The sequence below is a fragment of the Bos indicus genome, chromosome 5, assembly GCF_029378745.1.
Source record: "Bos indicus isolate NIAB-ARS_2022 breed Sahiwal x Tharparkar chromosome 5, NIAB-ARS_B.indTharparkar_mat_pri_1.0, whole genome shotgun sequence".
Taxonomy (NCBI): Eukaryota; Metazoa; Chordata; class Mammalia; order Artiodactyla; family Bovidae; genus Bos; species Bos indicus.
In genome coordinates, this window is record NC_091764.1 from 3323268 (window position 1) to 3611625 (window position 288358).

A 288358-nucleotide genomic window follows, 5' to 3' on the forward strand; every position below is an offset into this window, starting at 1 on the left:
ACTTTCACTTTCTTTTCATACATGGTGTCTGTCCATGCTTCTGCTAAGTCACTTCAGTCGTTACTGACTCTGTGCGACCCCAGAGATGGCAGCCCACCAGGCTCCCCCGTCCCTGGGATTCTCCAGGCAAGAACACTGGAGTGGGTTGCCATTTCCTTCTCCAAAACATGAAAGTGAAAAGTGAAAGTGAAGTCGCTCAGTCGTGTCCAACCCTCAGTGACCCCATGGACTGCAGCCTACCAGGCTCCTCCATCCATGGGATTTTCCAGGCAAGAGTACTGGAGTGGGGTGCCATCAGTGTGTGTCCATACATACATATATATATATATATATATATTTATACACATATAAATTCACCCATAAAAAGAGAAAGAAATTCTGCCATTTTCAATAACATGGATGGATCCAGAGGGTGTTATACTTACTGAAAAAAGTTAGATAGAGCAGAAAAATACTGTATATTATCACTATATATGGAATTTTTAAAGTAAAACTAATGAATGAATATTACAAAATAGAAACAGATTCATATACAAAAAGAACAAACTAATCACTATATATGGAATTTTTAAAGTAAAACTAATGAATGAATATAACAAATAGAAACAGATTCATATACAAAACGACCAAACTAATGTCTCTCCCTCCTAACCATTAGGAGGGAGAGACAAGATAGAGGTAGGATGTTAAGAGAAATTTGTTAATTACTGTATATAAAATAAATGTCACAATACATTATATACAGTACAGAAATATAGCTAAATTTTATGGTAACTTTGTATTGAGTATAATTTAGAAAAAATTGAATCACTATGTGGTGGTTGTGGTTCAGTTGCTGTCATGTCTGACTTGCAACCTCATGGACTGTAGCCTGCCAGGCTCCTTTGTGCATGGGATTCTCCACGCAAGAATACTACAGTGGGTTGCTATTTCCTTTCACAGGGGATCTTCATCTTCCTGACCCAGGGATCGAACCCTTATCTCCTGTGTTGCAGGCAGATTCTTCACCAACTGAGCCACGAGGGAACCCCAATATAGTTTGCCTGAAATTAATAAAATATTATAAGCTCAATATACTTCAATTTAAAAGAAAAAGAAAATTGTATTTGGATTTGTAAAATATTAAAACTGTCCAAATATATACCTCAGGACATTAGTTGAGTAAATGAGGCCTTCACTCTTACAACTGCTAGAAACTAAATTCGGCTAATAACTCAAGTGACAGAAGAAGAAAACTCCACACTCCAGAAAATATTTCTTGGCTGATAACTAAGTTTTAGATTTGTGAGACCTTGAGTAGAAGACATGTCCACACTACTGACCCATCTGTGATATAATAACTGTATCTTGCTTAAGCCACTAAATTTATGATGAAATGATGTTTAAAGATAGAAAACCAATGCAAAAGAATGGGCATGGTGGAGTCTTTAGGGTTTTCTATGTAGAGGATCATGTCATATGCAAACAGTGAGAGTTTTACTTCTTCTTTTCCAATTTTGATTCCTTTTATTTATTTTTCTGCTCTGATCGCTGTGGCCAAAACTTCCAAAACTATGTTGAATAGTAATGGTGAAAATGGGCACCCTTGTCTTGTTCCTGACTTTAGAGGAAATGCTTTCAATTTTTCACCATTGAGGATAATGTTTGCTGTGGGTTTGTCATATATAGCTTTTATTATGTTGAGGTATGTTCCTTCTACTCCTGCTTTCTGGAGAGTTTTTATCATAAATGGATGTTGAATTTTGTCAAAGGCTTTCTCTGCATCTACTGAGATAATCATATGGTTTTTGTTTTTCAATTTGTTAATGTGGTGTATTACATTGATTGATTTGCGGATATTGAAGAATCCTTGCATCCCTAGGATAAAGCCCACTCGGTCATGGTGTATGATCTTTTTAATGTATTGTTGGATTCTGATTGCTAGAATTTTGTTAAGGATTTTTGCATCTATGTTCATCAGTGATATTGGTCTGTAGTTTTCTTTTTTTGTGGGATCTTTGTCAAGTTTTGGTATTAGGGTGATGGTGGCCTCATAGAATGAGTTTGGAAGTTTACCTTCCTCTGCAATTTTCTGGAAGAGTTTGAGCAGGATAGGTGTTAGGTCTTCTCTAAATTTTTGGTAGAATTCAGCTGTGAAGGCATCTGGACCTGGGCTTTTGTTTGCTGGAAGATTCTTGATTACAGTTTCAATTTCCGTGCTTGTGATGGGTCTGTTAAGATTTTCTATTTCTTCCTGGTCCAGTTTTGGAAAGTTGTACTTTTCTAAGAATTTGTCCATTTCTTCCACGTTGTCCATTTTATTGGCATATAATTGTTGATAGTAGTCTCTTATGATCCTTTGTAGTTCTGTGTTGTCTGTTGTGATCTCTCCATTTTCATTTCTAATTTTATTGATTTGATTTTTCTCCCTTTGTTTCTTGATGAGTCTGGCTAATGGTTTGTCAATTTTATTTATCCTTTCAAAGTACCAGCTTTTGGCTTTGTTGATTTTTGCTATGGTCTCTTTTGTTTCTTTTGCATTTATTTCTGCCCTAATTTTTAAGATTTCTTTCCTTCTACTAACCCTGGGGCTCTCCATTTCTTCCTTTTCTAGTTGCTTTAGGTGTAGGATTATAGTAAAGTTGCAGGACATAAAATCAACACACAGAAATCCCTTGCATTCCTATACACTAATAATGAGAAAACTGAAAGAGAAATTAAGGAAACAATTCCATTCACCATTGCAACGGAAAGAATAAAATACTTAGGAATATATCTACCTAAAGAAACTAAAGACCTATATATAGAAAACTATAAAACACTGGTGAAAGAAATCAAAGAGGACACTAATAGATGGAGAAATATACCATGTTCATGGATTGGAAGAATCAATATAGTGAAAATGAGTATATTATCCAAAGCAATTTATAGATTCAGTGCAATCCCTATCAAGCTACCAACGGTATTCTTCACAGAGCTAGAACAAATAATTTCACCATTTGTATGGAAATACAAAAAACCTCGAATAGCCAAAGCTATCTTGAGAAAGAAGAATGGAACTGGAGGAATCAACCTACCTGACTTCAGGCTCTATTACAAAGCCACAGTTATCAAGACAGTATGGTACTGGCACAAAGACAGAAATATTGATCAATGGAACAAAATAGAAAGCCCAGAGATAAATCCACGCACATATGGACACCTTATCTTTGACAAAGGAGACAAGAATATACAATGGATTAAAGACAATCTCTTTAACAAGTGGTGCTGGGAAAACCGGTGAACCACTTGTAAAAGAATGAAACTAGAACACTTTCTAACACCATACACAAAAATAAACTCAAAATGGATTAAAGATCTCAACGTAAGACCAGAAACTATAAAACTCCTAGAGGAGAACATAGGCAAAACACTCTCCGACATACATCACAGCAGGATCCTCTATGACCCACCTCCCAGAATAATGGAAATAAAAGCAAAAATAAACAAATGGGACCTAATTAACCTTAAAAGCTTCTGCACAACAAGGAAACTATTAGCAAGGTGAAAAGGCAGCCTTCAGAATGGGAGAAAATAATAGCAAATGAAGCAACGGACAAACAACTAATCTCAAAAATATACAAGCAGCTCCTACAGCTCAACTCCAGAAAAATAAATGACCCAATCAAAAAACGGGCCAAAGAACTAAATAGACATTTCTCCAAAGAAGACATACAGATGGCTAACAAACACATGAAAAGATGCTCAACATCACTCATTATCAGAGAAATGCAAATCAAAACCACTATGAGTACCATTTCACGCCAGTCAGAATGGCTGGGATCCATAAGTCTACAAGCAATAAATGCTGGAGAGGGTATGGAGAAAAGGGAACTCTCTTACACTGTTGGTGGGAATGCAAACTAGTACAGCCACTATGGAGAACAGTGTGGAGATTCCTTAAAAAACTGGAAATAGAACTGCCTTATGATCCAGCAATCCCACTGCTGGGCATACACACAGAGGAAACCAGAAGGGAAAGAGACACGTGTACCCCAATGTTCATCCCAGCACTGTTTATAATAGCCAGGACATGGAAGCAACTTAGATACCCATCAGCAGATGAATGGATAAGAAAGCGGTGGTACATATACACAATGGAGTATTACTCAGCCATTAAAAAGAATACATTTGAATCAGTTCTAATGAGATGGATGAAACTGGAACCTATGATAAAGAGTGAAGTAAGCCAGAAAGAAAAACACCAATACAGTATACTAACGCATATATATGGAATTTAGAAAGATGGTAACAATAACCCTGCGTACGAGACAGCAAAAGAGACACTGATAGATCAGTCTTATGGACTCTGTGGGAGAGGGAGAGGGTGGGGAGATTTGGGAGAATAGCAGTGAAACATGTTTAATATCATGTATGAAACCAGTCGCCAGTCCAGGTTTGATGCACGATACTGGATGCTTGGGGCTGGTGCACTGGGACGACCCAGGGGGAGGGTATGGGGAGGGAGGAGGGAGGAGGGTTCAGGATGGGAACACAGGTATACCTGTGGCGGATTCATTTCGATATTTGGCAAAACTAATACAATATTGTAAAGTTTAAAAATAAAATTAAATTAAAAAAAATAAAAATAAAGTCCTAGCTCGTTTTAAAAAAAAAAGAATGGGCATGGAATTACTTTATCCATGCCCATATTTTTATGACTTTTAATCTGAGAGAAAATTTGCAGTCAGTTCTATATGGAGTAGGTGAACCGACAGAAAAACGTCAGTCTTTCTGGCCTGAAACGCCAGAGAGTAAAGTTTTAAAGGGAGCAAACCATAGGGCAGAGTAATTTCTACACATAAAGTTAAATATTGGACTAACTCTTGAAATATGCATGTTCAGGTTAAACTCCAAGCAGCTCACTAAAAATAAACAATATAAGATTAAGATTTGATTTTTAATCTCAAATAAATGTTTGTGATCCTTGCAAGATGAATGCCTGCTGAAACAAAATATTAACACCCTTCAGATGACAGTATCAGAATCCAGAGTTGCTACCAAAGTATTTAAAACTTATAGAAAGCTAAAATTAATCTCAATTAATTACTAAAATTAAAGCTAAATTACTCAACATAGAAAAAATAAAACAAGAAAATATGTCAAATTTTGTTGGGAAAAGAAAACCAAGTTCAAGATGATTCAGATGTGGTGTTTGTCAGAAAGGGATATGTGGTTAATATACCATACTAACTAAGGTAAGAAAAAATATGGTCAGAATAAATGCAACGATTGGAAAACTAACCAGAAAGATAGAAATTATAAACAAAACTAATGAAATATTTAGCTCTAGGATGTACAATAATTGAAATAAAAAATTCACAAGATGAGCTCAAAAACTGAATAGAGATAATATAAAAAATGTTGAACTTGAAGATAGATCTAGGGAAATCATCTGATATGTAGAAAAGAAGCACAAATTTTTTTTTAATTAAATAAATGTATAGATAAATGAGGGACAATATTAAGAACTCTAAACTTTGTGGCATTTGGAGTCCAAGAAGGGAAGAGGGAATGGTGCAAAACACTATTTGAAGAAATAATAACCAATAATTTCCCAAATTTTGTGAAGGGTATAATTTACAGATTCAAAAATCTCAGTGAGTCCAAAATGGATAAAATAAAATAGTATCCAACCTATGCACATTAGGTATATTGCTGGATAATAGAGATAAAAGGGTAATCTTGAAAACAGAGGCTGACACATACCAAAGAGGCACCAACAATGCAAATTACTATTTATCACCATAAACTATGATAACCAGAAGACAGTGGAATGATATCTTTAAGTACATAAAGAAAAACTAAATTTTCAGCTCAAAATCTATACAGAGTGAAAATATCCTTCAATATGAAGGCAAAAATTGAATGCTAATACTTTGATAGCACTCTGAATCAAAAACTTTAAAATGCACATTTGTAAAATGTTTGGGGTGATTTGAATATAAATGGGTATTCTTATTTTGAAAATATTATTAACTATATTAAGAGTGTGATAAAGATTCTTTAGCTATATAGGAGGATATTCATATTCTTTGAAGATATATATTCATGGTAAAGTATAATGATGTCTGCAAATATTCTTCAAAGTTTCAGGGGGAAAAAAACATAGAGATCTACATGATAATAACTGTGGCATTTACGTGAAGGTATTGATTTCATGGAAATTATTGAGTTTATTACCACCTAATATCTAATTGGTACAACCAGTCTGGAATAGAGAAAGAAACTATAAATCCCTTCTATTTCAAATTGAACTTCCAGTTGTTCAAGCTGGTTTTAGAAAAGGCAGAGGAACCAGAGATCAAGTTGCCAACATCCACTGGATTATTGAAAAACCGAGAGTTCCAGAAAAACATCTATTTCTGCTTCATTAACCATGCCAAAGCCTTTGACTGTGTGGATCACAATAAACTGTGGAAAATTCTTCAAGAGATGGGAATACCAGACCACTTGGCCTGCCTCTTGAGAAATTTGTATGCAGGTCAGGAAGCAACAGTTAGAACAGGACATGGAACAATAGACTGGTTCCAAATAGGAAAAGGAATACATCAAGGCTGTATTTTGTCACCCTGCTTATTTAACTTATATGCAGAGTACATCATGAGAAACACTGGACTGGAAGAAACACAAGCTGGAATCAAGATTTCCCGGAGAAATATCAATAACCTCAGATATGCAGATGACATCACCCTTATGGCAGAAAGTGAAGAGGAACTAAAAAGCCTCTTGATGAAGGTGAAAGAGGAGAGTGAAAAAGTTGGCTTAAAACTCAACATTCAGAAAATGAAGATCATGGCAACTGTCCTCATCACTTCATGGGAAATAGATGGGGAAACAGTGGAAACAGTGTTAGACTTTATTTTGGGGGGCTCCAAAATCGCTGCAGATAGTGACTGCAGCCATGAAATTAAAAGACGCTTACTCCTTGGAAGAAAAGTTATGACCAACCTAGATAGCATATTCAAAAGCAGAGACATTACTTTGCCAAAAAAGGCCCGTCTAGTCAAGGCTATGGTTTTTCCAGTGGTCATGTATGGATGTGAGAGTTGGACTGTGAAGAAAGCTGAGTGCCAAAGAATTGAGGCTTTTGAACTGTGGTGTTGGAGAAGACTCTTGAGAGTTCCTTGGTCTGCAAGGAGATCCAACCAGTCCATTCTGAAGGAGAACTGTCCTGGGATTTCTTTGGAAGGAATGATGCTAAAGCTGAAACTCCAGTACTTTGGCCACCTCATGCGAAGAGTTGACTCATTGGAAAAGACTCTGATGCTGGGAAGGATTGAGGGCAGGAGGAGAAGGGGACGACAGAGGATGAGATGGCTGGATGGCATCACTGACTCTATGGATGTGAGTTTGAGTGAACTCCGGGAGTTGGTGAAGGACAGGGAGGCCTGGCGTGCTGTGATTCATGGGGTCGCAAAGAGTTGGACACGACTGAACGACTGAACTGAACTGAACTGGTACACAATGATCTAAAAATCCATTTCTAGATATATCTTACAGAAGTTCTTCCATATGTACACTAAAATTTATTAATTTTGATCAATTTTTATCAGGACTTATTTCATAGTAAACAGAATTGGCCATTACCAACAGAAAGCATAAATCCTTATCATGTACATTAATGCAATGGAATGTTATTCAGCAACGATGATTATTTAACTACAGCAATATAAACACGTAAAAATGTTAAACTAGAGTAGTCATATGCAAAAGAATATATGATATAATTTATTGTATGCATGCATGCTCAATCGCTTCAGTCATGTCCGACTCTTTGTGATGATATGGACTGTAGCCTGCAAAGCTCCTCTGTCTGTGGGATTCTCTTGGCAAGAATACTGGAGTGAGTTGCCATGACCTTCTGCATGGGATCTTCTAGACCCAGTGATCGAATTTTTGTCTCTGAAGTCTCCTGCAGTGGCAGGTAAGTTCTTTACCAGTAGTGCCACCTGGGAAGCCCATAATTTAATGTATAGGTAACTTCAAAAGCAGATTTAAATAAACAATTTCAACAGAAATAAAGATAGTCATTATCTTTGGAAAGGATGAAGGTGTTAGTGATTGAGGGAGAACATGAAAAGATTAATGGGATCTGGCGATTCTATATTTCTTAACCTGGCATTATTTATTCTAGTAATTCATTAAATTGTGCATACATGATTAGTACATCTTTCTATATGGGTGTTATATTGCTTAAAATATAAATCTCTTTCATTCCTATAATATCCTTCTTTCTATTAGCATCCAAGTTGAAAGAGAAATAATGCATATTTTCTTCCTGCTTTCTCACCTCCAACTCCCTCCTCCACTAGTTTCTATTTCTAAATCTCTCATAATACTTATTTCTCAAATGTTCCCATAGATCTCATAATTGTCTTGAGCTATAATATATTCTAGAATGCTCTGCATGAGCAATGGGGAATGATCTAAGACTTTAAATCTGTCTGTGTGTCTAATGTATACAATTAAAATAATAAATTCAGGTTTGGCAATTATTTTTTAAGTATTTGCTCTGAACCATGACTCTTGTTTTACAACCCGCATGTCTTTTTATTATTATTTTTTTAATTGGAGTGTAGTCGGATCCTACATGAGTCTTCAGCCTCTGCATTTCTATATAGCTCTAGTCTTTCCCTCGGAGAAGGAAATAGCAACCCACTCCAGTATTCTTGCCTGGAGAATCCCATGGACAGAGGAGCCTGGCCAGCCACAGTCCACGGGGTTGCAAAGAGTTGGACACGACTGAGCTAGTTCACTTCACTTCACTTCTAGTCTTTCGAAACCTTAGCTACATAGGGAAGTGAAGTCTCTCAGTCATGTCTGACTCTTTGCAACCCCATGGACTGTAGCCTACCAGGCCCCTTCATCCATGGGATTTTCCAGGCAAGAGTACTGGAGCGGTTGCCATTTCCTTCTCCAGGGGATCTTCCCAACCCAGGGATCAAACCCGGGTCTCCTGCATTGCAGGCAGATGCTTTACTGTCTGAGCCACCAGGGAAGCTGGCATAGGAAACATAATATTTGTTTTGAACTGGTCCTGTAGATACTTTCAGACCTAGTCAGTTCCCCAGAAACTGTGAAACTCCATCATGGGAGGAGGCTAGGACTTTAAACCTGACCTGGTTTGCTAAGGTAACTACTCTTTATTAGGTCGGGTACTTCTAAAGGGATAAATCATTACAGTCACAAAATAAGAAGCAAGAGTTTAGATAAATGACATTACCATTCTTGGGGAAGAAGGCCAGAAATATTTTGTGGAGCTGAGATATCCAGCTAGTAAAGAATGGATTCCAATCATGGTGGGCAAGAACTATATATATATATATATATATAGTTGGAGTTTGAAAAGATCCAATATATAATCTCTCTTCAGTGCTTAAATTGGTATCAACTGGACACAGACTCAAGAGTCAAACAGACATTAAAAATTAACCTTGTGCCTAGAGTCAGACATGACTGAAGCGACTTAGCAGCAGCAGCAGAAGCTAGAGTAGAAATCATATCCAAGAAGAAACAGTTCCAGTGGACTTTGGTATTTTAACCTCTGAAATATACAGATTTGCTGATGCAGATGAACAACTTCAGGGCTTCTGAAGCAGTTATATTACTTATCTCTAAAAAACTATGAAACAGGAAAGATTTGACAAAGATTCTTAAGTGAATATATTCAAGTTCTTCTCCCAAATTTATAGTCAGATAATCATCCTTCCTTTTATTGGGGAAAAGTGAATGAGAGGGTGAAAAGTGAATGAGAGGTGGAAAAGGAGACTAATTATTACCGGGTAGATTTCTCAAATGTGAAGATCAGGGTAAAAGCCAGATTCCTACGAAGGTACAGTCAGGGGATGTTCAACTTTAATGGATCCAATATGTTCTTTTTTGTGCTGTTTCTCAAGGACTCTCTATTCCTTATCCATTCCTGGAAAACAGGAACAAGCAGAGCTGCACGCAGTTCTCAGGACTGAGATCATGAGAAGGGGCACCTGCTTGGATTCCTTTCAGTGACTCCCTTCAGTGACCTTTTCAGTTATGCTCCTCTTACTCAGGATATTGAATGCTTTCTGGCCCTTTGAAGATTGTTATTTTCTTGGCTTTGTTTTTGCTTAATTTTTACTGCCTAAATCTGCCTTGTATGATAATATATAAACATGTGTTTCTGCAAATAAAGCACCCTTGTTTCACTCGAGATTTGGGTCACCTGTATCCCTCTTCTTGTTGATTCCAGTCCCCAGGTCCTGGTCTACAAAGACCATGACAGTGCACAAATTTCTAATCCTAAGTGATTTCCTTCTTCAGTCTATTCTCTCATTTCCCTTTGTTCCTTTCCTCTTCTCCATATGCAACTCCTTTGATATATTTTACTTTTTATGGCTTTATATGTCACCTACATGTACACCAATTAATTCGTTGAACATTCATTTGCCATTACAATGAACAAATCTGCTAAGTACTGGGGATACAAAGATACATTTAGGTAAAATGTGTTTTCTTTAAAAATAAAGTTTTAATGTAATACTTGATAACTTGAAAGTGAAAACAGTAGTAGTTTGATGCAAGTTCTCTGGAGCCTGATCTGCCTAAGTACCTAGCCCAGCTTGACCACTTCTAAACCATGAGGACTTTGACACATTACTTATGCTTTTTGTGCCCCAAGCCATTTATTTCTCTATGCATGTGTGCTTATTCTAAGAGTTCAATAATTTTTTAACATTATTACTTGTACTTTGCATTTTACAAAGTACTCAATATTCAATATATCATTCATCTTTGGTATAATAATCTGAAACAACTTATTTTTTAAATAAAATTGAAGCTTATGGGACTTTGTAAAAGGTTAAGAAAATAATAAAACAAAGTTTTAACTTTAACTTCTGCCTTTTAGTTCTTTGTCCAGTTTTTGTTGTTGTTGTTGTTGTTTTTATTCCCTTACAGCTACAGCCCTAAATTTATCTTGAGCTCTGATTTCTCTTCTAACCTTCAACTCCACAGATGTTTCCTGAGCATTTCACTGACACTGTGAAATCAACCACAAAATAAACAGGTTCTAAACTAAATCATCTATTCCCTAAATCAATTTCTATTCTTGAATTACTTACCATTGTGTGACAGAAACATTTCCTAGGTGATAAATTTCAAAATGACAGTATAATCTCCCATTCTTCTCTTCATTATCCATATAGACATCTCATATTCTAGAGAGCTTCCATCTCTAGTCTATAGTATCCCTTTATCATATTCAACTTCCCAATCCAACTGCAATAGACTTTATCAGAATTTTATTACCTCTAGTTAATATTATTAATCAACCGTGTGAAGTATCTTCAAAGACAAATTTGTTCCCCAGAGTGCTTGCTGTTAGGATAGCTACTATTCATTGAAAGTTAATAATTAATAATTTAATAATCTGTCTAGCACTAAGGTGATTTATATATAGTATTTCATCTAATTTTCACATCAGTCCCCCAAATATAATTTAGCAGTCAGTATTACATATGAGAAAATTGAAGCTAGGTTTTTTCCATTTAAACAGTTGGGACTGAAACGCAGGCATGCCCAATTCCAATTTGTGTTCTACCCCTCTGTTTTTCCTTTATTTACTTCTACGCACAAAATTACACATAAGCTCCCACTGCCTAACAAATTACACCCAAACTCATTAGCCTATTTTTAATGTTCCTTAATCTGATATTTTCCAGGCCTATGGCCACTGCTGAGTTTTCCAAATTTGCTGACATATTGCATGCAGCACTTTCACAGCATCATCTTTTAGGATTTGAAATAGCTTAACTGGAATTCCATCACCTCCACTAGCTTTGTTCATAGTGATGCTTCCTAAGGCGAACTTGACTTCTTCTCATTCCAGGATGTCTGGCTCTAGGTGAGTATGGGTGATCTCACAGTGAGATTATCCAGGTCTTGAAGATCTTTTTTGTACAGTTCTTCTGTGTATACTTGCCACCTCTTCTCATATCTTCTGCTTCTGTTAGGTCCATACCATTTCTGTCCTTTATTGAGCCCATCTTTGCATGAAATGTTCCCTTGGTATCTCTAATTTTCTTGAAGAGATCTCTAGTCTTCCCAATTCTGTTGTTTTCCTCTATTTCTTTGCACTGATTCCTGAGGAAGGCTTTCTTATATCTCCTTGGTATTCTTTGGAACGCTGCATTCAAATGCGTATATCTTTCCTTTTCTCCTTGGCTTTTCACTTCTCTTTTCACAGCTATTTGTAAGGCTTCCTTAGACAATCATTTTGCTTTTTTTGCATTTCTTTTTCTTGGGGATGGTCATGATCCCAGTCTCCTGTACAATGTCATGAACCTCCGCCCACAGTTCATCAGGCACTCTATCAGATCCAGTCCCTTAAATCTATTTCTCACTTCCACTGTATAATCATAAGGGATTTGATTTAGGTCATACCTGAATGGTCTAGTGGTTTTCCCCACTTTCTTCAATTTAAGTCTGAATTTGGCAATAAGGAGTTCATGATCTGAGCCACAGTTAGCTCCCGGCTTGTTTTTGCTGACTGTATAGAGCTTCTCCATCTTTAGCTGCAAAGAATATAATCAATCTGATTTCGGTGTTGACCATCTGGTAGTGTCCATGTGTAGAGTCTTCTCTTGTGTTGTTGGGAGAGGGTGTTTGCTATGACCAGTGTGTTCTCTTGGCAAAACTCTATTAGTCTTTGCCCTGCTTCATTCTGTATTCCAAGGCCAAATTTGCCTGTTACTCCAGGTGTTTCTTGACTTCCTACTTTTGCATTCCAGTCCCCTATAATGAAAAGGACATCTTTTTTGGGTGTTAGTTCTAAAAGATCTTGTAGGTCTTCACAGAACCATTCAACTTCAGCTTCTTCAGCATTACTGCTTGGGGCATAGACTTGGATTACCGTGATATTGAATGGTTTACCTTGGAAATGAACAGAGATCATTCTGTCTTTTTTGAGATTGCATCCAAGTACTGCATTTCAGACTCTTTTTTTGACTATGATTGCTACTCCATTTCTTCTAAGGGATTCTTGCCTACAGTAGTAGATACAATGGTCATCTGAGTTAATTTCATCCACTCCAGTCTATCTTAAGTCTGCTGATTCCTAGAATGTCAACATTCACTCATGCCATCTCCTGTTTGACCACTTCCAATTTGCCTTGATTCATGGACCTAACATTCCAGTTTCCTATGCAATATTGCTCTTTACAACATCAGACCTTGCTTCTGTCACCAGTCACATCCACAATTTGGTGTTGTTTTTGCTTTGGTTCTGTCCCTTCATTCCTTCAGGAATTATTTCTCCACTGATCTCCAGTAGCATATTGGGCACTTACTGACCTAGGGAGCTCATCTTTAAGTATCTTATCTTTTTGCCTTTTCATACTGTTCATGGAGTTTTCAAGGCAAGAGTACTGAAGTGTTTTGCCATTCCCTTCTACAGTGGACCACATTCTTTCAGACCACATACTGTCAGACCACATTCTGTCCAACCTAGACAGCATATTAAAAAGCAGAGATATTACTTTACCAACAAAGGTCCATCTAGTCAAAGTTATGTTTTTTCCAGTAATCATGTATGGATATGAGAGTTGGACTATAAAGAAAGCTGAGTGCTGAAGAATTGATGCTTTGGAAATGCAGTGTTGGAGAAGACTTTTGAGAGTCCCTTGGACTGCAAGGAGATCCAACCGGTTCATTCTAAAGGAAATCAGTCTTGAATATTCATTGGAAGAACTGATGCTAAAGCTGAAATTCCAATACTTTGGCCACGCGATGCGAAGAACTGAGTCATTGGAAAAGACCCTAATGCAGGGAAGGATTGAAGGCAGGAGGAGAAGGGGACGACAGAGGATGATATATTTGGATGGCATCACCAACTCAATGGACATGAGTTTGAGTAAACTCTAGGAGTTGGTGATGGACAGGGAGGCCTGGCATGCTGCAGTCCAGGGTGTCACCTAGAGTAGGACACGACTGAGTGACTGAACTGAATATTAGTTGCTCTAAATTAACACATTCCATGGTGTTCTATTCCATTCCAGTGTACAAGTTCAGTTCAGTTCAGTTCAGTCGCTCAGTCATGTCCGACTCTCTGCAACCCCGTGAATCGCAGCACGCCAGGCCTCCCTGTCCATCACCAACTCCCGGAGTTCACTCAGACTCACGTCCATCGAGTCAGTGATGCCATCCAACCATCTCATTCTCTGTCATCCCCTTCTTCTCCTGCCCCTCATCCCTCCCAGCATCAGAGTCTTTTCCAATGAGTCAACTCTTCGCATGAGGTGGCCAAAGTACTGGAGTTTCAGCTTTAGCATCATTCCTTCCAAAGAAATCCCAGGGCTGATCTCCTTCAGAATGGACTGGTTGGATCTCCTTGAAGTCCAAGGGACTCTCAAGAGTCTTCTCCAACACCACAGTTCAAAAGCATCAATTCTTAGGCGCTCAGCCTTCTTCACAGTCCAACTCTCAAATCCATACATGACCACAGGAAAAACCATAGCCTTGACTAGACGGACTTTGTTGGCAAAGTAATGTCTCTATTTTCGAATATGCTATCTAGGTTGGTCATAACTTTCCTTCCAAGGCGTAAGCGTCTTTTAATTTCATGGCTGCAATCACAATCTGAAGTGATTTTGGAGCCCCCAAAAATAAAGTCTGACACTGTTTCCACTGTTTCCCCATCTATTTCCCATGAAGTGATGGGACCAGATGCCATGATCTACATTTTCTGAATGTTGATCTTTAAGCCAACTTTTTCACTCTCCACTTTCACTTTCATCAAGAGGCTTTGTAGTTCCTCTTCACTCTGCCATAAGGGTGGTGTCATCTGCATATCTGAGGTTATTGATATTTCTCCCGGCAATCTTGATTCCAGCTTGTGTTTCTTCCAGTCCAGCGTTTCTCATGATGTTGTCTGCATATAAGTTAAATAAGCAGGGTGACAATATATAGCCTTGACGTACGCCTTTTCCTATTTGGAACCAGACTGTTGTTCCATGTGCAGTTCTAACTGTTGCCTCCTGACCTGCATATAGGTTTCTCAACAGGCAGATCAGGTGGTCTGTGGTTCCTATCTCTTTCAGAATTTTCCACAGTTTCTTGTGATCCACACAATCAAAGGCTTTGTCATAGTCAATAAAGCAGAAATATATGTTTTTCTGGAACTCTCTTGCTTTTTCGATGATCCAGCAGATGTTGGCAATTTGATCTCTGGTTCCTCTGCCTTTTCTAAAACCAGCTTGAACATGTGGAAGTTCACGGTTCACGTATTGCTGAAGCCTGGCTTGAAGAATTTTGAGCATTACTTTACTAGCGTGTGAGATGAGTGTAATCGTGCAGTAGTTTGAGCATTCTTTGGCATTGCCTTTCTTTGGGATTGGAATGAAAACTGACCTTTTCCAGTCCTGTGGCCACTGCTGAGTTTTCCAAATTTGCTGGCATATTGAGTGCAGCACTTTCACAGCATCATCTTTCAGGATTTGAAATAGTTCAACTGGAATTCCATCACCTCCACTAGCTTTGTTCGTAGTCATGCTTTCTAAGGCCCACTTGACTTCACATTCCAGGATGTCTGGCTCTAGGTCAGTGATCACACCACCGTGATTGTCTAAGTCGTGATCTTTTTTATACAGTTCTTCTGTGTATTCTTGCCATCTCTTCTTAATATCTCCTGCTTCTGTTAGGTCCATGCCATTTCTGTCCTTTATGGAGCCCATCTTTGCATGAAATGTTCCCTTGGTATCTCTAATTTTCTTGAAGAGATCTCTAGTCTTTCCCATTCTGTTGTTTTCCTCTATTTTTTTGCATTGATCGCTGAAGAAGGCTTTCTTATCTCTTCTTGCTATTCTTTGGAACTCTGAATTCAGATGCTTATATCTTTCCTTTTCTCCTTTGCTTTTCACTTCTCTTCTTTTCACAGCTATTTGTAAGGCCTCCCCAGACAGCCATTTTGCTTTTTTGCATTTCTTTTCCATGGGGATGGTCTTGATCCCTGTCTCCTGTACAATATCATGAAGCTCATTCCATAGTTCATCAGGCACCCTATCTATCAGATCTAGGCCCTTAAATCTATTTCTCACTTCCACTGTATTATCATAATGGATTTGATTTAGGTCATACCTGAATGGTCTAGTGGTTTTCCCTACTTTCTTCAATTTAAGTCTGAATTTGGCAATAAAGAGTTCATGATCTGAGCCACAGTTAGCTCCTGTCTTGTTTTTGCTGACTGTATAGAGCTTCTCCACCTTTGGCTGCAAAGAATATAATCAATCTGATTTCGGTGTTGACCATGTGGTTTGTCCATGTGTAGAGTCTTCTCTTGTGTTGTTGGAAGAGGGTGTTTGTTATGACCAGTGGATTTTCATGGCAAAACTCTATTAGCCTTTGCCCTGCTTCATTCTGTATTCCAAGGCCAAATTTGCCTGTTATTCTAGGTGTTTCTTGATGTCACAAGGTCAGGGGCGGCAGCCGAGAGGAGCTACCCCACGCCCCCATGCCCGAGGCCAGGGGCGGCAGCCTGGAGGACCAACCCCACGCCTGAGGAGCGGTGGCTGCACGAGTGCAGGAAGGCCTAGAGGCTCTATCCCACGTTGAAGGTCAGGAAAGGCAGAGGTGAGGAGATACCCCTCGTCCAAGATAAGGAGCAGCAGCTGCGCTTTGCTGGAGCAGCCGTGAAGAGATACCCCATGCCCAAGGTAAGAGAAACCCAAGTAAGATGGTAGGTGTTGCAAGAGGGCATCAGAGGGCAGACACACTGAAACCTTACTCACAGAAAACTAGTCAATCTAATCACAGTAGGACCACAGCCTTGTCTAACTCAATGAAACTAAGCCATGCCCATGGGGCAACCCAAGATGGGCAGGTCATGGTGGAGAGATCTGACAGAATGTGGTCCACTGGAGAAGGGAATGGCAAACCACTTCAGTATTCTTGCCTTGAGAACCCCATGAACAGTATGAAAAGGCAAAATGATAGGATACTGAAAAAGGAACTCCCCAGGTCAGTAGGTGCCCAGTATGCTACTGGAGATCAGTGGAGAAATAACTCTGGAAAAAATGAAAGGATGGAGCCAAAGCAAAAAGAATACCCAGCTGTGGATGTGACCGGTGATAGAAGCAATGTCTGATGCTGTAAAGAGCAATATTGCATAGGAACCTGGAATGTCAGGTCTATGAATCAAGGCAAATTGGAAGTGGTCAATCAAGAGATGGCAAGAGTGAATGTCGACATTCTAGGAATCAGTGAACTAAAATGGACTGGAATGGGTGAATTTAACTCAGATGATTTTGAGTAGCCATCATGGTCAATAAAAGAGTCCAAAATGCAGTACTTGGATGCAATCTCAAAAATGACAGAATGATCTCTGTTCGTTCCCAAGGCAAACCATTCAATATCACAGTAATCCAAGTCTATGCCCCAACCAGTAACGCTGAAGTTGAACGGTTCTATGAAGACCTACAAGACCTTTTAGAACTAACACGCAATGTACAAAGTAGTTCTTAATTCTACTTGTTCAGTTGACTCATCCTTTTAATGTCTAGCTAAATGTCACTTCCATTTTTTTCTTTTTCTGCAAAATAAGAAAATATTTTAAACTTCAGAACAAAGAACCATAGACAGATTTGGGGTGGTGTGAGATGGGACTTCTGTTTGTATGATAGGAGAAGCTCAAAATTGAAAGGAGAAATGGGAAATTGGCAAAAGGTAGGTACTTTCAGATACAACAGTTTAAAGAAGAATACATACATGTTTAGACTTTCCCTAAGGCTCTCCATGACTGTGAACCATGGATAATGTGTATTTCCCCAGGAGTACACTGGAAACCCACTTTAAGGATACATGGATTAGCTAGAGAGCTATTAGCAATGAGGACCAATAGTTCAGAGGGTTTTCTCCCATGCTGCTTGAAACACCTTGAACTCTGAACAAAATGACATTCTTTCTCTAAACTTTACTAGTATTAACAATTTTCTAATTGTTATATGAATTTTATTTTCTATTTATTTAGCTTCTAAAGTAGCATATGTCTATATCTAAGCATCTTTGTACATTGAAGTCTCTGGATAGTAATCAAGTACATAAGAGGGATTGCTACCTTGAAATTACTCTTCATTTTGGATTAAAAAAAAAAAGTTAAGATATTATACACAGTGATGGATGGTAACACAGAACCTAGTATATATGTACACTGTTATGCATGAGTGACAGACACCAAAGTTCAGCTGATAGACATAATAAATTAGGTTGTGAATTTTGACTTTTCTGACAGAAAAAAAATTCTTCTAAGAATCTTAGAAAATTGAGCTAAATGTAGTCAATGTGCTAAAATGTTTTTAATGACCCCTTGTAAATTCTGCATTTTGCTGTGCTTTATTGGAGATCAGTTGTGACCATCTGTTTTTGTTTGTTTGTTTTTTTCTTTTAAAATACACTTTCACAGATCTCTGTTAGTGGGCTCTGTATTGTTTACAGAAGAAAAAAATCTATAAAACACTAGTACTGAAAAATTAACCATAATTGCTTAGGATGATGATTCTAAATGAAGAATAATAAAGCATTTAGAACAAGTCTCTTAAATATTGAATATAAACTACTTACCCTTGCTACCACTTAAAAATTTAGCAATGAGCAGAGTTTATTTGGAATGATACACACAATGCTTTAATTATTGAAAATCCTAACCCTCCCTGTTACAGTGATATTGAATATCTAAGGTTAAAAAGAATTCATTCACATAATTTAATTTTAGAAACATAATGGATTTTTAATTTTATTATCTGAATGGATAAATATCTATTATAAATATCTGTTGATATTGATAAATATCTGCTGATTTTTTTTCACTAAATCTCTAGTTTAACATAAATATATACATGAATATTGGGATGAAAGAGTAGGAGAGATAAGGGAGATTATCAAGAGACTCTTTTGAAAATATTTAAGATATAAAATAAAATATTTAAAACTTTTGTTCTAGTCCAAATTCTATTAACTAAGTTTAATGGCTATGATTCAAATATTTAGTTGCTTAGCTTGTTAGCATAGTTTGGTTAGTTTAAGTTAATTGCTTTATATCATAATGATGCAATAAATTATACTTATGTTATTTGGTGCTAATGTACTCACTTTCATTGACCCAGAATTTTTATTCAAAGTTTAAATAATAATAATATTATGTATATTGACATATTTTTAATATTCCTTATAGCTATAAGATATAAGTCATTTGCTTACTTGAGGGGGTGCTAAGGATATCATAGAGGTATTTGAGATTTCAGATTAGTTTTACCACCATAATATAAAATATGCAAGTTCCAAACTAACAAAGAATCAAGAAAATAAACAAAAAAATTCCTCTAGTATCTATCATAGTTCATAGTACAGTATATTGAAAAGAATAATCAGATGATCATATAAAGACAAACAAGAAAACACAGAAAAAAGAAAAGCTGTGTTTTTGTATGACAACTTATAGAGTGCTTAATATGTCAGATTCTCTTTGAAGACTTTACAACAATTAATTCATTTAGTCATCTTTTGAGAAAGGCACTCTTATCAAATTAAATACCAATGTGCTCCAGAAAGGCTGAGTAACTAACTCAAGACTCCACAGCTGGTGGTATGTGAAGCTTGAATTCAAGCATTTTCTCTATAAAATCATTGTCCTTACAAAAAGCTTCACCTTATCTCCCATTCAATGTATTAATGGAAAATTTCTGATTTTTTAAATATGAGTTGAAATATAATTTTAGTTAGGAATTAATTATGGTATACCATACTGTGATGCTACAATGTACCCCAACAGAGAGAAAAACAAATCTCATTCATGCATCATTATATATGTTAACCTTTCTGGTTAACCAGAATTCTTATTGCAAATGTAAGTTAAGTTTTAACTGATCAAAGAACATCACTTTAATATTGCCTCTATTTCAGAGATTCATTTCTGTAAAGGCTCATATTTCCAGATTATACTTTTCACCAACTGTAATTATATAAGTATTTGGTTATTATTAACTATAGAAGTGATATGTTCTTCAAAATAGGAATCAAAGCTGCTGACCTCATATCCCCTTATTGTTGGTGATTCCAGTGTACAAACTTGGAGTAAAAAAAGAACTTTTAAGAAAAACCACCTTTCCCTTGACAAACCATTTAATTCCACCAGCTTTAATTGGTGTAAAAAACTTCACTAATTAATGTAACTTTATACCAATTGAACAACTCCCCATATCTCCCTACCCCTGTTTCCTGGCAACCATCATTTTACTGTTTACTTATGCTTCACATAGAGGATTTATACATGGTAGCTCTTGTTCTTCTTTTTCTTGAGCAATCTCCATATTGCTTTCCATAGTGACAGCACCACTTTATACTCTTACAACAGTGTACAAGGGTTCCAATTTCCCAAGAACCTTGTCAGCACTTATTATCTTTCTTTTTAAATAATAGACATCTTTTAAAAATGTAAGGTGATAATTTATTGTGGTTTTGATTTGAGACTTCAGAAAAAAATGTGTAATAATAGATTTCCCAGAAGTATATGCTGGACAATTCACTTTTAAATTCAGGCGAGAAAAACACTTTCTGTTGAGGTAGAGTAAGGAACATGTTGTCCTCTGTGTTTTTAAAAAATGCTTATTTTGTTAATCTGTTTTCATATAATAATATATTGTGAATATCTTTCCAGAACATAGAATAACTTTGAAGGTCTTTAAAATCTTTAAGTGTTAAGTATTCAAGCCATTTTTTAAAAAGTGGCATTATGTTAGAAAATAATTTAGTTTGTCTTTCTTTGCAAGAATTCTCTTTCTGTGCCTTGATGGTTTGAGATATCACTACCAATTGCACACTGAGTAATTCTTAATCACAAACTTTTGGTGTAGAAATTTATTTTTATAGCAGTAGGTACACTTACATTCATGTAAAACGTGGGTATGGTTAAAGACATTCCATACAACTCCACAAACACTGATGTTTTTGATGTTTTGGTCCTATTCACAGAAGTAGACCACTGGAAGGGAGAAGGTGATGAAAGTTTGACTTCCCCAAGTAAACATTGATTTCATTGTCTACACCAACCTTTTAGTTGGAGAAATTAACTCACTTGTTGATGCTCACTCAGTTAAAGAGTGGTTGCTTGGGGTAAGTTTGGTCAGTTTGACTTCAGAAATCATGTCTTACCTTACAAGGAAGTTATTTTCAAGGTGTGTCTCAGTCCCAGGTGCAGCAGATCATCTGGAGAACCCCCAAAGGCTTGCTGGATGAGACTTTTTGCTGGGCATTTTTCACAGAATTAGAATAAAATTTTTATACTTTCTATGGAAACATTAAAAACCCTGAAGAATCAAAGCAATCTTGAGAAAGAAAGCTGTCGAAAGCAGGCTACCTGACTTCAGACTATATCACAAAGCTACAGTAATCAAAACAGTATGGTACTGGCATAAAACCAGAAATATAGATAGACAGACCAGGATAGAAAGTTCAAAGATAAACCTACCCACCATGGTCACCTCATCTATGACAAAAGAGGCAAGAACATACAATGGAGAAAAGATAGTTTCTTCAATAAGTGGTGCTGGGAAAACTGGACAGCTACATGTGAAAAGAATCAAATTACAACACTCCCTAACACCATACACAAAAATAAGCTCAAAATGGATTAAAGGCCTAAATTAAATCTGGATACTATAAAACTCTAAGAAGAGAACTTAGAACACTCTGTGACACAGAACACAGAAAAATCTTTTTGGATACTACAGTAATGAAAGTAAAAACAATAACAAACACCTGGGACCTAATTAAACTTAAAAGCTTTTACAGAGCAAAGGAAACCATTAGCAAAATAAAAAGACAACCCTCAGAATGGGAGAAAATATTTGCATTGACTGACAAGGGGTTAATATACACAAACACCTCATGCAGCTTAAAAAAATAAAAAAGGAAGAAACAAAAGAGAACAATAACAACAGCAACAACAAATACTCCAAAACCTAACTAAAAAAAAAAAAAAAAAAACCTGGGTGGAAGGTCTAAATAGCCATTTCTCCAAGAAAGACATACAGGTGGCTAAAAGGCACATGGAAAGTTGTTCAACCTCCTTAATTGTTAGAGATATGCAAATCAGAGCTACAATGAGGTATCACCTCATACTGATCAGAATGGCCATTATCAAAAACTACAAACAATAAATGTTAGAGATGGTGTGGAGTAAAGGGAACCTTCCTACACTGTTGGTGGGAATGTAGATTGTTACAGCCACTATGAAGAACAGTATGGAGGTTCCTTAAGAAACTAATAATAGCATTACCATATGATCCAGCAATCCCACTCCTGGGCATTTATCTGGAGAAAGTCATAATTCAAAAAGATGCATGCACCCTTACATTCCTAGCAGTACTATTCATAACAAGGCATAGCAACAGCTTAAATGTCCATCAGCAGAAGAATGGATAAAGAAGATATGGTACATCTATATAGTGGAATATTTCTTAGCCTTCAAAAAGAACATAATAATGATATTTGAAGCAATGTGGATGGACCTAGGTTTGTCATACTGAGTGAAGTAAGTCAGACAAAGACAAATATCATATGTTATCATTTACATGAGGAACATATCACTTTATAAGCTTTATAAGACTTAAACATTCTTTAAGGAGTACAACACGTTGAAAGTCTGAAATGTGAAGGCAGAACTCTCTGTTACTTATGGCTGCAAATGAGAGAAAGGTACCATAAAGGGTCACACAATTTGGGAACATGGTAATAGTGAGCTGGAATTACAGGGGATAGCTTATACCTGGCAAGTGAGGAAGGGTTAGCTAGATTTCAAGGCCTCCCGACCCTTTAGCTAATCTGAATAACTTTTTAGGCTCTGAGCCATAGAGTCTGTCCCTATTTGTCTGATACTGGGCCCACTGGCAACTGGAAATGGTGTACAGTGGTTGGAAATGTGAGAGACTGATAAGAGAAGAGGTTGAATGTGGACTATCACAATTAGCTCTTTAAGGAAAACTGACTAGCCTTGGGGCAACGCCTCAATACTAAGTTAAGACAGCACTTCAAGAAAAAGCTTTAGTATACATATGAAGAAAGACAAAATTGAAGAATATATCTGTTATGTGTCCTGAATGGACTAGGCAACGGACAAAACACACAAAAAAATAATTGCCAAGGTTATAATAACTGACTGTTTCCAGGCACTGTTTTGAACATTATGCATGTGTTATTTTAATCTTTGCCATCACTTGAGGTCAATGCTATATTTGAAGTTTACAAATGAGGAATCTGAGGCAGAGAGACCTTAAGTAACATGTTCCTGACCTAAAGTTCCTATGTTGGGTATAGAAGAGCCAAGGCAGTGTTAATCTTAGAGCTCAGGCTCTTAACTCCTCTCCTAACCATTCTACTAAATACTGATTGTCTTGCTGATATGGGATTTATAAAGAGTGTGTGTGTGTGTATGTGTGTGTGTGTGTGTGTGTGTGTGTGTGCGAGTGCACACATGCTGTGTGCTCAGTCACTAAGTTGTGTCAAATTCTTTGTGACCTCATGGACAGTAGCCCACCAGCCTCTCTATCCATGGAATTTTCCCATCAAGAATACTGGAGTGGGTTTCCATTTCCTCCTCCAGGGGATCGTCCTGATCCAGGGATCAAACTTAAGTCTCCTGCATCTCCTGCATTGACAGGTGGATTCTTTACCACTGAGCCACCTGGGAAGTATTTATAAAAATTATAAAGGAGTAATTATATCCATGCACAGAACTGTGTTATTTCTCCCAGAAATATTAAGCAACCCAGATATAAGAAGGAAATTGAAATTTACAGGGCAACTTACTGCCAGGAAAAAGGATGTAGATAATGTGAGTTAGGTTTTATGAAATTCAAATAAATAACACATGCTTTATTACTCAAGAATGGAGCAAGTTGAGAAAAGGGTGCAGGAGTATGAATAATAAAAACAAAGTCTCACCTTAATTCCTATGAAAGATGATTGCAGAATATGACTTTCCTTCTGTAACAAACAAAATTGCCAATTTCATCCCTGAGTTAGATATGCTTACCCATCACTGAACAGTTGATTAGCTAGTTGCTCATCTTTCCTTTCAAGGGCAGACTTCCTTCCATATGACAGGCAGTAGGTAATTATGCAAAATCTCTATAAATAGGCTGGCTTCCAAAAGGGAAGAAACTGAGGTAAGCATGCTCAGTATTTTCTCTTAAATATATCTCAAAGATTTTATTACCTTAAATTGTTTCAGGAATAATTCACTATTACTGTCTATGTAAAGATGGGTGAAGCATACAGAGAGGGCCAGAGGAGTTAGTGTAGTAGAAGACCCTGTGCTGAGACAGAATCAGTGGACAGTAATTGCCTTCCCTACTCCTAGTCCCATGCAATTTTGAATCCAGGGGAAGCTACTGATCAAAGAGTTTAGCTTATTGGAGAAGAAAGCAAGGTCTTTCTTGCAGTGTGGATTGAGAGCAAAGAATGAGTTTAGGACTAGAAGTGTCTGGGCCCAGGGGAAGGGAGGATAATAGGGATGCAGTCTAGTTCACTAGAAGGTAAGAAGGAGTGATGGAGAGAGTTGTGAAAAGATTTTGTTTGTTTGTTTTAATTGATACTAAGAACATAAGCAAGAAAGGTAAAAAATCTTTCTTGAGTGCTAACCTTACCTGGTTGATACAGTCACTTGAAATATTGTCTTAAGATAATTGAAAACTCATGTTCAGAATGCTTAAAATAATTCTAACATTGATTTTTATGGTAATACATAGTATTTGAAGGAGGAGTAAAGTTTTGTATGCTGAATATTTGTTACTCAATGTAAAAGTGGGAGTAAGGTTTGAAGTAGAATTTAGATGATTTTTTTATAAAAGGGAAATTAAAATGTATGCTCTTTGTTAAAAGATTATTCATTTTAAAGAATTTTTTCAAAATATTTGCAAAAGTAGAGTGGAATAGATAATTATAAAACTAAAGACAGTTCAGTTCAGTTCAGTAGCTCAGTCGTGTCCGACTCTTTGCGACCCCATGAATCGCAGCACGCCAGGCCTCCCTGTCCATCACCATCTCCCAGAGTTCACTCAAACTCATGTCCATCGAGTCTGTAATGCCATCCAGCCATCTCATCCTCTGTCGTCGCTTTCTCCTCCTGCCCCCAATCCCTCCAGCATCAGAGTCTTTTCCAATGAGTCAACTCTTCGCATGAGGTGGCCAAAGTACTGGAGTTTCAGCTTTAGCATCATTCCTTCCAAAGAAATCCCAGGGCTGATCTCCTTCAAAATGGACTGGTTGGATCTCCTTGCAGTCCAGGAGACTCTCAGAGTCTTCTCCAACACCACAGTTCAAAAGCATCAATTCTTCCGCACTAAGCTTTCTTCACAGTCCAACTCTCACATCCATACATGACCACAGGAAAAAACATAGCCTTGACTAGACGGACTTCGTTGGCAAAGTAATGTCTCTGCTTTTCAATATGCTATCTATGTTGGTCATAACTTTTCTTCCAAGGAGTAAGCGTCTTTTAATTTCATGGCTGCAATCACCATCTGCAGTGATTTTGGAGCCCGAAAAAAAAAAAAAAAATCTGACACTGTTTCCAATGTTTCCCCATCTATTTCCCATGAAGTGATGGGACCGGATGCTATGATCTTCATTTTCTGAATGTTGAGCTTTAAGCCAACTTTTTCACTCTCCACTTTCACTTTCATCAAGAGGCTTTTGAGTTCTTCTACATTTTCTGCCATAAGGGTGGTGTCATCTGCATATCTGAGGTTATTGATATTTCTCCCGGCAATCTTGATTCCAGCTTGTGCTTCTTCCAGTCCAGCATTTCTCATGATGTACTCTGCATATAAGTTAAATAAGCAGGGTGACAATATACAGCCTTGACGTACTCCTTTTCCTGTTTGGAACCAGTCTGTTGTTCCATGTCCAGTTCTAACTGTTGCTTCCTGACCTGCATATAGGTTTCTCAAGAGGCAGGTCAGGTGGTCTCGTATTCCCATCTCTTTCAGAATTTTCCACAGTTTATTGTGATCCACACATCCGCAGTAAATTAATAGAGTAATTGAATAGGTTAAAAATTATAATTCTTCCAGGAGAAGACTGGCCTGTGACACAAAGAGGCACAACGGCCAACCAGATATTTTCTACTCTTTGCCCCTGAGATAGAATGGACTATTGCTGAAATATTTACTGCTCCTTCCTACTGACCCCTGCTTATTGGAGACAAATTCCATTTGATAATGTGACTGGCTTTACCCAATTAATCATGAATGGGAGAGCTGCCATGTCAGTCTTCCAGGAGATACCATATCTCTCACAGAGGAAGCAAATTCAATAAAGAAACTAAATATGTGAGAAATAAAGATGTGAGAAGGAGCCACAATTTCACTGCCACAGACATTCATTTCTGTTGATTTGAAGTCAGTTTTTTGTTACTTCAGTGTCCTGTAGATTAAGATATCAAACATAGTGTCTATACCTGGCACTGAGTCTGAGAAGCTCACATGAAGCTGTTCCCTTCACACAGAGGAGAATGTAATTAAGTTGATTATAACTCATGCTTTGCTTCAAGTGTTGTAAAGATAACGATGCTAATGAAGATCAACATAGTCACTCTTCAGTGACCATCAGGATTCTAATTCTAGTCATTCCATGGCTAATAATATTAATGCGGAAAGTTAAACAGATGAGCCTACTAAACATATTGAAAACTCAGCAATTGTTTCTAAATAGTTGAATACTATAATGCGTTAATTCATCAAGACTTGGTAAGTTTAAGTATTCTTTCATTTAACATACACACAATTTTGTTTACTCTTACATTTTCTAAAGCACAATGCAAATGAACTTTTCTATGAACTGAGGTCTAATAAATTACTTCACTGTTATTTTGCTTTTCACACCTAACAGACACTTCAGTTTAAAAATACCCATTTTACTCAATGGAAAAAAAAATTGTCATTCATGATTAGAGTATGCTTAAAGTTTATAAAACCCTCAGCTGATCCACAAATCACACTCTGTGCTGCCTTTTCAAAATACAAAAGAACTTGATGAAGTGGTGAAGTATATGTTACAAGTGGAAGTAAAGGTAGAGACAGAAAAGAGCATGAAGTAGAAAAACAAAATAATGTAAAAGCAATTGCATGTGGGAATTGAGCAAAAAAATTTTTTTTTCATTTTTATTACGTGGCTTAATGGCTTTTTAGTTGAATACATTTTGAAGGGCTACTTGGATTATCTTTTCCAGTCTGTTTTCCCCTCTATCTTTAACTCATGCAAAGATAATAGTCCATGAAGGGTACTTAAATATTTCTGGAATAGAAAGGGTTTTCAACAAACAATTGTTTGATAAAACAGAAGTTTATGCCTAATTTTTAGTGCTTTCATGTTGTGTTTCAATTTGCTTGTATGTCTGTTTTCTCCATCAGACTGCTCAACTAGACCAAAAGAGAAGACGCTTCACATGTATGCTTGTGCCCTCGGTGTTAAACATCATGTAAGGTACATGCGAGATGTTTACCAAGCATTTTTGAGAACTTTCTAAAATTCCTCTGCTTTTCTGAATGTGAGAGGTTATAGGATTCATTTCACTTTTTTTTAATTTTAATTGGAGTCTAGTTACTTTATAATATTGTAGTGGTTTTTGCCATACGTTGACATGAATCAGTCATTTGATTTTATTTTGATTTGGACAGCTTTGAATGAGTCTGAAGTGGTAAACAAGTCAGTAGTAATTGGAAAGTTCAGACTCTGCCAAGTATATGACTACAATTTGACTGTAATTTTTCATATAACAATAAACAGACTGAAATAGTTTTTAATGGATTGCTTTTCTGTTGTCAATATATTTGATTAATCTTATCATTGGTATATCCTCATTTTTAATCATTATTTCATAACGTAGCTTCAAACATTTTAAAATAAACTTGATTAGGAGTTTTTTGCTAGTAAGATCTTTGAGATAAGACACATTTTATTTGCTATTTTTTCATGGAGAGACTAAAATCACCCTTGGTTTCTTAATTAGTATTTTGGATGAAACAAGATGAGACTCACTTAGAGATTTCTTTGTCTTCTCCATCACCAACACAAGGATGTCTTAAATGTTAATATTGACAACAGCAGTAGAAGACTAAAATATTTAAGTATCACTATATTTAAGGCAAGATAGTGGCAACCCACTCCAGTACTCTTGCCTGGAAAATCCCGTGGATGGAGGAGCCTGGTGGGCTGCAGTCCATGGGGTCACTAAGAGTCGGACACGACTGAGCAACTTCACTTTCACAAGCATATCATAAGTATGTGCCCCAAAAAAACACTACAAAAGAATCTTGTAAAGCATTCTTTCCAAGCACAATTAAACACAAAGCTGATGATTTCTGATATAGTCCTAAGTGGCTAGCTTTGAGAATGGTAGAAGGAATGGACACAGTGAAGTTTCAAGAACTTTCATGATATGCTTCCTAATAAGCATGTATGAAAAAATTCTAAATAAAATTTAGAGTTATGAAAGAACAAGAAACATTCTTAAAATTATTCTATGTAAATCTGACTCGAATAACAGCAGAATACTCAATGTTTTCATCTAGAAAATTTGAGAAAATAAACTTTGGGAAAAGCTGAACACATGTGCAGAGACTGAGGAGTCTTTCCAGATACTTAAATTTGGTTGTATATTAGATCATATCAAGAGGCCAAAATGAAGGAATAAAGTTTTCTTATTTTTGAAGGTATTCTGCTATATATACACACAAACCTATACATATAGATATACATGCAGCACCACATATAAATGTTATGCTTGCATAAATATACTAATACAAGTACATATTTGCATAAATAGATATGTTTACTTGAAAATGCAAGTAAGCATATCCACATGTGTATTATAGGTGAATGTCTAAATACATGAGGTATGAAAATACGTTGCTATGTGTATGATCTCTAGCTGAATAATTATCCTGAATAATGAAAGGTAAAAGCAACTTATCCCATAATGTTACTATTCTGATGCTCTTTCTTATTTCAAATATAATTTTTCAAGGAGCATTTTCAATTATTTTTAAATAAATTAGAAGCTCCACTAAAGCACATTCTCCAGATTTGAGGTATTTCAAAGTATGAATATAAAATTTCAAAGGTAAATTTGATTGAATGTGTTACCTTTGCTTTGATTTGTTCCTTTCTTCCCTTGTCTTTGTAGTGGTTCATCCCAATATCATTCTGTTGCACACATTTTTTTCCTATGAGCGCAATTTCCTGAAAGCTTAAAATGCTGACATTTTAGTGTTCCATTTGAAGAATGCTTGATTAAATTTTTCAAACTGTTATTGAACATTATGGAACTACAATTTAAAGGGTTTACTGTTGAAAGTCCAATACAATTTTAGGACATTTAGTCTGATTTTAAATATATCTTTTGAAAAGTTCAAACATTTCTAAACTCCAATTAATGATGAACCACATAGAAAGTATTACCACCATGCTGATGTACTGTTTAACATTCAACATCATCTTTTAACAAAAATTTATATTTCAATGAGTCAATCAGTGTTTAAATACAATTACAGTTTGTATTTTGATTTTAGAATTTTATAACATTTTTGGAAACAATTATAAGTAGAATTTGTTTTACTATCTACTACAAATTATATCTTTGGTTTCTTAATTAAGAAATTTTCTAATGAAAAGCTTTGCCCTATTAAAAAATTTTAATATAATAAATAATTTTATCTTCGATTTTGTTGTTGTTGCTCAGTTGCTCAGTCATGTCCAACTCTTTGTGACCCCATGGACTGCAGCATGCCAGGCTTCCCTGTCTTTCACCATCTCCCGGAGCTTCCTCAAATTCATATCCATTGAGTCAGTGATACCATCCTGTTGAGACCTGCTTTAACAAGCAGGATTTCTGAAAGCGGGATATGGCAAGAGAAAAAGAAAGAAGACACAAGAATTCAGAGAAAACAAAGGATCAGGGGACCAACAACACTCCAAGCTGAAAGTGCTGAAACTGAATCCAAGGCAGTTTGTTATATTTTCAGCCTTGAAGGAAAAAATATGCGGGGAGTTAGACTATAACTAATGTGGCCTTCAGGGCCAAAGAACAAAGTGATCATTAACCATTGAGTAACTAAGAAACAATTCAGTTCAGTTCAGTCGCTCAGTTCAGTTCAGTTCAGTCGCTCAGTCGTGTCCGACTCTTTGCGACCCCGTGAATCGCAGCACGCCAGGCCTCCCTCTCCATCACCAACTCCCGGAGTTCACACAGACTCACGTCCGTCGAGTCAGTGATGCCATCCAGCCATCTCATCCTCTGGCGTCCCCTTCTCCTCCTGCCCCCAATCCCTCCCAGCATCAGAGTCTTTTACAATGAGTCAACTCTTCACATGAGGTGGCCAAAGTACTGGAGTTTCAGCTTTAGCATCATTCCTTCCAAAGAAATACCAGGGCTGATCTCCTTCAGAATGGACTGGTTGGATCTCCTTGTGGTCCAAGGGACTCTCAAGAGTCTTCTCCAACACCACAGTTCAAAAGCATCAATTCTTTGGCGCTCAGCCTTCTTCACAGTCCAACTCTCACATCCATACATGACCACAGGAAAAACCATAGCCTTGACTAGACGGACCTTTGTTGGCAAAGTACTGTCCCCACTTTTGAATATGCTATCTAGGTTGGTCATAACTTTCCTTCCAAGGAGTAAGCGTCTTCTAATTTCATGGCTGCAGTCACCATCTGCAGTGATTTTACAGCCCCCCAAAATAAAGTCTGACACTGTTTCCACTGTTTCCCTATCTATTTCCCATGAAGTGATGGGACCAGATGCCATGATCTTCATTTTCTGAATGTTGAGCTTTAAGCCAACTTTTTCACTCTCCACTTTCACTTCCACCAAGAGGCTTTTTAGTTCCTCTTCACTTTCTGTCATAAGGGTGGTGTCATCTGCATATCTGAGGTTATTGATATTTCTCCCGGCAATCTTGATTCCAGCTTGTGTTTCTTCCAGTCCAGTGTTTCTCATGATGTACTCTGCATATAAGTTAAATAAGCAGGGTGACAATATACAGCCTTGACGTACTCCTTTTCCTATTTGAAACTAGTCTGTTGTTCCATGTCCAGTTCTAACTGTTGCTTCCTGACCTGCATACAGATTTCTCAAGAGGCAGGTCAGGTGGTTTGGTATTCCCGTCTCTTTCAGAATTTTCCACACTTTATTGTGATCCACACAGTCAAAGGATTTCGCATAGTCAATAAAGCAGAAATAGATGCTTTTCTGGAACTCTCTTGCTTTTTCCATGATCCAGAGAATGTTGGCAATTTGATTTCTGGTTCCTCTGCCTTTTCTAAAACCAGCTTGAACATCTGTAAGTTCACAGTACATGTATTGCTGAAGCCTGGCTTGGAGAATTTTGAGCATTACTTTACTAGCATGTGAGATGAGTGCAATTATGTGGTAGTTTGAGCATTCTTTGGCATTGCCTTTCTTTGGGATTGGAATGAAAACTGACCTTTTCCAGTCCTGTGGCCACTGCTGAGTTTTCCAAATTTGCTGGCATATTGAGTGCAGCACTTTCACAGCATCATCTTTCAGGATTTGAAAGAGCTTAACTGGAATTCCATCACCTCCACTAACTTTGTTCGTATTGATGCTTTCTAAGGCCCACTTGACTTCACATTCCAGGATGTCTGGTTCTAGGTCAGTGATCACACCATCATGATCATCTGGGTCATGAAGATCTTTTTTGTACAGTTCTTCTGTGTATTCTTGCCACCTCTTCTTAATATCCTCTGCTTCTGTTAGGTCCATACCATTTCTGTCCTTTATTGAGCCCATCTTTGCATGAAATGTTCCCTCGGTATCTCTAAGTTTCTTGAAGAGATCTCTAATCTTCCCCATTCTGTTGTTTTCCTCTATTTCTTTGCATTGATCCCTGAGGAAGGCTTTCTTATCTCTTCTTGCTATTCTTTGGAACTCTGCATTCAGATGCTTATATCTTTCCTTTTCTCCTTTACTTTTTGCTTCTCTTCTTTTCACAGCTATTTGTAAGGCCTCCCCAGACAGCCATTTTGCTTTTTTTCATTTCTCTTCCATGGGGATGGTCTTGATCCCTGTCCTCTGTACAACGTCACGAACCTCATTCCATAGTTCATCAGGCACTCTATCTATCAGATCTAGGCCCTTAAATCTATTTCTCACTTGCACTGTATAATCATAAGGGATTGTGTCCAACTCTTTGCGACCCCATGAATCGCAGCACGCCAGGCCTCCCTGTCCATCACCAGCTCCCGTTGTTCACTCAAACTCACGTCCATCAGGTCGGTGATGCCATCCAGCCATCACATCCTCTGTCGTCCCCTTCTCCTCCTGCCCCCAATCCCTCCCAGCATCAGAGTCTTTTCCAATGAGTCAACTCTTCGCATGAGGTGGCCAAAGTACTGGAGTTTCAGCTTTAGCATCATTCCTTCCAAAGAACACCCAGGACTGATCTCCTTTAGAATGGACAGTAATCAATAACAAATCATAACTAAGACTAATATCTTATCTATAAATTTTCCACCAGATACGTAAAACATGTGACTCTGAGAAGCCAGTTTAGAAACAGTCTGGGGTCGGTTTTCTGACCCCTGGATCATATCTTGTTTTCAAGATTATGAACTGTTCCCTCTGAATTTGTTTTGAAAGTCTCATGCCTTATAGCATCCAGTTTATCAATAACTATACATTTCTTTTGTGGCCCTTGCCAGGGTCTGCTTTTCTTTTATTCTTCCTGTCTCCTATGCCCTCCAACCGTCTTATCATATGTCATCCGCTTCTTCTTCTGCCTTCAATCTTTCCCAGCAACAGAGTCTTTTCTAATGAGTAGGCTCTTCGCATAAGGTGGCCAAAATATTGGAGCTTCAGTTTCAGCATCAGTTCTTCCAATGAATATTCAGGACTGATTTCCTTTAGGATTGACTGGTTTGATCTTGGAAGGACTCTCAAGAGTCTTCTCCAACACCACAATTCAAAAGCATCAATTCTTTGGTGCTCAGCCTTCTTTATGGTTCAACTCATATCCATACATAACTACTAGAAAAACCATAGTTTTGACTCTATGCACCTTTGTAGGCAAAGTAATGTCTCTGTTTTTTAATATGCTATTCAGGTTTGTCATAGGTTTTCTTCCAAGGAGCAAGTGTCTTTTAATTTTATGGCTGCAGTCACCATCTGCAGTGACTTTGGAGCCCAAGAAAATCAAGTCTGTCACTGTTTCCATTGAAGTTTTAATCTGAAGTTACAGGAGATTTTCCAGTTACTTCTGGTAGTTCATCTTTTACAAAGAATTTTCAAAAGCTTTATATACATTTTATCAGTTCAAAACAACAAAGAAAAAACACTCTTGCAATAAATGTTAAGTGATTCTCTCTTTGGAGAATCTGATCTCACTAATATAAAAGCTGGTATTTATCTACTTGCAAATTTTTCTTTTGTAGATAGAGCCAATATATTAACAGTCATTGTGTAATGCTTTCTATATGCAGGGGAAAACTTAGATTTGAAAATAAATGAAAATAATGTAGATGAATTGTCACTTTATTTAAATAAAATGTATGATTTCATGGAACGACATTGCAAATATACCTTATTCAGCTGCCTATATTTAACATCAACTCTGAAGAGGGTCAGTCTTCCCAAATTACCCATTAACTTCTGAAATAAATGCTGATGTCTCTTTAGCAGATTTATTTGTCCTGATTTTATGCAGTCAGGGGTAACACCAAGTTTCTTATTGTGGATAAAAAAAAAACAAACACTTTCTTGAAAAATGGACATTTAGTGTGTATTTTTAAATTAAACATGCAATTTTATTTTTAGTTCCCTAGTGTAGAAAGCACTTATAAACATGGTTTAATACTTACAGAACAACACACATATTCAGACTACTTTCCACAAGGTCCCTGGCACTAGTTCTCAGTTTCCTGCACAAACTTCTTATAAACCTAAATTACCATTCCTGTGTTCTCTTCCACTGCCTAAGGCTGGAGGCCATATCTACTGGAGCCTCAAACGGGGTAGGGGTTGGCAGTGGAAGTGTTCAGCCCTGGCAGGGTGGACTATTTTGTCACACTATTGCTTAGAATTTCTGGAGCATGATAGCAATACAAAGCAGTAAAAATTGGCAATTGTAAGTCAACATTATTATTCTTTTAAAAATTTCCTATGCATAACACACTCCCCTATTATCTGCACCCGGGACAATCTGTGCCTCCCCCACCTTGGTACCATTCTGTGATAGGTTACTGCATCTTTTAGGTCAGACACTGGCCTCAGCACAGGTGGACATTACAGCTGGTGTCCAGCAAGGGGCATGTGTTGAACACTCCTCGTATAAGAAAAGGTTAGCTTTTATTACTACTGTTCTTGAAAAATTCTGCATATTGTATTTAGGATAAAGGTGTTAGAATGTATTTGAGAAAGTTCTAGTAAAAAGAGCTGTGCTTTGGATGGTCTTGGGGTCTTTCAGACTTAACCAGATTAAAATTCTATTGAAATCATGTATTTCATGGCTTATAAATGGAGCCATGGCAGAGATTGGAAGTAAAAGTAGATGCTGGCAACCACCTCCCACCCACCAGATTTTTGATATGACTGTTTACAAAATTATTTTTTAAAACAAATTAAAAAATCCATGAAAAAGATATATAGGACAAGACCTAGGGACCACATTTTGATTGAAGAAAATAAATCGGGGATCTTTGAGTGTGCTTATGCAGACATGTTCTCAGTGTGATCTTGAATTTGAAGAGCACAAGACAGTAAGCAGTCTGCAAACAGAAGAAACAAGAACAACTATTTTCAGACAACTGATCAGAATTCAGAGAAAGGCGGTGATGCTGGTCACGGTGAATTCACAGTTCTATTATCCTACATTCAACAAATGGACAAAAGTGGCCTACCCTGGCACCCACTATAGCCAACAAGCTCTGAACTGATAAGACAAGGACTCGTTCAAACTCACACTCACCTTCCCGTGTGTAGCCTCTGGGGCTTTTGCCTTTATAAGTCTCAGTCTTGCCTTTAGTCACAGAGACTGGGATTCAAAGGTTTCTGTCTCTCTCTTTCGCACACACTTGTCACCTATAAATTCTATATGTCTATTTATCTATCATCTTGCTTTATCAATTTTCTCTAAGTTCGTCTTTGACATTTAATCTATGGGTACCATTTCTCTCAGCCCAATCTTTCTTTTTTTTTTTTTTTTTTTGATCAGGTTTTCTTTCGTGTCTTGTTCTGTAATGAACTCAGAGTAACTCCCACTATATCTCTGTTTATGTTTTCCTTTTTTCCAAAATATAAATCAGAACTGTCCTAGGCAAGCCAGAACCTATGGTCAGTTTAGAGTTACCAACATGACTTCTTAAACTCAGTCCTGCTTCTATTTAAATTCTATCTAGATTTCTAACAATGTCAGAACCTTCTCATTTGATGGATGAGAATTCAGTTCAAGTTAGTATTTGGAAGGCAAATTGGTGACATAAAAATCACATATCAGGGGTACAGTGATTTTCAATATATTTGAAATACATTTTTTTAATATCTGGGGCAAGACTAACTATAAAAAAAGACATGCCTTTATATTAAAGGAAAATCAGAAAAGAGAGGTTCATGCATAACAGTGATTGAAACAACTCAGTTTTTCTTCTCCAAAGCTTTATTCCCCATAACCTTCTGTATCAATTGCTTAAAACTTAAGTTTCACTTCATTCTTTTTTTTTTAATTTATTTATTTTAATTGGAGGCTAATTACTTTACAATATTGTAATGGTTCTACCATACATCAACATGAGTTACACATCTGCCCTGACTTTCATTTTAGCCTAATAGTTCTTGCTCAGTAAATTAGCAGAGGGAATAAAACAGACCTTGACTCAGCTGTTCTCTTGCCCTTTAACAGCAAGTGCATCTTCATTAGTATTTATTCCCAGCATGGGAGAGACAACATTTACATAGATGCTGGAAAGCAAGTTACAGACAGAATTAAGTGAATGGAAAACCAGTGTTGAAAGTGTAAACATCAAGTCTAAAATGACATTATTTAAGGTATCAGAACCCTGAGTAGCAGAATAAAAGCAAACATTTAGGCCAATGCCAGCAAAAAACTTCTTAATGATAATGAGTGTATAATACTCTCTACAGGGAAGAAATGGAAGCTATTATTTACAAACTCTGTAGCTTAACTTGATAAAAGATAAACCACATCCTTTGGGGAATAATATGTATTGACAAGTAAGATGTTCAGTTCAGTTCAGTCTCTTAGGCATGTCCGACTCTTTCAACCCCATGGACTCCAGCACACCAGGCTTCCCTGTCCATCACCAACTCCCAGAGTTTACTCAAACTCATGTCCATTGAGTCAGTGAGGCAAGTAAGATGAGATAGTCTCAAATTAGGAGGAGAAAATAAATTTATGATACTCTTTGTTTCTACATGTTTATATGTAAAATTAAATTGTCATTCACTTTTCTGAATGATAACGAAAATATCTAACTAAAATTACTTCTTTAACCACTTTTAAATGAAAAAATCATCGAAGTTGTTTTTTCTTGGAGTTTTTTCTTTATCTGCCTAACAGCTGCAGTCACCCTAAATGCTTTGACTTATTTTATCACTCTTAATTTCCACATTCTCAACTAAGGGTATACAAATGCTGGAAAGCCACCAGATTTGCTGAAAGGTGACAAATATATAAGTCCTGATCCTAAGTCAATTAAAAATGTAAGTCCTGATTCCAAGTCAATTAAAACTGTACCACATGTCAATCATTAATATTTTCCATCACAAAAAAGCAGTACCATCTATTTATTATTTTTCAACACACAAAACAATGAATAGATTATGTCAAGATTTTCAACAGCTTGTTGATCTCAGCAAAAGCATCTTAATTTTGTTTTTTACCATGAACAATAAGACATTTTCAGCGTCATTATATAAAATGAAGTTATTTTCTTTCTAGAGAAAAGTCTTCATGAGAATCAAGGCTAGAGTTAGGCAGGAACAGAGCAACATATAATTTCACAGAATTCTAATATCCCTTTGACACTTAAGGGAAAATATGCTAGAAATGGTCTCTTGCCAAATTAAGTACATATGCATTGAGTGATTTTTTGTTTTGAAAAAATATCTTTGATCAGCTTGAGACCAAAGTTCCTCTGAAACATGCAAGCCGAGTGTGCTGTCAGAGTCTTCTCTTCACTACTAGGGATGTGAAAAAGCGAGGAGAAAAAAAAAAAAAAAAAAAGCAGAAAACATAAGGACTTCACTGTTATTTTGTGAGATAATTTATCCCAAAAAGAAGAGCTAACATTATTTCTGGTAGCAATTAAGTGGTAAGTCCTCTTAAAAATTTTAGTTACCTAAGAGACATTATTTCAGCTTTCTATGTAACTTCTTATTAAGGGTTTTGATATGTCAGAAAGATAGTTTAGTGAAAGTAGGATTACTGCTCAAAACATGTTTCTAAAAAACAGTTAAAATCAATAATTGGATAAGCTATTATTATTCAGAACATGCTTCTGGAAATTGACAATTGTCAACCAACATCAGCAACAACAACAAAAAACCTATTGTGATCCATTAGTGAGTGGCATCATGCTGACTAAGGCTTATCACATATTTGAAGCCTCAACATTCTTTAAATTTATAATTAAAATAAAAGTATGCTGAACATGAAAAAAAAAATAATGTGAAGTATCTGTCACTGAAGTAGTAATTTTGGTGTCAATATGGCAACTGAAAACAGAAAGATCAGTGAGCTAATGGTATTGACATCTAATAACTTTATTTATCAGTTACAAATTTAAATGTTTTGCCAGTATATGTCAGTAAAATACTATGCTATTACAGGGATGATCTCATTGAAGTAGATTTTATCTGTAACAACATTTATAAAATACAGAACACTGTATTTCTACAGTCTGTTACATAAACATTTTTTGATGCTTCATTTTTGTTCAAAAGCAATGAAAATCTTTGCTGAGAATTTTTTTCCATAGTGAAACTTCCTGTTTGATACACTCTGTGTCCAGTAATTTTGCCATAATCATCATTGTCATATCTGGACCTCCCAGTAACTCACACAGTAAAGAATTTGCCTCCAGTGCAAGAGACCTGAGTTCGATCCCTGGGTCAGGAAGATCCTCTGGAGAAGGGAATGGCAATCCACTCCAGTATTCTTGCCTGGAGAATCCCATGGAAAAAGAAGCCTAGTAGGTTACAGTCCATGGGACTGCAAAAAGTTGGACACGAGTGAGCAACTAACACATACATATCTTTGCCACAAACAATTTTGCTACTAACTTGTTCACAGCATAGCTAGTTGGTCACAAGGCAATTTTTCTGTCAAAGATTAAATAGTGAAAAATAAAAGAAGGACATTAAAAAAGACACAATGAAACATGAGAAAAAATTCACAAAATTAAAAAGATTTCGTTGAGAAATACACAAATATTTGAATACAGTTAAAAATGTGTGTAGATTCATGGAACAAACAACTGGTTTTATACTGTGGGTTGTACCTAAGCACTTGTCTTTCATTCATACAAACAGACACATACACGCATATATATATATATATATATATATATATATATATATATATATATACACACACATACACATAGCTTGCTGATTCATTTCCTCCTTCAGCATCATACATTTTCTTTTTTGCTAATTTTTTTTTTCTTTAGTAATAGAGGCATCAGTTTCCAAACACTGTTTTGCATATTTGTAACTGAACTTTGTATTTGTTGTGAAAACCTCTAGTGTTGTGTGTTTTTGGCATCTTGTCACATGCTCACTGATAGATTTTCCAAAGTTCTTTGGGAGATATGGGCTCAACTTTGAACTTTTGAGGCCTTCAACTTCATCCTCCTCTCATATAGAGTGTTTAAAAGCAAGAAACTGATTATTAGTGGAAATCATCATCATGTATCATCAGCTCAATGAGGCCATCAAGAAAATGTGAACAGAAAGAAATGCTAATATATTTCAACCAGCTAAAATCAGACTAGTGAATTAAAAACTGTCAACCAGTTATTTTCTTTCACAGCAAAATTGTCTTACAGCCAATTAATTATGGTGCAATGTCTATGGGCTTCCCTGGTGACAAATGATAAAGAATCAGCCTGCAGTACAGGAGACCCAGGTTCGATCCCTGGGTCAGGAAGATCCCCTGGAGAAGAGGATGGCAACCCAGTCCAGTATTCTTTCCTGGAACATCCTATGGACAGAGGAGACCATGGGGTCACAAAGAGTTGGACATGACTGAGCGATTAACATTTTCATATTTTTTCAATGTAGCAAAGTTGTGCATAGTAAAGTCAACTTAATACATTTCCTGTAATCACATAATTTATGTGTAATCACATAAATTATCCCTCATATTTTCTACTGTTTAATATAGTATCCATAAGGACATAATTCATGATTCCTGGGATATATACTGTGCCCTGTTATCCACTATACTCCCAAATCTGGTAGCTATTATATGAACTAAATATTAACAGTGCTTAAACTGTAATCATCATGAGCATTTTAATTATAGTCAGGATCGGTATAGAAAGCATACTAGGTATCTATTAATTTCTATCAGCACAGAAATACAGTGAAATATGAACTAGACCCCAGTAGATAGTGCTAGAATGTGTAAATTTTAAGAATTTTTCAATCTCCCAAGAATCAGCAGTTCCCAAAGGTCAATTCTGACAAAAGACAAAATATATTTAGATCAAGTTATGGATCTGGTAATGTGCTCTGTATACTTTAATCCCTTTACACATTCAGAGCCTGCAAGCAGGCAGAGCTGGATTTACTCGTTTCACTTTATGCTTTGCTTTCCCACTCAGTAGCATTAAGGTGAAACTCCCAAAAGATAACAACAAGCTAAGATGAGCTCATCTAAATGCAACCCAGTCATTTAGGTTTAGATAATAACCACTGCCAAAATAATGTATGGCTTTCAACAGTTGTTAGCACTGGTAACCAAGCAGGCCCTAGCAACTGTATTAAGTCCTGAGCTGACACAAGTGCAAAGTAATTTGCACGGGCTGAAAAGGAAGAGTCACAAAGAACTTTAATAATGTAAATTGTGTTTGAACTTTGCCATCACCCTAGTTTACGGAAGTTAATTCCTATCCTCAGTTTCCAAAGACAAAGATTAATTGACCCTCTTTATCTGAGTGCACTTTGATTAGAAATGTTCTTTTCTCACCTATATCTTCCATTATAGAGGGTGGTCGCTCAATAAAAAGATGTGACCTGAACCAAGGTTTCCATTTTTCAGAATTGCAATATGTAGCTACACGTTCCTGCTTTTGTAAAGCTATTATTTTTACTGTCAACATGAATGGTGCCCTAAGATCCATTAGGTACAATAAATTGAAGGAAGAAAACACAATATTTGACCAAATGTCCTCCTTCCACAAAATATCTACTTTGGTGATTGAAAAATAAATAAATAACTTCTGTAATTAGACATTAAAAAAGCCTGGAGAACAGGAGTTAACCCTAACCGTACCTCCAAGAAATGTGTCATTGGATAAGACCAGGAGGGTAACCAGATATTTAAATTCTTAAACCCAGAAAATGAGGCATTCTTCCATTATGCAATCACTGTGACACAAAAGTACAAAGAAAACTGTCTGCAGATGTAAAGACAAGCAAAAGATTTCACATCCAAAAAAAGCAATGGGTTTATTTAACATGTCATTTGCCTGTGTGACAGATTCATTTAAATTGTAATTCCTTTGGGAACATAGATGGAAGCTAGAATTCAGCCAACACTAAAATGTTGGCTTGCATTGACATTTATAAATAAGACTCTGAGTTTCTGGTTTTATTTCTTATTGAAAAATTGTCAAATCTCTTAAACTACATTGCCAAAAAGAATGATCAACTTGTACAAAATATTTAGTCACTGAAAATCAATCAGAAAGTCTTATCTTGAGCTTATCTTGGTCAATAGTAACATTAATCCCTACTTATTTTTAAGACCACTCAACATGATGAGCCAACAATATATTTTTACTTTGTAGGATATTAAATGCACAAGAAATGCTGTATGATGTCTACCTGTACATCATTTAGACCCTTTCAATATTTTAAGGAAAAAAAAAATTATCCTGAATAATTCTACCTGTTGGTCAACACATAAGTGTAGAAGGATTGAATTGATTCTCTTTCAAAAAACAGATATGTTGAAGACCTAATCCCCAGTACCTTAAAGTGTGACCTTATTGGAAAATAAAGTTGATATAAATATATAAATGCAATTAGTTAGGATGAGTTCATATTTGAGTAGAGTGAGCTCCTAGTCTAATGTGGCTGGTGTCTGCATAAGAATATTGTTGTGTGAAGATACAAAGAGTTAGGAAGAAACAGCAAGTGTTGATGGAGGTAGAGATAACAGTTATGCAACTACAAGCCAAAGAGTTCCAGGAGTTACTGGTAATAGCAGGAACTAAGACAAAGGCATGGAATAGATTCTTTCCTATAGCCTTCCACAGAGCATGGTCCTGCCAACAACTTGATTTTTAGAATTTTAGTCTCCAAAACTGAAGCAAAAAATGTGATTTTTTTTTTAAAGCCACTCATTCTGTGGTACTTCGTTACAGCAGCACCAGGAAATTAATACAAGTAAGATAAAATAAAATTGTGCTTAATATAAAGGCACTCAAACCTAGAGTTTCTTCACCTCCCTCTTTTCCCTTTAACTATAACCCTGAAATTGTCCTGCATAATTGGAATAAAGTGTTGCTGACTTTCCAGAGTCAACCAAATAATGTAAGAGCCAAGCCAGGTTTTGAGGCTGCAGAAAATGTGTGGTTCTCCTTACTCTAAAACATAAAACATAAGCCCCAAACACAAAATTTGAAAGAAAGCTTTAAACATTAACTGAACATTTCAAGTTAATTGGCTAATGATAGCCAGGATAATGACTCTAAATGCTACAAGCCAAGCTGAGTAGAATAGAAGGGCTGAGGAAATAACACAGGTTATAGAAGGTACAATTTTTAAAGGCTATGTATGACACATGTATAGTTCAGCCAAACGACTGAACCACATAAGCTATTAATATCAAATGTATTGAACACTGTGATTTTATGTGACCTCATATCTAAAAGCAGTCTATCACAAGGTAGTTGGATAAAGAGACAGACTATAGTATGGGATGCAATGTGAAAATGAAGTCATATAAACTGGGCTAACACAAAAAGAGAGACTAAAATATGTTTTTACTTGTTCTTCCCTATCTTGTTGATCACCAGAATTAGCTAGGAACACAATGTAATTCTAAATGCTACTGCTCGCTTTTCACACTGTTCATGGAGTTCATATATGTTGTCACCCTGCTTATTTAACATAGGCAGAGTGCATCAGGTGAAATGCTCAGCTGGATGAATCAGAAGCTGGAATCAAGATTTTTTGGATAAATGTCAACAACTTCAAATATGCAGATGATATCACTAGGATGGCAGAAAATGAAGAGGAACTAAAGAGCTTCCTGATGAGGGTGAAAGAGGAGAGTGAAAAATTGGCTTAAAACTCAACATTCAAAAACCTAAGATTGGGGCATCCAGTCTCATCACTTCAAGGCAAATAGAAGTGGAAACAGTGACAGAATTTATTTTATTGGGCTGCAAAATCACTGTGGATGATGACTACAGCCTTGAATTAAAAGACGCTTGCTCCTTGGAAGCGAAATAAGACAAATGTAGCATATTAAAAAGTAGAGAGTTCACTTTGCTGACAAGTCTGTATAGTCAAAGCTATGTTTTTTCCAGTAGTCATGTACAGATGTGAGAGTTGGCCCTAAAGAAGGCTGAGTGCCAAAGAATTTATGCTTTCAAATTGTGCTGGAAAAGACTCTTGAGAACCCCTTGGTCTGCAAGCATATCAAACCAATCAATCTTAAAGAAAATCAACCCTGAAGATTCATTGGAAAGACTGGTGATGAAGCTGAAGCTCCAAAACTTTGGTCACCTAATTCAAACAGCTGACACATTGGAAAAGATCCTGATGCTAGGAAAGATTGAAGGCAAAAGCTTGAAGGGGGCAAGAGAGGATAAGATAGTTAGATAGCATCATCGACTCAATGGACATGAGTCTGTGCAAACTCCAGGAGACAGTGAAGGACAGGGAAACCTGGTGTGCTGCAGTCCATGAGGTTGCAAAGAGTAGGACACAACTTAGTGACTGAACAACAACTGCTGGCTAATCTTTTGATTATTTTTTGTTTTTGAATCTGTCCTTGACTAACATTGAAAATGTTCTAATCTAATCTAAACCTATAGAAAATCATTAGCAGATTCAGGTGGCAGAAGATAATCCAGTTAACTTAGGAAACTGAGATAGCATTTATTACCTAGGAATTAATACTACATTTCAATCTGTTTTTCATCATTTGTGTACCACCAACCAGTCTTGGTCTTGCTAAGCATGGATTCTCATCAGAGTAAGAATGTCTGAAATTCCAAATACCAGGTTGGTTTGTTAGCATGATACTCTTCATACTGTGCCTGCCATTTATCCATTCCTTCTATATTTTCCTGTTTCTCAATTTCCCTAACTCTACTGTTTGTGATATAGTTTATGTTGACTTTGCACCTGTGTTTCTTTAAATCCTACTAAAACTTGAGATAACATGAATACACTTTTGTGATGAATCTGTGCCAAATACCTTGCTTGGTACTTTGTAAGGCATCATTTTCAAATCTTGACAAATGTAGAGACTTTTTGTTCTCTCTATTTTTATAGTTATCTCTGTCCTCCAGATTTTTATGTACTTTTCTGTTTGGGAATGTTTTGATGTCCTTATTGCTTCCAACTCTTATTTCATCTGCATGATAGTTCTGTTATTTTCCGTCTTGCCTCTGTCATCTTGCCTTAGTCAGGAGTCTCAGTCAAAGTAGTCTTTCATTGTAACCTGTGAATAATTGCTTAGGGAAAGTCTTAGAGTCTAATTAAATTTGACATTAATTGCTTTCTAACTTTGTGAGCAGCAATAAATAAAAGTGAGCATCTCATGGACTATTTGAGGGTTCTTATGATGAAAAATGATTCAAAACACCAAGAATCACATTGTGATCTTTTCTCTGACAGAGTATGACATCACATAGTGTAATATAAATACAATGAAACACAAAAATGGAACAAAATATAAAATATTGGCCAATATTGGTCATAAAATGAAAAACCCTAAGTAAATGCAAAGAAAAACTCTCTTCAATTAATTATTCAATAAACATATATCAAACAAACAAACAAAACTAGTATAAGCCAAGCACTTTCCTTAGTGTTGTAATTTTTAAGATATTGGTATAAACTTTGACTTTGGAGAATCTACTGTGTGACAAAACTTGATCTATATCAAACAACAATACATTCTATTAAAGTTATACTTATGAGTGTGCTGTCTATAAAAACATTAAGTGTTCAGAAAATAAAAAATATCAAGTGTGGACAAGAATGTATTAGAGTTAAGTGGTTGTATGAACTCTCCCACAAATGACAATTATAAAAACAGAATAAATTATTAAAGAAAAACAAAACTATGTAAAGGTACCAGAAAACATCCAAGAAAAGACAGAAGCTCAAGGAAAGTTTATTTTGGAAAAATTGCAACTAGTAGGGGTGAAAATTGTTAGTCTGTGGCTTTCTGGTTATGATGGTGTGCCCAGATGTTCAGTCATGTCCAACTCTTTGTGACCCCATGGACTGTATCCTGCTGGGCTCCTCTGTCCATGGATTCTCCAAGCAGGTGGCCATTCCTTTCTCCAGGAGATCTTCCCCGACCCAGGGGTTGAACCCGCATCTCTTGAGTTTCCTGCATTGGCAGTTAGATTCTTTACCACTATTATGACTTAGGAAGCCCAACATGATAGTAGAAAATAACAAAAACTGCAAGTTACTGAAGTAAGAGAAATTTGGCATGAAACCAAATATCTTAACATCAACTCTGTTTAAATCCAAGAATGGCAGCTAAATTAAGTCGACAACAAGGCGGAGCCCAAGAGGCCTAGTGGTTTCCCCTCCTAATTTTGTCTGGTAAATGTAGGTTTTACCTCCTAATTTTTACAGAAGAAAGAGGGTGTTAATAAAAGTTGATAAAACCTGTGAGTTTCCTGCTTTTTTAACTTAGTGCATTTCCCAAGCTTACACAATTTGGATAGCAAAATGCTGACCACTCACAAATGAGACATGTCAGAAATTAGACAGAAAATGGCAGAACAACTGGAAATATGGAAGTCTTAGAAATATAGAGCCAAAAAGAAAGCTCCCAAATATGAGTAAAAGATTTGAGTTTCAATCCTTGGCTAACCAACAAATTATGCAGGCATAAGAGAAGAGATTCAGTTAAAAAATAGTAGTCATAAGAATTCATAAGCACAAAGTTATTAGAAACTACTCAGCATAGGGAAGAGAAAGTTTGTAGTAATTTAAGTCTAGGCAAGTTCATGATCTACTGGAACAAGGGAACAAAGAAAGAACCATAAGATAGAATACAGAGTTGCTGCAAGATATTGCCTATAATCCACAGTTTTAATATCTCAGGGCAAATATCCTCAGATATTTCTGTTAACTAATTTGATTCTCAGAATAACCTACAAGGTCAGTACTATCATTATTATCCATATTTTTCACATGTGGAAGTGGAAATTTCACACAGCTTTTTTTTCCCCCTGGAAATTACTAGTAAAGTCTATACTAAAGAGAATTATAAAATGTGCAACTATAATGAATGACGATTTGCTTGAAGCAAAATCATGTAAATTTTATTTGCCAAATAATGTAAGTTTTCATCACTCTAAAGCACATATTAACATTGGTAATATTTTTGTGATGTGAGAAGATAAAAAAACAGATGTATCTATCTTTATATCATTATATCTGTCTCCCTATACATCTATAAACCTAGAATTTTAAATTACTTATTTTTGTTTCTAACTTTTCTATATCTTATAGTTAATATAATTTATAAAATAATATATATCATAAAATATATATTTTACTTTAAACTGTGGGATTTGTTGATATAAAAGATATTAATCAAGTTTCTTATACATAATGTAATAGTTCTTATGCTGCTATTTTTAAAGTTTTGACTATTAAACTACATTCATTTATAAATGGTGTTATCTCCTGTAAGATCAGAACACAAATAAAATTAACAATTTTCATATAAATTTCAAATGATAGACGATGATACTTACTTACACTCAGGAATTAAAGCTCTTAAATTCCACTCTAAATAAGAATCACCAGTATTAATGCTGGAATTAAACTCATCATCCTTATTCCAAAAGTTTCTAATTCAGTAGATGAGGATGTGCCTTTTCAAATATTTTTTTAACAAATGCTCACATACATTGTATCTCAATTCATAGTAAATAACATCTATGTAACGGTCATTCTTTGATGCCTTAATTGTATTTATTTACAGCCTCTTGTTTAAGGCTGAGATGTAATTGTGGGTATTTTAGAGAACTATGTTAAAACAATAAGTCTTCAAATCAAAGTCATCTGGGATATTGTTAAAATAATACAGATGTGTTTACCAATTCCTGACAAGATGAGAAAGCAGCTTGGCTGTTTGCCTTCCTACCTTTAGGATTATCATGGGAGGGAGAGGGAACTTGATTGGATTCATGAGTAAACACACACTGTGAGAAACCCTGGAAGAGTCTAGTTTGGGAGGGAAAAGACTGTTTACAGTCAATGACAGTGCAATGGGTAGTAAACAGAGAGGAGGCCGAATTTAGGAAGATTTATAAATTGTCTTGTGACATTGTGTTTCCTCTGCATTTTCAGTATGTCATGAAAGCAGATTACCCACCCTAGGTTCTTGGGAGGGTGTGAGGGAAGGGCCATGTAAGATGACTTCAGGCAGTGTTAGTTCTGGCCCCTCACTCTAACCAAACAGCTTTCTCCATTTGGTATACAGTCCTAGCTAAAATAGGTGATGACCCAGGAAATGTGTTCAGCAAGGGAAATGACATGATATTTAAGGAAGACCAACATTATTAAAGAAAGACAACAAATGGGGAAAAAAATCTATACCCAAAGTGACACCAGTTCTAAGAAAAATATAAGAATAAATAATTGGAATCACAAATTTTAATGCTTCTGTATGAGGATGATAGACCATTCAGGTGTTATTAAAATATATAGAGTACATGAAAAACAAAATTAATAAACCACAACAAGCAATCTAACAATATTAGAATGTCTTTTCACCTTGAGGACCCATCCAACAAATTATTTATATTATTTTGATAAATGCTGGAATATTTTGGATAGGATACAATACTGATTTAAGAAAAAGTAAAGTTCATAAAATAATAAATATTAGAAAAAAATCTCTATGACAAAATTTTATGTAAAAATATTCAATAACAAACATTTTTGATGGAGAAATTTTAAACCAATCCTTCTAAAAAGACATACACAAGACACACACTGATTTTGTTCAGCACAGCTGTACACAACCTGAGCAACATATTAAGATAAGAAACAGAACAGGATGTCTAAAGAACAAAATGAAACAGTGTCATTATTTACAAATAATATCATCACTGTAACACCATTACTGTATACTAAAGAAACATAAATCAGTTGACAGATGTTTGAAATAACAGAAGAGATTTCAGTAGACCAATGCAAAAAATCCATAGCTTTCATATATCAACAATAACCAATTACAAAACAGGGACAGAAATCTGAAAAGTATACATCTCTTTCTCTTTCAGTTGCTCAGTTTTGTCCTGCTCTTTTGAAACCTCCTGGACTGTAGCCTGCCAGGCTTTCTGTCCATGGGATTTCTCAAGCAAGAATACTGGAGTGGGTTGCCATTTCATCCTCCAGAGGATCTTTCCCACTCAGGGATCGAACCTGAATCTCCTGTGTCTCCTGCATTGGCAGGTGGATTCTTTACCATCTGAGTCATTGCAAAAACCCACCTCCATATACACACAAAAACTATAAAATAAAAATGTGCAAATTATCTTGAAACTAAATTTGTATAGAAAATTAAAACAAATTAAATTTAATTAAAAAATTAAAACAAAAATTAAAAAACATTAAAAAATCTGATTATATAGAGTTGTATATACCATCTTATTGCATGCTAAAATTAACATTGAAAAAAGAGAAAAGATAATATTTAAAAATATAAAGGTTGATAAATCTTAAAACTTTAAAATCTGTAAATTTGAAAATTCACATTAAATATTTTGTTTAATAAAAGGTACTAGATCCGATTAACTAATGGTTAATGAATCCAAGTAAATGTTTAAAAAGTATAAAATAAGCAAGGGAGTATATCTGAAAAGTCATGGAGCACCCACTCCAGAGAAAGGACACAGGAAATGAAGACAAAAAGCAAGAAAAAAGATGCGCGAACGTTAGGAATGTGAAATTTAAAGAAGAGGAAACATTAATTACTAATCAATATAGACAAATGTGGTGCTTCCTCTAGAAAGAAATCCACATTAATATGATAATAAAATGATTATATTTACAGGGCATGGAACTCACATCTGGGCTTCCCAGGTGGTGCTAGTGGTAAAGAACCTGCCTGCCAGTGAAGGAGATGCCAGTGCAGGAGATGCCAGAGCAGAAGATGCAAGAGATGCAAGTTCAGTCCCTACCCACTCCAGTATTCTTGCCTGGAGAATCTCATGGACAGAGGAGTCTGGCGGTCTACAGTACCTGGGGTTGGGGTCACAAAGAGTCAGACACGACTGAAGATACTTGGCAAGCACACACATAATTAAAATTAAAATAGTACCTACACATATTCTTTTTGAGGATCCACCAATAACTAAATACAATGTGGAAAGAAGTATAATGCATATGCTACAGTAATTTTCTATGGGGGATTTAAAGCATCAAAATTGGGATGGGAGATAAGGGGGAAACATAACTTTAAAAGGAGTTTTGTCTGGATGAATCATGATAGCAAGCCACGATTAGAGAAGGATGAAAGTATCTCTTTGTTTTTTAATTCCTGAGGTCCTTAAACAAACAAACAAAAATAATAAAATAAAATTATATTTTAAAATATGAAGAATCAATTCCAGATCTACTTAAATAGAGGATCCAAGAATGGTGATCTACACTCTGTATTTAACATACATCATCTAGCACATTTCTATACACCAAGAAAAGTAACTCGGAAAATAGAATTTTAAAATTACTTACAGAAGATAGTCATTTAATAATTTAAGTCAGGAAGTCTTTAGCATGTATATATAAAATATTAGAATTGATAAGTAAATTTAATAGTTACTGGATCAAGTTCTACATGTAAGAATCAACTATATTTCTTTATGCTAGTAAGAATCAGGTGGAAAATAAAATTTAAAATATAAAAAAACAGACATAGGATTAAGATTTGGAAGATTTTAAACAGAGGAATTTAAAACTTCTGAATATGTCTTCTATTGAATTTTCTGAAACCTATAGAAGATACGTCCTTAGCACTAACCTGAATGAAAGATCACTGATTTCAAGAATAAATAATTTATTTTCAGAAACTGTTAGACTTTGACTTTCCTATGCTTTCAGCTTCAATTCATTCTCTTAATAGCATTTTAAGGCAATCAGTTATCTTGATATGTGTAGCAATATTAACTACTATGAACTGAGTGAGCAATGTCTCTGCCTCTCCATAATTACATTTCAGTTGTCTGGATTCCAGAAGCAAGAGTTCAGCTTCAAATAACTTAAATGAAATGTTGACTAGATAGATGCATTTTGCTGTTGGGGTGTACATTTCTTGTTCTCCATGAGCAAAAAAAAAGTGAAGATTAATTCCATCTTGTAAATGATCTTAGGAAAAAGAATAGGAACTGGTAGATGCAGCATAACAAAACTGATCAAATAGTAAGCAAATGACCACTCCGTAAAAACTTAATTCTGGTGATTTTGGTGTATTACTACTCATGGTATTTCTCAAAAATTCACAACAATATTGATTTTCCACTCTGGGTGAGTCAGAGCTGATTGGAAAATTTTAAATTAATGAGAGAAATATACTCTGCAAGTACTCGCTGGCCAAATAGGTTAAAAGATTCAAACTCATTGTGAGTTTGGATATAATATTGGCAAGATTGAGAATCCTGAAATAATGCCTTCTTTAAACTGCAAATAACCTGTCTCTCCCCATGCTACTTTTCCTCATCTATGCTAATATATACTGAACCATTAATTCAAATACCTTATTCCAAATTATGTAATATTCTGTAGTAAATGAAAATTTGAGGGATCATTAAAAATATTTGATTCAATGTAGTAAACTGCTCTTTCTGAACATTTGGATAGGGGTTAGAAAAAGAGACGAACAACAGAGAAGACCAAGTACAGTGTTATCATGTGTTAATGTTAGTGGTCAAATTCTTTGAAGTTTCACCGTCTGATCTCTACCTATTTTCTTATACTTGTTAATAATAGAGCTGCTGAACCCAATCCCAATAGAGTTTCCAGATGTATATTCCTTGCTTTCAATGTTCAGACTTCAATTTTCAAAACCTAGAAAGGCAATGCCAAAGAATGCTCAAACTACCACACAATTGCACTCATCTCACATGCTAATAAAGTAATGTTCAAAATTCTCAAAGCCAGGCTTCAGCAATATGTGAACCGTGAACTTCCAGATGTTCAAGCTGGTCTTAGAAAAGGCAGAGGAACCAGAGATCAAATTGCCAACATCTGCTGGATCATGGAAAAAGCAAGAGAGTTCCAGAAAAACATCTATTTCTGCTTTATTGACTATGCCAAAGGCTCTGACTGTGTGGATCACAATAAACTGTGGAAAATTCTGAAAGAGATGGGAATACCAGACCACCTGACCTGCCTCTTGAGAAATCTGTATGCAGTTCGGGAAGCAACAGTTAGAACTGGACGTGGAACAACAGACTGGTTCCAAATAGGAAAAGGAGTACGTCAAGGCTGTATATTGTCACCCTGCTTATTTAACTTATACGCAGAGTATGTCATGAGAAACGCTGGACTGGAAGAAACATAAGCTGGAATCAAGATTACCAGGAGAAATATCAATAACCTCAGATCTGCAGATGACACCACCCTTATGGCAGAAAGTGAAGAGGAACTAAAAAGCCTTTGGATGAAAGTGAAAGTGGAGAGTGAAAAAGTTGGCTTAAAGCTCAACATTCAGAAAATGAAGATCATGGCATCTGGTCCCATCACTTCATGGGAAATAGATGGGGAAACAGTGGAAACATTGTCAGACTTTATTTTTGGGGGCTCTAAAATCACTGCAGATGGTGATTGCAGCCATGAAATGAAAAGACACTTACTCCTTGGAAGGAAAGTTATGACCAACCTAGATACATACTGAAAAGCAGAGACATTACTTTGCCAACAAAGGTCCGTCTAGTCAAGGCTATGGTTTTCCCTGTGGTCATGTATGGATGTGACAGTTGGTCTGTGAAGAAGGCTGAGCGCCGAACAATTGATGCTTTTGAACTGTGGTGTTGGAGAAGACTCTTAAGAGTCCCTTGGACTGCAAGAAGATCCAACCAGTCCATTCTGAAGGAGATCAGCCCTGGGATTTCTTTGGAAGGAATGACGCTAAAGCTGAAACTCTAGTACTTTGGCCACCTCATGCAAAGAGTTGACTCATTGGAAAAGACTCTGATGCTGGGAGGGACTGTGGGCAGAAGGAGAAGGGTACGACAGAGGATGAGATGGCTGGATGGCATCACTGACTTTATGGACGTGAGTCTGTGTGAACTCTGGGAGTTGGTGATGGACAGGGAGGCCTGGCGTGCTGCGATTCATGGGGTCGCACAGAGTCGGACACAACTGAGCGACTGAACTGAACTGAACTGAGTCACTACTTTGTTAGTTTCTTCACAAGGATAATTTATAGCAGGAGTATCCATTGTTTTCAAGAAAAACATCTTGTCTTATCATAGAATGTGTTTAACCCGTTTGTTTTAGCACAGTTCTCAGAGTCTGAGTTATTGAACCTTGAATATCACAAGATGTTGGACTCCAAAAATCCAACCCAGAACAGACTGTAACAAAGTGAGTCTTGTTCAGCCTTAGCCTTGATAAATACTGGTATAACAAGACTTCATGTCTCCTAGGATAACTGTTTTTAAACTCCCTAATTTTAGGGACCCTCAACTGTAAATCCATGTTTTGGAATTTAAAATAATGAAAAACTTTAATGCTGCTAATTATGCACTCAATTTACATTACAAACTGAAGTCTTCTACTTTTAAAGTATATCCTTCTATATAGGGCTTCCTAGGTGGTGCTAGTGATAAAGAGACATAAGAGACACGGGTTCGATCCCTGGGTTGGGAACATCCCCTGGAGGAGAGTATGGCAACCCACTCCAATATTTTTGCCTGGATAATCCCATGGGCACAGGAGCCTGTCAGGTTACAGTCCCTTCAGTCACAAAGAGTCAGACCGACTGAAGCGACTTAGCATGCATGTACTCATGTTTTAGATTAATGAGTTGGTAGTTTAGGTCAAGAAAATGGGAGTTATAGTTGCATTACACTTCTGTAACAGAAGGTCCTGCTATGGTGTTTTAGGTACTACTATTTTGCTTTTGTTCATATTATTGAATTGATATCTCCACTTTCTATAAGGGAAACAATCATATCAACAAAGCTTAATTTGTCCTAAAAGTATTACATATAAATATATAAAAAGTTTATATAAATATATAGAGAGATATATATTTATTTATATGAAACTGTAAACTTGATCTTAAAGATAGAACCTTTGATATATTCTTGAATTTTAAAGCTAATTTAATTTCTATTTGATGCTAGAACATTAGGTTTCTTGTAAGAACAACACAAACACAAATATAAAGTGACAGCCTTTAAGTTATCTCCTAAATCTCAGACTTTCTCTAGTATTTTAACTGGAATTTGAAAGTCGCTTCTCAAGATCTTGGGAAAGTTAATTTATCTCATTTTCTCTGTCAAATATTTCTGTTTTATCCTTGACTATTTTTGAATCCAGCTTGGAATCCAAAGAATGGCAGTCTTTTATAAAAGTCAGTCTTTCTGCATAATGTCTAATAGCAGGATTTATCCCTGAGGAAGGATGTAAATTCATTGCAAATGATACTTTAATGGAGCCTAGCTTTTTTGTCATGCAAAGAGATCCAAATGAATGTGGCAGCCAGCAGCAATTCCTATGGGAAGCAGTGCAACATGAAGCAAGTGATGTCAAAAATAAGTAAATAAATACCTCAAGCTTTCCCATCCTAACAATTTAATCCCATCAAAGAAGTGCAGAACATGATTTACATGTTGTTGATAATCTTTTTAAAGAACAAGTCCATGTGCTATGGCTTGTTTGCATTTGTATAATAGATCTGATAGGTATTTTATTCATGATGTGCTGCAGAAATTATTAGCTCCCACAAAGCTGCAAGACATTCATAAGTGAATAAACATTCATTTATGTTAGAGAAATGACCTGCTTTGATTGCCATAAGTTATGTTAACTTGTTGAGTATGCATTCTAAAGCACTGCATGTTATCTTTTTATACATATATTTTCCTACACATTTGATCACACATTTTAGTAGAAACATTTGTGACTGAATGAATTGAAAAGGAGGGGGAGCACAAAGAAATGGTGAAAATATAGCTACTTTACAGGGAAAGTGAAAGTGAAAGTTGTTCTATCCTGACCTACTCTTTGCCATCGCATGGACTGTAGCCTGCAGGCTCCTCTATTCATGGAATTTTCCAGGCAAGAATATTGGAGAGGATAGCCATTTCCTTCTCCAGCTCATCTTCCCAACTGAGGGATCAAACCCGTATCTTGTGCACTGCAGACAGATTCTTAACCAACTGAGCTACCAGGGACTTCACAGGGAATTCTTCAAAATTAAGCAATTTTGGCAAATTCTTTAGTAGTTATGTTACCTTGAACTTCCTACAAATAGCCCAGTTTTGATCCTTGGTTGGGGAACTAAAATCCCACAAGCTGTGTGATGCAGCAAAAAAAAAAAAAAAAAAGTGTAAAATGAAGCACATTTTAACCTTTCTAAATAAAAATTAGTAGTGAGTTTGATATAGTAACTTAAAGGACAATTATTTGAAATTATTCTGAAATAACCAACAAATATACAAGTCTACTTAATCTGATGTTGAATTAGTAGGGGAATGTTGTGCTGTGAGAATTTCCACTGGCAATAGTGTAGAGAAAATCTATGGCTTTATAAAAGTTTTATATCAGATTCCAAAGTCTTTTAGAAAGCAGGAAAAGTTCAGCTACCCACGGATCCATGAAATACCTGATTGGGGTTAACATTCTCTTTAGGAAATAAGCAATTTCTGAGAAGTGACTGTTGTAAACTTAATAAGAGTACGAATAGTTGCAGTAGGTGGTAACAGAGATTTTATATCGGAATTAACCTTTTCTCTAGATGTCTCACTATAGAGACTATCTGTGCTGTTCATCTGTTTTATTTCTATTTTATTATGAGATAGATAGCTCAAAAATAAAAGCAAGTGAAATAAATATATGTAATTTAAAGATTAATTATAATGTGAAAATCTGTGAACTATATGACTCAGGTTAAGAAATGGAATACTGTTAACCTCTTAGAAGCTTCTTATGAGAACCTTCCTTTCTCTACATTAACCAATATTATGATATTTGTAATAACCATCTTTAATTGTTTAGAATAATTTACTCCCATCATACTTTCATTAATAATCTAGTTTAGATTTTTTTTTTAATTTTTAAGTTATATTGGAGTTCAGCTAATTAACAATGTTGTGACACTTCAGGTGGACAGCAAAGGGACTCAGCCATACATATATGTGTATGACAAGCTATGACAAACCTAGACAGCGTATCAAAAAGCAAAGACATACTTTGTGACAAAGGTCTGTATACTCAAAAGCTATGATTTTTTCCAGTAGTCATGTACAGATGTAAGAGGTGGAACATAAAGAAGGCTGAGCACCAAAGAACGGATACTTTTGAATTGTGGTACTAAAGAAGACTCTTGAGGGTTTCTTGGACAGCAAGGAGATCAAATCAGTCAATCCTAAAGGAAATCAGCCCTGAATATTCATTGGAAGGACTGATGTGGAAGCTGAAATTCCAATACTTTGGCCACCTGATGTGAAGCGTCAATGCATTGGAAAAGACCCTGATGCTGGGAAAGATTGCAGGCCAGAAGAGAAGAGGATAAAAGATGGGTTGGTTGGAAAGCATCATCTACTCATATGACATGAATTTGAGCAAACTCAGGGAGATAGTGAAGAGACAGGGAAGTCTGGTGTGCTGCAGTCCATAGAGCACAGAGTCTGTTGGACATAACTTAGCGACTGAACAACAACAACAATACGTGTAGTTATTTTCCCCCAAATTTCCCTCCTATCCAGGCTACCACATTGAACAGAGTTCCATGCAGTATACAGTAGGTCCTTATTGGTCATCCATTTTAAACACAGCAGTGTATACATGTCGATCTCAAACTCCCTAACTGTCCCTTGGCCCATAGTATCCCTCTGGAAACCGTAAGTTCCTTCTCTAAGTCATTGAGTCCATACCTCTTTTTGTAAATAAGTTAATTTGTATCATTTCTCTTTATAGCCCACGTATAAAGGTTGTCATATTATATTTCTCATTTTCTGCCTTACTTTACTCAGAATAACATTTTCTAGATTTAAAAAAAATATTTATCCATGTTGTTGCACACAACTGTGATTACTTCATTTCTATTACTATATAGAATTCCATTTTATTACTGTACTAGAATTTATTTACTCATTTTGTGTCATTTCCAGCTTTTGTAAACAATAATGAAATGTACAGGTATATGTGTGTGAATGTGTATTTTCTCAGGGGCAGGAGGGGGGGCCATTCAGAGTGAGTATTAATTTCGTATGGAGCAGTAGTCTTAAAAGTGTAGTCCATGGGTTAACGATCTTACTTAGGGAGCTGTTCAAGGCTAGTATTTATGAGTTCTACCTCAAATGTCTGGCTTCAGAAATCCTGAATTTGTGGCCCACCTATCTGGCTTCCCAGGTGGCACGGTGATAAAGAATACATCTGCCAATGCAGGAGACACAGGTGTGGTTTGATCCCTGGATCAGGAAGGTACTCTAAAGTAGGAAATGGCAACCCACACCAGTATTCTTGCCTGGGGAATTTCATAGACAGAGAGTCTGGCTGACTACAGTTCATGGGGTTGCAAAGAGTCAGAAATGACTAGGCTTGCCTGCACTCAAAATATATTTAAGTTTTCTTTATTAACCTGTCAATAGGCATTCTGATTGCCTCCATGTTCTGGTTATTGTAAACTGTGCTACAATCAACACTGGGATGAATGCACTTTTTCAAATTATTGTTTCCTTCAGATATATTCCCAGAGTGGGATTTCTGGATCATATGGTAGCTCTACTTTTAGTTTTCATAAGGAAACTCCACAATGTTCCCCAGTGGCTGTTGTTATTATTGCTGTTCAGTTGCTAAGTCCTGTTAGACTGTTCATGACCCTGTGGACTGCAGCACACCAGGCTTCCCTGCCCTTCACAATCTCCCAGAGTTTGCTCAAATTCATGTCCATTGGGTCAGTGATGGCATCCAGTCACTTCACCCTCTGTTATTCCCTTCTCCTCTTGCCCTCAGCCTTTCCCCAGCATCAGGGTCTTTTCCAGTGAGTCAGATCTTCCCATTAGCTGGCCAGAGTACTGATGCTTCAGCTTCAGCATCAGACTTTCCAATGAATATTGAGGGTTGATTTTCTTTAATATTGATTGATTTGATCTCCTTGCAGTCCAAGGGACTCTCAAGAGTCTTCTCCAACACCACAGATCAAAAGCATCAATTCTTCAGCGCTCAGCCTTCTTCACAGTCCAACTCTCACATCCATACATGACCACAGGAAAAACCATAGCCTTGACTAGACGGACCTTTGTTGGCAAAGTAATGTCTCTGCTTTTCAATATGCTATCTAGGTTGGTCATAACTTTCCTTCCAAGGAGTAAGCATCTTTTAATTTCATGGCTGCAGTCACCATCTGCAGTGATTTTGGACCCCAAAAAAATAAAGTCTGACAGTGTTTCCACTGTTTCCCCATCTATTTCCCATGAAGTGATGGGACCAGATGCCATGATCTTCATTTTCTGAATGTTGAGCTTTAAGCCAACTTTTTCACTCTCCTCTTTCACTTTTATCAAGAGGCTTTTGAGTTCCTCTTCACTTTCTGCCATAAGGGTGGTGTCATCTGCATATCTGAGGTTATTGATATTTCTCCTGGCAATCTTGATTCCAGCTTATGTTTCTTCCAGTCCAGCGTTTCTCATGATGTACTCTGCATATATGTTATATAAGCAGGGTGACAATATACAGCCTTGACGTCCTCCTTTTCCTATTTGGAACCAGTCTGTTGTTCCATGTCCAGTTCTAACTGTTGCTTCCCGACCTGCATATAGGTTTCTCAAGATGCAGATCAGGTGGTCTGATATTCCCATCTCAGAATTTTCCACATTCATTGTGATCCACACAGTCAAAGGTTTTGATCATCTCAATAGATGCAGAAAAAAGCATTTGACAAAATACAGTTTTCTTTTATAATAAACACTCTGGACAAATTGGGTGTAGAAAGAACATACCTTAACATAGTAAAGACCATATATGATAAACCCACAAGTAACATCATACTCAATGGTGAAATGTTAGACATTTCTTCTCTAATTTCAGGAAAACAACAAGAGTGCCCACTCCCACCACTCTTATTTAACATATTACTGAAAGCCCTACCCAGAGCAGACAGACAGGGCACAAAATTAAAAGGTATTCAAGTTGAAAAAGCAGAAGAAAAATTGCTTGTGAATGACAAGATCTTTCAAAAATGTATAAAATATACCTCATTTTTTTACTATGCCTTACCGCTCTTTGCAGATATTATCTTTTTACAACTTGAAAGTCTGTGGCAACCATGCACTGAGCAAGTCTACTGGCACTATTTTCCCAACAGCTTTTGTTCACTTTTTGTCTCTGCCACATTTTGCTGCATGCTAAGTCTCTTCAGTCATGTCTGACTCTGTGTGACCCCATGGACTATAGCCTGCCAGACTCCTTTGTCCATGGGATTCTCCAGGCAAGAATGCTTTTGTGGATTGCCATGGTCTTCTCCAGGGGATCTTCCTGACCCAGGGATTGAACCAAGGTCTTCTGCATTGCAGGAAGATTCTTTACCATCTGAGCCCCCAGGGACCTCCTTCACATTTTGCTAATTCTTACAATATTTCAAACCCTCCATTGGCAAAAAGATTATGACTCACTGGAAGCCTTGATGACGGTATGGTTTTTAGCAAGAATGTGTTTTTTAAATTATGTTATATACATTTTTTAGATGTAATGATTTTGTACTCTTAGTAGACTACAGTATAGTGTAAATATAGTTTTTATATACACTGAGAAAACAACAAAAAAATGCGTGATTTGCTTTATTGTCATATTCATTTTATTGTAGTAGTCTGGAACCAAACCTGTGATATCTCCAAGGTATGCCTATAGAAAATCCTAAGTGCTCAGTCACCTCAGTTGTATCTGACTCTTTGACCCCATGGACTGTAACCTGCCTGGCTCCTCTGTTCATGGGATTCTCCAGGCAAGAATACTAGAGTGGGTTGCCATACCCTCCTCAAGAGGATCTTCCTGACCCAGGGATTAAACCCATGTCTCCTGCATCTCCTGCATTGCAGCTGGATTCTTTAGCACTGAGCCATGGGGAAACCCCATAGAAAAACCTAAAGATGCCATACAAAAACTGTCAGAACTAATTAACAGATTCAGAGAAGTTGCAGGATACAAAATCAACATACAGAAATTACTTGTGTTTCTATACAGCTAATAACAACATCTGGAAAAGAAATAAAGTTTTACTATTTCCTCTTTTTTTAGCTTATATATATTTTACTAATTTTTTCATTCCTATTGTACCAGCTATGATTCCAGAAAAAAGAAAATGTAGAATAGAAGCTGTGAGAATGGAATTATTGGGGTTAGTGCTGATCCAATTGGGGTTAGTTTTAATCTAAACTGCTAACACAATGTTTATTAGCAGATAATATTTTCGTAGGTGCACTCAACATTTGGAAGACTTCTGCCTTGCACTAGGATAAGGCCCTCAAGTTGCAGTTCTCCTGATGGGCCCCAACTCTCTGTACACTTTTATTATTCAGTCTCTCAAGCACGTTCGACTCTTTGTGATTCCATGAAGTGCAGCACGACAGGCTTCCCTGTCCTTCACCATCTCCCGGAGATTGCTCAAACTCTTGTGAATTGAGTAGGTGATGCCATCTGTACACTATCCCTATGAACTAGGTAAGCCCTGTGGGAAAACATGATGGCATGCTTTATGCCCACGATGCTCAGGACCTGTATCTCTTAAAGAACATTATCATAGCACTGATATCAAAAGTTCACTCAAAACTTGGCATGTTTCTTCTTGTAACTTAAGTGCAACAGTCCCTTAAGTTCCCTGTCTCTACTAGAGATGAAGGCAGCTGTGAAAACCTTCTAAGAAAATACATCACTCTCTGAAATGTAGTTAATTCAAGGTTCTTTGCCTCTTTAACTCTCTTATGTGTTGAAAAATATCTGCTATGTTCGCTTCCTCAGCTTGTTATCATTGTTACAATGGAAGCATCTGTCTCTAATGACTTTGTACATCCTCATCACAAAGAAAACACTGAAAATATGTTTTAAAATATACAGCTATTCTCACAGAGTTTGTTATTAAGAGAAAAGAGTAGTTCAAAGAAAAATCTATTTCTAGATTTTAGAGACCACATCATATAAGACCCTTCTTACACCTAAATATAAATATAAGTTTTCAGCTTTTGAGGTAAAAAAAAAAAACAAATGAAAATAACCATTTACATAATACCACATTAAAGGTGCATTTATTTATAAAATTATACCAATATTTTATAGATAAAAGTTTATAATCTTTATCATAGAGAAACAATGTGTTTTCAAATTATTATTGGTAAACTTCTATTTGAAAGTTTTTAATGTACCCATGTACATATAAGCCTCTTTATTCATAATGAGTGTGCTATAGACATTACAATAATGGGTTGTCGGTTGAAAATGCTATAATTTGATTAACTTATTCAAAACTTTCATGTAGAAATCAAGGTGATCTGAAGAGAACTCTTTACAGCCATGTGAATATTACCAGCCTAGATCCACCCATTTTCCTCAACCAGAAAGCACTGGAATGAAACAATAAAGTCATTCATTGCTGTTTGTTTGTACTAGACAGAGTGTCTAATGATATTAATAATACTGATGTTTAAAATATACAATATTGCATGAAAGAGGTCATGCTTAGACTTAAAATTAAAATAATGATTTCAGATGATTATTTGGACAATTCAATTGGAATAGAATAGACACTTTTCTCCTCAATTTAAATTTCTAATCCTTTGAGGGCAATATTTTTTATTAGAGGTTCTAAAAATACTTCAGATGGGGCTGTCTGTGGAGACAATTTTGCAATGTAGTTCAATTAAGTGGCTGATCACATAAGAAACTATAAGCTTAGATTCACTAAAGAAAAGATAAATGCTAGCTGCTTTCAGCCAGAAATCTATAGCATTATGAGTGGTGAAATGAATAAGGCAAGATAACATAAGTGGAATGAATGCTTGAAATATCACATTCTGTTGCTTAAAATAATATCCTGTATATTATATATTCTCTCATGTTTTCTTTCTCTTGGTAATTGTTCTGTGTACATAGCCTAATGTCTGGAACAAATTGTGTAGTTAACAAACATTTGCTGAGAAACTTATTAAGTCCATTAATTTATGTTTCATATTTTACTAATAGAAACTTATTTGCTTTTTTCAGGGTAAATCATACTATCCCCCAAATTATGCAGATAGACACAATATTTCTAGTGGGGAGGGAGGTGAGTTTAGGTAAATCTGAAATTGTTGGGTTTTGATAAAGATGAACTGAAGCCTTCTCGGTTTTAATTTCATAAGTAACTCTAACATTTATTGTTTTTAATAATGTCTCTTTTGCTATTATTATTAATTATTCTTTCTTAAAAATTTTTCTTGATTTGGCTAATAAAATAATATTTATTCATAATAATACATGAGAAGGAACAGTAAAATAAAAGAAAACAACAAAATTTTAAAAATAGATGTGTAGATTTAAATATAGATAAACAATAAACATTTTTTTCAAGAATAAATTTTATCTAAACATTTTTACTATATTATTGATGAGGCATTTTCATCTTTTTGTTTAAATAAATTTGAAAGAAAGAAAGACAAATTCTAGGCCATTAAAATCATGCTATGGGCCATTAAAATAATCACAAAGAATTAAAATTCTGATGCTAAAAAAAAGCTAATCATTTTGGCCATCACATATTAAGAGAAAGTTAATTTGTCCTCATTTTGGCCATTTGTTACAGATTAAGCGAAAGCTAATTTGTCCTTAGGGACCAAGACAGTGCCTTTCACGTGGTCAACTGTCATCATATGTTTTATTATATGGGTTACTTTTACTTATGTTTATTATTATCTTCATTTACTATACCACTATTATCAATAGGATTATGTTCTCTGCATTCATTAGTTTATATTAGCAGGAGAGAAAAAAACAGCAGAATTGCAATTTATAAGAATTTATAAGAATATGTGATATTGATTGTATAGTTACTGCTGATGCCTAATTTTCTTATCTTTTTTCTTTCCTGTGCCACCAAAGTGTTCGTTATGCAATTGCATTATATACGAGGTTTATTCATTCAAAAGTTGTGATAGCCTTCTATAGCCAGGAGTAAATGGATATATGAATAAAAGAAAACACCCATTTGAAGATCAGTGGGATAAATCACTAAGAGGGTTAAATTAGTCAGGTTCAAGGAATAGAAAAAAGGCCAGTAGATGTTATACTGTAGCCAGCAAGATGCAGGGTAACATGAGAGAAAAATAAATGAAATTAAAACAAAAAATAAGAGTTTACACTTATTCTTACTGCAATCAGAGCATATTAAACTATAAAATTAGAAGCAATCAAAGTATGGCTTAAATATAAATAAATAATTTCAACTGCTCTGTTGGACATTAATAACAGAAGCTGGGCGACAAGTTAGGAGGATATTTTAGTCATTCCAGTGAAAGCTGCTGAGATTGTAGCAGTGAAGTTGGAAAGATACAGCAGATTTTTTTCTGAATGAGTCAACGGTACTTGATCACAGATTGAGTTAGAGTTTGAGGAAAAGAGAATAACCAAAGAACACTCACTGAAAACTCCATGAACTAAGTGCTTTATCATATTAGGAATTTGGTCAAGGAATACTGAATCATTTTGGTTTGAGCAATTGGATGGATGATACTTCTAGTGACTTGGATATGGAAGGCTGAGGCATTAAGAAGTTGAATCATTACCTTTATATTGTATTAATAAATTGCAAGATAACAGTCATCACAAGTTCTGAGAATCTGGGATTATTCAATGTCTTTAATGTAATATACTTTGAATATATTATAAAGACATTTTCATCTGCACAATAAAGAAGCTTGATTAATTTAGACAATTTCCAGAGCACATCTTGCTGAGATGTATTTCAAAGACAAATTAGTGGACAACTTGATGCTTAGTATGGAAAACCTGCTTACACAGTATATCTAGTATATTTGCAAGCTTAGGATAACAACAGTTATTCATTATAAATTAAAGCATTTGGGCACCATGAGCTTTTAAGTATGATTAATTTAAATGCTTCTCTTTTCAAAAATTACTTTACTCTGTTCCTCAAAACAAAGATGAAAGAACATTAAATTTATAAAATTAAAGGGAAAGATTTTAAAAAATTCTTTTCAACATTTGAGGGAAATTTTGGTCATTAGAATTTTATTTGCTACTGAAGATGGCATGATTTGTTTTGTGCTTTTTTTTTTTTTTAACTTTACAATATTGTACTAGTTTTGCCATATATCAACATGAATCCGCCACTGGTATACACGTGTTCCCATCCTGAACCCTCCTCCCTCCTCCCTCCCCGTACCATCCCTCTGGGTCGTCCCAGTGCACCAGCCCCAAGTTTTAAATTAAAAATAAGGTTGAGAAGTACAAAACAGCTAACCACAAAACAAAAAGTAGACATGCAATCTGTTGTTTTCCATTACACATTTATTACAGATGCAACGTGAGGTGGTGGTGGTATCATTGCCAAGTCATGTCTGACTCTTGCAACCTCATGGACTGTAGTCCACTCAGCAACTCTGTCCATGGGATAGAGGAAGAATACTGGCGTGGGTTGCCATTTCTTTCTCTAGGGGATTTGAACCCATGTCTCCTGTATTGCAGGCAGGTTCTTTACCTTTAGCAACCAGGGAAGCCCTAGTATAATATGTACTACACAGGAAAAACACACATTACATGCCTGATTTTTTGTATTATAGTGTATCACTACCACCTCTCAAATTAATTACTAATTTTATTGACTATCCTCTACTGATAATGTCAATCTCCATAATATTTAAATGATTAATCCTTATGATTGAATTATTGCATTACAATATCATTGAGTATGATACCATATTAATATATTAAAATGATGTTAATATTATTAAATATTTTGTGGTAGATACAGATTTCAAAAGAAATAATTATGTTATTTGCCATGAATTTATCACTTAATCATGAATTTTATGTCCGTATGCAACCACTTTCATTACTTGACTCCGGAGGTATTGGCCTTTTCCAGACATATAAATGTATTTCAAAAATGCAAAATAAAACAATAATAGTTTGTCACATCACTGATTAGTGCAATATTAGTCCACTGATAAACATTTGCAAATTATAGAACTGTTATATTCTAGCAGCTACTAGTGTGATCTGGAATCCTGTGTTACCATATGATTAGTTTTATGTATAGTAAATATTGACAAAATATACTTTAATGCAAAATTATGTTCTACATTCAGGAGCTCAAGGGGGCAAAAAAACAAAAGTAGTTAATCTACTGAATTATAAAACTGTAGGAAAAGACTTTTGGAATTGAATTTTTATTGTCAACTGGTTGAATGGTAAAATTTTAGTTATAATTCAGTTTCCTAGAATTCTCAGATTTTTGGAAAGACTTACTGAATGTAACTTTCCTCAAATACTTCCCCTATAAAGAGAATTACATCACTGATGTCTGGAAAGCACAGACACACACACACACACTCACAAAGTAGAGACCTAAAAATAATATTCAGGTTGTGTGTATAGAATGTTCCACAGGGAGGAAAAATGAATGTTCAAAGAGAATGAATTGTAGCAAAATGAGGAAGATGTAAATCTAATGAAAAGATGATTACTGGGAGTGACTGGTGCCAGTTCTGCCTTGAACTTAGAAGCAGCTCTTATAAAAGAGCTTTACTGAAGAAATTGGAAACGGAAGCTTTTCTATAATAGCTCTCATTCCCCATTTCTCAAGAACTTCCCCATACAATTATTGAGTGGGGACTCCTCAACACTCACAGAAAGAGCACAAGGAAGTGCTTAGAAAAGTGTTAGAAACATTCAGCTAGGTGCTGGGTGCTGCTGAGGCAAGGAGCTGATTATTCACACTTCAGAGAGACTAACTGCTTAGTATTTTACAAATACAGGCTCAGTGAAAACTCCAGAGGTAAGGGCTATATTTTATCAGCTTATAGAATGGAGAAACTAAATAATTTGGTCATAATTGTTGATTGTCTCAGTGGTGGAAGTTTTACAATGTCTCTCTGACTCATCCCAAAGTCTGGCTCTCAACCACTTCTTTATCCTGTCATGTTATGGTTAATTTCCACTATCTACAAAAGGTCAGCTTTTCAAAAATGTAGATATGTAAAACAAGCAGGATAACACTGAGAGGAGAGAAAAGCAGTGGAATTGAGCTATGCTAACAGTGGAGATAGGAACAATATTGTAGTTTTGTAAAGGTGACAGATACAATTAGAGATTAGGAGGTTTGAAAAAGGTTAAGAGCAAGCATCTTGAAAACAAAGAACAGAGTAAGTCTATGCAGAATGGGAATGGCTGCTGCTGTTGCTGCTACTGCTGCTGCTGCTGCTAAGTCACTTCAGTCGTGTCTGACTCTGTGCGACCCCATAGACGGCAGCGCACCAGGCTCCCCCGTCCCTGGGATTCTCCAGGCAAGAACACTGGAGTGGGGTGCCATTTCCGTCTCCAATACATGAAAGTGAAAAGTGAAAGTGAAGTCACTCAGTTGTGTCCAACCTTCAGCGACCCCATGGACTGCAGCCTACCAGGCTCCTCCGTCCATGGGCTTTTCCAGGCAAGAGTACTGGAGTGGGGTGCCATTGCCTTCTCCAGAATGGGAGTAGGGAGGGTGCTAATTAGACTTCAGTGTATATTAACATGTACATGTTTGTGAAGAGGTACTTCTGGCTTTCACTTCTGCATGTCCAAAGCTTGGAATTTGCCACTGCATTCTAAAAACAAGTAAAAAGCCAAAAGACTGAAAAATCAACAACTTGTCCTGGATCCATAAGAGATGGGAGGGGAAGACTCAAGACAACCTGCTCCATCTAAGACTAGAGAGAGAGACAGGCAAGTATATGAAGTCTCGGCTTATTAGAGCAGAGGTTTACAAGCAGAAACCTCTGCAGGAACCAGTGCCAGGGTAGGAAGACTGGAACTGGAACTGACAAATTGCTAGAGGCTCAATATAGACAACTCTATCTATATGTCACCAGAAAGCTCATTGACAATTCCCAAGAAATACAAATAGAATCTGGGTATAAAATAAAGTGCAGCCTTTTTTTCCCCCCTTTGTGCTTTGTCTAGTTCCACTTGTTCATTGGGTGCCACGTGCAGAGGTCTTGTCCCAGGTACTTCAAACCAACGTCCCCACTGCAAAATGCTTGCTATCTCCAATGGCTAAACTGATGCTTCACCTTAGTGGGTCATTCACAGAAGAGCCACACAGCACATGGAATTCAACATGGCAGTGGCAGACCACGTGCGGAGAAGCTGCATGTGACACTGCAAGATGTGGGGCGTGAGCTGCACAGCTGCCTGTCATCCCTGACGACTTCACTCTCTCCCTGCTGACTACATCCCTAGAAAGCAGCCCTGCCACTGGCCTGTTTGGGAGATGCCATACTCTAGAGTATACAGTTTGATCCTCTCCATTCTTTGATCTAAGAATAAAGATCTTCTTTGTTTCAGAATTGAACTTGGTCTTATACTATTGGCTAGAATGACATTGGGCAGGAGGACCCTTGTTGGAAACTGACATAGACAAGACACCTTTGTGAAAATCCCAGAATCTAGAGATGAGGCTGAAGCAGACACCTGGACCACAGAGACCTAGAAGGAACAGAAGAAGGGTAAGAAGAGTGGATTCCCATTGACAACATCGCTGCTCCCATAGGCCAGCATGGTACTGCACTGAGAGACCCCTCTTGATCATACTGCTTCTCCAGTAGGAAAGGAGAGCCAACATGGACATCTAGCTTCTGCAGCATTGTGGGACACTTCCTGAGAGGCCCTGTTGGGTCTTACTGTATGGGAATCACTAAGGGAAACTTCCTAGTGGTAAAGAACACACCTGTCATTGCAGGAGACATTAAGACGCAGGTTTGATCTCTAGGTGGGGAAGATCCTCTGGAGGACGGCATAGCAACCTACTCCAGTATACTTGCTTGGAAAATTCCATGGACAGTGGAGCTTGGTGGGCTACAGTCCAAAGGGTCACAAAGAGTTGGACAGAACTGAAATGTCTTAGCGCACACACACGCAAGGAAATCTTTAGGGCTGGACCACAAGTGCTCAGAGATGGATAAGGTGGTGGGGCGTATAGCAACCAGCACTCAAGTTTTGGACAGTCATTTATACAGGCAGTGGCTCCCATGAAGAGATGCCAGCTAACAGCTCTATTCATTTTAAGAAGGGAGCTGATGGTCTTATTTGGAGAGGAAGCTCAGTTGGCAGTTCTGATTGGCTTGGGTCCCCAGCCTAGGGACCAATCTTGCTGGGTAGCTGATTTTACAACCTGCCAGGGCAGGAAAGCAAATTCAGAGCCTGGACCAACTGCTGAGCATACCTTTCACCCTCACCCTCCAGGAAGCCTGGCCTCAAGTCCCTAGCAACCTTAGAGCACACCTTATAGCCCATCAGAGTAGAGAAGCAAATCAGCAGCCCTGACAAACTGCTGAATATAGCTCCCAGGTCTGCTCAAGCAGGAAGTCTGCTCTGAGACCCTGGGCAGCCTCAAGTACATCCTTCAGCCCACCCAGGCAGGAAAGCAAATTCACAGCCCTGCTTAATTACTGAACATGCCCTTCAGCACTGCCCAATCAGGAAGCCTGGCCATAGAAGCCAGGTAGCAGTGAAACCCATCCTATAACCGTCCCAGGCCCATCTGTTGAGCATGACCTCTGGCTCACCTGATCAGAGAACCTGAACAGTGACCTCAGATAGTCTCAGAGTCCAGCCAATTATACTGCCCAGACACAGAGTACAGCCTATAGCATGCTCAATTGCTGAGTGCAGTCTGCATCCTTGCCCAGGCAGAAAATTCAGCCAGAGACCCTTCCCAATCACAGAGGATAGCCTACAGTCCCACACAACCTGGACAGCTACCCAGTCCAACTGGAAACAGATGAAGCCCCATCCAACTGTGGGGTATAGCTGAAAGTCCCACCTAAACCAGAAACCCAGTCAATGACTTTGCCAAACAGCAGAGCAAAGACAGGAATTTGATCAACTGCAGTAGCCTTGCTAAATTCAGAGCAAAGACTGCAGTTCTGCTTCCAAGCAGCAGCACCATCTGGAATATGGAGGTCTCACCTGAACAGGAACCCAGATTAAAGACTTGGCCAATCACGGAGTCCAACTCATGGCACTGCTCTGCAGGGTAAGACAGCTTGCAGCCCCATAGGAACAAAAGTAATTGCAGAGCCCCACTTGTGTCCACACCTGACCACAGAGCGTGCCTGGCAGTCCTACTTGAACACAGAATATAGCTGGCAGGCCCATCCAACCATGAGGCCAAAACAGTGACACCCCCAACCTCAGAGCATGAGCAATGATGCCACCTAACTAGAGAATCTGGCAGCAGTACCATCTTGCCTGTGGATACTACCAGCTAACTCATTCAGAATCCCAAGCTAGGCTGAATGATAAAGATTTTTCCCTGCCAAGTTGAACTTGTGTAAACTGGAGAAAAGGACACTGCATCCTCAAATGTACCAATATCAATGCAAAAATACAAAAATCACAAAAAATCTGGTATACAGAATGCCACCATAGGAAATTAATAAAGTTTCAATAAATGGTCACAGACATTCATTCAAGTGTTATTCACTCAGTCATGTCCAACTCTTTATGACCCCAAGGACTGTAGCCTGCCAGGCTCTGTCCATGTGATTTCACAGGCAAAGTCATCATAAGGAAATGAGTATCTATGAACTGATAAATAATTCAAGGTACTCCTATTAAATAAATTCAGCCAACTACAAAAAAAAAAAAAAAAGACTAAACATGACTAAACAACATTAAAAATGCATAAAGAACATGAAAATTTTGAAAAGAAAAATAATTTTTAAAAAGCAAAAATTCTATATTTGAAGAATATAGTGACAGAACTGAAGAATTTAATAGAAATCTCCAAAGGTTTCTGTGGCCCAGTGGTAAAGAATCTGCTGGCTAACGCAGGAGACTAAGAGACACAGGTTTGTTCCCTGGGTTGGGAAGATTCCCTGGAGAAGGAAATGGCAACCCACTCCAGTATACTTGCCTGGAGATTCCATGGGGAGAGGGGCCTGGTGGGCCACAGTTGATGCAGACACAACTTAGTAACTGAACACATTAAACATCCAAAGGCATATCAGGTCCAAACAAGGCTGCTCAACTACATGACCCCTATTCAACAAAACTAGAAGTTCTAGTTGGAGAAAGCACTGGCAACCCACTCCAGTGTTCTTGCCTGGAGAATCCCAGGGATAGGGGAACCTGGTGGGCTGCCATCTATGGGGTCGCACAGAGTCGGACACGACTGAAGCAACTTAGCAGCAACAGCAGCAGCAGAAGTTCTAGTTAGAGCAATTAGGCAAGAAAATTTTTTAAAAGGCATCCAAATCAGAAAGGAAGAAGTAAAATTGTCTCTGCCTGCAGGTGATAGGATCTTACCTATGGAAAATTCTAAAGACTAGGCCAAAAATCTGTTAGAACTAATGAATGAATTTAGCACTGATACATGCTACAAAATCAACATGCAAAAATCAGCTACATTTCTGTATATTAACAAGGAACTATTTGAAAAGAAATAAAATAATTTGATTTACAATGGTATCATAAACTAAAAACACTTAAGAAAAAACTCAATGAAAGACTTGAATAATCTATGCACAGGAATTTATAAGGCATTGGTGAAAGAAATTGAAGAATATATCAATTAATAGAAGGATGTCCCATGTTAAATAGATCTGAATAATTAATATTGTTAAAATGTGCACACTATCCTTGGACAGCAAGATCAAACTAGTCCATCCTAGAGGAAATCTATCCTGAATACTCACTGGAAGGACTGATGCTGAAGCTGAAGCTGACTCATGGGACAGACCTTGATGGTGGGAAAGACTGAAGGGAAGAGGATAAGGGAGTGGCGAGATGGCTGGATGGCATCACCAACTCAATGGACATGAATTTGAGCAAGCTCCAAGAGATAGACAAGGGCAGGGAAGCCTGGAGTGCTGCAGTCCTTAGGGTTGCAAAGAGGTGGACACAACTTAGTGACTGAACAATAACAACAATATATCACTTATATGTTAATAAAGCTGAAAAAATATTTAAAAATAAGATTTTCCTTTTGCCAAATAAAGTATATGTATCTTTCTACCACATATATAATATTTATTAAAATCATTATTTATTAAATTACATTGTTTCAGCAAATATCCAAGAATAAACAACCAACCAATTCTTACCTAAATACAGTGAATTACTGATAAATAACAAATTTGCTAAAAACACATTTGAAAACTAAAGCATGATATTTTTGTATAATAGAATGCCATTAAAGAAACTTAAGTAAAAAGGTACAAATTCCCAGTTATAAGATAAATAAGTTCTGGAGATATAGTGTATAGCTTCGTGACAAAAGTTAACAATATTCTATTGTATATTTGAAAGTTTCTAGAAGAGTAGATCTTAAAAGTTCTTATCATAATAAAATAATGTGTAACTATGTGAGGTGAATGATGTTAGCTAAACTTACTATGGTAAGCATTTCACAATTATATCTGAATCACATTATCACATTTTATATCTAAAACTAATACAATATCATATCAGTTTTACCTCAATAAACTAGAAAAAAAGAAAAATAAAATCACATTGGTGTATGTTTATGGTATGGAAATTAATTCATGCTGTGTTAAATGGAAAAAGCACATTTCAAAATAATTATGATTTTCTTTTCTCACTATTCTAAGAAACAAAATTATTTTAGAAAATAATTATGAATATACTACTATCTCTTCACTTAGAGAAAATAAGGTTATACACCTTATTACTCAGCAAAATTAGAATTTGAACATAAACTGGTTTGTGTCAGAGTCCTTGCCTATATACAGAAAATATATATATACTGGTTTGTGGTGATCTATATTTTGTTGACTTAATTTTCCATTTATTTGTATTACATTTGTTATAAAATATAATTGATTATATAGTAACACATATTTAAAAAAAAAACTTTATTCAAAATCAACTTGCTTCATTTTTCTCCTAGGAGAATTACATACACACAGTATGTTTTATTTATATGTCAAAAATATAACAAGCATTGTGTTTGGGATGAGACTATTATCTTGATTATACCATAGGATATTAAGGAGGTATTGAAAATACCTAAAACCATACCTTAACATCAGATCAGATCAGATCAGTCGCTCAGTCATGTCTGACTCTTTGCGACCCCATGAATCGCAGCACGCCAGGCCTCCCTGTCCATCACCAACTCCTGGAGTTCACTCAGACTCACATCCATCCAGTCAGTGATGCCATCTAGCCATCTCATCCTCTGTCGTCCCCTTCTCTTCCTGTCCCCAATCCCTCCCAGCATCAGAGTCTTTTCCAATGAGTCAACTCTTTGCATGAGGTGGCCAAAGTACTGGAGTTTCAGCTTTAGCATCATTCCTTCCAAAGAAATCCCAGGGCTGATCTCCTTCAGAATGAATTGATTGGATCTCCTTGCAGTCCAAGGGACTCTCAAGAGTCTTCTCCAACACCACAGTTCAAAAGAATCAATTCTTCGGTGCTCAGCTTTCTTCACAGTCCAACTCTCACATCTGTACATGACCACTGGAAAAACCATAGCCTTGACTAGACGAACCTTTGTTGGCAAAGTAATGTCTCTTGGACAGTCTGACACTGTTTCCACTGTTTCCCCCATCTATTTCCCATGAAGTGGTGGGACCAGATGCCATGATCTTCGTTTTCTGAATGTTGAGCTTTAAGCCAACTTTTTCACTGTCCACTTTCACCTTCATCAATAGGCTTTTTAGTTCCTCTTCACTTTCTGCCATAAGGGTGGTGTCATCTGCATATCTGAGGTTATTGATATTTCTCCTGGCAATCTTGATTCCAGCTTGTGTTTCTTCCAGTCCAGTGTTTCTCATGATGTACTCTGCATATAAGTTAAATAAACAGGGTGACAATATACAGCGTTGACGTACTCCTTTTCCTATTTGGAACCAGTCTGTTGTTCCATGTCCAGTTCTAACTGTTGCTTCCTTACCTGCATACAAATATCTCAAGAGGCAGATGGTATCAATATTTCTTTGAGGCTCTAATGAAAACACTGGGCCTGTGAAACTGGCAGTGGATTTTGCAAACTTAAGTTAGCTAAATATTTTGTGTAGAGTAAGTGCACAGAATAGAACCAATGAGGTCACTGTAGTTGACTAGAAAACCAGACATTCAGTTAGGGGTTTCTCAAATTATGATTCATTCCCATAATTTGTTAGATTTGATTTTGAAGATTACCTTAAGTTATTTTAATATTTGGATCATTCTTTTATCAATATTTTCAGTGAAACTCCCTGTTGAACTGTCTTTTCTGCACCAGAATTCTGCTGCCAGATTTCAAAATATTCAAAACTGAAGACTAGAACAGCTACTGATATTCAAAGTTTCTAAGAAAAGGAATACTTGTTAGATAAATTCTGTTCATTTGTATTAATATAATAATTTAGAACAAAATCCATTAGTGTCTTACCATTTTTACTGAAGCATATAAAATCTCACTATAAATTTCTTGATTGAATTTTCCACACTTCCTGATAATTGCCTTTTGTCATTTAAATACTTATTGTGAAAGGGCAAAGAACAAATTTAATTTAGCATCTAATTCTGAGTGGATCTGCTCAGTGTTATGGTAATAGTCCAGTTAAATAAGGTGAGGTGTATAGGGTTTATTAAGTTCTAATTCCAGAATGTAAGCACTCTTGTAAAAGAAACATAATTTGATGTTTCTGATACTAGTTGCATGGTTGAGAACACATTTATAAAGACACTCATTTCTTACTATGTGCATTTAGATAGAATAATCCCAACCTGCCCATTTGATGGTTTAGCTGTGCCTCATTAAAAATGTCAGCTAGTGCAAAAGCCAAATGGTTTCTCTGCCACTAACAGTAATGGAAAGTTTACATGTATCTCTCAGTATGATTCATTTTGCCTCAATATAGGCATTTTTCATTACTGGTTTAAACAAGTCTTAAAATTTTAGTGAAATAGACTTTTTGAGTGCTTACAAGATGTGTGTGTGTTTGTGTGTGTGTTCACATGTACGTAGTGGTAGTATGTAGTGGCAAGTTAAAGTCTAATATTTATTTGCTCAAAATATTATAAAAGGAAAGAAGTACTTCGTTTTTTCCGTACATAGATTTGGACATTTTAAAGAAATAATCTACTAATAAAATAAATTCTTATTTGCATTAAAAAATATTTATTATGTAAATAAACATTTCTATCTATATTCTAAAATCTATGAATTATTTTTTAGCTTATAGCAATGTAAACATGAGTCTCCTTTAAGTGACTAATATAATTACATTAATTTATTATAGTCAATAAGTTAAGTTAATATTTAGTGTTCTACACTTTGTAATTAATTATCATGCAATCAACATACTTATATCTATTAACCATAATTTAAAGAAGTAGTGTGTCATCACTCTTGTCAGATTTAATTTGATGAAATTTACTTCATTCTTATTAATTTACTTAGGAAAAGATTTCTGTGGTACACAATGAAATGACAATATGATGAAGAAAAAAAAAATCATTTCATGTGGGTATACCCATCAGAGGGATAATAGTTTATAAAAAGTAGCAGGGAAAATATGGTCATAATATTAAAATCCTTTTTACTTCAAGTTAAACATTTATCTAGCATTTTTGATATAGAGACAGTAATCACAAAGAACTATTATTGTTTTTAATATTGGATTCATTTTGATATGTGGCAAAACCAATACAATATTGTAAAGCTAAAAAAAAAGACATAAAAAATTTTTAAATTTTAATTTTTAAAAATTTTAATATTTTTAATCTGGTAGTTAAGACCAGATTTCCTTTTTTTTTTTTTTTTTAAGCTTTCTAACCTTTAGAATTTGGAGCTACCCAAATTCTATACCAATTGAGCCACCAATACCACAGGTAGCTCAGCAGTAAAAATTCACCTGCCAAGGCAGGAAATGAGGAGACACGGTTTCGATCCATGGGTTGGGAAGATCCCCTGAAGTAGGAAATGGCAACCCACTCCCATATTCTGACTAGAAAATCCCATGGACAGAGGAGCCTGGTGGGCTACAGTTCCTGGGATTTCAGAGTCAGACACGACTGAGTGACCGAGTATACATACAACCTTTAGAATTTATCAGAATTTGCATAACTGTGAAGGATAAAATTGTTACCTTAAAATTCTGGATCTAAGCAAGATACTCTTATGTGTGAGATTTAAATAAAAACAATTTTGTGACAAAGGCTGAAGCAAATTATACCAGTCATATCCATTTTTCTTAAAAAATAATGTTGCCATTAATAAAGAAAGTACTTTAGCCAAAGGAAACATAAATTTATGAATGTGAGAAATGAAAGATATTTTAGGAATAAAGTTTTTAAAATATATTTGAATCTCAACAATAGCTGAAAATGCACATATGAAGCTTCATGCAAATAATAAGACATTAAGAAAGTGAAGCATTATTAAAAAAAGGAAAGCATGATATCTGTATTAACATCTCCATCAGATTAGGGAGAAGGGAAAACACCCAAATAAAAGTGTGCTGAAGCCATTGCTGTTATGGAAAAGTAGGTAATGATAGCATTTAATTATTAATATCAAAAATTAATTTAGGGAATACCAGACCACCTGATCTGCCTCTTGAGAAATTTGTATTCAAGTCAGGAAGCAACAGTTAGAACTGGACATGGAACAACAGACTGGTTCCAAATAGGAAAAGGAGTACGTCAACGCTGTATATTGTCACCCTGCTTATTTAACTTATATGCAGAGTACATCATGAGAAACGCTGGACTGGAAGAAGCACAAGCTGGAATCAAGATTGCCGGGAGAAATATCAATAACCTCAGATATGCAGATGACACCACCCTTATGGCAGAAAGTGAAGAGGAACTCAAAAGCCTCTTGATGAAAGTGAAAGTGGAGAGTGAAAAAGTTGGCTTAAAGCTCAACATTCAGAAAACGAAGATCATGGTATCCAGTCCCATCACTTCATGGGAAATAGATGGGGAAACAGTGGAAACACTGTCAGACTTTATTTTTTGGGGCTCCAAAATCACTGCAGATGGTGACTGCAGCCATGAAATTAAAAGATGCTTACTCCTTGGAAGGAAAGTTATGACCAACCTAGATAGCATATTCAAAAGCAGAGACATTACTTTGCCAACAAAGGTTCGTCTAGTCAAGGCTATGGTTTTTCCTGTGGTCATGTATGAATGTGGGAGCTGGACTGTGAAGAAGGCTGAGTGCCAAAGAATTGATGCTTTTGAACTGTGGTGTTGGAGAAGACTCTTGAGATTCCCTTGGACTGCAAGGAGATCCAACCAGTCCATTCTAGAGGAGATCAGCCCTGGGATTTCTTTGGAAGAAATGATACTAAAGCTGAAACTCCAGTATTTTGGCCACCTCATGTGAAGAGTTGACTCATTGGAAAAGACTCTGATGCTGGGAGGGATTGGGGGCAAGAGGAGAAGGGGAAGACAGAGGATAAGATGGGTGGATGGCATCACTGACTCGATGGACATGAGTCTGAGTGAACTCCGGGAGTTGGTGATGGACAGGGAGGCCTGGCATGCTGCGATTCATGGGGTCGCAAAGAGTCAGACATGACTGAGCGACTGATCTGATCTGATCTGATGGATGTTAAATATCTAAGAGCTGAAAGGACTACTCTTAATAGAGGCTGTAATAATTGTCTAGGGCTGCCAAAACAAAATACCACAAACTTGGTGGCTTAAACCAGGGATCTCCAATCTCTGGGGTTTAATGCCTAATGATTTGAGGTGGAGCTGATATAATAATAATTGAAAGAAAGTGTACAGTGAATGCTGAATCATCCCCAAACCATCCACTCCACCTCAGTCTGTGGATAGACTGTCTTCCATGAAACCAGTCTCTGATGCCAAAAGAACTGGGGACCACTGGGCAGAAGACGCCTGTTCTCACACACTCTAGCCCAGATGGTAAACAGCCTGCCTGCCAGTGCAAGAGACACAGGAGACTCGAGCTCCATCCCTGGGTCAGGAAGGTTGCCTGGAAAAAGGAATGGCTACTCACTGCAGTATTCTAACCTGGAGAATTCCATGGACAGAGGAGCCTCATGGGCTACAGTCCATGGGGTCTCAAAGAGCTGGACACAACTGAATGGCTAAAACTTAACACTTCCATTCTGGAGGCCGAAGTCTAACATCAAAATGTTGTCAACTTTGGTATCTTTGGAGGGCTCTTCTTGGCTTGTCGGAGAAGGCAATGGCACCCCCACTCCAGTACTCTTGCCTGGAAAATCCCATGGACTGAGGAGCCTGGTAGGCTGCAGTCCATGGGGTCACTAAGAGTCGGACAGGACTGAGTGACTTCACTTTCACTTTTCACTTTCGTGCATTGGAGAAGGAAATGGCAACCCACTCCAGTGTTCTTGCCTGGAGAATTCCAGGGACGGAGGAGCCTGGTAGGCTGCAGTCCATGGGGTTGCACATAGTTGGACACGACTGAGTGACTTCACTTTCATTTTCACTTTACTGGCTTGCAGATGACTGCCGGCACTCTGTAGCCTCGAGTAGTCTGTTCTCTGTGTGCATGCAGAAGTGTCTCTCCTGAAAATGAATCCTCTCTTCATACACGGACACCAGTCCAATTGGATTAAGGCTCACTTTAAAGGCTTCATTTTAACTTAATCACTTCTTTAAAAGCTCTATCTCCAAATACAGTCAGATTTTGACATAATAGGAATTAGGGCTTCAACATCTGAATTTGCGGGACAGGGAACACAGTTTAGCCCATTAATAGGGCTAGAACTTACATGCTACAAGGGGAAAGGGTATACATAAAAAGTGAAAAAAGAAAGTAAAAAGCATTATATGTTGAAGGAAATAGCAGACAAATAAGTAAATAAATCAATGGTCATAGTAAAACAAAACTATAGTCAAAGCTATGGTAGCCATGTGCTAAGTCGCTTCAGTCATGTCCGACTCTGTGTGACCCCATAGACGGCAGCCCACCAGGCTTCCCCGTCCCTGGGATTCTCCAGGCAAGAACAGTGGAGTGGGTTGACATTTCCTTCTCCAATGCATGAAACTGAAAAGTGAAAGCAAAGTCGCTCAGTCGTGTCCGACTCTTAGCGACCCCATGGACTGCAGCCCACCAGGCTCCTCCGTCCATGGGATTTTCCAGGCAAGAGTACTGGAGTGGGCTGCAATCGCCTTCTCCAACAGATGTGATAGGTGAACCATAAAGAAGGCTGTGTACTGAAGAATTGATGCTTGTGAATTTTGGTGCTGGAGAAAACTCTTGAGAGTCCCTTGGACTACAAGAATATCAAACCAGTCAATCCTAAAGGAAATCAACCCTGAATACTCATTGGAAGGACTGATGCTGAAGCTGAAGCTCCAATGCTTTTGGCCACCTGATGGGAAAAGCCGACTCATTGGAAAAAACCCTGATGCCGGGAAAGATTGAACGCAGAAGGAGAAGAGGGAAGCAGAGGATGAGATGGTTAGACAGCATCACCCACTCATTGGACATGAATTTGAGCAGACTCCAGGAGATGGTGAAAACGGGGAAACCTGGCATGATCCAGTCCATGGGGTTGCAAAGAGTCTGACACGACTTAGTGACTGAACAACAACAGATAAATGTAAATAGGTAGAGGAAAAAGTCATTCAAAATTAGACTGAAAAATATATCATCAAAACACAGAAACTTAAAATAACATGCCCACACCAAATAATACAAAAAAGATAAAAATCAAGGAATGGGAACCATGGGAGAACACACTTAATAACTTTCAAAGTTAAGAATTAATATATGGCAAGAAGAAATTAGATATAATAGAAAATAAATGTGCCACCAATAATGAAGTGTGAATTGTAACTAAATGTGCTTTTAAAGCGAGAAGAGATAAAATTCAAATCCAAGTGGACAGGATAAAAACTTTCATTATAATATGAAATCTACCATGGGAAACACAAACATATATGGTAAAATCAAAATAAAGGTATATAACAATAGCATTTCAGGGGCTGTTTTTGGCAAAATACTATACAAAGTGATTTCGATAGATAATGCAATCTGAGTTTTAATTTCTATGTAATGCATAGAGAATGGTGCAGAAACATGCACTGCCTGCCACAGAGCAGTTAGGTTCCACCTTTCTTCCTGCCTGATGTGTTTCTGGTATATATAATATTATATATTTTTATTGTTTTATGAAATCACCCGTCTCGCCCCTCCACAAATAATTTATGTAAATTTTATTATTTTATTAAATTTCCCTCCTCCTACACACGCACATATATCTCTTCTTGCTTTAAAAGCACATTTAGTTACAAATCACACTTCATTATTGATAATGTATACTTCTCAAGAATTAAGAAGGATTATCATAAAAGAGAAGTGCTATAGTAGATGTGTTTTGAAATTATAGGATTTTGTTTTTTCCATGAAGGTACACAATGAGAGCCATCAAAATGTAATTTTTACATGGAATTGCAGCATCCTTTTTGTGGAATGAAGCTAAAAATGTCTTTCTCTGACAGTTCCTCCTAAACCATACATATATGAGGATATGAGTGATTTTGCCCTTTTTATTCCATTTATACAAGTTGAAAACAATTGGAAGAGAAAGAATTACAAGGAATAGAAAAAAAATCTTCAAACACACACACATATCCTGAATGGAATAATCATATCCATGTAAATATTTCAATTTTAGGCCTATATAGAATTTTAGTTCCTATACTATCTCCCAGGCTGCATGGAAGATTCGACATTGAGTTTCTCTCAAATATTTCTTAATACTGAAGAATGAGACAAATGTTTCTTTGAAGAATTTATACCACACTTACACCAACTTTATAGAAAAGGCAATGTCATGCAACAGTCATCCTTCTATTTATATTACTTTTAACCCATTAAAAAAAAGGCTGTGCTTCTAAAATATGCTAATACCTACCTTATCAAATATTTTAAAATTCAGTTTAAAATATTAGTGAAAATAATATTGACTCTCAAAAAAACATGTAAATCTGAAACATTCAGGCAGATTCAAGTATAGATAATAATTCTATACAGCAAAACAGAAAGTAAAAGACCATAAAAAGCAGTAAGACATTGAAGATAGCCTAATATGTATCTTTTAATAATATATATGTAAATAATTGGAATATATTATATTTTAATAAGCTTTTTATAAGAGAATCATTTAGATTCATAAAAAAGTGGCAAAAATAACACAAATATTTAAGTACATTCTATTATTAAAGCAGAGATATTACTTTACCAACAAAGGTCTGTCTAGTCAAGGCTATGGTTTTTCCAGTGGTCATGTATGGATGTGGGAGTTGGACTGTGAAGAAAGCTGAGCTCTGAAGAATTGATGCTTTTGAACTGTGGTGTTGGAGAAGACTCTTGAGAGTCCCTTGGACTGCAAGGAGATCCGACCAGTTCATCCTGAAGGAGATCAGTCCTGGGTGTTCATTGGAAGGACTGATGCTGAGGCTGAAACTCCAATACTTTTGCCACCTGATACAAAAAGTTGACTCATTGGAAAAGACCCTGATGCTGGGAGGGATTGGGGGCAGGAGGAGAAGGGGATGAAAGAGGATGAGATGGCTGGATGGCATCACTGACTTGATGCACATGAGTTTGGGTGAACTCCGGGAGTTGGTGATGAACAGGGAGACCTGGTGTGCTGCAGTTCATGGGGTCGCAAAGAATTGGACACGACTGAGCGATTGAACTGAATACCTAGTATTTGCTATTATTCACATCTCACATTAATATGGCAAATGAATCATAATTAATGAAATACTATTGATACATTATTATTAACTCAAGCTCATACTTTATCCACAGGCATTTTGCTTATTTGTTTCTTTTAACAGGATGTTCTTCTGTGCCAGGATCCTACTCGGAATAGCACATTATATTTAGTCATCATGTCCCCTTAGACTCCCCTTAGATGTAACAGGTTTCAATTTTTTTTTTCTTTTTTAAAAAGTGTGAGGAATATTTACCAGGTAATTTGCAGAATGTCCTTCGTTCAAGATTTTTCTGATATCTTTATCATGATTACAATGGAGTTATATAGTATTTCAGGAGGAAGATCACAGAAGTGAAGTGCCATGCTCATTGTATCATATCAAGGTTACATATTATCAGCTTTGTTGAATTTAACCTTCATCAACTTGTTTAAAGTAGTATCTTTCAGGGTTCTCCACTGTAATATTAATCTGATTTATTTTCCTCTCTTCAAACTGTGCTTTTTGAAGGTCATTCAGTTCAGTTCAGTTCAGTTCAGTCGCTCAGTCATGTCCAACTCTTTGCAACCCCATGAATCACAGCACGCCAGGCCTCCCTGTCCGTCACCAACTCCAAGAGTTTACCCAAACTCATGTCAATCTAGTCGGTGATGCCATCCAGCCATCCCATCCTCTGTCGTCCCCTTCTCCTCCTGCCCCCAATCCCTCCCAGCATCAGAGTCTTTTCCAATGAGTCAGCTCTTCATATGAGGTGGCCAAAGTATTGGAGTTTCAGCTTCAACATCAGTCCTTCCAATGAACACCCAGGACTGATCTCCTTTAGGATGAACTGGTTGGATCTCCTTGCTGTCCAAGAGACTCTCAAGAATCTTCTCCTACACCACAGTTCAAAAGCATCAATTCTTTGGCACTCAGCTTTCTTTATAGTCCAATTCTCACATCCATATGTGACTACTGGAAAAAACCAAAGCTTTGACTAGATGGACTTTTATGTCTCTGCTTTTGATTATGCTATCTAGGTTGGTCATAATTTTTCTTCCAAGGAGCAACCATCTTTTACTTTCATGTATTCAGTTACCATCTGCAATGATTTTGGAGTCCCCAAAAATAAAATCTCTCACTGCTTCCATTGCTTCCGCATCTATTTGCCATGAAGTGATGGGACCATATGCCATGATCTTAGTTTTCTGAATGCTGAGTTTTAAGCCAAATTTCACTCTCCTCTTTTAGGTTCATCAAGAGTCTCTTTAGTTCTTCTTTGCTTTCTGCCATAAGTGTGGTGTCACCTGCATATCTGAGGTTATTGATATTTCTCCCAGAAATCTTGATTCCAACTTGTGCTTCATCCAGTCCAGCATTTCTCATGATGTATTCTGCATATAAGTTAAATAAGCATGGTGACAATATACAGCCTTGACCTACTCTTTTCCCAATTTGGAACCAGTCTGTTTTTCCATGTACAGTTCTAACTGTTCCTTCCTGACATGTATACAGGTTTCTTAGGAGGCAGGTCTGGTGGTCTGGTATTTCCATGTCTTTAAGAATTTTCCACAGTTTGTTGTGATCCACACAGTCAAAGGCTTTGGCATAGTCAATAAAGCGGAGAAGGCAATGGCACCCCACTCCAGTACTCTTGCCTGGAAAATCCCAGGCACAGAGGAACCTGGTGGGCTGCAGTCCATGGGGTCGCAAAGAGTTGGACACGACTGAGCAATTTCACTTTCACTTTTCACTTTCCTGCATTGGAGAAGGAAATGGAAACCCACTCCAGTGTTCTTGCCTAGAGAATCCTAGGTATGGGGGAGCCTGGTGGGCTGCCGTCTATGGGGTCGCACAGAGTCGAAGACGACTGAAGTGACTTAGCAGCAGCAGCATTCAGTAAAGCAGAAGTAGATGTTTTTCTGGTTCTCTCTCGCTTTTTCAATGATCCAACAGATGTTGGCAATTTGACCTCTGCTTCCTCTGCCTTTTCTAAATGCAGCTGAATAGAGTGAAAAAGCTTGGAAAGATTGAAGGCGGGAGGAGAAAGGATGACATAGTTGGATGGCATGACTGACTCGATGGACATGAGTTTGAGCAAGCTCTGTGAGTTGGTGATGGACAGGGTAGTCTGGTATGTTGCAGTCCATGGGGTCACAAAGAGTTAGACATGACTGAGCAACTGACCTGAACTGAACAAAATTTCATTGATATTTCAATAAAATACTGCTTTATTTTTGTTGAAAATTTTCTAGCTTTGGCTGATGGGAGCTCTTTAGTTTTATTCATGTGTCCATTTGCCATATTATAATTACTGAAGTTTTGTTTTTTGTTTTTTGTTTTTTTTTGAGTGGGGGCACATCCTTGTTGTCTTGGTACTACAAGATAATCAAGGGTCCTATTAGGTATTTCCTGGCCCAGTTTCAAAGTCAGCTAGTTTTCTAAAGTGTCCTGACCTAACCCTAACCCTAACCCTAAGGGTTATTTTTACTGGAGAATGGTATTAGAAGACAAACTCAGCTGACATCATTCTTATGGCAGAAAGTGAAGAGAAACTACAGAGCCTCTTGATGAAAGTGAAATAGGAGAGTGAAAAAGCTTGCTTAAAACTCAATATTCAAAAAACAAGGATCATGGCATCCAGTCCCATCACTTCATGGCAAATAGATGGGGAAACAATGGAAACAGTGACAGATTTTTTTTCTTGAGCTCCAAAATCACTGCAGATGATGACTGAAGCCATCAAATTAAAAGACACTTGATCCTTGGAAGAAAACCTATGACAGTCCTAAATAGCATATTAAAAAGCAGGGACATTCCCAACAAAGGTCTGTATAGTCAAAGCTATGATCTTTCCAGTAGTCATGTATGGATGCTGTCACATCCATACATGGACCATAAAGATGGACCATAAAGAAAACTGAGCGCCAAAGAACTGATGCTTTAGAACTGCCATGTTGGAGAAGATTCTTCAGGTTCCTTTGCACAACGAGGTCAAAGCAGACAATCCTAAAGGAAATCATTCCTGATGCTGAAGCTGAAACTCCAATACTTTGGCTACCTGCTGCAAAACATGGACTCAGAAAAAAAACCCTGATTCTGGGAATGATTGAAGGCAGGAGAAGAAGGGAATGACAGAGGATGAGATTGGATGGCATCACTGACTCTATGGGCATGAATTTGAGCAAACTCTAGGAGTTGGTCATGGAGAGGGAAGTCTAGTGGGCTGCAGTCCACGTGGTCACAAAGAGCTGACATGACTGAGCAACTCAACTGATTGATGCTTATTGATACTTAGGTGTCTTTGCTCTGAGGCTCTCTCAGCTGAGAGAGCTAGGAAAGTTAAATGTGTATACTAATTTATGCATGTATATAAATTTGTAAATAACTATATATATAATTATCTGTATTTATATTAAGTGAAAATGTGTTCATATTGGTGGTTCAGACTCTAATCCATTACCACATAAATCATGCTAGTTTACTCTTTATCTTTAAATCCCTATTCCAAGAGTGAGAAACCTGATCCTCACCATCCATCAATTAAAACTGTTCAATGATAGTGTGCGTATATGTGCACATGTGTGTCTGTGTGTTTTCAAGGAGTTGGTGATGGACAGGGAGGCCTGGCGTGCTGCGATTCATGGGGTTACAAAGAGTCAGACATGACTGAGCAACTGAACTGAACTGATTTTTATGGAATACAATATTGTTAATGAGAGTGCAGTTCTAACTTTATCATTCATTTTACTGTATTAAAATTAATATTAAACTTTTAATTCTTCTGTATTATTTTGCTTTTCATCTTGGGTTCCCTTGACTTCTTAAATAATTTTTAAAATTTGCCTACATTTAAGGTCAGTCTTTGTGCTGTAAAGTTCTATGATTTCTGACCAATGGAGTCATGCATCCACCATTATAGTGTTATACAAAACAGTGTTACCACTCTAAAATCTCCTGTGTGTTTAGCTGTTCAATGCCCACTCTTTCCTTCTCTCCTTGTACCTGGAAACCACAGTTTTATTTATTGCTTCTATAGTTTTGACTTTTCCAGACTGTCAAATCAGTGAAGTCATTTATTGTCTTCTCTTTTTAGAACTGGTTTCTTTCATTTACCAATATATATTTTGGTTTCCTCCATGTCTTTTCATTTCTTGATAACTTATTCCCTTCCATTGCCAAACAGTATTCCATTGTATGGATGTACTTCAGTTTGTTCATTCATATACTGAAAGAAATCTTGGTAGTTTCTGATACATTTAGAAGCAGTGAAAAGGATATCATTGTTTTGTTCCCAATTGGAGGAAGAAAATGTTCAGTTTTTCATCATTAAGTATGATGTTAGCTATAGGTTTTGTAGATTTTCTTTGTCAAGTTGAGGAAGGTCCTCTCTATTCCTAGTTTCAATTTTTGTTATGAATGAATTTATAATTAAATCAAATATTTGCCTCTTTTAAAAAAATTTTTAAACTCTTTTTAAATTTTGCTTTATTGACTATGCCAAAGCCCTTGACTGTGCGGATCACAATAAACTGTGGAAAATTCTGAAAGAGCTGGGAATCCCAGACCACCTGACCTGCCTCTTGAGAAACCTATATGCAGGTCAGGAAGCAACAATTAGAACTGGACATGGAACAACAGACTGGTTCCAAATAGGAAAAGGAGTACGTCAAGGCTGTATATTGTCACCCCACTTATTTAACTTCTATGCAGAGTACATCATGAGAAACTCTGGGCTGGAAGAAGCACAGGCTGGAATCAAGATTGCCGGGAGAAATATCAATAACCTCAGATATGCAGATGACACCACCCTTATGGCAGAAAGTGAAGAGGAACTAAAAAGCCTCTTGATGAAAGTGAAAGAGGAGAGTGAAAAAGTTGGCTTAAAGCTCAACATTCAGAAAACGAAGATCATGGCATCTGGTCCCATTACTTCATGGAAAATAGATGGGGAAACAGTGGAAACAGTGTCAGACTTTATTTTTGGGGGCTCTAAAATCACTACAGATGGTGACTGAAGCCATGAAATTAAAAGACGCTTACTCCTTGGAAGGAAAGTTATGACCAACCTAGATAGCATATTAAGGAGCAGAGACATTACTTTGCCAACAAAGGTCCATCTAGTCAAGGCTATGGTTTTTCCAGTAGTCACGTATGGATGTGATATTTGGATGGTGAAGAAAGCTGAGTGCCGAAGAATTGATGCATTTGAATTGTGGTGTTGGAGAAGACTCTTGAGAGTCCCTTGGCTTGCAAGGAGGTCCAATTAGTCCATCCTAAAGGAGATCAGTCCTGGGTGTTCATTGGAAGGAATGATGCTAAAGCTGAAACTCCAATACTTTGGCCACCTCATGAGAAGAGTTGACTTATTGGAAAAAGACCCTGATGCTGGGAGGGATTTGGGGTAGGAGGAGAAGGGGACGACAGAGGATGAGATGGCTGGATGGCCTTACCAACACAATGGACATGAGTTTGAGTAGACTCCGGGAGTTGGTGATGGACAGGGAGGCCTGGCATGCTGCAGTTCATAGGGTCGCAAAGAGTTGGACACGACTGATCGACTGAACTAAACTGAAAGTTTTTGGTGCCAATTTATTTGATCATATATTTGTTTTCCTTTACCCTGTTGATGTAGTAAATTTTATCAGTTTCAGTTTTGAAATAGCTGTGCATTTATGAAAAACTCAGTTGATTTTAGCATATAATTTTTTTAAAATATTTGTGGATTAGGTTAATTTTTTGTTGAAAATTTTTTTCATCATTGTCCAGTACAGATATTGGTTTGTAGCTTTCTTTTATTGTCTTATTATATAATTTTGCTATTAAAGTAATGCCAACTTCACAGAATGATTTAGTTGTATGCCCTCTTCCTCTATTTTCTGGAAGAATTTTGGAAAAATTAGTTAAATTTATTCCTTAAATTCAGTCGAATTCACCAATGAAATTATCTGAGTCTGATGTTTTCTTACAGAAGATTAGTAATTTCCAATTTAAATTCTAAAAAGATATATGGCTCTTTGTATTAACCACTTTTCTTTGTTTGAGTTTTGATATTTTGTGTCATACAAAGAAGCGGCCCATTTCATGTAAGTTTTTCCATTTATTATCAGTAAGTTTTTTATAGTTTTATTTTAATATCCATGACATCAGTAGTGATGAGTCCTCTGAGATTGGTAATATGTACATCTTTGATTTTTTGTTGGTTTTCTAAAAGTTTGTCAGTTTTACTGACTTTTTTTTCCCAAAAGAACAAGCATTTTGTTAGATCAATTTTCTCAACTGTTTTCCTTTTTCTCAATTCCATTGATTTCTGCTGAGGTTTTTATTTATTTTCTTCTGCTTGATTTAAGCATGTGTATCTCTCATTTTCCCAAGGAGAAAGCTTAGTATTGATTTTAGGTCTTTCTTCTTTCCAAATACATATATTATTTGATGTCATAAATCTCCCCTCTAAAGCACTGCACTAACTATATCTCACACATTATAATGTTGCATTTTATTTTTATTTAGTTCAGTATTTTAAATTTATTTTGAGACTTTTTAAAGTCATTTTCTTAGTCATTGCCCTTCATTTTTTGTCTTCAAATAGCAGCATACTATTTCACATATGATGCAGGGACCTTTAACATTATTTCCAATTCTGCATTTTCATTCCCTTGCTATTTCTGTCATTTATTTAACTTCAACATATGTCATCATCAACCAATGTATTTTTATTGCTATCTCTTTAAACAGTATTATTTTACACCAATATTTAATTTGCCTTCATTTTTCCTCCCTTTTCTAACATCTTAATTTTCTTTATATAAATCCAAGCTTGTTTCTGTCTGTCTTAAGAACTTATTTTTACATTTCTCTACTAGTCACAAGATCCTTCAGTTTTATTTTCATTTATTTTCATTTTTCAAAGAGAAAGTCTTTATTTCTCATTTACTTTTCAAGGATGATTTGTTTTATATACAATTCTAAATTTCTTCATTTTTTTCTTCCAGCATATTCAGTATTTCACTCTAGTTTCTGCTTGGGTGGTTTCTGACAAGAAGTCCATTTGTGCTCTTAGACTTTCTTGATTATAGGAAACCTGTTTTTCCTCCAGTTTTAAGTTTTTTTTGTTTTTTTTTTTTTTTAATTTGGTTTCCTGAAGTTTGATAGGATACACAGAGGGTTTACTGTTTGTTTATTTTGTTTTATTGGAAGTGCCTTTTTTATGTTCCCTGAGATGGTTTGGGGTCTGTCATTAATTTTAGAAAATTCTCTATTTAGCTACAAATATCCTATCCAGAACTTTTCATCTTATTTCTCTATCTTCTCATTCTGATTTTCCAATTATGCATATGTCATACTTTTGAAATTGTCCCATAGTTCTTGGATGTTGTATCCATGTACTTATCTGTTTTTCATTCCTTCTGTTCATTTCATCTTAGGAAGTTTCTATTGTCTTATTTTCAAGAGTTCTATCTATCCATTACCTATCTATCCATCTATCTACTTGTTTCTTGTTCAAGTAAGAAACTGTTATTCTGACTAGAATAAAAGAGGCTGTGTAGAATTGCCTGTGAATGCTCTGTGAATTATTATCAGAGGTCACTTAAGAACAGTTCCTCCCTCTCCAGAAGTGCTTGTCATTTGGCTTCATAACACAGCCTACTCCTACAGAACCCCATAATTTATAGCACTTACCTATCTGTCATACATAATGAGAAGAGATTTTTTAATATATTTGATAACAATTCAGCAAGTTGTCAAACTGGATTATCAGCTCTATTAAAATTCAATCAGACACAGTAAATGAGATGCTTGATTAATTTCAGCATATGTTGACTGTAGTTTGACTTCCTCTGGAGAAAAGAAAATATATATATACATATATATGTATGTGTATATATATATGTGTATATATATATATATATATATATTTGTAGAAAGAGAAGATACACACATATTTTTTTAGGAATGAGTTTTATTTTGTCAACAGCAAATGTGTCTGGTACCTCTGTTTTTGAAGTGTTTTATACTATAATATATTTCTTAACATGGATTATTCATCGACATGTCCAGATCTCTTGTATATTTTCCCTAAATGTGACAGGCTAGATTTCTCATCCATGACATAAGTAAATAAAACTTGCTTTGAATATCTATAAAATAAGTAACTTACATGAACGTGAGTTTTCATCGCAGAGTCAAGTGGACCACGTGGCCCATGTTTTTATGAAAGTGAAGGATTTCCCAGGTGGCACTAGTGAAAATTACAAGCAAATTTTTCTGGCTATAAGTGTAAATATTTTTCATCTCAAGGGGAAAAACCAGCTTAAAAAAATCACAAAGGAAATGGCTTAATTTTCTGGAGACTGCATAGCTTCACTTTAGGACATAATTGCTAGGTACCGGGTTTCTTTGGGGAAAAAATTTTTTTTAAGTTTTTTTTTTTTTTTGGCTTATATAAAGATAGCATGGTGAGATTCTACTCCTGTCTTAAAAGGTGAAATAACACCTATCCCTAAATAAAATATTTTATGTTAGATTCCAAGGAAAAACTCACTATTATGAATGTCAGAAGACCAGGATTTAAATTCAAATTCCTATACTTTCAATTTGCTTAACTTTCATCAAATTATTTAATGTCTCTGAGTATTAATTTTCTTATCAGTAATCCTGTTTAAGTAAACCTCACACATTACTCTTGTAAATATTAAAGACAATTTTGTACATGAATCAGCTTTCTATAATTTAAAGGGCTATGCAAATGCAAAATAAAATTATAGCAATAATATTGTCATTGATCTCATAGAGTTCTAAAATCATAAGCATAACTGTATATTCAAAATATACTTGTCAGTGACATAACCATTTATATACAAAGTACATTTAATAAGATTTTTTGTAGCAGTTTCTTATATCTCCCATCCCTGCAGGGCAAGACTACAACATTATATCTAATGTCAAATGTTGACATCACACAAAAGTAAATACTTCCCTCATACAAACTTTATAAAATGCAGAAAAATTTAACATGAATGACTAACTTAAGTAAGACATGCTCCTGAGGCTTTACATAGATTTATATAAGATTTATAACCTTGCAAATTAATTTATGCTATTACCACTTTAATTTTACAGATGCAGAAACCAAGGACTAAAAAGATTAAGTGATTACTTTAGTATCCTTTAGGTTAAAAAGTAAAAAATTCAACAAGAAACTCTGATTCTTGGATCCACAGTATGAAGCAATATACTATGACACCTTTAAAATCTAGACTGAAGTATGGAACCAAACTCAGATACTCAGATTTTGACTATTATTATTATTTTTTTTTTATTTCAAAAGTATTATTTTTAGCCATTCAGGCTAAATGGCATACTATGTCACTAATGGGAAAACAATGTCAGAGCTACAGGAATAATAGTTGAGAGGCTGGAATATGTGCTAAATGCTTACATGACTGCTGTTGAGTAATTCTTAAAATATTATAGCTATTTTAATCTCCTTTGATGAAAAAAGGATAAATTTTTAGAATCAAGTAAATCCCTATAGCTAGTGAGTTAAAGTAGTTGGGATTTAAGCCAGTGTTTAGCCTGCATGTAACCACTACACCATCACAGCAATTTTAAAGATATTTCTTTAAAAAGAGGCAATCATCTCTCTGTTACATATTATAATTCACCATCTAAATTAGATTAAATATTAATTAAACTCTATTATAAAAACAATTTTCAAAGAAAAATTATTAGGTATCTTTAAAGTTAAGTACTGTGTTTTGAAGGAAAGCTTAAGAATTTACAATCTTTTCTAAAGAATCTGGGCAGTATAGGTTGATACTTGGTTTTGAGATTTAAAGTAGAAAAACATAGATCCACTATTCTTTATTCTGCCTAATACAGAGGACTGTTGTGAGTAGAGAACATGAGATCAAATATATTAATACATATCGAACACTTTAGAATGATCTAAAATAATTCACTATAACTGAAGAATGAATAGTAAGGTTTAACAAAGATTTTGTTAGAAGATTAGGAACCAATTGCTTTCATTAAGAGAAATCAATGATGTAACTTAATTAAATGCATATTAGTTGAAGAGTAGTTAAAGGCTGCATGGAAATTGACATTGAGAAACTAATTTGAAATCAGAGTCACAGATATAGCAAAAATATAGTCTTATAAAAGAGATTTCCAATAGGGCAAAAAAGGGTTTTTGGTGATTTAAAAAAAAATAATAATAACTATTAAAAATGTTACAGGACCATTTAGGCCACAGGACAGGAAAAGGTCAGTTTTCATTCCAACCCCAAAGAAAGGCACTGCCAAAGAATGGTCAAATTACTGAACAATTGCACTCATTTTATATGCTAGCAAGGTAATGCTCAAAATTCTCCAAGCCAGAATTCAACAGTATATGAACCGTGAACTTCCAGATGTTCAAGCTGGATTTAGAAAAGGCAGAGGAACCAGAGAGCAAATGGCCAACATCCATTGGATCATCGAAAAAGCAAGAGAGTTTCAGAAAAGCATCTATTACTTCTTTATTGACTACACCAAAGCCTTTGACTGTGTAGATCACAATAAACTGTGGAAAATTCTTCAAGCGATGGGATTACCAGACCACCAGACCTGCCTCCTGAGAAATCTGTATGCAGGTCAAGAAGCAACAGTTAGAACTGGAATCTGGTTCCAAATCAGGAAAAGAGTATGTTAGGGCTGAATATTGTCACCCTGCTTATTTAACTTATATTCAGAGTACATCATGAGAAATGCTGGGCTGGATGAAGCACAAGCTGGAATCAAGACTGCCTGGAGAAATAATAATAACCTCAGATATGCAGATGACACCACCCTTATGGCAGAAAGCAAAGAAGAAGTAAAGAGTCTCTTGATGAAAGTGAAAGGAGGAGAGTGAAAAAGTTGGCTTAAAATTCAACATTCAGAAAACTAAGATCATGGCATCCAGTCCCATCACTTCATGGCAAATTGATTGGGAAACAGTTGAAACAGTGAGAAACTTTATTTTGGGGGGCTCCAAAATCACTGTAGATGGTGACTGCAGCTATGAAATTAAAACACATTTTCTTCTTGGAAGAAAGGCTATGACCAACCTAGACAGCATAATAAAAAAGCAGAGACATCACTTTGCCAACAAAGGTCCAACTAGTCAAAGCTATGGTTTTTCCAGCAGTCACTATGGATGTGAGAGTTGGGCTTTGAAGAAAGCTGAGCGTCAAGGAATTGATGCTTTTGAACTGTGGTGTTGGAGAAGACTCTTGAGAGTCCCTTGCAGGGCAAGGAGATCAAACCAGTCTATTGTAAAAGAAATCAGTCCTGAATACTCATTGGAAGGACTGATGCTGAAGCTGAAACTCCAATACTTTGACCACCTGATGCAAAAAGCTGACTCATTTGAAAAAACCCTGATGCTGGGAAAATTTGAAGACAGGAAGAGTAGGGGCCAACAGATGATGAGATGGTTGGATGGCATCGCCAACTTGATCAACATCAGTTTGAGCAAGCTCTGGGCATTGGTGAAGTCTGGCATGCTTCAGTCCATCGGGTCTCAAAGAGTTGGACATGACTGAGGGACTGAACTGAACTGAAAAATGGTACAAATGAACCTATTTACAAGACAGAAATAGAGTCACAGATGTCAAAAACAAATTTATGGTTACCAAGGAGAAAGAGATAAATTGGTAGATTGGGATTGACATATACACACAGCTATATATAAAATATGTAACTAATAAGAACCTACTGTATAGCATAAAGAACTCTACTCAATAATCTTAATGACCTATATGGGAATAAAATCTAAAAAAGAGTGAACATATGTATATGTATAACTGATTCATTTACTGCACAGCAGAAAGCAACATAACACTGTAAATCAACTTTGTGTGTATGTTTGTGTCTGTGTGTGCTCCGTTATGTCCAGTGTTTTGTGACCCCATGGACTGTATCCTGCCAGGCTCCTCTGTCCATGGCATTTTCCAAGGGAGAATACTAGAGTGAGTTGCCATTTCCTACTCCAGGGCATCTTCTCAACTCAGGGATTGAACCTGAGTCGTTTGTGTCTCTTTTTTTGACAGGAGGCTTCTTTACCACTGCTGCCATATGTGAAGCCCCTACTCCAATAAAATTAATTAAAATAAACAAAAATCACTACCATATGTTATTCTGAGGAAAGGGATTCTAAGATCATACTTAAAAAAAAAAAATACACACACACATATCTTTAAGTTGCTTCTTCTTCAAATAGAATCTGACTCAGCAGTATCTCCCATGGATTATTCTTTTCAACTGGAATAACCTATAAGAAGCATTTATAGTTTGCTCCAAAAATCATTCAATGAAAATTATTTCAATCACTTAATGTATCCTTTGTATTATTCAAGGTTTTAGTTAAAAACAAATAGAAATTAAAATAAAGATCAAAACAAACTGACACCAATTCTCTTCCAGCCTGGTGGTACTTCTACCAATCGTTATGAAAAGAGCATACCCAGTTAGATGTTGTTCCTTAACTCTGGATTTTCAAGTGAGAAATTTGTAGAGGAGACCTAAGACTGAAAATTGATGGCCTAGTCTAAAGCAGTTCTACCTCAGCAGAACCCTCAAAACAAGAGCGAACAATAAAAGGGAATTTGGGAGTTGATGGTTATGACGCATTAGTATAGCAGGTCTCAGTTCAGAGACCATGAAGGAGCTATGCTCAAAACAGATACCTGCACTTTTCTAGCAAACACATGTGGGTACTGTGGCTGGGTATTTGGCTAGAATTCTGGGAACTAGATGCTAGAATCATGATGACTGCTTCCTCAAACGAGGTAGATACCTCTGCTCATTTCCTAACAACAACAACAAAATCAATTATTCACAGCAGCTGCTTAATCATGCTGCACTTTTCTGAACTGAAATCTCCTGTGAGACACCCAAAGATATTCTCATACTAATCTTGATGTTATGCCTGTATATGTTAAGTTACATGACAAGAATTTTGAAGATAGAATTAAGTTTATGGGCCATGAATTGGGAAGTTATCCTGGACAATATGGGTAGATTAAATGTGATTCTGACTTTCAAAAATAGAAGAAAGCTTCAGTCAGAGAGATGACACTAAAAAAGAGGAATAACATTTATTTTTAAATGAATTTTTGTTGGAGTAGTTGGTTCACAGATGGCAGCAGTGGGTAAACAATCCTCCTGCCCATGTAATGTGAGTGGAACTCAATGCACCATTGCTGGATCTGAAAATGAAGGACTGAGACCACAAGAATACAACCGTTTGTAAATTGTGCACTGCCTGCAGATACCAAGAAAACAATGACCATGGTCATTTCCGTCAGTAAGGAACTTAGGCCTGCCAGCCATCTGAATAAACAAGAAAGTCAGTTCTTTCCCTAGAGTTTCCAGAAAGCAATATAACCCTGCTGCCAAGCTTGAGTTTAGCATTATGGAACTCATTCTAGGCTCTGACCCACAGAACTTCAAATAAATAAACCTGTGCTACTGTAAACCACTAAGTTTGTGATAATCTGCTAAAGCAAAAAACAAACAAGGAAACTAACAAGAAACCATACGTACACACACAAACAAAACATTGTATAGGTTTTTTATAATGTGTACATACCTGTGTATCATGACTGATCAATTATGTATTACACTGCTTGATGCGCCAGTATATGAGAAGAGGAAACCGCGGTCTTCGCATTCCTCTTCCTCTGTACTTCTCTCTCCTGCTCTGAGCATCGGTCCATAAGTTCACAAATTAAAGTAAGAAGCAGCTTTAGTTTTATTAATAGAATTTTAAATTTCCATTCTTTCACATTTACATTACTGATAAATTTAAAATATTTACAATCAACTCTATAATTCTAATACAATACTCTATGTCTTGTCTATGGATCATTGTGTAAAACTAGAAGCCCAACAATATACATTATTTATAATGCTTTGACAATGCAAACGTGATTCACTGCTAAACCAGGAATTCCATCTATAGAGTAGCAGAAAGTCTCTTCAACAATATATATATCTGTGCAATGTCAAATGAATTTACTTAAATTTAACTAATTAATTAAGTGCTTTAACAGGTATTTATCAAGTGCTCACTATATAACAGGTTTTATCTGTCAGAAAATAAAAGCCATAAGCCACATTTACTTAAAGTGTCACAATTATTTCATATCTTAATTTACTTCATATTCAAACAGGGCATTATTTTCTGGGTGTTTTATTCTGGCTTATCCAATTAAATTTCATTTCATTGTGTTACACAAAACATATACCATTGTCACCGTATCACTAAGAACTTTCAGCTTTTGTTGATACAATTCATGGACTTTTCTAATGTCCTTTCATTTTTGGTGGAAGAAAGCTAAGCTCACCCAAACACTAAAATAAAAGCTGTATGTGTCCATACTCCACACAGTATACTCAAGGGTAGCAACCACATTCTGGAAACCCAAGCTCAACTTCATTGGCATTAGGTGCAACTATACTGACTTATCTTTGGCATACTAGATTCTGAATGTCAAAAGTAATGGAGATATATTTGTGTGTAAGTGTGTTTGTGTGTGTGTGTCTGAGACAGAGAGGAAAAAGTGGAAAGAGAATACAGATGTTTTTAATAGGTCACTATTGAATTCAGGAAATATCTAGGTTTTGAAAAATTCTTTGGAAAGATGGCAAAATAAACTGTGACATTAGTAACAGTATAAGCAATTTAACTTTTGTTTATAGTATACAGAAATGCAACAGATTTTTGTAAGTTAAATTTGTATCCCACAAGTTTACTGAATTTATTAATTAGTTCCAGCATATTGTGGAGTCTTTGAGCTTTTCTATGTATAAGATCATGCCATCTACAAAGAGATGATTTTATTTCTTCCTTTCTGAATTGTATGAATATTATTTTCTTGTCTGCCTAATTCTCCTCTGATTCTATAATTTTAAGTAATTTGCATTTGTGATCAGAGATTCTTTCTACTGCTTGATCAAATCTGTTATTGATATACTTCATTGTATTTTTGATTTCATTCATTGTATTCAACTCCAGAATTTGTTTCATTCTTTTTATGATTTCTATCTTTTCATCCAAATTCTCATTTTGTCCCTATTTTGTTTTTCTGATTTATTTTCAGTACCTACTTGTGTTCTTTTGGAGCTTGCTGAGATTCCTTAAAATAATGGTTTTGAATTCTTTGTCAGGTAATTTATAGATCCCCATTACTTTAGATCCATTATATTCAAGAGATGGGAATACCAGACCACCTGATCTGCCTCTTGAGAAATTTGTATGCAGGTCAGGAAGCAACAGTTAGAACTGGACATGGAACAACAGACTGGTTCCAAATAGGAAAAGGAGTTCATCAAGGCTGTATATTGTCACCCTGTTTATTTAACTTATATGCAGAGTACATCATGAGAAATGCTGGACTGGAAGAAACACAAACTGGAATCAAGATTGCCAGGAGAAATATCAATAACCTCAGATGTGCAGATGACACCACCCTTATGGCAGAAAGTGAAGAGGAACTCAAAATCCTCTTGATGAAAGTGAAAGTGGAGAGTGAAAAAGTTGGCTTAAAGCTCAACATTCAGAAAACGAAGATCATGGCATCCGGTCCCACCACTTCATGGGAAATAGATGGGGGAAACAGTGGAAACAGTGTCAGACTTTATTTTTGGGGGCTCCAAAATCACTGCAGATGGTGACTGCAGCCATGAAATTAAAATTTCCTCCTTGGAAGGAAAGTTATGACCAACCTAGATAGCATATTCAAAAGCAGACATCACTTTGCCAACAAAGGTCCGTCTAGTCAAGGCTATGGTTTTTCCTGTGGTCATGTATGGATGTGAGAGTTGGACTCTGAAGAAGGCTGAGCACTGAAGAATTGATGCTTTTGAAGTGTGGTGTTGGAGAAGACTCTTGAGAGTCCCTTGGACTGCAAGGAGATCCAACCAGTCCATTCTGAAGGAGATCAGCCCTGGGATTTCTTTGGAAGGAATGATGCTGAAGCTGAAACTCCAGTACTTTGGCCACCTCATGTGAAGAGTTGATTCATTGGAAAAGACCCTGATGTTGGGAGGGATTGGGGGCAGGAGGAGAAGGAGACGACAGAGGATGAGATGGCTGGATGGCATCACTGACTCGATGGACATGAGTCTTAGTGAACTCCAGGAATTGGTGATGGACAGGGAGCCCTGGTGTGCTGCGATTCATGGGGTTGCAAAGAGTCGGACACGACTGAGCAACTGATCTTATCTGATTATGTTCTCTTAGTGTTGTCATATTTTCTTGATATTTCCTGGTCCTTGAAATCTTAGGTTGCTGTCTTCACATTTAAAGAAACAGTTGTCTCTTCCAGTCTTACTGATTTTCCCTTGGGAGAAAAATTACCTTCACCAATCAGGCCATCTAGAGATTGTGACCATCTCTCAGGCCTCTTCTATGGATTCACTCACCTCACAACACTTACTCCCTTTGGCAGAATTCTTAAGATTGTATGTTTTTTTCTCAATCCCCCAAGGCCAGGCCAGGTTCAGAGGCTTTTGTTTTTGCTGGAGTAATCCCTTTAAATTCGTATTTCTTTGTGCCTTCACCGATCCCACAGAGTGGGCTGGCTTTCTGCATATATTCAGGAGCCATCTGCCAAGACTCAACATATCCACAGTAGTGGATCAAAGTCTTCCATGGGTGAGAATGGTGGGTGAAACATTCATAGCATTTAGGGTCTCTTTAGCCTAATAGTGGGGTCCACAGGCAAGCAGTTTGTGGTTAAGCTCCCTGATTGGGTTCATGATGTGTTTAGTAGGATCTACAGATGTTATCTAAGCCTGGTTCTCCTGGCCTCTTTCAATTCACAGCCATGCTATTCATGGCTTGCCGCATTACTCTTTTTTGGAGGGGGCATTTATTTATTTATTTACTTTTCACTGTGTTGGGTCTTCATTGTTGTGTAGGCTTTTCTCTAGTTGCTGTGAGCACGGGCTACTCTTCACTGCTTTTCACAAAGGTGGCTTGTCTTGTTGTGGAGCACAGGCTCTGTGACATGTGGGCTTCAGTAGCTGTGGTGTGTGGGCTCAGCGGTTGTGGTTCCTGAGCCCAAAAGCACAGACTTAGTAACTGTGGCACATGGGCTTAGTTGTTCCCTGGCATGTGGGATCTTCATGGACCAGGGATCAAACCCTTGTCTCATACATACTGGCTGATGGATTCTTTACTACTGAACCACCAGGGAAACCTCACCTCATTATTTTTGTTGAGGAAAGAAAAACATGACCTCTTGACCAGAACCCCACGTGTCTGGGATGCTGAGCTTTAACTGGCTCCTCTGTCACTTTCCCGCTTGGGAGAAAGCACAGGTTCGACACTGAACTGTTCTGCTCTGAAGGACGGGTGACATGATTAAAGGGGAACCATTCTTCTGGCCCTTTTCAGTGTGTCTATTCTCTGAGTTTTTTGCCCCATCAATGTGCTGGAACCTCTCTTCCGAATTCCCAGACTCCCACAGAGGTACTCTCGTTTGTGGGTGGTAGTGAAAATCAATGTTCTGAGAGGAAATGGCAGTAGAAAACTCATATTCTACCATCTTGCTGATGACACTTCTCCATCAAAACAACATTTTGTATCAATATTTAGTCTGTTATACTTCTTGCAAGCATGAAATTTGTCTAATTTGTCTTTCTGTTACATAATAGGCAATGATATTTGCTTAGCAAATTACATCATAAGTAGACAATGATGATATAAATTGATGGGTAGATGCTCTGAGGTACTCTAGCACATGGGCTCTAATCATTTCTGCCTAAAATTTTTGCAAGATATGGAGAAGACCATCTTTCATCTCCACAAACACAGAGAGAAAACACCCATCTCCAGTGTTCTTGAGGTCTCTGAGTATAATTTCTAAACTATTTCATATATTTAAAAAGTTAAGCATAAATTTCTTTTGATAAAAAATCTGTCTATTCTATGAAACAATTGGGGAATTCAGAAATTACTCAAATGAAAGAGATCATATTTTAACTTCCATATATACCTAGATAAATGTACAAGCTTCATAAAATAGGCCCCCGAGTGTCATTTTTCTTTATCTAGTTTATAAACTGAAATGCGACGATGCAAATGGGATTTTAAACATTTATAAAACTTATAAGTGATGGGTCATATTTCAGTTCTGAAACAGTTGTTACCAGACTTGCATTTTTGTGTCATTTATTCCACATACCAGAAATTTTTACTTTAGTCAAATTACTTAGCATATTTTCTTAATTATCAATGACATATATTTTTTCTAAAGGGAATATATATAATTTGTAACTACATCTTATGTGACAATATTTAGTTTTGTTTTCATCGATGCTATAGTTTAATTATAGTCCTCTTAAAAATTCTAAGGCATCTTAGATTCCAGAAAATATATTATACCATTCATTGTTTTCACAGATATTTATTCAGTATCTACTCAGATCTAGACTCTGTGTAGGCACTAGATATGTAACAATTGATAAGACAAAAATTATACCTGTTCACTGCGGTAGAGAAAAGTATCATTGTCACCCAAACTAGAGACTTTTATATTTGAGTATTTTATATTTGAGTATTTCTATATATCCTATTTAAAGAATCAATTCTGATTGTTCTTGTTCCACATATTTTTATTTTAAATCTAGTTTACATATAGTTTGAAAGATGGCTTAGGAGCAATTGACTGCTATTTGCACTTTAAGGAATTGTCCTGAGATTCCAAGGTATCTTATTTTAGTGATACAACTCTCTCAGTTTTTACATTTTGACACATTCCGCCATGTTCTTTACAACATAATTACTTATAGTTCCAGAATGCCTGGCTCTTAGTAACCTGCTATGGTTCCTTTCTCTTTTATGGTAAATTCCCCTTTAGATGTTCCTGTATCAGATCATATCCACGCACCAGGTTATGTTCTAATGAAACTGGATCTCAACAGTGGTATAGTGAAATTCTTGTAACGTTTCCTCCCAGGGCACTCACTGAACCTTACGCAGATTGGGCCACCTCATCCCGGTGATCCTAAAATTCTCCAATAATAAGGAAGAATAGAGGGCAGGTTTCCCCATTCCAGCTTCCTCCAGAAGAATGGAGGCTCCAATGCCAGTGCAATATCAAAATTTGTAAACTACTCTTGGGGCACAGGCCCTAACTCATAAAAATATTTATTGTTGTCTAGTCGCTAAATCGTGTCCAACTCTTTGTGATCCCATGGACTGCCTGTAGTAGCCTGCCAGGCTCCTCTGACCATGGGATTTCAAGGCAAGACTACTGAAGTGTGTTGCCATTTCCTACCCCAGGGGATCTTCCCAATCCAGGGATCAAACACGTATCTCCTTGAATTAGCAGGAGAATTCTTTACCATTAAGCCAGGGTAAAACTTCTGACTTAATGTCAGTCTAGTTTACAATTCAAGAAGTTGAATTTAACTATGTTTAAATATCACTCAAGTTGCTTAAATAAACAGTTCAATAATAGGAAAAAAAACAATAAATAGCTATTTTATGAACTCTGCCCTCAATACCAGCTGAAGTACATTTATTTTGTGTAGAAATAAAAGAACTACACTGCTCATATCATTTCAGGGAATGATTTGTGAACGGGATGCCACACTTGAGTACAGAAAATGAATAAAGCATAACCATGAATAGTCAGGATTGGGGAATTGTTACAAACACCATGCAAGAACTTCTAATACCCATTGAAGCTGGCAAAGTTACAGAGTCCAGGGAGTGTGATTATTGAAAAATGATGCTAGACTTATTAAAAGGGTTCAGATCATGAAATTCCTTGGATTTAAAAATATGATTTTCATTTTTATTGTGAAATCAATGAAAAATGGCAAATGTCTTAAAGATAGAAAGAAAGGATTGAATTTGATTTTTTAGAATCCTAGCTCTACAGTATATGAGCAGATGAGATGCTATAGAAGAATAGAGGCAATGAGATAAACTTAGGAGGATGTTTATATTTTTATGGTATATCTTCACATTAAATGTCTTTCTCAGGTTTGTCTACAGTGAATGACTCTGGAATTGTGATTGTTGGAAATGGTCTGACTTCCTAAACAAATGTGATAATCTGTGCCAAAAAAATCTGATTACAGCAGAGGAATGGAAAAGATTCCTTCCTTCTTCCTCAATGGCCATATTTTTATCAGACTTATTTGCTGTGTGTACTGCACATGCTATATAAGCTCACTTTGTAAAGGTAAAATATTTTTGTTAATAAGAAATAAGTAAAAGAAGCTTAACATTCTTTGCATGTAAAGCAAAAGTATGATCATTGACTGGAAATTATTAAGAGACTGGGGAATAGACATCAAAGTCTATCAAATGAAACAAATAGCTCTTAAATATAGGTAGTGAAGATGATCAAGGAAATTGATATATTGAGGAAATCAATATATCACTGCTATCTGTAATACAAGCTTTCCTAAGGTCAACAGCCCACTCCTTTGGAGTGTCAAAGTTATTTCATTTTAGTTTCATCACTTATTAATTACAATCAAGGTGGATTCTGTATCCATCTTTATTACCATATCTCTGTCCACCTTTCCTAAAAAGTGTTCTAATCTTCTGAGCCTGGCTCATGAAATTATACTAATAAATAAAACATTGAGGACACAGCCTCACCTCAGAACTTCATGAAGTTTGTCTATGTGGAAAGATAGGGGAGTCCTGGTCAAAAACAGAACTGTCATAGAGATAACTTAAGAGAAAGAGATAAGACTGATGAATTTATAGGATATGGGTACCATATATTTGGGTACATGATGTTAGAATTTGTGATAGTCTAGAAATAGAAAATATACAGTTGAAAGATAGCCAAGATTTGGTCATTATTGACTAAGATTTGGTCATTATTGGCCATATCAGGAGCTGGGGTTTTTTGTTTGTTTGTTTGTTTTTTTAATCCTAACATTGCTAGAACCAGCTCTTCAGTCTCCTTTGTAACAATGTACTTATTATAACGGCAATCCACTTTAGTATTCTTGCTTGGGAAACCCCATGGACAGAGAAGTCTGGTGGGTTACAGTCTATGGGGTTGTGAAAGAGTTGAATATGAATTAGCAACTAAATCACAAGAACAACAACTTATAAAATGAGGTAGAGTAAATATCTCCTATACTCTTTCAACCCCAGAATCATGTGAATCTAAATTATAGTTCAGGGAAAAATATATTTCTTTTTAAGACTTCAGATATGCATTTTTATGTAAATATTTAGATGGACTAAAAGCATGGACATAAAAAGGCATATATGTAATAAAGAAACATATTCCAAATGAATGACAGAGAAATAAAATAATACTATAATAAGAATAATTATCAGGAAAGTACACAATGAAACATATAAAGACAAGATGGTATTAGATGCAACTGGGATCTATACAGGGTCAGAAGCTACAGCATGTTTAGGATAGAATTATAAAATATCTGACTATTAGGACTGATGAAATCTATGAAAGAGAGAATCTTATACTTTTTAAAATAACAATTTACAGTAAATCCAGGGCCTATCATTTTTAGATAATATTGATCACCAGATAAAACTGCTCAGTTTTCATCTTTTTTTCATCCATGACAAGGTACAGGTATATAAAGAATAAAGAAGATGACTAATAAATGAATGAACAAATAAAGAAGAAAGAAAATAAAGCTAATGCCATCAGAAACCTAGGTTCCTTTCAGTCTTATCTGTCAATTTAGCTATCCTTACTGTGATGCAGAAGAAGGATGTCCGTCACAGCTCCAGGCATGCTATTCAACTAAATATCAATCAATGAAGAATTACACCATAGTAATCTCTTTATGCTAAAAAACAAACAAACAAACAAACAAAAAAACAGAATCATCTCAGCAGGCTTGTTCTCAAAAATGCTTTTTGGACTGCACTGCATCAATGGCTTATATATAAATATATCACTGTTAAGGAAAATGGAATTGTTATGACTGGTTGTCTATGGTTATTTAGAAAAGGAAGGATTGTCCAAATATAATCACAAGATTACCACCACCAAGGAAGAAGTGACTAGCACCCACAGCCAGTTTATCACAGGCATGTGCCAGCCAGCCAGTCTTTAGTATTTCAGTCCAGCAGATGAATTATTAAAGATTAAATAAAATGCATATTTTCTGCTCTTCAAAAATGTAGCATCTTTGGAACAAATCAAAATGCACACAACCGTACAAAAGTATATGCAAAGGTAATGCATATATGAATCAATTTAATTGTAAAAATCAGTCACCAAAATATCTAATATATTAATTAAATTTTACCAATATATTTTGCTTAAGTCAATATTTCCAAAATGTCTTTATTTCAACATGTAATTAGATTTTTAAAATATTGCTGATATATTCCTTTCTGCATACTAAGTCTTTGAAATTCAGTATGTATTTATACTTAAAGCATATCTTAACTTCAAGTATTCTCTTGAAGCATTTGAAACACATTTCAGTTTTAAGTATTCAAAAGACATGTGTGGCTAATGGTTGCCATACTGGAGAAACCAGCAAATGTTTCTGGGAACCATAGCTTTTGTAAAAGCATATCAATTGGATATCTCTCTCCTTGATTCTCAGGAATTGTATGCAAGTGTTAAGAATGATTTAGGTATATTTAGGAGAATTTAACAAAGAGTCTTCTCCTCCTAGAAGTGAAAATAAGCAAAACATTCTCTGACATGAATTGTACCAATGTTTTCTTAGGTCAGTCTCCCAAGGCAATAGAAATAAAAACAAACGAACAAAAAAAGGCAAATTAGGCTTAATAAAACATAAGCTTTTGCACAGTGAAGGAAACCATAAACAAGTTGAAAATGCAGCCTACAGACTGGGAGAAAATATTTGAAAATGATGTGATTAACAAACGCTTAATTTCCAAAACATACAAACAGCTCACATAATTCAACAATAAAAATCCAAACAATCCAATCAAAAAATGGACAGAAGATCTAAATAGATATTTCTCCAAAGAAGACATACAGATAGCCAACAGGTACAAGATGCTCAACACTGTTAATTATTGCTGCTGCTGCTGCTAAGTCGCTTCAGTCGTGTCTGTTAATTATTCAGTTCAGTTCAGTTCAGTTCAGTTGCTCAGTCGTGTCCGACTCTTTGCAACCCCACGAATCTCAGCATGCCAGGCCTCCCTGTCCATCACCAACTCCCAGAGTTCACTCAGACTCACGTCCCTCGAGTCAGTGATGCCATCCAGCCATCTCATCCTCTGTCGTCTCCTTCTCCTCCTGCCCCCAATCCCTCCCAGCATCAGAGTCTTTTCCAATGAGTCAACTCTTCGCATGAGGTCTCCAAAAAACTGGAGTTTCAGCCTTAGCATCATTCCTTCCAAAGAAATCCCAGGGCTGATCTCCTTCAGAATGGACTGGTTGGATCTCCTTGCAGTCCAAGGGACTCTCAAGAGTCTTCTCCAACACCACAGTTCAAAAGCATCAATTCTTTGGCACTCAGCTTTCTTCACAGTCCAACTCTCACATCCATATATGACCACTGGGAAAACCGTAGCCTAGACTAGAAATGCACATTTAAATACAATGTTATATCACCTCACACCAGTCAGAACAACCATCATTAAAAAGTCTACAAACAACAAATGCTGGAGATGTGGGGTAAAGAGAACCCTTTTGTACTGTGGTAGAAATATAAATTGAGGTAGCCGCTATGGAAAACAGTATGAGCTCATCAAAAAACTAAAAATAAAATTGCCATATGATCCAGCAAATCTTCCCTGGTGGCTCAGATGGTATGGCGTCTGCCTACAATGCAGGAGACCCAAGTTCGATCCCTTGGTTGGGAAGAACTCCTGGAGAAGGAAATGGCAACCCACTCCAGTATTCTTGCCTGGAAAAATCCCATGGACAGAGGAGCCTCTTAGGCTGCAGTTCATGTGGTTGCAAAGTGTTGGACACAACTGAGAAATTTCACTTTTCCAGCAAAACTACTGGGCATATACCCCCCAAACCCCATAATTTGAAAAGATACATGCACCTTTATGGTCATAGTAGCACTATCTACAATAGTGAAGACAAACGAAGCAACCTAAATGTCCATTGACAGGTGAATGGAGAAAGAGGGTGTCATTCCTAAATATAATGGAATATTACTTACCCATCAAAAGGGAGATAATGCCATTTGCAGCAACATGGATGGACCTAGAGATTACAGCAATAAGTGATATAAGTCAGAAAGAGAAAGACAGATACCACATGCTATACTTCTGTGATAGAATCTAAACTACAACACAGATCAACATATCTACCAAAGAAGAACAGACCCACAGATATAGACAACAGACTTAGAGTTTTTCAAGAGGGAGGGGGATAGGGGAGGAAAAGATTGGGAACTTAGGATTAGCAGAGGCAAAATTTTGCATATAGGATGGATAAACAATAAGGTCCTACTATATTGCCCAGGGAATGATAGTCAATATCCTGTGAGATGAGTGCAATTGTGCAGTAGTTTGAGCATTCTTTGGCAGTGCCTTTCTTTGGGATTGGAATGAAAACTGACCTTTTCCAGTCCTGTGGCCACTGCTGAGTTTTCCAAATTTGCTGGCATATTGAGTGCAGCACTTTCACAGCATCATCTTTCAGGATTTGGAACAGCTCAACTAGAATTCCATCACCTCCACTAGCTTTGTTTGTAGTGATGCTTTCTAAGGCCCACTTGACTTCACATTCCAGGATGTCTGGCTCTAGGTCAGTGATCACACCATCGTGATTATCTGGGTCATGAAGATCTTTTTTGTACAGTTCTTCTGTGTATTCTTGCCATCCTCTGATTTTCTTGAAGAGATCTCTAGTCTTTCCCATTCTGTTGTTTTCCTCTATTTCTTTGCATTGATGGCTGAAGAAGACTTTCATATCTCTTCTTGCTATTCTTTGGAACTCTGCATTCAGATGTTTATATCTTTCCTTTTCTCCTTTGCTTTTCACTTCTCTTCTTTTCACAGCTATTTGTAAGGCATCCCCAGACAGCCATTTTGCTTTTTTGCATTTCTTTTCTTTCATCTCACACGCTAGTAAAGTAATGCTCAAAATTCTCCAAGCCAGGCTTCAGCAATATGTGAACTATGAACTTCCTGATGTTCAAGCTGGTTTTATAAAAGGCAGAGGAACCAGAGATCAAATTGCCAACATCTGCTGGATCATAGAAAAAGCAAGAGAGTTCCAGAAAAACATCTATTTCTGCTTTATTGACTATGCCAAAGCCTTTGACTGTGTGGAACAAAATAAACTGTGGAAAATTCTTCAAGAGATGGGAATACCAGACCACCTGATCTTCCTCTTGAAAAATTTGTATGCAGGTCAGGAAGCAACAGTTAGAACTGGACATGGAACAACAGACTGGTTCCAAATAGGAAAAGGAGTTCGTCAAGGCTGTATATTGTCACTCTGTTTATTTAACTTATATGCAGAGTACATCATGAGAAACGCTGGACTGGAAGAAACACAAGATGGAATCAAGATTGCCGGGAGAAGTATCAATAACCTCAGATATGCAGATGACACCACCCTTATGGCAGAAAGTGAAGAGGAACTCAAAATCCTCTTGATGAAAGTGAAAATGGAGAGTGAAAAAGTTGGCTTAAAGCTCAACATTCAGAAAATGAAGATCATGGCATCCGGTCCCACCACTTCATGGGAAATAGGGAAACAGTGGAAACAGTGTCAGACTTTATTTTTCTGGGCTCCAAAATCACTGCAGATGGTGACTGCAGCCATGAAATTCAAAGATGCTTACTCCTTGGAAAGAAAGTTATGACCAACCTAGATAGCATATTCAAAAGCAGAGACGTTACTTTGCCAACAAAGGTTCGTCTAGTCAAGGCTATGGTTTTTCCAGTGGTCATGTATGGATGTGAGAGTTGGACTGTGAAGAAGGCTGAGCGCCGAAAAATTGATGCTTTTGAACTGTGGTGTTGGAGAAGACTCTTGAGAGTCCCTTGGACTGCATGGAGATCCAACCAGTCCATTCTGAAGGAGATCAGCCCAGGAATTTCTTTGGAAGGACTGATGCTAAAGCTGAGACTCCAGTACTTTGGCCACCTCATGCAAAGAGTTGACTCATTGGAAGGGACTCTGGTGCTGGGAGGGATTGGGGGCAGGAGGAGAAGGGGACAACAGAGGATGAGACGGCTGGATGGCATCACTGACTTGATGGACGTGAGTCTGAGTGAACTCCGGGAGTTGGTGATGGACAGGGAGGCCTGGCGTGCTCCGATTCATGGGGTCGGAAAGAGTCAGACACGACTGAGCGATGATCTGATCTGATCTGATCTGATCCTGTGAGAAATCATAATGGAAAAAAAAAATATGAAAAAGAATATATATATATATATATATATATATGCACATCTAAATCACTTTGCTTTATAGAAGACATTAATACAACACTGAAAACAAGCTATACTCTAGTAAAATTCCAAAATAATGAAAATAAATTATAAAGGGTCTTCTAGAACAGCCAACTAAGCTACTTCTGACCTGAGTGATCTTAGACAAACTATTTTATTTTTACAGGTGTCTGTCACTTCATGAGTATAACAAGGATAACAATCTAGCCTAGTAACACTGTTATCAAATTGCTGCAAACATTAAGCAAAATGATCAGATTTTGTACATATCATCATGACCAGCACAGTGGAGCTTGATAAATATTAGCTATAATTACGAAATTGGTAGAATTAAGTGTTGAAAGTAGATAAGTAATTGTTTGTTTTATATTTCCCATTCTTTCAAAAAAGATGTTATTTTGTTTGCATGTTCATAACAGATATTCTGATATTATGGCTTACAAATCATAAATTTAAATAGGTTGCTTGTAATATTAAAAATATCTGTTGAATAACTAATATATAACTTGGGAAAACATAAGTTTGTATTCTGTCTAAATTTATTCTTAATTTATAAGTCGTAGGATAGCCAGCAAAAACCTTGCAGACAATTATTTACCCTTTTTTCTTGGTTGAAAAGTGAACAGATTTAAAAAAAAAAATCACATATCTCTCAGTACCCTTTTAATTGATTACACCAGCTATGTAATAATTATATGATATTAAAATGTTTCAGCTGAATTCTATGCAATATAGCACACAGAAAAGGAAAGTGGAAAGGCATGTTTCAACCATATAAACCTAATTAGCTAAAATCAGACTTAAATAGAAAATTAAATCTTTGAAAGTAGGAAATCTTATTATATTATTAAATGGTTTGTAGGTTCCATTACTAAAAGAGTAATATAGTCACAGTCTATCCCTTTTTTTGTGTGTGTGTTTTTTTCCATGATACGGCTTTTGGAAGCACGGTGTTGTTGTTCAGTCCCTCAGTTGTGTCCGACTCTCTGTGACCCCATGGGCTGCAGCGCACCAGGCGTCCCTGTCTTTCACCATCTCCCAGAGCCTGCTCAAACACATGGCCATTGAGTCGGTGATGCCATCCAACCGTCTCATCCTCTGTCGTCCCCTTCTCCTCCTGTCTTCAATCTTTCCCAACATCAGGCTCTTTTCCAATGAGCTGACTCTTTGCATCAGGTTACCATAATATATAACTCAAAAATATTTTGTTGTTGTTTTTTACTTTTCCATTTCCAGAAGAAAAAGTGTGGCAAAAGAAATAAATTTGACTACATACAGTGAGAAAATTTGAAGTAAATCAAATTAATAAATCTTCCTGTCACTACATTAAAATTTACTAACTGAATGATTAGCACTTTGCAAAAAAAACCACACTATTAAATATTTTGACAATGATGTTTTATATCAATCATCAAATGCATATCTTTAAAGACTTGTTTATGGGAGTAACATATTCATTTACTGCAAGTAGATTCTCCATATTCTGTTCAAAACTCTTTTTTTAGAAAAAATTAGGTGTTGTCACAAGCATAAGAATACACTGCTGGTGGTACTGGTTTTGTGTCCATTTAGTGTCATTCATGTCCAACTCTTGCGACACCATAGACTGTAGCCCTCCAGGCTCTTCTGTCCATGGGATTCCCCAGGAAGAATACTGGAGCAGGTTCTCAAATGCATATGTTGATATGGTGAGAAATCCATGGTGGAATTAATAGAGATACAATTGTAAATAGCCTAACCTATGGGACTTTACCTATTTGTTATAGCAAGCATTTACCTGTGAACCACTTAAAATAATCAGTATAAAAATTAGAAACATTTTAAAGAATTTGATAGTTGATATTTCAAAATGAGGTAAGTAATATATGGAAGACATGATATGGTATTTCTTCAAATTCATTTTGGAGGTGTTTATTTTATAATGTCACACAAAAAAGGGATCTATATTTTTTCAATCCTTATAGCATTTAGACATCTTAATCTGATGCTGTTCATTATGCAGAAAATGAGCCATGTATAGATTTGTGCCTGATTGACCATGAACAAATTAAAGAAACTACTTTAGGCCTCTCAAAAGCACTAGGGCTATTAAGTCTGAAATAGGCTAGAGAGAATAAACGGTCCCCTGCCAAAGTCATTTTGAAGCCTCTGAAGGAGTTTTGGGTTAGGCTGGGCCCAGAAAGATTAACAAGGAAACTAAGAAAAGGGCAAGACAAGCCAGCAAATGATGCAAAGATAAGACACGCTTTTTTTTTTTTTTTACACTACTGATCTGTATGAGTTTACAAAGAAAATGTCCTGTCGTACTTAAATATACTTAGTAGAAAGAGAAATCCAAGCGTTTACACACATATTTTCAGAAGTCTGGCAGAACATTGTATGATTATGAGAGACTTGAAGAGACCAATTTAAAGCCACACATTATTGTCATTAACAGAAAATGAATGATACTAATTAATTTTTAAATTTTGCTCCAAATATCAAGAGACTAAATGATAAATGTTACTTAAATGCCCTTTCCTTATGATAAATTTTTAAACTATTCTTTTCATCTGTTATATCCACTATAATTGTACACATTATATTTGCATATATTTAGCATATTATTAATAAAATGAATTTTATTAATTATGAATAACTATGGGTGTGATTAAGATCTAAGCTGAGTAGATTTAGTTTATTTCTGGGCTACTTACATTGAGTTGATAATATACTGTGCTACAATAAAAGCAATTTAAAATCTACTAATGAAGTCCTTGATCAAATGGCCTGTGTTTTTCAAATCATTAGTGAGAAAGTTAACTAATTTGTTAGTGATTATTAAACCTACACGAGTATGAGATATTAGTTAACCGCAAAGAAAATTATTTAGTATTTGGCTTTCCTCATACACTGCTTAATTATTTGTTTCAAATTTTCAATATAATCTTTCAAGTTTTCAATATAACCTATTTATTGTTTTCTTTGTTTTCTTGTGATTATTAATTTCATTGTCAAAACAAGGATTTTTAGACAATTTTCAAATAACTTTCACACATTATTTTACGTCTTCCATACAACACCTACATGCAGTAGGTAGAGCTTTCTGTCTCATTTATTCTCTGATAATGAAAATTATGCTTAATAAATCTGGTAAAAATCCCATGCCTATCTAGTAGAACATTTAGAATCAATTAAAATTGTTTTCATTTTAAACCTTGAGCTTCTTTTTCACCACATTTATATATAGCACTTATATACAATTCCTGCCTTATTTCTAAAAGATATAAGGGATTTGGCTTTATTTTTACTTTTGTGAGATATTCATAGCTTCAGGATTGCAATAATGTAATCAGAGTAAAAATGTAAAAATCACAATTTAAGAAAAATTATTGTTTGGATTATTGTTTCTTTCACTTTTAAAATTCATTAGTCTCATCAAGACCGTAAAAGCAAAACAGATATACAACAGGTGTGCTGTTGTTCAGTTGTGTGCAAAAGTGTCCAACTCTTTTGCAACCCCATGGACTGAAGCCTGCCAAGGTTCCTCTATCCATGGGATTTCCCAGGCAAGAATACTGGAGTGGGTTGCCATTTCCTTCTACAGGGGATCTTTCTGACCCAAGGATCAAACCCACATCTGCAATGCAGGTGGAATCCCATACAATATGTGTAATATATAGTAATATATATTATGTAAAGATCATAGTAAAGTTGTGTTTGAAAGACTTTGACTTCCTGAAGAAGAATATAGAACTGAATTTTATCTGTGGCTATTATATCCTTAAGTTTGGACATTGAATTGACCTTATATTTGAACATGGGTCTAATTTATTTGCTCTTTCATTTTCTATAAAATTGTTGATTTAAGAGAAACTCTGCAGACCATAAAGGAATGGCAGGATATACTTAAAGTACTGAAAGGGAAATATCTACAACCAAGATTACTGTACCCAGCAAGGATCTCATTCAAAATTGATGGAGAAATAAAAAGCTTTTCAGACAAGCAAAAGTTAAGAGAATACAGTACCACCGAACCTGCTTTTTAACAAATGTTAAAGGGACTTATATAGTCAAGAAATACAACAGAAGAAAAAAGATCTACAAAATCAACCCAAACAATTAAGAAAATGGCAATAGGAACATATATATAGGAAATGTAAATGGATTAAATGCTCCAACCAAAAGACACAGACTGGCTGAATGGATACAAAAACAAGATCCATGTACATTCTGTCTAAAAGAGACCCATTTCTGATGTAAAGATACATATAGACTAAAAATGACAGGATGGAAATATATACTCCATGCAAATGGAGAACAAAAGAAAGCTGTAGTAGCAATCCTCATATCAGACAAAATAGACCTTAAAATAAAGATTACAAGAGATAAGGAAGGACACTACGTAATGATCAAGGGATCAAACCAAGAGGAATGCATAACAATTGTAAATATCTATGCACCAAACATAGAAGAACTCCAATATATAAGACAAACACTAACAGACATAAAAGGAGACATTGACAGTAACATAATGATAGTAGGAGACTTTAACACTCCACTCACACCAATGGATAGATCATCAAAACAGAAAATTAATAAGGAAACACAAGTCTTAAATGATACATTAGATGAGATGGATCTCAATGATATCTTCAGGGCACTGCATACAAATGAAGAAGAATACACCTTCTTCTCAAATGCACATGGAACATTCTCCAGGATAGAGAAGAAATAGAAACAGAAATTATGAAAAACCCAATTATAAGCACTGAAATTGAAGCTGTGATAAAAAAAATCTCCCTAAAAACAAAAGCCCAAGACTAGACGGCTTCACAGGAGAATTCTATCAAACATTTAGAGAATAGTTAATGTCTAGCCTCTTAAAACCTTTTCAAAATTTGCAGAGGAAGGAACAATTCCAAAATCATTCTATGAGGTCACCATCACCTTGATGCCAAAATCAAAGACAGCACAAAAAGAGAAAACTATAGGCCAATATCACTGATGAACATAGATGCAAAAATCCTCAACAAAAGTTTAGCAAACAGAATTCAGCAACACATCAAAAAGCTCATACACCATGATCTAGTTGGGTTTATTCCAGGGATACAAGGATTCTTCAATATATGCAAATCAATCAATGTGATACACTGTAATAACAAATTGAAAGATAAAACCATATGATAATCTCAGTAGATGCAGGAAAAGACTTTGACAAAATTCAGCACCCATTTATGCTTAAAAAAAATGGGTACAGAAGAAACCTACCTCAACATAGTAAAGACCATATATGATAAGCCTGCAGCAAACATTATTCTCAATGTGAAATGGAAAGCATTCCCCATAAGATCAGGAACAAGACAAGGGTGTCCACTTTCACAACTATTATTCAACATAGTTTTGGAAGTCCGAGCTACAGCAATCAGAGAAGAAAAAGAAATAGAAGGAATCCGGGTCAGAAAAGAAGTAAAGCTCTCATTGTTTGCAGATGATATAATACTGTTCAAAACCCTAAAGATAATATCAGAAAATTACTAGAGCTGATCTGTGAATTTAGTAAAGTTGCAGGATACAAAATCAATACATAGAAATCACTTGCATTTCTATATACTAACAATGAAAAATCAGAAAGAGAAATTAAGGAATCAATCCCATTCACAATTGCAAGAAAAATAATTAAATATCTAGGAATAAACTTACCCAAGGATAGAATACACAGAAAATCATAAGACACTGATGAAAGATATCAAAGATTACATAAACAGATGGAGAGATATTTCAAGTTCCTGGGTAGGAAGAATCAATATTGTAAAAGTGGCTATCATACCAAGTGCAATCTACAGATTCAATGTGATACCTATCAATTACCAATGGCATTTTTCACAGAACTAGAATAAAAAATTTTACAATTCATATGGAAACACAAAAGACCCTAAATAGCCAAAGTAGTCTTGAGAAAGAAGAATGGAGCTGGAGGAATCAACCTTCCTGTCTTCAGATTATACTACAAAGCTACAGTCATCAAGACAATATGCTTCTGGCACAAATACAGAAATATAGACCAATGGAACAAGATAGAAAGGCCAGAAATAAACCCATACACCTATGGGTACCTTATTTTTGACAAAGGAGGAAAGAATATCTAAGGGGAAAAAACATCCTCTTCAATAAATGGTGCTGGGAAAACTGGACAGCTACATATAAAAGGGTAAAATTAGAACACTTCCTAACACCATACATAAAGATAAACTCAAAATGAATAAAAGACCTAAATGTAAGACCAGAAACTATAAAACTCTTAGAGGAAAATATAGGCAGAACACTTGCTGACAAAAATCAAAGTACGACCCTCTGTGATCCACCTTCTAGAGTAATGGAAAAAAAAAAAAAGTAAACAAGTGGGACCTGATTAAATTTAAAAGCTTTTGCACAGGCAAGGAAACTATAACCAAGGTGAAAAGACAACCCTCAGAATGGGAAAAAATAATAGCAAATGAAACAACTGACAAGAGATTACTTTCCAAAATATACAAGCAGCTCATACAACTCAATACAGCAGGATCCTCTATGACCCATCTCCCAGAATATTGGAAATAAAAGCAAAAATAAACAAATGGGACCTAATTAACCTTAAAAGCTTCTGCACATCAAAGGAAACTATTAGCAAGGTGAAAAGACAGCCTTCAGAATGGGAGAAAATAATAGCAAATGAAGCAACCAACAAACAACTAATCTCAAAAATATACAAGCAACTCCTACAGCTCAACCCCAGAAAAATAAATGACCCAATCAAAAAATGGGCCAAAGAACTAAATAGACATTTCTCCAAAGAAGACATACAGATGGCTAACAAACACATGAAAAGATGCTCAACATCACTCATTATCAGAGAAATGCAAATCAAAACCACTATGAGGTACCATTTCACGCCAGTCAGAATGGCTGTGATCCAAAAGTCTACAAATAATAAATGCTGGAGAGGGTGTGGAGAAAAGGGAACCCTCTTACACTGTTGGTGGGAATGCAAACTAGTACAGCCACTATGGAGAACAGTGTGGAGATTCCTTAAAAAACTGGAAATAGAACTGCCCTATGATCCAGCAATCCCACTGCTGGGCATACATACTGAGGAAACCAGAAGGGAAAGAGACACGTGTATCCCAATGTTCATCGCAGCACTGTTTATAATACCCAGGACATGGAAGCAACCTAGATGTTCATCAGCAGATGAATGGCTAAGAAAGCTATGGTACATATACACAATGGAGTATTACTCAGCCATTAAAAAGAATACATTTGAATCAGTTCTAATGAGGTGGATGAAACTGGAGCCGATTATACAGAGTGAAGTAAGCCAGAAGGAAAAACACCAATACAGTATACTAATGCATATATATGGAATTTAGAAAGATGGTAACAATAACCTTGTGTACGAGACAGCAAAAGAGACACTGATGTATAGAACAGTCTTATGGACTCTGTGGGAGAGGGAGAGGGTGGGAAGATTTGGGAGAATAGCGTTGAAACATGTAAAATATCATGTATGAAACGAGATGCCAGTCCAGGTTTGATGCACGATACTGGATGCTTGGGGCTAGTGCACTGGGACGACCCAGAGGAATGGTATGGGGAGGGAGGAGGGAGGAGGGTTCAGGATGGGGAACACATGTATACCTGTGGTGGATTCATTTTGATATTTGGCAAAACTAATACAATTATGTAAAGTTTAAAAATTAAATTAAATTAAAAAAAAAAACAAAAACAAAAAGTGGAGAAAAGACCTAAACAGACATTTCTCCAAAGTCATACAGATGGCTAACAAACACATGAAAAGATACTCAACATTGCCCATCATTAGAGAAGTGCGAATCAAAACTACAATGAGATATCACCTCATACCAGTCTGAATGGCCATCATCAAAAAGTTTACAACCAATAAATGCTGGAGAGGGTGTGGAGAAAAGGGAACTCTCTTGCGCTGTTGGTGGGAATATAAACTGATACAGCCACTATGCAAGATGGCATGGAGATTCCTCAAAATACTAAGAACAAAACCCTGATATGACCCAGCAATCCCACTCCTAGGCATATACTCTGAGGAAACAGAAATTGAAAGCCACATGCACCCCTTTGTTCACTGCAGCACTATTTACAATAGCTAGAACATGGAAGCAACCTAGATGTCCATTGACAGATGAATGGACAAAGAAGTTGTGGTACATATACACAATGGAATATTACTCAGCCATAGAAAGTGCATTTGAGTCAGTTCTAATGAGGTGGATGAACCTAGAGCCTATTATACAGAGTGAAGTAAGTCAGAAAGAGAAAGATAAATATCATATTCCAACACATATATATGGAATCTAGAAAAACATCACTGAAGAATTTATTTACAGGTCAGCAATGGAGAAACAGACATAGAGAACAGACTTATGGATACGGGGAGAGGGGAGAAGAGGGTGAGATGTATGGAAAGAGTAACATGGAAACGTACATTACCATATGTAAAATAGATAGCCAATGGCCATTTGCTGTATGTCTCAGGAAACTCAAACAGGTGCGCTGCATCAACCTAGCGGGTGGGATGGGGAGGAAGATGGGAGGGAGGTTCAACAGGGAGGGGATATGGCTGAATCATGTTGAGGTTTGACAGAAAACAACAAAATTCTGTAAAGCAATTATCCTTCAGTTAAAAATCAATTAATTAAAGAAATATTAAACTATGAAAAAACTTAATTCATAGAACTCAATATGCATGGTCTTCTGAGTTTTCAACATAGCTTTCTCTTTTAATTTTTTTCATAGCTCGTTTGTTAACCATGTCTAGCTTTTAGTATTAGTTACTTGACCTTGATCAGTGAACTAGCCACAGTTGGTCTGTAGAAATGGGTATGAGAATTGGCTAAGTTGAAAGAAATAAAAATTGTTTCATAATTTAAATATGGAGAGTTGTTGGGTGTGGGCTCCCAGACTGTTTTCCTTTTCTGCTGTACAAGAATGAAGGCTTCTAGTGCTGCTGGCTTTATATTCCAGTGCAGAATAAAGAAATCTGAAATCTCTAGTGTCTACAGTTGACAAGTTTCCAATATGACCTACACTGCTTTATACCTTTAATTCAAAATTTTAGTTAGTGTCTTCCACATGATAAATAATGGGGATTTACAAGTAAATAAATCAGACAAAAATTCTCCTTCCTAGAACGTGCAATCTACCTGAAACTCTTCCCAGTATGTAATAGGTCATGCCAGTCATTCTATCTACTTCCATTTTATATCATTGTTTTCTGGGAATTAAAAACATAAATAGATGCAGAAAGATACAGAAAAGAGGAAGACTTCGCGTGGATCAAAATGTTACAGCCACATAGTGAGGAACAGCTACTTAGAAAAGTTAGAAAAGCTAACTTTTCTGTTTGTTTTGAGTAATTAGTTTTTAAGTTAGGGATGTGAAGAGAGCTTTAGTCCTCTCCTAACCTTTTAAAAAATATTTTTAGGAGAATTCATTTTACAAGGTGAAATTCAATACTGTCACAAAGCAAAATGGGTATACTGTTCTTAGTAGTTTGGTTGGTTTTACAGTTACCAGGTATTTTCTTGGATTCTTTCTTCCTCATTTTTACTACTGTTGAGCTCATTATTTATCTTACTTTCATTTCCTTAATTTCACTCTGTCTTAATGATTATTTAAGTGAATGTTAGATTATGTAAGTATCTTGTTTCCAGACTCAATTTTAAATCAGAAGTCCTAAAAATATTATATTTTCAAATAGTCTGTATTTTTAAAGGAAGTATACAGTGAAGCTAAAAATAATATTCTCAGGTGTTAATGCTTCATTTAACATGTAAAATCCACAATAGTGTAGAAGCTGTGATACTATCTTAAGTTACTTCACTTTTCTGTGACTGGGTTCCTCATGTGTAAATCTAGAATAACGATGCCATCCATTAATCTATTTCATGGGCTACATGATTTAAAAAGTAGGTGGAACACACAAAAGCATGTCTAACAAATATATAAATTATCATTGGTAGATACTATTATTATCATTTCAGTACATCTTCAGTACAATAAAGTGATAGGCATTTTAAGAAAAATTGTCAAAGATAGAAGTTCAGAAAAAAGAGCAGCATAATTTAAGAATCCTGCTTCACTTTAGGGATAGGTGGTAAATTAACTACTAAAAATCACACTAATTAGTCTGAAATAATCTGGATCATGTAAAAGAGCTACAGGTGACTGAAATAAGATGAAGATCATTAATTATATCAGCATATTAACCAAACATGAAGATGATAATCATAGCCCAGTATCAAAAACAAAAATGAAAATAAACCAAAAAAACCTCTAAGCTTTATCCAGTGTTTGAGCAGGGTTGAGCTTTGAATTAAAGTGACATAAAAAGTACTTTAAATATAGGATGATAGACCTGTTCATGGGAAGTGCTAGCCAAGAATACTGGGGTGGGTAGCCATTCCCTTCTCCAGAGGATTTTCCTGACTCAGGGATTGAACCCAGGTCTCCTGCATTGCATCAGGATTCTTTACCATCTGAGCCACCAATGAAGGCCATTAACTAGGAAAAAAGAGATTAAAACTATAAACAATTCCAATTAAAATATTAGAAATGAAATTCAAACTGTGAAAACCTCTGAGAATTGGTCCTTGATCACTGTATTCATAATACCCCTAACTGGAATCATCTTCTTCATAACCATCTTCATTTTCTTGCTACCGTTATTATTATCTGGTACCATGATGTTTATGAATTGTATCTTTCATCTGTCCCCAAGTGGGATGCAATATCCTTAATATTAAGAACAGTCACTAATATGTAGTCTGAGCAAAATAAATATTTATTTGACAAATATATAGACATCTTTGAATAAATAAAAGAATCATCCTGAAAAATCAATTGTGATTGCAAATACAATAAAATGACAGTAATAAATCTTTTCATCAAAAATAAAATATTTAATGACGTATTCAGAATCATTAAATTTAAAAAATACAAACTTGAATAGGATGAAGACCATCAATGGTTCTTCTTTAGAAAACTTAATAGCAGGAATTTTAAAACTCTCTGAAAATACTTTTCAATTAAAATTCCAGTGCTAAGTAATTTAAATCAAAATTTCAGCAGGATCATAAATTTATCCAGAAAAGAAAATATGTAAAAACAAAATATTTCAAAATGACACACTAATTATTCTCTACCACGTATTAAAATTTTAGTTAATAAGATAATTATATTTGATATGAAGGAAAATCGATAGTTATAAATTAAAAAGTAATTGCTAATATTTATAGGAATAGTCTAAAACAAAAACCCTTATTATATACAGGCAAGTTCATATATACTCACACAAATTCAACACATCAATATGATGATATAGGTAAAATTTTTAAAAAGTTGGTGGCAAAATAATACAAACTGAAAAGACACACATTCAGATTCATACCTCATAATTTACAGACAAAAGTTTTCCATACTGGTGCAATATTTTTCCAAAAGAGACATAAATTTTAATTTCAGTAGAAATGGACTTTGGACTCTATTTGAAGTAATTTTTTTATATTAAAGTTCACCCAATAGATAAAAACTTTTAAGTAATATTCTAGTTAAAAAGAAAAACTCCTGAAAACAATGTCAAAATTTAAAAGTAAAAGTAAAACAGAAATAGGACAAAGAGCTATTTATTAAAAACTGAATTTATACAAATGGCAAGATATTTATCCAGCTTCTAACAAACAAAAAAGACCATATGGGGATATTTCTCAGAAGAAAGCATGAACATGTATATCATTAAAAATACTAAACTTCACTACTAAAAAGAAATATAAAACTAAATATTTTAATGCTTATTAAGTTAGTACAAATTGAATTAAAATAATCTCAATATTGCATTCATTCATTAAGCCCATTATGTTATGTGGAATGAGCAAAGAAAAAAATAGTAGCAGATAAGACTGAAGAGTAACTAGGAAAGGAAGGGGCAAATAAAAACTTGGCATCTACTTTGAGATAGAAAAATTAGAGAGGAAAGAGAGACATGTGGGTTCCTAACCACAGGTATTCACCTGGTGGAATTCAGAACTGGTCCACAGACATGGAGAACAGTGAAATCAAGAAACAGGCGGATAACTCCAGATTGGTAGGCAGCAGATTTCGTAAGCGAATGAGAATTGACATTGTTTAATGTATTTATTCTTATGTAAATACAAGCAAATCAGTAAAATACTAGTTTGTATATGTATTAACAATGGTCAATTCTCCCCTAATCAGAATTAATCAAATTCCAGTCAAACCTGCCACAAGTTTTCTTTTTTTTTTTTTCCAGATACAGAAAATTTGATTCTAAAATTTATTTGAAAATGTCTAAGCACTTAGGTTATCTAAATCAATTTTGAAAAAGAAGAATAAACGGAGAGAATCACGTTAACCAGTTTTATGACTATAATAGCTACAGTAATAGAAGCAATGTGTAATAGTATTGATGGAAGGATGGATTGCAAACACACAGATCAATGAACCTGAATAGAGAACTCAAAACTAGACCCCACCCCAAAAATGGCTACATGATTTTTGTTGTGGTTGCACAGGCAAATCAATGGAGAAAAAACAGTGATTGACAAACAATCTTGAATCAATTGGATATACATATGCCCAAAAATGAACCTCAAGCTACACTTCATAGTACATATGAAGTTAACTCAAATTATGCCATAGATATAAAATGTAAAACTATAAAAAATTTAGATGATAGTCTGCTTGACCAGAGGTTAAGCAATGAGCTCTTGGACCTAACACCAAAAGCATGATCCATTTAGGGAAAAAAATAAACAGACAAGTTAAACCTCATCAAAGTTAAAAAATCATTCTCCATAAATATACATGAAAAAAAAATTTGCATTTTTATACCTAAAATTTACTAATGTCATATGTCACATGTATCTCAATAAAACTGGGGGAAAAGTTTTAAAATGTTCATGAAAGACACTATTTAGATAAAGAAAAGTCAAGTTGTAGATATGATGACAATATTTGCAAGCCACATAGCTGACAAAAGATTAGTATTTAGAATATAAAAGGAACTCTCAAACTCAATAGTAAAACAACCAACCAACCAAAAAGCGAGCAATTCAATGAGAAAATGTAAAAGAGAGGTGTATAGACATTTCACTGAAAATAATATACAGATGGCAAAAGAGAACATCATTAGCCATCAGGGAAATGCAAATTAAAACAATAATATCACCACATACTTATGAGAATTGCTAAAATATAAAATGCTAACAATGTTGCAGAAATACTAAATTAAACATACACTCCTGGAGAAAATATAAACTGGTACAGCATCCTCACTTTGGCAATTTCTTAATAAAACTAAATATGCAACCTCCATGCCACCCATAAATTTCACTCTTGGGTAGTCATTTATTTCAAAACAATGAAAACATATACAAAACCTATACACAGAAGCATTATCCCAATAACTGAAAACAACTCAGAATCCCTTCAATGGGTGAATAGTTAAGCACATTTATGGTACATACATGTCATAGAATACTACTCAGCAATGAAAAGAAACAAACTATTGCTACACACAACTTGGATAGTCTCCAGGGAATTATTTTGCATAAAAAAAGTAAATTCTAAAGGTTACATGTTGTATGATATCATTTATACAATGTTTTTGAAATAAAAGTGTGGGAATAGAGAACCCATTCATCGTTGCCAGGGTTAAGGAGAAGGCATTGTCACTGGGAAAGGACTTACACCTGCACTGAGCTCCACCTACTTTCCTTTGATTTTCACACCAAATCTTAGTCCAATCCCACAGCTGTGCCTACTTAACAGAAACCAAGACTAAAGTAGCTGCCATGTAAATAAAACCCCAGAACCAGCCCGAGCCGGAGAGGCCCAAGATGGAGACCGTCAACCATCCAGAACCAGTTCCAACCTGACCAGGTGGGCAGTGCCTGCAGAGATAGCACCCAAAGTGTCTGAAAGTTGCCTTTGCTTCATTACCATGCTAGGATCGCTGCCCAAAGTGGTACTTGCACTTTGTTAGGCACAATTAGCCCCTCTGCAAGGGAACCAGAAGGACTGCTCATGCTCTGGCTGTTGCTGAAAATCATCCCCTTTTCCTCAGTTCTGATGACCCATTCTACCTCTTATCCCTTAAAAGTGTCCCACTTCTCTCCCTCTGGGAGAAGGGGTCTTTAGAGCTGGAGCACTCCCTTCCCCATACCTTAATCAGCAGGTAATTTTCCCGTCCTGCTCTGCCGAACCTACTCTCTCTGTATTAGTGGGAGCGGCACCTGGTAGGGAAGGGACTCAGTTCAGGGTCTACCCGACACAAAAGGGGCAGGAGCAGTAGTAATGGGAGGGAAGTGGGTGAAGTTCTCAAACTGCCACGTGAGAAAGCTTTGTGGTGAGGATATGGTTTTGTGTCTTGAAAGGAATTTAAAATAAAAATAAATAAATAAACATGGGAACTTACATAAGAGACTTGTCTCGTGCAGCCTGCACACCTGCCGGCGAGGATCTTAAAAGCTTATGTAGAGGTTTTAACTCGGTTTCAATTGTGTATTCAGTGCAGATGATCTCAACACTGCCTTACTCTCTCAAGGCTGCATGCATCCTTGGAAAAGCTCCTCACTCAGAAAGAATACATGGGTCATGCAGCCCAGGGACAAAGGGAAAGCAAGAGGCACCGCAAACTTCTTCCCGCTGGCAGTTCAGCCAGAGCTCACATAGTCTTCACGGCCTCCTTCAACAGAATAAAGCACAGTGCTTATTATAAAACAGGTCAGTGCATTTGAATTCAGATTCATTCAAGAGATTCCAGTGAATGGACTCCTGTGGTTTAGGGGAATATTGAGACCCTGGTTAGATCGAGAATATATTTTGAGAGTAGCGGCAACAGGATTGATGTGTGAGTGGAAATAAGTAAAAAGTGACTTCAGGATTTTTGCTTGAACAGTTGCAAATATTCATTGACATTAACTGAGGATAAAAGATTCAGGAGGCATTACCTACCCTCCTGAGTTGGTGCAGCAATAGACTGAGTACAGTTCAGGAAGCAAGTAAAGCTTGATTGATTAGAGCTGGCAAAGGTGCAAGCTCCTGCTCCAGTCGCTCTAGTCTCTCTATCCACAACAGGCTGCTTCATTAGCTTCTTGTCAGTCAGAAGAGGTTAGTGTTCTTGTGGGTCCTAGGCAGCTGTGCTGCTCGGCTCCAGATGACAATGCCAGGCGAAGTGTACTTAGTGCAGTGTCTCTGAACAGAGGGTTGAGTTGCCAGCTCTTCTGCACATGGCCGGCAGAGCTGAAGCATCCTCAGCTTCAGCCATTAGAGGTCGCAGCCCTTTTTGCACTGGGGACGCTGGTCTGAAGTGCCTGAAATAAGACATCTGCGTGCAGCACTCTAGGACCAAACTAGATGATGCACAAAGGGGGGGGGGGGGGGGGGGAGGGCGGAACGGTTAGTGTTACTTTATTACCCAGATTCCATTTTCGTATCCTGGGGTGTCTTAATGGATTTTGCTCATGACAGAGGTAGGGGAAGCAGGTTTGGGGGAAAGTTAAAGACTCTGAGCCTAGACAAACAAAGATTGGAAATTATTACATAACTAAATGGGTTAAATAAGAAAATTTTAATGATGACATAATGACGTGTGCTCAGTCACTCAGCTTGTGTTCAACTCTTTGAGACCCCATGGACTGTAGAACTCCAGGCTCTTCCGTCCATGGAGTTTTTCAGACAAGAATACTGGAGTGCGTTGCCATTTCCTTCACCATGGGATCTTCGGACCCAGGGATCGAACTCTCATTTCTGACATCTCCCCTCATTGGCAGGCGGCATCTTTACCACTGAGACACCTGGGAAGCCCAATGATATAGTAATTAGACTTAATGAAATGCAGTTTAATTGGAAGAAAACAGCTTTTTTAATATCAAATACTTTGTTCTATAAAATGTAAAATTAATATAGCACGTAAAATTCATAGCTGGAGACCTAGAAAACAGGTAAAGATCAATAAGTAGTGAAGAAAACAACTATAATAATACCATTATCATGTTTCTGTCTGTGGATAAGAAAATAAAACAGATGGCAATATAACATAAATTGTTACACTAGTATTAGAAAGCATTTCCTTCTTTCTTTTTAAAATTAGTATTGTAATGTAGGTTTTCACTCATTAAAAGAGTCATTTTCATTACTCTGTATTTGTGTTAATTCTACTTAAGTCATAGATCAGTATGTGCTCTCTTTTAGCACTGTGTTTTTATAGATTTATTCTTAAAGTTTATTTTACCTAAATATTTATTATAAATGCATGTTTTTACATTAATTTAAAAACAAGATAATAGAAAAATGCTTGTAAGTCTGTAAGAGAAATAAGTAGAAATAACTACTTCTTATACATTGCTGAATAACTATTTTAAAATCTGTAACTATTGCAATTATTTATTGATTAAAAACTATTATATAAATGAAACCCAATTGGAGTATATCACATGTCTGAGTGGAAAATAATTAATACAGTTCCAAGAACATAAATACTGAATATTTGTCTAGCCAAATCTGACAATATTGATAGAATGGGCTAATGGAAAGCATGTTTATGGGCTATGTGTATTGTGTATCTCTGTGTATAGAGGATGTAATAAAACTAAATCTTCATTTTTCATAGTAAGATGCCAAATGATATCCCAAAACTAAAGTGTTTGTGTTAAAAGACACATTGCCTGGAAAATAGTGAGCTAAATATAGTAGGGATTGGAGGTAGGGTACATCTGAAAGATGAAAAAGTGGTTGCCACTGTGAAATGAACACAAGAGAGACAGTCAGGCATTCATTGCTATAGAAAAACATTCATACTTTGTGGTTAAGTGAAGTTAAGACCAATTAAATATTTTCAGTTCAATATATTTGTTTGATTATCTGCCTCACTTTACAAGTATGAATGGTTTTCCATAGCAATGAATGCCTGGGTGTGTTAAATTCAGATTGCATAAACAGTTTATTATTATAAATATAGCTGGAATGATTGTTCCTGAAAAAATATGATGTATACATACATAGTATTCTCATATCTCTTGACAAGTTATTTAAAGTGCTGCTTTAAATAACTGCTGCTGCTAAGTCGCTTCAGTCGTGTCCGACTCTGTGCGACCCCATGGACTGCAGCCTACCAGGCTTCTCCGTCCATGGGATTCTCCAGGCAAGAACACTGGAGTGGGTTGCCATTTCCTTCTCCAATGCATGAAAGTGGAAAGTGAAAGTGAAGTTGCTCAGTCGTGTCTGACTCTTAGCGACCCCATGGACTGCAGCCTACCAGGCTCCTCCATCCATGGGATTTTCCAGGCAAGAGTACTATAGTGGGGTGCCATTGCCTTCTCCCATTTAAGGTACACTTGGCCAGAAATAAAACTGATAGAATAAATATGGACTTTTAAAAAGTGAAATTAGTTATTTCTTGTTCTTATGATGCAAATTATATATATTTAGAAAATACAGAAAGTCTACTGCTGTTTTCTTCTATAAATTAAAAAAGACAATGAATTCTACTATGTGATAATGGCATAAATATTTTAACATTTAAAAAGTCAATCTTTCTCTTCCTCTCTTTCCCCTCCTAATCTTTTTATTATATATATAATATACATAATAAATATATATTATATGTATATACATATTGTATGTATATAGATTATACATATAATAATACATGATAATAATACATATGATATGTGTATATATGTATATATACATAATGAATGTATATATTATATGCATAATAAATGTATATTGTATATATATTAACCTCCTCTGTTATGGTAAAATGGTTTGTGTTGGTTTCAATAATATGTGTATTATTCATTTGTATATTTTTTCTAGCTTTGTTTTGGTTTCTCTGATTTTTTAAAATATTGCTATTCATCCATTTGGAATTTCTTTGATATAAGATTTGGAATAATTCAACCTCATACTTTAAAAATTACTACCTCATCTTCGTTTACTGATAATCCATCATCTCTCATATAAAAATGCAAACTTTGTTACATACCACATTATATATTAATTGTATCTTTATATGTTCCCTGTACATGTGTTTTAATATATCTGCCTGCTCTTGAATTTGCACTATGCTTTAAAATTAATTTGGGGTTTGAAGTATAGTGTAGCAAACTGTCTACTTGTTTCTGGTCCCATTCATTTTATTTCTATATTAAATTTTTTTTTTACTATTTTGACTTGGTTCCTTCATATTGACCTCATGTTCAAGTCCAAAAATGTCACCATTGGAAATATCAAGATTGCTTTAAATATTTTGATCAGCTTAAGAGTTGGTATATTTAAATATTATCTTTTCATTCATAGTAAGGATAAATAGCCTAACTTATTCATTTTCTTTTATGTATTGTAAAAAATTATGTAGTTACAATTACATATGCTCATAGACTCAAGTTGTAAAATGTATTTCCAAGCATTTCATTATTTATTTTATTTCTATTTTGAGTGTAGGCATCTTTTTTTCCATTAATTTTCTTTTATTGCTGTATGTAGCATTTGGATTTAATTCTAGTCACACTCTTTAAAATCTATACAGTTTTAAGTTTTTAATTAATTCTCTTGTGTTTTCTCTGTATAAAACACTATCATTTGCAAATAATTATAGTTTTCTTTTCCTCCTTTCTAATTTTTGTTTCTTTTTTTTTACAGTGATTTTTCCCTTATTGCATTTCCAAAAATGTCATTGAAAAATGTCTAACATTATTGGTGAGAAAATACATCCATATTATTATTATTATATTATTATTCAACTTATTATTTTTATTTTTCTTAATTGATGGTGTTCATTGACTTATTCATTTAGTCACAAACATTTTTCAGTGCAAATAATGTATTGGGAATGAATTTTGAGTTTTACTATTAAATAAGATATCAATCATTGGTGGATATTTTGGTTTCTGTCCTTTCCCAAAACTTCTATGTACATTTAAACCACATTCAAAAAGTAAAATAATGAAATATAGTGCTGATAATTTATATATAGCTATCTTTAAATGGACTTCCCTGGTGACTCAGCGGTAAAGAATCCATCTGCTGAAGCAGGAGAGGTGAGTTTGATCACTGGGTAGGAAGATCCCTTGAAGGAAATTGCAACCGACTCCAGTTTTCTTGCCTGAGAAATCCCATGGACAGAGGAACCTGGTGAGCTACAGTCCATGGGGTCACAAAGTGTCAAACATGACTTAGTGACTTAGAGAACAATCACTTGAATTATTATGTACATATTTCCTATATATATCACCAATATCAGTTTTAATTATTGCCAAGTAAGACCAAATTTGAAAGGTTCACCATTGTTTAACATTTTGGTATCATCAAATAGTTGACATCTTTAAAATGTTGGAATGGAGAGAATTATTGCCTTGTTATAAATTCATAGAAATGAAATTGCTGGCATACAAGTAAGTACATTTTAATTGATTATATGTGGATCGAAATTGTCCCTCTACGAAGGTTTTACCAACTTATAGACCCAATGGTACTATTCACACTTAATTGTATTAATAAGTCTTGTTAGGAAGGACTTGGATAAATTTGATTTTACAATTAAAGTTTTTTTATATAACATGATTTAATTATAAGTCATCTTAGCTTGCAAAATATGACATTCTAGTCTTTGTCCACTTCAAAAGAAAATGTACTTTAAAGTGTAACACAGAAATGACACTAAAACCTTCCTGAATAAACTTATAAACAACCTCAAACTGTGAAAGAATATACATGAAGACTAGACAAGTCAATGATTTCAAAGGGCATATACTAACCTAATGTCATCTTATTTTTATATATCCGAGGAAATTATTCCTTATTTGATTAGAAATGCAATTTCTTTTATGTATGAACATAGTGGAGAGAATGTAGAAAGAATTCTTCAAAGAATAATTTGGAAAAAATTATTTTAATTTTCCAGATGATACTAAAAGTATATCATTATAAGCCACATTGATTTTGAAAATCAGACTACTATGAACTTGAGATGGTGAAAACACTGTCATCCTTTTTCTAAATGTGTTCACCTTTTTGCAGACAAATGTGAAGTTGTTTCAGTCTTCTCTTATTTTCTCTTGTAAAAGGAAAGCTGAACTGAACTCTAATTTTTCCAAGTGTGTTGTTGTGATTGTCAATATGTTTTCAGACAACTATGATTGCACACTAAATTTAAATTGAAAAGTGAAAATATTATTTTCCCTGAAAAAAATCGTAATCAAAGTATGACAAGGAAATACGAGGCTCTCATAAACGAACTGTGATAAACCATATTGCAGCAATGAACAAGACAAACAGTGTCATCTTTTCCTTTTACTAACATAGGATAGCACTTATTTCATAAGAAAAGTAATTACCTTCGTGACATTGAAGGCCTTTTAAAATATTATTTCCAGTCTCTCAGTAGGTCTTTTCAAGCAGTGTTCAATTTGCAGCATTTTATCCATTCAAGCACAGAAATGGAACTTACTTTAGATGGCATGTAATGCACATTTTGCTTTATACTGTCCTTGAAAAAATTTCCCTATATATATGCAAAGGCATAGTTATAGAGCTGGTAATGGGATTCTGTTCAAGTTAACTCTTAGATCAGCTTTCAATTAACTTTCTCTTCTATTTGATTCTTTCTCTTCCATTTGCTCAGCAAGGCAAGACTATTATCTGCCCTCCATATATGTGTAACAATTTATTTGATGAAATTTAAACAAACAAAAATCTCAGTTACAAAATTGGTCATTCTAACAAAAATTTTCCAGTTTTATCACTTTCATCTGGCAGTTTATTTGTATTCTGTTTGAAAAAAAAAAAAAGAAATCACTGTCTTTACAAAAATAGCCAAATGATGTTCGTTTCCACCGTTTAGATTTCACAGGTAGAAGGGGGACATCCCTTGCATTCTGGTGGTTAAGGCTGTGCTCCAACTTCAGGGGGAATGGGTTCCATCCTTGGCTGGAGAACTAAAATTCGACATGCTGTATATGAACCCCCCCCCCCAAATAGAGGGGATTTTATGTTTAGCTTTATGAACACACTATATACATTTCTGTCGTGAACCAACCATGCCTGACCCCTTTCTGCCGAGTTTTCCTAATGTTTCACTAGTGTTCTGCAAACTGGTGCTCAGGTTACACACCACACAATAGTCAAAGTGAGTTCTACCAGACCACACCTTGCTCATGCCTGTTCCACATATCTGAGTTTGCCTTACCTAATCATACTATTCAGATTTTTATTAACTTTTTATTTATTTGACATGAAATACTAACACGGACAAAATTAATGTAAACAAAGTATACAACAGCAGCAAGGAAATTTCTGGCAGATTGGTGGATGGATGTGATTCGTTCAGAGAATATTTATGATTAGTTATTGAACAAAAAAATGTGCAATTCTATGAAAGTTTAGAGCACACATATGAAACAAATCTGGCAGTAATTTCTTTAAATATGGCAACCATCCTAAAATTTTCTTCATACTATTAATCATAAGTAGTAAATCTGAGATAAACTTCTTTAAATTTATTTTAGCCAAATTTACTGAAGGGAAAATGGAATTTTTCTATAAGAAATGATATCAGAATATTGTTGCTACAGGAAGATATAATCAAATATAGTGTATCTAATGATTACAGAAAAGAAAGCTAATATATAAATGTGTAAGAAATTTACAAGTATTTCTCAGGATTTGATAATTTTGGTAGTGAACAGAATAGACAACCATTTCTTCAGCTTGACTATACTTTACACAGGTTTCTTTCTGTCTCCCTTTTCTTAGAGCATTTACTTTGGAAAACTTGAAATAGTTAATTCTTTCTCTGCCTCTCTGAGTTAGAAATCTTCTGCATCCACAAATGTCTTTCTAAAAGTGAAATGAGTGTCATTCATTTGGAACGTAAAAGTCAAGAAAGATAGAGTTCCTGTCTCCCAATCCCTCTGGGAATGTAGGAACCTAACTTTCCAAAGCAGCACTTAGCGAATACATTGAACTATCACACTGACCAACTTTCCCCCGCTTTTTCACCAGCTCACCTCAGAATTTAATCATCTCCCTGCATTTTGTTCTCCACAGTGACAAACTGCTCTCTCCAACTGCAGTGGTCTTGAAAAAAAATTATTCTTTTTTCTTTAATAAGTGTCCAGTGCAATTTTCCTTTAAAAGTGATATTCATCAGTTATTTATATATTGTATATGTAACATATATAACAATTATATATATTATATATATAACAATTATATATTGTTAACAATTGTATATAATAATTATTTATATTGTGAAAGTGAAAGTGAAGTCACTCAGTCGTGCCCGACTCTTTGCAACCCCATGGACAGTAGCCTGCATCAAGCTCCTCCGTCCATGGGATTTTCTAGGCAAGAGTACTGGAGTGGGTTGCCATTTCCTTCTCCAGGGAATCTTCCCAACCCAGGGATTGAACCCAGGTCTCCTGCATTGTAGACAGATGCTTTACTGTCTGACCCACTAGGGAAGTCTATTTATATTGTATATAATATATATTAAAATATATAACAATTTTCTTATTATAAATAAAAATTCACATTCATACATAATTTGTATTTTTAATCTTAATTTTGTTTTATCTTAAGGATCCCTTTCCTGGTTTTATAAGCATGAGACTCCCCCAAACTGGATTCATTTTTCCTCTTGTTCTTTGCCCCACTTTCAAATATCTATGGATATATTCAATTTATCTGATTACCTCTATCTGATAAGGTGGGCTTCCCTGGTGGCTCAGAGGGTAAAGCATCTGCCTACAATGCGAGAGACCTGGGTTCGATCCCAGGGTCAGAAGATCCCCTGGAGAAGGCAATGGCAACCCACTCCAGTACTCTTGCCTGGAAAATCCCATGGACTGAGAAGCCCGGTAGCTACAGTCCATGGAGTCGCAAAGAGTTGGACACGACTGAGAGACTTCACTTCACTATCTGATAAAAGACAGAAATAGTATAGACCTAACAGAAGCAGAAAATATTAAGAAGAGTTGGCAAGAATACACAGAAGAACTGTACAAAAAAGATCTTCATGACCCAGATAATCATGATTGTGTGGTCACTCACCTACAGTCAGACATCCTGGAATGTGAAGTCAAGTGGGCCTTAAGAAGCATCACTACGAACAAAGCTAGTGGAGGTGATGGAATTCCAGCTGAGCTATTTCAAATCCTGAAAGATGATGCTGTGAAAGTGCTGCACTCAATATACCAGCACATTTGGAAAACTCAGCAGTGGCCACAGGACTGGAAAAGGTCAGTTTTCACTCCAATCCCAAAGAAAGGCAATGGCAAGGAATGCTCAAACTACCGCACAATTGCACTCATCTCACACGCTAGTAAAGTAATGCTCAAAATTCTCCAAGCCAGACTTCAGCAAAACGTGAACCATGAACTTCCAGATGTTCAAGCTGGTTTTAGAAAAGGCAGAGGAGCCAGAGATCAAATTGCCAACATCCACTGGATCATGAAAAAAGCAAGAGAGTTCCTTGCTTTTAGAAGAATAGAAAAAACATCTATTTCTGCTTTATTGACTATGCCAAAGCCTTTGACTGTGTAGATCATAATAAACTGTGGAAAATTCTGAAAGAGATAGGAATACCAGATGACCTGACCTGCCTCTTGAGAAACCTATATGCAGGTCAGGAAGCAACAGTTAGAACTGGACATGGAACAACAGACTGGTTTCAAATAGGAAAAGGAGTATGTCAAGGCTGTATATTGTTACCCTGCTTATTTAACTTGTATGCAGAGTACATCATGAAATGCTGGGCTGGATGAAGCACAAGCTGGGATCAAGATTGCTGGGAGAAATATCAATAACTTCAGATATGCAGATGACACCACCCTTATGGCAGAAAGTGAAGAGGAACTAAAAAGCCTCTTGATGAAAGTGAAAGAGGAGAGTGAAAAAGTTGGCTTAAAGCTCAACATTCAGAAAATGAAAATCATGGCATCCGGTCCCATCACTTCATGCCAAATAGATGGGGAAACAGTGTCAGACTTTATTTTTTGGGGCTGCAAAATCACTGCAGATGGTGATTGCAGCCATGAAATTAAAAGACGCTTACTCCTTGGAAGGAAAGTTATGACCAACCTAGATAGCATATTAAAAAGCAGAGACATTACTTTGCCAACAAAGGTCCGTCTAGTCAAGGCTATAGTTTTTCCTGTGGTCATGTATGGATGTGAGAGTTGGACTGTGAAGAAAGCTGAGCGCCAAAGAATTGATGCTTTTGAACTGTGGTGTTGGAGAAGACTCTTAAGAGTCCCTTGGACTCCAAGGAGATCCAACCAGTGCATTCTGAAGGAGATCAGCCCTGGCTGTTCATTGGAAGGACTGATGCTGAAGCTTAAACTCCAGTACTTTGGCAACCTCATGCAAAGAGTTGACTCACTGGGAAAAAACCCTGATTCTGGGAGGGATTGAGGGCAGGAGACGAAGGGGACGACAGAGGATGAGATGGCTTGATGGCATCACCGACTCGATGGACATGAGTTTGAGTGAACTCCGGGAGTTGGTGATGGACAAGGAGGCCTGGCCTGCTGCAGTTCATGGGGTCACAAAGAGTCGGACATGACTGAGCGACTGAACTGAACTTAACTGATAAGTTTTTTACCTGCATATTTTCTCACCTAAGTACAACTTAGGAACTTAAGAGCTCAATTGACCATCGTTTCTGGAAAGCTTCTATGATCCTTCATTTGGAATTAGTCTTTCATAGAATTTTTTCCAGTCTGCCAGCTAACAAGGTTACTTTCATGTTTCATCACTTTTTTTTTTTGCATAATAAACTGCAAGTTTTTGGATTGTTGCTGCTGCTGGTTAGTTGCTCAGTTGTGTCTGACTCTTTGTGACACCATGGACTATAGCCCACCAGGTTCCTCTGTCCATGGGGATTCTCCAGGCAAGAATACTGGAGTGGGTTGCCCTGCCCTCCTCCAGAGGGTCCTCCCAACCCAGGGATTGAGCCCAGGTCTTTCGTATTACAGGCAGATTCTTTCCCATCTTAGCCACCAGGGAAAGATTGCTGGGCACATGTAGTCAGTGTTTGCATTACCCTCATTACCTAAAAGTGTAGACACAGGAATGTGTGGTGAATTAAGTTGCTACAATGTGATTTTCTTAGATTTAATTTGAAATCTGATTTTCATGAAAGAAATATTGAAAATCTCCCAGGATTTACTTAAAGAGGAAAAGTAATAATTAAGAAAAAATATACATGAAATCCTATCATGTATATCAGGAAGATAACCTCTTTTGATGGGTCAAATTGAGCTCAAATACTTCCTCTTCTTTTGAAACTTTCTCTGACATTTTATAAGAATAGTAAATCTTATTTATCTCCTGATATGTTTAAAATTCCTCTAACTATCTGATTTTTCTGCTAAACTAGAAATCATTGAGGACATTGAGAATGTGTTTATTTGTCTCTTTATACTTGGTTCCTGGCATAGGTCTTATTACATAATGAGGTCAATACTTGTTTATACAAAAAGAAAGAAGGAATTAAAAAAAAAAAAAAGGAAGGGAATAAAATGGGAAAGGAGACAGACAGACAGACAGACATATTGCCCAAAAGTTGAATTTGTCTTCATCCTTGTCTGCTCTCAAAACCTTGATTTCACTTTAGGTGAAGTGTCTACCATCATAGGACTAAGAGCCAGCTGCAAAAATCCCCAATTCTGTTTACAATTAACATTAAAAAAAAAAAAATGAATTCAGGCAGTCATGAAGACTATGAATCATTTCCTTTTGCCATGTAAATTGCACAGCAATCAACATAAGTGTGTTTAATAAAAGACATATAAAGAAGTTATTTTGAAAAAATCTGAAGATGCGTCTCTCACAGCCCTCCATCCACATAGACTACTCACAGTGAATTATTTTAAAACTCAAACTACTTCTCTATAGCCAGTGACACACTCTACAAAAACATGATGCCTATTCACATGTGCATTTGCAAATCTCTTTTTCTGTTATGCATCTGTGTATTTTTTTCTAGTGGGATAACTTATTTTAATATAAATTTCACTAAAATTAATAGTCATTTAGTGAAATTTATAACATACAAATGAAAAGAAATCTAAGACTACCCAAAATTGTTCAAAAGAGGAAACTCTCAGAATTATGTTGCAGTGATTAAAGGGGTGAATGTAGAAACAGATAAGTGGATAGAATCACAATATATGTATCAGTACAGTTCAGTTCAGTCGCTCAGTTGTGTCCAACTCTTTACGACCCCATGAATTGCAGTATGCCAGGCCTCCCTGTCCATCACCAACTCCCGGAGTTCACTCAAACTCAAGTCCATTGAGTCGGTGATGCCATCCAGCCATCTCATCCTGTGTCGTCCCCTTCTCCTCCTGCCCACAATCCCTCCCAGCATTAGAGTCTTTTCCAATGAGTCAACTCTTCTCATGAGGTGGCCAAAGTACTGGAGTTTCAGCTTCAGCATCATTCCTTCCAAAGAAATCCCAGGGCTGATCTCCTTCAGAATGGACTGGTTGGATCTCCTTGCAGTCCAAGGGACTCTCAGTAGTATGTATGCTGCTGCTGCTAAGTCACTTCAGTCGTCTGACTCTGTGTGACCCCATGGAGGGCAGCCCACCAGGATGCCCCATCCCTGGGATTCTCCAGGCAACAACACTGGAGTGGGCTGCCATTTCCTTCTCCAATGCATAAAAGTGAAAAGTGAAAGTGAAGTTGCTCAGTCATTCTGACGCTCAGCGACCCCATGGACTGCAGCCTACCAGGCTCCGCCGTCCATGGGATTTTCCAGGCAAGAGTACTGGAGTGGGGTGTCATTGCCTTCTCCCAAAAGTATGCATACATACATGTAAATGTGTATGATGAATTAAAAATGAAAGGTAGGACAAGAATCAACAATAGCTCTTATGTTTTCTTGGTATGACCAGCTGAACTTTTGATGATAGTTCTTTCTTAGGAGGAGAAACAAGTGTCGGGAAAATGTGTAATTTCCTCGGTTCTGTCTCCTCACAATAAAAATTTGAAGTGATGGACCAGCGTTACAGCCCTCAGATGGCCCAGAATTACAACTCCATGTTACAGCTCAGTTTCATTTAGAAAGTAAAGGAAAATACATCCTTGAGGCATGAGGGCAGGCCAACCGGAAAGACATGAAGAGACAAGAAGCCCCTGGTCCAATTTTGGCTCCTCTTTTTATATATTTTTTTCTCCTCCCCCTGGGCCTGCCCTATGTAAATTGGGCTAGCCAGGAGTGCTGTTTGTTTTACCTGAGGTTCTCACTCTGGTCCTCGGACTTTCCTTTGCTCTATTTTCCTGGGTTTTTATCTTCCTTGTCTTTTAGCCACCACCATTCTGGACTCTTTTTTCCTAGTCTAACTACCTAACACAAGTATGGGAACATGTCATGAATTCTGTTTTGGGAGAGGATAATTTTATTTGAAGTGCCTGTTATGTATTCAAGTCAGGATGTCAAGAAAGTAGTTGGATGTGTAAACTGATAGTCAAAAGTATAAAAATCAAGCCTGGATATCTAAAATTGGTGGGAGGTAATTCAACATAATATATTGTTTTTGATGTTGCTCAAATATGAGAATTTGGTTTCTTAAAAAGATAAGAAGCAGCTATCATTCTTTAATTTCTTTTTATAGCATAAAATGTCATCTGAAAAATCACCCTTATTTTCTAGACATGAAATTTTTTAAAAATACAATTGATTGTTTTCAAATGCTTATGCCTTTATTCTGGCTCTTCTGAAAATTTATACTTTAGTATTGAAAAAATAGTATATTTGTATTCAGTTATTCATTCAGCTCTTCACATGAACTTGATTTGCCAGAATTATTTCCCTGTTCATTTCTGAAAACACGTTTTATGTTTGTGGAATAACCAGCTTTTAATGGCTTATACATTGTTTCATGTGGGAAAACAGGTATCATATTAAGTTGTACTGAGCCACTGAGCTGTTTGATATTACATATCTCTGTTAATTTAATCTTCAAGTAATTATTTACCATGTGTCATGGGCCAGATACTCAAGTAGATGCCTTGGAGTATTAAAAATAACTACTTTTACATTACACTAATTATCTGGCTAGTGTATGTTGACACGTATATTCCTCCAAAGGGAGAAATTCTATATGAAAGTGCAGTTAGATTCTATAAGAGGTCTGAAGATAAAGGGTAAATGTGAATAAACTATTCATTGAGATTAGCAGTGAAGTTATTGGACTTGGGTAAGGCATCAAATCCACATATTGACATTATTATCAATATTTTGATTGCACATCTTATGGTAGATTAAGCATTATTAAACTATTAAAATTCCCCTTACTTTAGAGTGACCATTATTTGCAGAGTTTTGAGACTATTGTACAAAAAGTGTTTTCCCCTTTTTGATCTTATAAGTGTTTCTAATCTTGGATTATTTGATGATGTCACAACCCAGTGTCTGTGGTATTTGAATTGATTACTGAGGAAAGAAAAAAAAAAAAAAAAGGACACATGGTGAGAGTATCACAGCAAACTGAAGCAGCAGCCTGCTGATTACAGAGTAGAAAATTCCTATTTACATGCAAATATCTTTGTAATCAGCAGTGTTAGGAAGGGAAATTCATGAAAATGTAAAACATTCTGGTTTCCAAGTATTCTAACTTTCCCTACCTCAGAAAATGTTTTTCTGATATACAGTGGCAAAGCCTATCTCATTTAACACAATTTTAGATATATTTACTTGAAACAAAGTATATTAATGGGTCTTATCTCTTTTCATTTCTTTCTCAGTGTACTTTCACTTTTGGGTTTTCTTTAGTTCGAATTATTTTCTGTTCAATATTTTAATTTTAGTACAATAGCTTTCAACCCACTCCAGTGTTCTTGCCTGGAGAATCCCAGGGACGGGGGAATCTGGTGGGCTTCTGTCTATGGGGTCACACAGAGTCAGACATGACTGAAGTGACAGCAGCAGCAGCATCTTTCTAGAAATGATAATGTAAAGCCCTTTTATTTTTAAAGGAGGAAAATAATGGTTACACATGTTATTCTCAAGTTTAATTAAAATAATGTATATCTTAATACCTAGCTGAGTGCTTGGTATGTCAGGTAAGCATTTAAGATTAGTGGCTTTATTCTTGCCCTTTTAGGAGTTTTTGTTGTTGTTGTCTGGAAGCCTAAAATAAGATCACAGTTTACATGACCCTAAGAAGTCTCAAAGGAAGATATTTTTCACATGTATTACTTTATAAAAAGTGAAATGTGATAGGCAGTAAACTATAATGTTATCATAATTATGTAACTACAAAGTTAGAAGTCCATAGACATTTAGAGGGAAAAGGAATTTTTTTCATAGCAATGACGTCTCAAGAAAATGTCAATGTTATTTCTGATTTAAAGACCAAAATAAAAAAGAGAGAAACAAATTAAATTGAATTTCAACTTGTATTTAGGTAACTCATAGAGATTCACTTCTTTGCTCAATCATCATTATTCTAAATTTTCTTTCCCACGATAATATAGGATAAGCATTGCATGAGACTGAAAAAATACATGCTACAGTAGATTAGAAATGCTAGATTTTCATTTAAGTGATAGAGTGTGATAATACTTGAAAGTGAAAGTGAAGTCGCTCAGTCGTGTCCGACTCTTTGCGACCCCATGGATGGTAGCCTACCAGGCTCTGGGGTCCATGGGATTTTCCAGGCAAGATTACTGCAGTGGGCTGCCAGATACTTAGAAGTTCTCAAAGAGTGGTTCAGGGACCCTTTCTGTGTGTCAGTAGAAGGAAATATATTTTCAAAATAATAGTAAATTCAACAAATATACCTGAGATAATAACACAAGCAAAATTACGAATTTGAACACCTACCTCTCACCATATACAAAGATTAACTTTTTGTGGATCATAGATTTAAATGAAAGAGCTAAACTTAAAATAGAAGAGTAAATCTAGATGAACTTAGTTAGCTTAGGCAAAGATGTCTTAGATGTAGCACCAAAAACATAAACAATAAAATAGTAGATTCATAAGTTGAATTTAAACAAAATATTAAAAATGTGTGCTTCAAAGGACACCATTTAATAAAAATGGAAAGAAAACCTAGAGACAGAAAATATTTGTAAATCGTGTATCTGATAAAATACTACATTAGCCAGGGTTCTCCAGAGATACAGAAACAACAGGATTTGTACACACAGAGAGATATATATATTTTAAAGAGATGGCCTTTGTGACTGTGAATGTTTGGTACATTCAAAATCTGAAGGGAAGGCTTGCTGGATGGAGGCCCAGTGAAGAGTTGCAGTGAGTCCAGAAGACAATCTGAGACAGAATTATTTCTTGCTTAAGAGAGATCAATCCTTGTTCTGTTATAGCCTTTATCCAATTGAATGAGGTCCATTCATATTATGAAGAGTAATCTTAATTTAATGTTCACCAATTCAATGTTAATATCATCTAATTAAACATCTTCACCTAGAATAATGTTTGACCAAATCTGGGCATGGTGACCCAAGCCTAAATAACACATTAAATTAGCCATCCTAGGCATCACCAACTCGATGGACATGAGTTTGAGTGAACTCTGGGAGTTGGTGATGGACAGGGAGGCCTGGCGTGCTGTGATTCATGGGGTCGCAAAGAGCTGAACATGACTGAGAGACTGAACTGAACTGAACTGAGGGACTTGTATCCAGAATATATAAAGAACTCCTACATCTCAATAGCAAAAGGGCAAATAGGGTTTTAAAGAGTTGAGACATACAATTTCTCTAAAGAAGGTATATGAATAGACAATACATACATGAAAAGATGATCAGCATAATTAGTCATTGTGAAAATATAAATCAAAATTACACATTGGACTGTCCAAAATAAAATAACAGTGTTGGTGAGAATATGGATAAACTAGTCTTTGTGCATTGATAATGGGAATGTAAAATGGTAGAGTTGCTATGGAAAACAGCCTGGCAACATTTCAAAATGTATGTATATTTACCAAGGACCCAGAAATTCCACATCTAGGTATCTTAATTAAGGGAAATATATATGTCCAAAGAAGATCTTGTACACTAATGTTCACAGCAAAGCTATTTATAATAGCAAAAAAGTAGGAAAAAAAAATCTAATACCTTTCAAATAAGGAATAGATAAACATAATGTAGTATAGATGGAATATTATTTAGCAGTAAAAAGGAATGAATTACTGGTACATGTTGCAACATGGATGAACCTCTTATACAGTATGATAAATGAAAGAAGTTGATCACAAAAAAAGCCATATCTATTAAGATGATATTTATATGAAATGTCCAGAATAGGCAATTCTATAGAGATGGAGATAAAATTAGTGATTGCAATGTACTGTGGAGAGGAAAATGGAGAGGGACAGACAATGATTATAGGGTTTCATTTGCAATGATGATAATGTCCTGCTGCAATTATTTTATACTGACTTGCATAATTTTGAAAATATAGTATACAACATTGAATTGTACACTTCAAATAGGTTAGCCTATGGTATGTAAATTATATCTCAGTAAAAGTATTAAAATGAGACAAAGATGTCATTTGCCTTTTTTCACTCTTATTCTTTAACAAACACACAGTGAAATTTTCCAGATTACTTAACATGTATCACCACAGATTAATACAGGAGTAGATACAAGAATACATAAGAATCCTGATGATTTCTATTAATCCATATATTAAATAGATTTGCAAAAGTATAAAACAATGATTTTTAAAATGTAAAATAATGTTAAAGACATTTATTTTTCATTTAAATGTATTTTGATCACTGTTTAAATCAATAAATAAGTATATTTAAATATTTTGAGTTTTAATTTCCAATGCAATAAGTATCGAAAGATATAATCCATCTAGACAAAAGCTCTTCGGGGTCTTCAATGACTTTCAAGGTATAAAGAAATGTTGGAAAAAAACTGAAAACTACTGAAGTAAGATTCAGTTCAGTTATTTCAGTTGCACAGTCATGTCCAACTCTTTGCGACCCCATGGACCACAGCATGCCAGGCATCCCTGTCCATCACCAACTCCCAGAGTTTACCCAAACTCATGTCCATTGAGTTGGTGATTCCATCCAACCATCTCACCCTCTGTCATCCCCTTCTCCTCCTGCCCTCAATCTTTCCCAGCAACAGGGTCTTTTCAAATGAGTCAGCTCTTCGCATCAGGTGGCCAAAGTATTGGAGTTTCAGCTTCAACATCAGTCCTTCCAATGAACACTTAGGACTGACTTCCTTTAGGATGGACTGGTTGGATCTCCCTGCCATCGAAGGGACTCTCAAGAGTCTTCTCCAACACCACAGTTCAAAAGCATCAATTCTTCAGTGCTCAGCTTTCTTTATAGTTCAACTCTCACATCTATACATGACCACTGGAAAAAACATAGCCTAACTAAACGGAACTTTGTTGGCGAAGTAATGTCTCTGTGAGGTCGGTCATAACTTTCCTTCCAAGGAGGAAGTGTCTTTTAATTTCATGGCTACAGTCACCATCTGTAGTGATTTTGGAGCCCCATAAAATAAAGTCAGCCACTGTTTCCCCATCTATTTGCCATGAAGTGATGGGACCAGATGCTATGATCTTAGTTTTCTGAATGTTGAGCTTTAAGCCAGCTTTTTCACTCTCCTCTTTCATCAAGAGGCTCTTTAGTTCTTCTTCACTTTCTGCCATAAGGATGGTGTCATCTGCATATCTGAGGTATTTGTTATTTCTCCTGGCAATCTTGACTCCAGCTTGTGCTTCATCCAGCCCGTCATTTTCATGATGTACTCTGCATGTAAGTTAAATACACAGGGTGACAATATACAGCCTTGACATACTCCTTTTCCTATTTGAAACCAGTCTGTTATTCCATGTCCAGTTCTAACTATCGCTTCCTGACTTGCACACAGATTTCTCAGGAGGCAGGTCAGGAGGTCATATCCTTAAGAATTTTCCACAGTTTGTTGTGATCCACACAGTCAAAGGCTTTGGCATAGTCAATAAAGAAAAAGTAGATGTTTTTCTGGAACTCTCTTGCTTTTTCCATGATCCAGCGGATGTTGGCAATTTGATCTCTGGTTCCTCTGCCTTTTCTAAAACCAGCTTGAACATCTGGAAGTTCAAGGTTCATGTACTATTGAAGCCTGACTTGGAGAATTTTGAGCATTACTTTGCTAGTGTGTGAGATGAGTGCAATTGTGCGGTAGTTTGAGCATTCTTTGGCATTGCCTTTCTTTGGGATAGGAATGAAAACTGACTTTTTCTAGTCCTGTGGCCACTGCTGAGTTTTACAGATTTGCTGACATATTGAATGCAGCACGTCCACAGCATCATCTTTTAGGATTTGAAACAGCTCAGCTGGAATTCCATCACCTCCACTAGCTATGTTCATAGTGATGCTCTCTAAAGCCCACTTGACTTCACATTCCCGGATGCCTGGGTGTAGGTCAGTGATCACACAATCATGATTATCTCGGTCATAAAGATCTTTTTTGTACAGTTCTTCTGTGTATTCTTGCCACCTCCTCTTTATATCTTCTGCTTCTATTAGGTTCATACCATTTCTGTCCTTGATTGAGCCCATCTTTGCATAAAGTAATGAGCAAATAATTAACGTGATGCAGGCGAGTGTCACATATTCACATACTGTAACTAAAAGATGAAATAAATTGAAGAAAAATCCTGTTTTTTTCCTATATGTTCTGATGCCTAAATGTTGTCATAAAAGTTTCTGATGATTTTGGAAGAAAATATGGAAAGGAAAGATGATTTGTAGTTTAGTTTAGGATTTGTTTTGTTTTGACTTGGTAAATGATCATGAATGCAACTGAACAGAGATTGCCACTTTTCAGACATCTTTGTTTCTGCAAAAGCCCTCCATAAAATAATTAGTGGCAATGAAACACTTTGAAAATAATCATAATAATGTTTTTATTTATTTATTTTGGTGATCTAAGATAGCTGTGCTTATACCAAAGAGCATGTTTCAAGGACAGTAACTCCAGCTACAAGAATTTTTCTGAGAAACCGTGTACCAAGTTTAGTTAGAAAAACATTCAACAAGGAAATACTCAAAAAATATTTCCTTTAAACTAAGGAAATACCTACCTCAGGCAGAAACCCACAGCAGAGGAAATACAGTATATGGTGACTTCTAGCATCCATTACTCTGATTTTCATTTATGTAATTTTAGGCAAATTCTAGATTTCATACATAGAAAAGACTGCACATGGACATCACCAGATGGTCAATGCTAAAATCAGATTGATTATATTCTTTGTAGCCAAAGATGGAGAAGCTCTATACAGTCAGCAAAAATAAGACCAGGAGCTGATTGTGGCTCAAATCATGAACACCTTATTGGCAAATTCAGACTTGAAAAAAGTAGGAAAAACCACTAGACCATTCAGGTATTACCTAAATCAAATCCCTTATGATTATACAGTGGACATGACAAAGAGATTCAAGGGATTAGATATGATAGAGTGCCTGAAGAACTAGGGACAGAGGTTCGTGAGACTGTACAGGATGAGGTGATCAAAACCATCCCCAAGAGAAAGAAATGCAAAAAGGAAAAATGATTCTCTGAGGAGGCCTCACAAATAGCTTAGAAAAGAAGAGAAGCTAAAAGCAAAATAGAAAACAAATGATATACCATCTGAATGCAGAGTTGCAAAGAATAGCAAAGAGAGATAAGAAAGCATCCCTCAGATATCAATTCAAAGAAATAGAGGAAAACAATAGAATGGGAAAAACTAGAGATCACTTCAAGAAAATTAGAGGTAACAAGGGAACATTTCATGCAAAGATGGGCACAATAAAGGACAGAAATGATATGAACCTAACAGAAGCAAAAGATATTAAGAAGAGTTGACAAGGATACACAGAAGAACTATACAAAAAAGATCTTCATGTTCAGATAACCACGATGGTGTTATCACTCACTTAGAGCCAGACATCCTGGAATGCGAAGTCAAGTGGGCCTTAGGAAGCATCACTACAAAGCTAGTGGATGTGATGGAATTCCAGTTGAGCCATTTCAAATCCTAAAAGATGATGCTGTTAAATTGCTGCACTCAACATGCCAGAAAATTTGGAAAACTCAGCAGTGGCTGGAAAAGGTCAGTTTTCATTCCAATTCTAATGAATGACAATGACAGTGTTCAAACTACTACATAACTGCACTCATCTCACATGCTAGCAAAGTACTGCTCAAAATACTTCAAGCCAGGCTTCAACAGTACACGAACTGTGAAAGTCTAGATGTTCACACTGGATTTAGAAAAGGCAGAGGAACCAGAGATCAAATTGACAACATCTGTTGGATCATCAAAAAAGCAAGAGTTCCAGAAAAACATCTACTTCTGCTTTATTGACTACACTAAACCCTTTGACTGTGTGGGTCACAAGAAACTGTAGAAAATTCTTCAAGAGATGGGAATACCACCTTAACTGCCTCCTGAGAAATCTTTATGCAGGTCAAGAAGAAACAGTTAGAACTGGACATGGAAAAACAGATTTGTTCCAAATCAGGAAAGGAGTACATCAAGGCTGTATATTGTCACCTTGCTTATTTAACTTATATGCAGAATACATCATGAGAAACGCTGGGCTGGAAGAAGCACAAGCTGGAATCAAGATTGCTGGGAGAAATATCAATAACCTCAGATATGCAGATGACACCACCCTTATGGCAGAAAGTGAAGAGGAACTCAAAAGCCTCTTGATGAAAGTGAAAGTGGAGAGTGAAAAAGTTGGCTTAAAGCTCAACATTCAGAAAATGAAGATCATGGCATCTGGTTCCATCACTTCATGGGAAATAGATGGGGAAACAGTGGAAACAGTGTCAGAGTTTATTTTTCTGGGCTCCAAAATCACCGCAGATGGTGACTGCAGCCATGAAATTAAAAGACGCTTACTCCTTGGAAGAAAAGTTATGACCAACCTAGATAGCATATTCAAAAGCAGAGACATTACTTTGCCAACAAAGGTCTGTCTAGTCAAGTCTATGGTTTTTCCAGTGGTCATGTATGGATGTGAGAGTTGGACTGTGAAGAAGGCTGAGAGCCAAAGAATTGATGCCTTTGAACTGTGGTGTTGGAGAAGACTCTTAAGAGTCCCTTGGACTGCAAGGAGATCCAATGAATCCATTCTAAAGGAGATCAGCCCTGGGTGTTCTTTGGAAGGACTGATGCTAAAGCTGAAACTCCAGTACTTTGGCCACCTCATGCAAAGAGCTGACTCATTGGAAAAGACTCTGATGCTGGGAGGGATTGGGAGCAAGAGGAGAAGGGGACGACAGAGGATGAGATGGCTTGACGGCATCACCGACTCGATGGACATGAGTATGAGTGAACTCCGGGAGATGGTGATGGACAGGGAGGCCTGGCGTGCTGTGATTCATGGGGTCACAAGGAGCTGGACATGACTGAGTGACTGAGTTGAACTGAACTGAATAGTTGCCAGCAGGGGCACTAGTTCAAATCTGATTCAAATATTCTGACCTTACAATGCTGCATTTTATTTTGTAGGAGGAGGTCTACAAGAGACTATGACTATCAGTTGATCTGAGAGCTGGATCTCTCCATCTTTGGATTCTCCCTTCCGCCCAACATTTCCACAGCTGGAGGTATTTTAAGGACATTGCCTTGAGTCAGCAATGTGTTGTTAAGCCCATCTAGACCAAATACTTGACTGAACCCAGTTCATGCCACCATATAAAAGTTTAAAGTTATGCCTCCATATATAAAATGCTGTCCAGGATCATATGGCAGGCTCGTGCAGAAGATCTACTTATCGTGCAGCTGCTGAGCACACACCTCCTATTAAGTTCAATTAGTTGCCAATAGTATTGTAGAAGTGTCGTTATTTTTGTTAAAATCCCAATTGTGCTATAAGCTAAATTTCTAGCCATTTTTTGCCTGCATTACCTCAAGGCAGCAAGTTTCTGGAGCTTAACTGTGGCTGCCCCCTGAAATGATTTCTCAAAGAGTGATCTGCAGAAATTTGGGTCCTCTGAGACACTTTCAAGAGGTTCATGGAGTTAAAATAATTCTCATAGTAATACTAAGATATTAATTACCTCTTTCTCTGAGTTGGCATTTGCACTGATGGTAGAAAAGCCCTAGTAAGTAAAACTACTGCTCTGGTGGGAACCAACATAGCGGTACTAGTACTTAGTCCTATTTTTACTGCTATACATTCACAATTAAAGAAAAAAAAAACTGCCTTGACTTTAAAATGTCCTTTATGAAGCATTAAAAATATAATTTTGTTAAAACTGATCCCTTGAATCTACATGTAATATTCTGTGCTAAAAATAGAAAATGTACAGAAATCAGGTCTTAAAAGTACCACACCACCATGTTTGTCCTGATAAAAATCACTTACGCAGTTTTTTTTTGTTTTAAATTATAAGCTGACTAGCTGCTTTATGCATGCAACATAATTTTAGTAAAAAGAAAAAGAGCTCAACAGACACACTGTGGTTATTCAGAGTATTTGGTAGACACTTTCTCTAAAGTGAATAGCGATAGCCTGTCATTTTAAGGAAAATAACCAATAGTGTTTGATAAGAAATGCCTCAATCTTTGTGATACTTGTGTAACAGTATATCGATATTTTCAAAAAAACAAAGCATCAAGATCCAAAGCCATGCATCAATACCTGGCCTATTCTAAATATAAAATATAGCAGAATAGACTGTGAAAATTTCATGGCTATGCTTTCACATTCCACATTGGAAAAAATCTTTAATAAGTTACCACTTGTCATAACTTGAAACTCATTTTGCTGTGGAATAGAGGAAGATAAATAATCTTTATTTGTGATTAGTAGTTTTTATTCATTTTAACAATAGATTGAATAATCAGATGGACTTGATGTGTAATTATTGTCCACATAACGTACCATAAATTATCATTTCTAAGGCAAAATTGATTATTTTGTGTAGATATGATACAATTATATTTCATTTATATCAATTAGACTCATTTATTTATTTATCATAAGGTACATCCATTTATCTTGAAACCTGTAGAAAGAAGCATTGATCAAATATAGTACCTATTATTGATTTATCCACATGTATTTTATCTTGAGAAGGCATCCGATTAGTACTCCTTACAACTGCTTTAATATTCATAAAGGATTTTGTGAAAGTTAAGTCATTCATTCACTTTCACATGTTCAAAATCAATGACTTTCAAGTATCAGTGAAATGTTTGTTAAATGCAGACTTCCAGTACAAAGCAAATAGTTCTCTTTATGAGGATTCTTCCAAAGTTATTTTTAACTCAGTTGTTTTTTTTTAACAAAGAAAAGATGCAATCATAAGCAACTGAATTTGGTTTTAGCTTATTAGTTATTGGCTTTAGACACTTTCTCTAAAGTGTCTAGCTTAGTAGGCATTTTTAGTTATAGAGTCAAATCTCCTTATCTTTTTAAACTTCACATTGCTAAAAATAGGGCTTTCCCAAAGTAAATATGTATAAAATTATGTCAAGCAGCATTATCCTCATTTCTAGAAGCACTAGATATTTCTATGTTGTACATTTCTGACATAATTTAAGTGGTTTTTCTTCTTTATTATATAGTTTTATTGTATTTTAATTTTAATTATTGTATTTAATTTTAATTATTTAATTATTGTATTGTATTTTAATTTATAATATTATGTATAAACCCTCTCTCATATTAGAAATAGTACAGAGGTGCGTGCAGTAAAGAGGGACATTTCCATTTACTCTGCACTTCAATTTCCTTCGAAATTAATGACTCCAGTTATAAATATGTTACATTCAAATTTTCTTCTAAAAATCATTGGTTGATCTTTAGGTATTAAAAATGTAAAGCTCAGGACTTCCCTGCTGGTTTGGAGACTAAGACTCCATGCTCTCAATGCAGGCGGGCCGGGTCCTACCCCTGATCAGGGAGCTAGATCCCACATGCCGCAGCTGAAGAGCCCGCATGCTGCAATGAGGATTGCAGACCCCTTGTGCGGCAGCTAATACGTGGTGCAGCCAAACAGAAAAATAAACATTTTTAAAAATATAAATAAAACTTCAGAATTTTTAGAATTTAATTAATATACATCTAGTTTAGAATATATATGAATGAAAATTTTGAATATATTAGAAATAAAATAGATTATAGACATGAATTTCCCCCATCTACTATTAAAAACTGTTAATAGTTATGCTGGAGAAGGGATCAGCTATGCATACCAGTATTCTTGGACTTCCCTGTTGTCTCAACTGTTAAAGAATCCGCCTGCAATACCGGAGACCTGGGTTCCGTTCCTGGGTTGGGAAGATCCCTTGGAGAAGGGAAAGTCTACCCACTCAAGTATTCTGGCCTAGAGAATTCCATGGACTGTATAGTCTGATCAGAAGAATGGATGTTAAACTATTTAACTATTAAATGTTAAATTTAATGGTTATGGACTGTATAGTCCATGGGGTTAAATAGTTTAACATCCATTCTTCTGATCATTTTCTTATCAATAGTCTATTCTAAAAAATTAGCCAAGAAATATATGCATAATATCTTCCTTATGCCTGAAAACCAAGTACTTTTTGACAAGTAGAGTACTGCATTTGTTCATGCATTTGCTCATGTGGTTGGAGGTCCCCAGCCACTCACACACCTATTGGTACTTTTTTATAGAAGCTAACTCATGAGTTTGTGGTGAATTATTCTACCTTGAACCTATTATGTTTATATTTAATATTGATTTTCATTAATGTATGGACACATTGTCTGATTTATTCTGTTTTTTTTTCTTAGTTCCACATTATGCTTTGGAGATATAACCATGTTGATATATCCACTTCATTTAACATTGCATAGTGCATGTATACTCTACTTTATTGACCAGTTCTACTGAAGGACATTTTGATTGTTACTCACTTTTGCTTTTTCAAACAATATATGATAAATATACTGCAAAGCCATGGTCCAAATGTTTCTCTTTATATTCCTAAATGCCAAGTTGCTGTATAATGAGGCACATTTTAAATAGAATTATATATTGCTTTACTGCCCCTAAATGAAATACATCATACTTTTTCCCCAAATATTATTTGGAGAAGAAAGTGCCTAATAACTTTCCCACATCTGGAGAAACATTTGATATTGCCAGATGTGTTAAATCTGACAACAGATAAAGGGTGAATAAATATACATTGTTATTTAAATTTTCTTTTCTCTGTTTTCTCAGTTTACTATTTTTTTTTAATTTTAGGATTTCTTTATACAACTTGGATAAAAATCTTTTATCAGATATGCCTTTTAAAAGCAAATTTTCACAGTCATCACATTTTCTTGACATTGCCTTTTACAGAACAGCAGTTTTTAGTTTTAATAAAGTGCAGTTTATCTATTTTTTCTTTCCTGGGTCATGCCATTAGAGTTATACCTAAAAGTTATCACCATATCTAAGGTCAGCTTGGTTTTCTCCTATTTTAGAAAGAACATATTTACTGTGAAGCCATCTGGACTTGGTACTTTTTGTTTTGGAAGATTATTAATTTCTTGAATTGATATAGGCCTATTCATTTAGCTTAATTTTTCTTGTGTGAGTTTTGGCAACTGTTTCTTTCAAGAAATTGACCTGTTTCATCCAGGTTATCAAATCTGTGGGCATACAGTTGTTCATAGTACTTTTTTATACCTTTTATGTCCATGGGATACATAGTGATGCCCTTATCTCATACTTGATATTTGTAATTTGTATTGTTTCTTTTTCTTATTTAGCCTGGATAGAGGCTTATTGATATTATTAATCTTTTCAAGGAAACAGCTTCTGGCTTTATTGATATTCTCTATTGATTGCCTATTTTCAATTTTATTGATTTCTGCTTTAGTTCTTATTCTTTTCTTCTGCATATTTTTTCATTTAACTTAATCTTCTTTTTCTAGTTTTGTAAGGTTAGAATTTGATTGTTGATTTCAGACCTCTCTTTTTTCCTACTATTTGCTTTCAGTGTTACAATTCTTTCATTGCATCCCAAACATTTTTATGTGCTTTCATTTTTATTTAGTTCAAAATATTTCTAAATTTATCTTGAGATTTTTTTCTTTGACTCATGTTATTTGAAATTATGTTGTTAATTTCCATGTATTTTGGAATATTCAAGTTATCTTTCTGATATTGGTTTCTAGTTTAATTCCACTGTAAACTTAGAACAGACATTGTATGATCTCTATTCTTTTAAATTTGCTGAAAGAGTGTTTTTTAATAGCCCCTTATTCTTAAGTTTATGGATTGCTGAATGTTCCATTTGAGCTTAAGAAGATTATGTATTCTCCTGTTGTTGGATGAATTACTCTATGGGATGGTTTAATTGCCAAGTCACATCCAATTCTTGTAACTCCATGGACTGTAGCTTGCCAGGCTCCTCTCTCCATGAGATTTTCCAGGCAAGAATACTGGAGTGGGTTGCCATTTCCTCCTCCAGAAGTATTCTATGGATGCCAGTTATATCCAGTTGTTGGATGGTGTTGTTAAGTTCAACTTTGTTCTTTATCTCTCCTTTACTTTTGAAGGATAATTTTACAGGATACTTTTGTTTGTTTTCTTTTCTCTTAGGACTTTAAATATTTCACTTGTTTCCTCCTGATTGAAAAATTTCTGAGTAGAAGTCAGATGCAATCTTATCTTTATTCTAGATAATGTATTTTGTCTTTCTTTCTTTTTTTTTTTTTTGGATTTTTTTTTTCTAGACCTTCAGTTTTCTGGACCTTCTGGACTTTCTACAATCTGTAGAAAGTGATATGCCACATGTAGCTTTTTAGCATTTATTCTGTTTAGTGTTCTTTTAACTTCCTAGACTTGCAGTTTGTTGTCTGACATCAGTTTGGGAGAACCTTATTCCTATATTTTAAATATTCTTTCTGTATTTTTTCCTTTTTCTTTTCCTTGTATTCCTATAATGTGCACATATTTTATAGTCGTTCCACAGGCTATCTGTTTTTATTATTATCCTTTGTTCACTTTTTTTTTCAGTTCTGGAAGTTCCAACTGAGATATTTTTAAGCTCAGAGTTTCTTTCATTCACTGTGATCAGTCTACTAATAAGCACATTAAGGACATTCTCCAGTTTTATTATAGTGTTTCTGATCTACAACATTTATTTTTGGGTCTGTTGTAGGATGTTCATCTCTTTGCTTACATTTTTATTTTTTATTGTATGCTGTTTACTTTATTGTTTACAGTTCTTAGCATATTAATAATAGTTGTATTAAATTTCCACCCTAGTTTCAACATCTCTGTCATGTCTGGTTCAGATGTTTGCACTGTCTCTTCAAATTGTGGTTTTGGGACTCAGGTAAACTTTGCAACATTTTTCTTGAAAATTTAACATGATCTACTAAGTAAAAGGAAGTGTAATAGATCTTTAGTAATGTGGGAGTGAGGTCTTGGGGGAAAAGAACTGTTCTATATTCCTATGATTAGGTTTTAGTCTTTTTAGTAAACCTGCCATGTCTGGACTGTGAACTTCACAGGTGTTACCCTATTTTTCCTCTTCTTTTAGGTGGGGTATGATGATTAGAGAGAGCTGGAGTTGAATAGATCTCTTCTTCCAGGTGTATTAGGCTCTGATAAGACCCCAAAAGGCAAGACACGGGTTAACTAGTTCCTCCTGAGGACATCTCTTGCTAACAAGAATAGAGTGGAATGGTACATGTCAAAATGATTCCTCTCTATCCTCACCTTACCCAAGCAGAAGGGGATTTTTCTCAGATAACTTACTGTGAGGACAGTATTGAATTAAACATCACAAAATCGTGGAGGAAGATCTCCTAGAGAAGGAAATAGCAACCCACTGCAGTATTCTTGCCTGGAAAATCTCAAGGACAGAGGAGCCTGTCAGGCTCCAATCTATGGAGTTGCCAAGAGTCAGACACAATTTAGCAACTAAACCACCACCATCACCTCCCAGATTGGGTGTCTCTGGAGTATTTAACTCTCATATTTATCCATATTGAGCCTTCAGAAATTTATTGATTATAGTTCAGATTTTCCTCTATCCTGGCACTTGTTCCTACAATGATTCCCAATGTTGAGTCTCTGCTTCTGTAAATTTACTTCTTGTATTCAGGTCTACTTTTCAAACCTTGGGGCAGCAACTGTCCAAGTTTTTAATAAATCCTATAAAAGTTGTTGATTTTCATCAGTTTAACTTTTTCCTTGTTAGGATAGAGTGGCAACTTTTAAGATCCTTACCTGTGGAGCAGAAATACAAAATCATAGTTTCTTCTGATTTAATTTTTTAAAAAGAATACGAAGAGGTAAAGACTAAATCCTATGAATGCTTCAGAAAATTCAGTTTTCAAAGTACAGAACTAAAATGTGTGAGATAGAAAATCTTAAATCTACACAAGCATTTATTTCTAAGACATGGTGGTCCTCACATTCTGGTGTTTATGGATTTTATTCCAAGGATAATATTGCATTGGACAGGTATATTGTAGTTGGTGTGGATATGTTACAAATTGTCCAGTACTAATATATAATGAACTGTTCTTTGCCAGATACACTGAGTGTGTACAATACTCAATTAATACATCTGGCTGACTTTAACTGCATCAGCTTTGCCACACCAGAGGTGGCATAACTTTCATGTGAGATAATTAGGTTTGTTCAATTTAAACAGACACATTAATGCAGCTCAGCAAGACTCAATTAAAACTGTTTTCAAAGCAAAATCACAACGTGAAGCATTGTGGGTAATGTTATGCAAATTGTCATATTGGCAGAGAAACTGAGTAAGTTTTCTGAAGTGCGTATTGCCACAAAATGAATTTCTCCACTTGGAGTATTAAGGCAAAAATAGCAAGATTCCTGTGTTGGGATTTCTCTTTTTCAGTGCTTATCAAATTAATACAGCTGTCAGCCTTACCAAACAGATTCTTTTTTTCACTTTAGTCTTATTTAAGTAATTTTTAAAAGTTTTAATATTATAACCAGAATAGATATCATTTCACAATTTAAACATAATTTGTCTTCCATTAGAAACAAGCCACAATCAAAGATTCATCTTTACATTGCCTCCATTTCTTAATAGGGGTGCTTATCAAGTAAACAAGCCCAGATCACATATATAACCTTGTTGAAATACTTATAATGACCATTCTCTGTAGGTGGCAGCTTGTATTTGTCTGTATAAATGTGTTTATGTGTGACACGACTTGGTGTTTGAAGAAAATATTAATGCCCTTACTTGAGTTAAATATACGAATTTTACTGAAACTATTCCACCATATGCAACACCACTTGCATCTAGAGTGTAATTTTGTATAGACTTAAAATTTTATATGACTATTCTAGTAATAGAATAGATACTGACTTTGAATAGAATTTTTTGAAATCTTAATACATTAAAAATTAACTTTAAAATTTTTTCAGTCTGATGTGTGATTACAAAAATTTAATCCTCACTGTCTATGTATTATATACCCATATTCATATGTATAAACATTTAAATGATTATACATATGTGTGCAAACATTATTATATAAATATATATTAAATATGCAGATATGTATTTATATATATATATATATATATATATATATATATTCCCCCCTCCCCCACTGTGGGTGAATTTGCAAAATCTTTCCTGCCCTAAGCCCACTACATAGAATATCTCTCTTCATTTTTAATACTACAGAGAGTTTAGATGACATTTTGTATTGTTTTCTTCATTTTCAATTAGTCAAACATATAAAAAATTTTGTTTTTCTAAAGTATATTATTGTTCATATTAAATAGTAGCACAGAAATTTAATATGTATATGTTATAATGCTTATCTAACTTCTATCTCCTTGAATTGTTAACTAATTTTTAAATTAGGCAACATCAGTGCATTGGACTGAACAATATTTGCCATTTTTAGGTCAAGTCAGAAGAAAAAATTATTAGAAATATATAGATGATTGTAATATAAGGATGCCTGCAGTGGAAAAGTGAAAGAAAGTGTTGGTTTCTCAGTCATGTCTGGCTCTTTGCCAACCCAAGGATTGTAGCCTACCAGGCTCCTCTGTCCATGGGATTTCCCAGGCAAAAAGACATGAGTGAGTTGCCATGACCTTCTCCAGAGGATCTGCTGGACCCAGGAATCAAACCCTGGTCTCCCGCAGTGCAGGTGGGCTCTTTACTGTCTTTACTGTCTGAGCCACCAAGGAAGCTCTGTGGCTTACAGTGGGGATGTGGTAAATATACAGAGACCTGGTAAATAGTTCAATGCCTTTCTTTATGAGTTTAATTCTGTGTAGACACTATGCAGCTTTTATATATGAAGAATCTTAAAAGAAAATAAAACTTTTAAAAATGGCTCCTAGAAATGTAATAGCATTTTGATATTTACATTAAATTAGGATACTGGATGAATTTGGATAATCTGTGTTCAAAGGAAATAAGTTTACAGAAGAAAAGATGGACATAATCTCATTTTTGGTATTAAGGTCCAGAAATCTGACAGCACTGATTAATATTTTGAATATGTATAAAATAGCAAAATTGTTTTGCTGAAAGATAATTAGTACAAAAAATAAGGGAAGATTTTATATGATAAAATTTAATAGTGGTTGTTGTTATTGTTCAGTTGCTAAGTTGTGTCTGACTCTTTGTGGCCCCTTGAACTGTAGCATGCCAGGCTCCTCTGTCTTCCATCTCCTGGAGTTTGCTCAAATTCATGTCCACTGAGTCAGTGATGCTATCTAATCATCTCATCTCTGCCACGTCCTTCTTTTGCCTTCAGTCTTGCCCAGCATCAGGGTCTTTTTCAATGATTCTGCTGTTCACATCAGGTGGCCAAAGCACTGGAGCTTCAGCTACAGCATCAGTGTTTCCAATGAATATTCAGAATTGATATCCTTTAGTATTGACTGGTTTGATCTCCTTGCAGCCCAAGGGATTCTCAAGAGTCTCCTCCAGCACCACAATTCTAAAGCATAAATTTTTTCAGTGCTAATAACTGATAAAATAATTGATAAAAAAGAATAGAAAGATGGCTAAGGTCTCTGCATGTTGATGTACATGGAATTTGGAGGTTTTATTTTATTTTTTTTTAACAAATATATTCTACCACCAGCAAAATATGAGCTTTAAACTAGCAAAATGTGACAATTTTATTAGTTTGTAAAAAAAAAAAATCATTGGAATCTTGTTTTGCTTTTTTATTGGCTTTATATATAAAACCAATAATGTATATAAAATTGAATTTAAATTAAATTATAAGCAACTTAATTTAAGCTTCAGAAGAAGGTTTTCTTGAGAAAGACATATCCATGTTAGACTAAAAAACATATAGCAAACATACTTATAAATTAAATACATATATTTATAATATATAAAAATATATTCATATGTTACATATATATTGGTTATGGGCTTTCCTGGTGGCTCTAGTGGTAAAGAACCTACCTTTCAGTGCAGGAAACATAAGAGACCTGGGTTTGATCCCTGGGTTAGGGAGATGCCCTGGAGGAGGGCATGGCAACGGACTCCAGCATTCTTGCCTAGAGAATCCCATGGACAGAGGCGCCTAGTGGGCTAGAGTTCACAGAGTCGCATAGAGTCAGACATGACAAGCTACTTAGCATAGCTTTGCATAGCATGTTGGCTATACAAATATATCCCACCTTAGAATTTTAGGGATACATAACATGTTTTCCCTTTTTGTTATACTTTTTTGAAGAAAAGAAATATTAATTAAAAATGAGTGAGAGAAATATATTTGTCTCCAAACTAGAGTAGAAAATAAGCATTTTCTAACAATTTGTTATAGGAAAATTCTCATTTAGTATTGTTAGACTTAACAATCCTTAAAATGTTAATGACCAGTGCATCTCCACTCAAATTGTTCACAGTCACACTAATAGGTACAAGCCAGTTGTTACATATATGTACATAATCATAAAAAATGCTTTCATCAACTCTGACTTACTACTTCTCAAACAGGTTAAAACTGTATGTCTCTTACTATACTTAATTTGTACTGATTTAAAATTTGTTATGAGTGTTAAAGAAATTGATCCCAAGCTTTATATAATAAAGGTACCCCAAAAGATTAATTTCAGTAGAAAGAAGTAGAATATAAACTTATGTTATTACAAAGCTTACAATTTGAACAAAATTGTTTTAATAAGATGGAAGTTGCAGTTTACTTTCTTCAGTCTTAAGGAAAAATGTATCTAATTACCAAAGTTAGTCTTTTGCTATATATTAGAAAGAGTTAGAAATCCTGAAAGATGATGCTGTGAAACTGCTGCACTCAATATGCCAGCAAATTTGGAAGACTCAGCAGTGGCCACAGGACTGGAAAAGGTCAGTTTTCATTCCAATCCCAAAGAAAGGCAATGCCAAAGAATGCTCAAACTACCACACAATTGCACTCATCTCACACACTAGTAAAATAATGCTCAAAATTCTCCAAGCCAGGCTTCAGCAGTACGTGAACCGTGAACTTCCAGATATTCAAGCTGTTTTTAGAAAAGGCAGAGGAACCAGAGATCAAATTGCCAACATCCGCTGGATCATGGAAAAAGCAAGAGAGTTCCAGAAAAACATCTATTTCTGCTTTATTGACTATGCCAAAGCCTTTGACTGTGTGGATCACAACAAACCGTGGAAAATTCTGAAAGAGATGGGACTACCAGACCACCTGACCTGCCTCTTGAGAAGCCTGTATGCAGGTCAGGAAGCAACAGTTAGAACTGGACATGGAACAACAGACTGGTTCCAAGTAGGAAAAGGAGTACGTCAAGGCTGTATATTATCACCCTGCTTTTTTAACTTATATGCAGAGTACATCATGAGAAACACTGGGTTGGAAGAAGCACAAACGAATCAAGTTTGCCGGGAGAAATGTCAATAACCTCAGATATGCAGATGACACCACCCTTATGGCAGAAAGTGAAAAGGAACTCAAAAGCCTCTTGATGAAAGTGAAAGAGGAGAGTGAAAAAGTTGGCTTAAAGCTCAACATTCAGAAAATGAAGATCATGGCATCGGGTCCTGTCACTTCATGGAAAATAGATGGGGAAACAGTGGAAACAGTGTCAGACTTTATTTTGGGGGGCTCCAAAATCACTGCAGATGGTGACTGCAGCCATGAAATTAAAAGACGCTTACTCCTTGGAAGGAAAGTTATGACCAACCTAGATAGCATATTGAAAAGCAGAGACATTACTTTGCCAACAAAGGTCCGTTTAGTTAAGACTATGGTTTTTCCTGTGGTCATGCATGGATGTGAGAGTTGAACTGTGAAGAAAGCTGAGCGCCAAAGAATTGATGCTTTTGAACTGTAGTGTTGGAGAAGACTCTTGAGTGTCCCTTGGACTGCAAGGAGATCCAAGCAGTCCATCCTAAAGGAGACCAGTCCTGGGATTTCTTTGGAAGGAATGATGCTTAGGCTGAAACTCCAGTAATTTGGCCACCTCATGTGAAGAGTTGACTCATGGGAAAAGACTCTGATGCTGGGAGGGATTTGGGGCAGGAGGAGAAGGGGACAACAGAGGATGAGATGGCTGGATGGAATCACCTACTCAATGGACGTGAGTTTGAGTGAACTCCGCGAGATGGTGATGGACAGGGAGGCCTGGCATGCTGCGATTCATGGGGTTGCAAAGAGTCGGACATGACTGAGCAACTGAACTGAACTGACTAAACTGATAAACAGTTTAAACTAATTCTAAGTAATTTGGTAATAAGATAAATGGGCTGATTTGAATCATAGATGTCTTACTATAGGAGCTTCATGACTTTCAGTTTGAATAAGAATGGGACACTGCTTGTCCTTATGTGATGAATATAGTAGTCTAATAACTATATTTTTCCCCATCCTATAATCCATGATTTATGTATAAATACAAATATTTACTATCCACCTTTACATTATTTGCAATATTTATTAGTATGCTGCTGCTGCTGCTACTGCTAAGTCACTTTAGTCGTGTCTGACTCTGTGCGACCCCATAGACGGCAGCCCACCAGGCCCCACCTTCCCTGGGATTCTCCAGGCAAGAACACTGGAGTGGGTTGCCATTTCCTTCTCCAATGCATGAAAGTGAAAAGTGGAAGTCAATTTGCGCAGTCGTGTATGACTCTTCGCGACCCCATGACTGCAGCCTACCAGGCTCCTCCGTCCATGGGATTTTCCAAGCAAGAGTACTGGAGTGGGGTGCCATTGCCTTCTCCATTTATTAGTATACCTACTGGTAAACAATAAGAACACCCTTGTAAGTGAGAGAAAAGACACACATGGATACACAGAGAATAAGACCACATAGAGATTGAGGCAAAGATTCATAGCACATGTCTACAGTCTAAGGAACACCAAGGATTTCTGGCAACCATCAGAACCTAGGAGAGAGGCATGAGATGGTTTCTTCCTCCAAGTTTCCAAAAAGGAATCAATACTCCCAAACCCTGACTTTGAACATCTGGCCTCCTGAACTGTGAAAGAATAAAGTTCTGTTTTAAGCAGGTGATGATTTGTGTTAATCTGACTAGGAGTTGGATTGCGTTTAATGTTTGCTGTAGCTGAGGAGGAGGAGAAGGGGGCGACAGAGGATGAGATGTTTGGATGGCATCACTGACTCAATGGACATGAGTTTGAGTAAACTCTGGGAGTTGGTGATGGACAGGGAAGCCTGGTGTGCTTGCAGTCCATGGGGTTGCAAAGAGTCAGACGAGACTGAACGACTGAACCGAAGGACCCTAGGTATACAATTTTCAAGGATAATGTTTTTATCTCTCCTGTTGACATGTTGGTCTTCTTCCTCAGAGTTTGTGTCTTGAAGCTCTTTCAGCTGTAATTCATTTTTGTTACTGGAGCCACATTAGAGTGGTGGAAAACTGTGTGGGATGCAAGCATTTAATCTTTTGAGTGAATCTTATATTTTAGTGGGCCTGTGTCCCTGGGCTATGATTTTCACAAGGGTTTTGTAGTTCCACCTTGCCCAACATTAAGTACCATAGAAAGTCTAGAGAGGTCAGGAGTGGGAGAAATTATCCTTCCCTAGACAGGAGTTGACTTTCTGAAGTCTTTAACCCTGAATACTAAGTTTTCTTTTGGAGATGTTCGGGTATATTTCCTAGTGGTTACTCTTCCCAGTTTCCTGTTAAAAGGGCATCTTTGCTTGCTGCTCATCATGAGACTGTGGTAAGATTCCTGGAGGTGGAACTGGGAAAACTTTGCCTTCCCCACAGTAAAAATTAAAGCCTCAGGAGTTCCCAATCTCATGCTAGTGCATACGCAGCCTCCAAAGGTCTGTCAAGTTACCATTTAACTTCCTATCTAGTTCCTATCCTCCTTCCTAGTTTTATTGCTCCATTGGCTTCTTTCGTAGTTAAGCAGTCTCCACTATGACTCAATTTGCCTGCCTTCTAGAGATTTCAGGGTGGTTATTTGCACTAAGACTCCTATAGAATGGTGCATCCAGTAAAAGTAATCAATTTTCAATGTTTCTGCTTTTTCTTGTAAAAATGGAAATGATGATTTCTAAGCTAGTTACATGTGTGCTTGAAGTGAAATTAAACTTTAACTTTTCACTGAGTTGTTAAATCTACAATGCCTTCTTACTGATAAGTTTTTAGTCTTCTATCAAGCTTACCTCCTTGTCTGAAAAGTATTTTTCAAAATGATCATTCCATGATATTTTTCCAGTTTTAATTATGAGAATTATTTTTTGTTTCTGGAAGATATTTTCTAATTTTCTTTTGTTTGTGTATTTCTTTCTTACATTTTGAATTTGCCTTTCATAATTTTACACATTTCAATCATGCAGACTTGGTTATTATCTGAAAACTCTGTCATCAGATGTTTTAATCCTGAATACTGGCAACTTTATTTACATTTAAAATAAATTTGGACTTAAAAATAGATGTGTTGATGCTCCCTCTGTGAGAATAAGAGATTTTTTTTTCTAATTTTATTTTATTTTTAAACTTTACATAATTGTATTAGTTTTGCCAAATATCAAAATGAATCCGCCACAGGTATACATGTGTTCCCCATCCCGAACTCTCCTCCCTCCTCCCTCCCCATACCATCCCTCTGGGCCGTCCCAGTGCACCAGCCCCAAGCATCCAGCATCGTGCATCGAACCTGGACTGGCAACTCGTTTCCAGAAGGGAAAGAGACACGTGTACCCCAATGTTCATCGCAGCACTGTTTATAATAGCCAAGACATGGAAGCAACCTAGATGTCCATCAGCAGATGAATGGATAAGAAAGCTGTGGTACATATACACAATGGAGAATAAGAGATTTTTAAAGATTGTGTTCTTTTAAAAATACATTCAGTTTTCTAGTGCTTGTCTTCTTAACTTAGGACTAAATTCATTCATTTATTTATTGAATACTTACTGAGCATCTTCCATGTGGCAGAGAATGTTTTATATTGTAGGGATGTATCAATGAATATCAGTAACCACAACATCAAAAAATCTGGTCATTGTGGAGCTTACTTTTCAATGGATATGAAAATATGTTGAATTATTTCCTTTGCTTGGGATTTCCTTTTACAATACTGAGAGTACTCATAAAATCTTCAAAGTCACATAAAGGAGGATTATATCTCAAAGGAACTTTCTTTTTACCCATTTACTGGTAAGCCTGTAACAGACGGTTTTCTTGTCATCTTCTTACAAGTTGAGGAGATCTTATGGTCTCCTCAATGAATGAGGAGATCTCATTCATCTATGACAGAGAGACCTTTGAGCAAATTAACTTTATGTTGAGTTCCGAATTTTGACTTAAAACCTTTCTTGGTTTCAAAGTCTTGTCTTTTATTCACAAAGCAGCCTTTAAAAACCAAGGCATTTTTTCTTCAGAGCAGCTTTTAAAAATCAAGGTTCTTTTTAAAAGTATCCTAAAGGTGGCTATACATTATGTTTTCATTTTGGTTTCTTGCTCCCTCTTTGCTATATGTCACATTTTAATCACATTTCTGAGGAAATTAAGATTTGACAATTATACATTAGAATAATATATACAATATTGATTTACTTATATCCCCTTTCTGTACCTTTATATCTTATTACCAAATTCAAATTTTTCTTCTAAAAAAATGGTATAAAGTTTCTATTATATGAATGATTCTGTGACTTCTAACCAAAAAGAATCAGAATGCTGTTTAGAAAGCTCTCAGGTTACTAAGTTTCTATTTTGGGGGGCATAAACTAATTTATAAATTAAAATATAATGATGCTATATAATGCACATTTGAAAGTATGTGGTTTTCATTTTCTTTTGGCCAACGCGTCTCCACTTACAAATTAACTTCCTATTAAATCTGCTTTTGCTAATGGTTTATTTTATTAATCAGTATTTTAAAGTCTTATTTAAGTTCTGTATTGAAGCTATTCTAACATAGCTCTTGAAGTAAATGCTGTTAGTATCAATACATACTATATTCAGAAGTGTGTAATTTTTAAAAATTATAATTTTAAATAGTTTTTCATATAAAACAATTGGAACATAATATGTGCCTTTGCTTGCAAAGCAGAAATTAATTAGACATTATTAATCTAAAGAAAAGTGTAGTTTAAATGGTTTCTTATTTTATGCTGAATAAGTATAAATGATATATTTATTTGGTGATAATTATCTGATTTTCCAGTTATATAAAGAATGCATGCATTTTTGTATTTTTAACATAGTTGCCTTAAAACTTAACAGAGGCAATTTACTATTTGTGTAAAATTTATTTTCATTATTAATTAGAACTCTGAAAATCTAATACAATATTGTGCCCTGGGAATAAATATTTTTCACATACTCTGCAAGTAAGTACTGTAAGCTGAAATTCTTTAGAAAAACTAGTCAAAATTTTTCCCTTTCCTGTAAACACCTACAAAATACACTTAAGTTTTAAATGATAGGTCCGCTCACTGGGAGAGAGAATTTAAGACTTTCCTTTATTTATCAGTGCTTTGGTTTGAACAAACATCTTGTACCACTTTAAACTTGACTACAAAGTGTTTTATAAGCTTCTTTACAGACTTTGCAAGTTATTGAGGTTAATGGTCAATGCAATTGCTATCTCTTATGCAATAAACTGCTTTATTTTGTCTGTGAATTCTCTAAGGAGTAACACAAGCATAAAGGGTGTATTCAGCATACATGAAATATAATCCTATTAGAGTAGCCAACTAAATTACAGAATCTCTGAAGCAAAAAAGCTGCCAACTCTGTAAAATAATGCTTTTTCTCTTCTTGAATGGAGTGAAATGATAAAGCTGCTGATTTCAAAAAAAGAATTTGAGCCAAAAAGTAAAAGTCATACAAAATGAGCCTAATAACATTGGAATGACAGTACACAAAATCTGTTTGATGATTGCATTGAAGGAAAAGAAAAGAGGTGATCAAAATGGCTATGACTGCTGTTGCTCATTTTTAAAAAGAATCAACTAAGAAAAACAGCAGTAGAATTAAGCTACTGCCTCACTCAAGTTTGCTATCCCAAACCACCTGTTAAAGTATAATGTCATCACTGTATTTCTCAAAGTCTTGTTCATTAAAAATAGTAATGTTTCTAGACATTGGAAACTAGATTGCTAACTAGAGACCTAAAATATACTGCTAAGTCATGTTACTGATAATATATTTAATAATGGTGACTTACATCACTTTTAATTTTATTTATAACTTGGATAGTCATTCATATTGTAGTTGGAGCCTCTACAAGTTTTGCATACTTGGTATATTGCAATACTTACTATTTAATCCTTATCAGTATCGTTATTCTATTTTTAACATTTTCCCTAATATTTTCCCACAAGTAAAAGCTGTAAATTCCAAAATAACCTCTAACTAAAATGTATTCATATTCAGTGGCTAAAGTGATTTGATAGATGAAATTAATTAAGTCAAGAAAGGAACAGAAAGAAATGAGTTTGGAAAGCATTCTGCTTTGACCCACCTCCTTTCTACTGATGCATTTTGTTCTGGTTCAAACTTGCAAAAACTCAAAGACGGTTAAGTATTTTATTCTTTATTAATGTGTATAGCAATATGAGGAAAGTTTCTTAGCATACAATATAAAGTCATATGTAGTTTTGTTTAATTTGATATAAATATTAATGAAATATATTTATAGTATAACCAAAGATATGGAGTTTGCAATGCATTTTGCAAATCTCCCTCCCTCCAATGTGTGTCCATATTTCTTACAGATTTATGGTTAAAAGATTCATGGCTAGGAAAGTTGTGAAAATCTTTGGGAAAAAAAATCTAACCACATTTTAAAAACTTACCAAGTATTAACCAATGAGAGCTAGATAAATGTATTTTCATTAAAGTAGTACACTTTGCAGAGAAGGCAATGGCACCCCACTCCAGTACTCTTGCCTGGAAAATCCCATGAACAGAGGAGGCTAGTAGGCTACAGTCCATGGGGTCACGAAGAGATGGACATGACTGAGCGACTTCACTTTCACTTTTCACTTTCCTGCATTGGAGAAGCAAATGGCAACCCACTCCAGGGCTCTGGCCTGGAGAATCCCAGGGACGGGAGAGCCTGGTGGGCTGCTGTCTATGGGGTCGCACAGAGTCGAACATGACTGAAGTGACTTAGCAGGAGCAGCAGCAGTACACACCTAATATGTGCCATGAGCTGAGGATATAAAGTTGGATATACCAGAAGTCCTCATCCTCAAGGAAGTCATATTAATATACAGAAACACATTGCCATTTATTGGTTGCCAGGCAGTGTTAGATATACATATCTCATTGCACTCAGCAAAATATATGCTAGAATCCCTGTTTTATAGATTAGATAAAATAATATGTGAACATGAAAACCAATACAAATAACATAAACACTAGAATAATGTATGTCAAACGTTATCTAAGAACAAAGGAAGAGTTGATTCCTTATTTAACACAAAACTTTGCCATGGCATTCAAGTGTTAGCATTCAAATCTGGTCTTTTCAAGGCTTCCCTGGAGGCTCAGTGATGAAGAATCTGCTTGCCAATGGAGGAGACACAGGTTTGATCGCTGGTCTGTGAAGATCCGACATTCCACAGAGCAACTAAGCCTGCGGGTCACAACTCCTGAGCCCACGTGCTCTAGGGTCCAGGAACCACAACTACTGAAGTCTGTGCACTCCAGAACTTGTGCTCTGTGCAAGAGAAGCCATGCAGTTAGAAGACCCTGCACCTCAACCAGAGAAAAGCCCGTGCAGCAATCAGGACCCAGCATAGCCAAACACAAAGTAAATCAATCAATGAAAATTCAGATATGGTCTTTTCAGATGAGACAACAAGGAAAGCAATTGGAATACAACATGTTATTTATCTATTTCTGCTGAATGACAATTACCACAAATTTAGTGACTTTACACAAAAACACATTTACTATTTCACTGTTTCGGTAGGTCAGGAATCTAGGCATAGCTTGTCTGGGTCTTCTTTATGTTTATTTATTACTTTTGTGGGGGAGAGTCTTTAGAATTCACAAGGCTGCAATTTAAGGTACTGGCCAGGACTACAGTCTCATCTGATGCCTTAATGAGGGAGAGCCAGGGAAGAGTGCCTAGATCCCTGACAGAATAAAGCTTCTTGTGGTTTTAAGGCTGAGGTTTTTACTTTCTTAAGGGTTGCTGACTGGAGAGCATTCCTAGCTCCTAGAAACTGCCCACAATTCCTTGGAATGTGAGCACCGTCAACATATCCCTCAAAGCCAGCAAGGGAGAGAGATTCCTGAAAAGTGGGCATTGCTGCTGCTGCTGCTGCTCCTAAGTCGCTTCAGTCACGTCCGACTCTGTGCGACCCCAGAGATGGCAGCCCACCAGGCTCCCCTGTCCCTGGGATTCTCCAGGCAAGAGCACTGGAGTGGGTTGGCATTTGCTTCTCCAATGCATGAAAGTGAAGTCGCTCAGATGTGTCTGACTCCCAGCGACCCCATGGACTGTAGCCTACCAGGCTCCTCTGTCCCATGGGATTTGCCAGGCAAGAATACTGGAGTGGGTTGCCATTGTCTTTTCCAAAGTGGGCATTGCAGTCTTACATAATACTAATCAGTCACACCATTACATATATCTTGTCATCTTTGCCATACTCTGTTGGTGAGAAGCCAGTCATGGATCCCACCACATTCAAGGTTAGGGAATCATACAAGGACATGAACATGAAGAGGGAGGGTCATGAGGGTCATTTTGGAAGTTGATCTGCCACAGATAGTATTAAATAAAGAAGATAACCTCTAAGTGAAATACAAAGAGCAAATAGTTAAGTAGAGAAACAGGTGGGGAGAACTGAGACTTAAATTTGCCTTAGAAGAGGGTACTTGATTATATTTCTGGTAATCTTGAATCTTTCTTGTTTCAAAATACAAAATTCTAGGAACACTCCAAGGGATTGGTATAATAATAGCAATAGCAGTTGTCACTTTGCTAGTATTATACATTACAAATTTTGTTGAGGTTATATATGTAGCTCCCAAATTTAGAAAATAAAAAGAGTGAATTTCTCTTGATTTTTAATTCAGATAAAAATGTCTAAAAAGTGCATATATATACATATATTAATATTTGTATTAGTGTATAATGTGAGTATTCTCAAAGATTTGGAGCATACTTATACTAAAATATTCATTATTTATCTGAAATTCAAATTTAACAGCTATTAATTCTGTTCTAATTAACAACTCAAGTCATTTGTGTGGCACCTTACTTATTATTATCAAAAACTGAGGTACATATTAGTAGCATCATTATCATTTTCATCATCATCCTAAAGATAATTTATTATTAAAATGTAAAAAGTTTAAGTCCTTGTGAAAAGTACAGGGTTTTAAAGTGTTAAGACGGGCATTCAACTACAGTTTTAACACAAAGGAAACTGCTCTTTTGACCTTTATAATTCACTGCTTTTCAGCTTAAAATAATATTACTTAGTGTTTATTTCAATCAATAACTTAACATTTACTCAGTGAGCTAAAGTCTAAGAACAATATCTTAAGGGAAAGAATTAGAAAGTAAATATACTTACTAGACACACTGTAAACAAATGGCAATGATTAAATTTGGGAGGTGGAAAATCTATACAAGAATAGCTATTGCTGTGTCCTTTCAACAGTGGCAGATTTGAGAAACAGAAATCCAACAGGGAGAAAATGAGGGATGTGGGTGGAATCCTGCTGCAATAAAGAGATTACCATATGTAAAATTCTTTAGACTCCTTTGGTTATTTTATTGCTAGTTCCCCATTTTGTAAAGCTATCAAATCTATGCTGGATTCAGCTTCAGCAAAGACTTCTTTCCAACTTGACTTTTATTCTTCTACTGGGCATTGCTTTAATATTTTTATAATCTAGCAAATTCTCCCTTTCTTTCCCTGCAGGGGAATGGAAGCTGGTATAAGCATCCAAAATAAACATGAGTCATTTGTCCTGAGAAGACATTGCATTCTCCATGTCTAGTAACCTTATCAACACTGTCTTTTGTTTGGAGACCTGAGATGTGTATTACAAAGTGCTTCTGGATCAAATTATCACTGTTATTAAGATGAAAAGATTTAAACATGTTCAAAAAGCATGCACAGTGGAAACAGCCATAGAAGAAAAAAGGAAGGGGAGGAAGGGGGTTAGAATGATGGTTGAATGTTATGTCAAGCTTTTCTAGTAATCACAATCACAGTAGATCACATCAGCTCTTACTAACTAGAACACAGATGTTACAGAATATATTGAATATACTTCTATATTGGCTCCAATATCTCTCCCTTCTTTCATCTTATTTCAACTTCCTGTCCCTTCATTTTTAACCAAAATGCAAAACATATGGTGCAGAAAATGGTCAACTGCCTTTTTACTTCAACATTTTCCAAAGAAAACAAGCAAATTGAATGTTTACATATGCCTATTAAATAGATTAGGCTATATTTTGGAAATATAAAGCCTCTGAATTTTTGTTGCTTAATACAATCAAAATGTATTTCCTCTTAATTTATGTTCCCAAAATAAGTGGCAGTAAGTTCTACTGTCTATACAGTTGATCTTTGAATAACTTAGAGGTTAGAGGCACTATCCTCTTCGTAGTTGAGAATTTAAGTATAATTTATAGTCAGCCCTCCATATCTGCTGTTCCTTAAATCCCAGGTCCTAAACCCATAGATTCAACCAACCACAGGTTGTGTAGTATTGTAGTATTTCAGTTCAGTTCAGTTCAGTTCAGTCACTTAGTTGTGTCTGAGTCTTTGTGACCCCATGAATCGCAGCACGCCAGGCCTCACTATCCATCACCAACTCCCAGAGTTCACTCAGACTCACGTCCATAGAGTCAGTGATGCCATCCAGCCATCTCATCCTCTGTCGTCCCCTTCTCCTCCTGCTCCCAATCCCTCCCAGCATCAGAGTCTTTTCCAATGAGTCAATTCTTTGCATGAGGTGGCCAAAGTACTAGAGTTTCAGCTTTAGCATCATTCCTTCCAAAGAAATCCCAGGGCTGATCTCCTTCAGAATGGACTGGTTGGATCTCCTTGCAGTCCAAGGGACTCTCAAGAGTCTTCTCCAACACCACAGTTCAAAAGCATCAATTCTTCGGCGCTCAGCTTTCTTCACAGTCCAACTCTCACATCCATACATGACCACTGGGAAAACCATACTGTGGTATTTACCACTGGGGAAAAAAATTAGGTATCAGTGGACTTGTACAGTTCAAACCCATGTTGCTCAAGTGTCAACTGTACCATGAACATCACAGATCTAGGTAACAAGAGACTGCATCTCAGGAAAGGAAAGTTTAAAATCACATATCCATGCATGCATTCTTAAAGTCCCTACCCAGGAGTCTCACGAGTCACTTTTGTTCCATTACACTGGAAACAGGAAAGTTTAATTCTACTATCGGCCCAGAAGGTGAACCAGAAATTTTTCGTGAAAAGCAATAATGATTATTGTTTAAAGTTGTGAACAATCTTAATTTAAAAGACCCTTTAAAAAAGATCACCTTATTGAATGTTTATGGAAGATTCAAAAAGCAGATGGGTCAATATTTATTCCTGAAAATTAAAGAAAACACCTAGTTAGAAAGGCATAACATTGGTAGTGCTAGAGATATATCATGAGTACATCTCCATAATTTTATCAAATATTTCCTTAAGAAAAACAAAAGTGGCTCTCTTGATACATCAGTAATATGTACATTTTTCCCACTAATTAGAGTAAATTTCTTGAAAGGGTCATTTTTTTTTGTTTGCTTGTTTATTATTTTATTTTTTAACTTTACAATATTGTATTGGTTTTGCTATATATCAACATGAATCTGCCACAGGTATACACGTGTTCCCCATCCTGAACCCCCCTCCTACCTCCCGCCCCGTACCATTCCCTCTGGGTCGTCCCAGTGCACCAGCCCCAAGCATCCAGTATCATGCATTGAACTTGGACTGGCAACTCATTTCATATATTATACATGTTTCAATGTCATTCTCCCAAATCATCCCACCCTCTTCTTCTCCCACAAAGTCCAAAAGACTGTTCTATACATCAGTGTCTCTTTTGCTGTCTCGTGTATAGGGTTATCGTTACCATCTTTCTAAATTCCATATATATGTGTTAGTATACTGTATTGGTGTTTTTCTTTCTGGCTTACTTCACTCTGTGTCATAGGCTCCAGTTTCATCCACCTCATTAGAAATGATTCAAATGTATTCTTTTTAATGGCTGAGTAATACTCTATCGTGTATATGTACCATAGCTTTCTTATCCATTCATCTGCTGATGGACATCTGCTTCCATGTCCTGGCTATTATAAACAGTGCTGCAATGAACAGTGGGGTACAAGTGTCTCTTTCAATTCTGGTTTCCTTGGTGTGTATGCCCAGCAGTGGGATTGTGGGATCATAGGGCAGTTCTACTTCCGGTTTTTTAAGGAATCTCCACACTGTTCTCCATAGTGGCTGTACTAGTTTGCATTCCCACCAACAGTGTAAGAGGGTTCCCTTTTCTCCACACCCTCTCCAGCATTTATTGCTTGTAGACTTTTGGATCGCAGCCATTCTGACTGGCGTGAAATGGTACCTCATAGTGGTTTTGATTTGCATTTCTCTGATAATGAGTGATGTTGAGCATCTTTTCATGTGTTTGTTAGCCATCTGTATGTCTTCTTTGGAGAAATGTCTATTTAGTTCTTCGGCCCATTTTTTGATTGGGTCATTTATTTTTTTGGAATTGAGCTGAAGGAGTTGTTTGTATATTTTTGAGATTAGTTGTTTGTCCATTGCTTCATTTGCTATTATTTTCTCCCATTCTGAAGGCTGTCTTTTCACCTTGCTTATAATTTCCTTTGTTGTGCAGAAGCTTTTAAGTTTAATTAGGTCCCAATTGTTTACTTTTGCTTTTATTTCCAATATTCTGGTAGGTGGGTCATAGAGGATCCTGCTGTCATGTATGTCGGAGAGTGTTTTGCCTATGTTCTCCTCTAAGAGTTTTATAGTTTCTGGTCTTACATTTAGATCTTTAATCCATTTAGAGTTTATTTTTGTGTATGGTGTTAGAAAGTGTTCTAGTTTCATTCTTTTACAAGTGGTTGACCAGTTCCCAGCACCACTTGTTGAAAGAGGGTCTTCATTCAGATTGTCTAAGAAAATAAAAAGAAAAAAAGTAATTAATGTGTTTCCTTAACTCCTTTCACCCTTCTTATTCTTAGGGCAATCAACTCACAGCTGTTATCATCTAAAGGCTTTATGAGAAATATATGAATATTCACTCCATATATGATTATCAGCTTGCATTCAAAAAATCAAACTGTTTATGAATGCCTGAATGTTTTCTTCATCATGAACTTAAGCTGATATCACTGGGTATACTTTTTATGTGAAGTAATTTTGAAAATTCAGCCCTAGATAAAAGGTACACATTTTTCATAAATCTTTTTATATGACATATCAAATATGCAAAATACAGAGTAAGTTGAAACACAGCGACAATTTGAAAGGATTGAATTATGTGAATTTAAGTGTATCATCACAGAATTACTTGATTTTATTGTTCAACTTTTCCTTCCCCCTTACCCACTGTTTATAAAAGAAATAGATTATTAGAAAAAATTAACTTATTAGCTTCACTCTACAGTATTTCAACTCAATTCTTATCAACAACTATTGTTAAACCAATGTATCTTACAAGGCACCTTACCAGGCATTTAGAAAATATAAGGTCAAAATTTATGTAGTTAATTTCTGCCCTTGGGTGTGTTTTACTTTGCTTTCCCCCGCATGTTGCTATGGTCACTCTTTGGAGATGTTACTCTTCTTTTTTATGGCAATTGATGGCTGCATAGAGTAGGAATGAACAGTAGAACACAAGATGGACCTTTGTTCTGTGAGACTGGCTCCAATAGAAAAGCTTGTTGTGATTTTTTAGGATGTTGAAGGGAGTAAATCATCTCCTTTTTGGACCTCAAAGTCATAATGCTATGAGAGAGGGACTAGAAAGTGCAGTGATAGCAATCTCTCTAGAGCAGAAAGAAGAGAGAAAAGGAGATTGTGAGCTTGTTTTAACAACGGGTGATGGAGGTAATAAGTACAGATGGGATTTGGGGGTTGACCTTAATTCTGAAAAGCCTCTAGAGGCCACTGAAATTGTATATAGTTCATTTTTTTTTATTTATTTGGAATTTTGTTCTGTAACCTGTAGTCTTGACCTGTCACATAAAAGCATGTTTAAAAGGAAGAAAAACAAAAATAAAAAGATTATGTCAGCAATTTTGTGCTGTTTTCTGGAATATAAGTAAAAAATGTGCAAAAAGCTTTCAGTTTATGTAAACAAATAGCATTTCAACCAATATAAGAGAAGATGTTGATGTGTTTGATTAGATAGAGGAAGGATCTCTACTGGATTATTTTTCCTTTGATATCATTTGTTATTAATTAGTTTTTAAAAGTGTTTTTGCTTTCTTTAAGCTTAAATTTGTAACTATAGAACAAGATAAGAATACAAAAAATAAAAAAGCAATTTTTTTTTAATTAAAAATTCCAACTAACTGAATGTGTATCTCCTCCTCACCACTTGAAATGTTGTAGGAGGAAAGATAAGATTTGAAATGCAGGGTACTCTATATCAAATATTAAAAGTTGCATAAAACATCAAAACTACTGAGTATTCAAAACATCCAGTAATAATGGTATATACATATAACTTCAAGAGGTGAAGAGACTGGTCAACGGAAGTTCTGACAGAGGGCAAATTAATACTAGAAGAATGAAAAGATAAATGTAAACCATGTCTTTATGGCATGTTACAGAAATGAGACCTTTAGCTGCTATGAATATATTTTATTTGCTTGATAATTTTAGTTTATATATTTACTATCTTCTTCTTTGTCATCTTCATCTTCTTCCTGCTCCCTCTGCCTCTTCCCTTTTTTTCTTATTAATATAAAGATTGCCATTGGCATTTAATATTATAATTTAGTCCTTAGGTTATTAAAAGTAGAACTGTTACTATTTTAGAGATCAATTAACATCATTTGAACATGTCACTGTTAATGTGGTGGTGAAGCGTGGGGAGGAGGAGTTTTCTATAATTCTCTGATTAAGTCACAATCTCTTGAGAGGAATGTTTTTAGGAATTTAGCCTTCACAACTGTTTCTGTGGCTTCCCTCATAGCTCAGTTGATAAAGAATCTGCCTGAAATGCAGGAAACCTGGGTTTGATCTTCCTCAGGCAGATCCCCTGGAGAAGGAAATGGCAACCCACTCCAGTATGCTTGCCTGGAGAATCCCATGGACAGAGGAACCTGGCGGGTTATAGCACCTGGGGTCACAAAGAGCCAGCCATGACTTAGCAACTAAACCACCACCATAGGAGTCTAGCTTGGCTACCCGCTTCCCATCACTCCTCCCTTAGCTGCAATATTCCTGACCCATTTACTTTAATCTCTCTCCATTGCTGATTATGGCTTTTTCCTCTTAGTTGAGTCAGGAAGACTGTATCAGGTTAGAGAGGACTGGAGTTTCCTTACCCTAAGTGGGGTGGGTTTCCAGTATCACCTGCTGGTGGCAGCTTTCCCCTGAAAAGTAGGCCTTTACTAGGGAGGAAAACTGGGGAGGTTTTCACACTGGATCCTCCCTTTCCCACTGCCAGGCCACAAGAATGATCATCCTTGAATCCTGGCTGTGAGAATCTAGTGGTGTTCCTGAGGGTAAACTATTGAAAGTGTGGGCCCAGCTGTGATTGTTGCCCCAGGATTTGTGCAATTGCACACTGATCTATACCCAGCTTCCAAGAATTCATCAAACTTACTAGTTAAGTACTTGTCCACTGTTCCGCTCAGCTTGTGGTGCCCAGCAGATTCTGTCCCATATAAGCAAATCTTGGATCTTAGAGCTCTCTGGATGTGCCTCTCTCTCCAGGTTTCATGGTTGTTCTTTGTTCTATGACTTTAGCTCTCTGATGGGTCCAAGAAGAGTTATTATTATTATTATTGACTAGCTTTTTCTTGTTATAAGGACAGGAGTGGTAATGTCCAAACTTTATATATCAGAGCTGAAGTGACTACCTTCATTTTTGAAAAGAGAAATAAAAATACCACTTGTAAAAGATTAAGTATTAAACTTGAAAACAATAATTTGGTTTGAACACGTGTACATCTGTGGTGGATGCATGTTGGTGTATGGCAAAACCAATACAATATTGTAAAGTAAAAAATAATAATAATAAAAAAAAGAAAAAAGAAATGGCAATGAGATATCAGAAAAAAAAAGAAAGAGTTTAGTACTCTTATAGACTTAACTTAAAATATTTTAGTGATTGTTAACCTTTCCTTTTATCCTTCACACTCAAAGTGAATGAATAAATACCTTTGTTTTTGGTTCTTCCTTATGCGAGCTGACTGCTTTCCTTAAACTATTTAGCCAATATCTTTTTAGTATAGACTTTTACCTTGCCTTTAAATATCCATCAGAAACTGTGAGCATTCTTTTTTCATTTTTTTAATTTCTGTCTTGAAACTGCCAGAAACAACACTCTGGAATCATAAAAATCAATAAGCTTTTTGATCTAACTCTTTCCAATGTCACTTCCCCATATGGAATTCTGGATGCCATTTGGATTCTTCTGGCTGATGGCACTTCTTTTATACAGATACTTTTTTCTTTTGTTTCTTGAGGTGATGATTGATCCAGATCAACTTGTCAGCATTCCTTTTTATTTGGTCAGCAAGACACCTGCTCTTTTCTTAGAACACTGGAAATATTTCTCAACTTTATAGAAATATTGTGCTTTATACTGCTTGTTGTAAATTTGAACATAGCATTGTGGCAAGAAAACCAATAAGAGTTAATTAGTACTTATTAGCATGGTAAAGTATACAGGTCATAGAACCCAGATCCAGGAAACTGGCTGTGTATCCGGACAAAGAGTGCATCTCTGGAACTGTTGTCCAAACTATCAATAGTAGTGTTCATTCTGGAAGTTTTCTATGATTATTTTACAAATATCTGTTGAAAATCAACTCTGCCAGATACCGCTCTAAATACAGTATTCTGTGATAAAAAAACAAAGGTAAGTTTCCTAAGATAAATCGTAGAAGAAGATGGTTAACAATAAATAAGAAAAATAAATAAATGAAGACACAGAAAAATTTCAAGTGGTGATGTGTATTCTACAAAAGATTAAAGTAAGATGACTTGATAGATTTGTTGGGTGGTACTTCAGAGGAGGTGATTGTGTGCATGTGTTAATTGCTCAATTGTGTCCAACTCTTTGCAACCTCATGGACTGTAGTCTGCCAGGCTCCTCTGTCCATGGAGTTCTCCAGGCAAGAATAGAATGTGTTGTCATGCCCTTCTCCAGGGATGAGGTGATGAGTAGGTGTCAGCCATCAAAGGTAAAAGAAACACTAATGCAAGTTCCTAAAGTAGGAATAAGTTAAGCATAATTTAGACTCCCTGGAGAAGACTCTTTTTCTAGAAGGTATAGAGCAACAGAGACACATTATAAATTGAAAAATAGAGAAATCAGGGTCTGATTATGTAAGAATCTGTAAATTAGGTAGGGAGTTTAGGTTCTATTGAAAGAATAATCAGAAGCCATTGACAACTATCCTTTTAACTCCATGATAATAGTGCTGCTTCTTGAAACAAAGCTCACCTTCACTCTTTGAAAATATGGAGGTTAAAATATTCTTACTTAACAACAAAATAATAAAGCTACATTGTGTCTGTGAAATGACTTCTGGTATTTTAATACACTTTTTTTTCTTCCTGAATTTCTTTATTTTTTTAATTTAAATTTATTTATTTTAATTGGAGGCTAATTACTTTGCAATATTGTATTGGTTTTGCCATACATCAACATGAATCCACCACAGGTGTACACGTGTTCCCCATCCTGAACCCGCCTCCCACCTCCCTCCCCATACCATCCCTCTGGGTCATCCCAGAGCACCAGCCCCAAGCATCCTGTATCCTGCCTTCAACCTGGACTGGCGATTCGTTTCTTATATAATATTATACATGTTTCTGTTTTTAAATGTATTATCTCACCTGCAAATTATAATCTTGAGTAGAAATCTTCAAATGAAAAAGTAAATTTGAAGTTATATCTGTGTAAGGGTTTGTATAGTTGTATAATCTTGGTTAGAAATTAATTGCTTCACTCTTATTTTCTACATGAGAAAAGTCTAACTCATGATTTTTAAAGAATGTGTCATAAATTATTGAATCAAGCAGTGTCTGATATAGGATCCAAGCCTTAGTTTTCAAGCATTGAGTACTCATCTCTTTATAAAAACAGGATAATTTTATCTGTGTGTGATGTAAATCCACACACATATATATATTTCTGTGAAAAGTTGATGCTTCCTTCAATTTTTCCCCATTTGTTATGGATTAACTCAACTCTCAAAACTGTTTTCTTTGCTTTTACAGACATTTTTCTTTATTATTGATTTTGTTATAAACTAGATCTATGATTTTTTTTTCCTTCTTCTGGGTTTTCTTTTTTCCTGCTAGAGTCATCTTATACAACAATGCTATGAGAGTTATATATTTTATATCTTTTTCCAAGTTTCATAAGTAATTACATTTTCTTTCAAGGAAACTGTTTATTTCTTTTATATATTTGAGAATTCTAACTTTTGTAATGCATGATATCTAAGATGTTGAAACCTTAAATTATTATTTCCTTTATAATTTTTTTCATAAAAGCATAATAATTTATGCAACATTTGTGCTCATTTCTTATTCCTTATGAAAACTGCACACAAGTTAATTGATTTAATTCATTAAACATTTATGGTTGCTTACCAGGTGTCAGATACTTGGTAGGTATGAGAAAATAATAGGAAACAGAACATGACTGAAACTTCAAATCATGGATCTGACTACACTTAAAAAGAATTTTCAAGAAACTTTGTGAATTGCATTCTGGAGCAGACCTGAGGCTGTGGCATGACGAATGAAGTTTGCTTTAAACAAAAGAGAAAGCAAAACTTCAAAATAAGAAACTGAATATTAGGGGCAAATTTTTAAGCCTCCAACCATTGCGTCTCTAGCCACAGTTGTAAGTTGTCTTTAGGTCCTGGTCAACACCCTTGACGGAGAAGGCAATGGCACCCCACTCCAGTACTCTTGCCTGGAAAATCCCATGGATGCAGGAGCTGCAGTCCATGGGGTCGCTGGGAGTGGGACATGACTGAGTGACTTCACTTTCACTTTTCACTTTCATGCATTGGAGAAGGAAATGGCAACCCACTCAGTGTTCTTGCCTGGAGAATCCCAGGGACAGGGGAGCCTGTTGGGCTGCCGTCTATGGGGTTGCACAGAGTCGGACACGACTGAAGAGACTTAGCAGCAGCAGCAGCAGCAGCAGTAGCAGCAACACCCTTGATAGCTGGCATAGCTGAACTAAGTTCAGGTGAAGATCTGGGGAGAAAGCCAACTGGGTCCCAGGCACCCGGAGCCTGGTAGGCTACAGTCGATGGGGTCGCACAGAGTCGGACAGGACTGAAGCGACTTAGCATTAGCAGCAGCAGCAGTGTATGTGTACTGATAATAGATCCCTTTTCTCTCCTTCATGACGCTGCAGACTTGATGATAAATACAGATATTTCTTTATGGTTAAAACATGAGAACCTTCCCATTTTTCACTACATTAGAAAATTATGTCCTTTATGGGAAAATTCTGTCATATGTCTTCCTCAAGTGGTGAAAAAAAAAAAAAGGAGCCCAGTAAGTTTTGCTAAATAATGACAAGACAAAAACCAGAATAACAATAGAACTTTGTTTTGCAAACCAAAGTCTAATATTTTGATATGCCATCTGACTATACACACACACACACACACACACACACGAATCCCATTTTCTGTGTATTTTCTAGACACAGGTATCATCATAATAATACTCTGAAAGTATGGCGTGTTTTTATTTTGCAGTCTTTTTCAGACTTATATGATCCATTGGAAAGGATATTGATTTGGCAGCGGTGTTGTCAAAGGTTTGAACGCAATAGTAACAGCCTCATCCATCAAAGCAGACTATAAGAATCACTGTGAAACTTACAAGATGAGTTTTATTGGTAACATGAATACATACTTGTCACTAGTAGCAACCATTTGCTCATATGTAGGCAATTTATATGTCATACTCCAAATTTGTTTTGTTTTAAAAAGTTATAGAGGCATTATGATGCCACAGAGAAAGAGGGGAGAGATGGTTAGAATCTAAACATCTAAGTAGTGGATTCCACTGCTTTTATATAACTGTGTGATTTGGGAAGTTGCATTTTACATATGTGATCCTTAATATCTCATTAGTAAAATTGTGTTGCAGTGTTGCCTGAGGATAAAACGAAATAATATGGATAACTATGCAATGCATTAGAAAATGCTTTAAGTACTTAAAAACTTCTCCAAAAAATCGTTTATTATTGTTTATAATTCTAATAATATTTTAACTCAGAACCAATCTAACCAATGGTTGATATACTCCTTGGGAGGTTAAATTGTTGGCCCAAATTTTGACTCCTTAACTATAAGCTTATCAATGGTTTTTGGCCAAAAACAATTGGGCGGGTATGTAGGCAGAAGTAACAGAATACCAATTGCAAGCTTGGTCCTTAGGAAGCATCATAAGTTTGCACTCTTTTTCTTCCATCACTGCGATCATCAGAGAATATTTTGGTTTGCTTGCTGGTCCAAGGAGAATTCCAGAAATCAGGATGACTTCCAGATTTTGGTCTGAGCAGTGGTGTAGCCAGTGACCCCTTTTGCAGAGATGAATACTTAGGAACACGCAGGATAAGTGAAAAGAGGTTTGGACACATTAAATTTGAAATATTTATTGGGTACTTGAATGTAGAAATATAACAGGAAATTCTGTATCTGATTCAGAAACTCATGGGAAGTGTTCAGGGTAAAAATGAAAATTTAGCAATCAGCGTTTTAAAGATGTATTAAAAGCACAGGATTGAATAAGATCATCTGAGGAGTGCATGTACATGAAGAAGAGAAGATAGGAGTCTTATAATACTCCAATATTTAGAGTATTATAAGTCTTATAATACTCTAATATTTAGAGTTCATGCAAAGAAAGAGGAATCTACAGAAACTGAAGAGAAACAGCAATTTGGAAGTAAGACTAAGGTCAAGATGTCCCTGAATATAAGTTTAAAAAAAAGTGTTTCTGGAAGGAGTGAGCAAATATATAAAATCTAATTAAGAATTTGGCTAGTTGGGTGAGTTGAGGACTGAAATCAACCATTTCTTTTGGTAAGATATAATTCCCTTGTGAGCTTGAATAGAAATGTCTCAGTGGAGTGAAGGTGTAAATTATTTTAGAACTATTATAGGATAGTAAAAAGGGAATAAATAGGTGGTCAAATTTTTATTTTTTAAGCAATATGTATTACATATCTGTATGTTGCCAGAAAAGAGGCAATAAAAGGAAATTATATTTATGTAAATAGAGGAGATAATTTCAGAAGCAAAGCCTTTCAACATGAGAAAGAAGAGTCTGTGACCCAGGTATTTTTAGGTGATTTTCTTAGAGAGGAGCAAGATTCGCTGTTCTACTTTAACATGATTGAAAACAGAATATATAGGTATTTATTTAGGTAGATAGGTAGATTTGGTATTGGGAGTGAAGGAATCTGACATTTACTTTATCACAGCTTCTAAACACTCATAAAATAAGAACACAGGCTGTACACTGAGAATAGGGTAAGTTGGATGATTTGGGAGAGAGGGAAAATTATGAATGGTCATCTTAAAGAATTGAAGAGATAAGATAGTAGGAAATACAGGAAGAGCAACTAAGATGTATGGTCACAATTTAAAATAAAACCAGTCAGCAAGTTTGTGAGTTTTTTCCTGTCATGTTTTAGCTTCTCAGCTAGAAGCACAAATACACTGAGTTGAGATTAACCAGGTTAAGGATTTTCCAGGTACCAGTCCAGTTGATTCCACTATCTTATTGGTGTAAAAGAACAGAAACATAATTTATACAAAGGCTGATGAGGATCCATAAAACTCTCCAGGGCAACTGTCTACCTTATATTAATTCAATATTCGGTGTTACTTTGATGTCAGTTACCTCCATACTAACATGTAGTTCTGTGTCTGTCTCAGTAAAACTGAGAAAACGTGACGAATCACACACTGGTTCTCTAATATTTGCACCAAAATGTGGCATTTACCACGTCTATTCATACTTCATTAGTCAAAGTTGGTCAGTTCAAACGGGTTGTAAAAAGCTCCTGCATATGTGCCAAGTCAGTTCAGTTGTGTTGAACTCTTTGTGACCCTATGGATGGTAGGCCACCAGACTCCTCTGTCCATGAAATTCTCCAGGCAAAATACTGGAGCAAGTTCCCAAGCCCTCCTCCAGGGGGATCTTTCTGACCCAAGGATCAAACCTGCGTCTCTTATGCTTCCTACATTGGCAGGTGGGTTCTTTACCATTAGTGTCACCTGTGAAGCTATTAAACTGTGATGCTATTCTCTATAAAGAGAATCAGATACACTGGTGAAGCTTGAATGGGATGGAGGGAAGATGAAGCAGTATGGTGGACAGTATTTCAAAAGTGTTGTTCTAGTAATGTTTCATGGAATATACTTTGTAAAACAAGGGAAATTAAAAAAAAAAAAAAAGAAGGTAATGAGCCACAGCTGGCAAGAAACTCCAAATATATGGAGGTCCCTCGATTCCTGGGTCAAGAAGATCCCCTGGAGAAGGAAATAGCAACCCACTCCAGTACTCTTACCTGGAAAATCCCATGGACAGAGGAGCCTGGCTGGCTACAGTCCATCGTGTTGCAAGGGTCAGACATGACTTAGCAACTAAACCACCACAAAGATATGGACGTCCCTAAATGTATAGGCTTTGCTGAAAATGGGTTAGTAAACTAAGTGAGATAGAAAAAGGTAATGGAATGTAAGTGGAGGGACTTCCCTGTGGCAAAGTGGTGGTCCAGTGATAAGACTCCTTGCTTCCAATGCAGGGGGCCCAGTTTGATCCCTGGTCAGGGGACTAGACCCCGAGTTCTGCAACTAAAGATTCCACATGCCACGCTGCAACTAAAGATCCCATGTGCTGCAAATAAGACCCAGTGCAGCCAAACAAATAAATATTTTTTTAAGACTTTTCCTAACAAAAAATATATAATAAAAAAAGAAAAATATAAGTGAAGGTCAAACAATGAGCATCGATACATAGTTTTTAGAACTTGTTTTAGATAGGACCCGTTTTCAATGTTACTTATTACTGGTGGGAATGGGAAATAACGCAGTTTAGGAGAAAATGTCATTGAAAGTCAAACTGGTTATGGAAATAGGACTTCCAATAACGAGAAACAGGCATTTGAAAGGCTGTATATATAAATATTGCAGTTTTCCATGGTGATAAAAAGATGATGAGCTTGGTATTAAATCTTCAATGAATGAAGGAGTTAAAGCAGGAATGTGTATAGACTTTGCATTGCATGAATAAGATGGGGTGTATAGTATAAACTAAGGAGACTGACTGAATTGCTGAGGGAGGAGAAACAGTGATGTGGCTATGAAGAGGAGGAATGAATTCCTCCCTTTGGTCCAGACCTGTGTACAGGGATTATAGAAGGAGCACCATGAAAAGAAAAAGAACTTAAGCAAAAATGCAGACACATTCAAAAATGCTGCAGGGGGAAAGCAGGGGTTGAGCAGGATTTATGGAATTTGAAAGAGCAAGAATTATATTCAAACACTAAGAAAGAACTTGTAAAGATATAAAGGACTTTCTATTAACAGTATAGTGACTGTGGAGAGTCAGGAAATGGTAGGACATTGGGTCCAATTAGGAGATGTATAGAGCCATATGGGTGGTTGTGAAAATTTAGGATTTTAGTTGTTTCTGAAGTAAACAGGGCTAGAAATGGATTAGTACTGATGGTTTCTTAGAGGAAATTAGGTGATCAATTCTAATCATAGCTTCCTTATTAGAATTAATCTGTTAGAACACTTTGTAAGCTGACTAACTGCAGGCCAAAGAGGGGCAGTCTTACCAAGAGCATGAGATGCTCTACTGCTGCTGCTAAGTCGCTTCATTTGTGTCTGACTCTGTGCTACCCCATAGATGGCAGCCCACCAGGCTCCCCCGTCCCTGGGATTCTCCAGGCAAGAACACTGGAGTGGGTGGCCATTTCCTTCTCCAATGCATGCAAGTGAAAAGTGAAAGTGAAGTCGCTCAGTCGTGTCCGACTCTGTGCGACGCCATAGACAGCAGCCCACCAGGCTCCTCCATCCCTGGGATTCTCCAGGCAAGAACACTGGAGTGGGTTGCCATTTCCTTCTCCAATGCATGCAAGTGAAAAGTGAAAGTGAAGTCGCTCAGTCATGTCCGACTCTTAGCAACCCCCATGGACTACAGCCCGCCAGGCTCCTCTGTCCATGGGACTTTCCAGGCAAGAGTACTGGAGTGGGGTACCATTGCCTTCTCCGAGATGCTGTACAGATACCCATAAATCTTGTTTGGGGCTACATGGGTCCCTGGTGGCTCAGACCGTGAAGCATCTTCCTGTAATGTGGGAGACCCAGGTTCAATTCCTGGGTAGTAAAGATGCCCTGGAGAAGGGAATGGCAACCCACTCCAGTATTCTTGCCTGGAGAATCCCCATGGACAGAGAAGCCTGGCAGGCTACAGTCCATGGGGGTTGCAAATAGTCCAACCAGACTGAGTGACTAACACTTTCACTTTCACCATTAAGGGGAATAATGACAAAGGAAGACAGAACTTTGTAAGTTTTAGAACAGGATGAGTTAGGGCTAGAGAAGGTGTGATGTTTCACTTGCTCCTCTAGATGGTTTTCTAGTTTGCAAATAATGATAATTTCTACTTTAACTTTCCACTGTTAATATTTTATGCTTTGTGGTTGCAAGCACAACCCATACAAATCCAGAGTAATAGTGTGTGTATCCATGTTCTTAATAGCTGTGTTCTCAGAAAAAGTTACTAAACCTCTCTAGGCATTGGTTCCTATATCTGGGAAACTACTACATAGAGTTGCCATAAGGATTAGATGAGGTATAATGTATGCAAAGCATTTATAAATATGCTAGGCATATAGATTTTTACATTATTATTATTCAGTTCAGTTCAGTCACTCAGTCCTGTCTGACTCTTTGTGACCCATGGACTGCAGTACGGCAGTCTTCCCTGTCCATCACCAACTCCCAGAGCTTGCTCAAACTCATACCATCAGGTCAGTGATGCTATCCAACCATCTCATCCTCTGTCATCCCCTTCTCCTCCTGCCCTCAATCTTGCCCAGCATCAGGGTCTTTTCAAATGAGTCAGTTCTTCACATCAGCTGGCCAAAATATTGGAGTTTCAGCTTCAGCATCAGTCCTTCCAATGAATATTCAGGACTGATTTCCTTTAAGGATGGACTGGTTGGATCTCCTTGCAAACCAAGGGACTCTCAAGAGTCTTTTCCAATACCACAGTTCAAAAGCATCAATTCTTCAGTGCTCAGCTTTCTTTATAGTCCGACTCTCACATCCGTACATGGAAAAACCATAGCTTTGTATAGATGGATCTTTTCTGACAAAGTAATGTCTCTGCTTTTTAATATTCTGTCTAGGTTGGTCATAGCTTTTTTCCCAAGGAGCAAGCATCTTTTAATTTCATGGCTGCAGTCACCATCTGCAGTGATTTTGGAGCCCTAGACAATAAAGCCTGTCACTGTTTCCAGTTCCCCCATCTATTTCCCATAAAGTTGTGGGACTGAATGCCACAATCTTTGTTTTCTGAATGTTGAGTTTCAAGCCAGGTTTTTCACTCTCCTCTTTCACTGTCATCAAGAGGCTGTTTAGTTCCTCTTCACTTTCTGCCATAAGGGTGGTTATTGCCATAAATAACTGTTAGTATTTCCTTTCATTAAACAAACATGCCAAAGCATGGTTCAATTATTTTTCTACTTTTTTTGTGCTGTACTTAGTCACTCAGTCACGTCCAACTCTTTGTGCCCTATAGACTGTAGCCTGTCAGGTTCCTCTGTCCATGGGGATTCTCTAGTCAAGAATAATGGAGTGGGTTGCTATGCCCTTTAGGAGATCTTCCCAACCCAGATATCGAACCCAGATCTCCTGAATTTCAGGGGATTCTTTATCATCTGAACATTGAGGGAAGTCCAAGAATAGAGGAATGGGTGGCCTATCCCATCTCCAGGGGATCTTCCTGACCTGAATCGAACCATGGTCTCCTTCATTGCAGGTGGATTCTTTACCCACTGAACTATCAGTGAAACCCAATTTTTCTACTTTTAGAATATATCTATTCTTGATCACACAGTGGAAATCAACCCGGAATATTCATTGGAAGGACTGATGCTGAAGGTGAAGCTCCAATTCATTCTGTACCCTCGTCACCCTACCTAAATTGCAGAGGGGTGCCAGCCACCCACAGGTACAATCCTAACCGTCCCGTGTTACAATCTCAAATTACTTACTCTTCAGTGTCCCCTGTTCTGGGTGCCACTTCCCGGAGTCCAGCTCCAGCAGCCAGGGATTCAACCTGAAGAAATGAATGGTGTCAGCAAACAAGACAGCCTCTCAGTTTTTTGGACTACCTATTTATTTCAAGTTTAAGATTCTCTTTTATACTTTTACAAAAACATTAGGTCAGATGTTTGACATTTTCAGTTCCCCCTGTCCCAGATTTATTATCTCCATAAATCAGTGTTGCTCTTCAGAGTTCCTGCTTCAGTGATTCTCTTGGAGTCGGCCTTATCATTTATTATCTACTTCCTCTAATGTGTCCTGTAGTTAACTTGTGATTCCATTGTAACTCATGCTACATTCCTCAGTTTACTACTTATCTTCCTGAATCCTGTTTGCCCATAACATCCCTGAGCTCACTATCTCTTAAAAAGGCTTCTAGCTTTAGTGTTTCTAAAAATTCCTAACTTCTATAAGCTATAGTAAAATATGCTAACTTTACAACGTTCCTTAAATCTTTAACTTCTAACTATTTTAATTATTGCTAAGCCCTAAATTCAGTAAACTCCTTTGCCACAAACATTCTCCTCACAAATAGGCTTCAGATAGCAATCCCTCCCATGGCCTCAAGCTACGGCCTATGTACTCAACCTGGAACACTCTTTTGTAAAAGTCCTTAAACAAATGTCAATGATTAACTTTATGAATTATTCTCTGAGCACAGCTGCAGAAGTCTTTGTGCCTTCTCATGCTCCTCTCAAGAACAGTAAGCACCTTAATATTCCTTTTCAGATAACTCAACCAAGGAGAAGAAAAACAAGTCAGAATTACAAGGCCTAACTCCTTCATCCCGGGTCCATGCCTGTGGAATGAGGAGAGGGGTCTGGGGCCATGCCTTCATTTTGTCAGTAATGCCTAACACGGCTCCCGACACCACCTGACGTGAAAAGCCAACTCATTGGTAAGGACACTGATGCTGGGAAAGCCTGAGCACAAGGAAGGTAGGGAGTGACAGAGGATGAGATGCTTGGATGGCATCACTGACTCAGTGGACATGAGTTTGAGCAAATTCAGGGAGATAACAAAGGACAGGAAAGCCTGGCATGCTGCTGTTCATTGAGTTGCAGATATTTGGACACAACTTAGCAACTGAACAACAAGATCAACTAAAGACAATTATCAGGGTTTTTGAGGTGGTGCTAGTGGTAAAGAAACTGCTGGCTATTGCAGGAGATGAAAGAGATGTAGGTCCAATCCCTGGGTAGGAAGACACCTTGGAGGAGGAAAATGGCAACCCACTTGAGTATTCCTGCCTGAAAAATTACATGGACAAGAGGAGCGAGGACGACTATAGCCCACAGGTGTGCAGAGAGTTGGATATAATTGAGGAACTGAGCATACACATACAAAGATGACCAGGTTTTACCTTTTGTCTGATTTTGCATCAAAAGAAGACAATTAAGAAGTTGTTTTTAACTGTAGATACTGAATATTAAATCTAATATTTGGATCTAACATTTCAAGAAATGGTCTATGTGATCATATTGCATATGATAGTAAATGCTAAATGAGACTTGGATATTTTAGTGTTCAGTAATTCTAACCCTTACCAGGAAAGAAAAGAAACTGAACCAACTATCGGAGGATTTTCTATCGGGTGTTTCAGAAATAAGTAAAGCAAGTACGCATTATACCTATACCTGTAAGAACTATTATTAAATATTAGAAATTCAAACTAATAATTATTTCATGGTTCTAGTTGCAAAACACAAAGTATGCAAATTTGGTAGTGGTGGGAGTGATGGCAAAGATTTTGGTGTTTGGAAGTATCAGTTCAGTTCAGTTCACCCACTCGGTCCTGTCTGGCTCTTTGTGACCCCATGGACTGCCGTATGCCAGGCTTCCCTGTCCATCACAACACCTGGAGCTTGCTCAAACCTATGTCCATCGAGTCAGCGATGCCATCCAACCATCTCATCCTCTTTTGTCCCCTTCTCCTCCTGCCTTCAAACTTTCCCAGCATCAAGGGTCATTTGCAATGAGTCAGTTCTTAGCATCAGGTGGCGAAAGTATTGGAACTTTAGCTTCAGCGTCAGTCCTTCCAATAAATATTCAGAATTGACTGGTTGGATATTCTTGCACTCTAAGGGACTCTCAAGATTCTTCTCCAACACAACCGTTCAAAAGCATCCATTCTTTGGCACTCAGCTTTCTTTATGATCCAACTTTCATATCCACACGTGACTACTGGAAAAACCATAGCTTTGACTATGCAGAGTTTTGATAGTAAAGTAATGTCTCTGCTTTTTCAATGTGCTGTCTAGGTTGGTCATAGCTTTTCTTCCAAGGAACTAGTGTCTTTTAATTTCATTGCTGAAATCACCATCTGCAGTAATTTTGGAGCCCAAAATATAAAGTCTGTCACCATTTCCATTGTTTCCCCGTCTATTTGCCATGCAATGATGGGACCAGATGGTATGATCTTCTTTTTTGAATGCTGGCTTTTAAGCAAAACTTTCACTCTCCTCTTTCACTCTCATCAAGAATCTCTTTATTTCCTCTTTGCTTTCTGCCATAAGGGTGTCATCCTCATATCTGAGGTTATTGATATTTCCCTGAAATCTTGATTCCAGCTTGTGCTTCATCCGGTCTGACATATCACATGATGTACTCTGTATTTAAGTTAAATAAGCAAGGTGACAGTATACAGCCTTGACATATTCCTTTCCCAATTTGGAACTAGTTTATTGTTCCATGTCCAGTACTAACTGTTACTTCCTGACCTGCATGCAGATTTCTCAGGAGGCAGGCAAGGTGGTCTGGTATTCCCATCTCTTTAAGAATTTTCCAGTTTGTTGTGATCCACACAGTCAAAGGCTTTAGTGTACTCAGCAAAGCAGAAGTAGATGTTTTTCTGGAATTCTCTTGCTTTTTCAATGATCCAAAAGTTGTTGGCAATTTGATCTCTGGTTCCTCTGCCTTTTCTAAATCTAGCTTGAACATCTGTAAGTTCTCAGTTCACATACTGTTGAAGCCTGGCTTGGAGAATTAAGAGCATTACTTTGCTAGAGTGTGAGATGATGCAGTTGTGAGGTAGTTTGAACATTCTTTGGCATTGCCTTTCTTTGGGATTATAATGAAAACTGACCTTTTCCAGTCCAACTGTGACAACTGCTGAGTTTCCCAAATTTGCTGGCATAGTGTGTGCAGCACTTTCACAGCATCATCTTTTAGGATTTGAAATAGCTCAGCTGGAATTCCACCACCATCTGGAATGGTGGTTTGGTTTGGCAGTATACTTGTGTTATTTTCCTGGTATTAATACCTTCATTACTCTTTTGTGTCAGATTTTTACTTACTTCAGGATATTAAAGATTTTTTGTATTTTTCTCTGAATCCCAGGGAGGGAGGAGCCTGGTAGGCTACAGTCCACGGGGTTGCAAAGAGTCGGACACAACTGAGCTACTTCATTTTCACTTTTCTCCTTTTTTAAGGACAAAAAAATTATACACTTTGTGATAGATCCAGGCTCTAATGCAGTCCGTCAAGAATATCTTTGGTGGAATAATACTTCAATTACTTTTACTTATTCATTTATCTCTAAATAATAAATTATTTTTAAATATTTAACTTATACTGTAGTGAAAGTGAAAACATAGTGTTCTTCTCAAAAATTGTTCCCTTTACTAAAATTTTTAATTTTCTGAATAGAACAACATGCACTATTACTATATACTTTTTAAAAATAATTTCTAAATATTTTTTTTTCCTGAGGTTAAATGCCTGTTGTAAATTCTCTTTCCTCTATATGTGTTTTCTTTTATAAAAATTATCTTATTCACTTTTACTTGACTTTTATTTCTTTTATTCATCAATCAAATAAATATTTATTTTATATATTTGTCAATTTTGTGTTTTATCTTCAATTTACTACATTTTTAGCTTTAACATAGTTTCACACACTTCTTTTTATTATCCTTTTTCCAATTTCTTAAGTTGAATCCTTATTACATTTATTTTTATTTTTTCTCACCACACACACAAAGAGGTAATTATGTAAAGGGATAGAGGTGTTAACAAATCTTTTTGTTGTTATCATTTCACAATTTATGTCCCAAATCATCTTGTGTACCTTAAACATACATATGTTATATGTCAATAATATCTCAATAAAATTGAAAAAAAATTTAAATTTAAAAATCTTAAAATACACCTTGTTATTTTATTAGGACATAATATATTTTCACATAAAGGGGTTTGAAGTAGAATAGTTCTGTATACAAATACTGGCTTCAGCATAAATACTACAAACCTTCAACTACTTACTTTCCATCTGAGGTTTGGGCTTTATTTTTCTTACAGCAAAAATTGCTGTGATTATAAAATACATTTGTAAAGTATGTAATACACAGATTAAAACAGAACAGTTTTCACTAATCTATTTAATTGTAAGTGCCACTGACATTATTTGAATTATTATTTGTTATAATTATAGTTTACAGTTTTCTAAATGTGGTTTTAGATATAACACATGCCTCTTTCATGTCTGAAAGAGGTATGTTTGTTTTCTTCTGTTTTTTGTCACTTACAAATTATAATCAAATGCAGTATAATCAGGGGGCGTACATTTTATGAAAATTTTATCCTCATAGAGAGGACTAAGGAGAAGGCAATGGCACCCCGCTCCAGTACTCTTGCGTGGAAAATCTCATGGATGGAGGAGCCTGGTAGGATGCAGTCCATGAGGTCGCTAAGAGTCAGACATGACTAAGGGACTTCACTTTCACGCATTGGAGAAGGAAATGGCAACCCACTCCAATGTTCTTGTCTGGAGAATCCCAGGGACTGGGAGCCTGGTGGGCTGCCATCTATGGGGTCGCACAGAGTCGGACACGACTGAAGTGACTTAGCAGCAGCAGCAGCAGCAGAGAGGACTAAAAATAAAACCCTGGGCTCTGAAATCAGCTGCCCTGGATTTCAATCTCACCTCCATAATTTTCAAAATGTATAATCTTGGAGAATATTAATAAACTACCTTACTTTATATATGTTTAAAATAAAGATCGGATAATTCACAGAATAATTTAGAAAAATATAATAATCATCATAAAATTATGTAAAAGTCTCTAGTACAATATACAAACTCAAATGAAGCAGGGATTAAATTCTTTAAGAAGCCTCTCAAAAGAAAATATCATTTAATTTATTCGGTGAAATGGTCACCTGTTTGTTTGCTTAACATATATGCTATCATATTATTTTTAATGCCACTTAGTTTTAAGTCTATTTTAACCATGGTTCAAATTGGGAAAGGAGTACCTCAAGGCTGTATGTTGTCACCTCGCTTATTTAACTTATATGCAGACTACTTGGTGCAAATTATCAGACTAAATGAAGCACAAACTGGAATCAAGTTTGTAGGGAGAAATATCAATAACCTCAGATATGCAGATAACACAATCCTTATGGCAGAAAACAAAGAGGAACTAAAGAGCCTCTTGATTAAAGTGAAAGAGGAGAGTAAAAAAGCTGGCTTAAAACTCAACATTCGGAAAAAGAAGATCATGTCATCCAGTCCCATAACTGCATGGCAAATAGATGGGGAAACAGTGACAGACTTTATTTTCTTGGTTCCAAAATCACTGCAGATGGTGATTACAGCCATGAAATTAAAAGATGCTTGCTCCTTGGAAGAAAAGCTATGACCAACTTGGACAGCATATTAAAAAGCAGAGACATTATTTTGCCAACAAAGGTCTGTCTATTCAAAGCTACGTTTTTTCCAGGAGTCATGTACGGATGTGAAAATTAAACCATAAAGAAAGCTTAGCACCGAAGAATTGATGCTTCTGAACTGTGGTGTGGGAGAAGAATCTTGAGAGTCCCTTGTACAGCAAGGAGACCACACCAGTCAAACGTAAAGGAAATCAGCTGTGAATATTCGTTGGAAGGACTGATGCTGAAGCTGAAACTCCAATACTTTGGCCACATGATTCGAAGCACTGACTCTATGAAAAACACCATGATGCCGGGAAAGATTGAATGCAGGAGGAGATGGGGACGACAGAGGATGAGATGGTTGGATGGCATCACTGACTCAATGGTCATGAGTTTGAGTAAAATCCAGGACTTGACGATAGACAGGGAAGCCTGGCCTGTGCTGCAGTCCACGGGGTCGCAAAGAGTCGGACACAACTGAGCAACTGAACTGAAACATCATGCAGATTTTACTTTTTCCATGTAGGGAAAATTCTATTTTGACAGTTAAATTCTTTCAATTTAATGTGTAAATGGATAAAAACTGTCTTTTATATATTTTATCATCTTATTTATGTTTTGATTTTTTAATTTTCTTGGTGTCTTCATTTTATATATCAGTTCAGTTCAGTCGCTCAGTCGCCACCAACCATTTCATCCTCCATCGTCCCCTTCTCCTTCTACCCTCAATCTTTCCCAGCATCAGGGTCTTTTCAAATGAGTCAGTTCTTCGCATCAGGTGGCCGAAGTATTGGAGTTTCAGCTTCTGCATCAGTCCTTCCAGTGAATACTCATGACTAATTTCCTTTAGCATGGACTAGTTGGATCTCTTTGCAGTCCAAGGGGCTCTAAAGAGTCTTCTCCAACACCACAGTTCAAAAGCATAAATTCTTCAGCACTCAGCATTCTTTATAGTCCAACTCTCACATCCATACATGACTACTGGAAAAACCATAGCTTTGGACAGACGGACTTTGCTGGCAAAGTAATGTCTCTGCTTTTCAATATGGTGTCTAGGTTGGTCATAGCTTTTCTTCCAAGGAGCAAGTAGTGATTTTGGAGCCCTAGAAAATAAAGTCTGTCACTGTTTCCATTGTTTCCCATCTATTTGCCATGAAGTGATGGGACTGACTGCCATGATCTTCGTTTTCTGAATGTTGAGTTTCAAGCCAGCTTTTTCAGTCTCCTCTTTCACTTTCATCAAGAGGCTTTTTAAGTTCCTCTTCACTTTCTGCCAGAAGAGTGGTGTCATCTGCATATCTGAGGTTATTGATATTTCTCCTGCAACCTTAATTCCACCTTGTGCTTCATCCAGTCCAGCATTTCTCATGATGTACTCTGCATATGTTAATAAATATGTAAATAAACATATGTAAATAAACAGGGTGACAATATATAGCCTTGATGTACTCCTTTCTTGATTTTGAACCAGTCTGTTGTTCCACATCCAGTCCTGACCTGCATACAGATTTCTCAGGAGGCAGGTCAAGTGTTTTAGTATTCCCATCTCATTAAGACTTTTCCACAATTTCTTGTGATCCATGCTATCTAAGGCATAGTCAGTAAAACAGCAAAAGATGTTTTTCTGCAACTCTCTTGTTTTTTTGATGATCCAACGGATGCTGAAAATTTGATCTCTGGTTCCTCTGCTGTTTCTAAATCCAGTTTGAACACCTGGAAGCTCATGGTTCATGTATGGTTGAAGCCTGGTTTGGAGAATTTTGAACATTACTTGTCTAGTATGTGAGATAAGTGAAATTATGTAGTATTTGGCATTGTTTTTGGCGTTGCCTTTCTTTGGGATTGGAATGAAAATTGAACTTTTCCAGTCCTGTGGCCACTGCTGAGTTTTCCAGATTTGCTGGCACATTGAGTGCAGCACTTTCACAGCATCATAGGATTTGAAAGATCTCAACCAGAATTCCATCACCTCCCCTAGCTTTGTTTGTAGTGATGCTTCCTAAGGCCCACTTGACTTCACATTCCAGGAAGTCTAGCACTACGTGAGTGATCACACCATTGGAATTATCTGGGTCATGAAAATCTTTTTTGTACAGTTCTGTGTATCTTGCCACCTCTTCTTAATATCATCTGCTTCTGTTAGGTCCATACCATTTCTGTCCTTTATTGAGCCCATCTTTGCATGAAATGTTCCCTTGGTATCTCTAGTTTTCTTGAAGTGATCTCTAGTCTTTCCCATTCTATTGTTTTCCTCTTTTTCTTTGCACTGACCATGGAAGAAGGCTTTCTTATCTCTCCTTGCTATTCTTTGGAACTCTGTATTCAAATGGGTATATCTTTCCTTATATGTATATATATTGCTCTGTGTATACTCATAAATCTTCTCCAGTCTTATGTACACTTTTATTTTTTTAAGATGTCTTTAGTCTAGATTTTACTAGTTGATAAAATGAAGTTAAAATTATTTTAATAACTTATGTTAATAAAATAATTTAAAGCAGTTCCTTTTTTTCTGTATCTCATCCATTTGAAGAACTCCAAGATCTGTTAAGAACTGTACAAAAAAGATCTTCACAACCCAGATAATCACGATGATGTGATCACTGACCTAGAGCCAGACATCCTGGAATGTGAAGTCAAGTGGGCCTTAGAAAGCATCACTACGAACAAAGCTAGTGGAGGTGATGGAATTCCAGTTAAGCAATTTCAAATCCTGAAAGATGATGCTGTGAAAGTGCTGCACTCAATATGCCAGCAAATACGGAAAACTCAGCAGTGGCCACAGGACTGGAAAAGGTCAGTTTTCATTCCAATCCCAAAGAAAGGCAATGTGAAAGAATGCTCAAACTACCGCACAATTGCACTTATCTCACATGCTAGTAAAGTAATGCTCAAAATTCTCCAAGCCAGGCTTCAGCAATATGTGAACCATGAACTTTCTGATGTTCAAGCTGGTTTTATAAAAGGCAGAGGAACCAGAGATCAAATTGCCAATATCCACTGGATCATGGAAAAAGCAAAAGAGTTCCAGAAAAACATCTATTTCTGCTTTATTGACTATGCCAAAGCCTTTGACTGTGTGGATCACAATAAACTGTGGAAAATTCTGAAAGAGATGGCAATACCAGACCACCTGACCTGCCTCTTGAGAAACCTGTATTCAGGTCAGGAAGCAACAGTTAGAACTGGACATGGAACAACAGACTGGTTCCAAATAGGAAAAGGCATACGTCAAGGCTGTATATTATCACCCTGCTTATTTAACTTATATGCAGAGTACATTATGAGAAACGCTGGACTGGAAGAAACACAAGCTGGAATCAAGATTGCCGGGAGAAATATCAATAACCTCGGATGTGCAGATGACACCACCCTTATGGCAGAAAGTGAAGAAGAACTAAAAAGCCTCTTGATGAAAGTGAAAGTGGAGAGTGAAAAAGTTGACTTAAAACTCAACGTTCAGATAATGAAGATCATGGCATCTGGTCTCATCACTTCATGGGAAATAGATGGGGAAACAGTGTCAGACTTTATTTTTGGGGGCTCCAAAATCACTGCAGATGGTGACTGCAGCCATGAAATTAAAAGACGCTTACTCCTTGGAAGGAAAGTTATGACCAACCTAGATAGCACATTGAAAAGCAGAGACATTACTTTGCCAACAATGGTCCATCTAGTCAAGGCTATGGTTTTTCCTGGGGTCATGTATGGATGTGAGAGTTGGACTGTGAAGAAGGCTGAGAACCGAAGTATTGATGCTTTTGAACTGTGGTGTTGGAGAAGACTCTTGAGAGTCCCTTGGACTGCAAGGAGGTCCAACCAGTCCATTCTGAAGGAGATCAGCCCTGGGATTTCTTTGGAAGGAATGATGCTGAAGCTGAAACTCCAGTACTTTGGCCACTTCATGTGAAGAGTTGACTCATTGGAAAAGACTCTGATGCTGGGAGGGATTGGGGGCAGGAGGAGAAGGGGACGACAGAGGATGAGATGGCTGGATGTCATCACTGACTCGATGGACGTGAGTTTGTGATGGACAGGGAGGCCTGGCATGCTGCAGTTCATGGGGTCTCAAAGAGTTGGACACGACTGAGCGACTGAACTGAATTGAACTGAAGATCTGTTACATCAAATACAGATGATTCTTCACTATTTCATGAAATACTAAATGAAATTTAACATAGCTATTTTTCTACTGATTAACAAAAATAACCACAGATTTTTGCTATTACTTTTTTTAACAGACTTCTAATTGTTTATAATTGCCTTATTTAATTCTTACCTTTGGTTTTTTTTTTTTTTTTTTCTTCTTCACTAGATATATATTTTAGAAAGTAACATGCACACCTGAGAATATTTTCCTTTATTTTTTTGAGTTTAAGAATGAAAGACCACTCAATTTAGCATTGTGAGGTTGTGTCTCTTTCTACTCAATATTTTGAAATCTGTACTTCTGGTTTTTTGGTTTCTGTAACATCATAAGAACAATTGACTTTGTTTGGAGGAAATTTGGTTCTGTTCAAAACATCCACTGTAGTATTTGGTCCACACCAAAAGTTTCTTAATATTGGTACTGTCCTAAATTCCATTGATGTTTTATCCATGGCAAAAATGTCATTGAAATTTGGTGCTGTCCAAAGCATTCATTGAGACATTTGTTCTATGACTTGTTAAATGATACAAACATTTAACTTTGCCAAAAGTATTATGAGATTTAATCCTGAGTGAGACATTTGAAGTGAAGTGAAGTCACTCGGTCGTGTCCGACTCTTTGAGACCCCATGGACCTCCTTGTAGCCTACAAGGCTCCTCTAGTTTTCAGGCAAGTGTACAGTTGTGGGTTGCCATAGTGAGACATTTGGTTCATGCTAAAAAGACCCTTGAGAATTAGTCATGTCCAAAATGTTCATTGAGACATTTGTTCCATGATTTATTGAATAATACAAACATGTATCATTGCCAAAGTTATTAAAATTTGGTCCTAACAGAGACATTTGATTTACATGAAAAAGGTCCTTAAATTTTGGGCCTGTCCAACATGTCCTTTGAGATATTTGACCCATGATATGTTAAATAATACAGACATTGAACTTTGTTTAAACTGTGTTATTTTTTATTGTAATTCCTGATGAATTTTGATTTTACATTTATTTTGTTCTTCTTTAAAATGAAGTTTGGCAGGATTACTCAAGTCAATGAGCAATTGCTCTCAAGTATATACTGACCTGATTTTTAGCTTTGTATTCATTCTATCTTTTAACAATTTCAGTTATGTAAGATTGATTTTGTCAGTATTGTGAAGTTGGTGAGAATATTGGAATGAGACCATCATAACGTGGGTGACATTTTCTTCATTCCTTTGCTGTTCATCCTTTAACATTTCAACAAATCACCATATTAATGGGTGATGTATTACCATAAGCTTTGGTGATTTGCTCTCAGCTTTCCACTGCATTGTTTGTTCTGTGATAACTGTTAAGCATTGATATATGAATGAGTGAGTGAGTGAAGTCGCTCCATCGTTTCCGACTCTTTGCGACCTGGTGGATTGTAGCCCCCAGGCTCCTCCCTCCATGGGATTCTCCAGGCAAGAATACTGGAGTGGGTTGCCATTTCCTTCTCCAGGTGATCTTCCTGACCCAGGGATTGAACCCAGGTCTGCCACATTGTAGGCAGATTCTTTACTAACTGAACTATGAGGGAAGCCACAAATGAGTACCTATGATCTTGACGTGACTTCTGCCCCTTCAGTTCAGTTCAGTCGCTCAGTCATGTCCAACTCTTTGCGACCCCATGAATTGCAGCACACCTGGCTTCACTATCCATCACCAACTCCCGGAGTTCACTCAAACTCATGCCCATCGAGTCGGTGATGCCATCAAGCCATCTCATCCTCTGTCGTCCCCTTCTCCTCCTGCTCCCAATCCCTCCCAGCATCAGAGTCTTTTCCAATGACTCAACTCTTCACATGAAGTGGCCAAACTATTGGAGTTTCAGCTTTAGCATCATTCCTTCCAAAGAAATCCCAGGGCTGGTCTCCTTCAGAATGGACTGGTTGGATGTCCTTGCAGTCCAAGGGACTCTCAAGAGTCTTCTCCAACACCACAGTTCAAAAGCATCAATTCTTCGGTGCTCAGCTTTCTTCAGAGTCCAACTCTCACATCCATACATGACCACTGGAAAAACCATAGCCTTGACTAGACAGACCTTTGTTGGCAAAGTAATGTCTCTGCTTTTGAATACGCTATCTAGATTGGTCATAACTTTCCTTCCAAGGAGTAAGTGTCTTTTAATTTCATGGCTGCAATCACCATGCACAATGATTTTAGAGCCCCCCAAAATAAAGTCTGACACTGTTTCCACTGTTTTCCCATCTATTTGCCATGAAGAGATGGGACTGGATGCCATGATCTTAGTTTTCTGAATGTTGAGATTTAAGCCAACTTTTTCACTCTCCTCTTTCACTTTCATCAAAAGGCTTTTGAGTTCCTTTTCACTTTCTGCCATAAGGGTGGTGTCATCTGCATATCTCTGCCCCTTAGTTACTACCAATATAATTGATTTTCTTTCAGAGAACTCAGAGCATTTGTATTTTCTGTTCCTTTGCTTGAAATACTCCCACAGAACTGTAAGTGATTACAATCTTAGTATTTTAGCTTTATCTAAAATCACTCCTCCTACCAAGTCTCCTTCAGGCAATTTAAAGATACTTAAAGAGTTGGACACGACTGAACGACTGAACTGAACTGAAACTCTTTCACTTAATATCATGGGTAGTCTCATATTTTCAGCAAAACATGTATCCTTTTATGATACTTATTTGTTTTGTGTGTGATTTTTTTCTGGCTTATAGTTCATGCACTGCTTCCAGAACAAAATGTGTATTCCTTAGTTCAGAGACAAAGTTTGTCTTATTGTGTCCTATACTTAGAACAGGGCTTAGAATATTGTAGAGAACGGATACATTTTTTTGTATGAATTAAAATTAGGCGCAGCTCAGTTAGCAGCTATTGGCCAAAATATATATTAAACAAGAAATAAGTTGGGTCATGTTACATATATGTATTCTATCATTCACATTAATTTTGGCATTAACTTAGAGATTAATACAGTTATGTTGATTTAAAATTTTCTCTAGTCTGTTTATCAAGATAAGAAGGATGGAGAAAAATGATGCTATATAATGAAATATCTCTGGTAGGCAAAAGAAAGAAATAAAAACAAATAAGATATCAGAAGTTCATTTTAAAATGCAGTTATTATAAAAAGTGAAATCTGCTTTAATAGACTTTGCAATTTCAGTGAGGTTAAAAGAAAAAATAAAAGATCATTTATTTTTACAGATTATTTGCTTTTCAACTCTAAGGACATCAGAAGAACTAAGTTTACTGACAAAGCAAAAAATACAGTGATTTAATTAACCATGTTAATTTAGATTTCTCTAAAAAAATGCCAAGCTATATTTTATTACTTATTCAATTACAATTAATCTATTTTTGAAGCTCTAATTAAATGCTTGAATGATAGCAATGTTCTTGTTTTAATTTTTAGAGGATTAGTGGTTGTTTTACTGATTACAACTTGAAACTCTAGTTTGGAAAGCCATTTCTGGATTCAATATCAAAGTTTTAGAATTTGAGTGATAATTCACTGCAAACTTTAAAATTTGTGGGTATTACTTTAAAGTGTCTGGAGGAGGAAATGGCAGCCCACTTCAGCATTCTTGCCTGGAGAATGCCATGGACAGGGGAGCCTGGTGGGCTACAGTCCATAGGGTCCCGTAGAGTCAGACACGACTAAAACAATTTAGCACACACACACTTTACAGTGTATGTGTGTTGTATTAACTGCATTTTCTTAAAATATTCTGAAAAATACATTTTCAGTTTAAATTGGTAAACATTTTAAATTTGAGTTTAGAGGTTTCATATGTAGGGCAGAAGTAAATATTACCACCTATCATTATTATTATTATTAAATTATTTCTAACTATTGCATTGTTCATCAGAAGAAAATGAAGTTGCTACAGTTCAAGTTGTCATTGTAGATGTCCTCTATATCACATCTTACTCCCAGAAAGACTATCTCTGATTTTATGTGCTGATACATACAGATATGGTAATTTAGTTGCTAAGTCGTGCCAACTCTTGTGACCCCATAGTCTGTAACCCCCAGGCTCTTCCATCCATGAGATTTTCCAGGCAAGAATACTGGAGTGGGTTGCATTTCCTTTTCCAAGGGATCTTCCCAGCCCAGGGATCAAACCAGGATCTCCTGCACTGCAGGCAGATTCTTTACCAACTGAGCTACCAGGAAAGCCATATACAGGTATACTTAATGTCACTATATCAAAATTTTTCTTTATATCTTTCACAGTCATCTACATACCCTAAATAACTGGTTTGACTTGGAAAAAAAAAAAAGAAAAAAAATTTATTTGATCAGGGTTAAAACTCCAAATCTCCAAATTATAAAACACCATTGTTATTTCATAAAATTGTATTATTTTTAGAAAAATATATTTATTCAGTGTACTTAACTGTTTTATAATGTGATATAATTTTGCTTCAATTAATTTAAATAAGATACAGCAATTCTTTTGTAATTCATATGTATTTGGTTTAAACAATAGGGCCAGTTTACTCATAGTGTGAGTTTATATGAAAGTGAAAATAGATAAAGCAGATAAGAGAAAAAACATGAATATGCACACCATGATTAAATCTCTAAAACATTTAATTTTGCTTGTTGTTTTCATAACAGAAAACAGATTGTAAAAAGAATGATCAAGAGATAAGTAAATATATTTTTTAAAAATCTTCTAACAAAAGAATTACTCTCTCAGATAATCACACCTACCCCTGTAGGGGGTTGGGCAGGTACTGATACAGACTAACATACAAGTTATGAATGAAGCAAATAAATTGTTAAATTATATGTCATCTATCCTCTTACCTTGAAAAGTACACTTCTGTAAGACAAAATTGAGCAATCCATGCAAAACTATATTTATCACTGAAAGTCAGCAAACTATCAGATATATTTAAATATTATTGTTCATGTGTTAGTATTCTTTGATGAGCCAAGATGTCTGAATAAGTAATAAGATAAGCATAAATTATAAATATTTATAAATATATTGATACTTAAGATAAATCACATTAAATTATTACACTTGATATTCTATCATAATTTGTGTTTAACTGACAGTAATGCAAAATGTTTCCTGTCTCCTTGAAATCTGATAGTCTTAATAAATTCAAGTTGGAGACACTTTGTTGAAACAGGAAAAACTGGAATTATTAATAGAATTCATTAAGGAATCCTAAGATTCAGACATTAACCACAGATATAATATTCAATGATTATAAAGAACTCTCATATAATAAACTATTATCATCACACTGCTATTAAAATACTTTCATTTTGTTATATTAATTTTATTACTTAGCTCATGCAATGTATAAATTCATATAATAGTTTTTGAATTTTTACATTTTTTGAAACTACAGTATTATAAAGAAATCAGGAAATAAATTTATTTATTCAATTTAAAAAAATCAAAAATTTACCTTGGTTAATAATGGCCAGAAAGTTGTCTGAATATAAATCAATGTCATAAAAATGGTTTTTTCTCATTCAGATTTCCTGGGAATACTGTAATGCTACTCCAGTCATTATTTCTTTAGTCATGTTGTTGTTCAGTCACTAAGTCACGTCCAACTCTTTATGACTCCATGGACTGCAGCACATCTGGCTTCCCTGTCCTTCACTATCTCCCAGAGTTTTCTCAAACTCATATCCATTGAGTTCATGATGCCATCTAACCATCTCATCCTCTGTCTCCCTCTTCTCCTACCCTCAATCTTTCCCAGTATCAGGGTCTTTTTCAATGAGTCAGCTCTTTACATCAGTGGCCAAAGTACTGGAGCTTCAGCTTCATCATCAGTCCTTCCAATGCATATTCAGGATTGATTTCCTTTAGGATTGACTGACTTGACCTCTTTGAAGTCCAAGAGATTCTCAAGAGTCTTCTCTAGCACCACAGTTCTACAGCATCACTTCTTCAGCACTATATTGGATTTAAATTTTTATAATTTACTTCAAATTAGTCAATTTTTTGTAAAAACTTATTTTTCATGCAACTTAATAAAAATGTGTCAAATTTATTAATTTGTTTTTCTTCTTAATTAAACTCTGTCTCTTTCCTATGGCCACAGAGGAACAATCAACAAATCTTCTTGGAATTCAGACATGGTGGCAAGAAATGAGAAGGATTTCCTCAGGACCCAGCAGTGGTAGGAGACAATGTTTTGACTACATATTGTATTATGCCAGTCTTGAATATCATGTTTTGAGTAATGTAGCACCAACATGTTTTCTTATATTTTTATTTATTTTTATTTGCTAGCCTCCTTCTGATATGTAGGTATCAGCAAAGGCCAAAGCCTAAGGCAAAAAGGTTTAGGAACAATACCATAGATAATTTGTTGCACCTTCTCCATACCTATTCCAGCTTGCCTCTAGCATGGCTCTTCTATTATCTACTAGCTTGTATTCAGGTATTTTCCTGGGATTATTCATAGCAATAACTTGTGTGTTTGAATTTTGAGGATCTTTTTTGGTTGATCCCATTATCTTAGATATGTTACCCTTTCACTAACCTTTCCATCTAAGATAGGTTTACTACTCTGGTTGCACCTTCTGTAAATCTGTCTCCTACACCAAACACTGTCTTATTCAACTCTTGTTACTCGTATCTCTTTGCTAAGCTAATAGAAACTTCAGCTAAAATCAACCACACTTTCTTTTTAACATACAATTTATTTAAGGTGGACTGGAATCAAAATTGTTACATGGGATTTAAAGTTTAAAAAATTATGACAATATAATATCTTTTGTTTAGTTACAATTTTTAAAAAGGGGATAATAATGAGTATTTTAAAATATAAACTATGATAAATATATATCCTTTTATTAATTCACTGCCTATTGAAAGACTAAACTAATATTCAGTTCATTACCCAAACACTTCTATGCCTCATTTCTCATTTTTCATTATAAATAAAAATAAAAATATGATCATTTAAATAGAGTTAGAATTATATCAGGAGAAGGCAATGGCACCCCACTGTAGTACTCTTGCCTGGAAAATTCCATGGATGAAGGAGCCTGGTAGGCTGCAGTCCATGGGGTTGCTAAGAGTCGGACACGACTGAGCAACTTCACTTTCACTTTGCACTTTTCAGCATTGGAGAAGGAAATGGCAACCCACTCCAGTGTTCTTGCCTGGAGAATCCCAGGGATGGGGGAGCCTGGTGGGCTGCTGTCTATGGGGTCGCAGAGTCGGACACGACTAAAGTGACTTAGCAGCAGCAGCAGAATTATATCACTTTGTAAAAAAAGAAGACACATTTTTAACATAAAGTCAAGTTAACAAAGCCTAAACAGTGAAATAATATAAACTAAAGACTTTTGAGGACAGAATTTTCATTGACAAATATATAAAATGAAGTTAAGCCTTAAAATAGATGTTTTTCTGGAACTCTCTTGCTTTTTCCATGATCCAGGGGATGTTGGCAATTTGATCTCAAGTTCCTCTGCCTTTCTAAAACCAGCTGGAACATCAGGAAGTCCATGGTTCACATATTGCTGAAGCCTGGCTTGGAGAATTTTGAACATTACTTTACTAGAGTGTGAGATGAGTGCAATTGTGTGGTAGTTTGAGCATTCTTTGGCATTGCCTTTCTTTGGGATTGGAATGAAAACTGACCTTTTCCAGTCCTGTGGCCACTGCTGAGTTTTCCAAATTTGCTGGCATATTGAGTGCAGCACTTTCACAGCATCATCTTTCAGGATTTGGAATAGCTCAACTGGAATTCCATCACTTCCACTAGCTTTGTTCGTAGTGATGCTTTCTAAGGCCTACTTGACTTCACATTCCAGGATGTCTGGCTCTAGGTCAGTGATCACACCATCGTGATTATCTGGGTCATGAAGATCTTTTTTGTACAGTTCTTCTGTGCATTCTTGCCATCTCTTCTTAATATCTTCTGCTTCTGTTAGGTCCATACCATTTCTGTCCTTTATTGAGCTCATCTTTGCATGAAATGTTCCTTTGGTATCTCTGATTTTCTTGAAGAGATCCCTAGTCTTTCCCATTCTGTTGTTTTCCTCTATTTCTTTGCATTGATCGCTGAAGAAGGCTTTCTTATCTCTCCTTGCTATTCTTTGGAACTCTGCATTCACATGTTTATATCTTTCCTTTTCTCCTTTGCTTTTTGCTTCTCTTCTTTTCACAGCTATTTGTAAGCATTTGTGTGGATCACAATAAACTGTGGAAAATTCTGAAAGAGATGGGAATACCAGACCACCTGATCTGCCTCTTGAGAAATCTGTATGCAGGTCAGGAAGCAACAGTTAGAACTGGACATGGAACAACAGACTGGTTCCAAATAGGAAAAGGAGTTCATCAAGGCTGTATATTGTCACCCTGCTTATTTAACTTATATGCAGAGTACATCATGAGAAACGCTGGACTGGAAGAAACACAAGCTGGAATCAAGATTGCTGGGAGAAATATCAATCACCTCAGATATGCAGATGACACCACCCTTATGGCAGAAAGTGAAGAGGAACTCAAAAGCCTCTTGATGAAAGTGAAAGTGGAGAGTGAAAAAGTTGGCTTAAAGCTCAACATTCAGAAAATGAAGATCATGGCATCCGGTCCCAGCACTTCATGGGAAATAGATGGGGAAAGAGTGGAAACAGTGTCAGACTTTATTTTGGGGGGCTCCAAAATCACTGTAGATGGTGACTGCAGCCATGAAATTAAAAGACTCTTACTCCTTGGAAGGAAAGTTATGACCAACATAGATAGCATATTGAAAAGCAGAGACATTACTTTGCCAACAAAGGTCCGTCTAGTCAAGGCTATGGTTTTTCCTGTGGTCATGTATGGATATGAGAGTTGGACTGTGAAGAAGGCTGAGCACCAAAGAATTGATGCTTTTGAACTGTGGTGTTGGAGAAGACTCTTGAGAGTCCCTTGGACTGCAAGGAGATCCAACCAGTCCATTCTGAAGGAGACCAGCCCTGGGATTTCTTTGGAAGGAATGATGCTAAAGCTGAAACTCCAGTACTTTGGCCACCTCATGCGAAAAGTTGACTCATTTGAAAAGACTCTGATGCTGGGAAGGATTGGGGGCAGGAGGAGAAGGGGACGACAGAGAATGAGATGGCTGGATGGCATCACTGACTCGATGGACGTGAGTCTGAGTGAACTCCGGGAGATGGTGATGGACAGGGAGGCCTGGTGTTTTGCGATTCATGGGGTTGCAAAGAGTCGGACATGACTGAGCGATTGATCTGATCTGATGTGAAGCCTTAAAAAGAAAAACTGTTATAAAATGAATGATCTCATGTGGTTCAATAAAAGGAAGTGTTCCGTCTGAATCTCGAATTAATAGGATGTGGAAGAAGAAATAGAATACTAAATGATTTTGCTACTTGACCATGTAGACATAGACACATTAGATACTTTTCAGACGAAAACCACCCAGAAGTGAAGTACATTGAATGAGCCAGTGGTGAGTTAGATAACTACTGTGAGCTAAAGAAGAAAGCTGGAAAGTTGCAATGAATTTATACAAAACTAGGTACTTCACCTGGAGAAGGAAATGGCAACCCATTCCAGTGTTCTTGCCTGGAGAATCCCAGGGACGGGGGGAGCCTGGTGGGCTGCCGTCTATGGGGTCGCACAGAGTCAGACACGACTGAAGCGACTTAGCAGCAGCAGCATGTACTTCACCATGGGTCGCACAGAGTTGGACATGGCTGAAACAACTTAGCAGCAGCAGCAGGTACTTCACCATACACTGGCAAGTACTGCACAGAACAAATTTAAGAATGCTCTGAGTTAGCTACCACGTCAATGACATTAAGGAATTCTCTCAGTTTACAGACTCAATGATATTTGTAAGAACAAAATGAATGTAGGAACCATGAAAATGCCAAGAAAAGATGAAAACCTTTGTCAGTAAGCTCTTTGACCAGTGTGAATGTAGGAATGGAAAAGCAAAATAAAATAAAATATAAGAGGATAAAATCTTGAAGTCTTTAGAAGAAAGGAGACTTAATGAAGTTATCCTATCTCCTAAATATTAAACAAAGTTTTAGAGAATGTGGATATGTTTGTTCTCAGGATAATAAAGTTAATTTTTAAATGTCTAATAATAGGACTGAATGTAATATGTCACAGGTCACATTAAATACATCTCAGTTTTTACCTGTTTTGGCGTAATAATTTTCAAGCTAAAAAGTATAATTTCAGGGAATTTTTTTGTTTGTTTATTGTTTATTCGATGCTGTTGTTAAAATGTTAATTGCCTCAGCTGAGTCAATTTGTTTCTTACAAAAGTTGTTGCAAGAAAAGGTGTATTTAGGTAATTAACCTTGACAGTTAAGCATTATAGGTAATTTGGTACCAATGGATTTTGTGTATCAAAGCTTCTATGAGAATATGCTTTAGTTGATAATATTTTTTTAATGAGATACAAACACCTGCTAAAAATGCACCAGAAAATAATAGCTTTAAGTGAGTATAGAAATATAATAATTTTTAGAATCTTTATTCTTTATAAATATTAATGAATCTTAAACTTAATTCACAGACCATACTATGGAAGGAATGCCTTTTTTTTTTTAATTTCTGCCTTATAAAAAGAAATTTGTCTAAAGTGACAAGCTGCCTTATAATGCATTAATTCAATGACCTCAATCAAATTTGCATATTCAAATATTAGGAGTGATGTCAGTAAAATGGCAAGATAAAAGATCCTCTGATGCTAATCCCCCACACAGCAACAATAATGCAGCAGTCCTCTATAGATAAGCATGCCTTTATGGGAGCTTTGGGATTCAGGCAGGAAGGTTGCAGAACCTTGTTGAAACTCACGACCAAGGAGGGCAGTTTTGAGAAGGCAGACTCGTGTCCAGGTGACAAGTTTGCCAACTGTGGTCCCAGCTACAGACCTGGAAACAACCCAATCTCTGTGTGCATTTTCCTACAGCCCTGTATTGTTTCTGCCACCAGCAAGGTCTGCCAAGTCCCCCAGGATGAGTCACGCCTACCTGAGTCTCAAGTAACAGGCCTACCAATTTTGGTCTCAGCCGTGTACCCTGAAGCAGTCCAAGACCCAGCTCCAGCACCTCAGCTGCCTCAGTTCAGGTGTGATCCTGCCTGCCTAAGTGGCCCAATGGAAGACACACCATCCTTTGCCCAAGATATCAGCCCACTAATCTTGGTCCACCTGGAGATCCTGAAGCAGTCTTATGATTCAGCTTCAACCCATCTGAGCTATGGTCTGGGGACAATCCTGCTTACTCAGGAAATTTGCAGGAGTCATGCCCATTCGTGTCCCCAGAAAAAGGCCTACAAACCTCAGCCCCAGCTCCAGAACCTAAAGTAATTCATTGACTTGATTTCTGCCTCTCTCAGCCACAAATCAGCTCCAATCTTGCCTTTCCAAGGGACCCTATCAGTGACCCTGTGAAAGCCTACCCAGGGGCCAGGTGGAGCCACATCCATTCACACACCTAGTAACATGCCCATCAAATGCAGACCTGAAGAAGACCTTTGTCTCAGCACCAGCCCTGCTGATCATAGACCTAGAAGCAGTCCAGTCTGCCCAGGGACCAGACAGGATCCATACCTGCCCAAGCACTGGCCACAGTCTTGCCAAACCAGTAAATACCCAGCAGCAGCCACAGGAGCTTACCTGAACCCAAATGAACTGTGATTGCAGAGGCAATCCCTAATGGGATTACATTAGGGATTGCTCGCCCAGGGGAACCAGCAAGAGAAGGTCTTTCTTTACCTGCTGAAATCAGTCTGTAAAGAATGGAAATGACAATTACTCCCTCAAATGTACAGATACCAATGCAAGGATATATAGATTATGAAGAATTAGGCAAACATTACTCCATCAAATAAGTATCATTTCCTACCATAATGGTATGAAACTATAAACTAGTGACAGAAGCAAAACTGAAAAATTCCCAAATATGTGGAAATCAAACAGTGCACTCATGAACAACAAATGTGTCAGACGATAAAGCAATAGAAATCAAAAAGTATCTTGAAACAACCCAAAATAGAAATAGAATATACCAAAATTTACAGGAAAGAGCAAGCAGTTCTAAGAGGAAAGTTTATAGCAATAAATATCTATATTGATAAAAAAGAAAAATCCAATACACAACTTAACTTTATACCTCAAGCACTTGAAAAAGAACAAACTAAACCCAAACACAGCACAAAAATAAAATGATGAAATCTAGGAAATAAATAAAGACTAAACAGACAATAGAAAAATCAATGATACTAAGTTGCTCTAAAAAAATAGATAAATAAAAACCAAATTGGAAAACGCTAGCTAGACTAAAAAAAATAAAAATAAAAACGGTTTCTAATAAATAAAATTAGAAATAAAAGTGAAGACATTACAACTGATACCACATAAGTACAAAGGATGAAAAGAGACCACTATCAATGATTATATGCCTATAAATTGGTTAACTTAAAAAAATTAACCAATTACTAGAACACATAACCTACCAAGACTGAATGAATCATGAAATAGAAAATATGAACATACCAATATGGAGTAAATAGATTGTATCAGTAATCAAAAATCCATCAACAGAAAAAGCTCAGGACCAGACACCCCTTGTGGTCTAATAGTTGAGAATCTGCCTGCCAATGTAAGGGACATGGGTTCAATCCCTGGTCTGGGAAGATTCCACATGCCAAGGGGCAACTAAACTGTCTAGAGCTGGTAAGCTGCCAGTACTGAGCTCACATTCTACAACTACTGAAGCCCACATGCTAGAGTCTCTGCTCTGCAACAATAGAAGCCACTGAAATGCGAAGCCCCTGCACCATAATGAAGAGAAGGCCCATGTGTGGCAACTAAAGACAGTCTGAGAGCAGCAACAAAGACCCAGTGTGGCCAAAAATGAATACATAAAAGTTTTTTAAAGAGGAAAAAACTCAGGACCACACATCTTCACTGGTGATTTCTAATAAGCATTTAAGGATTAATACAAAGACTCTGATGCTGGGAGGGATTGGGGGCAGGAGGAGAAGGGGACGACAGAGGATGAGATGGCTGGATGGCATCACTGACTCGATGGATATGAGTCTGAGTGAACTCCGGGAGTTGGTGATGGACAGGGAGGCCTGGCGTGCTGCGATTCATGGGGTCGCAAAGAGTCGGACACGACTGAGCGACTGAACAAACTGACTGACTGACTGACTGACAAACCCTCAAATTCTTCCTAAGAATTGAAAAATAAACACTTCCAACTCATTTTTTAAAGTCAGCATTATCTTCATAACAAACCCAAATAAAGACAAAACAAGAAAAATACAGACCAATATCCCTATTAAGTATTTTTGCAATATCCCTGCTAGAAAATTTAATTCAATGATACATTAAAAGGATGTGCAAATTGCTCAGTTGTGTCCGACTCTTCGCAACCCCATGGACTGTATAGTCCATATAGTCCACTGAATTCTCCAGACCAGAATACTGGAATACCTATCCCTTCTCCCAAGGATCTTCCCGATCCAAGGATTGAACCAGAGCCTCCTATATTGCAGGCAGATTTTTTTTACCAAATCAGCTATCAGGGAAGCCCCAAATAATACACCTTAAACTGAGATTTATCCCTGGGGTGGTTCAACACACACAAATAGTATCTGATGCATAATATTAGCAGACTGAAGAAAAAAATTAAATGATTTTTAAAATAGATGTGAAGAAAGAATTTGACAAAATTCAGCATCCATTTATCATAAAATCTCAACGTATTAGTGTAGCAGGAATGTACCTGAGCATGATAAAGACCATACATTGCAGGTTTGCATATAACATCACAATCCATGGTGAGAAGCTGAAAGCTTTTACTCTAGAATCAGGAACAAGACAAGGATGACCATTTTTGCCACTTTTATCCAACACAGTACAGGAAGTATAGCCAGAGAATCAAGGCAAGAGGAAAAATAAAAGCCATAAAAGTCATAAAGGAAGGAGTCAAATTGTCTTTATTTACAGATGACATGGTTTATATGACATGATTTATCTGATTACTCCACCAAAAAAAAAAAAAAGCAGAAAAAATCCAAAACTGGTAGAACTAATAAACAAAACTGGTAAAACTAATAAACAAATCCAGCAAAGTTACAGGATACAAATAAAAATGTAAAATTGTCTCTTGAATTTCTATACACTGAAAAAAAGCTATTCAAAAATTAAGTTGACCATATAAAGGTGATTTACTTCTGGACTCTATTATGTTTCACTAGTTTATGAGATTGGTTTTATGTCAGTACTATGATGTTTTGATTACTATAGCTTTGTGACATAATTTTAAAAAAGGAAGTAGAAAGCCTCCAACTTTGTTCTTCTTTCTTAATATTACTTTGGCCATTTAGGATCTTTTGTGATTCCCTGTGGATTTTTAAGATTCTCTTTTTTTTCTGTGAAAAATAACTTTGGAATTTTAATATGTATATATTATGATTTACACACATATATAATATATATGATTTATATATGTGTATACACACATGTGTGTATATATGCACACACACATATGTATATGCACACACATATACATATGTATACATATATGCACATATATGTATATGTATATAAACATATATGGATATGGATATACACACACCCATATATATATGTGTGTGTATATACACACATACATACATACATGTATGTATATATACACACACATATATATATATACACGTGTGTATATATACACACACATATATATATGGTTGTGTATATGTGTGTATATATGTGTGTGTATATATACACATATACACATGTGTATATATATACATATATATGTATATACACATATATACATGCATATATATATGTACATGTATATTGTAAATTTTATATATTGTACATATGTATATATGTAATTTTAAATTGTATATATATATACACATACATGCATATACACATATGTATATATGTTTGCACATATATGTATATATGCATGTATGTTTTGTATATATACACAACTGAAGTGACTTAGCAGCATGCACATATATACACACATACACACACATATACATACATACATGTGTATATGTACACACATTTATGTGTGTACACATATGTGTACATATATGTATACGTGTGTACGTGTATATGTGCGCATGTGTGCATATATACACACATATATGTATGCTGCTGCTGCTGCTAAGTCGCTTTAGTTGTGTCCGACTCTGTGCGACCCCATAGACAGCAGCCCACCGGGCTCTGCCGTCCTTGGGATTCTCCAGGCAAGAATACTGGAGTGGGTTGCCATTCCCTTCTCCAACATATATGTATATGTGTATATATACATATACATATATATCACATATGTGTATATATGTGTGTGTGTATATATATATATGCATATATGTGTGTGTATGTGTATATAGATATGCATATATATGTATATAGATATATAGACATATATATGTGTGTATATATATATAGACATATATATAGACATATATATATGTGTGTATATATATAAGCTCAGCCATAGATAAAGAAGAAAATACTGCCATTTTATGGCACCATGAATAAATCTGAAGACACTTTAATAAGTGAAGTAAACCAGACACAGAAAGATAGATATTGTGTAAACTTATGTATATATTGAATCTAAAAGAGTCTGACTCACAGAAACAGATTAGAATTGTGGTTGTGATAGACTGAGAAGTGGAGGAAATGAGGAAATGTTGATCAAAGAGTTCAAACTTTTTACTTATAAAGTGAATAAATTACAAGATTAATATTCAGTATGGTGATTATAATTAATAAAACTATATTTTATACTTGGAACTTACAAGAGCAGATCTTTAGTGTTCTCACCACACACACACACACAATAGTAACTATGTGACGTGATGGCTGTGCTGATTAACTTGGTTATGTTAATCATTTCACATTTTCTATTTATAACAAATATCACTTTGTATGTCTTAGAGACAATTTTTATTTGTCAGTTATACTCTGACAAAGCTGACCATAAAATAGTAATTCTCTTTAAACATATATATATATATATATATATATATATATATGCCATTATTTAAAGTGCTGTTCTCATTCAAAATTGCAATTAAATTTTAATTCTTTTATTTTATCCATTCATGGATGCAAAATTCCATTAAGTGTGTTTTCTTAGAGAACTATTAGTTTTAGACATTTTTATTAATATAATTTTATTTTGAAGTATTAGCTAACACCTTTTTTCAATTAGTCTGAGAATTTCTGAGTAGTAACAATCCCCGGAGGAGGGCATGGTGACCCACTCCAGTATTCTTGCCTTGTGAATCCCATGGACAGAGAAGCCTGGAGGGCTACAGACCATAGGGATGCCTTTTCGGACACAACTGAAGTGACTTAGTGCAACAAATATCTAACCAGTTTTAAGGTTTTTTTTTTTTTTTCCCTTATGTGTTAATACTGTATTAGTTAGGACATATTTATCAGGCAAATCTGGACTGAACTGAATGCTGGTGAATCTCCAAGATGATTTTCAGGAAATAATACATAAAAAGATGAAGATAAAACTGTGAACAGTTGTTTCTGATTAAGTCCTATGTCAAAAGGCATACCAGTCCTTCAAACATGCTCTCTCATGTTGCCATGCCCAATTTCTCTAGCACAACATTCAATACCTTCAAAACTCTACCACCTTCTCATGACTTTCCACAGTAATCAAATATCTTAAAATTCCCTGCACATCCTACCTTGTAATAGTGTGAAGATTTTTTTTTTGCCTGGAATATTCTATAATTCTTGCACTTTTCATAGCCTGGCTGATTCCAATTGTTCCTTCAAAACACAGCTGTAAATAAGGTAGTGCAGTCTATACCCCATCACTCAACTTTGCTAACAATTCTGCTCTCTCATAAATGTAATTGTCTTTATAACTATCAAGCTTGATTAGATGCTATAGTAATACAATATTGGATGCTCATGGTCTTGAAATGATCCTACATGCTATTGTTAGGTAGTTAGGATAGGGGAAAGGAGTCCAAAAAGGTGGTGGCTAAAAGACAGGGAAGGGAAAAGCCCATGAAAATAGAACAAAGGAAGGTCAAAGGAAGGTCTGAGGACCAGATTAAAGACCTCAGGAAGAACAAACAGCACTCTTGGCTAAGCCCAATTTGCATAGGGCAGGCCCAGGGGGAGGAAAAAAACATATAAAAGGAGGAGTCAAAGCGCGCACTCTCTCTCTCTCCCCGCCGCCACTTCCCCCCTACCCCCATGGCCCCCCCCCCCCCCCCCCGCAGGCATGCGCTTTTTCTCTCTTTCTCTCTTTCCCCTGCATGTATACCCTCTCTCTCTCTCTCTCTCTCCCCCTCTCTCTCCTTCCTTCATGCACCTGCGGGCTCCTCCACTCTCTTCTCTTCATGTCTTTGGGTTGGCATGTCCTCACATTTTGAGGATGGAGTCTCCTGCTATCTTCTAAATAAAATAGAGCTGTAACACTGATTTGTCTAAGAGCTATAACATGGTTTGTCCAAGACCCGAGAGCTGTGACGCACCGAGGGCTTTAATGCCTATCGCTACAAATCTTTGTTGTGACAAGACAGAACCGAGGAGCATACACTCACATGACATCTATGGTGCCATGACTCCGGTTTAACCTGGCTGAAACAACCTCCTCGTGGAAGAGGCCAAACACAGCAGGAGCCCAACTCAGCAAAGCTCCTGTTGTAGAAGCGGAATGGGAAGAAAACCTAGCACAGGGGAAGGCCCATTGTGCTGGAAACCAGGACAGCAAAAAACTAACTCAGCAGAAAGCTTACACGGCTCAGCTTCAGATTCCAGAAGACCTCTGGTTAAGGCAGGAGGTCCTTGCTCCTATGGCTGGAGGGACATGCCTAACAAAATCTTAATTCCTTTACAATCTCTTGTTTCTTGTTTCCTTGAACCCCCCGCAAACAGGGGGGCAGCAGTGGGTGCAACTGAGGGACTCTGGAGAGGCTACTCTTTGGTATGTCCCAAAGGCACTATCTGCTGGGCCCCAGTAGCTGTTACCCAAGTCAGTGGGGGTTCTTCTGTCCTAAATCTTCTCTGTGCCAAGAATCAGGCCAATGAATACTGTGAGCACAGGTCAGATATTTAGCAAATTTTCCAGCAGGCTATGAAGGGGATTCCGTGGCACGTTTTTCCCAAGGAAAATGTGCTTTTTCCTCCTGTCCTCCATCTCTATCCCTGGACTCGAGCCTGGCCAAAAAGTAAGAGGTGGATTTGTTAGGATTCAGAGAGAAGCCATGCTTCAGGGTATGGGCCATTGCCGAGGGCAAGGGCTCAGGCCATGGAATGCGGCCTGGCTAGGTTTTGCCAGTGGGGTGAATTCATACACTAATGAGTGGGAGATCATCCCAGCCACTGGGAAAACACCCACTCCTCTGTCTTTTGACAGCCTCTTGATGACAGTGAAAGTGGGGAGTGAAAAGGTTGGCTTAAAGCTCAACATTCAGAAAACGAAGATCATGGCATCCAGTCCCATCACTTCATGGGAAATAGATGGGGAAACAGTGGAAATAGTGTCAGACTTTTTTGGGGGCTCCAAAATCACTGCAGATGGTGACTGCAGCCATGAAATTAAAAGACACTTACTCCTTGGAAGGAAAGTTATGACCAACCTAGACAGCATATTAAAAAGCAGAGACATTACTTTGCCAACAAAGTTTCATCTAGTCAAGGCTATGGTTTTTCCTGTGGTCATGTATGGATATGAGAGTTGGACTGTGAAGAAGGCTGAGCGCCAAAGAATTGATGCTTTTGAACTGTGGTGTTGGAGAATACTCTTTTTTTTTTTTTTTTCTTTCTTTCTTTTCTCTTTTGTTTTGGAGAAGACTCTTGAGAGTCCCTTGGACTGCAAAGAGATCCAACCATTCTGAAGGAGATCAGCCCTGGGATTTCTTTGGAGGGAATGATGCTGAAACTGAAACTCCAGTACTTTGGCCACCTCATGCGATGAGTTGACTCATTTGAAAAGGCTCTGATGCTGGGAGGGATTGGGGGCAGGAGGAGAAGGGGATGACAGAGGATGAGATGGCTGGATGGCATCACTGACTCGATGGACGTGAGTCTGAGTGAACTCTGGGAGTTGGTGATGGACAGGGAGGCCTGGTGTGCTGCGATTCATGGGGTTGCAAAGTGTCGGACACGACTGAGCGACTGAACTGAACTGAACTGAACTAGAGCTGTCCTGCCACCTCTGGGTGTATCCTTTGGCTTACAGATTGGGGATTAAGGTTTACTTGAATTTGACTTGTCATGTTGGACCCAATTGATTTTAATCAGTTTACATTATGCCCTTGTGCTATGTCATTCTTTCAAAGGTTGTGCTCTGCCTCCTTCCTTACTGTTTCATGCTCCTTTCCTCAGCTCCATCCGGGCCCACAATGTTGCCTCTACAATCTTCGGGAGGGACAGCCAGAAAATACCTGGCCTTGGGAGAGAAATACTGTATAATATCCAACCCCTTAATCCTACCCAGCACTGGTCACCCTGGAGACCTTGGGGAAGCCCAAACTCTGGTCCAGGGGTCTCAGGAGGTCAACCTGCCTTGAACTGCCTAGGGATCTGGTCCTCGAAAGGTTGTCACACCTCAACCAGCTTGGGGATCCGCCAGTCCCAGGGGTCCCAGAAGGTCATCACAATTTGAACTGCCCAGGGACCCAATTCTCTGGAGCCGTCACACCTCGACCTGCCCAGGGATTCAATCTCTAGGAGGCTGTCATGCCTCAGCCTGCCTGGGTATCTGCACCCTGACCCAGGGACGCCTGACTCTCAGGTTGCAACAGTACTAGGTAGGATGAGCTTACATCATAATATCTATTCCCAACCATGGTGGGCAAATCAGCAATGAGTTAAGATTCAGTTCAGTTCAGTCGCTCAGTCCTGTCCGACTCTTTGCGACCCCATGAATCACGCAGCACACCAGGCCTCCCTGTCCATCACCAACTCCTGGAGTTCACTCAGACTCACATCCATCCTGTCAGTGATGCCATCCAGCCATCTCATCCTCTGTCGTCCCCTTCTCCTCCTGCCCCCAATCCCTCCCAGCATCAGAGTCTTTTCCAATGAATCAACTCTTCACATGAGGTGGCCAAAGTACTGGAGTTTCAGCTTTAGTATCATTCCTTCCAAAGAAATCCCAGGGCTGGTCTCCTTCAGAATGGACTGGTTGGATCTCCTTGCAGTCCAAGGGACTCTCAAGAGTCTTCTCCAACACCACAGTTCAAAAGCATCAATTCTTCGGCGCTCAGCCTTCTTCACAGTCCAACTCTCACATCCATACATTACCACTGGAAAAATGATAGCCTTGACTAGACGGACCTTTGTTGGCAAAGTAATGTCTCTGCTTTTCAATATGCTATCTATGTTGGTCATAACTTTTCTTCCAAGGAGTAAGCGTCTTTTAATTTCATTTCTGCATTCACCATCTGCAGTAATTTTGGAGCTCCCAAAAATAAAGTCTGACACTGTTTCCACTGTTTCCCCATCTATTTCCCATGAAGTGATGGGGCCAGATGCCATGATCTTCTTTTTCTGAATGTTGAGCTTTAAGCCAACTTTTTCAATCTCTTTCGCCTTCATCAAGAGGCTTTTGAGTTCCTCTTCACTTTCTGCCATAAGGGTGGTGTCATCTGCATATCTGAGGTTATTTATATTTCTCCTGGCAATCTCGATTCCAGCTTGTGCTTCTTCCAGCCCAGCATTTCTCATGATGTACTCTGCATATAAGTTAAATAAGCACGGTGACAATATACAGCCTTGACATGCTCCTTTTCCTATTTGGAACCAGTCTGTTGTTCCATGTCCAGTTCTTACTGTTCCTTCCTGACCTGCATACAGATTTCTCAAGAGGCAGGTCAGGTGGTCTGGTATTCTCATCCCTTTCAGAATTTTCCACAGTTTATTGTGATCCACACCGTCAAAGGCTTTGGCATAGTCAATAAAGCAGAAATAGATGTTTTTCTGGAACTTGCTTGCTTTTTCGATGATCCAGCAGATGCTGGCAATTTGGTCTCTAGTTCCTCTTGCTTTTCTAAATCCAGCTTGAACAACTGGAAGTTCATGGCTCACATACTGCTGAAGCCTGGCTTGGAGAATTTTGAGCATTACTTTACTAGCGTGTGAGATGAGTGAAATTGTGTGGTAATTTGAGCATTCTTTGGCATTGCCTTTCTTTGGGATCAGAATGAAAACTGACCTTTTCCAGTCTTGTGGCCACTGCTGAGTTTTCCAAATTTGCTGGCATATAGAGTGCAGCACTTTCACAGCATCATCTTTCAGGATTTGAAATAGCTCAACTGGAATTCCATCACCTCCACTAGCTTTGTTCATAGTGATGCTTTGTAACGTCCACTTGAGTTCACATTCCAGGATGTCTGGCTCTAGGTGAGTGATCACACCATCGTGATTATCTGGGTCGTGAAGATCTTTGTTGTACAGTTCTTCTGTGTATTCTTGCCACCTCTTCTTAGTATCTTCTGCTTCTGTTAGGTCCATACCATTTCTGTTCTTTATCGAGCCCATCTTTGCATGAAATGTTCCCTTGGTATCTCTGATTTTCTTGAAGTGATCTCTAGTCTTTCCCATTCTGTTGTTTTCCTCTATTTCTTTGCACTGATTCCTGAGGAAGGCTTTCTTATCTCTTCTTGCTATTCTTTGGAACTCTGCATTCAGATGCTTATATCTTTCTTTTTCTCCTTTGCTTTTTGTTTCTCTTCTTTTCACAGCTATTTGTAAGGCCTCCTCAGACAACCGTTTTTTCCTCTTTTAATTTATTTTCCATGGTGATGGTCTTCATCCCTGTCTCCTGTACAATATAACTAACCTCTGTCCATAGTTCATCGGGCACTCTGTCTATCAGATCTAGGCCCTTAAATCTATTTCTCACTTCCACTGTATAATCATAAGGGATTTGATTTAGGTCATACCTGAATCGTCTAGTACTTTTCCCTACTTTCTTCAATTTCAGTCTGAATTTGGCAATAAGGAATTCATGATCTGAGCCACAGTCAGCTCCTGGTCTTGTTTTTATTGACTGTATAGAGCTTTTCCATATTTGGCTGCAAAGAATATAATCAATCTGATTTTGGTGTGGACCATCTGGTGATGGCCATGTGTAGAGTCTTCTCTTGTGTTGTTGGAAGAGGGTGTTTGCTATGACCAGTGCATTTTCTTGGCAAAACTCTATTAGTCTTTGCCCTGCTTCATTCTGTACTCCAAGGCCAAGTTTGCCTGTTACTTCAGGCGTTTCTTGACTTCCTACTTTTGCATTCCAGTCCCCTATAATGAAAAGGACATCTTTTTTGGGTGTTAGTTCTAAAAGGTCTTGTAGGTCTTCATAGAACCAGCGCATTTAGCTTGGGCGGCTGTGACCAGCACATTTAGCGCGGGCAGCTACCCCACATCTGAAGTCAAGGGCAGAAGCCAGGAAGACCCCATGCCCAAGAGGAGGCAGCCAAGAGGAGTTACCCCACGTCTGATGTCAGAGGCAGTGCCCCAGAGTGCCAGGCTGCCATGGCACAGGAACAGCCGAGAGGCGCTACCCCACATCCGAGGTCAGAGGCGACAGCTGGGAGGAGCTACCCTACCTCCGAGGTCAGGGGCGGCAGCCGAGGGGAGCTACCCTGCGTCCAAGGTTAGGGTCAGCAGCCCAGAGGAGCTACCCAATGTCTGAGGCCAGGGGCGGCGGCCCGGAGGAGCAACCCCACCTCCAAGGAGCAGTGGCTGCATTGGCACAGGAGGGCCTAGAGGAGCTATTCCACGTTCAAGGTCAGAAGGGGCGGCAGTGAGGAGATACCCCTCGTCCAAGGTAAGGAGCAGCGGCTGTGCTTTGCTAGAGCATCGGTGAAGAGATACCCCATGCCCAAGGTAAGAGAAACCCAAGTAAGACGGTAGGTGTTGCAAGAGGGCATCAGAGGGCAGACACACTGAAACCATACTCACAGAATACTAGTCAATCTAATCACACTAGGACCACAGCCTTGTCTAACTCAATGAAACTAAGCCATGCTCGTAGGGCCACCCAAGATGGGTGGGTCATGGTGGAGAGGTCTGACAGAATGTGGTCCACTGGAGAAGGGATGGCAAGCTACGTCAGTATTCTTGCCCTGAGAACCCCATGAACAGTAAGAAAAGGCAAAATGTTAGGATACTGAAAGAGGAAGTCCCCAGGTCAGTAGGTGCCCAATATGATACTGGAGATCAGTGGATAAATAACTCCAGAAAGAATGAAAGGATGGAGCCAAAGCAAAAACAATACCCAGTTGTGGATGTGACTGGTGATAGAAGCAAGGTCCGATGCTCTAAAGAACAATATTGCATAGGAACCTGGAATGTCAGGTCTATGAAACAAGGCAAATTGGAAGTGGTCAAACAAGAGATGGCAAGAGTGAACATCAACATTCTAGGAATCAGCGAACTAAAATGGACTGGAATGGGTGAATTTAATTCAGATGACCATTATATCTACTACTGCAGGCAGGAATCCCTCAGAAGAAATGGAGTAGCCATCATGGTCAACAAGAGTTCGAAATGCAGTACTTGCAGTTAAGATTACAACCCCTTAATCCTACCCAGCACTGGACATGCTGGAGATCTTGGGGACGCTCAAACTCTAGTCCAGGGGTCCCAGGAGATCAACCTGCCTTGACCTGCCTAGGGATCTGGTCCTCGAAAGGTTGTCATGCCTCAACCTGCTTGAGGATCTGCCAGTCCCAGGGGTCCCAGGAGATTGTCATGCCTTGACCTGCCCAGGGATCCAATCTCTAGGAGGCTGTCATGCTTCAGCCTGCCTGGGGATCTGCACCCTGGCCCAGGGACACCTGGCTCTCAGGTTGCAACAGTACTGGTAGGATAAGCTTCAGAAAGACTCACCTGGAAGGAAGTCCACCCATGAAAGTAGAAGGAAGCCTATTAGTTGTGGGACTGTGCCCAGTCTCAACAATAACTCAGGAGCCCAACGAGAACCCCATTGCTTTTCTGGAAAGGCTAAAAGAGGCCCTCCAAAAGTTTACTAATCTGGATTTAGACCCTGCTACCTCTTTAGATGAGATGGTCCAGACAGCCACCAATACCTTTTATAACAGAGAACAGGAGAAGGAGGCCAAGGCCCACGAGAGTGAGAGAAGGAAAGAGACAAGGCATGCCCAGATGCTGGCCGCCCTCCAGAGAAGCCCTATGGCAAACCCCGAGTCACTGAAGGACAAGGCACTAGGCAAATGCCTAATCTGTAGACAGGTGGGGCACTGGGCCAAAGAGTGTCCAAACTCTGACAAGTGTTCTAGAACAGCTTGCCACAAATGCCATCACCTGGGACATCGGTTGGCACTCTGCCCTGGGGACCCAAGAGCCTCAAGGTCAAGCACCAAGCCTTCCCTCACAATGGTTCAACAGGACTGAAGTGGCCTGCTCCAGCCAGACCACCTGTTACACATAACCATCACGGGGCTGGAGCCAAGGGTGCAACTGGATGTGGCAGGTAGATCCAAGAATTTCTTGGTTGACACAGGGGCTACCTACTCTGTCTTGATTTCCTACTCCGGAGCCTTCTCCTCCCAAATCTGTACCATTTTGGGTGCTACAGGAAAAGCAACTACTAAAAGATTCACCCAAGCATTTCTTTGTTGTTAGGATGGACAAATATTTTCCCACCAGTTTCTGGTGGTCCTTGAGTGTCCTACTCCCTTATTGGGAAGACATACACTCACTAAATTGGGGACCACCCTTGTGACGAGAAGTTTTTCAGCCCCTAAAGCTCTACAGCTCCTGGTTACTACTAAAGAACCCATTACACCCTCTCCAACAGAGAGGGACCAAAAACTATGGGAGGACAAAATTAACCCTCAGGTTTGGGACCAGGTAATTCCTGGATGAGCCCACCAAGCTGAACCGGTCATTGTTCTCCGAGATCCAACTCGGTTTCCTAACTGGAAACAATATCCCCTCAAAAGAGAGGCTTGCAAGGTACTACAGCCTTTAATAAATAAATTCCTTGCTTGTGGGCTATTGGTCCCCACCAGTTCTCCATGTAACACCCCAATCCTCTCAGTAAAGAAACAAGATGGAACCTGGTGAATGGTTCAAGATCTCTGGATCATAAATGAAGCTGTAGTCCCCCTCCATCCCACAGTACCCAATCCCTATGTAATCTTGAGAAAAATCCCACCCAGTGCCAAGTGGTTTACAGTCTTGGATCTCAAAGATGCTTTTTTTTTTGCATACTACTGGCTAAAGAATCCAATATCTTTTTTCCTTTGAGTGGGAGGCCCCAGGAGAAAAACACCAACAGATGACTTGGACAGTATTACCTCAGGGGTTCAGAGATAGCCCCCACCTGTTTGGACAGGCCCTTAGCCAGGATCTCCTAGATCTGGACCTGGGACCTAATGGGAAAATATTATAATATGTAGATGACCTACTAATCTGTCCTCCAGATGAGAAAAGTGCCCAACAACATGCAATTCAGGTTCTAAACTTTTTGGCAGAAAGGGGATATAAAGTCTCCCATGCTAAGGTACAAATTGTTGAGACAGAAGTCACTTACCTGGGAGTTCAGATTACACACGGGTCCAGGAGGCTGTCCTCTGATCAGGTACAAGGAATCCTCCAGTTGCCCTCCCCCACGACTCAAGAACAATTACAAGCTTTCCTGGGGCTAACTGGGTATTGTAGGATCTGGATACCCAACTATAGTCTAATTGCCCAGCCCTTATATGAAAGCTTAAAGAGACAAGATGATTCAGTCCCACTGATGTGGGAAACTCCTCAAAAGAAGGCAGAGGCTACACTAAAATAGGCCTTAACTCAGGCACCTGCCTTGAGGTTGCCAGACACAGAAAAAGCATTACAACTTTATGTCCATAAAAGAGAAGGAATAGCCTTGGGAGTGTTAATTCAAAGGTTGGGATCTGAGCCCCAGCCTATAGCTTACTTATCCAAGAGACTCAATCCAACTGCCTGAGGCTGGCCCCCCTGCCTTTGAAATCTTGCATCTATTGCAATCATGATAGAAGATGCTTTAAAACTCTCCTTTGGAGGCAAAATAACTATTTTTACCAGCCACCAAGTAAAACAGCTTCTAAATGGGAGAGGCCATTTTTGGATGTCTGATCAAAGAATCCTCAGATATCAAGTAATGCTGATGGAAAATCCAGAACTCACTATATCCCCTTGTGAGGTTCTTAACCCAACCATCCTCCTGCCTACCCCCGAGGGCTCTCTCTCTCCTTTCACTCTTGTCTAGAAACCTTGGACCACTGGACAATACCCCAAGAGGGATTGTCAGAAGATCCTCTGACCAATCCTGAGGAAATCTGGTACACTGATGGAAGCAGCTTTGTCTAGTCTCCAATTTTAAGACCATAGAGGCTAAGCCTCTGCCACCAGGTACTTCAGCCCAGTTAGCTGAGCTCATAGCCCTGACTCGAGCTTTAGAGCTGGGAAAAGGAAAAAAGAATAGCCATTTACACTGACTCCAAGTATGCCTTTCTGGTGCTACATGTATATGTGGCTATTTGGAAAGAAAGGGACCACTTGACCACCTGAGGGTCTCAAATCAAATATGGTGATCAAATTCTTAGGCTCTTGGAGGCAGTCCATCTGCCCACTGAAGTTTCAGTCTTCCACTGTAAAGGACACCAAAAAGTGAGCACGGAAGTGGCACGAGGAAACCAAGCAACTCATCAGGCAGCTAAGACAGCAGCATTACAGAACCATGACCTAATGGGGTTTCCACCTTAGTTCCACAGACTAATTTGCCAGAAACTCCTTCATATACTGAAGGTGAGACTCTTAAAGCTAAGAGTGAGGGCTTTCAAGATTATATGGGGTCGTTCCAAAAGGAGGGACTCCTTTTTCTGCCTGGGAATCCCCAACGGAAGTTGGTTAACTCCTTACATGCTACCACTCATTTAGGGGAAAAGGCCCTCCAAAAATTACTAGAAAGGTCCTTCAGAGGAACAGGCCCCCAAACAAATATAAGGCAAGTGGTCTCCTCTTGCCCGACTTGCCAATTAAACAACCCCCAAGGAGCTCAAAGACCCCAGTTGGCCCAGCCCATCCAACAACGTGGGACCTACCCAGGAGAAGATTGACAGATTGACTTCACCCTGATGCCAGTTTCTCAAGGATATATATATATATATATATATATATATATATATATATATACCTATTAGTCATGATAGATACATTCACAGTATGGATTGAAGGCTTTCCCACTCTGACTGAGAAGGCTGCTGCTGCTGCTACTAAGTCACTTCAGTCGTGTCCGACTCTGTGTGACCCCATAGACAGCAGCCCGTCAGGCTCCACCGTCCCTGGGATTCTCCAGGCAAGAACACTGGAGCAGGTTGCCATTTCCTTCTCCAATGCATGAAAGTGAAAAGTGAAAGTGAAGTCGCTCGGTCGTGTCTGACTCTTAGCGACTCCATGGACTGCAGCCCACCAGGCTCCTCCATCCATGGGATTTTCCAGGCAAGAGTACTGGAGTGGGGTACCATGAGAAGGCTGAGGAGGTGGTAAAAAAACTCCTCCATGAAGTCATTCCAAGATTTGGTCTGCCCAGGTCATTACAAAGTGACAATGGAACATCATTTACTTCTAAGGTTACCCAAGGGGTCTCTAAAGCATTGGGCATTACTTATTACCTCCATTGTGCCTGGAGGCCTCAATCTTCAGGAAAAGTAGAAAAAGCCAACCAATTCTTAAAATCAGTGATAAGAAAGATAACCCAGGAGACCTCCCTGGGATGGAAGGAAGCTTTATCAATAGCTCTCCTCCGCACCTGTATTGACCCTAAGGAACAGGTTGGTCTTAGTCCTTATGAGATGCTATATAGGAGACCTTTGTTTATGTCAATGACCTCTTTCTAGATCCAGAGTTTCAGACCCTCCAGTCTTATACCATGGCCACTGGACAGTTCCAACAGGATATATGCTTGTGGGGTATGAACCAGGACCCAAAAGATTCTAAGGAGTCACCACTATATGTTCCAGGGTCTGAAGTCCTAGTTAAAGTCTGGAAAGATGGGTCCTCAAAGGCTGAACTCCAGCCCACATGGTAGGGCCCCTACCTTGTAATACTTTCTACCCCCACAGTAGTCAAGGTACCAGGACATGACTCCTGGATTCATTACTCACAAGTCAAGCCATGGAAGAAAACAGAAGCAGAGTAATAAGTATTGAGTAATACACCTGTGAGCCCCTGGGAGATCTCAGATACCTATTCAGAACTACAAATAAGTGCCATTCTAATGAACACCCCCAAAATCTGGTTTCTGGAGACACGATTTCTCAGAGTCTGAGTGAACCCCGGGAGTTTGTGAAGGACAGGGAGGCCTGGCGTGCTGTGATTCATGGGGTTGCAAAGAGTCAGACACAACTGAGTGACTGAACTGAATGCCCCTACTAGTCCTTTTTACACCATACTGATGCTGCTTGTGATTGTTCCATGCATGATCAATTGTCTAACCTGTTTTGTCTCTGCTCAGGTCAACAAGCTAAAACATGGTGGTGCTAGTTCAACAAAGGTACAAAACTACAGCCGACCATGGAAAATATCACTCACCCTTAGATGGACACTACTATGAGGACTCTGAGGCCTGAGACTAGCAAGTGGGCGAGGCCCAGTGCCCCTTACCATCCCAGTTCAGCAGGAAGTAGCCAGAAAGACCTCAACGCCCCTATTCCCAAAGAATTGGGCCTCCCATCTCTTGAGGGGGCAATGTTAGGTACTTAGAATAGGGAAAAGGAGGCCAAAATGGCGGTGGCTTAAAGACAGGGAAGGGAAAAGCCCATGAAAATAGAACAAAGGAAGGTCAAAGGAAGGTCTGAGGACCGGATTAAAGACCTCAGGAAGAACAAACAGCACACCTAGCTAAGCCCAATTTGCATACGGCAGGCCCAGGGGGAGGAAAAAAACATATAAAAGGAGAAACCAAAGCGCGCTCTTTCTCTCTCTCTCTCCCCACAGCCTGCATGCATTCTTTCTCTCTCACTCTCTCTCTCCCCCGCGTGCCTGCGGTCTTTCTTTCTCTTTCTCTCTCTTTCTTTCTCTCTCTCTCTCCCTCCCCCGTGCGCTGGAGTGCTTTTCCACTCTCTGCTCTTTGCGTCTTTGGGTTGGCATGCCCTCACACTTCAAGGATAGATTCTCCTACTATCTTCTAAATAAAATAGAGGTGTAACACTGATTTGTCTAAGAGCTATAACATGGTTTGTCCAAGACCCGAGAGCTGTGATGCACCGAGGGCTTTAATGTCCATCACTCCAAATCTTTGTTGTGACAAGACAGAACCAAGGAGCATACACTCACGTGACACTATTAAAAGTTACTATCAAATAAAATTTTGTCCTTGAAAATTCCTTTAATCATTTTAAGATTCACCTACATAAAATAGATCAATTTTTCTATGAGTTAAATATTTTCCAAATATAAGGCAATTGCTTTAAAGGAACATTATCTATTTTCCCCTATGGATTAAAACTGCTGCAAATAAAAAAAGGTTGTAGATTTATGAAGAAGAAGGCATGACACAATCTATTCCAGTATTCTTGCCTAAAGAATCCCATGGACAGAGGAGCCTACTATGCTACAGTCCATGGATCACAGAGTCTCACATGACTGAAGTGACTTAGCATGCAAGCACAGACTTATGAAACTATCACAGAAATATTATTTTTGTAATTTTTTGGACATACTACTCATGTCAGCTAACATTTCTGAAGTATCAATATTTACTATATACTAAGCATTATTTTAAATCACATAACCATTGCAATTCTATAAAGTGGGTACATTTTATATAAACTGTTCTCATTTTATATATAAGGAACTATGAAATACAAAGTGATATAAAGCCCTGACTATTTTTATATGATAAGTACTTGTCTGTATTTGAACCTTGACAATCTTGCTCAAGGTCTGTGCTCTTAGATGACATCTTTTAATGCCACTTTTCTGCATTAAGAGAATAAACTATATTTCATTAATAAAATGTGATTTTCTTACATTTCTTTAATAATATTTCATTAATATCAAATTAATATAAATGTGGCTTAAAAGGCATATTGATGAAGAACAATATGCCATTCTAATTGTAAAAAATGCACTGGATACTGCCTCAAAGCAGCCCTCAAGATGATCTCACTATTAGAGGCATAAAACTTATACATTGGTATGTTGCTTTATAAAAATTGTATTTGCCATCATTTTGAATGATAGTGATTCCATTGGAGAGTTTAAAACTACTCCAAATGCATTTATGAAGAAAAAAAAAAAAAAGTAACTAGAGGTAGCTTCTTATTTCAGTGGAAGATTGATTTGTATAATCAGAAAAAGGATATGTAGTCATGTCATAGGTACAGGCTTAAGGCATGACTTAGAAATGTTATTTTTATAAGTTATTAAATTGCTCCTGTACTGGTATTTCCATTATCTTCATAAAATCTTACCTTAGTAAATTATGTGCTGTTTCTTTCATTTAGTAAAGTAAAAATGTGTAGACAAAAATATAAGAAATTAATATTTCAAAAATTTTGTTGCAACATAAGACTTAAAACATAGCATCTGCTTCAATTTTGTTAGTAATCCAGTTGGTTATTTTTATTCCTGTTAAATTCAGTTGCTAGTAAATTACACATGGGAGCAACAAAAATATGATAGTATTACCTTTCTGTTAACACTCTAAGTGTCCTTACAGGAGTAATAAATACTTATTCTTGTCACACAACCTGACAGCATAGATTTTTTTTTAAATTTCCAATTTCAAAGAATATGTGATTATTTCCATAAACAGTACTGTTAAAAGTCCATCCAATTAACAAATCTTTGAAATGCTTCTACATTTTACTTTGTTAAACATGGATCCAACCTATGAGTCATAAAGACATGTATGCTGCTATTATTTCCAAGTAGAAACATAGAAATTTAAAATTTGCATAGACTTTTGAAACAACTCCTTTGTGGCTCAGCTGGTAAAGACTCTGCCTGCAATGTGGGAGATCTCGGTTCAGTCCCTGGGTTGGGAAGATCCCTTGGAGAAGGGAAAGGCTACCCACTCCAGTATTCTGGTCTGGAGAATTCCATGGACTGTATAGTCCACGAGGTCACAAAGAGTAGGACATAATGGAGTGATTTTCACTCTCTTTGAAACAACTAATCCAGTCACATCATTTTATTGAAGATGAATTTTGTACAACCTGAGTACAAGAATGTTAAAAAAAAAAAAAAAAGTGTCAGGGTCACTGGCATATGTGCCTTGAGCTAGCTTGCTCTACCTGGGAATGCCACTTGCTCTATGAGAGTGATATTGCACTTGGATATAACACTTACAATAGTTAAACTTGCTAATGATAAACACAGTAATTATATATATATTTATATATATATATATACACACATACATATACATATATGTACACACACACACACATATATATATAGGCTAGTTACAAGTTTTTAAGCATATTTATTTATACTTTCTGTTCATTTCTTAAGATGAAATAGGTAGACCAAATGTCATCTTAGAATCATTTTCTACTCCATAATTCTAAGTATAATATATGTATGCTTTTTTTCTAGTAATAAGCAGGTAGTATATTTAGTTATATTTATAATGTTTAAGCATGTATATATCCATATTCTGTAACCTCTATCTCAAATATCATCATATTTCTATAAATAATTACACAAGGTTTTCATTAACACAAATTAGACTTTACTATTTAAAGTACCCGTTTCACTTTAAACAATCAATTAATCTTGTATTTCCCAATTTCTTCATCCATAAACTCTTGAAATGCAGATTATGTTGCAAGATTGTTGACATTATTACCTACATTTATTCCTTAATTCATCAGGTACTTACTATTTCATTCTAGGTGATGAATACATTTCTGGGTATTGGGAATACAGTAATGAACTAGAAAGACAATATCAGAAGCATAAGTAATATAAAATATAAAAACAATTACAAATTGCTAAGATATATATTACCATTATTGAGCTAACATTCTAGAATTAGCAAAATTAGTCATATAGATAATTGTTTTATTTTTTAAAGGTAAATCTTTGGTAGCTCAGATGGTAAAAGTCTGCCTGCAATGCAAGAGACCCCAGGTTTGATCCATGGGTCAGAAAGATACCCTGGAGAAGGGAATGGCTACTCATTCCAATATTCCTGCCTGGAGAATTCCATGGACAAAGTGGCCTGGTGGACTAGAGTCCATGATGTCCCAAAGAGTTGTGCACAAATGAGAGACTCTTATTTTCACTTTCAGGACTTTGAAAACAGATTTTATTGCCTACAATGCTATACATTCTCTAGAAGGGACAATTCTTATAAATACATTCTTTGTCACCTGAAGTAGCCTACATGTTTCTGTTTTTAGTTTATAGACTGTAACTCCAGGCAAAATGTTAAACAAACTTTGTTTCTTACAACAGGTTACTTGTTCTTTGCACTTTATAGTAAGACATTATAAGAAAAAGATCAGCAGAAGCAGAATTGAACTGCCTATAAGCTGAAATAAAAGAAATATTAAAGGTATTAAGAATCCACAATTTTGTGACAACAACTGTTTCAGTACCTACCAAGTAAGAAATATAACTGACAAAGTCTTTGAGACAAGGGCCTATTAAGATTCAGTCAAAATCAAACACTGTTGTTCTCCCTGGCTTAATGTAGCTCACCAGTAAAGGAGGGCCAAGGATAGAGTAAGTGAGAAAATAGTGTCGGATGGAAAATTAAATCCAAGACATAACGATGGGTGTGGTTATAGGCCAAAAGAATTAAGTAGAAGCAAACACATTCAGTTCAGTTCAGTTCAGTCGCTCAGTCATGTCCGACTCGTTGCAATCCCATGGACTGCAGCACGCCAGGCTTCCCTGTTCATCACCAACTCCTGGAGTTTACTCAAACTCATGTTCATTGAGTTGGCGATGCCATCCAAACATCTCATTCTCTGTTGTCCCCTTCTCCTCCTGCCTTCAATATTTCCCAGTATCAGGGTCTTTTCCAATGAGTCAGTTCTTCACATCAGGTGGCCCAAGTATTGGAGTTTCAGCTTCAGCATCTGTCCTTCCAATGAATATTTAGGACTGATTTTCTTTAGGGTGAACTGGTTGGATCTCTTGGATGACTACTAAATATTTTAGAGGATTCTACTTCTAAAGAAACCATGATTTGAAACTAAAGTGTTTTTGAATGTACCAACTTTAATATCCTAAAGCACTAAACTGGTATAATAGGAAATAGAATACAAAAGCTTTACAGTATTATGGGAAGTTAATTCCAATACCTATTTCAAAAGTTTCCATGGTGAATTGTTGGAGTTGTGTTTTTGCAAGGTCTGGGACTTAGGAAAATGGGCATGTTTGAAGGAAAACAGCCCTAGAAGGTAGAGATAGTATATCTTTCCCAAGAATTAGTGATTTATCTACAAAAAGTTATTCCCACATAGTAAAGATAAAGCCTTTTTGCTTCCCTCACAGAGAGGTGTTTACATTCTAGGCTAAGTAAGTGCTCTCTTTCAAAGAGATAGTGGGTGATGTGCTGACAGCTCCATAAAAGCTGAGTATCTTTTAAAAATTGGTTTCCCTGTCCTCTGTTTAACACCATCTGTGCAGGTCACATCTGACCCACATTGTATTGCCTATTAGATTTGGGCCATGAAAAAACAATGAAAACTGCTGCTATGACTGCAGTTTTTGACTGGCTGGTCCAAGAGTCCTATGACATTCTGTCAGAATACTGTGTCAGACTGACCTGTTATCTGGAAAGTGGGATAAAATCTTAGGGCCTCCACATTTTCTAACGTAACAAGAGTAATGGTCCAGGAGATTTCTCCTGAAGGGAAGACTCAAGTTCTAATCAATGACTCTTCTCCATAGCTATTCCATAGGGGTCTTCATATTATCTGACCAGCGGAATAGCATAATTGCTATGAAATACATGATTACTTATTTCCTTTCTTCTCTTTTTTTTGAACAGAAATTTTATTGCAGTTATTTCAGCGGTGCTTCATTATTGTATCTTGAGTGTACTGAGGATATATTGTTCAGTATCTATGTTCTTGTACCATATATATCTGGAATATGTATCCCTAACGGATAGTAGACTTGGAGCTGGATGTAGTTATTAAATGGTTTTAGAAGACTGTCTTCCTTGTATGAGGATTTGAGGACCTTCTATATGTTGAAAGAAATCATCAAATAGATAAAGAGATGAAGATTCCACATTATGGTTGGTATTATTAACTCTTCATTAAAAATTATTTTCTTCTATCGTAAAATCCTAGCCTATAATAATATCTATCTTCCCTTATAATTAAATGGGAATCATGACTGTACTTAAGCAGTAAATATGCACCAATATTTGATGTGCCGATTTTTGAACCAAGATTTTTGAGATACATGTGTACCCCTACCACCACTGCAAACACAAGCTCTCCCACAAAACAGGGGCAGATTACCACGTATTTCTAAGAGATGATGGAGCCATAATGTCAAATGAGCTCAAATATTCGATTCACAGCATAAAATGTCTCCTGTCATCTAGGAATGCCTGGATGTTTTGGACTACTACATGAACATAAAATAACAGTATATTATATTAAGCTTCCACCTGTTTATAGTTTGTTCGTCATAGTGCCTGGGGTTACTGCTGCCAAGTCGCTTCAGTCGTGTCCAACTCTGTGCGGCCCCACGGACTGCAGCCTACCAGGCTCCTCCTTCCATGGGATTGTCCTGGCAAGAGTACTGGAGTGGGTTGCCATTGCCTTCTCTGCCTGGGGTTAACCTAACTATAAAATGTTGCACCCTAATAAGATAACAGACCAATCTAATATGTCTTCAGTTTTAAACTATTTTTCTGAAGGTCCCTGTATCAACTCTGTATATAAAGGGGTTTTATAAGACAGATCGCTTTTTTGAGTCTCCGAAGGATTATTAACAGTATAATTAGTTGATTTTATTTTACCAGAAACTACATTGGGAGAGATAGAACTCTTATACATTCCAAACTGATTTTACTACAATAATATTAATATACTGTTTAATAACACCCTAAATAATTAATAATTTTGCCTTTGTATAAAATAGATCAATTTTTAAATTTTATTTTGGTTCTTAAAATGAAGATTGCAATTTTGTTCATCTTGAGAAAATATAGGTTTATCTGCCCAGAAGCAGTCTCTTAGAATAAGAGTACATATTTAAGAAATAAGAATGTGAAGTGTTGAAAGAGAAAGAAATGATTCACTTACCAGGGCAGATCAGCTCTTTCAACTCAAATGATCAGTCCCACAAACACAATTGGTTTATAAGCAATATTAACTCTAGAAAATGACCATAAAACAATGTAATCTTCTGATATTTCCTTCTATCTTGGCAAAGTACAAGTGTATGAGAATCTTCTAAGAGTTAAAATCATTTACTTTTTATGTCACTGCTTTTCCTGTTAAAATGTTTGCCCAAAAGGTCTTTAGTATTTCCTTCACATTGACTAGAAACTCTAAAATGTAAGGTGTAAGGACCCTCATATCAGTGTAAACGTAGTTCTTCCATACTTGATATTTAATATAATGTTGTCAAATCTCTTTATTCACAGTATAATTTCAAGGAAGCTTTATCAATATTTTCCCCTATGATTATTATAATACACTGAAAGGCCAAAATCTTTTCTTTTTTGTAAAGTCACATATGGTTATGAAAGAAAGAAAAAAGTACATATATTTTTAGAAAAGGTTAGGCAATTGAAAGTTTAGAGAACACATATCCAAAGTTTTGACCATCACTAACCTCAAATAAGGTGTCAAAGCTTTGGAAGACTAACATTAACCACTCATACTTCCAAATAAAAAAGCACCAAGTCCATGGGTAGAGAGAACAGGAAATTTCTTTCATCTAAGAAGTCATATATCAATGTCTTCAGGTCAGAAAGAAGCAATCGTGAAACATTTCTTATAGTGTGAAGTTTTCCTTTAATCCATTCCAGTCACTTCTATGTTAGAAAAATGAGTTACTTGTGGTCAAACTCCATCAAATGCAACAGAAGTAATTTCTTACTGCTAGCAATGAAGTTCAAGTGGACGAACACCATGAATATGGATCAAATAAGGATATTACGGAAAAGGGAAGTGATCATTTTATATAACAGTAAAGCTAATATTTTCCTTATCTGAACTTAGAACATATTAACAGTCTCCTATTTAATGAATTGGAAAGAAGACTAAGTAATAAAGTAAATTCTGATTCAATAATTTAGGGAACCACAAATGTTAGGCAAAATGGTTCATTTCATTCTCCGTGGTTTGGAAAATCTACACTTGTCAAGGATACAAACATTGTTATTTCTTTGCTCCAGAAAAGTGATTGTTGATAGAAGTATCTAACTAGTCAGTATCAATTATTTAGTGTAGACTGTCAGCAGAGTAGGCTCATGGAGATTTAGAGTAGAAGAAAACTTATTTACTGATACTGAGTTTTTGAAAAAGTTTCTTTTTTTTTTTTTGGTTGTTGTTGGGCCATCGATCTGTGCTTCTTTTTTTTAATATAAATTTATTTATTTTAATTGGAGGCTAATTACTTTACAATATTGTATTGGTTTTGCCATACATTGACATGAATCTGCCACAGGTGTACACGTGTTCCCCATCTTAAACCCCCCTCCCGCCTCTCTCCACATACCACCCCTCTGAGTCATCCCAGTGCACCAGCCCAGAGCATATTGTATCATGCGTCAAACCTGGACTGGAGATTCATTTCACATATGATATTATACGTGTTTCAGTGCCATTCTCCCAAATCATCAAACCGTCGCTCTCTCCCACAGAGTCAAAAAGACTGTTCTATACAGCTGTGTCTCTTTTGCTGTCTCTCATACAGGGTTATCGTTACCATCTTTCTAAATTCCATATATATGCGTTAGTATACTGTATTGGTGTTTTTCTTTCTGGCTTACTTAACTCTGTATAATAGGCTCCAGTTTCATCCATCTCATTAGAACTGATTCAAATGTATTCTGTTAATGGCTAAGTAATACTCCATTGTGTATATGTACCACAGGCTTCTTATCCATTCGTCTGCTGATGGACATCTAGGTTGCTTCCATGCCCTGGCTATTATAAACAGTGCTGCGATGAACATTGGGGTACACGTGTCTCTTTCCCTTCTGGTTTCCTCAGTGGGTATGCCCAGCAGTGGGATTGCTGGGTCATAAGGCAGTTCTATTTCCAGTTTTTTAAGGAGTCTCCACACTGTTCTCCATAGTTGCTGTACTAGTTTGCATCCCCACCAACAGTGTAAGAGGGTTCCCTTTTTCTACACCCTCTCCAGCATTTATTGCTTGTAGACTTTTGGATAGCAGCCATTCTGACTGGCGTGAAATGGTACCTCATTGTGGTTTTGATTTGCATTTCTCTGATAATGAGTGATGTTGAGCATCTTTTAATGTGCTTATTAGCCATCCATATATCTTCTTTGGAGAAATGTCTATTTAGTTCTTTGGCCCATTTTTTGGTTGGGTCGCTTATTTTTCTGGAATTGAGCTGCAGGAGTTGCTTGTATATTCTTGAGATTAATCCTTTGTCAGTTGCTTCATTTGCTATTATTTTCTCCCATTCTGAAGGCTGTCTTTTCACCTTGCTTATAGTTTCCTTTGTTGTGCAGAAGCTTTTAATTTTAATTAGGTCCCATTTGTTTATTTTTCCATTTATTTCCAATATTCTGGGAGGTGGGTCATAGAGGATCTTGCTGTGATTTATGTTGGAGAGTGTTTTGCCTATGTTCTCCTCTAGCAGTTTTATAGTTTCTGGTCTTACATTTAGATCTTTAATCTATTTTGAGTTTATTTTGGTGTATGGTGTTAGAAAGTGTTCTAGTTTCATTCTTTTACAGGTGGTTGACCAGTTTTCCAAGCACCACTTGTTAAAAAGATTGTCGTTTCTCAATTGTATATTCTTACCTTCTTTGTCAAAGATAAAGTGTCCATAGGTGCGTGGGTTTATCTCTGGGCTTTCTATTTTGTTCCATTGATTTATATCTCTGTCTTTGTGCCTGTACCATACTGTCTTGATGACTGTGGCTTTGTAGTAGAGCCTGAAGTCAGGCAGGCTGATTCCTCCAGTTTCATTCTTCTTTCTCAAGATTGCTTTGGCTATTTGAGTTTTTTTGTCCTTCCATACAAATTATGAAATTATTTGTTCTAGCTCTGTGAAAAATACCATTGGTAGTTTCATAGGGATTGCACTAAATCTATAGATTGCTTTGGGTAGTATACTCATTTTCACTATAGTGATTCTTCTGATCCATGAACAGAGTATATTTCTCCAAATATTAGTGTCCTTTTCGATTTCTTTCACCAGTGTTTTATAGTTTTCTATATATAGGTCTTTTGTTTCTTTAGGTAGATATATTTCTAAGTATTTTCTTCTTTTCATTGCAATGGTGAATGTAATTGTTTCCTTAATTTCTCTTTCTATTTTCTCATTATTAGTGTACAGGAATGCAAGGGATTTCTCTGTGTTGATTTTATATCCTGCAACTCTATTATATTCATTGATTCAGTCCAGTTCAGTCACTCAGTCGTGTTCAACTCTTTGAGACCTCATGAAATGCAGTACATCAGGCCTCCCTGTACATCACCAACTCCCGGAGTTCACTCAAACTCCTGTCCATCGAATCGGTGATGCCATCCAGCCATCTCATCCTCTGTTGTCCCCTTCTCCTCCTGCCTCCAATCACTCCCAGCATCAGAGTCTTTTCCAATGACTCAGCTCTTCGCATGAGGTGGCCAAAGTACTGGAGTTTCAGTTTTACCATCATTCCTTCCAAAGAAATCCCAGGGCTGATCTCCTTCAGAATGGACTGGTTGGATCTCCTTGCAGTCCAAGGGACTCTCAAGAGTCTTCTCCAACACCACAGCTCAAAAGCATCAATTCTTCGGTGCTCAGCCTTTTTAACAGTCCAACTCTCACATCCATACATGACCACTGGAAAAACCAGAGCCTTGACTAGAGAGACCTTTGTTGGCAAAGTAATGGCTCTGCTTTACTATGCTATCTAGGTTGGTCATAACTTTCCTTCCAAAGAGTAAGCATCTTTTAATTTCATGGCTGCAATCACCATTTGCAGTGATTTTAGAGCCCCCCAAAATAAAGTCTGACACTGTTTCCACTGTTTCCCCATCTATTTGACATGAAGCGATGGGACCAGATGCCATGATCTTAGTTTTCTGAATGTTGAACTTTAAGCCAACTTTTTCACTCTCCTCTTTCAGTTTTATCAAGAGGCTTTTTAGTTCCTCTTCACTTTCTGCCATAAGGGTGGTGTCATCTGCATATCTGAGGTTATTTATATTTCTCCTGGCAATCTCGATTCCAGCTTGTGCTTCTTCCAGACCAACGTTTCTCATGATGTACTCTGCATATAAGTTAAATAAGCAGGGTGACAATATACAGCCTTGACGTACTCCTTTTCCTATTTGGAAGCAGTCTGTTGTTCCATGCCCATTTCTAACTGTTGCTTCTGGACCTGCATATAGGTTTCTCAAGAGCCCAGTCAGGTGGTCTGGTATTCCCATCTCTTTCAGAATTTTCCACAGTTTATTGTGATCCACACAGTCAAAGACTTTGTAATAGTCAATAAAGCAGAAATAGATGTTTTTCTGGAAGTCTCTTCCTTTTTCCATGATCCAGCAGATGTTGGCAATTTGATCTCTGGTTCTTCTGCCTTTTCTAAAACCAGCTTGACCATCTGGAAGTTCATGGCTCGCGTATTGCTGAGGCCTGGCTTGGAGAATTTTGAGCATGACTTTACTAGCGTGTGAGATGAATGCATTTGTGCGGTAGTTTGAGCATTCATTGATTAGCTCTAGTAATTTTCTGTTCTGGTTGAGTCTTTACGGTTTTCTATATAGAGGGTCATGTCATCTGCAAACAGTGAGAGTTTTAGTTCTTTTCCAATTTGGATTCTTTTTATTTCTATATTTGCTCTGATTGTTGTGACCAAAACTTCCAAAACTATGCTGAATTGTAGTGGTGAAAATGGGCACCCTTGTCTTGTTCCTGACTTTAAGAGAAATGCTTTCAATTTTTCACCATTGAGGATAATGTTTGCTGTGGGTTTGTCATATATACCTTTTATTATGTTGAGGTATATTCCTTCTATTCCTGCTTTCTGGAGAGTTATTATTATAAATGGATGTTGAATTTTGTTAAAGGTTTTCTCTGCATCTATTGATATAATCATATGGCTTTTATTTTTCATTTTGTTAATATGGTGTATTACATTGACTGATTTGCAGATATTGAAGAATCCTTGCATCCCTGGGATAAAGCCCACTTGGTCATGATGTATGATCTTTTTAATGTGTTGCTTGATTCTGATTGCTAGAATTTTGTTAAGGATTTTTGCATCTATGTTCATCAGTGATATTGGCCTGTAGTTTTCTTTTTTGTGTGGCATCTGTGTCAGGTTTTGGTATTAGGGTGATGATGGCCTCATAGAATGAGTTTGGAAGTTTACCTTCCTCTGCAATTTTCTGGAAGAGTTTGAGTAGGATAGGTGTTAGCTCTTCTCTAAATTTTTGGAAACTCCTAGAGGAGAACATAGGCAAAACACTCTCCGACATACATCACAGCAGGATGCTCTATGACCCACCTCCCAGAATATTGGAAATAAAAGCAAAAATAAACAAATGGGACCTAATTAACCTTAAAAGCTTCTGCACATCAAAGGAAACTATTAGCAAGGTGAAAAGACAGCCTTCAGAATGGGAGAAAATAATAGCAAATGAAGCAACCAACAAACAACTAATCTCAAAAATATACAAGCAACTCCTACAGCTCAACTCCAGAAAAATAAACGACCCAATCAAAAAATGGGCCAAAGAACTAAATAGACATTTCTCCAAAGAAGACATACAGATGGCTAACAAACACATGAAAAGATGCTCAACATCACTCATTATCAGAGAAATGCAAATCAAAACCACAATGAGGTACCATTCACACCAGTCAGAATGGCTGCGATCCAAAAGTCTACAAGCAATAAATGCTGGAGAGGGTGTGGATAAAAGGGAACCCTCTTACACTGTTGGTGGGAATGCAAACTAGTACAGCCACTATGGAGAACAGTGTGGAGATTCCTTAAAAAACTGGAAATAGAACTGCCTTATGATCCAGCAATCCCACTGCTGGGCATACACACTGAGGAAACCAGAAGGGAAAGAGACACATGTACCCCAATGTTCATCGCAGCACTGTTTATAATAGCCAAGACATGGAAGCAACCTAGATGTCCATCAGCAGATGAATGGATAAGAAAGCGGTGGTACATATACACAATGGAGTATTACTCAGCCGTTAAAAAGAATACATTTGAATCAGTGCTAATGAGGTGGATGAAACTGGAGCCTATTATACAGAGTGAAGTAAGCCAGAAGGAAAAACATAAATACAGTATACTAACGCATATATATGGAATTTAGAAAGATGGTAACAATAACTCTGTATACGAGACAGCAAAAGAGACACTGATGTATAGAACAGTCTTATGGACTCTGTGGGAGAGGGAGAGGGTGGGAAGATTTGGGAGAATAGCAATGAAACATGTAAAATATCATGTAGGAAACGAGTTGCCAGTCCAGGTTCGATGCACGATGCTGGATGCTTGGGGCTGGTGCACTGGGACGGCCCAGAGGGATGGTATGGGGAGGGAGGAGGGAGGAGGGTTCAGGATGGGAAACACATGTATACCTGTGGCGGATTCATTTTGATATTTGGCAAAACTAATACAATTATGTAAAATTTAAAAATAAAATAAAATTAGAAAAAAAAATAAATTTTTTGTGGAATTCAGCTGTGAATCCGTCTGGACCTGGGCTTTTGTTTGCTGGAAGATTTCTGATTACAGTTTCAATTTCAGTGCTTGTGATGGGTCTGTTAATATTTTCTATTTCTTCCTGGTTCAGTTTTGGAAAGCTGTACTTTTCTAAGAATTTGTCCATTTCTTCCAAGTTGTCCATTTTGTTGGCATATAATTGCTGATAGTATTCTCTTATGATCCTTTGTATTTCTGTGTTGTCTGTTGTGATCTCTCCATTTTCATTTCTAATTTTATTGATTTGATTTTTCTCCTTTTTTTTCTTGATGTGTCTGGCTAATGGTTTGTCAATTTTATTTATCCTTTCAAAGTACCAGCTTTTGGCTTTGTTGATTTTTGCTATGGTATCTTTTGTATTTATTTCTGCCCTAATTTTTAAGATTTCTTTCCTTCTACTAACCCTGGGGGTCTTCATTTCTTCCTTTTCTAGTTGCTTTGCACGTAGAGTTAGGTTATTTATTTGACTTTTTTCTTGTTTCTTAAGGCATACATGTATTGCTATGAACCTTCCCCTTAGCACTGCTTTTACAGTGTCCCACAGGTTTTGGGTTGTTATGTTTTCATTTCCATTCGTTTCTATGCATATTTTGATTTCTTTTTTGATTTCTTCTGTGATTTGTTGGTTATTCAGCAGCGTGTTGTTCAGCCTCCATATGTTGGAATTTTTAATAATTTTTCTGCTCTAATTGACATCTAATCTTACTGCATCGTGGTCAGAAAAGATGCTTGGAATGATTTCAATTTTTTTTGAATTTACAAAGGCTAGATTAATGGCCCAGAATGTAATCTATCCTGGAGGTTTCATGTGCACTTGAGAAAAAGGTGAAATTCATTGTTTTTGGGTAAAATGTCCTATAGATATCAATTAAGTCTAACTGGTATATTGTATCATTTAAGGTTTGTGTTTCCTTGTTAATTTTCTGTTTATTTGATCTATCCATAGGTGTGAGTGGGATATTAAAGTCTCCCACTATTATTGTGTTATTGTGAATTTCCCCTTTCATACTTGTAAGCATTTGTTTTACATATTGCAGTGCTCCTATGTTGGATGCATATATATTTATAATTGTTACATCTTCTTCTTGTATTGATCCTTTGATCATTATGTAGTGTCCTTCTTTGTCTCTTTTCACAGCCTTTGTTTTAAAGTCTATTTTATCTGATATGAGTATTCTTACTCCTGCTTTCTTTTGGTCTCTCTTTGCATGGAATGTCTTTTTCCAGCCCTTCACTTTCAGTCTGTATGTGTCCCCTGTTTTGAGGGGGATCTCTTGTAGACAATATATATAGGGGTCTTGTGTTTGTATCCATTCAGCCAGTCTTTGTCTTTTGGTTGGGGCATTCAACCCACTTATGTTTAAGGTAATTATTGATAAGTATGATCCTGTTGCCATTTACTTTATTGTTTTGAGTTCGAGTTTATACACCCTTCTTTGTGTTTCCTGTCTAGAGAAGATCCTTTATAATTTGTTGGAGAGCTGGTTTGGTGGTGCTGAATTCTCTCAGCTTTTGCTTGTCTGTAAAGCTTTTGATTTCTCCTTCATATTTGAATGATATCCTTGCTGGGTACAGTACTCTGGGCTGTAGGTTATTTTCTTTCATCACTTTAAGTATGTCCTGCCATTCCCTTCTGGCCTGAAGAGTTTCTATTGATAGATCAGTTGTTATCCTTATAGGAATCCCCTTGTGTGTTATTTGTTGTTTTTCCCTTTTTGCTTTTAACATTTGTTCTTTGTGTTTTATCTTTGTTAATTTGATTAATATGTGTCTTGGGGTGTTTTGCCCTGAGTTTTTCCTGTCTGGGACTCTCTGGGTTTCTTGGACTTGGATGATTATTTGCTTCCCCATTTTAGGGAAGTTTTCAACTACTATCTCCTCAAGTATTTTCTCATGGTCTTTCTTTTTGTCTTCTTCTTCAGGGACTCATATGATTCGAATGTTGGGGCATTTAACATTGTCCCAGAGGTCTCTGAGATTGTCCTCATTTCTTTTAATTTGTTTTTCTTTTTTCCTCTCTTATTCATTTATTTCTAGAGATGGGAATACCAGGCCACCTGATCTGCCTCTTGAGAAATCTGTATGCAGGTCAGGAAGCAACAGTTAGAACTGGACATGGAACAACAGACTGGTCCCAAATAAGAAAAGGAGTATGTCAAGGCTGTATATTGTCACCCTGCTTATTTAACTTATATGCAGAGTACATCATGAGAAACACTGGACTGGAAGAAACACAAGCTGGAATCAAGATTGTCAGGAGAAATATCAATAACCTCAGATATGCAGATGACACCACCCTTATGGCAGAAAGTGGAGAGGAACTAAAAAGCCTCTTGATGAAAGCGAAAGTGGAGAGTGAAAATGTTGGCTTAAAGCTCAACATTCAGAAAACGAAGATCATGGCATCCAGTCCCATCACTTCATGGCAAATAGATGGGGAAACAGTGGAAACAGTGTCAGACTTTATTTTTCTGGGCTCCAAAATCACTGCAGATGGTGACTGCAGCCATGAAATTAAAAGACGCTTACTCCCTGGAAGGAAAGTTATGACCAACCTAGATAGCATATTCAAAAGCAGAGACATTTCTTTGCCAACTAAGGTCTGTCTAGTCAAGGCTCTGGTTTTTCCAGTGGTCATGTATGGATGCGAGAGTTGGACTGTGAAGAAAGCTGAGCGCCGAAGAATTGATGCTTTTGAACTGTGGTGTCGGAGAAGACTCTTGAGAGTCCCTTGGACTGCAAGGAGATCCAACCAGTCCATTCTGAAGGAGATCAGCCCTGGGATTTCTTTGGAAGGAATGATGGTAAAGCTGAAACTCCAGTACTTTGGCCACCTCATGCGAAGAGTTGACTCATTGGAAAAGACTCTGATGCTGGGAGGGATTGGGGGCAGGAGAAGAAAGGGACGACAGAGGATGAGATGGCTGGATGGCATCACTGACTGGATGGATGTGAGTCTGAGTGAACTCCAGGAGTTGGTGATGGACAGGGAGGCCTGGCGTGCTGCGATTCATGGGGTTGCAAAGAGTCAGACACGACTGAGCGACTGAACTGAACTGACTGCATTATTCATTATATATTGACTCTTTTTTTTCTTCTAGGTCCTTGTTAAACCTTTCTTGCATCTTCTCAATCCTTGTCTCCAGGCTTTTTATCTGTGGTTCCATTTTGGTTTCAAGATTTTGGATCATTTTCACTATCATTATTTGGAATTCTTTATCAGGTAAATTCCCTATCTCTTCCTGTTTTGTTTGGTTTGCTGGGCATTTATTCTGTTCCTTTACCTTCTGGGTATTCCTCTGTCTCTTCATCTTGTTTATATTGCTTTGTTTGGGGTGGCCTTTCTGTATTCTGGCAGTTTGTGGAGTTCTCTTTATTGTGGAGTTTCCTCGCTGTGGGTGGGGTTCTACAGGTGGCTTGTCAAGGTTTCCTGTTTAGGGAAGCTTGTGTCAGTGTTCTGGTGGGTAAAGCTGGATTTCTTCTCTCTGGAGTGTAATGAAGTATCCAGTAATGAGTTTTTTGAGATGTCAATGGGTTTGGAGTGACTTTGGGAAGCCTGTATATTGAAGCTCAGGGCTATGTTCCTGTGTTGCCGGAGAATTTGCATGGTATGTCTTGCTCTGCAACTTGTTGGCCCTTGGGTGGTGCTTGGTTTCAGTGTCGGTACGGAGGCTTTTGATGAGCTCCTGTCGATTAATGTTCCCTGGAGTCAGGAGTTCTCAGGTGTTCTCAGGATTTTGACTTAAGCCTCCTACTTCTGGTTTTCAGTCTGTTTTTACAGTAGCCTCAAGACTTCTCCATCTATACAGCACTGATGATAAAACATCTAGGTTAATGATGAAAAGTTTCTCCACGGTGAGGGTCACCTGGAGAGGTACAGAGTTACATGGAGAAGAGAAGAGGGAGGAGGGAGTTAGAGGTGACCAGGATGAGATGAAGTGGAATCAAAAGAGGAGAGAGCAAGCTAGCCAGTAATCACTTCCCTATGTGCTCTCCACAGTCTGGATCCCACAGAGATGTTCACGGAGTTACACAGAGAAGAGAAGAAGGAGGAAAGAGACAGAGGTGGCCAGGAGGATAAAAGGGGGAGTCAAAAGGAGAGAGACAGATCCAGTCAGTAATCAGTTCCCTAAGTGTTCTCCGCCATCCGGAACACACAAAGAGATTCACAGAGTTGGGTAGAGAAAAGAAGGTGGATTAGGGAGATAGAGGCGACCTGGTGGAGAAAAAGGAGAGTCCAAAGGGATACAGAGCAATCAGGCCAGTGATCTCATTCCCAAGTAAAAATGGGTACTGAAGATTGGGTTCTTAAAGGTACAAAATTGATAACAATTACCAAAAAACAAAGATTAAAAATTTAGAGTAGAGGTTGGATTTTCAAAAACACAGTATTAAATGAAAAAAAAGAAAAGAAAACAATGTCACAAAAATTATAATATATATATATATATGAAGTTTGCTTTAAAAAATTGGATTTCTCTTTTTTTTTCTTACAAAGTAATAGTAGGTTATAAAAATGAAAATTAAAGGATTAATGGAGGATTTAAAAATAAAAAAAATAAAGAATGATTGTAAAAATAGTAAAAATATATCTAGGACTTTCTCTGGTGCTGTTGTGGGCAGTGTGGGGTCAGTTCATTTTTGGATAGTTCCTTGATCTGGCTTATATTTCTCAAGATCTATAGGCCCCTTCCTGTGTAGTAGGTACTAACTACAGGGTTTTAATCTATTGCACCTGTCACTTCCAAGGTGGTTCCCTCTGTTTTAGCTTCTTCTGTTTGCTGGTCTCTTCAGTGTCTGATTTCCACCCTAACACAAGGGGGGCGGTGGTGGACACTTTTTTTAGGCTCACTTGTTCAGCCGCGCTGTGGGGAGGGAGGGACACTGCAAACAAATAACACTGGCGTGTGCTCGCAGTGTCTCAGCCATACTGGGCCTGCCCCCACTCACGGCGCATGTGCCCACACTGCTCAGGCTCTAGTTGCTCTGCCAGGAACCATCCGAGGCCAGCCGTGGGCTGCATGCACCTCCCAGGTCTAAGCCACTCAGGTTCAGGCACTCGGGTAGTCCTCAGAGGTGCAGACTCGGTTGGGCCTGAACTTTGTGCCCTTCCCAGCTCTGAGCAGCTCGGGTGATGAGGTGTTTGGTGAGCGTGGTCACTGCGACTTATTGCCTCCCCCGTCCCTGCCGCTTGGTTTTCTGGGTGTACAAGCGGTGCACCTTCTCAGGCGGATGTTGACTGTCCAGAATCGCAAGAAGTCTTGGTTAGCACCGAAGCCTGCTTGCAGTTTGGTAGATAATGCCTCTCTGGGGCCCCGATTGCCCCCTTCCGGCTCTGGCTGCCCTTGCCTGCCTGTCACCAGGCAGAGGGATGGGCCAGGCTAGCTCTAGTCAGTCCTTTGTTCTATGAGAGGGCCTGGTGGTGTCTTATGTTAGAGCTTTTCATGTGGTAGCTTTCCCACAGTCTGGTTTGCTATCCTAAGTTAGTTCCCTCACAGTGCCCTTGGGGCATTCAGGCCTGGTCCTTACTCTAAGCAATGCAGCCTGAGCCTCCGTGCCCAGCCCCCATTTGCTAGTGGCGGATGCAGGCATCTGCGCTGCTTCTCCATTGGGGGAGTTACCGTTGGGCAGGTACTCTGTGGGTTTAATTATTTATTTATTTTTCCTCCCGGTTATGTTGCCCTCTGTGGTTCCAAGGCTCGCCACAGACTCAGCAGTGAGTGTTTCCTGGTGTTTGGAAACTTCTCTCTTTTTTAAGACTCCCTTCCCAGGACAGAGCTCCCTCCCTACTTCTTTTGTTTCTCTTTTTATCTTTTATATTTTTTCCTACCTCCTTTCAAAGACAATGGGCTGCTTTTCTGGGTGCCTGATGTCCTCTGCTGGCATTCAGAAGTTGTTTTGTGGAATTTGCTCAGCGTTCAAATATTCTTTTGATGAATTTGTGGGGGAGAAAGTGGTCTCCCCATCCTATTCCTCTGTCATCTTAGGACTGCCACCCTTGAAAAAGTTTTAAACAAAAAGGAAGAGAAAGGAAATCTATATTTGTAGAAAAATATTTTAAAAGTAAAAGAAAGACATTAAAAGATGCATAAATATGTTTTGATATTTAAAGAGTATTTATTTAGCTATTTTATAAAACATTGCAATCTAGTGTATCACAATTTGCAGATGAACATGCATATGCACATAAATATATACATATACACATTATATTTATATGTATGTAATCTCAAAAGGAAAAATAAGATGTAGTATTCAATTTTTTCATCAACAATAATGCATAGCAAATAGTCATAAAACAGTGGTTTACACCAAAAAAAAAAAAAAAAAAAAAACCCAAAAAAACTTTCTCAACTGCAGTTCTGCTGGGTCCTTCTGGGACCTGTTTTATTCTGCTGGGCTTGAATGAGTTTGGTTCAGCTCAGTTGGGCCTGGCTCAAGATCACAATCAAATCTGATTCACATACCTTTTCATTTGAGGACTTAGCCAGAAGGAGCATTCACTATTTCAGATACATTGTTCTCAGGACAGAGGAAAGCTGATCAAGAAGATGAAATGGAAATCCACAGTACTTTTTGGATTCTCAGCTTAGAACCAGCTGATTCTAGTTTTGTATTGGTCAAAAAGTGGCGTATGGTCAAACTCAGTCAGTGGTGATGAAGATGTATTAAGTATTAAACTTCTTCTGGTGAGAATAATTGAAAGTCAATGGGAAGAGCTATGAAATCCCATTCCAGGGAGGAATCAAAGACTGGGAACAATAACTGAATATATTAAGATTATATAACAAGTATTTTTCAAAATCTCAAACAGTACCTCGAAGAAGCACATGATATGTTGTTAGATGAATTAATTGATCACTCTGTATTGCAGTAAGCATCCTTCCCCCATCACTGTTCCCAATCTAACATGAAACTGTGATTTCCTGAATAGAATGAATCAGATATTACTAAAGTGTAGAATCCCTCATTAGGATGCCCAGAGCTATTACAAAAAATGGGAATTCAGTAAAGATAGGAAATGAATGGACTATTGAACTCTCTTATAACTTGAATTTTAATCTTCCAGTTCATCTTTCAATCTATCCTATATTTTATTCCCAGAGTGATTTTACAAAAAATGCAAATCTGATCATCAGGCATTATTTAAATATATTCTTTTTACAATCCTCCTTTGTCTTTAAGGGGCTTCCCTAGTGACTCAGTGGTAAAAAATCTGTCTGCCAAAGCATGAAATGTGGGTTGAATCCCTGAGTCAAGAAAATCCCCTGGAGAAGGAAATGGCAACCCACTCCAGTATTATTGCCTGAGAAATCCCATGGACAGTGGAGCTTGGTGGGCTACAATCCATGGGGTCACAAAAGAGTCAGCTATGACTTAGCAGCTAAGCAACAACAACACATTGTCTGTAAGACAAAGGATATACTTGATAATTTTCAAAACAAGGCCAGGTTAAGACATCTCCCTTGGCCCACTCAGTGATTCTCTTCCTTTACTATTATGCTTCTACTCATTTGGTACCAAGCCAACATAGTAATTTGATAGATAATGCACGCACACACACACACACACACACACACACACACACACACACACACACATATATACATATACATATATATATATATATATATATATATATATATATATATATATACATATGTGTATTTTTCCTTCACTAATACTGGATTGTGATACACTAAATACATTGATATTCCCCACTGTATTTCAATATTGAATCTACAATAGGGTCTATATTACTCTGGCCAAATAAGATATATTCCTGCTTGTCTCTTAAAGGGTTTGCTGAAATTAAATTATCAAGCTTATTAACCTTGCATTTTCTACTGGAATTTCCCTGCCACGTGTATAAACGTTCCTTGTCTTCTTTTGCATCACTCTTTTTGCTTGCTTTCTTTAGAAAGCAGACTTCACTCTGAGAATGTCATTCGCCTTGTAGGGTGTTTGATTGATGCCTGTTCCTGTTTTCTTTTTCCCCTTCAAATTCTTGTGCTTTGTTCTTCTTATTCTACATTAGCATTTCCAGACTATGAGTAATTCATTTCATTTTTTTTTTTTTTTTTCAGAACAAAAGCATTAAGGATTAAACATTTCTGCTGTATCACTCTCTCTAACACTGTCATCCGTGGAGGTTCTGGTTTGGTTCTACCACTCCTCAAAGATTTTGGTACCCAGTTTAGATGTTCTGTTTATCCCAAGTCCCCACTTCATGTAACGTTCACATGCATGCTGTTTCCAGTTCTAGAACTCCTTAGGTTTTAAAATTTCTGATACTCAATGAGCTTCTTTATCTTTTCCATTTAGGTTGTTCACTTCCATGGTCACCCCTTGAGTCTTTTCATACCCTGAATCTGATCAGTCTTCAAAAATCACTGATTCAATAATCCCACTTCATGCCATGTCTCCTTTCCTTATGGCTTATTCTGCTATTTCCATCATTTATCATTAACTATTTCATATATTTTATCAGGATTCCCAGTTACTTGAAATGTCTGCTCTCTACAAATTCATTAGATAGTTCCTTTATTTCCGAGGTGTAGGCCCTAGGGGTCAGGCTCTCAAGACAATCTGTACTGAAGGTGCCCGGGGGTCCCCACACAAGTTCAGTTCAGTTCATTCTCTCAGTCATGTCTAACTCTTTGCAACCCCCCGCAGCATGCCAGGCCTCCCTGTCCATCACCAACTCCAGGAGTTCACCCAAACTCATGTCCATCGAGTCAGTGATGCCATCCAACCATCTCATCCTCTGTTGCCCTCTTCTCCTCCTGCCCTCAATATTTCCCAGCAACAGGGTCTTTTCAAATGAGTCAGCTCTTTGCATCAGGTGGTCAAAGGATTGGAGTTTCAACTTCAACATCAGTCCTTTCAATTAACACCCAGGACTGATCTTCTTTAGGATGGAATGATTGGATCTCCTTGCAGTCTAAGGAACTCTCAAGAGTCTTCTCCAACACCACAGTTCAAAAGCATCAATTCTTCAGTGCTCAGCCTTCTTCATAGTCCAACTCTCACATCCATACATGACTACTGGAAAAACCATAGCCTTGACTAGACGGACCTTTGTTGGCAAAGTAATGTCTCTGCTTTTTAATATGCTGTCTAGGTTGGCTCCCATACTAATTATACCTGAGGAACCCCGGGTATTAATAACTGTGGGAGGCCAACCAGTCGATTTCTTTTGGACACTGCGGTGACTTTCTCTGTGCTCACTGAAGCCCCTGGCCCGCTTTCCTCCCGATCCACTACCGTAATGGGACTGTATGGATGAACCAAACATTATTATCAGTCATCCTTTAAGTGGCAACTGGGACTCTCTGCTGTTTTCTCATGAGTTTCTAAACGTGCCAGAGTCTCCCTCACCCCTTCTGGGGAGGGATATACTGAACAAGGTCCGGGCCTGTTTTCACGAATATGGAACCAGCTCTTTTTAAAGGAACAAAATGTAAATCCTAGAGTGTGGGCTGATGGAAAAACTTTGTGTCTCAGCTGATAAAGAAACTGCCTGAAATGCAGGAGACCTGCGTTCTATTCCTGGGTTGGGAAGATCCTCTGGAGAAGGGAAAGGGTACCCACTCCAGTATCCTGGCATGGAGAATTCCATGGACTATACAGTCCATGAGGTCACAAAGAGTTGGACACAACTGAGCAACTTACACCTTACACTTTTTTTCACTTTCATTTCCTTTTCTGTTCAACTTTATTGATTTCATAATGATTTCTATCAAGAATATGTTTGGTATATATAAATGTCTCTTCTCAGAATTTTTGTCACACACATACTGCAAAATTTTGTAATTTTGAGCCTATAATCTTTTTCCAGGACTTCCTCTGATGATCCAATTACTACATGAAATTTTCATATAACAGAACAGAATATTTTCACTATAAATTCTTAACCACTGTCTTAATTCAGATCACCAGCACTGTTCTGCAATCCTATTTCAACGCACTGCCTCTCCTGAATCTCTTCAACATTATTTTTGTTTTATTCAACGTTATTCTATCTACTGTTCTCAAATATACAAGTTTTAACTTCTTTCTACTATATTTAAAATGATAACCTTGGGAAATATGAAATTTTTTGTGCCTTATTGTTTTCCATATGCATGGTTTTTAAACGTTAGCTACATTATTTTTGTTTTATTCTATGTTATTCTATCTACTGTTCTCAAATATACAAGTTTTTTTTTTTAATTTTTATTTAATTAGTATACATGTGTTCCCCATCCTGAACCCTCCTCCCTCCTCCCTCCCCATACCATCCCTCTGGGTCGTCCCAGTGCACCAGCCCCAAGCATCCAGCATCGTGCATTGAACCTGGACTGGCATCTCGTTTCATACATGACATTTCACATGTTTCAATGCCATTAACTTCTTTCTACTATATTTAAAATGATAACCTTGGGAAAGATGAAATTTTTTGTGCCTTATTGTTTTCCATATGCATGGTTTTTAAACGTTAGCTCCCATTATTGTTTTATGATTATTAGTATCATCTGCTCCCATTCTTTCCTTCTTCCTCATGTTACAACAAAATTCATCCTCCTGTTTGAAGATAATTCATCTCTACTGTGGGTCTCATCTCATCTGCTTTCTTATTACAATATATATCAGCTATTCTTACTTTGCCTTTCATAGTTTACTCACAATTGCATCACTCCATTGGCTTGTAAGGGCTTCCCCAGTGGCTCGGAGGTAAAGAATTCACCTATAATGCAGGAGCTGCAGATGTGGATTCAATCCCTGGATCAGGAAGATCCCCTGGAGGAAGGCTTGGCAACCCCCTCCAGTATTCTCACCTGGAGAATCCCATGGACCAAGGGGCCTGGTATCCATAAGGTTGTAAAGAGTTGAACACAACTGAAGTGACTTGGCATTCATTGGCTTGTTAAAGCAGTTCAAGTATATCCTATGAGAAATGAAAAAAGAAAAGGAAAACAGCCAAGTTTTAGCTGCCTCCTGAAATTCAGTCTTCTTTCTCATTCTGCACAAAACTCTCAAAAAGCTTCACACTTCATTCTATTTCCTTTCCTTTTTCTCACTTCTTTCCTTCTTTCTTTCTCTCCCTTCCTTTCTTCTTTCCTTCTTTTCTTTCTCTCTCTACTCATTGCAATACCAATCTGTCTTCATCTCTCTATTACTGAAATTCTTACAAGTTCATTTATTACTTCCAGTGTCAAGAAATTAGTCTTCCCGCTCCCGCCCCTGCCCCCAGAGTCGGGCGGGCGGGCGGGGGCGGGGGCGGGGGGAGTGTCTTTAGATTACTGCCAAACACTACCTTATTCTCAAAACCTTCTATTTAGATTTTATTTTTAAATTCTCCATATTTTTGCTCCTACTTCTCATTTTTACCATCTACAATAAAATATTAGATTTGTCAAATCTTAGTCCCAGGATCATAAGTCATCACAAGCTAGACTATACCCTTAGGCAAATTCATTCACATGTATGACTGCCATTATTATATTAGTTATGTTACTCAAAAAATGGTATCTCTGGTCAGAATTTCCTTTTAGCTCCTGATAGTATTTAACTACTTAATTAAAATAAATCCGTGTATATTTCAAAGACCCTGTTACACAATAAAGACAGAAACTAAACTTATGATCTTTATCACCATACCTAGTTCTTTACTATCCTTTTTCTTCACAAATGGCTGCATAACCCACCAGGTTAAGAAATCCTTTATGACACCTGTCTTTGCCTTGTTTCTGATATCCAGTCCTGGAAAAGTCTACTGATTTCAACCTGTTAAATATCTCACAAGTTTGAACACATCTGTCTCCCTTAGTTCAAGTTACCATCATTTCTTGTCTATTCTGACAACACATATTTACCCCTTGAATTTCTTTTTCTTTTTTTGGACTCAGAGCAATCTTTTATGTGATCAAATAAAAGTGTGTCACTCCGTACATAAAGCTTTTCAGTGGCTTCTCATTGTTTTTACAGTGAAGACAACATGCATCGCTGTGTAAATACTCTGCATGTTTTGGCATGCACCTAACTTCCCAAACTCCTCTATGTAATATTCTCCCTAACTGCAGCCACAGTGGCTTTCTTTCAGCCCCTCATATTCTCCATGTCTTCTCCTAGTATGTAACTTTACATGTGCTGTCCCCTCTGTGCGATTACATTTTCTTTTGTCTCCCTCAGTTCACCAGATTCCTCTGTTTTGTATGAAATCACCACTACAGAGAAGCTTTCTTATATATCTTTAACAAATCAATTGATCTATTACAAACTTTTATAACTTTGCTTCTCTTTTTTATAGCATATCAATCCATGTACACAATGATAATAGTATGGCAAGAAATGTGTTTTCCTTAAAATCTTTATTGTATCGTTAGTGTTTGTCATGAGTGCCTGACCCACACACTAAGTATTTTGTAAATACTAGTTCAATGACTGGATGACAGCCTAACAGTGACTTGTTGAGAGATGATTTGCAATAAATTGTGTTTTTATTGAGGCTGAAATACACTTACCTTGGCTTTAAGTTATAGGGTTCAATAAATGTCAGCCTGAAATGTATTAAAAGCAATTTTGGACTTTGTGTTTACATCCACAGCCAAACAAGTTTGTTTATACAAATAGACTGTGATCATCAAGTGGAACACTGACTTAAAGGTTCCTTGTTTTAAAAAAAAAAAAGTAGATGATAGATTATATTTTAAGATTTCATATTGCTGAAGCGTGCCTTGACAAATTTGCATTGATGATAAACATGAGAATTGTGATTATTTCTACCTATACAAATAATGTGTTATTTTCTGTGTTCTAGTATTTTTTCCTATCAAACCCTCAGGCCTGTTAGGACCAAATTTGTTTCTTCTCTGTATTTCCACTTTTATGTATAGTACTTATTTACCCAGTAGTCATATTAATATCTCTTACCAAACCACGTTAAAGATGGTTTTTCATTGAATTGTTTATTTTCTTAACCATAGTTATCTAAAGGGTATTTTTTATCTATTTTCAAAGACAATCTTTGAAACCCATAATAGTGTTAGATAGAAATGTACCTAATAATGTATCACTAATTACATCTGCATGTCCTATTGATTCTGCCTGTAAAATATATCTTATGTCAATTTACTAATCTCTATATGCACTGATACAATTTTGGTCCCTGAGACCACTATCTCTTTCCTAGACTACTAATACAAACTAGACTTCCTGCTTTTATTCCATAGATATCATGCACTGTGTGCTCAGTTGCTCAGTCTTGTCCAACTCTTTGTGACCCCATGGACCATAACCTGCCAGGCTCCTCTGTCCATGGAATTTTCCAGGCAAGAATGCTGGAGTGGGTTACCATTCCTCCTCCAGGGAATCTTACTGACCCAGGAATGGAACCCACAGCATTGGAAGGCAGATTCTTTACCAATGTACCATCATCAGTTCAGTTCAGTTCAGTCACTCAGTTGTGTCCAGCTCTTTGCAACCCCATGGACCACAGCATGCCAGGCCTCTCTGTCCATCACCAACTCCCGGAGTCTATCCAAACTCATGTCCATTGAGTTGGTGCTGCCATCTAACAATCTCATCCTCTCTTGTCCCCTTCTCCTCCTGCCTTCAGTCTTTCCCAGAATCAGGGTCTTTTCCATTGAGTCAGTCCTTTGTAACAGGTAGCCAAAGTATTGGAGTTTCAGCTTCAACATTAGTCCTTCCAATGAACGCCCAGGACTGATCTCCTTTAGGATGGACTGGTTGGATCTCCTTGCAGTCCAAGGGACTCTCAAGAGTCTTCTCCAACACCACAGTTCAAAAGCATCAGTTCTTCAATTTCATCATCATATTCACACACAAAAGACAGATTAATCATTTTGAAACCTAGTTTATATCATACACCTTTTTAATATAGAATCTGTGAATACTTATTAAATTTAGAACAAAATCCAAAATCTTTAGTATAGCCTATGAGACTTTACATAATTTAGCTCGTGTCAGTCCCTCCAACCTCAATGTTTACTGCTCTTGTTTTTTCTCACAGTGTTAATTGGCATTTCTCATTGTCATTTAAGAAATTTCTTTAAAAAATACAAAGATTTTTCCCACTTTAGGTCAGAGTCCTTGTCCACGAGTAGGATCTTAAATTCCATTCCCTGTGTCAGGGCGACATGTAGAAATGTCTTAGCAATCATAGTGTTGGTTTACAGATCTGTTTAATGTGAAGCTCAAACTTTTCTTTGTTGATTGTATCAAGATTCTCTATCATTAACAGTGGATAAATGAGGAAGCCTATGTACCTGGGTTGTTGCTGGGATCTATCTTATGTTTGCAGCAGCAGCAGCCTTGGGCCAAAACAAAATTGTGGGTGATACAATGGAGCAATAAAAAGAAATAGGGTCTTTGATTTTCATATTAACCTTCTAGGTCAAACTCTTCCTCTGTGTGTTCTAGATTTAGAACCAACAAATTCCTTATTGTTTAATTCAGATGCAGTTGAATTTTCTGTTTCATAAACCATGTTATAATGTCATGAAAACACCAGCTATGGAAAAGATACTTAAATTAACTTCGATTCATTTTTCTCATATCTAAAATAAAATATGACTACCTTGATAGATTCTTATGAGGATTAGAAATAATGCACATGACACTGAGGAATATGTAGCTACTGGCTACAATAATCACAAAATGCTGTTTCTCAGACTCAACATTGCTTACGAAATTTTGAATGAGAAGAAGCATTTAGTTAGTTACTCTTTTTCTTCATTATTCTGTAGTATCTACTTCATTTATCACTTTATTATATTTGAAGTTGTTTTATATCAAGTCACCCCACTTCCCACGTGACAGTACTGGTAAAGAACCTGCCTGCCAATGCAGGATTCATAAGAGATGTGGGTGAGAAGGGCACAGCAATCCATTCCAGTATTCCCACCGGAAGAATCCCATGGACAGAGGAGGCTGGTGGGCTACAGTCCATAGGATAGCATAAAGTTGGACACGACTGAAGTGACTTAGCACGCATGCAAGTCCAAATATTGAAAATAGGCTCCCAAGGTTGGTTTGCTGCAACCACATAATTGCAACTGTCCATCTTTATTTCTCTAGTGTTAAGTGTATGCTCCCTGACAATGAGCAATTCCCTCTTGTCTATGTGTCAGAATTTCTTGATAGTGTGTACTATGTGAAATTCAATACTACAACAGATATAGCAAAAACATCCAACAGATTCTTCAGAAACCAAATCCCTGCAGGTTCAAGTTTGAAAATAATCTACGTGCTAGCAGATTCAATGAACTCAGGCTTCCCTGGTGGATCATATGGTAAAGAGCCTGCCTGCAATACAGGAAACCTGGGTTCGATCCTTAGTTTGGGAAGATCCCCTGGAGAAGGAAATGCCAACCCACTCTAGTTTTCTTGCCTGGGAAATCCCATGGACGGAGGAGCCTGGTGGGCTACAGTCCATGGGGTCACAAAGAGTCAGACAGGACTGAGCGACTTCACTTTCACTTTCATTGGCTAGTGTCTCCAGAGTCTGCTGTGTCTCACCTACTCAGCTGAAGAGGCTGCTAAGTGATTGTTAACAGTACATGGCATGGGAATATATGCTGTGGCCTGTTATTATGATCAGTAAATATATAAGGCTAGTTACCAATTGCCTGGAAAAAGAATGAAGAATTAGAATATTGTGTCAAATCTATTTTCACTGCATAATGCTTTGCAAGAAGAAACTTTAAGTATATAGTTAAAAGCCTATTCAATTCTAGTGATGGCTGTGCATAAAAATGTTTCCCTTATATTAATATTTCCACTTATAACATTATTGGAAAAATGAATTTTTGAAAAAATCTGTTTTAGAAGCATATCAGGAAAACTGGTATCTTTTAAACTGCATGACTGATGGGCTGGTTGTTATCAGACATTTGGTGCTCTAATCTTACATAATATATTCTTGTAAGCAGAAGTTTTGAAGGTTCATAAATAGAGGGTGGAGATTGATATCCCTTTCATGGGGTCATGCTGTGATGTAGCATCCAGGCACTTTTTTTTTTTTTTTTCTGCCAGGAAAACACAACCACAAGAACATATATTTATTTCAGTGAGTTTTTAGTAATGTGCTGAAAAGTGGCACTGTGATTCTGCATTTGCCTATCTTGTTGTAAGGCCATCTTCCTACATTTCCTGTAAAAGGATTCAAAGTCTAAGCCTTAATAGTAATTTTTAAAAGACCATACAAAGTTTCATGAAACTCAGTCTTTAAAACTTACACACAGCACTGACGCTTTTAGAACAAATTCTGAAAGATAATCTTGAGATGCCCCTAATGAGTAGGGTATGATTTAATGTTATGATCCAATCACTTTGATTCCGTTGCTGTCTGTTGCCGTGTAGCACAGGGTGACATTCTTCGCTTGGCTTGTGTAAGTGGTTATAAATTTTCCCAGTTTCTTTGAGTCTCCCAGACTCATAGGACTGGGGAGATCACCTATGCGATTTCCTGAGATTGAGTCAGTGTCATGACAGAGCACAGAGTTCACGGTGGAAGTGCCAGGCAATAGAGTTCTAAAAAGCCCAGGATTCATTTTTAGATGTGATACAGTCAGATTTCTGAGTTACACTGCCCGGTATGACCACAGTTCTGTCTTTTGTATTTGTCCACATTTTAACTGCTTACGTCTAGGTTCCGAGTTCAGGTTACCGTCATAGTAATAAAAGAAAATAACATAAGCAAAGTTATTTTTTTTTAACAGTGTACATAGTAAGACTCAGTTGATGCTATATTAACTATTTGATCATTATTAAAATAATTATTTTTCATTTTTCTGGCACAATCTCCAACATAAGAAAATGATCAGTTTATGATTTTTCCTCTTTACTCCCTACCACAGGGGAGGATATACTAGTTGCTCTAAAGTCATGTAAGCCTGACTCTCAGAAATATCTAGGTAACTGGCCCTGGTTCTAGTTATGAAATTTGAGTTAGGGAATATATTTTTCCTAGGGTATACAAGGAGTAGGAGGGTGAAATTGTAGGACTAGAGGGAGTCTGAGTCTCTTATGAGGAGCACCTGGTCCGGATGAGGTGGTCTACTGTGTATTTCTAGGGCTTTCCCAGTGGCACAGCAATTAAAACAAACAAACAAACAAACAAACAAACAGAACCTGCCTGCAATGCAGGAGACATGGGCAGGAGATGCAGGTTTGATCCCTGGGATGGGAAGATCCCCTGGAGAAAGGAAATGGCAACCGGCTCTAGTATTCTTGCCTGGGAAATCCCCATCTATGGGGTTACAAAAGAGTAGGACACAACTAGATGATTAAACAACAACAGCTAATAGCAGGTTTCCAGCCAAGGCTCAAAGCTTGACTGCTTCATATGTATAAGCCTGGGCTTGGAAGATGAAGTTTGTCATCCAAGGTGTCTGATATGACCTATCCCCACTCATAAAAACTTATCATGGACAACTCTGTGCTTCCTGGTGAGGCTCTTGGGGATTTTAGAGGGCACATATCTATACTTCCACTGGATACAATTACTGATCTCTGTTGTGTATCCTGACTTCTTCAGATGAGAAACTATGCTGGGTTAACTTAAATATGCCTATGCCTAATCTTCACAGCAGTCTATATCTAATATTAACATATATCAAAACAAAGGTGTGGCTCCACAGCAAATACTTATTGATCATTGATCAATGATATCTGAACATAGATTAGTAGCAACAACAACAAAAATAGGTGTGTGTCTGCTTGCAAGTTACACTGGGACTGGTCAGCATAATACACTATAAATTATCATTTAATGCCATTGGGTGCCTCTGGTCATTGAAAATCCCTTAATTATACTGTTTGAAAAGGCCAAGTTAAAGTCAATGAATCACTTACTATTAATTAATTACTTAGATTATTTATTTTGTGTCTAGATAAGGAATCCATATGGAAAACAAAGCATCGGTCCTAGAAGACAATAATACCAGCAAAAAGTAAAAACAAAAAACAAAATACACACAGTAACAGGGATGACAGGGAACTAAGCATCAACCTAACTTTGACAACTTTGAGAATTTTGCCCATAGTCCTACTTTTTCTACCACATACCACTTATTCTGGTCATTTTTGATAGCATTTATTAAAAGCATTTATTTTTCTATCCAAAGCAATTGTATTTGATTATAATGTTAGATGCAAAATTCAATATTATCTTTTTTCAGGACGAGGAAGAAGTTGGTATTAGGATGAGCTAAGAAATTTTTTACAGTGCCTGGTACAAAGTGAGATTTATAAAATATCTCAAAATAATGATATTGACAATAATAATAGCATATAGTTTTATGGTAACCACTTGTGCTAGGTATTATCCTAAGCAATTTATACACACTAACTAATTTTTGAGTTGGTTGCTTCATAGCAACCTCATGAGATAGTTTATACTATTATTTCCTTTCTATACATGAAGTAACTGAGACACAGAAGTTGAGTAAGTTACCCAAATCCATGGACCTAGTGGGTTTTAGTGGAAAAGGAAATGGCAACCCACTCCAGTATTCTTGCCTGGAGAATCCCAGGGACAGAGGAGCCTTGTGGGCTGTTGTCTATGGGGTCACACATATTTGGACATGGCTGAAGCAACCTAGCAGCAGCAGCAGCAGCAGCAGCAGTGGGTTTTAGAGACAGGATTCAAACTCAGGCAGCCAGGGACTTAAGCAAGATTCTGCTCTGTCTAGAAATCATGACAAAATAAATCAAGAACTCAAACTTATTGATTGAATAAAGTTTACTAAATGTCTATGGACTTCCCTGGTGGCTCAGACAGTAAAGCGTCTGTCTACAATGTGAGAGACCTGGGTTCGATCCCTGGGTTGGGACGATTCCCTGGAGAAGGAAATGGCAACCCACTCCAGTACTCTTGCCTTGAAAATCCCATGGACGGAGGAGCTTGGTGCAGGCTACTATCCATGGGGTCGAAAAGAGTTGGGCATGACTGAGCGACTTCACTTTCACTAAATGTCTATAGATTTTTTTTCCCCATTTTAAATATCAATTTGTACATTCAACTTTCACTACATGAGAAAGTGTTAGTTCACTCAGTCTGCGTCTGACTCTTTGCATTCTCATGGACTGTAGCTTGCCAGACTCCTCTGTCCATGGAATTCACCAGGCAAGAATACTGGAGTGGATAGCCATTCCCTTCTCCAGGGGATCTTCCCAACCCAAGGATTAAACCCCAGTTTCCCACATTGCGGGCAGATTTTTTACCTTCTGAGTCACCAAGGAAGCCCACATGAGAACTTAGTCTAATTAAGAAAACTATTGTTGAATATTGACTTAGGACTTTGATGCTAAAGTAGCAGACTTGCCTTATGAGCTGCTGATTGCTGCTGTCCTACATTGACTCTCTTACTAACAAGCCCAGATAACAAAATGTCACCTGCTATTTCATCTGAGAGTTTTTGTAACTTCTATTGTTATTTGCATGTAGCATTCTCTTAACTAAGAACTATCTCACTTCCAGTGTCTACATTTTTTGTATACAGCCACTCATATGATTCTGGATTTTACAAATTGCCAATAAATAAAACTAGGCAAAATGCTTTCAAGTGTTACACAAATCACAATCTTGCAGACGTGAGATTCTTGAGTGCCTAGAACTCTGATAGCTTGTTATTAGCAGAGATCTCATCTTTATAGACTGCAGTGGTGCTCCCATAACGCTTCTTTCTCTTTACCACTTTCTTTGATATTCTTTAATTCCTATTCTCTTTATATCACAAAAGATTATATTCAATAGATTATTTATATATCACAGAAAGTGCACAAGGAGACTCACTTTTATTATTCAACACTCTATATTGAACATATAGAAACATCATTATATAGATTTACTAGAAAAAACTTTTTCTTGATTGTAGTGTAAGTCATATTAATAAAATTCAGTATTTTATTGAGAGAATATGGGAGTATTCAAGTTTTAAATTATTCAGTAAGTACTGTTTGTCCATCTCTCCCTTTTCTATCCATACTTGTGTTATCTGAAACTGTCTGTCCAGCCACTGTCAGTGCCAGCCAGACCCAGGTCCCTCTGGTTCATTAGATTTAGACTAAAGAGTTAAAGGAACCTAAGGAAATCTACTATCTTTTTGTCCATTACGGTGTTTAAAACTCTTGGGAAGAAATTTAGTCTTCTGCTCACCAACAGAGCTCCAAACCCCAGCTTCCTCATTTACTGCTGACTGTGAGTTGCCTATCTGCCTAATGGATCATTGTGCCCCAGGGTGTCTATTTTCCCCTCTAGTACTTTCTTAGGAATTACTCTACTTGTATATTCTCAAGGGACTGAATATATTTTGGTTAAAATTTTCTTAACTTGTATTTGTTTATCATGGTGGTATTTATTTAGCATGGTCTTTCCTATGTCACACAGGAAGTAGAAAGATGGAATCTTTCTTTTTCTGCTCAGGTTGGTTGCTGTGAGAACCATCAATGCCTGAGAAGATCAGGCTGGCAGAGTCTGTTGGGCGGTGGAGACTTAATGAAAAATGAAAGGAACTTGGGAGATTTTTTTTTTTATAGTAGGCTAAGACAATTAATTGAGGTAAGTTTTACGGCTGAGTTACCCTGGCAAGGAGTTGGGAGAAGAAGAGTTCAAAAATATGTACTGAAACTTCCTTCCTTACCCCCTTCCCCAGAAACAGAAAACAAAACCTAAACACTAGACAGGATCCGACGTAACATGACCCTTTCTTCTAATTCCAAATGTTTTCTTTTCCAAGCTGGAAGTTTGTTTCTGGTACTTATATTATCCCAAAGCTTGATGATTAATCAACATTTCCTTTATTAAAGGAATTCACAAAAATTATAGGCTCAATATCACGTTTGCATGTAAGTTTCTTGTAGTGTAAACAGTCTCTATATTGCCGTGGAAACTGAATTTAATTTACATCCTCTCCCACCTTAATTATTCAGATTGACTCTTCCTTATAATACTATACTAAGCTCAGGTATAGTAAGATCACATTTAGATAAATAAATTATTTAGAAACAACAGGTAAGTCAATAAATTGGCTTCATAATTTGATTGCAGTCAAGGTTTTTGTTGAAATTTTCAGGCTTGATTTCTAATTTCTGATAATTTTTATTACAAATCATACCATCCAAACTATACAGAAAATACATATCGACTGCTAAAGTAAAATAACAGAAACATTCTTTGAGTTTATAGTGATTATATAAAACACATAGTTAAGTCTTCTAGAGTTAAGTATTTAAGAGCGCAAATAAAAGAATAAAAAAGTAACACACACAAGAATAGGATAATGGGGGAAGAAAAAGCCACCTGAAGAGCTATGGAAAATTAAATACTGACATAATAATCCACAGAAAACTGACTTTAAACTTGCAGAAACTCTGGAGAAACTCTAGGACTGAAGGCTCTACATTTGAATGTAGTGAGAAGTGATCTTGAAGCTGAAATCAGAAGCGTGGGTTAACATATTATTGCGGAAGGGTCAGTAAGAAACAGATCTCAACTGCTTAAGTGCTTGCCTGTAGCCATTCATATCCAATTCTGAAAAAAATAATATGATTGTGTTCTGGCAATATTTGTTCCCATTGAGGTCAAAGACGAAATGCTGCCTAGAAACAGTAGCATTAAGTGGCATGCTCAAAAGAAAATACTCCCTGAATTTTGGGGGACTTTTAATGCAGAGACCAATTTATTGTTGTATCATCCCTTGATAAAGCATGAGTTCACACATACCCACTTCCAGTCAGCTTTCTTTCCATGCTAGTGATCAAACAACCCAGGAGGAGGCAGAGGGAGAGATCCATGAGAGATGATTTCAAATTAAATTCTTTTTTTAAATTAGAGATTAAATATGGTTGACTAGACCAAATATAGTTTTAGGGCCTAGGGAAGAATTAAGGATGGGAATAGAAAAAAGAGAAAAACCAAAGATATGGTAATTTTTCTACCCAGATAATATGAATATTTATCCCTCTCTCAAATTATGTGAATATAGAATATTATAGAGATCAAATGTGACCAATATTTATATGATCGTGATAATGTAAACGAAGTATTTACTTAACAAAAAGCTGTGATTCAAAATCATTGAGAGAATGAGGCAAGGGAAATGTATTTTTTTAATGCAACAAAGGCGGTCTAAAGTATCTTCCATAGTAGGAGACTGCTATACAACACCTAAAATTGAAACAAGATATCGAAGCAAAAGTAAGAATTTAGTAATGGAACTTCAGATAGGAGAAAAATTATCTAAAATTACTGAAAATATTTGAAAGTGCTTCAGTGTTTCATTATCAACTATCTAATCCTACCCATTTGATACATATATACACATATATGTGTATTTTAATATGCATATATATGTACACATACTTATACACAGGTATAGACATTTAGCCTTCCCTTCTTATCTAACCCTTCTTTCCATCTCCTCAACCTCATCTCCTCAAGTAACCTAATAAAATGATGATTTTAAAAAGACAATTCCTCAGATTGGAATAATGAACCCAACATTTTGTTAGTGTTGATTCATATTTTTATATTTTTCAAATAAAATTTTAATGAGAATGTATAAGAAGTGAACATCTATCTACAGTCTGAGGTCAGATAAACTAAGTTCAACATTTGGTACTCTTTACTAGATGTATCTCTTCAGGAAGACTATCTAATTTTCCTGTGTTTCTTTCTCCATTTATAAACTATGATACAAGTAGACTTTATAAGGAATTGTAACAAATAATTAATGAATATAAAATATTAGTGTATTTAGTTCCTGGTGCAAGCAAACACACAATAAATAATCATTGCAATTGTGCCAAACAAAAAACAGATATTTTTAAAAGTATAACTATATAGTCATTATTTTAATTTGTTCTTTAGTCCCTTTTAAAGACAGGCTGCTATATACTTTATTAAAGCAGAAATATTTATGGACTTTAGATTAAGTCATTTCAAAGGTGATGTTACTCTAGAGTCACATTTTTTCTATACCATTTAAATAATGGGTCATGAAGCCGTTACATCAGGAAATTTTTTATTGTTATTATTAAATCAGATGATTTAAGGGCCTCTTTTAATTTTTAATTTGTTTCACAAAGAGACTTTAGAAAAATATGTGCCCTATTTTAATTTTATTTTTTATTTTCCTATCTCATTTTTGTCTGTTTTCTTGTTTTTGTACTCAAATTTTGGAACTTACATAAGCTACTTCCTTATGTAATATAGATAATATAGACCAATGTATGTATTGAAATATCACTTTTAGATACAGCTTCTTCCAGTGTCATTATTTGTATTCTCTATTATTTAACTCAGGGTTCATTAAGAGAAGTAGGGACACTATAAATGATACAGATATTGTAAAAATCAGCCCTTACATAGCTGTGAAGTTGGTGAAGGTATCTGTGCATGGATGTTGTCTATGTTATATATCTGGTCAAATTTGCTATAGGTTAGTCAGTTCAGCAATGGGGAAAGAAAACTAACATGGAAAGAACATGAACTGGAATCTCTGAAGACATCTAGGACATATGAGAGAAAACCAGAATTTGCATCTGTTTTTCACTTGACTAAAGACTTGGGAAAGCTGAAGAAGGAGACTGAGCAGAGGCTGGAAGTTGCAGGTGTGATGATGCTCCACACCAATACAGTCTTCTTGCTAGAAGACCAACAATTACCCTGCACCAACTGTCAGAGGAGGAAAATATGGCTGCTGCTTCACTTACATTTTCCATATCTCATAAACATTAATTTATCTTATGAATTACATAGGAAGAGATTCCAGGAAACAGAATTCCAGCTTTCCTAAAGTGCCCCGGTATAAAGTCACACTCTGTATCTCATCGATTTGACATTCATTCTCATCTCTCTTAACTAGAATGCTGCTGCTGCTGCTAAGTCGCTTGTTATGTCCGACTCTGCGGGACCCCATGGAAGGAAGCCCACCAGGCTCCCCCATCCCTGGGATTCTCCAGGCAAGAACACTGGAGTGGGTTGCCATTTCCTTCTCCACTTAACTAGAATACAATGCAAATAAAAACAATAGCAAGCCCATTCTTCTGCTAATAGGATAAGTATGTCTGTTGCACAATTGAAAACTGCTAATCAAAAGAGGATACAACTCTTTTATTCCATCTTTGGATACTGTTCACTTTTCTTTTAACTTTGTCAAACTTCTATTTTCATATTTTATAACTTACTGAAATGTAAGGTCCAAAACAATGAACACATACTATGCTAAATGGTAGGGGCATAGGAGACAGGAGGAAACAAAATTGATTATAATAGATACATACATAAAACTTTTTAAGGTAAAGGGAAAATACTCAACTCTTACAGACTTCAATTTGCAAGGATCATGTGCTCATAGCTGGTATTTATATTTACTTTCTACGAGGTACTCAGAGCCTTGTCACTTATAAGCACTTGATTGTTAAGTGGCTATCAATGGTAATTTAGATAACTGTTTTGCCTGTGTGTGTGTGTATGTGTGTGTGTGTGTGTGTGTGTGTGGGGGCAGTCATGTTCGACTCTTTGCAACAGAACGGACTGTAGCCCATCACGCCCTTCTGTCCATGGGATTCTCTAGGCAAGAGTACTGGAGTGGTTGCCATTTCCTTCTCCAGGGGATCTTCTCAACCCAGAGATAGATTGTAGGTTTCCTGCATTGCAGGCAGATTCTTTACCATCTGAGCCACCAGGAAAGCCCCTTTTTGCCTCTGCTTGTCAGAAATTAGCAATCTCTCTTTTACCAATGCAAGTGAAATCTTTAATGCCTTTAAATTTAAGCAAATAAAATATTCAATTGTAGATAAGTTAGTACTGATTTAGTGAATTGCTGAAATGTTCCAAGTGGTTAAGCCCTTAAATGATTTAATTTTGAATATAATTTCTCAATGGAATGATACATTTTCTAGTTCTGAGTGCAATTAATTTAATAATGCATATCCCTGTATACAGTTGAATTCTTAATCGGATCTTTTGAGAAAAATTCAAGAGCAATTTTGACTATCTAACCTTTCATTAGAAAGGTTTCACAATTTTCAGTAATATCACAAATAATCCTCAAAATTTAAAAAAAAATCATGAACTATTGAAATCTATGATGTGATTCAACTGAGGGGCAATAAAATTCATTTGAAATCAGATAAAATGTTAATGTCATTATTGAAATGCTATAGGTAATGGTTTGCTATAGAAGTTTTTTTTAATCACAATCTTTCTTTACTTTTTAAATTTAAACATTTTTAAAGTGTTATTAAGTATGTAATAATAGCAAAGGAGAAAAGATTAGAAATATGAATCAGCCTTTCTTCAAATTGTCAGTATTTTATATTCTATGTGTATACTCAATAAGGTAAATGATGCTCAGTATTCTTATATATAATGAATAAAAAGATGGGAAATGCAATTTGAGGCAAATAGCATTTGAGATTAGTTTTTGTATATTCAACATTTGACTTTTCCTTTTAGATTTTACTCAAATATTTGCTGAATATCTGATCACATTTTTCTCCTTGATTTTGCTTTTAGTCTTTAGATTATAGCCACTACACAGGGTTCTGTCCTGACCCCATACTTGTATCCCATGAAGGATGATCTTACTAATCCATGCATCTTGTAATGCCCTCTGTGCTAAGTCACTTCAGTTGTGTCCAACTCTGTGCGACCCCATAGACAGTAGCCCACCAGGCTCCCCCATCCCTGGGATTCTCCAGGCAAGAACACTGGAGCGGGTTGCCATTTCCTTCTCCAATGCATGAAAGTGAAAAGTGAAAGTGAAGTCGCTCAGTCATGTCCGACTCTTAGCGACCCCATGAACTGCAGCCTACCAGGCTCCTCCATCCATGGGATTTTCCAGGCAAGAGTACTGGAGTGGGGTGCCATTGCCTTCTCCAAATGCCCTCTACCTACTGATAATTTATCTTGGCATCAACTTTCTTCTACTAGTACCATATTTCTTCTGTCTTTCAGACTTGTCCTCTCAACTAACCACTCAATATGCTCCTATTAAATATGTTCAAATTAAACCTATCAATTAATTTTGTCTATAAACTTAAGAAATAATATAAATACACGACTAGAAAACATTTTTTAAATTGCAGACTATCTCATTATCTTGCATAAGATGTAATCTGCTTATCCACTGCAGAAGAACATCTATTCTCTATAAGAAATTCTACATTTTCTCAAAGATGTTTCCTTCTGCTAAGGAGCAGGTAGTTCTGTTTTCAGTAGTTATGATAATATTGGAAACTATATTGATGGGCAAGGGCCCACCAAGTAGGAAGCCATGTTCTCATTATCAGTCAGTATATCCTCAGAAATATGAGAATATTTATACCTTATATTCCCTATATAGGTCTGTGATTTGCTAAGTTTAGCTTAGTTTTGTGTTTTTTGCCTATGTACATTCTCCAGAACCGGTTGTTGAAAAGTCCTTTGATTATACGTAATTCATTACTAAGTAAAAGTAAATCCAAATGTTCATCATGAGGTTAATGTTAATTTCTAGATATTCAAAAGTTATCATAGTAGCATCAGTGTTAACTCATCCACATCTTGAAAATATATGTAGTAATTTGGACTATTCATCAAGCACAATTTCTCTTCTTCATTTTGAGATACATAATCATAAAGAATTCTGTTGTTTAGATAATCCTGCTTCTTGATGATGCTCAGATTTTCAAGAATAGCCTTTTGCTATTTAACTTTTGTCTTATTTATTTAACCTAACTTACAGTTTGGCAATATATCACCAAAAGCTTAGCACTTATGCTATCATTTTTTAAAAAATAATAAATGAAGAAGCATAATAAATAGAATAATGAATAAGCTATATAAGTTTTTCTCATATCTGTTTTCTCTTTTTGAGTTACTATGCTCAAATCAGGAGTTTATTTATGTTTACCTAGAGTCTATGCATGCATTGCACCTATAATCAGGTCTCCTCTCTTTCTCTCTCTTTATCTGTCCAAATTATCATCTAACAGCAATACAGAACAATGCCTTCTTCATCCATTATGACGACATGTCTTCTGCAGAAATATTTACTGTTTTAGAGGTGGAGAATGAAATGATACTTTGAAAATTGAATTGAAAACGTCTGCCTTCAGTAATGGTAGACTAAGCAAGTTGAACCAAATAATCTGATGAAAACAACCAGAATACTCATCACGTTTTATCTCAAATTGCTCTCAGTACAACACAGCTATTATGTTGGACCTTTATATAATCTACATAAGAACACTAAATTAAATAAGTGATTGACATAAGTAAAAAATGAAGCCTTCATAATAGCTCTAGTTACCATATAATTATTGTACATAGCCTTTTGCAAGGCAAAATATTTTATGAGGTCTGATTTCATTTTTTTCTTTTTGTGGTTCATGCTTTTGATATCAGATCTAAGAATATTTTTACTCTAAATGTATATGAGGTTTACATCTTTTAGTATATCTCAAGACAAACTTTGAAAAACACACTGTCATCGCAACAAAAACTTCTTAATGATTTTCTGTCTTGTTATCACTTTTTGAATAAATGAAGCAACCTATAGAGTTGGAATGATTCTGCCAGATGCCTACTGTCTTATTGAACCACTAAATGCTACAGCATTGTATACCTATTTAGATTAATTATGATTAAATTTAAAAGCTGAGTTGGCTGAATTGCTTCATCATTTAATTAAGTTAAAGACTAATTGTTTTTCTATCCTTTTTTGAAAGTGTGTGAGTTTCTGATTATTGGCTTAGTATACTTAAGAATTTAAAACTGTGGATGGAAAATTTAGCTACTTCATGATTTCAGAATATATATCTTTTGTGAGAAGATTGTTCACACATTTTGTGTGTATTTAAAAAATTCTAAAAAATGATCTCTCAGGGACAAAAAGTAATTACTATAGAAGTATTTGTAGCCCCTTATTCCCAACAACAACAATACATACACATAGACAGATCCCTTTTATGGAAGAGCATTTGTTTGATTAACTTTCCTGCTGGTCTTCTGTTGGATCCCAAAAAAGTGTAGACTGAAAAATTCAAAGAGGCCCAAAACTCTGAATTTGTCTACAGTCCTGTAGAAATATAATAGGGAACAAATCAAGATGATATAAAATATGGTAGGATTGAGAAGGATGGATGGAGAGTTATAAAATATGGTAGGATTGAGAGGGATGAATGGAGAGTTATCAGCCACAGAAGGGTTTAGCACAAAGAGAAGCTGGTTAAGAAAAGCCATGTAAAGGGAGAAAGTAAAAATTCCATTTAGGACTAAGGTATGCATCTTTCTTCTGAAATATTGCATAATTGTGAATTTTGAAATAAAAGCAAGAAAGCAATTGCTTTTGCTTCACAATTGAATTATAACCTTATTGAGGGCAGTATGCACATTTTCATGTACTCTTCTAAGAATTAAGTTGCATCAATAAATACACCATTTATGTTATGGGAACATAGTAATGTGTCTGGATCTTCCCAGAAAAGAAAAGGCTCTGATGAGAAAGTGAAAGTGAAGGTCGCTCAGTCTTGTCTGACTCTTTGCCACTCCATAGAATTCTCCAGACAAGAATACTGGAGTGGGTAGCCTTTCACTTCTCCAGGGAATCTTCCCAATCCAGGGATCGAACCCAGGCCTCCCACATTGTAGGTGGATTCTTTACCAGCTGAGCCACCACGGAAGCCCACTGATAAGAAACAGAGGAAATTTGAGTCTCTCTTTCTCATTACTAGGACTTCGCTGGTGGCTCAGACGGTAAAGCGTCTGTCTACAATGTGAGAGACCTGGGTTCAGTCCCTCGGTTGGGAAGATTCCCTGGAGAAGGAAATAGCAACCCATTCCAGTACTCTTGCCTTGAAAATCCCACGGACGGAGGAGCTTGGTGCAGGCTACTATCCGTGGGGTCGCAAAGAGTCGGGCACGACTGAACGACTTCACTTCACTTCACTTCTCATTACCATTTTCCTTTCATGTGTTAGTCGATCAGTCGTGTTCGACTCTTTGCGACCCCATGGACTGTAGCCCACCAGGCTCCTTTATCCGTGGGATTCTCCAGGCAAGAATACGCTCCCTCTCTGGCCCAGCCGAACAGCCCGGCGGGGCACCCTCTGAGTCAGATACATGCTGCTGGGGCGCCAGCAGCCCCCGCCTGCTTGTGCCATCTGACATTGGGGGTCCTCATGGTTGTGGGCCTGCTGCCTGGGGGGGCCGCATATCTCCCCGTCCAGGAGCCCGGCCAGGAGGCCGGGTCACGGCAGACAGGCCTGGCAGGCTGGGAGCCAGCCCTGAGCAGCCATGATTATAACAGGAGAGAAGGAAAATGTCAGCCCAGATGCTTCTTAATTTGGCATAGCTTAGCTGTCAATTTAAAAGGTTTCAGTTCAGTTCAGTGGCTCAGTCATGTCCGACTCTTTGCGACCCCATGAGTCGCAGCACGCCAGGCCTCCCTGTCCATCACCAACTCCCGGAGTTCACTCAGACTCACGTCCATCGAGTCAGTGATGCCATCCAGCCATCTCATCCTCTGTCGTCCCCTTCTCCTCCTGCCCCCAATCCCTCCCACCATCAGAGTCTTTTCAAATGAGTCAACTCTTCACATGAAGTGGCCAAAGTACTGGAGTTTCAGCTTCAGCATCATTCCTTCCAAAGAAATCCCAGGGCTGATCTCCTTCAGAATGGACTGGTTGGATCTCCTTGCAGTCCAAGGGACTCTCAAGAGTCTTCTCCAACACCGCAGTTGAAAAGCATCAATTCTTCGGTGCTCAGCCTTCTTCACAGTCCAACTCTCGCTGGACTGTGACCACTGGAAAAACCATAGCCTTGACTAGACAGACCTTAGTTGGCAAAGTAATGTCTCTGCTTTTGAATATGCTATCTAGGTTGGTCATAACTTTCCTTCCAAGGAGTAAGCGTCTTTTAATTTCATGGCTGCAGTCACCATCTGCAGTGATTTTGGAGCCCAGAAAAATAAAGTCTGACACTGTTTCCACTGTTTCCCCATCTATTTGCCATGAAGTGATGGGACCGGATACCATGATCTTCGTTTTCTGAATGTTGAGCTTTAAGCCAACTTTTTCACTCTCCACTTTCACTTTCATCAAGAGGCTTTTGAGTTCCTCTTCACTTTCTGCAATAAGGGTGGTGTCATCTGCATATCTGAGGTTATTGATATTTCTCCCTGCAATCTTGATTCCAGTTTGTGCTTCTTCCAGCCCAGCATTAAATATTTATGACAAATAGAGCATCTGTGTTCCTGTTGATGGATTTAGGACACTGGAGTGATTCACTGTCTCAAGCTAACTCAGTCCAAAGCAGGAACTCCTAAGAAGATAACACTTCCTCAGATCTCAGTGATGCTTTATTGCTACCGTGCTGCTAAGTACAGTTATCATCTTGATTTTACACACTTTCATCAGCCTTTTTGGGAAGGCTGATGAAAGGAAGGAAGGAAATGGCAACCCACTCCAGTATTCTTGCCTGGAGAATCCCACGGACAAATTTCCTTTCATAATAGAGTCTAAACCTTTCTCTTTCCCACTTCAGTTTAGGGGCTTTGCATCATAAAAGAGAAGTGTTCTACAAAGGCCCCAAACCCTTGTGTCTAGTGAAAGGCCAGTCTTTCTAATAGTTTAATGATTCTCTTTAGGCTGATGTTGCCCCAAACTGCAAGACTGACTCTCTCTTTACAGTAAATCTTAATCTCAATTTTCAGTGTCTTTCCAGAATGTTACAGCTAGTCTCTCAAACTCAATCTGTTCAAATTGAGGTGTATCCAATCAGTGAAAGTTATTTTTTTCTCTTCCCTTTCACACAATACCACATTTTACAAAACAGATAGGTAATTTAGTTCATCTGTTGTATTGGATTGGCAAAAAATTCATTTGGTTTTTCATATCTTATGGAAAGACTTGAATAAATTTTTGGCTGAACCAGTAATTATGGTATCTAGCTTGTATATTTTGTCTTCTCTGCTAAGGTCATACTTCACATCACCTTGTCAGTCATCTAAACTCCATTGACAGCCTTCTAATAATAGGCTTTTATAATTGCTCTGATCCATTCTGCATAAATCAACCAGAGGGAGTTTGTAAAGCCTTTATTAAATCACCTCATCCTACCACTTATCAGTTCTCTAAAGGCTCCCATCACCACTGCAATGAAGTGCACACTCTTACTCCGGCATACCAGGTCCTGTGCAATCTGTCTGGCTAACCTCTCCAATGATCTAGCCCATGATTTTCTCATATTCTTATTGCATTTTGCACAGAGAGCTCCTTTTTTCTAATTTTTACATTTCAGAATGATACTTTGATATATTTAAGGTCTTTACACTTGCTTTAATTCTTACTTAGAAAGCTTTGTTCAAAAATACCGGTGTGACTACCTTCTTCTTGTCAGTTTGCTCTAAGGTCAAATATTCCCTATGAGAGTTATCTCCTGATAATGTAACTCAAGTAAGCATCCCAAATCCCCAACATCCATAAATGACTTTTTTATTTCCATATTTATTGCCTCTTTCCAATCCTCACCCCTAAGGTAGGATGTAATTTTGAAGGGAACAGTATTTTAACATTACTAATCTGGATTGGAAAGGATCTGCAAAGCTTGCAATTCTTAAATGCCTATTCTGATATTATTTTCTTATCCATATCTGTATAAACATCTACAACTATGTGTCTCTATAATTCATCTGTTTGTCTAAGTTCCAACAAAACAAGGCCAGTTACTATTTCTTAAATACATCTAAAACTTTGACCCGATGCATGCATTTTCAAAGTAGTATTTTTCTAAGGTGTTGAAATATAAATAACCATGTATGCTCACTAATCCTTAAATATCACTTTATGCATATTTAGATTCGTTTTTCTTCTTCTGTTTAGTAACCGCAATACTTATCTAAATAATGTGAATATTTCCAAACCACATGATGTTCATTTTCAAAATTGTCCTGTCATTAAACAAAGGAGATTCTAACTTTCTTCTTTACGTAGATGAATAAGTATTTTTTAGAGTAATGTAAGTTTATATATTATACATGAATACTAGTATTATCAGTCAGCTGAATAGGCCCACATTTTGTTTAGACTGTAGCCCACCAGGCTCCTCTGTCTATGGAATTCTCCAGGCAAGAACACTGGAGTGAATTGTCATTCCCTTCTCCAGAGGATCTTCCCAACCCAGGGATCAAACCCTGATCTCCAGCATAACAGGCAGATGTTTTATCATTTGAGCCCCCAGGGAAGCCTGGATAAGATCTAATATTCCTTTTTTTCTGGTGACAAAATATGAACAAACATACATTTCTTGTATCAGTCTGTTATAAAAAGAAACATAAGTTGCAAATATCATATGTTCTTTTAGTAGCCTGTCAAATGTTTGATTTTATCATACGGTTCATAAGCAATAAACACTTGCTTTACATTTCCCAATGATGCTGTATATTTCAGACAGTAAACAGGAGTAGGGAACATTAGGAGAAGAAATCTAGCCTGTATTTCTCATCTATAATGTGCTCGATTTTGTGCCATACAATTTTTATAAATAAATCACTTAATTCTCACAGAATCACATAAAATAAGAATTAATTGATCACTCTCCAATTTCTTTGGCTATTTGTGAAAATAGCAGAGTACAACAAAAAGAGACAGGTAGGTTTGAATTTGAATCAGTTTCTATCCCTTACAAACTGTTTGACTTTGTCACTTAGGTATTCTATCAGTTTTCTTCTTCTCATCTATAAAATCCTAATGACGCTTATGTTGAAAGACTACTTTCTTTTCTAATGAATCTCCTTGGAAGAATTCAGCATATTACATTTCTTTAATTCTCTCTTTTCACTTTTCTTAGACCCCTCTATAGTTTGACTTTTGTTTTCTTACCTCTTATATTGGTGCTCTTGTCCAGTTCACTGGTGCTGTCCACACTCTTAAATCCAGTTATTATTTCACAGCCCCATTTTATTGGATCTGTTAACAGCTCTTCACACAGATGTTCATTCTCTCCTCTGATATATTTCATCACCTCTCCAAGATACTACTATATATTGCTGCATCTATGCAAGGGTACTGCAGTGGGTTGCCATTTCTTTCTCCATAGGATCTTCCTGACCCAGAGATCTAACTCGGGTCTCCCGCATTGCAGGCAGATGCTTTTAATATCCGAGCCACCAGGGAAGCCCGCTATACATCACAGCTGTTCCTTCTTAACCCTGACTGTTCATCCTTATATTCCCAACCCATTTAAAGGTTCAGAGTTTTGTCTTTTCCTCTTCTGGAACTAGCCTCACTCCCTTGGTGAGTTCGTGCAGCCTAATGACTTCAAATACAATATAGTTGCCAATGGTCCTCCATTTATATGCTTAGTTTGTTATTCCTTTTGACCTTCAAACAGAATATGTGCATTACTGACCCTTGTTTTTTCTCCTCCCAAACCCACTTATACCTAATTGCATCCTTTCGGTTGCTTAGCACCAAAATTTCTAGAGTCCTCCTTGACTCTCCTCTCCACTTCCTGGCAATATTGTCTCCTCTAGAATCTTGAAGCTTCTTACCTGATCTGCTGGTACCTCCCTCAAACAAGTCTTCATCTTCTCTTCTGAGATTACTTCAATAGCTATCTAACTGGACTTCTACTTCTACCCTTAGTCCAATACAATCAATATACAGAAGCCACTAGAATGGGAGGTATCACTCTAAGCCAAAGTCAGAGGGTGTCACCTCGGAAATGTGATAGCTTCCGAGTTCATTCAGAGTAAAAGTCACAACCGTTATGCAATTTATGAAGCTGTATATAACCTTACCCCTCCAACTCCTCCTTAACTTTCTGACTTCATTTTCTATTTTTCCTGTCCTTACCCCGAATCAAATATTCTGGATACACTGGCCTCTTTGGTTCCACTGTAAAGATTGTGCATGCTTGTGTGCTCAGTCATGACTGACTCTTTGCAATCCAATGGACTGTAGCTCATCGGACTCCTTTCTGTCCATGGGATTCTGCAGGTAAGAATAGTGGAGTGGGTTACCATTCCCTTCTCGAGGGGATCTTCCTAACCCAGGGATCAAACCTGGATCTCCTGCATTGCAGGCAGATTCTTTACTGTCTGAGCTATGGGAAAAAATCCCATGAAGATGGTGTGTGCTCAGTCACCTCAGTCGTGTCCAACTCTTTGCTATCCTATGAATGTCCTTGGGATTCTCCAGGCAAGAATACTGGAGTGGGTTGCCGTGCTCTCCTCCAGGGGATCTTCCAAACCCAGGAAGAGAACCAGGGTTTCCTGCATTGCAGGCAGATTCTTTACCACGGAGCCACCACGAAAGCCCTGTAAAGACTGTATATATGCCATTTGTTTCTCCTGAAATTAATCTAGAAATCCATATGACTAAACAACTTACGTTCTTAAATCTTTACTCAAATTTTATCATTTCAAGGAGAATTGTCTTATTTAATAGTACCCTTATGCTTCCCAGCCCCTGACACTCTTGATCTCTATATATTGATAAGCTTTTTTCAATCTTCATACTCATAAATGGTAGAAAATGCATTTGCTACATCAATTTTATTGTCTATCTCTCCTTGTTAAAATACAAGCTCCATGAAGATAGGAATCTATTCTCTTTTATACACAGATATACCCACTCCAGTACTCTTGCCTGGAAAATCCCATGGATTGAGGAGCCTGGTAGGCTGCAGTCCATGGGGTCACTAAGAATAGGACATGACTGAGTGACTTCACTTTCACTTTTCACTTTCATGCATTGGAGAAGGAAATGGCAACCCACTCCAGTGTTCTTGCCTGGAGAATCCCAGTGACGGTGAAGCCTGATGGGCTGCCGTCATGGGGTCACACAGAGTCGGACACGATTGAAGCGACTTCGCAGCAGCAGTAGCAGCATACCCAAATGACTAGAAGAACCCTTGGCACATTGTATCCACTTGCTAAATATTCTTGAAGTGAATGAAGTAAGTTAATAATTTTAGCAACTTAGCAAAATTCCAGCCTTCATACATTCTGAATTTTGTGATTTGCTTAAAAATGGGTACTAATTTTATTTTAAAAATATATACTTAAACAATGTTATGTTGTATGGAAATCTTCATATTGGTAGCAAAAAGAATGTAACATGGAAGTGCAGTGTATAAATAAGAAGCTGTTACTTTTATATTCTGATGAGAAGTAAAGCAATAATGGAATCAGGGATGCTGTTCACAGAGATTTTTATCTTTACTTGGAATTGGCAAAACTTTATAACAAAAATGTTATAAAGTTCTCCCTTGAGTTATTAGAAATATCAAATCAGAACATGGCTTGCATGCAATGTTAAATAAGAGATTACATTAGTGGCCAAATGCAGACAGGTTGTCTGAAGGGAGTAGTTGAATACAATAGGTGTTTCTTCTCATTGGAAGGTAGGAATGGGCAGAAGGCATAAATATTTTAATCAGATATCTCTCTGTCCCTAGGAGAAGGGACAGCTTAGGCATTTTAACTGCGGTAGCTGAGTTTTGCTAGAAAAATCATGTACAGACCAGGATCAAGGTCTTCAAAATCTGTTCTCATTAGTCATGGATGGACAGCAGTGTTTTTGATCACTTTAAAAAATAATTCATGAAACTATTTTTCAAAAGTATTTTCCCTTAATTTTAGTGTGTAAGTATATATGATGAGAATTTAATCAATTCTGATGCTAACATGAATTTTTATGAGACTTTTAAAAAAAGAAGTTAAATCTAATAAATCTAAATCTAGTAGATCTAGTAAATCATTTATTTTTCCTGAAGAAACTTGGAAAAGCCTTAAACTACTTATTCAACATTCTCAGTGAAACAGTTACTATATGTTAAAGAAATTGTCTAAACTTTACCATGAATACTTGTTAAAAACATTCCACTGTCTTGTATATTATATTTTCTTGAAATATAGAGTATATCTTAATAACTTTTATATCTTTACTGTCCAACAAATAAGAAGCAGTTTTAAAAGATTGTTTAATAAGATGAAGAATGAATATATCTCTTCTACTAAGTACTCTGTTGGTATATTTAAGACAAAAATAATATCCTTTATGTATACTTAAGTCCACTCTGTATTTGAGGAAAATTGACCCAATATCTGATTAGAGCAGGAAAGGTTACCCACTATATAAGAATAGTCAGTCAACTTTTCTGATTCACATGTGCATGCATGCACACTCACACACACAGAAACGGAGGGCAGTCTGAACAGGGGCACAGCCATCATTCTCTCAAGATGATATAATATTAAAAGCCTTCTTAATTCCCGGTTCCCTGGGTAAATTCCAAAGGCAACCAATGTTAATAGATTTCAAATATCCTTTTCTGTATCTACTGATTTATCATACACCTAGAATTCTATTTTCCAGGCTATACATTTAGGTTTGAAAAGGATATTAATATAATTCCACTCCTTTTACCTCTACTTCTTCCTTTCACCCCCTACTTTTGCTCATTGAATTAATATTTTTCTATTGTTCAGTTTTTTAATGGGAACAAAGTCTCACAAGGGTATTTTCATGTTGTCCCTGAATTTTTACCAGGGGAGCCAAACCCGAAGATAATGGGTAGAATTGCATATACATTTTCCAGAGCAGTTGCAGAGCAGACAAAACTTTGCAGGGCATAATGAGAGGCAATAAAAGCAGTGCAGTGCATATAACTCCATATGTTGTTTAGTTGCTCAGTCGTATCTATTTGCGACCCCATAGACTGCAGCATGCCAGGCTTCCCTGTCCTTCACTATCTCCCAGAATTTGTTCAAACTTATGTCTGTTGAGTCAATGATGCCATCCAACCATCTCATCTTCTTTTGCCCCCTTCTTCTTCTGCCCTCAATCTTTCCCCAGTATCAAGGTCTTTTCCAATGAGTCATCTCTGTATCATGTAGCCAAAGTATCGGAGCTTCAGCTTCAGCATCAGTTCTTCCAAAGAATATTCAGGGTTAATTTCCTTTAGGATGGACTGGTTTGTTCTCCTTGCTGTCCAACGTACTCTCAAGAGTTTTCTGCAACACTACATTTTTTTTACCACTTTATTTATATTTTTAATTGAAGGATAATTGCTTTACAGAATTTTGTGGTTTTTTATCAGACCTCAACAAAAATCAGCCATAGGTACACCCATATCCCCTCCCTCCCAAACCAAACCGCCCTTCCATTTCCCTCCCCACCCCACCTTTCTAGATTGTCACAGAGCCCCTGTTTGTGCTCCTTGAGTCATACAGCAAATTCCCAATGGCTATCAATTTTACAAATGGTATTGTAAGTTTCCATGTTACTCTCTCCATACATCTCACCCTATCCCTCCTCTCTTCCTCCCCATGCCTGTTGGTCTGTTCTCTATGTCTGTTTTTCCATACTGTCCTGAAAATAAATTCATCAAAACCATCTTTATAGATTCCATATATATGCATCAGTATACAATATTTATATTTCTCTTTCGGACTTATTTCACTCTGTATAATAGGCTCCTGGTTTGTCTACCTCATTAGAACTGACTCAAATGTGTTCCTTTTTATGACTAAGTAGTATTCCACTGTATATATGTACCACAGTTTCTTTATCCATTCATCTGTTGATGACCATCTAGGTTGCTTCCATGTTCTAGTTATTGTAAATAGCAACACCACAATTTGAAAGCACTAATTCTTTGGCACTCAGCCTTCTTTATGGGCCAATCTCACATCCATACATTACTACTGGAAAAACCATAGCTTTGACTATACAGACATTTGTCAGCAAAGTAATGTCTCTGCTTTTTAGAATGCTATCTAGGTTTGTCATAGCTTTTCTTCCAAGGAGCAAGTGTCTTTTAATTTCATGGCAGCAGTCACCATTTGCAGTGATTTTGGTGCCCAAAGAAATAAAGTCTGTCACTGTTTCCATTGTTTTTCCATCTATTTGCCATGAAGTGATGGTACTGGATGCCATGATCTTAGTTTTTTGAATGTTGAGTTTTAAGCCAGCTTTTTCCCTCTCTTGTTTCACCTTTATCAAGAGGCTCTTTAGTTCCTCTTCACTTTCTTCCATTAGGGTGGTATCATCTGCATATCTGAGGTTATTTATATTTCTCCTGGCAATCTTGATTGATTTCAGCTTGTGATTCATCCAGCCTAGCATTTTGCATGATGTACTCTGCATACAAGTTAAATAAGCAGGGTTTACCATATACAGCCTTGACATACTCCTTTCCCAATTATGAGCCAGTCCATTATTCCATGTCTGATCCTAACCGCTGCTTCTTGACTTACATACAAGTTTCTCAGGAGGTAGGTAAGATGATCTGATATTGCCATCTCTTGAAGAATTTTCCACAGTGTTTTTGTGACCACACAGTCAAAGTCTTTAGTGTAATCAATGTTTTTCTTTATTTCTTTGCAATATTCACTTAATAAGGCTTTCTTATCTCTCCTTGCTATTCTCTGGAGTTCTGTATCAGTTGGGTATATCTTTTTCTTCTTTGCCTTTTGCCTCTCTTCTTTTCTCAGCTATTTGTAAGGCCTCCTCAGACAACCACTTGGTTTCTTGCATTTCTTTTTCTTGGGGATGGTTTTGGTTACTACCTCCTGTACAATGTTGTAAACATCTGTCCATAGTTCTTCAGGCATTCTGTCTATCTGATCTAATCCCATGAATCCATTCATCACTTCCACTGTATAATCCATATTGCTTATAAAAATTGCAGATTCATTAGAAGAATTTAATCAAATAGATTTTATAGGAATCCAGGATGCTGAAATATTTCAAACCTAAGGATACACTTCTTTCACACCCAAATCTGTAGATGTCAGTAAGAGAAACACAAAAATATTTCTGATGTCTCCAAGAAGGCTGGACTCTCCGAAGGACATGTGCTATGATGCAGAACTTGTAGGACTGTCCCATGCTACCACTAAAGAGAGCATGAGAGAGTTCTGCTAGAAACTTGGGAGTCACAGCACTGTGGAGACATTTGTGAAAATAGGTATACTGTTTGTGCCCACATCTTATCCTAAGAATATTGAAGTCTAGTGTCACTAGCTAGACCAACTTCTATGGCAGTGAAAAAAGAAGCAAGTTCCAGTCAATTTGGAAGGACAAATATATATGATATTAATGATCAATCTTTCAGAATGAGTTTAAAGCAAAATTTCCCTTTGAAGAGTCTTCTCATGATACACACAGCTTTTGTTCTGCTATCACAATGAACAAACAAGAGAAACTCATGAACGATATTATTTTCCTTGTTTTTAAAAAGTTATACCCAGTTTCTATACCTTGATTTTGAAAGAACCAGAGGCAGTATAGTGAATAGAAAAGGTAGACTGTAAGAAGAAAGTGGCAAAATGATGAAAAGACCAAATTATCCTTTTTCCATTCCTGGTCCCTGGTTCCAAGCCACAAGTAATATCTGAACTGCAAGGAAAGGAGTTGTACTGACCCACATGTGAGGATGTAATTGTGGAATTATCTCTGGAGCACCTTGAAGAACGTGTGAATTTGGTGTACTCTTTATTTATGCATCCCTTAGTAAAATTATAAGTGCTTTCTAATTCATAATAAATTTAAATTATATGAATTTTATTGCTTTCTTTTTCTTAGACATTTCAGCAGTGTAAGCAAAGCAATAGCCCCTTTGATTCTCCATTTTAAATTTATTTTCTAAGACATTAGCTAACATGTCTGGTTTCTTTTCATAGGTATTTTTCTAGTTCTTTTCAGAATGAATTTATTTGTTTCAAAATATAGAAATGTATTTCATAAAAGCTCCTAAATTAAAACAAACAAAAAATACAAGCAAACAAAAATCTTCCTTTCTACTGATTTCTAATGTTCTTAGTTTTCATAAGTTCTTTAACATATAAATGGGTCTTAATAGGTAGAAAGTTGAACCATAGATATCTTTAATAAAAACTTGAAGTCACTGAAAACTTTGTATTCACTCTTCTTTACAAGCTAACATCTTAAGTTTTTATCTTTTAAATTACGTGTTTCTGTATATCCTCATTCCATAGCTTCTTGTACTGTTCCCCTTTTAATCTTAGAACTAGGCACTTTAAAAAATAATTTTTCCAGTGCTACACAAAACATAAAGTTATAAAAAAAAAAATGCTGGCAAGCTTATGTGGTTCCTGAGATGGAAACTAAAGTTTGGAGAAGTTGAATATTTTCTTCAAGCTTCCATGTCATTAATGGGTGGATTCTGGAATTATATCTAGCCTTTTTATTTATTTGTTTTCTTTTTCCCTTATTCTAAATTGTTTTTCAATGACTGACTTTTCCCAGGGGCACAGCACAGCTAGAAATAGGAAGACTATCTGAATAATAATATGACGGTGGCTTTCTTGAACATACTAAAAACATTTTTAAGAGTGGATTTTTAAGAGATGCAAAACATGTTGGGCTTCCCTTTGGCTTATAGGGGTGTCATGGATTTTAATGTTTTTCTTTCTTTCCATTTATGGTTTGTTTTATACAATCTCCACACCACTATTTTCCCAAAATCCTACAAATTATACACTCTAATACTGGCTTATAGATATTCAAACAAACATGTATACCTATGCATTTTACAATAGTAAAATACAATTGAGGCAAAATATATATCATACTATAAAGTCATACTGATATATCTAGGGATAAAAAACTCCCAGTATTGCTAGACCCTATGTAATATCTGCTGCTGCTGCTGCTAAGTCGCTTCAGTCATGTCCGACTCGACCCCATAGATGGAAGCCCACCAGGCTTCCCTGTCCATGGGATTTTCCAGGCAAGAGTACTGGAGTCGGGTGCCATTGCCTTCTCCTATGTAATATCTAGATACATAAAAAGATTTTCAAAATTTTTTCAGTTAGGAAATCATTGTTCTCATATAGAATTAGAAAACTACCTACTAAAGTCCAATTTTTACTGAATGAGTCAAACATTTAATGAAATAACCAAATGTATTAAAATCATTAAAAAGTATTAAAATCATTAATAATGCTTTATTTCTTTAGAAACATACTTTGTATCATACATCAATGACAACATTTTTTGAAGTCATATCAGATTGACTCTAGTGATAGTATGTTCTTGTAAAACAAGCTCCTTTAGTGTATAATTCATCTTTCTCTGTGTGATAGTGGCATTTAATCATAGGTAACAATCTTCACTCCTTTTTTTTCCCCCAGTAGAGGCTTTACTTAGTTCTCTTAGTAACTGATATAATATAATGTCATCATTATGACAAATGTCACCAGTATTCTATTATCCTTAGAGTGCCAGAGCATGAATCTCCTTCAAGACTGTTACAACATGGAAAGATCTAGTTTCTAAGAATGGGCTGTCCAGAAACGGTGTGTTTGAAAAGTTTTAATGCAATCCAGGGTGAGAAGCTGGCCCTTCTGCATCTTCCCTGTATTGTGCTCATAAATGTAATGATCAGAAGAGTTAACTTGTGTTTTAAACTTGTAACTTGAGTTTTCAAAGTTATAGATTTGTCGACATCAGTATGTCCATTTTTCCCTTGGTAATAGAAGGAAGTCTGGATTGTTAGCCTCTCATTTTAGAGCGAACTGCTTTAGCTAGAGTGGCAGGGGTTAGGAGGAAGATGAAACAAAAAAAAAGATCTGAGACATTGACCCCTCAATTGCGCTAATTAACATCAAAGAGGAATCGTCTCTTTTTCAAAGAAAGATTTTGCTTTTGCCATTTTTGCCTAAAACAAAACAAACGCATTTTAAAAACCCACACATAAACTATATACAAAGGAAAAAAAAACCACTATTATGTTCAATTTGTAAAAGTGTGAGAGCCAGTTAGAATAAACAACTTTTGGAAACGCTCTTAAAATTCATGACTCTTATCTAATGAAAGTGCAGTTGGTTGAAACTGTCAGAATGTTGGTCATTATTAAGTTGCTTGATTTGGCCAAACAGATAGTGCCTCTCTGGTGAAATCAGCAGTTATTCAGTTTGCTTATTATAAAAAATAGAAAATAAATGATTGCTTATAAATACTTTATATAATGAGCTTCTAATTTTTTAGAAATGGAGGAAATCAGGCTTGGCTAAAATTTAAACTTCTAATAGGTATAGGTGACCATCTAAATCACCTAGGACAGTACTATTTAAAGTGTGGTTCACAGAACTTCAGGAGCAGCATCACTTGGGAGCTTGTTAGAAATGGACACTTTCTAGTACCATTCCAAATGCGTTCAACAGGAATGTCTAGGGATGGATGCTTTCACTAGCCCTCTTGGTAATTCTTAAGTATGTTAAATTTGAGAACTCACCTAGGAATTAGGTAGAAGAGATATTTGTGACTAGGATTTTATTTTTACCTTGTCAACTATCATAAGCCAGGAACCATCTGATGGACAAGTTAGAAAGGAAAACACGGGACTCGGGGGAGAACTGAATGACTATGTGGAATGATAAAATGAAATCAGAACCTATAATAGACATGTACTACATAGACCCTGATGGAAGCATTCATTTATATAGTGATGTTTTCTGTTATTCACACATCCTCTAGAAACTCTTTTAAGAGGGTTTACTGGAGCCAACTAGTTTTCAGAATAAGTTTTTAGTTTATTTGGTTGCATGTCCTGTCTACAAAAATTTCCCTAACCTTCTCTAAAATATATTTTATTGAGATTTATTATGCTTTAACACTATGTCTCTCTTTTATCAGTTTATAATATGGGTGGCAGCATACACATTTACTATATTTTATATGTAATATATATTTAGCATCAATATTAATATTCTACATATGTAATATCATATTTATTACATATTTTAAAAGCTTAATGATTGTATTTTTCAATTAACACTTGAGACACATCACTTTACTTTCTTAATTTCTGAAAACATGAAACAATATACTTGAAAATAGAAGTTCTGGAAAATTGTCAAATATTGACAATGAAATACTTGATTGATATAAACTGACCAACTTAGTATAACAGTGACTCTACATCATAAGTCTTTTTATTAGATAAAATATTTATCACTTTTATTCTTTTGGTCTGAGATATTAAACAAAAAAGAATCAATTTTTAAAGTAAAAAGATTTAATGGATTTAAGATAGATTTAATGGATTTAAGAACTTTTTTAAAATCTTCTTTTCTGTCTAATTTCAATGAAATAGCATATGATTTTGCAGTTGGAAAGATATTAATCAGTCTCTTCCAAGTTAGAGAACTGAAACCCAGGTAGATCAAGTGCATTCAAGATTCATGAGTTTTCTTGTTACATTGAATGCTCCTCAATATATATTAAAGCTCTTTATTTAAATTGCCATCAGTTCTATGATTCTTTATATGCATTTCAAGGCAAAAATTCACTTTGATTTAATAGTTTTTTCTTGTCATTCTCTACACAAAACATGATAAGCATATGCCTAGAAGTTACTCTTTTTCCCTTGAAATTATACCTTGAAAAGCAACACTTTCAAGTTGGGAAAGGAGATTAATCTTAATCTTTACCACTTTTAAATACTTTTTAAATACACCTTTCTAAAGAATATGAGGGAATCTTAGCTGTGTGCATGCACAATATCAATTGATGAATTGAATTGGCAATAACACAGTTGTTCCTGTTCTTTCTTAATGTATATGCTCATTTCATCATGTAAATAAAATTATATAGTCTTCATAAAATCAAACCTTTTTAGATTAAGGATGGATGTTGGGATCCACTGAGAAATGCTCTATCATTCAGAGCTACCATAAAATTGATGCAACTTAAATATGAGAGAAAATATTTTTACTTTAAATATATTTTAGATGGTCAGTTATGAAGAATGTAGGGGAGGGAACCTAATGTTCTTGTGATTTATTTCACTTATTCAGAAAATTCCTTAAACCAAATAGCTTTTAATTTGAATTTGATTCACACAAAGTATCTCAGTCTTGATTTTAAGAACTATTCCACTTTCTTAAAAAAAATCACCAATACATAGTCAAGGGGTGAACATAAAACTACTTCCCTGTCTTCAATCTTGTAATATTGTTGTTGTTGCTGTTCATTCACCAAGTCATGTCCAGCTCTTTGTGACCTGGATTTCAGTAACCCAGGCTCCTCTGTTGTTCTCTATCTATTGGAGTCTTCTCAAGTTCATGTTCATTGAGCCAGTTATACTGCCTATCCATCCATCCTCTGTTGCCCTCTTCTCTTTTGTCTTCAGTATTTCCCAGCATCAGGGTCTTTTCCAAGGAGTCAGCTGTTCACATCAGGTGGCCAAAGTATTGGAGCTTCAGATTTAGCATCAGTCCTTCCAAAGAATATTAAGGGTTGATTTCCTTTAGGATTGACTTATTTGATCTCCTATCGGTCCAAGGGACTCTCAAGAGTCTTCTCCAACACCACAGTTCAAAAGCATCAATTCTTCAGTGCTCAGTCTTCTTTATGGTTTCACTCTCACATCCATATATGACTATTGGAAAAACCATTGCTTTGACTATATGGACCTTTGTTGGCAAAGAGATGTCTATGCTTTTAATATGCTATCTAGTTTGTTTTTTTTTTTTTTAATTTTTCTTTCAAGGAGCAAGCATTTTTTAATTTCATGAAAGTAGTCACCATCATCAGTGATTTTGGAGCCCAAGAAAATAAAACCTGTCAGTGCTTCCACTGTTCCACTCTCTATTTGTAATGAAGTGATGGGACTGGTTACTGCAATTTTAGTTTTTTGAATGGTAAGTTTCAAACCAGCTTTTTCATTCTCCTCTTTCACCTCAACAGGAGGCTCTTTAGTTCTTCACTTTCTGCCATTAGCATGGTATCATCTGCATATCTGAGGTTATTGATCTTCTCCAGCAATCTTGATTCCAGCTTGTGATTCATCCAGGCTAGCATTTCTTATGATATATTCTGCAGGTAAGTTAACTACGCAGGATGACAATATATAGCCTTGAAATACTCCCTTCCCAATTTGGAACCAGTCCCTTGTTCCATATCTGGGTCTAACTGTCACTTCTTGACTTGTATACAGATTTCCTCAGAGGCAGGTAAGGTGGTCTGGTCTCATCTGTTTAAGAATTTTCCACAGCTTGCTGTGATGCACAAAGTCAAAGGCTTTAGCATAGTCAATTGAAGCAGAATTGGGTGTTTTTCTGGAATTCCCTTGTTTTTTCTGTGATCCAACAGATGTTGGCAATTTGATTTCTGGTTCCTCTGCCTTTTCTAAATCCAGTCCATACATCTGGAAGTTCTTGGTTCAGGTACTGTTGACACCTAACTTAAAAGATTTTGAGCATTACCTTGCTAGTATGTGAAATGAATGCAATTGTGTAATAGTTTGAACATTCTTTGGCATTGCCTTTCTTTGCAATTGGAATGAAAATTAACTTTTCCCAGTCCTGTGGCCACTGCTAAGTTTTCCAAATTTGCTGGCATATTGAGTGCAGCACTTTCACAGCATCATCTTTTAGGATTTGAAATAGCTCAGCTGGAATTTCATCATTTCCACTAGCTTTGTTCTTAGCAATGCTTCCTAAGGCCTATTTGACTTCACATTCCAGGATGTCCAGCTCTAGCTGAGTAACCACACCATTGTTGTATTTGAGTCATTAAGGCCTTTCTTTTATAGTTCTTCTATATATTCTTGCCATGTCTTCTTAATCTCTTCTGCTTTTGTTCATTGCCTACCAGCCCTGTCTTTTATTGTGCCTATCAGTATTCTTGCCTGGAGAATCCCATGAGCAGAGGAGGGCTACAGTTCACAGGGTCACAAATAGTCAGACATGACTGAGTGACTAATACACATCCTTGCATGAAATGTTCCCTTGATATCTCCAATTTTCTTGAAGAGACCTCTAGTCTTTCCCATTCTATTGTCTTCCTCTAATTCTTTGCATTGTTCATTTAGAAGGCTTATATTGCTATTCTCTGGAACTTTGCATTCAGTTGAGTGTATCTTTCCATTTCTCCGTTGCCTTTCCCTTCTCTTTTCTTTACCTATTTGTATAGCCTCCTCAGACAACTACTTTGTGAGAGTTGGACTGTGAAGAAGGCTGAGCACCGAAGAATTGATGCTTTTGAACTGTGGTGTTGGAGAAGACTCTTGAGAGTCCCTTAGACTGTAAGGAGATCCAACCAGTCCATTCTGAAGGAGATCAGCCCTGGGATTTCTTTGGAAGGAATGATGCTAAAGCTGAAACTCCAGTACTTTGGCCACCTCATGCGAAGAGTTGACTCATTGGAAAAGACTCTGATGCTGGGAGGGGTTGGGGACAGGAGGAGAAGGGGACGACAGAGGATGAGATGGCTGGATGGCATCACTGACTCGATGGACGTGAGTCTGAGTGAACTCCGGGAGTTGGTGATGGACAGGGAGGCCTGGCGTGCTGCGATTCATGGGGTTGCAAAAAGTCTGACACAACTGAGCAACTAATCTGATCTGATTTTTCTTTGGGATAATTTTGGTCACTGCATCCTGTACAATGTTTTGAAGCTCTGTCCATACTTCTTCAGGCACTGTTTCTACCAGAACAAATTCTTTGAATCTATTCTTCGCCTTCACTGTAAAATCATAAGGGGTTTAATTTATTCTCAACTTGTAGTTCATACTTGAATGGCCTAATGGTTTTCTTTACTTTCTTCAATTTAGGTGTCATCTTTGCAATAAGGAGTTCATGATCTGAGGCACAGTTAATGCCAGGTCTTGTTTTTGCTGACTGTATATACCTTCTCCATTTTTGACTGTAAAGAACTGATTAATCAATCTGATTTCTGTATTGACCATTGGGTGATGTCCATATGTAGAGTCATCTCTTGTGTTATTGGGGAAGTGTGTCTGTGATCACCAATGTGTTCTCTTAACAAAACTCTGTTAGCCTTTGGCCTTCTTCATTTTGTACCCCAAGGCCAAAGTTGCCTGTTACTTTGGGTATCTCTTGACTTTGTATATTTGCATTCCAATCCCCTATGATGAAAAGGAAATCTTTTTTGGTATTAGTTCTAGAAGATGTTGTAGGTCTTCATAGAACCAGTCAATTTCAGTTTCTTTGACATCATAGGTTGGGGCATAGTCTTGGATTACTGTGATGTTGAATGGTTTGCCGCGGAAATGAATTGAGATCATTCTTTTATGAGGTTGCATTCAAATACTGCATTTCAGACTTTTTTGTTGACTATAAGTGCTGTTCCATTTCTTCTATGGGATTCTTGCCCATGGTGGTAGATATAATGGTCATCTGAATTAAATTCCCCATTCTTATAATAATGGGCATAAGATAAATCATTAGTAAAAAAAAAAGGTTTTATACTAGATAAAGGTTAGCTAAAAAGATTTTCTCTCAACCTTCTCCTGGTCTTGGTAAAGTTACCTCCTGGAGTCCAGGGCTTAGTTGGTAAAATTAAAAAAAAAAATGCTCTTGGTTTCCTGGATGTCTCATATATCAAAGCACAGTGAGAAAGAGTAATTTAAAATGAAACTAGAGATGTTAAGAGAGGTCAGCCACAAAGCCATTTTTGTGGTCTTCTCTGCTTGAATGTTAGCAGAAGGCAATGGCACCCCACTCCAGTACTCTTGCCTGGAAAATCCCATGCACAGAGGAGCCTGGTGGACTACAGTCCATGGGGTTGCTAAGAGTCAGACACGACTGAGCAACTTCATTTTCACTTTTCACTTTCATGCATCAGAGAAAGAAATGGCAACTCACTCCAGTGTTCTTGCCTGGAGAATCCCAGGGACAGGGAAGCCTGGTGGGTTGCCGTCTATGGTGTTGCACAGAGTTGGGCACGACTGAAGCAACTTAGCAGCAGCAGCAGCAGCTGCTTGAATGTTGGGAGATTATTTCATGTGAAAGATGATCCCCTTATTAGCATAAAAGTACTCATTTGTATAAAGAAGAGTTAGACTAATATCTAACAAAATGTAAGATTTTCTTTTATATCAATTACCCAGAATAGAAGAAGTAATTAGGCAGAGAACTGAGAGAATGCTGGTGAAGGAGTGTGTGCTTAATCATTCAGTCTTGTTAGACTCTTGGTGACCCCATGGACTATAATCTGTCAGGCTCTTCTGTCCATGGGATTCTCCAGGCAAGAATACTAAAGCAGGTAGTTCCACTTCTCCAGGGGAACTTCCTGACCCAGGAATCAAACCTGGGTCTCCAGCACTGCAAGCATCTCTTTACCGTCTGAGTAACTATATAAATTTTAGCATAGATATTCAGAAGACCAAGATGAAGATATTTCAAGAATTGTGTTTACATGTAGTTACCATGTAAAGGAAGATTAGGAACTCTGAGCAGGAATCTCCACTCTATCATTATATTAAGCATCCACTTTATCATTATATTAAGCAAGTGTCACCTAAAAGGGGGCTTCCCAGGTGGGGCTAGTTGTAAAGAATCCACCTGCCATGCAGGAGACTCAGGAGACTTGGATTTGATCCATGGGTCAGGAAGAGCCCCTGGAGAAGGGCGTGGTGACCCACTCCAGTATTCTTGCCTGGAGAATCTCATGAAGAGAGGAGCCTAACAGGCTACAGTCCATAGGGTTGCACATAGTCAGACACAACTGAAGCAACTTAACACACATGCACACACCCAAAAGAATTCCATGTTCATGACAACGAGAATAACCTCTGATTATCTTACCAGGAGTATTTACAACCACTTGAAATATTATGTATTATATATTACTAATTGCAGGACACTAAACTAATTCTTATATGTTTATATTGATTTCTGACAACACCTATGTAATATAACATGGCATTTTTACAGTTGAGGAAGTTGAGGCTCAAATCTATTGAAACATGACATGATCAAGATCACATAACTATAAAATATTTAAATTTGAATTTATTTGACTGCAAATCATGCAATAAAAAGTCATGGTTATTGGTGGTTTGATTTTGAACTTGCTTGTTTTTCTGCATAGCACTATCTGGCTGCCTATAATGTGCTGATTTTCTGAAGAAACTTTTCTTTCTCTCTCTCTCTCTTTTTTTTTTTTTTGATCCCCTGTTGAGTCCTTAATTATATCTCATCCTCTGGATTACATGTCTAGCTCTATAATCACTTGTTGTAATCACCTTTGTGCTCCAATGCAAAAGACAGAGAAAAACCCCTTTACATTTAGCCACAATTCCTTGTTTTCTTGGACACATGCCTAAAGTTGGCAACTTTAGAAATACTGCTATGTTTATAAATTTCTTAACACTAGAAATTGAAGTAAAACACATGTATAGCAAAAATGTACAAGAAAATAAATATGAAACTCATTGCAAGACAAAAACTGAAAATTTATGCAACTACCACCCAGGTCTAGAAAGAGAATGCTATCAGCACATCACAGATCATCTCTTGACCCTAACCAATTATTGCGCTCTATCTTACTCAAGAAGACCAATATCCTAACTTTAATAATCATAAAGATTAGCCTGCTTCTGTCCTCAGTTGACAATCATGAACTATATAATTTCTGTGTGTTCTTTTACTCACTATTGTGCTTGTAAAATCTATCCACGTTGTGACATGAAGCTGTATTTCATTTATTTTCATTGTTGGGTAGATTTCATTTTATGAACATGTTAAACAATATTATATATTCTTCTGTTGATGAACATTTGGGTTATTTTTAGTATATTCATTCATAACAATACTGCTTAGAACAATCTTAAATAAACTTTATATGTATGCACTCATCTTACATGCTAGTAAAGTAATGCTCAAAATTCTCCAAGCCAGGCTTCAGCAATATGTGACCGTGAACTTTCTGATGTTCAAGCTGGTTTTAGAAAAGGCAGAGGAACCAGAGATCAAATTGCCAATATCTGCTGGATCATGGAAAAAGCAAGAGAGTTCCAGAAAAACATCTATTTCTGCTTTATTGACTATGCCAAAGCCTTTGACTGTGTGGATCACAATAAACTGTGGAAAATTCTGAAAGAGATGGGAATACCAGATCACCTGATCTGCCTCTTGAGAAATCTGTATGCAGGTCAGGAAGCAACAGTTAGAACTGGACATGGAACAACAGACTGGTTCCAAATAGGAAAAGGAGTACGTCAAGGCTGTATACTGTCACCCTGTTTATTTAACTTATATGCAGAGTACATCATGAGAAACGCTGGACTGGAAGAAACACAAGCTGGAATCAAGATTGCTGGGAGAAATATCAATAACCTCAGGTATGCAGATGACACCACCCTTATGGCAGAAAGTGAAGAGGAACTCAAAATCCTCTTGATGAAAGTGAAAGAGGAGAGTGAAAAAGTTGGCTTAAAGCTCAACATTCAGAAAACGAAGATCATGGCATCTGGTCCCATCACTTCATGGCAAATAGATGGGGAAACAGTGGAAACAGTGTCAGACTTTATTTTTCTGGGCTCCAAAATCACTGAAGATGGTGACTGCAGCGATGAAATTAAAAGAAGCTTACTCCTTGGAAGGAAAGTTATGACCAACCTAGATAGCATATTCAAAAGCAGAGACATTACTTTGCCAACAAAGGTCCATCTAGTCAAGGCTATGGTTTTTCCTGTGGTCATGTATGGATGTGAGAGTTGGACTGTGAAGAAGGCTGAGTGCTGAAGAATTGATGCTTTTAAACTGTGGTGTTGGAGAAGACTCTTGAGAGTCCCTTGGACTGCAAGGAGATCCAACCAGTCCATTCTGAAGGAGATCAGCCCTGGGATTTCTTTGGAGGGAATGATGCTGAAGCTGAAACTCCAATACTTTGGCCACCTCATGCAAAGAGTTGACTCATTGGAAAAGACTCTGATGCTGGGAGGGATTGGGGGCAGGAGGAGAAGGGGACAACAGAGGATGAGATGGCTAGATGACATCACAGACTCGATGGTCGTGAGTCTGAGTGAACTCCGGGAGTTGGTGATGGACAGGAAGGCCTGGCATGCTGTGATTCATGGGGTCGCAAAAAGTCGGACACGACTGAGCAACTGATCTGATCTGATCTGATGTATATTTTATTGGAAATAGGCCTAGGAATGGAATTATTGAGTCATAATATATGACTATATTGGTGATTGTATGAATTAACAGTCTTAATACTGTTTAAGTGGGCCTTTTGTCCCTTACCCTTCCTAATACTTAACTCTCTCTATATTTTTTTAACAGTTTAGTACATATGCAGTGGTATTTTATTGTGATATCAATTTGTATTTATTTCTGTGATCAAATTAGTTTTTAAACACTTTTTTCTATGTTTATGAGCCTGTTGAGCTGTTTTATAAAGTATTTGACTGTGGCTTTGACAGTTTGTTCCTGGTAGATTGTTCATCATTTTCTTATTGATATTAATGAGTTATTTATAACTCATTCATATGCAGTGACTATGCTCCCTTTGTTGGTTACATGTATTGCAAGAGTATTTTCTCACTGCTAGATTTGCTTTCTTTCTAATTTAATGGCTTTTAATTTTCATGTAGTGCTGCTGCTGCTAAGCTGCTTCAGTCGTGTCCAACTCTGTGTGACCCCATAGATGGCAGCCCACCAGGCTCCCCCGTCCCTGGGATTCTCCAGGCAAGAACACTGGAGTGCGTTGCCATTTCCTTCTCCAATGCATGAAAGTGAAAAGTGAAAGTGAAGTCGCTCAATTGTGTCTGACTCTTAGCAACCCCATGGACTGCAGCCCACCAGATTCTTCCGTCCATGGGATTCTCCAGGCAAGAGTACTGGAGTGGGGTGCCATTGCCTTCTCCAGTCATGAAGTCCAACCTATCAATATTTTTCTTTATTTTCAATGATTTTTGTTGGTCCTAGTTAGTTGCTCAGTACCACAAAACTGTGAACCTATTTTACTATAGTACAATCTAGATGCTGTATGTATGTATGTATATGTACCGCTTTATTTTTGCATTTATAATTAAATCTGTAGTGTTCATGGTATTTATATTTAAATATAACATAAAGTATATTCAAGTTTCATATTTTTATACAGATAAAATTTTCTTGTCTTTTATTAAAAACATTGTCCTTTATCATGTACTTCCCTGGTGGCTCAGATTGTAAAGTATCTGCATGCAATACAGGAAACCTGGGTTCGATCCTTGGGTCTAGAAGTTCCCCTGGAGAAGGGAATGGTTACCCAAGATCCCCTAGAGAAGGGAATGGTTACCCACTCCATTATTCTTGCCTAGAATTCAGGGGACAGAGGAGACTCACAGGCTATAGTCCTTTATCCTAGTTCAATGAATGATTTAACTATCACTTTCATGAATGAGTTGACTATTCTAGACCCTTTGCATTTTTATATAAATTTAATAATCACAGTTTACACATGTACACACACACACACACAAACCTATTGAAACTTTTTTTGGAATTGCATTTAATGCTATTTGAAATATCTTTGAAATATCTTGCAAATGGAATATTCTTTGATTTATTTATAACATCAAATAGCTCTTAAAATGTTTTAAAGTTTTCTTGGAATTCTGACATTTATTAACTTTATTCCCATATGTGTTAGTATATGTGTATATTGCTATCATGTATGAAAGTGAAAGTAAAAGTGTCAGTCGCTCAGTCATGTCCAGCTCTTTGCTTCCCCATGGACTGCAGCCTACCAGGCTGCTCCGTCATGGGATTTTCCAGGCAAGAGTATGGGAGTGGGTCACCAGTGCCTTCTCTGGAACATAAACTATTATTTGCTAATTGTCTTATTTTTAGCTTAATTTCTCTCTAGATAGTAAAGTTACTCATATGATTTCAGTTCTTTAAAATTTCTTGAGACCTCCTTTATGGTTTGCATATACAATTCTTACAAACTGATTTTTAAAATATGAATTACTCTATTAGGTGCAGCAGTCTATATGTGTTAAATGAAGTTTAATCATGTTCAAATCTGTCCCATTGTGAGCAGGTTCACTGTCAACTCTCCATTACCGTGGTATTCTTATCAGGGTCCTCCGCCTACATCACAGAAGAGATGCTATGGGCTACATTGTCCAGGATTCCCAGTAAGAGACACTTCTGGGAGCTGTGGTTCCACACAGATTTCAGTGACACTGTCTTGTCTGCTCATTTACCTGATTGTCTTGCTGAGTTCCAGGAATTTTACATGGTGCATTATACATACTATTTGAGCCTGGATGCTACTCTAATCATTAGGGGTGGCAGATAGCATGAGCTTGACAACTCTAGATCACCTCATTCAATCAGGAGTTGTCACATTTTAAAACTGGGATTCATTCCTGGCCAACATTTACCTTTTCTATTGTGAGTCCTACACTTAGGCTCTACAGAGCACCCCACAATACATGCGTAAAATTCTCAGGGGCGTCTTCTCCTTGATGGACCCTGTACTGTAAGATTGATTTCCATAGCTCTTCAAGGTTTCTAATCCTCAAAGTCATCTCTTCCAGAACTGATACTGTTCTTATTGCAAAAACAGCTTCCAAACTCTACTCATTGACCTGAGTTACTTTTCTTCTCAGATCTTAGAACTATATGTTTTTAGGATCTTGTTAGATTTTCAGTGTTCTTAAGCAAATTTGTTATATTTTAACCATTTTCCCCTCGTTATTCACAGTAGGATGGAGTCTAGATTTACCTAGCCTGACATTACCAAGAATGGAAAGTATTTACTCTTCAAAATGCTTTTGAGCATATCAATTAAATTCTTGTTTATCATTGTGGAAAAATTAAAAAAAAAAAAACATGGTTTACAAAGACACAGACTATGTTATTTTTGGTTATAGCTGTAGGCACAAACCCTAGCAAAAAGAAAAAAAGAATAATTCATTGTTTCACTTAATCTACATCTTAGTATATATATCCATCTGTACTTCTTAATAAGGAGTACTTATTAACAAGCTAGTAATAAAAAATGTGCATTTTTCATTATTTATAACCAAAGTATTATAGTCATCTTTCTGGCTTATTTCAACTTTTAATACTAGTAATTGCTGTCAAATCAGTCACAGTTACATAGAAAAGCTCAACTGTCCTAGATTATATCCAAATACTGTACGTTCTGCTAATGAGATTCTCCCAGGTGTGAGGATATGCCAAACTCCTTCAATCTTATGGTTTAAAAATAAGGATAAATGATCTCATTCTTAAACTTCCTTGAAAAATAGATTGAAATAGTCCTCATACTTTCTTACTATACTGGTTTTGATAAACTGTATATCTCCTGTAGTTAAAAGAAACTGAAAAAATTTGAATTATTTTATAAAAATGTATTTTTATCCCAGCATTGTTATCTAAGAATAAAAAATCTTTCTGTATTAAACTACAAAAAATTAGAAAGTGAAAATAAGCTTACCAGACATGAAATGTTTTCAGGAATTTGTATTAGAAAAGAAACATGATGATAAATTTCTTCAAGTACTTTTTATACTTGTCAGTGTACAAATAAATGCTGGGTACTACAAGAACCCTTACAGTTCACAAAATATCAAGAAATGTGAGCCAAATTGTCATTCACTCTAAGTTTAACAATGAGGTAACTGCACTGGGGTGGATATAGATAGGTAGGAGATAATCATTCCTAGTTTAAATCACTAACACATTTTTTAAAATTCTACTACCTCTTTACAAATGGATATAAAACTTTATTTAACTTTCATAATATTCATTAAAAATATTTTTTAAATCCTTACCTACAAATTGCCATTCTCCTTTTCCACTTCATCCTAACCACCATTTCTATCTTGCTGGTCTTCCAAAAAAGTAAATTCTTACTAGGTGGCTGCCCCAAAGGTACAATACTCAGGAATTTTTATAGCTCCCTCCATTACTTTATGCAGGCCCCAGGTCATATTTCACCTGATTTGAAAGGTCTTCACCATTCATCTTATCTAATCTAGTTGGTTTTCCTTTTTTTCCTTTACTCTCTTTTATTTAGCTCTTTGACTATTATCACTCTCTGAAATAATAGTGTGTTTGTTTATTGTCTGTGACTCTATACCAGAATGTGTGTGTCATGAGAGCAGGACTTTGGTTTTTTCTCATCAGTACTCTAGGACATGAGTAGTGTGTCAGGTTCAAAACAAGGTCTGAGTTCGTTTTCTCTTGTATTAGGGTTGAATGACCTCTTGGCTACACAACCGACCAGCTGACCACTGCATGAATTCTTGCCTCATTTCTGCCAGCTTTATTCTTATAGTTCCTCACCACGATCAGATAGAATGTATTATAGTGTCTGCTTTGCTATTAAAATATTTCAATGTTCCTCTCCTTTTCTCCCAAAACAGTTTTTAACATGCACCCATAGATCAAAATCTCTAAACATCTGTATGCCTAGGATTTTAATTCACTGAGTACTAGCATAGGATTTGAATTCTTGAGTATGGCATTTCTTGGGTCTGTGGTTCTCCTATGCACCACATCTTATGAATAAGCAAAACCCTCCTGGGAATTAATATTTGTATGAAAGTACTACAATTAAATATTAAATTTACTTCCAAGCTAGCTAGCTTGAAGGACAAAAATAATTACCACACAATTATCATTTTATGACCAAGAAAAAATAATGTATAGAACATTTTTTAAAGTATATTACATCTTTTTTAATTTAAGAGGTTTGACTACATAATGAAAATGCTTATAACAATATATTTTTATGGAATATGAAAAAAATGTTCCTTTGTGCTATTCTGGTTTGTTTCATCTGACTTGAAAACACTTAAAAGATTTGTCTTCAAATTTAGTTATGAAATATGATTGGAGATTCAATGAAGTCACAAGAGTGCTTAGGAAAATTCAGAAATGTAATAGGTGAATTATGCCCTAAGATATATATACATCTTCCATATGTGTTTTTATATGTGTGAGTGTTTTATTCCTGGAAAAGGACAGCATGAGAAATGGCACAGATGTGAAAATGATTTAGGTTTCTTCAGCAGGTAGTATTTAATCCAGTCTCCCTGGCAAGCAGAACAATATGAGACATGGCCAGTGAGGATGAGTGAGGAGAAGGAAGGATAGTGTTCCATCTATATCATAGGGTGGAGGGCCTTGAATGCCAGCTAAAAATTTATGTATAATGATTTGGAATGTCACAAAAACCCTCAAGCAAAGAAGGCTACAGCCCTTCCCAAGATGATATTACCATGATAGTTAAATTGTAAAAAACAATACTGAATGATGGCTTTCTCCAAAATATATGGTTTTAACAAATTGAGGGAGGGTGAGGGAGGGTGACACAATTTTAAAAAGTTGTAAAACAGAAAAACCTGTTATCAAAGTATAAGCTGTGTTTAAAACTAGATTTATAGTATGTATTTTTAACAAAAACATTTGTAGTTGGACATAAAATATTTTTATCACAATTTTCAATTATCATTGTTATATCATTTTGGATCATGCTATGTATTTCTTTTACCCAGTGCTCAAAAACCTCTCATCTTCCCCCTTTGTTATCCTTTGAAAAGATAAGAATGAAGAAGCAGAGTGAAGATAAATTTATCACTGTGTATTTATGAAATTGGTAAATGGATTATATATTATAATGATAAAAACAGCAGAGAGGAACCTCCAAGAATATCATGTGATGTGTTTAATAATTACTACCTCCATGTAAACTCTTTTATATTAAATATTAAATTTTTATTAGGAGAAAAAGTAGTCATGGACATGATGAAATTCCGGTTGAGCTGTTTCAAATCCTAAAAGATGATGCTGTGAAAGTGCTGCACTCAATATGCCAGCACATTTGGAAAACTCAGCAGTGGCC